The sequence below is a fragment of the Schistocerca cancellata genome, chromosome 1 (assembly GCF_023864275.1).
Source record: "Schistocerca cancellata isolate TAMUIC-IGC-003103 chromosome 1, iqSchCanc2.1, whole genome shotgun sequence".
In the NCBI taxonomy this organism is placed as follows: Eukaryota; Metazoa; Arthropoda; class Insecta; order Orthoptera; family Acrididae; genus Schistocerca; species Schistocerca cancellata.
Genome location: NC_064626.1, coordinates 554,449,934 through 554,738,291, shown reverse-complemented (window position 1 = coordinate 554,738,291; position 288,358 = coordinate 554,449,934). Strand labels below are relative to the sequence as shown.

Sequence of the window (288,358 nt, the reverse complement as noted above, 5' to 3'; positions counted from 1 at the left end):
TCTAAGCGACTGATGACCTCAGAAGTTAAGTCGCATAGTGCTCAGAGCCATTTGAACCATTTTTTTGTTTCAATAAAAACTTTTGAATACTTGCCATTTCCTCATACAGTACTGCAAAAATTCAGTTTTTAGTAGGACGACCTTCAATAAAATGAACTGCTTTCCTGCAGCGTAAGGTACGTAGTTTCTTTTACATTTCACATGCACATAACATTACGTTGAATTACCAAGTACAAGCAACGGAGGATATTTATGGAATACTCTTTTTGCTGATGATACAGCCATCAGTCAATTTAATATGGGCCGGAGGAGAAATAGTGTATCGGTATATACAGTGCGAAGTAAAAAACTGCTTGCAACACGGCTGACCGGGCAGCGCGAGTCGAGGCTCGCCCGGGCGTGTGGCGCAGGCTCGCAGCACGCCTCTGCCCACAATGGAAAGAAGAAACGGAACTGTACGGTAAAGATCGAAGCAGAAGAAATGAATTAGAATTTGTGCTGCAGCCTGGACTCGAACCCGAGTCTTCTTGCTTCCTATGCAGAAATGCTAACCATTATACCACCACAGCAAAATGGTCAGCGTTGCACTACAAACTACCCAAGTTGAGTGCCCTCCACAACACAAACTTCGATTCAAATCTATACATTGTCACTATTGCCAGGGCTCTCCGACAATGGAATAGCACCCCAGCGTTGGACGTAATGGGAAAGTCCTGTACCATAGGTGATCTTATAGATCTTATAATTAAATCTTTCCCTGAGACATTTAAATCTCTTCATTATCGAAGCAAGAAGACCCGGGTTCGAGTCCCGGCCGCAGCACACATTTTAATTCATTTCTTCTGCTACAATAATTATCGTAGATAATGAAGAGAGTTTAATGTCTCAGGGAAAGATTTAATTATAAAATCTATAAGATCATCTATGGTAAAGGACTTTCCCATTACGTCCAACTCTGGGGTGTTATTCCAATGTCGGAGAGCCCTGGCAATAGTGACAATGTAAGGGAAAACAAGCAGAAGATGTGAATGGAAGTTTGTGTTGGGGAGGGCACTCAACTTGGGTAGTTGGTGCAGCAGTGTGGACCATCGTGCTGTGGTAGTCTAATGGCCGCCGGCACGGTAGCTCAGCGTGTTCGGTCAAAGGGTTAGATAACCTCTGTAATAAAAAAAATAAATAAATAAATTTAAAAAAACGAGTGAGCGGATCAAGGAAGAGCCTGAACGGGTGTCATCGGACGTCCGCCACGAACAAATTCAACGAACAGTATAGAACAAAATGAGATCAACAAAAAAAAGACAAAAAATGGTTAGCATTTCTGCCTAGCAAGCAAGAAGACCTGAGTTCGAGTCCCGGCTGCAACACAAATTTTAATTCATTTCTTCTGCTTCGATCATTGTCGTAGATAATGAAGAGACTTAAATGTCTCATGGAAAGATTTAATTATAAGAAGCTTCACGGGTTGAGAGCCAAATTTACAAACAACGTCAAAATATGAACGCACTTATCAATATGACGTTGTACTAGCTCTGTCCTGGATCCAAGCACAGATTCGGTCGGGAAGACCTGTTTATCCTCCCCTGAGACGAGCTGCCTAACAACACTTGTAACTGTCCGTTGATATCCTAGATACTGACACTGGACCAGAGTTGACGTCCGAGGCAATACCACACATGTTCTACCAGTGAGAGATTGGGGACCTTGCTCGTCACGTGGATACCCGAAAATGCCATGTGGCAACGGGCATTATCGGGGAAAAATGCCACCACGATTCTGTAGCGTAAGAAGTAACACATGAGGATGGAGGATGTCTGTGGCGTGCCTTTGCGCCATCAGAGTTGCTTGAATCACTTCCAGCCGTAACGTGAAATCATACCCGACACCTCCTCACAATATGACGCCAGAAATAACACTGCTGTGCCTAAGCAAAAGGTTGAAAGAATAGGATCTCTCACAAGCTCGCTGTCACTCTCGCCAACGATGGCCATTTGGGGTAGTGCAGAACCGCGATTTATCCTGAACACAATGCGACGACATTCGTCAGTAGTCCATGCTTCCCAGTCACTTCACCACTCCAGGCACAACCGTATGTGTTGTTGTGTTAACGGTGGTCTACGCATGAGACGATAATTCCCCAGCCCTGCTGCCTCTGGTCTGTTGCAGAATGACGTGGAAAATTGCAGCAAGTCCATCACATTAAAAAAAAATGGCTCTGAGCACCATGGGACTTAAAATCTGAGGTCATCAGTCCCCTAGACTTAGAACTACTTAAACCTAACTAACCTAAGGACATCACACACATCCATACCCAAAGCAGGATTCGAACCTTCGACCGCAGCAGCGCGGTTCCGGACTGAAGCGCCTAGAACCGCTCGGCCGACCCATCACATTTTCTCGAATGGCAGGCGCAGATGTGAAAGGGTTGCGATGTGCTTTGTCTAAAGTACGGCGATCCTTACTTTCTGTGGTCAGACAGAAGTGACGAGATGATTATGCTTGCCCTCACGTTCCCATGCAGACCAACATCGGATCACTCTCAAATTCTGAAGCACCACAAATCAGAATACTGTATAATTTGACCAGCCGGTCAAATGGACACCAACAATGAGGCGGCTTGCAAAATCTGTTAGGAGCTCATAACACTGTCCCACAAGCGTACACGGCATCTCCGGGTCCTTCACGGCGTTCGTTAAATTTCTGGCGCTGTTTACGCCCCTTATACACCCTACCATGTCTGGTAACACCACTAAACACGAAGAACACTAAAGCACCATACGAGTAAACCTCATACAAATCAGACCCTCGCAATGAAGTATGCTCTAGATAACAGATACCTATTTTAAAGGGGTAGCGTACTGCATTAATATACTTAGTAGTCGATAAACACAAAGCGTCAATGGTTTTGAGTATTATGTTGTAAAAAAATATCCTTCGTTTCGTCGGTAATGTACGTGTGCGCACTGGTCCTTGACTCGGATGCAGCCGTTTCGAAATCGGGCGGTGAGAGAAATTTTCACTGACGATGCTTGGACGGCAAGAGGAGGTTCAAATGGTTCAAATGGCTCTGAGCACATGGGACTTAAACATCTGAGGTCATCAGTCCCCTAGAACTTAGAACTACTTAAACCTAACTAACCTAAGAACATCACACACATCCATGCCCGAGGCAGGATTTGAACCTGCGACCGTAGCGGTCGCGCGGTTCCGGATTGAAGCACCTAGAACCACTCGGCCACAACGGCCGGTGGTAAGAGGAGGCGAAATGTAGCCATAAAACTCCTGAGTATCAAATCTGCGCCAAAGTCTTGACAAAAATCTTTTCCATAGTATTTCGAGGAGTGAGAGCATAAGGAACAGACGATGGTGATCAGTCCTTAGGACGTGTGCGTTAAATTCGGCGGTGCCCTTGATGCTATTACAGAGAGCACCTGATTTCACCCTCGACCTTCCCTTCTGTTCGCACGCACCCACATGAATAGAAAAACACAGGCATCAAGATGGCCTGCGCGAAACGTTTCTTATGCAGAGCTTCGATCAAAAGTGTCTTCTAATGGCTTCTGACTGAGATTGCAGGTGCGGATAGCTCTTCTTCTTTTTCAGTCTTGTGAATAGAAGCGAGTCCCTCGCGCTCAGCTGCTTCCTGGAAATTGCGTCATCTGATACAAAGAGGAGGAAAAAGCTACAGCACCTACCTAGCTACCCAACACACCGTTAAACTCTCCCGTGCCTTCCTGCAACGCACCTGAACACATTACAGTATTTAGAACCAACCCTTTACAGAAAACTAACATGGAATATATACCTCATTACCATCCAATACGAAGTCCGAAACCAACAAAAGTCCGCACCTCGGGGCTACATCCCTCTACTATTAGCTTCAGTTACGACCCGAAGTTACGTCAATATTGCCTGGGTTTCCGTGTCCCCTAAATTCTAGAAATCTCTTGAAACAGTAAAAAGACATGCACTCCACCCCGTCTTCCACATCGCCCTACCTTTCCCAACTCGCATCCTTTATCAACTCATCCACTTCCACGCCTTCTGCTTTTCTTGGTATACTCAATACGTTAATCGCAAAACTCAGTCCCTGTACCCACTACCCCATCTACTAGTCACCAATCTAGGCGACTACGCCTCTATATCCATCCCCTCTATGTACTTCCGTGCCTAATTCACCCTTTCCCACTGGAACTTCAACCATATTCCTCTGCCCAACGATGAAATTCGTCCTGAGATATATCTTTCCAGCCCTAGTCAACAACGTTCCATCTCGCCTCATCCTTCCGTCTTCCTCCATCTCCATCGTCCCGCTCGATAACTGTTGGTTCCTTCGTGTGGATTCACAGGACCCTGTTGTAGCAGTCATCAAGAATGTTCAAATGTGTGTGAAATCTTATGGGACTTAACTGCTAAGGTCATCAGTCCCCAAGCTTACACACTACTTAACCTAAATTATTCCAAGGACAAACACACACCCACGTCCGAGGGAGGACTCGAATCTCCGCCGGGACCAGCCGCACAGTCAATGACTGCAGCGCCTAAGACCGCTCGGCTAATCTCGCCGCGCGGCGTAGCAGTCTTCATTCCCCTTCTGTTATGAAAATGATTACTTTCAGGCATCACCATTACCTGTAACATCATTAACATCACTCTCACTGATTACATTTCAACTGTTACACAAAATAATATAAATTTTTAAAAAACCAAATTAGTTCAAGTCCGTAGATTTCTGAAAACGTAATTTAGTTCCATCTGTTTTATGCATATTAAAAATTGTGTTAAAAATGAAAAACCTTTTACGAAAGAGTGTTTTTAACTGCTGCCAGACCGTCCTCTCGCAATAAACTGGAATAACAACAAAAATAACACAAAAAGAGTGCGCTCTGCAACTAGTCTTAGTTATCTGAGATAACAAACGGCTTTGTCTGTATGTGGAAATGCGGTCGCCCTAACGCTCGTATCGGAGAAACAACTGGATGAAAGTTCAACAGTTCTCGCGTTTCAGCTGCAGAGATCCAACACCAGACAGCCAAGTTTGTCCTACCACTTTGTAGCCGTGGCGGCAATGTAATTTGCAGACTAGCGAAACTGTGAATAATGAGATAACGATAGGTAGAGGGGAATAAGGTGTTCGTATTTGCCAAAATAGCAACTACTAGGCACCAAGATCGAGACAGTTCAGCCGCCAGTGTCGAGAATCCATTTGTGTAAGCTACAGAAGTGCATTTGTGTGTGTGTGTGTGTGTGTGTGTGTGTACACCCTGGGGGTGGGGGGTGTGGGGGGGGGGGGGAATCTGACGGGGCATCTACCTCGATCTGGCAGCGGGTGCGAAAGCTATCCGCAGCTGTATTCATGCAACAAGTTTCCATAATTGCAGGCCTACAAAAAACAAGCAATTATGTTTCGTCATCGAAGCATGCATAGCATTCTATCTCCCAGTACCTGCTAGCTGGCAAAGAGAATAAGTTGGTGATATTATGCGACGAAGAAGTTTTATATTTGGACGACGAAGGTGATTGTCTTTATAGAGAACTGATAACAATCGTTACTCTGGAAATTGCGTTGTTACCACAGAACAAAGAGGAAGAAGCTGTTTGGCTGTGGGAGAATTGGCTAAAGTTTAATCTAGGAAGGATTCAGAGGAAAACACTCACTATCGGTGAGCATCAGGCGATGTCAGCATATTTGTAGATCCCTCTTCCCCCCCATCCCTGAAAGACTTAACTAAATGCGGGATGGTGGAGATCGTTTTAAAACTAACAAACTCCTACCATCCACTGACACAAAATTGTTCTTGAAAATGAGGATTTGTGCTCCTCACAAAAAAATAATAACTACGTAATTTACTTTCTAAATTTGAATAATTCCATTGAAAAAGTTGTTCTTTTGTCTTTCTTTATGTGATCATATTTCGATAGATGAGGGGTAGCTATGAAGTTTTAAGTGTCACCTCAAAAAATGAAGTTACGTAATTAAATTTTATTGTTTGCCAGGTACATTTCCGCGTTACTGGTACACATTGAAACCTCTGCGCCATAGCACGGCTGCAGATCGCTGTAGAAGTAAAAACAAAATAGCGTAGACCATTGAGAAAGTGGCATTCGTGCAATAATAGCCGTGACAATACATATAAAACCTAGAACGAAAAACATGGGGCGCATGTAGTAAATATTTAATGCGTGAATAAATTACCTAAGTCACTAACAATTTTATTGCACTGCAAATCGTATTAACTGTTCCATGATTTTTCGCAACGTAACTAGTCTATACTATCGTTACAAATGTCTAATGTATGCGACCAGGTTTCTCGTCTTAAGTTTTGCAAATATTGTGATAGGTATAAAAAATTCAGAAGAACAAATTTTCATGACTATCTGTATAGGGTTAGGAATCTGTCTCGGACAAGAAGAAATTAATTTTTACTTTTTAGTCCATTTTAAAAAACAAGTTGTTTTGAAAAGTTTTTATTTAAATAATTATTTTATAGTGCGAGTGAAATTTTACAGTCGATTTCAAACATGCTGATGAGATTACAACAGTCATTTGGTATATATTGCTTCTTCCTACGTATATCTCGCGAAAAGACCGTGAAGGTAAAAATAAGAGGGATTCGAGCTCATAACGGAGGCTTACCAGCAATCGTCCTTCCCGTGAAATATTCGCGACTGGAACAGGAAAAGGGGGAAACAGCCGTGCTACATAAAGTATTTTCAGCCACGCACCAGACACTTCTCAGCTATGTTGCAAGTTTCAAATATCTAGCTCTTCATCGGGAACTTAGTTTAAAATGAACTGCAAAATTCGTAGCGAACAGACAGAGTGACAAGAAAGAAACCTAATAAAAACGTATTAATATTCATATATTCGACGTATTTTTATTCCAGAATTCTAATAGATGTAAAAAATATTGTATCACTGACACTGTTTCAGCGATATCTACTGATCTTGCGGCATAAAAAGCTATTTAAAAAGTTTACATCTGTGTTTCGGTTATTAATGAAGTTATGTTGGTTTCACGAGCCCCCGTTCACGGTGAGTGAAAAGATATTTCAGCTGTTTTTAACTCGTGCCCAGCACATCCTTACATATACGTGTGCTGGTTGTTTCCATTCTTACTATGTTGACAGATGTAATCACAGAATATGTCTATGTTTCCCAGCAAATGTCTAAACTCGGTCGACGCTGCGACCACGTTGTTTTTGTGCTTAACGGGGGGTTTGCTAATGAATCACGACCCACTCGTACTATACTATTGCTCGAGACAGAGTGAATAAGTTGCTCGGCAAGTAAGTTGAAGTGGTAGTATACTATGATTACTACTAATACCAAGGATCTCCATTTTACATGTAAGGTACTGCAATTTCCACTAGCGTTCTCGATCACGGTCAGTCAATCACATAGGAGATCTTTTAAGAATGGTTTGTACGTGGGGAGGGGTGCTTATTCGTGAGTGGGTTCAACCAAGCATTTAGTTATTCCTCCATCTGGATCTGAAACGTAAGGTAGTGCATGTAATGCTGTTTTATATGAATTAATATTACAATGAATTTGTAAATGATTTTACTTTATAATTTTTATAATGTATTTATGCTTTTAAAAACATGTAAATAAACGAATTTTTTCTCTGTTTTCGTTCCTTTTCCGAACTACGGTGATTGGGTGAATAAGCACTGAGGAATGCCGCCAGTCGCGTGGATAAAATTAAACTGTAAACAATACTCTTGTAATGTAATAAGATAAATACTTTCTTACATGTCCCACATCTTTAATATGTGATTTTACAGGTGTTGTTATTGTGGTTCCAGTCATCAGAAAGAGAACGGTTTTGATACAGCACTCTGTGGTAGTTTATGTTCTGCAGGTCTTTGTAGATCTGTGTATCTGCTGCATCCTGCATTCATTTGAACCTGGTCACCCTCTGCAAAATTAAATCCCCTCACTTCCCTCCATTACCAAATTGAAAATTCCTTGGTGCCTCAAGACAAGTCCCGTCAACCTATTCCTGTTTTAATCAAGTTATGTCATAAAGTCTATTTTTTTCCTTTCGATTCAGCACTTCTCCACTATTTACGCGATCTATCCATCCAACTTCAGCATTCTTTGGTAGCACTCTGATTACTAAAGGGAAAGAGCTCGTCGTAACAGACAACACTTTAAATTCAGGTGGCTATCGGTCGTCTATTCGTCGAGTGCGGCGGGCTGTACCAAGCCGGCAACCCTGGCGCGCCTCAACACGCACACCGGCGGGTGCCTAGAAAATGTGAAACTTGATATTCCGCGCCGCTCCCAAGGTCACTGTGAAAGCTTTGACCCACATGTCTCCAAAGCGCCGGCAGCGTCCGAGCGTCAGGTCAGCCACCTCGAGAGGACACAGCCGTCAAGTCAAGACCACACGTGTAATTTCCTAGACTAACCTTCTTCTCTTTGAAATAATTACACATGTCTACATTACCATGTTTAATTTGTTACGAGAGAAGTTAATGGTATCCGTTTCTCATGTTGTGAAAATTGCGAAACCATGTACTTGTTGTTTCTGTAAAGTCATAAGCAAAACGTTCACAAAAAAGCGACGGACGACTCGAACTCTGATCAGTCTCTCTTAGCGAAAGCTTCGATGAACGCTATGAGGCTGGCTTTTACATACTGGATGAATGGTTCAAATGGCTCTGAGCACTATGGGACTCAACTGCTGTGGTCATCAGTCCCCTAGAACTTAGAACTACTTAAACCTAACTAACCTAAGGACATCACACACATCCATGCCCGAGGCAGGATTCGAACCTGCGACCGTGGCAGTCGCACGGTTCCGGACTGCGCGCCTAGAACCGCGAGACCACTGCGGCCGGCCATACTGGATGATTCAACAAAAACTAACACTGTGAATTTATCCGAAACGAAATTTGAAAATTAATTTGATACTATAAATGCCTGACGAAATTAACCTGCACACTTATTTCGACAATAATAGTAAAGATGTTAAACGGCCCAAAATCAAGAGTGAATAGCCCCTTTTTTAATACAAAACCGTCAGACGTGCTTTGAATTCCAAAGGGAAAAAATATTTAATTTCTTCCTTAAACGCAGTAATATTTTCATCTTATTCTTATAATCCTTCTGTTATGATCCCTAAGCGAAAATGGAAGCAGCAGAACAGTGGAACAGTATTCCTAGAACACCATTTCTCGAAAGATACTCAACAAAGTTTCTTCCAAAGATGCACATTTAAATTACCCGAGCATCGCTCTCATACTTTCATATGAGTTATAATGCCCTACTACGATCCAGGCATTCATCTCTGTATTATTTCAATATCTGTTCCCCTGGCGACCTGATAAGAACAGCACAGGTAGTCTTACTCTCTTGATTGCAGTTTCTTTGAAAGATAACTGACTTCACGAACTTATTTCATGCAGCTTCACAATTTTACCCCTCAAAATTTAAACAGCGTGACGGGATCCATAAGTCTATCGCTAAATTTGTAATCGTATAAGCTTGGATTAGTTATCTTTACTATGGACATTGTTTTACTATAATTAACGTTTAAAAGAAAATATCGTACAGTGCGCCAAATGAAAATACAGTTTATGTCATTCTGCATTTCTCAATAATCAGCCAGCAATCACATTTTCAGCATCGCCAGTAAACAAAGAATGCAAGTTCTGGAGAGGGCGAACTGAATCTGAGGATACAAAAACGGTTCAGTTCTCATAAACTGAGGAGTTTGCCTCGCTCAGACGCGATCTACAGAAGTTAACGAGAGAGACTGGGTCGCAGAGTCATTAATAGCCCTTGTAGACATTTATTTATTCTTCGTAATTACAGCCTATTGTCTGAAAAGCTAGAATAAACGTTATGAACCACATTTCCTGGGAAAATAACAAATTATTTATTAATTATTTCTGATAATTATTTCAACAGCCCAAGTAGACGGTAGATTGATGTCAGTAATGAACGACATATTTGTGAGACCACAGAGGCTAGTAGTGTGATTGTGTCGTCAGTGATGCCCGGCAGGGCCATTGCGAGGGGGTCGTGTATTGTATCAGGGTCTGTACCCGCCAACGGATAGGACTCCATGACAAATACTACTTCTCACTGACTAATACCCTCATCCACACCACAGGTGGAAACTTGCAAACTAAGTAGTCGATTGGGCAGTTTAAGAAGAGCCTGCCAAATTCGTGGCTAATTTGTAGAAAGTTTGAGTTCGTGAACAGCCACGTGAGTGGAGACACAACAAAAATTTTACCAGCCGCAAGACACTCCACAACCTTCGCAGAATATGAATTCGAAATTATTGAGTTGTTCTAGTTTGCTGCAGTACAAAATAGGATGTACCTAAGCATCACAGAAGCCGTGTCATTGGCAGTCTTATCCGTCGTATCTTGATGAGATCCTATAACGGAATCAGCATCTGAGTCATCCGTATTGTAGTGGTGAGCTGATTCAGTTGTTCATTAACAAGATGCCAACAGAACACAAGAGATCTCTGCTCTCTGTTGAACAGAATTATCTGGAGCCATTTAAATCAGTTGCAACGGATCTCGATGAATAGTTGCGGGAAGGTAGGAGAACAAATTGTACAACGGAAAGGTATCTGTACTGAAACTCACAGGAAAATGAATGCACAAGTAGCAATGTAGGTGAAAGTAGCAATGGCAGCCGGTATCAAAATCGGAGTAGTAATGGACGAAATCAGAGACCCACACTTTACGGGGAGAGACTCCGTCAGCCCGCATCTCGTGATCGTGCGGTAGCGTTCTCGCTTCCCACGCCCGGGTTCCCGGGTTCGATTCCCGGCGGGGTCAGGGATTTTCTCTGCCTCGTGATGGCTGGGTGTTGTGTGCTGTCCTTAGGTTAGTTAGGTTTAAGTAGTTCTAAGTTCTAGGGGACTTATGACCACAGCAGTTGAGTCCCATAGTGCTCAGAGCCATTTGAGAGACTCCGTCCGGGAAATGGAGTGCGAAGTCAGCCGAGAGAGCGGGAAATTGGAGCAGTGGAAATAGTTGATATACGGAACCCAGCTCCAGATGGTGGGCACGAAGCTTGACTAAATGACGAGCAGAAAACGAGTGGATACATGCTAAGGCACAGAAATGACCTGTTAGCCGAAATGGACAGTATCGATGGAGCAGTGTGTGCCATCATAGCTGTTAAAATTGTTAATAGTATGATTTTGTGTTGAACTGTAAGTTTTTGTGTGACTGTTTTTATGACGCTTGTAGTTACTACAGTCTATATAGCTTTCTGTCTTTTGGGGGAAAGTGAGGCGTAAAATTGTGTGTAGGACATTGGAGGCAGGCCGTTGTGGACGAGTGGTTCTAGGCACTTCAGTCTGGAGTCGCGCTGCTGCTACGGTCGCAGGTTCGAATCCTGCCTCGGGTATTGATGTGTGTGATGTCTTTAGGTTAATTAGGTTTAAGTAGTTCTAAGTCTAGGGGACTGATAACCTCAGATGTCAAGTTCCATAATGCTTAGAGCCATTTGAACCATTTTTTTGACATTGGAGCTACATGCACCTTGCAAATAATTTTTTGTTGAACGTTTCTGTGTGCCCACTTTTACTGGTCTCGCCATCGCATCGCGTGATAATCCCATAACGTATGAGTATAATACATATTTTGCAAATGTTTTGAATAGTGAAATGTAGGGTTAATCAGCGTGAATCGTTCGTGCTGCATCCTGACGAAACGTGTTTTTGCTCTGTTTCAGATGCGCCAACGACAAGTAAGTTAACATAAGATGCTGTATCACTGCTCTTTTTTCCCCACTATGCCTCAACTCATTTTCTTTTGGTATTCTGTCCAAATGTCATATGAAACAGGTTTTCTGGTGTGACGGTAATTTTCTTTGCTGAAACCATTAGCTTCTACTAGTTGTTTTAGAGTGCTGAAGGGAGTAGCCAATCGTACTGGGACTTGAGAGGTGACTGTTGTATGTGTGCTGAGGATGATTTGTGTATTTTATGTTCTGCGTGGTCACTAAACGCACTGCAACATTATTATGAGTTCCAGGTCTACTGCCAGCTGCAAATTATGCCCTGGGGTACTTGCAGAAATGTTTTGAGGAATTGTCATAAGCCTGATTTTGCCAGTAGAGACACTCTCTAAACTTTCTATGCATAGTGCACATCTCACTTTGATCATAGCACTTATGGTAAAAGACCAGTAAATTGTTAAATTTAATGTTTTTAATTGTAACGTGGTTTATTGTACTGTATCTCCTGAGGTGGTCATGAACTTGAAGTGTGTAAATGCCGTGTATCGATAATTATTGTATGAGTAGCTGGCGAAGCATGCCAGCGAGTAAACTAATGCATCATATAGAATTCCATGGACATTCGACATTCTGTGTCTGAACTCTCTATTCTTTCTTCGTCTTCTTCTGTTATTGGACTTGAAGAGAAAAGAACGGTTGTCTGAAGTTCATCTTGCTTTAATAGTCTATGTAAGTTGAAAACGAAGAAAAATTAGAGTTGTTCATAGCTTAAAATTTGTGTACGGTTTTCAATAATGTATATTCTTCAACCTTACTTGTCCTGAGTAGACGTAGCCTTAACGGAATGTTGACCATTGTTAAGCGCCATACTAGAAAATAATTAGTAATTTTCTTTCAGCTCATCTTCGAGACGTGCCGCCGGTTCGGACAAATGGCCCTGAGCACTATGGTCACCGGTTCGGACACTAAACTTTCTTTTAGATTCTACCAGCTATGTGGCCGCTACGAATAATTTAATATATTTCACTTTCAGATTTTCTCAAGGTTGCGAGTGTATATATATATATATATATATATATATATATATATATATATATATATATATATATATATATATATATATACTCCATCCAATATGTATATATTGGATGATTACGGAGAGAGACAATTAATTGTTTATGGTCCTGTAACCACCCTGAGTACTGAGCTGGTTTTGCTGATTGCTGATCCGCGTCGGACTAAATTAAATTACATTACACTGTTCATAGTATTATTAGTGTTATTTCTCTTTTGTTTTGATGTCACTTTATTAAAAGCTATCAAAGTAGATATAATAAATTTAAAATTTTATTAAATTACATTACATTACGTATATTTCAACGAGATCGTCTGAGTCAAGATTAGAACTTAACTTTTGCTGTGGAAACGGTGTTTTTGTTTGACTTGATTTGTGATTAAATAAATTAATGATAGGCATCAAGCTAAAGTTCCTTTTTTAAATTTTTCACGGTTACACATTCACATTCATTCTAATATTCATTCATGGCATGATTCACATGAGGATTATCATACACTGTGGAAATGTCGCAAAACGTGCTAACTGACAAGGAGACGGCACGACCGTGGGGTCGGGGATTTGTCCGAAATTTTGTGCGGTGAAAGAGGACCCCTAACACCTCACGTGGTTAAAATATTAGGACGCAGTACTCGGGAAATCCCGAGAAAAGTCGATCCAAAGTTTCTTAGATGCCGTATGAGTATAAAATGTTAGTCACTTGCCCAGCCGCCGTTTGGCCTACATGGTTAGGGCTCGGACTCTTACGCTAGAGGTCTCGGCTTCGATTCCTCCTCTGGCACTTTTTTTTCTTCTGTTTCATTTTCTTTTGTTATTCCATCAATTATTCAGAAAGTTTCCCAAGCCTACATTATCTTTAACAAGTTAGCTACATTATTGAATAAAAATTATTTTCTTTTGTCAACAACACAATTCATGGTGGTGGGTTTTCCATTTTTTATTGTGAAGTATATGAGGAGAAACATTGGGTTTTTAATCAGAATAACAAAGTCGATTTGGAAACATTCAATTTTTATACATGTAATAAATATAAACAAGAACTGCAGTGGTAATTATCGTAAAAAAAGAACAAAGCAATAATTTTTGCGACATCTTGCGCAGCATATAAAAGCAGATTTTTTACAATCACAGAGTGTTTGCAATAAATCTGTACAAAAACACGCCCCATTAACATTTACGAAAATGTTTCGAGTTTCTGTTAATTTTGAGGCAAACCAGGCATATTGAATCATGTCTCGGAATATTGGTGACGATAATTGGTGGTGAATTATAGAATGAATTTTTATACAATCTTCCCGGGAATTAATTTCACCATTCTCCTGTAACAATTTGCTGCAATTTTGCAAGCGCTTTATGAAATTTTTAACTTGCCTATAAAAGTAAACATCACAAGGTTGCACCAAAGAAGTGCATTTTGGAGGTATGACTTTTACAGACCAAGTTGGCATATTTTCGTCATTAAATTATTTTCCGTCAACAGCTTTTCACAATACACCATTGCGTCCTTCAATCGTAATTTTGATAGATTACTATGAATGGATTCTTAAGGAATTTCTTCTCCTATTCCAGATGAGCCAGCAACTTTCTTCAGTCGACATGTTTAACGTCGGATCGGAATAACACGTTGAAATTTGAGACAGGCACGTCTATGAAATCGAAAAACAAACTGCCGTTCACTTCTCACGGCTCGCGCGCAGTCCTATGCGCAGATGACCGTTATAGTCCCCAGGGGACCCTTACAAAGCCCCTTTAAACCTTGAAACCCCATAACACGAAATAGAACAACAAGCACGAATATTTTTCAGTGAATGAAAATCTTTACGTTCTTGAGCTAAAACAATGCTTTAAAAATAATGTAGGTTTGAGAAACTTTTTGAATAATTGGTGGAATAACAAAATAAAACTGAAACAGAAGAAAAAAAGTTGCGGAGGAGGAATCAAACCCGAGACCTCTAGCGTAAGAGTCCGAGCCCTAACCATGTAGGCCAGACGGCGGCTAGGCAGCGGGCTAACACTTTATACTCATAAGGCACCTAAAAAAAACTTTGGATCTACTTCTCTCGGGATTTCCCGAGTAGTGCGTCCTAATATTTTAACCACGTGAGGTGTTAGGGGTCCTCTTTCACCACACAAAATTTCGGACAAATCCCTGACCCCACTGTCGTGCCGTCTCCTTGTGAGTCTTTCTTCCAGAAGCGGATGGGCTGCGTGCAGACGTGAGGAGATACTCAGGGAGCAACTGGGGCAAGGGGCTTTCCTTGCCTTTGGGACTGCGCAGGTCATCGGCCGCTCCACACGCTAAGCCATGAAGGGATTGCTTGCGTGCAGCTGTTATTAACGTTGCTAGCGTCGAGTTGGCCAGCGCTTTTCATGTGTCGACAGACATCGAGGTTTCAGAGAACTGTAAGCCACACAAATGGCCATCGTTTCAGAGGAGCACAGCTATGCACGACATGACGTAATTGAGTTACATCTCAGAGAAAAGAGTTTTCACTGTTAATTCTGCAATTAGGGTCACTTAAAGACAATCTGTTTTCGTGAATAACTGTTTTATGTACAAACACAGTGAATTTATTTTTTGAAAAAGTTTGAAAATTATGTACTGTAAATAACTTTTCACACTCATTCGTTTTGCTACGACACCATTTGGTGATGCGATACATATCACTCTGTAAGTTGTAGTTATTAGACAACAGTTGCATCTGGCTCATTAAGGCGCTACTGGATTTCATTTTGAAATTGCCATACGCCACGGATTTCACGGACAATCCGCGATTTTAGGGTAAATGATGTAAGTAGGCTGTTTATATTTTCTTATTGGCAACGTTACGTAGCGCTCTGTACGAAAATCACTGGCTGTATTACAATAACAAAGAAATCAAATGCACACACTTATTGATATAATATTGGTCAAAAGCTAAAATTTTCTCACAGTCCATAAAGATAGTCCTGATCATTCATCATAATAGGAATTACAGTTTTTTTCACAAAGTCTCATTAGTAAAAGAAATTGCGCACAGAAGTAGTGGATTTCCATGCAGTCTTGAAGAAGTAGTGTTGTCCTTCCAACGGAAAGACAATGCTGACTCTTGACATGCTGACAGGTAATGGGCTACAACAGAGCAAACCCACAGCAGAGTCAGTCGAAGTTTTGAAGAATATCGGTAGGTAGGTCACCACAGAGTAGACCCACTGTAGTCCTGGTAGAGATTACGGTATTGGTGGGCCACCAGAGGTGCAGACCCACTGCAGTCCTTGTAGAAATAATGGTACTGGTGAGTCAGCAAAGGTGTAGACCCACTGTAGTCCTTGTAGAAATAATGGTATTGGTGAGTCAGCAAAGGTGTAGACCCACTAAGTAGGCTGTTTATATTTTCTTATTGGCAACGTTACGTAGCGCTCTGTACGAAAATCACTGGCTGTGCTGTGTGCAGTCTGTGGCTAGTTTGCATTGTTGTCTGCCATTGTAGTGTTTGGCAGCGGCAGCTGGATGTGAACAGCGCGTAGCGTTGCGCAGTTGGAGGTGAGCCGCCAGCAGTGGTGGATGTGGGGAGAGAAATGGCGGAGTTTTGAAATTTGTAAAAATGGATGTCATGAGCTGCTGTATATATTATGACTTTTGATGACTATTGAGGTAAATACATTGTTTGTTCTCTATTAAAATCTTTCATTTGCTAACTATGCCTATCAGTAGTTAGTGCCTTCAGTAGTTTGAATCTTTTATTTAGCTGGCAGTAGTGGCGCTCGCCGTATTGCAGTAGTTCGAGTAACGAAAATTTTTGGCGAGGTAAGTGATTTGTGAAAGGTACAGGTTAATGTTAGTCAGGGCCATTCCTTTGTAGGGATTTCTGAAAGTCAGATTGCGTTGCGCTAAAAAATATTGTGTGACAGTTTAAGCACAGTCCTGTACAATTTTTCTAAGGGGACGTTTCAATGAAAACGTCCGGGCCGAAAAGGCAAATGTCCGCGATATTTGCTGGATTTGAAGTCAACTTCCAGTAATTTCAAAAATTGCTGTCAAAGAAGCATCAATATGTTATCTCTTTGCCTTCACATTATATAAAATCCAAACAGAACAGAACAGCTTTCGAGATATGGAAACAATGGGCAGTCAGGCTCAGGCGTACGGTACATCCTCTTCGATTTGCGAGATTGCGAGTTGTCGATACAGTGGGCGGTCAGTCATCTCTGGCAATGAAGAGTATTATCCTCTTTGATTAGCTTGTTGAATGTTCGCATGGTTTGTTGTGCTTGCGATTTCGTTGTGTTATATTGTATTAAATAGTTGTTATTATCCATTCGAGGTTCTGAGAAATACGATTGGTATAAGAAAAGCTCAAATGATGACAATAGAACTTCGTGTACTGAATAATGTAATGCATATTCTTATTTTTTGTAATAAATGCTTTCTTAATGAAGTAGTCCTTCCTAAACTCTGGATCATTAATTAAATGCACATTTCCCTTAGCTTATCGGCATGAGGACTCCTTATTCCTCATATTTCCTTCGATCGGCTACGGTGACCGCAAGTTTTGTCCTGGTTTTGGATTCCGAGATTATGGCAACCCTAACCACGAGGAATCTCACTGAATGGAGCAGAATTGTCCTCAGTGATGAGACCCTCTTCAAACTGAGCCCCGTGATCAGCAAAGACGTGTCGGTGGGATATTAACCTGGCTGCCGCCCGCTGTACAGACCAGCAACTAGGAGTGATGTTCTGGGATGCCGTTTCATTTCACAGCAGCATCCTTTTGGCTGTCATCCGTGACACCCTTACAGCACTGCGGTACGTCGACGGTATTCTACGTCCTGTTCGTAACCCTTCATGACAAGTTATGCTTGGCTTAGGTTTCAGCAAGATAATGACCGCGTGCATACGTCAAGTGTTTTCACTTCTTGTCTTCGTGCTTGCCAAACCCTACCATTGCCAGTAACGTTGACAGATCTCTCCACATTTGAGAAAGTTTGGAGTATTATGGACAGCGACCTCCAGCCAGTTCAGGATTTCGACGATCTGACGGGCCAGTTGGACAAAATTTTGCGGAATATAAAACAAGACGACATGAAACAACTCTATCAATCAATGCCAAGTTCAATAACAGCCTGCATAGGGGCTTGCACGATTTGTGAAGCTCTTTCTCGCGAATAAACCACCTAATTTTTCTAAAATTATAATTATTTGTTTGTCTGTACATGTACATCACAGCTATTGATTTCCGTCTCATTCAGATAATTCCTTCGCGGTGCGTCGCTTATTTTTTTTGTTTTTTTTTGTTTTAGAGATATTTTGTGTCTTTTGCTAATGTAAGAGACATTGTTACATTGAGGACATCATGATATGGAAGAACAGTATGTTGAGAATCTTATTTATTATGTCAAATAAAAGTAATTCTCTTGCATTTTTAAAAATTTCACACAGATTTTGTATAATGTAACATGAAAACTTCATCTATTAAGCCGATGAGGCAAGCTCCTTGTATCAAGACTGCACCGTCAACTCTGGCTAAAATGTCACTTTAGGATTACTTATGTGGTAGGAAGATTTCTGGTATTATGTTAATATTTTCAACACATGTTATCAATGCCCAATCTTGGAGTACCATATTTATCCTCATGTCATGTTTGTAAAATTGTAAATTTGTGGTAAGTTCCTGTGGGACCAAACGGCTGAGGTCATCGGTCCCTAAGCTTACGCACTACTTAATCTAAATTAAACTAACTTACGCTAAGGACAACACACACAGCCATGCCCGAGGGAGGACTCGAACCTCCGACGGGGGTAGCCGCCCGGACCGCGACAAGACGCCCAAGACAGCGCGGCTACCCCGCGGGGCCATGTTATGTTTCTGTTCTTTTTAACAGTGGATTAAAGGGGTAATGTGATGTTATTGTCACATATTGCAAAACGATACTATTTCATTTTTCTGCCACTGTTTCGTCATTTTATTGACAGTATTGGATATGCGGGCTCGGAAGGCAAGCTTTGTGTTTTTCTCACTGGGAAGATGCGCTCACAGTGTTATCTCAGGCTGTTCTTTGTCAGCAAAAGGCAGTAAGTGAATCTCATTATAAGAGGCACTTGTCTCCAGGAAGATAGCTGTTTTCACAGAAGTTGGGCTGTGGCCTGCTTTAAGCTGTTGTGGGAAGAGACAGGCGTATCTCTGGCTGAGGACACGGGGTGCCGGGACGCCACTGCCGTCCCCAGAAAATAACTGAGCAAGACATTTTTGTTTTTTCTACACGAACATCAAACAACGAGTCGCCACGGCCAGTGTGAGAAAATCAGTTGCTTTCACATCGAAAAAAAAAATTGTTTATCCAATCAAATGTGTCGTCCTGCCACGTGCTTGACGCGAAAAAGTTGACCGATGAAGGAGCCACCGCCCGAGGCGGTACCAACCTCGTGGTTGTTGAAGTGTGCTGTGTACACCAAGAGTGGGAAGTTTCCGTTGCGTTCCCTTGTTTTTCGTGAAATAAGCGATATTCTGATCTGTGTGTTTGGCAACAGCATTGAGTCGTCCTCTCCACATACATTTTCTGCCGCCATGCTTTTGGGTCCCTCGCTCACTGTCTGGTGCCGGTGGGCACACATGCTTTGCTGTTTTTGAGGAGGCTTTTTTGAGGTTTTGAGTGTAGCATTCTGAAGTAGTGCAATCCACATTCAGTGCAGCTCGCTACTTAATTGTTCTTACTTGCAAACTGTGTTGTCTATTTGATTATGATTTATGATTTTGTGTCATTAACATATCAATTCGCGAGCTGCCGAGATAGGAATATCCTGTTTCGTTTTCGTCTTGCTGTTTTCCAGATAATTTATTACCGCCGCCCAGCGTAAGCGTCATTTTAGAGAACTTTTCTCTTTGTCAGTTTTTCGTGAATCGTGTTAACATTTAGACCACTTAAAAGTCTGTTAGACTTGATTTAAATGTCAAGATCCTTTACTTGTTCCACAAATTTTTCAGTGTTAAGGCGACCGACTAATAAGAAATATAACCTGTTAAACACCAAAGTTTGTTTTCGCACTCGTATGATAACTTCTAGTCAGTTATTTATTATTCAAAGATGGTAAGGAGCATTGTACTCGCTCGTCTTGTCTGTTTATTGTCTAGGAAGAACTGTGTCAATTTACTCCACGATTACAAGTTTCACGATACTAGGGTAATCCCAAAAGTTAAGTCTCCTGTTTTTTTTTATAAGTACATAGACCTGCTTATTTCTACAATGGTTTATATCAGTTTACAGCTTGACATCATCATTCTTTCTGTCGATGCATTTTTGTAGACGCTGTGGCAGTTTTTGTATGCCCATGTCATACCAGCTCGCCGCCATGCTGTTCAGAAAGTTATGAACCACTTCTTTCACCTCGTCGTCGGAGATGAATCGCTTTCCGGCCAAATGTTCTTTTAACCTAGGGAGCTGGTGACAGTCACTGGGTGCCAAGTCAGGACTATAGGGTGGGTGGGTAATTATGTTCCACTGAAACTGCTGCAGGAGAGCAAAGGTTTGCCGAGCGACGTGTGGGCGAGCGTTGTCATGGAGAATGTGTACGCCCTTGCTCAACACCCTCTTCTCCGGTCGTGAATTGCCCGTTTGAGTTTTTTCAGAGCCTCACAGTACCTGTCAGCCTTAATTGTGGTCCCAGTGTGTATAAAGTCGACCAACAATACCCATTTCCGATCCCAAAAAACGGATGTCATGACTTTACCGGCACACTGTGTTTGTCTGAATCTCCGCGGCTTTGGCGAAGAAGGATGCCGCCACTGGCGCGATTGTTGCTTGGTCTCAGGTGTAAAGTGGTATGCCCAGGTTTCATCACCCGTGACAATTGAGTCCAGAAAGTTGTCCTGTTCGGCTGCAAGGCGGTGAAGAAATGCGCGGGAAACATCACCTCGTTGCCGCGTTGTGGTCCTCGGTCAGCATGCGTGGCACCCATCTTGCGCACACCTTCCGCTAGTTCAATGTTTCCGTTAAAATTCTGTGAGCGGTGCTTCGGGAAACATCAGGAACCAACGTGCAGAGATCGTACAGGGTGATCCGCCGATCTTCACGCATGCTTTGCTCAACCTTCAACACTGTCTCCTCAGAAATTGACGGTCTCCCGCTCCTTCGCTCGTCCTGAATTTCGGTCCGATCAGCTACAAACTCTCTACACCACTTACGAACATTTTTGATATGCATGCACGACTCACCATACACTTCCGTCAATTGGCGATGGATTTCAATCGGCGCAGTGCCCTTTGCGTTCAAAAACCGAATAGCTGCGCGCAATTCGCACTTGGAGGTAACATCCAACGGGAGCTCCGTTCTCAATGGCCGCCAAGCCAAGACAGCGCCTCAGCGCGACGTGCGCACGTTTACGCAGAGCGCGTGAAGCACTCTTCAGAACAGTGTGACCAACTGCCACACAGAGTTCTGTACCTATAAAAAAAATAGGAGACCTTACTTTTGGGATTACCATCATAATTTGGCTGCGACCTACCAGCATTCAGTCGCAATAAGCAACATTTTCATAGCAACCTAGTATCATAATGCAGGCCCAGGGCATGCAGCCCACACAACGAATAGACATACAACTTTTAAACTATTGCAAAACACCAAGCCGTTGAACTTATTGTTCATTAACATACACTCCTGGAAATGGAAAAAAGAACACATTGACACCGGTGTGTCAGACCCACCATACTTGCTCCGGACACTGCGAGAGGGCTGTACAAGCAATGATCACACGCACGGCACAGCGGACACACCAGGAACCGCGGTGTTGGCCGTCGAATGGCGCTAGCTGCGCAGCATTTGTGCACCGCCGCCGTCAGTGACAGCCAGTTTGCCGTGGCATACGGAGCTCCATCGCAGTCTTTAACACTGGTAGCATGCCGCGACAGCGTGGACGTGAACCGTATGTGCAGTTGACGGACTTTGAGCGAGGGCGTATAGTGGGCATGCGGGAGGCCGGGTGGACGTACCGCCGAATTGCTCAACACGTGGGGCGTGAGGTCTCCACAGTACATCGATGTTGTCGCCAGTGGTCGGCGGAAGGTGCACGTGCCCGTCGACCTGGGACCGGACCGCAGCGACGCACGGATGCACGCCAAGACCGTAGGATCCTACGCAGTGCCGTAGGGGACCGCACCGCCACTTCCCAGCAAATTAGGGACACTGTTGCTCCTGGGGTATCGGCGAGGACCATTCGCAACCGTCTCCATGAAGCTGGGCTACGGTCCCGCACACCGTTAGACCGTCTTCCGCTCACGCCCCAACATCGTGCAGCCCGCCTCCAGTGGTGTCGCGACAGGCGTGAATGGAGGGACGAATGGAGACGTGTCGTCTTCAGCGATGAGAGTCGCTTCTGCCTTGGTGCCAATGATGGTCGTATGCGTGTTTGGCGCCGTGCAGGTGAGCGCCACAATCAGGACTGCATACGACCGAGTCACACAGGGCCAACACCCGGCATCATGGTGTGGGGAGCGATCTCCTACACTGGCCGTACACCACTGGTGATCGTCGAGGGGACACTGAATAGTGCACGGTACATCCAAACCGTCATCGAACCCATCGTTCTACCATTCCTAGACCGGCAAGGGAACTTGCTGTTCCAACAGGACAATGCACGTCCGCATGTATCCCGTGCCACCCAACGTGCTCTAGAAGGTGTAAGTCAACTACCCTGGCCAGCAAGATCTCCGGATCTGTCCCCCATTGAGCATGTTTGGGACTGGATGAAGCGTCGTCTCACGCGGTCTGCACGTCCAGCACGAACGCTGGTCCAACTGAGGCGCCAGGTGGAAATGGCATGGCAAGCCGTTCCACAGGACTACATCCAGCATCTCTACGATCGTCTCCATGGGAGAATAGCAGCCTGCATTGCTGCGAAAGGTGGATATACACTGTACTAGTGCCGACATTGTGCATGCTCTGTTACCTGTGTCTATGTGCCTGTGGTTCTGTCAGTGTGATCATGTGATGTATCTGACCCCAGGAATGTGTCAATAAAGTTTCCCCTTCCTGGGACAATGAATTCACGGTGTTCTTATTTCAATTTCCAGGAGTGTATTTGTATAAGTAGTGTAACATGCTGAGGCATATACAATGTAAAGATCCCGGGTTTGATGTCAGTACACTTAATTTCCAGGAGGTAATGCCCCATTGCTCGTAAATATTTGAAAAATGTCATGTTGCTGCCTTGAGCTGCTGATAAAGTTCTTTATTTTATGTAACCAGTTTCGATTGATTGACTATCAGTTTCATAAAAGTGTTCACAGCATCATTTAGGCAACATGTAAAATCATTAACGTCAGGTGATAAAACTATGAATTTAACACTTTTATAATTTCGTAACATAAATTACATCGACAGTCTATGCAATCTGTGCTACCTAGTACACTCATTCATGTTATAACAGTAATCTGTGTTAACGCTGTGAACGGATTCATACCACATGTGCGATACCTATCACAGATTTAATGGTTTGGCGATGTAATTTGTATTATTATATGATAACAGTATCTAATTCATGATTTTATCATCTAACGTTAATGATTTTATATTTCGCGTAACATGATGCTGTGAATACTTTTAAGAACCTGATGGCGGACAGTCGACCGATACCGCCTGTGTAAATAAAGAACTTTATCAGCATCTCAAAGCGATAACATGACATTTTTGCAGTATGATTAATGTTTTACCAGAAAATCGAGTTTTTTCTTAATTTTTTCGTTCCACTAAAACACAAAACCACAAGCTACAAATTTATTAGTATATGGATTTTAGTAAGGAAACATCATCTTGAGATCCTTGTTTAATCACTTTCAGTATTTTGCAAGTAATGAATGTATACTTGTGTTAAAACACAAAAACAATTAATCATGTCAGATTACCACCCTTTTCGCTTAAGTACAACTTACAAGTATCAGCACTATATTTACTGCACAGTATAATAATACTGTACCAATTTTTAGGTATGTAATTACACTCGCAATAGTTTAAGGCACCGAGAGTCCTGAATCGGCACTAGAAGTGTAAGTCTGCAGTAATTGAGAAATTACAGCTTCTGTGTTAATAGGAGTTGTGAATATAACACCTCTTCAGCTGTAAGTACTTTGTAAGCTCAACCAGTTTCGCAGCATTTTAGTTGCATCATCAGGTGTAACAAAACCATGTTCTGATCAGAAAAGAGAATGGGGTGACACAGCGTTCATAGTCAGCAACTTTTAGCTAAGCAGCGGAAAGAGCATACAACATAAATGCTCCCGTGATACATGAGTACAGTATACGATGAGCTAAAGGGTCCCCATGTACCGAAAAAGTGATCAGAGACCGTTAGCTCACCAGAAAATGATACTCATGGTATCACGGGAGCATTCCATGTGGTTTTATGCTTTTTTTATAATTGACGTCCGCTGCTTAACGAAAAATTGCTGACTATGAATCCATTGTCTTTTCTGGTCATAACATGACTTGATTTTATTGCATGTGATGATATACCTAAAATGCTGCGAAACCGGTCGCGCTTATAAACAAAGTACTTACAGCTGAAGTTGTTTTATCTTCAAAGTGATATTCAGACCATTCTGGCTAGGGAGCTTCACGAGCTGAACAGGCAGGCGTCCCCCCTGCTGAGGGATCGCATCAAACAGACCGCTCGCCAATTCTATGAATTGGCGCAGCGGTCGGGGAATCCACTCATCGCCCATCTGGGTAACCAGCTACATTGGTGTCCGACCGCATGCTGGCCGGAGCTACTAGGTGTATAAAAACACCTAGTAAGCACAGTTAAAATAAATATGGGTGACAACAAGAGCTGACATACCGAACGTGAAGAAAAACAAAGGAACTAACAAGCATTAAATAAGAAAGGCAACACGAGGGCCAGTACTACAAGCAAACGAGATCAGGTGATCTCCAGAAGTTAATGGGGCTGGTAGCCGCTATTCGCAGTCGACCTGTATGCGACGGAAGTATGGGCCGATGATACTCTCAAACTTCTCCAAATCATTCAAAACAACTTTTAGGATTATCTCAGATGCTGACGTAAGCCCCAAACACACATATCAGAGTCTTTTACGACAGCCCATCATAAACACCTCCATTCAAAATAAATCAGTAAAATCCTATGAACAAACACAAACATCGCCCCACGTTTTCATTCAAATTTTAGAAATCGAACACCTGAAGCTTCAGATAAATATCCAAAACTTACCCTAACCCGCCACTTTAGAGATCAAAAGCACACGCAAACATTAAAAACAAACAGTTAGAATCACAAACACTCATTTTCTCGACCACACTAGCGCATTCTGAAGTCGACGGTCATAGACTAGTGGCGCTCCAAAATTCTGACCTCATACATCGCCCCGCCGCTATCATTCCATGTCAAGCTGTCTGGCGGTCAATCTATGCAGAGCAACTTTTGTAGTCAGCCCGTGCCGGTTTGCTCGAAGTAATCGTCATAGAAGTTATAAATATGTATCTCTGGTGGTAATTTTTTGATAAGGGTCGTTAGTCGAATGGGCAGTGCAAGTGTTTTATAGAATTTTAGGGAAGTAACTGCTTCGAGTGACATTTTTATAATTAGACTGTATGTGACTTGCAATTAAATGTATCTCAGACTTCGAAAAAGTTTTTGTGTGTCGTCTGCGTAACACATCGCGTGGCAGGAGGAATATTAGAAGTTTCAGTTTTTAGAGCGAGCAGATTTACTGTTGAGCTAACCGGCCAACAATTATTTCAATTAAAAGAGACAAACATTGGAACATTCTCATACTTTTAAATTGGAAGCGTGTCTGGTGCTCCTTGTTTGTAGTGTAAAAGGGCTTGCTTTCGATGTGAACATTCAAAATTCAATTTACATCAGTTTTATCAGATTCAAATCTATCTTGTTTCCCAAAAGTCATAGTATGCTATTCATTATCATAGCTCAGGCGGCGTTTTTCAGCAAACACAACTGAAATGTCAAGAAGAGGACTGAATATTACAGATAATTCTTTTAGATAATTTTCTCGTTATCTGTTCGGGTGATATGCAAGCCTTGGTTGCGTAGATGTGAAATATAAAACTTTAGGCAGTTGAAACTGAACATCAAGGAAAATTAACGTCGAAAACGAAACTGGCCGTTACTGGGTTGTTCATCTACCGAGCAGTATTTAACTTTCCATTTACCGAGATATCGAAAAATTTTTCGATGCCCCCTCACACATGCGTATATTGATTTAAGGTATGTAGTCATGTGAAGGGAAGTCCGTTATGAATGTTAGAGAACGTAATGTAGTGTCCTTACCTGTGTTTTATTTCTGGTTGACGACGAGAACGAAAGGAAAGAACAGAGTGAATACGTGTGCCAACGGAAAGGCAATTCCTCTTCGAAGGTGCCAAGTAGGCCATTGAAGGTCAGGTCAGTGTCAATACATTCCTGTTTCATAGGTCATGGAACGTAGAGGCGAACTGACTGGCGGTTACGAATTTAAAGCTGCTAATATACAGCATTTCAGTATTATCAAAATGAAGTGCACGTTGCGTCAGACTCACAAGAAATTCCAAGTAGAATATGGTATGCATATGGTTAAAATTACGAAGCGATTACGTATGCTTAGGATGGGATATGACCTCTGAACGATATATCACTATCATAAACGAAATACTGCGGTGGTTTGTCGAATCCCAGGACCATTGCCTGAACGTACAGGACCCTCATCCGATCCTGCCTTACAAGATCACCGCGAGAGAAGAAAAAAGTAACTACACTACTGGCCATTACAATGGCTACACCACGAAGATGACGTGCTACAGACGCGAAATTTAACCGACAGGAAGAAGAAGCTGCAATATGCAAATGATTAGCTTTTCAGAGCATTCACACAAGGTTGGCGCCGATGGCGACACCTACAACGTGTTGACATGAGGAAAGTTTCCAACCGATTTCTCATACACAAACTGCAGTTAACGAGGAGAAATGCGTACCATCACGTTTCCGAATTTGATAAAGGTCGGATTGTAGCCTATCGCGATTGCGGTTTATCGTATCGCGGCATTGCTGCTCGCGTTGGTCGAGATCCAGTGACTGTTAGCAGAATATGGAATCGGTGGGTTCAGAAGGGTAATAAGGAACGCCTTACTGGATCCCAGCGGCCTCGTATCACTAGCAGTCGAAATGACAGGCATCTTATCCGCATGACTGTAACGGATCGTGCAGTCACGTCTCCATCCCTGAGTCAACAGATGGGGACGTTTGCAAGACAACAACCATCTGCACAAACAGTTCAATGAAGTTTGCAGCAGCATGGACTATCAGTTCGGAGACCATGGCTGCGGTTACCCTTGACGCTGCATCACAGACAGGAGCGTCTGCGATGGTGTACTCAACGACGATCCTGGGTGCACGAATGACAAAACGTCATTTTTTCGGATGAATCCAGGTTCTGTTTACAGCATCATGATGGTCGCATCCGTGTTTGGCGACATCACGGTGAACGCGCATTGGAAGCGTGTATTCTTCATCGCCATACTGGCGTATCACCCGGCCTGACGGTATAGGGTGCCATTGGTTACACGTCTCGGTCACCTCTTCTTCGCATTGACGGCACTTTGAACAGTGGACGTTACATTTCAGATGTGTTACGACCCGAGGCTCTACCCTTCATTCGATCCCTGCGAAACCCTCCATTTCAGCAGGATAATGCACGACCGCATTTTGCAGGTCCTGTACGGGCCTTTCTGGATACAGAAAATGTTCGACTGCTGCTCTGGCCAGCATATTCTCCAGATCTATCACAAATTGAAAACGTCTGGTCAATGGTGGCCGAGCAACTGGCTCGTCACAATACGCCAGTCACTACTCTTGATGAACTGTGGTATCGTGTTGAAGCTGCATGGGCAGCTGTACCTGTACACGCCATCCAAGCTCTGTTTGACTCAATGCCCAGGCATATCAAGGCCGTTATTACGGCCAGAGGTGGTTGTTCTGGATACTGATTTCTCAGAATCTATGCACCCAAATTGCGTGAAAATGTAAAAATTGTTCAAATGGCTCTGAGCACTATGGGACTCAACTGCTGTGGCCATCAGTCTCCTAGAACTTAGAACTACTTAAACCTACCTAACCTAAGGACATCACACACACCCATGCCCGAGGCAGGACTCGAACCTGCGACCGTAGCAGTCGCGCGGTTCCAGACTGTAGCACCTAGAACCGCTTGGCCACTTCGGCCGGCCTGAAAATGTAATCACATGTCAGTTCTAGTATAATATATTTATCCAATGAATACCCGTTTATCATCTGCATTTCTTCTTGGTGTAGCAATTTTAATAGCCAGTAGTGTACTTTTGGTGGCTTGCTGGTATATACACTATGTGATCAAAAGTATCCAGATACTCCCAAAAACATACTTTTTCATATTAGTTGTGTTGCCACCTACTGCCAGGTACTCCATATCAACGACGTCAGTAGTCATTACACATCGTGACAGAGCAGAATGGGGCGCTCAGCGGAACTCACGGACTTCGAACGCGGTCAGGTGACTGGGTGTCACTTGTGTCATACGTCTGCATGCGAGATTTCCTCACTCCTAAATATCCCTAGGTCCACTGTTTCCGATGTTATACTGAAGTGGAAACGTGAAGGGACACGTACAGCACAAAAGCGTAAAGGCCGACCTCGTCTGTTGACTGACAGAGACCGCCGACAGTTGAAGAGAGTTGTAATGTGTAATAGGTAGACATCTATCCAGACCATCACACAGGAATTCCAAACTGCATCAGGATCCACTGCAAGTACTATGACAGTTAGGCGGGAGGTGAGAAAACTAGGATTTCATGGTCGAGTGGCTGTTCATAAGCCGAACATCACGCCGGTAAATGTCAAACGAAGCCTCCCCTGGTGCAAGGAGCGTGAACATTGGACGACTGGACAGTGACGAATCACGGTACACAATCTGACGATCCAATGGCAGGGTGTGGGTATGGCAAATGCCCGGTGAATGTCGTCTGCCAGCGTGTGTAGTGGCAACAGTAAATTCGGAGGCGGTGGTGCTATGGTGTGGTCGTGTTTTTCATTGAGGGGGCTTGCACCCCTTGTTGTTTTGCGTGGCACTGTCACAGCACAGGCCTATATTGATGTTTTAAGCACTTTCTTGCTTCCCACTGTTGAAGAGCAATTCGGCGATGGCGACTGCATCTTTCAACACGATCGAGGACCTGTTCATAATGCACGACCTTTGGCCGAGTGGTTACACGACAATAACATCCTTGTAATGGACTGGCCTGCCCAGAGTCCTGACCTGAATACTATAGAATACCTTTGGGATGTTTTGGAACCCTGACTTTGTGCCACGCCTCACCGACCGACATCGATACCTCTCCTCAGTGCATCACTCCGTGAAGAATGGGCTGCCATTCCCCAAGAAACCTTCCAGCACCTGACTGAACGTATGCCTGCGAGAGTGGAAGCTGACATCAAAGCTAAGGGTGGACCAACACCATATTGAACTCCAGCATTACCGATCGAGGGCGCCACAAACTTGTAAGTCGTTTTGAGCCAGGTGTCCGGATACTTTTGATCACATAGTGTATTTTCAGTCTGGTTACACATTGAAATCTTCGCGCCTAGAGCAGTAGTTCTCAACCTATGCGGCGCGCGCCCATCTTCTGTCGCTCAGAATAAATCAAACATGCCGTCAGACAAATAAAGTATTTTTTATTCTTGTTACAGTTAGTGAGCGCATTTTTGTAGAGCTGGCAGCGAAAGCTTTCCGTCAGGCTTAACCAAGTTATTGTTGATAAGCCACATTCTTCGTACTGCATTCTTAACTCAGTATTTCACCTCTTGTACTGTCTAGAAGTAAACGGTATTTTATTGTTTTCGTACGTCGAATGAAAATGTCTCCTGAAAGAAGATTGTATAATAAATAATACATTAACTGTGAATTCGCATGTATTGAAAAAGACAATGTCAAACTGATAGTGTGTTGTGTATCATGTCCTCAGTAACGACACTTCTCGATCTGTGCGTCTGGAACGTCGTCTAACAACAGTTCGCCCGGCACTGAAAAATAAACCAAAAATTTTTTGTTGGAAACAATTCTTTAAATCGCATGGAACTGGACTGTCAATCACAAAAACAAACCACCGCTGTCGCATGAATGTGGAGAGTTACTCAGAAGTGCTTTAACTAATTTGACTTCAAACATTCAAGAGCTGCTGCAAGGAAAACAATTCGATAGTCTCTTTGCTGTTCTGAATTTTACTTTTCACATAAAAAAATGTTAGATGTGAAAAGCATTCTTCAAGTGAAAGTAATATATCTAAGCATTTAATTACGAAGGTGGTTTGGAAAGTTCTCGGAATCACTACGAGAGATCAGCGCTAGCGTAACGAGGTGTTCAAGTGATATTCATTGGACCGTTGCTTGTAAAAACGTGACAGTCAGTGCGCTTGGAACAGAGCTGTGGCGGTGACGTGGCTCCGCGGTTTTGTTGCATTTGCTGCATTTGAAGGAGACAACGCTGCAACAATTAGTACTGCGCTGTACGAAATGTACATCAACAAGGCACCATCACATGGCAAAATGTTCAAGTGACGCAGACTCTTCCAATGTGGTCAACAAGTCAATGACGGAGAACAAAGTCACATATCATCTCTGTTTGATCGGCCGCTGTGGCCGAGTGGTTCTAGGCGCTTTAGTCCGGAACTGCGCTGCTGCTACGGTCACAGGTTCGAATCCTGCCTCGAGCAAGGATGTGTGTGATGTCCATAGGTTAGTTAGGTTTAAGTAGTTCTAAGTCTAGGGGACTGATGCCTTCAGATGTTAAGTCTCATAGTGTTTGGAACCATTTGTGAACAAGTTGTAACGGGCTGGTCTAATCTCAAGATCGAGAGGTTTCATATTTCCATAATGCCTGTTAGCACGGTATTAAAATTATATGCTGCCACATTCGCTGCGTGTCTGCTATTTATTTTTCAGCGATACACTTGGGACGAACATTGCATTAAAGTAGACGCACAAGATAACATTTAAAACCAAATAAACAAATAAAAATGAATAAATAAAAATCATTTGCAAAAAACCTCGTTTCGATTACTTGAATCGTTTATAAGATATACGATTTTTATGCCCACATGACTCGCAAGGCGTAAAGACGTGCACGGACTCATCTTGCGCGACCGTCCATCGGATATAACACCGAATAACTAGAGAGCGAAATGAGATATCATTCCACTCTCAATTTTAAATAAAACATCATATCTTGTTTAAGTTTCATTCACAGCAATATATGCACTAAAATCAATTATACACGAAGTTTATGCAATGCGGTTTTACTTCTGCAAAAATGTTTAAAATTTTGCGTCATGTTTTACTTAATTTGATGTAGCACAATAACTGCGGCATATAACTTTTTAAAAAAATCAGTCCTTTATCGAGTGAAGGCACCAGACTGAAAAATGTGCAAAGTCAAATTTTTTCACGGAATAATTTTCTTAAAATCGGATTATAAGTATTTCTTAACAGTCTGCAAGTCCGCACGCACAGAACTGAGCACATCATGGGCGACCGTCAGTCGGATATAAAACCCAAGAACTCGAGAACGAAATGAGATATTGCTCTGCTCTCACTATTATATGAATTGTCGATATCTTATCTACATTTCATTCCTGGCAATGTATGAGCTAGAATCAACCATACGCAATGTTTACGCAGTGCGTTTCTACCTCTGCAAACTCTTCAAAATTTTGTGAAATGTTTTACATACTTTGATGCAGCGCAGTAAGTATGACGGATAACTAAAAGAAATTCAGTTCTTTATCGGGTGAAGATACCAGACTGAAAGATGTGCAAAAATCAATTTTTTTCACCAAAAAGTTTTCTTAAAATCAGACCATAAGTATTTCATATTTGCCGGAACCCCGTCTCTCAGAGCAGGCATCAGCGTTTGGCGAGCAGAACAGCCGTTACAGCCGAGCGGGATTAGCCGAGCGGTCTTGGGCGCTGCAGTCAAGGACTGTGCGGCTGGTCCCGGCGGAGGTTCGAGTCCTCCCTCGGGCATGGGTGTGTGTGTTTGTACTTGGATAGTTTAGGTTAAGTAGTGTGTAAGCTTAGGGACTGATGACCTTAGCAGTTAAGTCTCATACGATTTCACACACATTTGAACAGCCGTTACAGAAGCCACCCTCAGCACGGGATATGGCGAGCACGTCTGTAGCAGCGAAGGGGTCAGTTTGCTTCTGCTACCTGACTCTGTGTAGCTTTTTAGCAAATTAACGTTAGGCACAGAAATACCGGTTGGACACAGCCTAATGTCCACAAAACAAAAATTATAAAGGATACAAATGCCGGCCGTAAGATCGTTTAAGTACCGAAAGACAAGAATCAAGATCACTTAGCAAATACACTTCATAAACTGTTTACATGTCTGCGAGGATATTCAAACGTATACACTTCTTTGAAGTTATCTATCTGTTCTTGCTTTCTTTACAGTGCAGATTAGACATTATTTCACTTTTTGTGACATTATTCACAATTACGATTAGTTAGTATTTAACATTTCTTTATTCTGAACGTAGAAAGACTGGCTTACTAGTTAAATACAGTATCATAAGTAACAGCCTGTTTTTGTACAGGGTAGGCCAAAAGTCCTACCCATCGTAACCTAACTGAATACAAAACAAACAACTGGAATTCTGAAGTAACTAAACACTTTACTGAAACTGCAGGATTAATTACAGCAATCATCCTCGATTTTTTCCATCTTTGTTAATACATTTCGACAGAAGAGCTTGGGCACTTCAGTATACTTGTTTACAGACTCGTTTATTAGAATGAATGTCTTCAAAGTGTTGTAAAGAGCTTCTTTCAAATCTTCAATTGCTAGCGGTTTTGTAGCATACACTTTAACATAACCACAAGAGAAGATATCCATTGGTGTAATGTCAGGAGAGCTGGGTGGCATGTCTATTGCCCCTCGCTGCTCAACAACTTTCTCACTAAATACTTCATCAACGTAGTTTCGCACAGCTGTTGCGTAATTCGTAGGTGCTGCATCATATTGAGAGTAAAGTGATTTAAAGTCATTTTAGGTTATTTGTAGTCCCGGAATGGCATAGCTTGTTAACATTTCCAGATAGTTCTCTCCACTCACTTATGATTAAATTTTAACCACCGTTGTATCACTTTTTCAAAGCAAAAACTCTTTTCCCCATTAGGAAACATCTTCACAACAGATTATAATCAACAATGAATGATGCCAGAGATGTTTCATTTAATAGCAGTGCTCTCTGGTGTTTGTGTCAATAATTATCTGAAAAAATATAGCAGCGCACCGTGGAGTTTGTATCTATAATTAGCACAAACGATCAAGATTACCTTACTGTTTTCAATGGGTTACGATGAGTAGGGAATTTGATCCAACCCGTATTTAATTAAAATGTACCTTGATAGTGTGCGGGATTTGTTGAGTGCAGCGCCGGCCGCAGTGACCGTGCGGTTCTGGCGCTGCAGTCCGGAACCGCGGGACTGCTACGGTCGCAGGTTCGAATCCTGCCTCGGGCATGGGTGTGTGTGATGTCCTTAGGTTAGTTAGGTTTAGGTAGTTCTAAGTTCTAGGGGACTTATGACCTAAGATGTTGAGTCCCATAGTGCTCAGAGCCATTTGAACCACTTTTGTTGAGTGCAGCGATGCAGAGACGAATATCTGAATCACGAATGGACTATATCTCGTTTCAACAAAGCATTTAAAATAAAGTATATAGTTGTTTTGTCTTCCTTATTTCACTAGTTGACGCAAGTCGGAGGATAGCGACCAGGGGTTGATGTAATGGTGTAGTGTATAGGGGCGAGAGGGGTGGGGGATAGGGGCGACTGACGAGAGAATATCTCCGCGACGTGTTGTTAACTTGAGAATGGGGTAGGGTGAGGGTTAGACATGTTGCATGGGGGCTTATTTAAAAAACTATTATGCAAATATTTTTTTAGTAGCTGTATGTCCGATTACGCTGTGTCATAAACGGCTGGCCCTGACTAGTTTTAGTACGCAATCTGACTGCTTAGAACAACAACAAAGAATGAACTGAAAATTTTCTGTTAACACAATTAATTAATTAAGTCCCCAGCAACTATAAAACCTACGAAACCAAAGCACAAGTGTAATAGTTCTGTGTGTGGGAGTGTGACTCAACGTGCATCTGGCACGGTTCTTCTTCAACAAGACAAGAATTTTTAAATACCATTTATACTGACGTGATAAAAGAAAATTAGAAATACTATAATTACGCAAGAAAACCAGAATTACACTCTAATACAAGAACACAAGCCAGATGCTTTGTTGACTGGACCTGTAATGATGCATTATTTGAGACACAGAAATAATAAAAAGAAAATAGTGTTTTGTTACCTTCATATATATTGACGAAATGCACTCTGATCATTACAATCTCTCCATTAGAATAACATCTGCTATCTCTCCCATCAAATAGCTGCATAAAACATGGAACAAACACTCACTACTACCACATCTCAACAACTCTCCACTACATCTGAAAGAACCGCCTACCACAACTTCTCAAGAATCACTGCCAGTGGAGGCGGCGGAACAATACTCTCTGGCGCGATCTCTGGCGCTGTGGCTCAGTGTAGCCACCTTTCATATGCCCCTCCTCCACGGGCTAGAATTTGATGGTATTTTTGCCAGCATTGGTGGTGAAAATACCACCAAATTCGTCAAAAAAAATACAGACAAAAATAAAAGATAATATTAATATGTAAATATCATATAACTAGATAAAATTTTGGCTTTGCACTGACCTTACAATAGCCTAATATATAAAATACAGTAAGCAATGCAAATTCTTTCATACATATGACTTTACATAATAGTTCACACGAATATCATGTGGTTAAACAATTCAATCGATAGCATCAGCAATGACGAATATGTGCAGGTAAGAGTCTCATAACTTTCCACAAACAGTAATACACAAAAAATCAGTTTATACAAATATTCACATAAAATGCTTTCACAACAAGTAGTTGACAGTTCCAGCAGTAACACCCAGCAATGTTGAGTAGGTGCAGACACCATCAGGTGACATCATTTCAGTAGAAGCAGTCCATCAGTGGCACCCAGCAATGTTGAGTAGGTGCAGACACCATCAGGTGACATCATTTCAGTAGAAGCAGTCCATCAGTGGCACCCAGCACTGTGGAACAGATGCAGACTCCAACAGGTGACATCATTTCAGTAGAAGCAGTCCATCAGTGGCACCCAGCATTGTGGAACAGGTGCAGACTCCAACAGGTGACTTCATTTCAGTAGAAGCAGTCCATCAGTGGCACCCAGCAATGTTGAGTAGGTGCAGACACCATCAGGTGACATCATTTCAGTAGAAGCAGTCCATCAGTGGCACCCAGCAATGTTGAGTAGGTGCAGACACCATCAGGTGACATCATTTCAGTAGAAGCAGTCCATCAGTGGCACCCAGCAATGTTGAGTAGGTGCAGACAGCAGTCCATAATATTCACTATCACTAATCACACTGTTCATCAGAGTTTATAAGCAGAAAGTAAACATGTCCTATTGGCACCAATCATGTAGAAAAAGTACAAGTAACAGTCCATAATATTTACTATCACTGATCAGACAGATCAAGCATGAACAATAGTTTGAATACACATACAAATGCTTTTACAATGCTCTTACACTAAACATACAAATTCTAATAAACACACAAATGATATCAGATAATTGTCATATTACTATTACAAATACTCAAATATCAGTAAACCTATAATATTTATGGGTGTCAGTGCAAGCCACTACAAACAAATAAAATAATATTTAGGAGATAGGTCGGTACCAATTTGAGACTGGGAAAGGAAAACACACAAAACACACTCACTCATCTTTCATCCACATTAAGTACTACTGTGTAATTGAATAGTGTTAACTGTGTAAATGCAATTCTGTCAAAATTTGATGTTCATCATGTGTATCAAGTAGTAGTGGCAGCAATGTATAACAGTCAATAATAGTTAAGTCAACGTCATAGTCATCATGTCAAGACCAATGTTTGCCAAGCCAGATCAAAATGTACGGTTGCTGAACAACTGTCAGTGAGCCAAGATATGCAAATGCTTCCTCTCTCCAAAAAAAAGTACATACTGCTTAGTGATTTAACAAAGTGTGTGTAGACAATCTTCCTTCCACTTTAGTGTTCTAGTCTGCTATCTTCATCCTCCTTGTTCCATATAGACCAACAAAAAAAATATGCACCTCACTTACTTTACCTCTTATCCACCAAAACTCCAATAATCATTAGCATCACATAATCTCAATACTTGAATAATACCTCTTACGTCGATACATATAAATCTTATCATCGATATCATTTACCTTACCTCTTATCCACAAAAACTCCAATAATCATTAACTTCATATAATCTCAATACCTCAATAATACCTCTTCAATACGTCGACACATATAAACCTTATCGCCAATATCATTTCACTTCCATAACAACTCTTTCCTCTAATCAGTCTCCTCGAACAAGTACAGATAAAATCCTAATGCAAACCTCATCATCCCATACAATCCAAAGACACACTGTCAACACACAACCTCTGTGTAATCCATCTGAGCCAAATCTTCTACTCATTATGAATTATAAACAAAGAAATGCATACATGACCTCTAACAGACTTAGTTCGAATAACTCTCAGTAATTAAGTACGATTACGGAGTGTGAATGATTATAATATTTCACAGTGTGTACACCACTTCAAGAATTATGGCAAACAGAAGCAAACATGTGGAGTATTTCTTGTGTCAAGTGTCACTTCCTATTTCAATTGCTCACGAAAAATGCAGTGTAATAACTGTCAATGGTCTAAACCTAGTTTTGGTATGTCATGTCGTTAGCTTCCTTCCTATTAGCATACATTTATACAGCTTCCATAAAACCTCAGCTCATGTGACTTCTATGAAGTTTCTTGTACTAATGTCGTTCGTCGAATTATAGCAGTTCATTTTCTTATCTTAAAAATATAAGGCACTGAGCGTAAACAAAACAAGCAATAGCGAGTAAATATACCAGTAGTGAACAGAATGTCAACAAGTGGATGCAGCACAATTCTTACAACGAGGCTCTGCCAAGCGAACAATCTGTAACTAATACCATAGTGTAACCTAAACTCTAAGTTCGTACACTGTACATCAGCATTGCTATATACCAAATTAAAGAGTAGTTGTGACGACAAACAGAAATGTATAAATATGCAATCCATACGCGTAGCAGCAAACAGGTCATTAGCATCATATCAGCATAAGCAAATAAATGTTCATATGTAATCATAATAAGTAAACATGAAGGCGCAAGCAGATAAATCACAAAGTATAACTTACATACCTAACCACATCAGCACAATTAATCAGGTGACAATTATAATTTAAATAAATAAGCACAGCAGGCACATAATTAAAAAATATGACATCAGTGAAAAAGCAGTGCAGCCAAGCGATGCATAATATACACAAGTTACAAACCAGTTCATTAATAATCATTGTCAAAATCAGTTAACATACGCAAGCACATCGCTTCACAAGTAAATTCATAGAACATGAAATTTAGCACAAAGTATGAATCACGTAATCGGGAGCAGCAAATTACGTCTAAAGTACGTACCTAAGTGGAAATATGTTACCTGAAAAATGAACTCAATTAACAGTTACCTTTTTTTTTAGTTTATTAGTTTCTTCTTGGAAATTACATTCTCCCTGAAAATTTCTCGATAGCAAGTCGTCTTAACGTCGGACACGCACAGAATTTACCTGAAGTTCTTAAATATTTTATAGAACCTTATCCTGAAAAATACTGAATGTTAATAACATAATTCATCAAGTCACTATAGCTTTATACTGATTTTAATCGGAGAATTAAACTGTGTATTTGTTTACGCCTGTCAGTGCATTCGCACTGAGCGCTCGATCAGCTGTAGGCGCGTGACGTAGGAAGCAATTGTTTGCGGTCAACGACTGCCCTGTGCGGCGTGCAGACTTGACTGTTGCTTTGAGTATATGCCGCCGCCAAAACACAGCGCGGTATCCTTGTACTCTCTGCGTGTTTACATGTAACTGTTAGTTTCTCACAAGTATGTCATTCTACAAAAAAAATTTCAAAAGTATATCATTCCACAAAAATTTTAACGTTAGATACATGATGTATTCCTTTAGAGCGTCGTGATTTAAGAGTTTCTACTTCCACAGTGTTATCATGAATAATTTTGCGAATTCTATATGGACCGTTATAAAGCAGAAAAAATTTGCGACACAATCCCTTTCCTTTGTGAGACAAACGATGAGACTTAATTAACACCTTCTGACCAACTGAAAAAGTTTTTAAACGACCAGGACGTTTAGCTGATTTCTATCTTCTAGCAGCCGCAGACACAATATTTTGCAGAGCCATGTTCACAACTTCAGAATGCCGCAGTTTCCGTGTAGGCGGAAAAGGAACGATTTCAGAAATGCGATTTGTCGGTGCTTTGTTTTTTAATATCAGTATAGGCGGTAAAGAAGTTGAGTCATTAGGAAGTTCATTCAGAATGTTTTGAAAAATATGAAGATACTGATCCCACGTTCTGTGATTCTGATGACAATAAAGACGACACAATTTATTGATTTCCTTCATCCATCTCTCTGAAGCGTTAGATTGAGGGTGAAAAAGTGAAATGAAAATTGGTTTAATCTTACGACGCCGTAGAGTACGAAGCCAAATTTTAGAACGAAACTGTGATCCATTATCTGATATAACCTTATCAACATGACCAACTTCTTTAAGGAAATGGTTAATGAAAGCATTAGATACTGAACGAGCTGTTGCTTTGCATAAAGGTGTAAAACACACATATGTAGATGTCAGTTCCACTGCTATGAAAATGTACGCAAAACCATTAGTAGAACGAACCAATGGACCGAACAAATCGATTGCAGCCATGTCCTTTAATTTCGCTGGAATGATAGGAAACAACGGTGCTCTGTGAGAAATTGTTGGCGGCTTAGCCTTTTGACATAATTTGCATTTGGCCAGAACATATTATTGAAGTAGCAATTTTCTCGTAATTTATGAAAACATTTTCTGGGACCAAAGTGTGCACAACTGAAATGCGTATACCAAATCAGCTTATTAACCCACTCATCAGGAATACAAACTAACCAAACAGAGTTGTCGACCGATTTTCGTTTAAAAAGAACTTTCCAGATAGATCGCAAAAACGAGGTGTGACCAATTGTCCAATTTAACAAAGCGTCTAAGAAAATTACAGACACCAAGGAAACTACGAACATCACGTTTTGTGGTAGGAACAGCATAATTACGAATAGCGTCAAGTTTTTCTGGATCAGGAAGAATACCTTCTGTAGAAATAATGTGACCGAGAAATTTCACCTGAGAACGACCAAATTCAGATTTTCCAAGTTCACTGTAATGCCAACTCGTGCAAAAATACGTAATAATGAATCCAAAATTTTGTTGTGCTCACTCCAAGAACGTTTAGCAATAAGAATATCGTCAACATATGAAGTAATATTGTCACGAAGATGAACAGGTAAAATTTCGTTTAAACTACAAATGAATGCTGCAGAAAATATAGCAAGTCCAAACGGTAAATTCCAAAGTCACTTTTGGGTAAAACAGTCATATCCGGTTATTGTTTATCTACTCTCTAGATAGATTGATAGTAGAAGAGTTGTTTTTTGATAGATGCAAAGAATAGTAAAAGAGTAGGCAGCAGCACAGAAAACTAAAAGGGAAATAGCACTACTACAGCTCAGGGCCCTATGCTCGCTACGGCACATATTCACTTAGAGTAGTGAATCCCCTGAGGACATTAATAGCTGCACATAAATTTCAGTTTGTGACTTAGTGGCAAATTTGGCGGAAGTGCGTACATAAATTGATCTAAACAAGCACATGGATGTATGTCATTCTTAGAATTGCGGAAGATCTTAAATTTCCGAACAGTCAAAAAGTGTTTATAGTCAAAGTTTTCGCCTCGTGGCGACAAAGACCTACCCCGTCTGTCCCAGTCCGAATGTCGATTATTGTCAAGTTCACGCGCCTGGCGCTCTCTTGTTGCTTCTCGTAAATAAAATAAATTATTTTCTTCAAACCCCTCTGCTATCTGTGATTCCAAATTTCTTTTGCTGTCCTTTCCTACAATTTCGCCTTCGATTTGTTTGACTTGCTTTCGTAATGCCTCAACTTCCCTTTTCACGCGTTCATTAAATTTTCCCTGATTTTCAACATGCTTATTTATGTTCTGGTACTCTTCGGTTTCTGCAAATGGCAATGGTGCTGTATCATCTGAATCTCTGTCCCCATTTAAACTAAGATTTGTCAATTTGTCTGAAATTTCCTCAACTCTTTCCGATAAATCACCTATTTGTTCTTTCTGTTTATTTACGTCTTCCGTAAGTGTTGCGACTCGGGTTTCAGTATTAACACATGTAGTAGTTAACTGTTCATACTGTTGTGTTAGGTTATTTAATCTGTCATTTGGTACGGATTCCTCGATTCTCTCAAATATTTCTTCCTTATCTTTTGCATGTTGTAAATTTAACTCTGAAAATTTTTGTACTATCACGCGATCTCTTTCTTCCTGTTCTCTATCCTGTTCCCTTTGTCTAATCTCTACTGCAATTAATCTATTATTGTGAGCATTCAAAATCGGTTGTACTTCTTCTCTGATTTCTTTCTTTAATTCCTCTTTCATGTTTTTGAAACATGTCCCTATTCGTGAATCTAACCGTGTTTCCATTGTTCCCATCTGTGTTTTTAATTCAGATCTGAACTGTGTTTCCATTGTTCCCATATCAGTTTTTAATTCAGATCTCAAAGTTCCCATCTCTGTTCTAATTGTTCCTATTTGTGAGTCTAGCCGTGTTTTTAATTCAGATCCCAAATTTAATATTGCACTCATCAACTGCTCCGTGTTAACTTGTTCGAAATTCTTTTCGCCCATAACATTTCCCGCAAAGCCAGTTTCCTTCGTCATAGCTGTAAAGCTATTTGTGTTCGATACTATTCCAGAATCTTCTATCGTTAATCTCGTATTCTGTGAATTTTCTGATTGAGAAAAATTTTTAAATGGTTCCGGACTGTCTTCCCGACTTATTAAATTGTTTTCAACTCCATTATTCATCATACTGTTCTCCTGTGTTGGCGAGTTCGCCATGTTAACAATTTCGTCATTCTCACTATTCATCATTTTCGCCTTTTTCATCGATCGCGTAATCATTTACAAAACATACAAAACTCGTCACTGTACGAAAATTACACACAATGACTCTTTATCTCCAACAACACCATTTACATGAAATTTTTCCCTCAAACACGATTAATCGAACAATTGAAATAATTGCACTAAATTGTCAAACGCGTATACAATACAACAAATCAAATTCTGAGAAAAAAAATACCATTAGAAGAATGACAATTACCAAATCTACACATGAAAAATAGACTACAATTACTAAACTACAAATTACTACAACAATACTACTGTCTACTATTTTTACAATCAGAAGAATTCCAAGGGACGATCCGAAGCAGCGGTCACCACGTGCATGGGGGCTTATTTAAAAAACTATTATGCAAATAGTTTTTTAGTAGCTGTATGTCCGATTACGCTGTGTCGTAAACGGCTGGCCCTGACTAGTTTTTGTACGCAATCTGACTGCTTAGAACAACAACAAAGAATGAAATGAAAATTTTCTGTTAACACAATTAATTAATTAAGTCCCCAGCAACTATAAAACCTACGAAACCAAAGCACAAGTGTAATTGTTCTGTGTGTGGGAGTGTGACTCAACGTACATCTGGCGCGGTTCTTCTTCAACAAGACAAGAATTTTTAAATACCATTTATACTGATGTGATAGAAATACTATAATTACGCAAGAAAACCAGAATTACACTCTAATACAAGAACACAAGCTAGATGCTTTGTTGACTGAACCTGTAATGATGCATTATTTGAGACACAGAAATAATAAAAAGAAAATAGTGTTTTGTTACCTTCATATATATTGACGAAATGCACTCTGATCATTACAATCTCTCCATTAGAATAACATCTGCTATCTCTCCCATCAAATAGCTGCACAAAACATGGAACAAACACTCACTACTACCACATCTCAACAACTCTCCACTACATCTGAAAGAACCGCCTACCACAACTTCTCAAGAATCACTGCCAGTGGAGGCGGCGGAACAATACTCTCTGGCGCGATCTCTGGCGCTGTGGCTCAGTGTAGACACCTTTCAATGTTGATGGCCCCGTCTTATATACTTACGTCTCTGGCTCTTCCACCTCGATCATGGCTGGTATGTCGTCAGCTGACAATGTCTAGGATTTACGAAGTCACTATTTCGCTCTAGATCCTTGCTAATACACTCCTGGAAATTGAAATAAGAACACCGTGAATTCATTGTCCCAGGAAGGGGAAACTTTATTGACACATTCCTGGGGTCAGATACATCACATGATCACACTGATAGAACCACAAATCACAGGCACATAGACACAGGCAACAGAGCATGCACAATGTCGGCACTAGTACAGTGTATATCCACCTTTCGCAGCAATGCAGGCTGCTATTCTCCCATGGAGACGATCGTAGAGATGCTGGATGTAGTCCTGTGGAATGGCTTGCCATGCCATTTCCACCTGGCGCCTCAGTTGGACCAGCGTTCGTGCTGGACGTGCAGACCACGTGAGACGACGCTTCATCCAGTCCCAAACATGCTCAATGGGGGACAGATCCGGAGACCTTGCTGGCCAGGGTAGTTGACTTACACCTTCTAGAGCACGTTGGGTGGCACGGGATACATGCGGACGTGCATTGTCCTGTTGGAACAGCAAGTTCCCTTGCCGGTCTAGGAATGGTAGAACGATGGGTTCGATGACGGTTTGGATGTACCGTGCACTATTCAGTGTCCCCTCGACGATCACCAGTGGTGTACGGCCAGTGTAGGAGATCGCTCCCCACACCATGATGCCGGGTGTTGGCCCTGTGTGCCTCGGTCGTATGCAGTCCTGATTGTGGCGCTCACCTGCACGGCGCCAAACACGCATACGACCATCATTGGCACCAAGGCAGAAGCGACTCTCATCGCTGAAGACGACACGTCTCCATTCGTCCCTCCATTCACGCCTGTCGCGACACCACTGGAGGCGGGCTGCACGATGTTGGGGCGTGAGCGGAAGACGGCCTAACGGTGTGCGGGACCGTAGCCCAGCTTCATGGAGACGGTTGCGAATGGTCCTCGCCGATACCCCAGGAGCAACAGTGTCCCTAATTTGTTGGGAAGTGGCGGTGCGGTCCCCTACTGCACTGCGTAGGATCCTACGGTCTTGGCGTGCATCCGTGCGTCGCTGCGGTCCGGTCCCAGGTCGACGGGCACGTGCACCTTCCGCCGACCACTGGCGACAACATCGATGTACTGTGGAGACCTCACGCCCCACGTGTTGAGCAATTCGGCGGTACGTCCACCCGGCCTCCCGCATGTCCACTATACGCCCTCGCTCAAAGTCCGTCAACTGCACATACGGTTCACGTCCACGCTGTCGCGGCATGCTACCAGTGTTAAAGACTGCGATGGAGCTCCGTATGCCACGGCAAATTGGCTGACACTGACGGCGGCGGTGCACAAATGCTGCGCAGCTAGCGCCATTCGACGGCCAACACCGCGGTTCCTGGTGTGTCCGCTGTGCCGTGCGTGTGATCATTGCTTGTACAGCCCTCTCGCAGTGTCCGGAGCAAGTATGGTGGGTCTGACACACCGGTGTCAATGTGTTCTTTTTTCCATTTCCAGGAGTGTAGTTGCAGCGACCGAACGTTTGAAGAGAGTAGAGGCTGTGGCCTCACCACTCCTTAGCGTCACATGCATTTTCATTCGATTTGAAAAGGCTCGTGTCACAGTCAGTTGAGGCGTCGCTGGTTGCTACAAATTATTTCACTGTTTAATCGTTTCTTTGTATGGTATGAACCGAATTTCATTTGCTTCTGATGTTTATTTCTTAGTGTTGCAGTTATCACAAGCGTCAGTGAATGCCGTCACCTATCCTCCTGTATCAAACCTACTGATAAAGTACGAGAGCTGCTTCTGACAGGCTACAAATAAAATAATCGAACACTGAAAGCAAATTCATTACAAAAACTTGAAAGCCACAGAATCATCGATAATATTTAAGTGTTTATCGTGTGTTTTAACGAATTGCCACATTCCCTCTGCACAAAATTTTGACGCTTGACGTTGCAGCCAGCCCCTGACAGTATATTGAAGTTTTTCGATTCGAAGTGTTGGGAGCGAGTCCATTTTCTCTTGTACTGTACATGAAGAAGTGGAAATCAGTTACAGGCAACTCTGGACTGTAGGGCGCTGACGCAACAATTTTACTTTGGGCAGCTTGATTGTGAGCACTGTCATGCAAAAACACGAGGCCGGTAGTTAAAAGGCGACGTCGCTTGTTCTGAATGACTATTCTCAACGTTTTAATGATTTAAGAATAGATTATTCTTCTACATTCTATAACTCCTCAAACAAAGAACGATAGTTACGACATTGTGGTTGACAGAGTTTGGCGTTGCCTTTTTTGTTGTGTTGATGATTCCACTCCAGAGTCTGCTGTTTTACCTCAAGAGCTAGCTTTGGAAACCCAAGTATAGTCGCCAGTTACGATTCTCTTCAGCAGTCTTCCTTGCGCACCTTCACGAAAAAGAAAGCCATGCAAAGCTGCCATACTTTTAGTGTTATAGTTCTCAGGAAGGATCTTGAAACACGAGTGCAGAACTTTTCGTACAATGATTCTTTTGTTATGGTGTCTTATTATGACCCTGAGAAAGTAGACTGGCAGCTAAAATACAGGTTTTGGACAAAACTATGGAAACACCGAGAGAAACGCGTGCTTGAACATAACTGCAGACGCTAGCCAAGCCTGAGGGTTGCGCTGTTCTGTTTGACCACGAGCGATGCCTGTTCAGTGTAACCAACACGTTGCAAGTGTTAAGTGTTAGGTGTTAGTCGCGGTCGTAACAGTGTTCTGTGTAGTTGTGAGTGTATTATGTCGGAGCTCAGTGCATCCGAACGTGGGCGAATTGCTGGAGTTCGTATGGTGAGTACTTCCGTAACCAAGGTGTTCTTTGTTTCAAGAGACACCGTATCGAAAATTTACAGTGCATGCACGGAAAGCGGAAAAACATCATCCACTAATTCACAATGCGGACGAAATTGGGTGTTGAGTGATCCTGACAGACGGTCATTGAAGAGGATTGTGACGACAAATGAGGGGATAACAACTGCGGAAGTCACTGCAGAACTGAATGTCGCACTCGCAAACACTATCAGCACCAAAACAAAACAAAGGGAGCTCCATAAGCAGGGAAATGAGCAGGGAAATGCAGGTCGACCTGGATTTCCAAAACTACTCATCAGTGATTTAAATGCCTGTGACAGAAAAACGTGATGCCAAAGCCATCAAACTTGGACTGTGGAGCAGTGGAAGTGAGGATGATTCTCTTGGAACCTTCTCATGTCAATCTTTTTCAGTATACAGGAGAAAAATAAACTGCACATGGAATCTTTTGTCCGAAGTCGTCATCCACCAAGACAGCAGACCATCGCATTCATAGGAGAGAAGGCCCGGCTACGCAGAAGCTAGCTCCATCTTCTCCACTAGCGATCGTAGCAATCACTCGCGATCACTTAACAGCAAGCAATATTCCGAGACGTTTCGCCTACAGGCCATCAGCGCACAAAGTCACGTTTGCTGCTGAAGGGGTGGGCTAGTGGCGGGTGTTGGCGCCTGCTTCGACGCTCTGTAGCGTCTTCGCATGACATTTCCAGACACATGTTCCTTTCCCGATTTGTTCCTCAAAACACCCTCTACAGCGCCTCGAAGTTTGTCGCCACATTTCGGGTACACCCTGTATAGAGTTAACATGTGGTGTGGACCGTACCAAGGGAAATTTTGCGATAGCTGGCCAGCAACAAACAGCGTTTTAGAGCAATTTAAGAACTAGAATCCTGTGAAGGTAAAACTGTTATTCACCCAAAGGATCGGTTGATCACCACACTGTTTTACAAGGCATGGTCGTCTTGGAGGTAATATGCTGTTGCCTTCCTCCGACCATTTGAGTAAGTTACAAGGAACTTAACAGTTTAGTATGGACTCCGAACTACGGTGCAGTACGACTTTTTTCATATTGACAGATGACATTCCCAAAACTGATAGGTGATCGAGTCCGTAAATTTTGGAGCTGTAGTTTGGTACTGTACCATTGAGTCATTTATCTCTTCTTCCTTGACTTTTGCCGTTCTCTACGGGGTCGCCATTGTTATATGGGTTTTGGCAATGTTAGTGACAGTCGGCGGTCGGATGCCTTACTGTGGCCACTACTCCCCACGGAATCGGTAGACTTCCATCTCTGAGTAACTCGAGTAAATCTAATGTTAAAGCGTGAAAACGTTTTATAAATGTTTACGTGGCGCATATCTGAGGCGAGACATGGGTATCAGCCCAATATTCACCTAATGGTGTATGGTAAACCGCCTAAAAACAACATCCAGGGTGACCGCTGCACCAGCTCTTGCCGTTAATCCTCCGAGCGGATTCGACCTAGAGCGGCACGTTAAATCATTCGACTGTCGGTGTGGTTCCCACTAAATCACCTATGACGCAGCATTTAATTTTTATTATTTAATTGAATTTTATTACACAGTTTTTGGTCTAGTGAACTCCCAAGGTTTAAAAAAGAAAACAACTACAATTAACAAGGTTTTTGACAGGATTTAATAATGATGCTTTGAACAATTATATTTTGAAAAATAACAAAAAGTTGAGGTTCATGTCTGTGCTAGTTGTATTTTTAAAAATAGCACTTTAACAGAGGTCTTGCCTAATTACAATAATAACTCAACAGAAAAAAATGTGTGTGTGTGTGTGTGTTCCACATCTTGCTGTCAGGTAATAATCGCTGTGGGAATAGGGACCACCTAGCTATCATAGTTCAGGAGACACATCATGGACAATAAGTTGCGTGAAAAAGTGCGGCATTGTGCATGATGTTTAAGTTTATTATTTCTGTGCTACGAATTCTATTCGAAACACATTTTACAGACGTTATCCGCATACTCCGCTGAATATACCTACACAAATATATCATTGTACGAAACATAGTTCAAGAGATATGACGTCATAAACACTGAGATGTGTGAAAAAATGAAGCATCATGCTCGAAGTTTTAATACATTTATTCTTTACTACTAAGACACTCATACAGTCGAGTCAACTTTAAGAAACCTCAGACACCTGCAGAGCTTTTGACAACTCTCAACTGCAAAGCGCAAACGGGTCTAGACGAAAACAGTAACCGTCTATAGAAGTATGAAGAAACGTTGCCACAGAGACGTTTGCAAAAGCACGTTGTAGACACGCCAAGCAGATGCACCGAGCGTGCAGAAACTCTCCGTGATCATCTCACACCGAGTCTACTTCATAATTTCGAAGGTGTCTTCGCGAATACATGGAAATAATTTTTTTTCTGTATTATACTACAAACACGTTTCATACGTTTCATCCAGCTTCAAGAGCTCAAGAAACCGCGTCTGGTGACAAGAAGTAAAAGACAAAATTGCGTCCTAGTCGGGGTGAAATTAGTTATGGAAACAATAGACTTTCTGCGAAATCGAACTCACGTTAAACCGTCAAGATTCCGTGAAACGTTTCCTTAAAAGCTGTAGCGAATTTTCCAGCTGAAGTGCCCGCGTTTGAGCGGGCACCTCTGGGAATTTGACTGATTCATACTAGCTGTCTTCTGGAAAATTCAGGCGAATAACCCATACAAAATAACTATGTCTACATCTTTCACCATTATAAGACGGCCTGCACCACAGTATTAGCACTAAAACGTTATTTCTGTTTTAATTTTTTTGTGGTGCGTGTCTATAGGCTGCAGCTAGATATCCTGCGCATAACTTTGGCCCTACTCTAATCTGTTATAACACAGCAGTTATTGCGTTCGGCGGCGTTTTTAAACCATATCATGTTCCCCGCACAACTTCTCCTGCTATACGAACACCGAACGGGCAGCCCTCTCGTATGCGGACCACCGCTTTCCAGCCGAGGGTAAACTCGCCATCATGTTTACCAACATCGGTCTCAGGTGTTGCATTTTCGTGTAATGCATACAGTAAACTATTGCGTAGAGTTTCTACACAAGTATAAAACAACACGTGGGCAATATACGTATACAGCGTAATCATCGCCTCTGTGCTTAATCTCATAGTGATAAGTGGTCGGTGACAACTTCTGTCCATGTAACACCTCCCACTTCCGCTGACTCGCTGACGTATTCCTGCACCGCACGTCACAAAATTTACGACTAAACCGTTAACTGCGGCACGTGCGGAGTGACGGTAATGCTGCTTCCTTTCTGCTCGTTGAGCACTAGACCCACGCCCCAGTTCGCTGGCTACCAGCAAACACCGCTTTTTAAAGACTCAAAAATCTTGCGTATAAAACAGCTTACATCTTCTGATTATTTTACAAATGAGATAATGTATTACATATTTGCCGTTACGAGTGTAATCGAGAAAAAGTTTAGGGATGGTTTGAAATTATGTTTAAATTTTGTTGCAGGTCGGTAAGTGCTCTCATTATGAAACTGTGGATTAATATAATCTGTGTAACTTGCACTCCACCTTTAAGCAAAAACAAGTGTTTCACGCCTCTCAATGTTTATGATGTCATATCTCCCGAACTACGAGTCGCACAATTATATAATTTTGTAGGTACATTCAGTGGTGCATGTGGATACTGTCTGCAACATGTGTTGCGAATAGAATTAGTAGCAGAGAAGTAATATATCAAAATGTTATGCCTGATACTGAAGTTTTACTGCGAGAACAGCGAAAATGTAGTAAGCAATAAACTTTTTCCTGTGATCATCTTGTTGGGGGTATCAGCGAGAAAAAAATTTCGTAAAGGTTTGAAATTACGTTTAAAGCTTGTCGGACGTCGCTGAGTGGTCTCATTCTGAAATTGTCAATGAATGTAGTCGTAGTGCCTCAAGACAAATACAGTTTCTAATGTAGTACTTGCATTACCGCGTTAAACCTTTAACGGAAAATTATAGGTACTTGTGAGTAGATTATGAGAGCATTTTAAGTCTTTAAATCCGGTCAATGATAATTATATAAAATAATGCAAAGAAAATTTTTGTTTGCCCCAAGAAGCCGTTAGATAGGCAACGGGCAACTGACAATGTGAACCATGAACCGGGCTAGTCACTTAGTGTCACGGATGTGCTGTTCACCTCACTAGCACGAGATTAGCTTAGCTTTCTGCATCGAGCGAGTGCTTTATGTGAACTTCTAGCGCTTTCACTGGCAACAGAGCTCTGATCCTAATCTGTGCGGAAGTACGGTTATGAACACATTTACCACATTACACAAACTACTCAACAAGGTGGAAGCAATCCGCTGCAAACTGTGAGGATACTAATCAACAAATGCATCAGCTCTGGAAGATTACCAGAAAAATAGAAAAAAGCTGAAGTAGTACTACTCTGCAATAAGGTCACTGAGGAAAATTTGGAGAACTATCGTCTGGTTAGTTTACCATAACTTCACAAACCCATGACTAAAATTGTAACAAACCGCCTAACAAGAGAACTAGGATGTGCTGTTCATCAGCCTGTTGAACAAGTGGGATTTCGGAAATGTTTTGCAACTATGGATCACATCCAGTCTATTCGCCACCTCCTTGAGAAAACAGGTGAGTATAACATTAGGATTCAACTGGCATTTATCGATTATCGAAAAGCTTTCGACTCCTAGGGGATTGGGACAATCATGAAGGCTCTTCAAAATTCCTGGATAAATTCAAGTTATATATCTATGAACAGGCAATAATGACAGTTTGTATGAAGACCTCGTTCCCAGTAAGATCCCAATCGGCAAAGGAGTTCGCCGAGGTGACAGCACCTCTCCGAAACTTTTCAAAATGGTTCAAATGACTCTGAGCACTATGGGACTTAACTTCTGAGGTCATCCGCCCCCTAGAACTTAGAAGTACTTAAACCTAACTAACCTAAGGACATCACACACACCCATGCCCGAGGCAGGATTAGAACCTGCGACCGTAGCGAAACTTTTCACCCTTGCATTGGAAGATGTATTCATACCACTAGACTGGAATAAATGAGAAATAAAAATCAATGCCTTACATCTGAACCATCTGCGCTTTGCCAGTAATGTTGAGCTCATAGGTGAAGATCCGGAAGAACTAAATAGTATAATCGAAGAACTAAAACTTGCCTCTGCAAAGATCGTCTTGGGAATGAACGTCAATGAAACAAAAATATAAGGGACGATCAGAAAGTTTCCGTTTGTGGGTGCTGTTGCAGCGTGTATGCAATGTTGCGCAGCTTCGATACTGGAATATAAGCACCGACATGCAGGTAAGGGATTAATGTGACATTCGTGTCTTTCCGATGTGCGTGCGGTAAATGTGGAAATGTGAACTATGGAGACCTTATTACCAAATGCGTCCAAACAGGACCAACATGCTGTTATTCTTTCCTGCGCCAGTAGACATCCATTGGAGAATGAAGAATGTGTATGGGGCAGCATGCCTGTCGAAAACCACGTCCAGGAAAACTGACAAGGCGTGCTGCTGCTCCATGATAACGCTCGTGCCAGCCACTGTAGCCGAGCGGTTCTAGGCACTTCAGTCCGGAACCGCGCTGCTGCTACGGTCGCAGGTTTGAATCCTGCCTCGGGCATGGATATGTGTGATGTCCTTAGTTTAGTTAGGTTTAAGTAGTTCTAAGTCTAGGGGACTGATGACCTCAGATGTTAAGTCCTATAGTGCTTAGAGCCATTTTAACCATAACGCTCGTCCCCGTATCGCACATGGCGTGAAGCAGAAGCTACGCCAACTCAGTTGGGAGACATTCGAACACCCGCCCTATTCTCCCGCTGTCTCCCCATACGGTTACCACGCCTTAGGTGCCTTAAAAAAGGCCTTGAAGGGTCGACGATTTCTGTCGGACGAGGATGTGCAGCAGGCACTTACGGACTTCTTCATGCAGCAGAACACGGTGTTTTACCAAACGGGTATCTTCAGCCTGGTGCGTCGGTGGGATGACTCCCTTAATGTTAATGGCGATTTTGCCTGATTGGCGTGCCCATTCTGTGCTGTACGGGCTTAGGACGGGAACTTCTTGATTGCCCTTACACGAAGCCCAGACAATAAACCACTTGTAGTCGGAAACCAGTCTATAGAAGCTTGTGATGCGTACATATACCTTGGTCACAAAATTAAACTAGGCAAAAACAACCAACATGCTGAAATTCCTCGCAAAATAACACTGAACAGGGCAGTATTTCAGAAACTAAGATTTATCCTGACCAACAAGGATGTCCCAAATAACTTGAAGGCTAAGGTCTATGATATTGCACTCTACCAGTTACAGCTTACAACCTGGAAATTATGACTGTGACTAATGAAAGTTCTCGTAAGCTACAGCGCACGCAACGAACGATGGCGCGACAGATGCTAGGAGCAAGCTTCGCGGATAGGATTCGATCAGACGACGTTATATGGGGTGATCAAAAAATATTCACTTCGAAGTTCGAACAGTCCAGATTCGGAATGCCAATCGGGCAAAATCACCTTCAGCATTGAAGCAATCATCCCATCGAAGTACCAGGTTGAAGACACACATTTGGTAAAACGTCGTGTTTGCCCACATCACGAGAAAATCACAAAATTACCTATAACTGACGTAAGAGAAAAACAAGCCAGATGAAAACCCTACAGGAGATTACGGCAAGCCCTTTAAACCCGACTCTAGCGTTGCTAACGGCTCCGGTCCGGCAAAGAAGAGAGTCCACAAGGTAAGTTATTTCGAGTTGAAGCCACTCGTTGATGGTTAGATCTCGTAGATGTAATAAATTGCAGGAATGATGACTCCTACGTTTCACCTGCTGTCCCACATAGTCCGGACATTTTCTGTAGGATTGGTTGATATAGCGGACCAGTGATACGAAAACAACTGTTGTCATCTTGGATGACAAGAGCCTCCGCTGCACACTCATCATGAATATTTAAAAGAATGCGGACCGCTTGGTCACCGAGAATGTTGAAATGAATATGCTACCTCGTGTTGACCTGAATCTGCATGTACATCGATACTCTGCAATCCACCTTATGGGGCGCAGTGGAGGGTACCCTATTCCACTACCAGTAATTTCCTTTCCTGTTCCATCGCAAATAGAACGAGGGAAAAACGACTGTCTAAATGCCTCCATATCAGCCCTAATTTCTCGTGTCTTATCTTCGTGGTCCCTGCGGCCATGTATGTTGGAGGCAATAGAATAGTTCTACAGTCAGTTTCAAATGCTAGACTTCTAAATTTTCACAGTAGTGTTCCTCGAAAGGAATGTAGCCTTCCCTCCAGGGATTCCCATTTGAGTTCCCGAATCACGTCCGTAACACTTGCGTGTTGTTCGAACCTATCAGTAACAAATCTAGCAGGCTGCCTCTGCATTGCTTCGGTGTCTTCCTTTAAGCTGATATCGTACGGATCCCAAACACTAGAGAAGTACTAAATAATAGGCCGCTCTAGCGTCCTACATGCGGTCTCCATTGTAGATGAACCATACTTTCCTAGAACTCTCCCAATAAACGGAAGTCGACCATTCGCTTTCCCTACCACTATCCTCACACGCTCGTTCCATTTCATATCGCTTTGCAACGCTCAGAAACTTAAACGATGTGACTGTGCCAAAGCAGGACACTACTAGCGCTGATCCGAACCTTAGGGGTTTGTTTTTCCTACTCATCCGCATTAACGTACATTTTACTACATTTAAAGCCGGCAGCTGTGGCCGAGCGGTTCCAGGAGTTTCAGTCCGGAACCGCGTTGTTGCTACGGTCTCAGGTTCAAATCCTGCCTCGGGCATGGATGTGTGTGACGTCCTTAGGTCAGTTAGGTTTAAGTAGTTCTAACTATAGAGGACTGATGACCTCAGATGTTAAGTCCCATAGTGCTTAGAGCCATTTGAACCATTTTCTACGTTTAAAGCTAGCTGCCATTCATCATACCAACTACAAATTTTGTCTTAAGTCATCTTGTATCCTCCCACAGGCACTCAACTTCGTCACCTTACCGTACCCAGCAGCAGCATCACCAAAGAACTGCATATTGCTGCCCATCCTGTCCGCCAAATCATTTACGTGTATCTCAATGACAGCGGTCCTGTCACACTTCTCTGGGGCACTCCTGACGATACCCTTGTCTGTGATGAAAACTCGCCGTCGAGGACAACATACTGGGTTCTATAACTCAAGTAGTCTTCGAGCTATTCACATATCTATGAACCTATTCCATGCCCGTACCTTCTTTAACAGCAATGTGTGGGGCTAATCGGTGGTACGAAAAACACACACAAAATTCCATAGAACCCCCTTCGGGCTCAACTAAACGCCGCACACACTGATGGCTAAACGCCTCGTTGGAACGACGAAACACTCGGCGCCCTTGCAGCGTTTAAAAAGAAGCAAATCTGTGACTCGCCAGACAGCAATACTCCTTTTCAGTCAGCTGCTGTTCACTTTCTGTGTTGTTCGATCTATTGAAGATGAGAAGCTGTAACGAGTAGACTTTTGCGAAGTATCCAAATGCCACTCCATGCAGTTCTCTTCACAGTGTTCGAAATGGACCTACACACCTTGACAGCAACAATTTCCGTCTCGTTTGAAACCGACAATCATTGACAAGCCGTGACAATCGTTTCCTTTTCCTGTCGGTTAGGATCTTTTTGTAGCTACTTTTTTACACCGTGTTACAGGGCTCCGAGAAGTACAGGGTTATTACAAATGATTGAAGCGATTTCACAACTCTACAATAACTTTATTATTTGAGATATTTTCACAATGCTTTGCACACACATACAAAAACTCAAAAAGTTTTTTTAGGCATTCACAAATGTTCGATATGTGCCCCTTTAGTGATTCGGCAGACATCAAGCCGATAATCAAGTTCCTCCCACACTCGGCGCAGCATGTCCCCATCAATGAGTTCGAAAGCATCGTTGATGCGAGCTCGCAGTTCTGGCACGTTTCTTGGTAGAGGAGGTTTAAACACTGAATCTTTCACATAACCCCACAGAAAGAAATCGCATGGGGTTAAGTCGGGAGAGCGTGGAGGCCATGATATGAATTGCTGATCATGATCTCCACCACGACCGATCCATCGTTTTTCCAATCTCCTGTTTAAGAAATGCCGAACATCATGATGGAAGTGCGGTGGAGCACCATCCTGTTGAAAGATGAAGTCGGCGCTGTCGGTCTCCAGTTGTGGCATGAGCCAATTTTCCAGCATGTCAAGATACACGTGTCCTGTAACGTTTTTTTCGCTGAAGAAAAAGGGGCCGTAAACTTTAAAGCGTGAGATTGCACACAACACGTTAACTTTAGGTGAATTGCGAATTTGCTGCACTAATGCGTGAGGATTCTCTACCGCCCAGATTCGCACATTGTGTCTGTTCACTTCACCATTAAGAAAAAATGTTGCTTCATCACTGAAAACAAGTTTCGCACTGAACGCATCCTCTTCCATGAGCTGTTGCAACCGCGCCGAAAATTCAAAGCGTTTGACTTTGTCATCGGGTGTCAGGGCTTGTAGCAATTGTAAACGGTAAGGCTTCTGCTTTAGCCTTTTCCGTAAGATTTTCCAAACCGTCGGCTGTAGTACGTTTAGCTCCCTGCTTGCTTTATTCGTCGACTTCCGCGGGCTACGCGTGAAACTTGCCCGCACGCGTTCAACCGTTTCTTCGCTCACTGCAGGCCGACCCGTTGATTTCCCCTTACAGAGGCATCCAGAAGCTTTAAACTGCGCATACCATCGCGAATGGAGTTAGCAGTTGGTGGATCTTTGTTGAACTTCGTCCTGAAGTGTCGTTGCACTGTTATGACTGACTGATGTGAGTGCATTTCAAGCACGACATACGCTTTCTCGGCTTCTGTCGCCATTTTGTCTCACTGCGCTTTCGAGCGCTCTGGCGGCAGAAACCTGAAGTGCGGCTTCAGCCGAACAAAACTTTATGAGTTTTTCTACGTATCTGTAGTGTGTCGTTACCATATGTCAATGAATGGAGCTACAGTGAATTTATGAAATCGCTTCAATCATTTGTAATAGCCCTGTACATCATTCGTTGTAGACCTGTTGGACAGAAAGTCCGCACTGATAGCCCAAAAATTCCTTCATCTTCAACCACAGTGTGGGCATGGGCACGTCAAAACACGATAGCTCCTTTTTGCCATATGAACATCTCCACGTCGACCCATCTTACTGCATGGACTACACACAACCAACTGGCACGCACGCACCACTCCACTGCAATTACTTGCACCGCCAGTGAAGGGTCACACGGCTGCCCGGGACAAACTCCACACCATCAACAGTGCTCCAAGGCGACTTGTGTGTTCTTTTAAAGGGTTGATCAATATTTTGTCCGCTGATCTTTCACCGAGGTGACAATAGTCACGGGATACCTCCTAATACCATGTCGGACCTTTTTCCCCGGCGTAGTGCAGCAACTCGGCGTGGCATGCACTCAGCAAGTAGTTGGAAGGCCCCTGTAGAAACATTGCGCCATGCTGCCTCTATAGCCGTCCACAATTGTGAAAGTGTTGCTGGTGCAGGATTTTGTATGCGAACAGATCTCTCGATTATGTCCTATAAATATTCATTAGCATTCGTGTCGGGCGAATTGACTAGAATGTTCTTCAAACCAATCGCGAACGACTGCGGCCCGGTGACATGGCGCATCGTTGTCTGTGAACATGAAGTCATGAATGACTGCAAATGAACTCCAAGTCCCAAACATAACTGAGGACCCAGTCCATTCCATGTGAGCACAGCCCACACTGTTATGCACAGGGTGATTATAATTAAACTTTCAAATGCTGTAGAAATAACACCACTGGTCAGAATGGCGTCAAATTGCAACAAAATATTATAGGAGAAGGGGGAAAAACGTATGGCAGAAGAAAAATAAATGGTTACAAAATGTAGCAATAGATGGCTCTGTAAGCATAATGGGTTAACAGTGGTCGCCTACAAATGACAAATGAATCATACAACAATGCCTAAGGTGTACGTTTGACTTTAAACAAACTGTACTACTCATTGTGCATGCGCGTACAGGTGTGATAATGTTACTTACGTAAGCCCATCCTCCACGGCAAGGTCATATCACATTGGATGGGAAAAATCGGTTTTTAATTGTTCTGAGGCCAAAACCAACATAAAAAGCATCACTCACGGTTTTTAATTGTCCTGAGGCCAAAACCACATAAAAAGCAGCAATCAAAATCATCGGATTAACAATTTCCGTGTGATTGGTGGAAAACATTCAATATGCTGTCCACCGTTTTCTGTAATAAGTTGAAATCGAGAAACAGCATGTTCCACAAGTGATCAAAGTGTTTCCGGGGTCACATGCAGAATGTATTGCGGAATGCGTGCCTTCAATGCAGCTAAGTTTGCAATCGGAACACTGAACACAACATCTTTTAGATAGCCCCACAGCCAGAAGTCACACGGATTGAGATCAGGTGATGGGGACGGACAGGCTGTAGGGAAATGGCGGCTGATAATTCTGGCATTTCCGAAATGGTGCTTCAGCAGCTGCTTAACTGGAATTGCAATATGCGGAGGTGCGCCATCTTGTATAAAAATCCCATCCACACATCCACGCTGTTGGTGAGCTGGAATGACATGATTGCGCAAAAGACACTCATAGCGCTTACCAGTGACGTTACAGGTAACAAGACCGGAAGCATCTGTTTCTTCGAAAAAATATGGCCCTATGATACACGATGCCGTAAACCCACACTAGACAGTGATCTTTTCAGGATGAAGTGGTTCTGGTTGATTTGCGTGTAGATTTTCCGTTGCCCTTATTCGACAATCCTGTGTATTGACATATCCTGTCAGACAGAAGTGGGCTTCGTCTGTCCACAAAATCTTCCATCGCCAATCATTGTCCACTTTCTTGCGAGCAAGAAATTCTAAAGCAAAGGTCTCTCTTGCTGGAAGGTCAACAGGAAGCAACTCCTGCACATGGGTAATTTTGAATGGATAGCAAAGAAGGATGTTTCGTAGGACTTTACGCACCCTGGTCACAGGTATGTCCAATGTTCGGGCAATTCTCCGTGCACTACATGTTTGCACACCACCACTCGTCTCCTCGTGCACTGATGTGGCCATTGATGTGACCACTGCTTCCACTGATGTCGAATGAACTCGTTTCCTCCCATAACAGGTTGCACACCAAAAGAACCCATATTTTCGAATTTCCGAATCATTTTCTCCAGTCCCGCGGCAGCCATCGGGCCAACGCCTTTTTTCAAACCATTCAGTGTCCGGAACTTCTGCAGAGCGACGTGTACACAATCATTATTCTTGTCATACAGCTTCACAAGCAGAGCGTGATCCTGCATTGAGACGGTAATGGCGAACGTCGTAGACGCGAAAGGAGGAAAAGCCTTGTACCCGGCGTGTTTATACCAACTTTAATGGGCCGTGCGCATGCCAGGGGTTTTTATTTGCGTACTCTGACACATACAGCGCCATCTATTGATCAATTTTCATTTCTTTTCTTCTGCCATATCTTTTCCCCCTTCTCCGACAATATTTCATTGCAATTTGACGTCATTCCGACCAATGGTGTTATTTCTACAGCGTTTTGAAAGTTTAATTATAATCACCCTGTATGTTCCGGCATAACGACAAGCGCCGGCACGAAGATCAAGAACGATACAGCAGAGGGGGCTGTGAGACGATGTCAGCCAATAGCACGCTGACTAGGACGTCAGCACGACAGGAGCGGCATCTACACGAAGAGAATAAAACAGACGCGCCACCTAGCATCGGCTGCACTAGTAGACCCAGACTAGAAGAGAGCACTAGAAGAGCCGCAGTGATATTAACGATAGCCATGACTTGTGATCCATGTAAATTACTTGCATGGACATTGTATGTAGCGAAGGACATTGGTTATCTGCATGTCGCAATTTGCTTGCGACCCTAAGTTGAGTATTGTCAATTCAATTACTGTAATAAACCTCATTAATATGACTTGCTTGTGTGTTGTTTAGGTATCCGAGAAAATAGCTTCCCAGGCACCTTACAAGACATGAGTGGGCGGGATACCACAATGTAGCCACCATGAGCTTGCATAGTGCGTTGTTGACAACTTGGGTCCATGGTTTCATGGAGTCTGCGTCACACTCGAAACCTACCATCAGCTCTTACCACCTGAAATCGGGACTCATCTGACCAGACCATTATTTATTTTCCAGTCGTGTAGGGTCCAACCGATATGGTCAAAAGCCCAGGAGAGGAGCTGCAGGCGATATCATACCGTCAGTAAAGGCACTCACGTCGGTCGTCTGCTACCATAGCCCATTAAGTACTTCCCACACTGATTTCTGCAGTTATTTCACGCAGTTTTTCTGCCTCTTAGCACTGACAACTCTACGCAAACGCTGCTGCTCTCGGTCGTTAAGTGAAAGCCATCGGCTACCGCATTGCCGTGGTGAGAGGTAACGCCTGAAATGTGGTATTCTCGGCACAATCTTGACACCATGGATCTCGGTCTATTTAATTTCCTGACGATTTCCGAAATGGAATCTCCCATGCGTCTTGCTCCAAATACCATTCCGCGTTGTATGTCTGTTAATTCCCGTCGTGCGGCCGTAATCACGTCAGAAACGTTTGCACGTGAATCACCTGAGTACAAATGACAACTCCGCCAATGCACTGCCGTTTTACACCTATCGTACGCCATACTGCCACCATATGTATACGAGAAGGTCATTTCCAAAATGCACCAAATCCGAAAAACTTAAGAATTTGATGACAGGTGGCAGCACTACTTAGAACCATTAGCAACATAATAAGAACTGTTATGTATGGCCGACCGATGTGGCCGAGCTATTCTAGGCGCTTCAGTCTGGAACCGCGCGACCGCTAAGGTCGCAGGTTCGAATCCTGCCTCGGGCATGGATGTGTATGATTAGGTCAGTTAGGTTTAAGTAGTTCTAAGTTCTAAGGGACTGATGACCTCAGATGTTAAGTCCCATAATGCTCAGAGCCATTTGTACCATTTGTTATGTATGCCAAAACGTAGGGCCTACCATACCCATTACATATTTCCCTTTAGGAACTGCTGCTCATGTCGAAGAATACCAAATCCAGTCTTATTTCGTTTCCAAGAAGCATCAAATCCCAGCAGCCAATGTTGGACTTGTTGGTAATGACGTCACACACAACATGGCCGATATTTGTTTACCTGACACTGTATGGTTGTAAGGATGGGTCTGGCATTTTTTATGTTCTTTGTGAGTTTTTAAATAAATTATAGAGTTTGACATATCAGACACCATCAGAAATTCCAGGACAACAGTTGCCAAACTTAACACAATTTCGTGCCAAAGGAATCCAAATCCACTTTTATTTATGCAATAGCAATTAAACAAATAAACATTTAACAGAGGTGCTTCGCGTAATGTGTCTCAGTGTTATATAACAATAAAGCTATAAAGCGTATTCTGATGCTACTGTGTTGTTAAATTAGGTTTTATGGATTTAATACCTTTTGAATGTGTGTGTGTGTGAATTTCTAGGGGACCAAACTGCCGAGGTCATCGGTCCCTAGTATTACACACTACTTAAACTAACTTATACTAACAACACACACACCCATGCCCGAGGGAGGACTCGAACCTCCGGCGGGAAGGGCCGCGCAATCAGTGACATGACGCCTCTAACCGCGCAGCCACTCAGCGCGGCTTAGTACCTTTTGAAATTGGGCTTCTCATATGCGCATATCGCATTCCCATGAGTTCTGTCACCTCAGAGTATGTGTTTAATGCAGTGAGCTAACGTGTCAAATCACATGACACAGTACAAATAAAACATGAATACACATGTCTAGAGAACGAATTTATGTCCGTTTTTAGATCAAGTTTCAGATGTGCTAGTGAATACGGATTTCTTTGTCAGAATTAACATAAAAACGGAGTGGAACTGTACACTATTTGATCAAAAGTACCCGGAAACCCCTACGTCAAGCGCAGTTGACCACTGGATGTCACGAGAGGCTGGCTCTACGGTATAAAATGAGGCGGTGAGTATTTTGTTGTCAGTAGAGAAGCAGTATCGCATAATCGGTCGGCTAGCAGAGTTAAGTAACTTCGAGCGAGGACTAGTCACTGGGTGTTGCCCGAGGAACAAATTCATGAGGAACATTTCAGCTTTTCTAAAGTTGCCCAAGTCGGCAGCTGATCATGTGAGAATATAGTGGAAACTCAAACGAAGAACAAGAGATAATCCAATACCAGCAGACCTCGTGTACTGACGGACAGTTTCCGTGACGCTGTCATTTACCGTCTCGTAAAGTCATGAGCTGATGACAATCAATTGCAAAAAGATTCGGACAAGTTATCTGTCTGGCACATAAAGTGACAGGTGGCTATAAATAATGAATGTGTGAAGTCATCCAAATAAGTACGAAAATGAATCTCCTACATTTCGGCTACAAGATAAATCACACAAATCTCAAGGCTGTGAATTCAACGAAGTGCTTAGGTTTTAAAACCAAGAATAAATTAAAGTGGAACGTTCACATAGATAATGTTGTGAGGGAAAGCGAAGCAAAGACAGCAGTAAATGCAACAGGTCTACTAAAGAGACAGCCTGCACAACGCTTCTCCGTCCTGGTGTGGAGCATTGCTGCGTGGTGTGGGATCCACATCGGATAGGATGACGGAGGACACTGAGAAAGTTAAAAGATGGGCAGCTCGTTGAGTATCGACGCAAAATAGAGGAGAGAGTGCCATGGATATGAACGCGAATTGGGACGGCAATCATTCCGAATGCGAAAATATTTTGTTGGCGCCCACGTACATAGGGACACATCATCGTCGCCATAAAAAAAGAGGAATCAGAGCTCGCACGAGAACATTTAAGTGTTCGTTTTCCCCGTATTCTCTTTGACAGCGGAACTGTAGAGAAATTGCTTGAACTTAATTGTGAACTGACGAGCATTACTGATCGTGGTTGCAAAAAAATCATATAATATCAGCGGAATGAATCATTCGTGTGTTTCAAAAGTGCTACCGGCAGTCCAGCTAGTACAATGGTAGTGCGCAGGGAGTTAAAAACAATGGGGTAGAATGGTCGAGCAACTCCTCGTAAGCCACACATTTTTGTAGTCAGTGGTAAACGATGCTTGAGGTGGTGCAAAGAGCAACGCCAATGGATAGTGGATGACGGAAATGAGCGACTGGGAGTGATGTATCACTCTGTACCTGGTGGCAATACGCTGGAAAGTTCTGAGTTTCGCGAACGCCTGGAGAACGTTACGTGACATTCTGTGCAGTGCAAACAGTGAAATATTGAGGATGTCGTGTTACCGTATGGGGTTGTTTTCCACGGTTGGGGTGTGGTCCCCGTACTGTACTTAAGGAAACGCGAAATGCGGAATTATATGAACACTTTTTACAACAATGTGTACTCCCTACAGTGGAAGAACAGTTTTGAGACGATGATTATTTGTATCCCCACGGCAATGCTCCCTGTCGTAAAGCAGCAGCTGTGAGGCAATTACATGTTGAGTACTCTCCAGACCCTAGTGGTTTCGGTTCTTGAGAAAGACTGGGTTACCATTCCTTCACGAACATTCAGACACCTCATTGAAAGTGTCCTTAGCAGAGTTCAAGTCGTTATAAAGGCGAAGGATGAAGACATCCCGTATTAATGCCCACTAATAGTTGTCCAGATACTTCTGATCAGATGCTGTACATAGTACTTATGTACAAGTTATAGCAACATGTGACTCACAACATGACAAAGGTATAAGGGGAGAAATACAAGGAATTACCATAAATTATGCTTATCCATTACGGATATTTTAGAACCGTGACTGTATATTAATGTAAATAAGTTATACACAACTGCAACCAGTCACTTTTTAAGAAAAAGTGACTGGTTGCAGTTGTGTATAACTTATTTACATTACCATAAATCTTCCAAGAGCAACTTCGAACATACCTTAACTACATCTATACTCTATTACTGCATTTCAAACAGATTACGCTACATTACCAACGCAATTTGTCAAGATATTCAGGGAGAATAATATCAAAGTCAGTTTGTCCATGTGCAACAGACCAGTCAGTCGTACAGCAATTTGTGCTCAAACGGTATGAGGTGTCTCGAAACAAATGACCTCCTGTATACCAAACAGTATTTATCCTGTACCACCCAATATGTTCTGACACTTTCTCGGGCATCTTTCCTATAAACCCCATAGTCTATTCTGCAAACGTTCCATGTTCTTTCCCCGTAATTTGAATCAGCTTTCATCTCAGACCATGAACTCATTCCTGGATTCTGCTCCACCCCTCTCTTCATAACGTAACCCCGCATATAAAATGAAGGATCCAACCCAGCAGTCCCTTGCTCTGCTGGTATCCACTCATTTCCTAACACCTACATCCCACCACATGCTTTTCCATATAAAATCCTCTTTAGTATTCCTCACTTCACAGTTCCTGTTCACATTAACCAGGAGCCTCCATTACATGGTCCACACAATGATAAGGCTGCAACTCACATCACCACCATCTAATGATTTAATATTAAATTCATAAAATTATGCAGCCTAAAATCTGAAGAGTGACAAACGGTCTTTTCCAGCCCGCCTCCTGTAGAGCGATGTAGATAATGAATGAATAAAAACAATAGCATGGATCATGAAAACAACAGTTATGTGAAATACAACTCGCAATTTTCTCACGTGACATCTCGAGAGCCATGGATCCAGGCAACCAGGTAGACACAGTATTTCTTGACTTCTAAAAAGCGATTTACTCAGTACTGCCGTAACGCTTGTTATCGAAAGGACTGGACTGAGGGTTTCTCCTCAGGGGGCGTTGTATCGAGAATGGAGTGTCAAAGACAGAAGGAGGTGCATTGAAACCCTTGCTGTTGAGACCAATGTTGTATATTAATGGCTGCCAGAAAATAGTAGTAATCACAGAATTTTTACTGTTTATGTTGTTATGTTTAATGAAGTATTATCTGGAAAACTTGCCTAAATATTCTGTCAGAACTTCATAAGGTTTCAAAATGGTGGATATATTGGCAACTTGCTTTAAAAATTCATAAGTGTAGGACTGTACACCTTACAAAAAACAAAAACCTAGAATCATAAACTTCGATATTAGTGGGTAACGCTTGATACCAGCCAACTAAGACAAATACCGGAGTGTACAACTTGTGTAAATATCAAACGCAATTATCACGTAGGTGAACTAGGTGGCAGGCTTGTTTGGTAGGGTGTAAGAGGTCCATGATTAAGGAATTTGTTGCTAGTGCACTCGAGCAGATGTAATTTCGATGGATTGCTCATGCGCTGCCTGCGATATGTAAGCTGTAAGAGAATCTCAGACCAAAGAGCAGTGTTGACTACAGTAGGAACTGTGTGTTAGTAGCAGTAAATAGTAGCTAGCAGTCTGGTGTATCGTGTTGGCTGGGCCGGTCGTGGTGGAGCGATGGCGGTGCCTGAGCATTGTAGTATAAGGAAAAAGCAGCCTCGAGCATATGTAGCGTTGTTATATCAAGTCCCATGTAAATGTTTTAAAAAAAATCTCTTAATAATGATCTTTCTCATAAAAAGTAACTTTTGACAATCATTCATTTCAATTTAAAGAATTTACTAATTTCTCCAATCCTTGGTCATCCCAATTTTTGAAAAGAAAAATCAGTTGTTTTCTATCGGCCAGCATTGCACTGAGCTGTGCCAGAAAAAAATCTTATAGGAGCCAATATATACGCGTTATCCGGCGACCTAATTGAGGTAAGATTTTTCAATTTATTCATAATGAATTTTCAGGGCCATGACGCAGCACTGCTGACGTCCAAAATTTACCAGTTTAAATTCACAGTCAATTATTGAAAGGTTATAAGTGAGTCGCAATTTAATTGAGAGGTTAACCACATTGTATTATTGGTAGGTTACAGAAGTTTTTTGTTGGGAGGTTACACTGAAAGAAATAAATAATTATATTGTTTTTACTGCTCGGAGGTTACAGAATTTATTTTGTGGGGAGGTTACACTAAATGTGAATATTATTCATATTATTTTATTTTGTGGGGAGGTTACAAGGGGGCTGATAAAATACAATCAGCCTTCAAATGTCATTTCTTACTAAACACTCCCAGTATATTGCTCAAGTGTGTGGGACCCTGTAACAGAGGATGCTGAATGCCTACATAGTGAGGTACCTCAAACTGTCACAAATATGTCTGATTTGTATGGTAAAATTGCGCATGTAGCTAGGCAAAACTTAAGATGCTCACAAATTAAACTTCATAGATGATCAAATCTGCTACCAGCTGAACAAGCGGACTGAATCCCCCCATCATTGTCCATACCTACAAAGCCTTGATTAGATATGTCCTCTTCTATATTATTTTCATATAGGTAATCGATACATGCAATTTCAAATCATATGCTCCCATGCACTTCATCGAACTTGCCTTCTCCTGCTTCACTTAACTCTTCAGCAACACTGAATACTCCCATCTATCCTATACATCAAAGAAACTTGGCGCCAACAATCCAATCCTCCTCCTTCCCCCTTTTTCCATATTTACCAATCTTGGTGTGCTATTGAACCAATATACATCTACACACACAAAACATCCCCTCCCAAAATAACTTAGACATGATGTCCCTCACAGGCAACGAAATCAGCCCTGATATTTACCTTTCTAACATCTACATCTATTGCTGTTGTGGTCTTCAGTCTGAAGAAGACTGGTATGATGCAGATCTCCATGCTACAATATCCTGTGCAAGCCTCATCATTTCTGATTAACCACTGCAAACTACATCCTTTTGAACCTGCTTCCTGTGTTCTCCCTCTGCTATTCTTACCTCCCTCCCCTCCCCCGCACTTCCATCCAATACTAAATTGATGATCCCTTGATGTCTCAGAATGAGTTATATAAACCGGTCCGTTCTTTTAGTCAGGCTACAGCACAAATTCCTTTTTTCCCAGATTCTGTTCGTTAGCTCCTCATTGGTTGCATAACCTACAGATCTGTCTTCAGCATTCTTCAGAAGCACCACATTTCAAAGGATTCTAGTCTCTTCTTGTCTGAACTGCTTATCGTCCATGTTTAGCTCCTATACAAAGCTAATTGTACATTCCACACAAATACCTTCAGAAAAGACATCCTCACACTTAAATCTATATTCCCCTCCCAAAATAACTTAGACATGATGTCCCTCACAGGCAACGAAATCAGCCCTGATATTTACCTTTCTAACATCTACATCTATTGCTGTTGTGGTCTTCAGTCTGAAGAAGACTGGTATGATGCAGATCTCCATGCTACAATATCCTGTGCAAGCCTCATCATTTCTGATTAACCACTGCAAACTACATCCTTTTGAACCTGCTTCCTGTGTTCTCCCTCTGCTATTCTTACCTCCCTCCCCTCCCCCGCACTTCCATCCAATACTAAATTGATGATCCCTTGATGTCTCAGAATGAGTTATATAAACCGGTCCGTTCTTTTAGTCAGGCTACAGCACAAATTCCTTTTTTCCCAGATTCTGTTCGTTAGCTCCTCATTGGTTGCATAACCTACAGATCTGTCTTCAGCATTCTTCAGAAGCACCACATTTCAAAGGATTCTAGTCTCTTCTTGTCTGAACTGCTTATCGTCCATGTTTAGCTCCTATACAAAGCTAATTGTACATTCCACACAAATACCGCCCGCATCTCGTGGTCGTGCGGTAGCGTTCTCGCTTCCCACGCCCGGGTTCCCGGGTTCGATTCCCGGCGGGGTCAGGGATTTTCTCTGCCTCGTGATGGCTGGGTGTTGTGTGCTGTCCTTAGGTTAGTTAGGTTTAAGTAGTTCTAAGTTCTAGGGGACTTATGACCACAGCAGTTGAGTCCCATAGTGCTCAGAGCCATTTTTGAACCACACAAATACCTTCAGAAAAGACATCCTCACACTTAAATCTATATTCGATGTATACAAATTTCTCTTTTTCAGAAATACTTTACTTGCCATGGTCAGTCCACGTTTTATGTCCTCTCTACTTCAGCCATCGCTAGCCATTTTGCTGTCCAAATAGCAAAACTCATCAACTACTGTCTCATCTCCTAAACTAATTGCCTCAGCATCGCCTGATTTAATTCGACTACTTCCATTACCCTTGTTTTTCTTTTATTGATGTTCATCTTATATCCTCCTTTAAAGATGATGTCCATACCGTGCAGTTGCTCTTCCAAGTTGTTTGCTGAATTTTACAGTAATTTTAAAATGTAATTGTCAAGTCTCAAAGTTTTTATTTCTTCTCTCTTAACTTCAGTTCCTTCTCCAAATCTTTCTTTGGTTTCCTTTACTGTCTGCTCAATGTACAGGTTGGAATAACGTTGGGGATAGGTTACAACCCTATTTTACTCCCTTTTCAACCACTGCTCCACCTTCATATCCATCGACTCTTATGACTGCTGTACGGTTTCTCTACAAGTTGTATATAAACATTTCGCTCCTTGTGTTTTTCCTGTGCCACTTTTAGAATTTGAAAGAGAGTATTCTAGTCGACATTGTCAAAAGCTTTCTCCAAATCTACAAAAGCTATAAATGTAGGTTTACCCTTTCTTAACCTATCTTGTAAGATAAGTCTAGGGTTGGCACTGCCTTACATGTTCCTACAGCTATGATCTACAAATCACAGTGCGGCGCACGTTGAGAATATATTGTGCCAGCCGATGTGGCCGAGCGGTTCTAGGCGCTTCAGTCCGGAAGCGCGCTGCTGCTATGGTCGCAGGTTCGAATCCTGCCTCGAGCATGGATGTGTGTGATGTCCTTAGGTTAGTTAGGTTTAAGTAGTTCTAAGTCTAGGGGACTGACGACCTCAGATGTTAAGTCCCATAGTGCTTAGAGCCATTTGAACCATTTTTGACAGTTGACACCCCCTCCCCCCCCCCACCTAACAGAAACAAATGCAACATTTTATGAATACATACACTGCAAGACCCTATGATTACGTGATTGTTCTGCAATCAATGGAAGCGCTTACTTTCAAAAAGTATCTAAGAGTGTGCATACAGAATGATTTGAAGTGGAACAAGCACAAAAAATTGATCCTTGGTCAGGCAGATGCCAGACTGACATTCTACGGAAGAATCCTCAGGAAAAAGCGCAGGTCATTCTCATTTTCAAGAAGGGATGTCGAACAGACGCACAAAACAATAAGCCTATATCTGACATCAATCTGTTGTAGAATTTTGAAACATGTTTTATGCTCACATATTATAGTGCTTTTGGAGACAGAAAATGTCTTCTGGAGAAACCAACATAGGTTCTAGAAACAATGACTTTGTGAAACCCAGCTCACTCTGTTCATCCACAAGATTGAGAAAGCTGTAGATAACAATACCCAGATAGATGACATGTTCTTTGACTTCTGGAAGATGTTCAATACAGTTCTACAAGCCACCAAATGTACACAATAAAAGCATACAGAATATCATATCAGCAACATTTTCTAGCGAACAGAACACAGCATGTCTTTCTGAATGGCAAGAAGTCTTCAGGAGTAAAAGGAACTTCATGCATGCCCCAAGGGAATGTTATAGGATCATTACTATTCACAATATGTGTAAATAACCTGACAGATAACATCAGATGTTCCATGAGGCTATCCATGATGGATGATGCTGTTGTACACACAGAAGTTGAAACGCTAGAAAATAGTAGCGAAATGCAGGAGGAACTGCAGAGGGCCAGCACTTCGTGCAGGGAGTGACAGTTGACAACCAGCCGCTGTGGCTGAGCAGTTCTAGGCACTTCAGTCCGGAACTGTGCTGCTGCTACGGTCGCATGTTCGAATCCTGCCTTGGGCATGGTTGTGTGTGATGTCCTTTGATTAGTTAGGTTTGAGTAGTTCTAAGTCTAGGGGACTGATGACCTTAGATATAAGACCCATAGTGCTTAGAGCCGTTTGAACCATTAGAGAATTTATTGCATTGTAGCACGAATCAGTGAGTGTTCCGTTCTATTCGCGTTTGGAAAAAAACTGCTAAAATTCGTCTGAACCCGCTGTAAGTAATCTAATATTGTCTTCACAGTCTGTACCAGACCGATACAAACGACATTCCAGTATGTTCCTGGATTTCTCACTAAATACTGGTTCTAGAAACTCTGTAAACAGTCTTACACGCTATAGCTGGCTACAACCAAGTGTCCGACAGGTCAAAGTATTTCAACATTTCCGTGACGATCTCCTACGTAGTAGGGCAATAAGGAAGCCACCCAATGCTGCGTTGTTACCAAATTTATTCAAGATGGCGCAACCAAGTTGGCAGCCATATACGTGGCAACATCGTAGCGACGTCACGGAGGAGAGATCAAATTTTGGCGGGAAATTAGGTCAATTTGCCACCTCCACTAACCTAACCCAGCCCTCCACTTTTCCCTCCCCTCACCAGCCACACCCATCTGGAAATTGACAGGAAAAGGACTCAGTATGTACTGGGCCACCAGATCGGATAGACGTAAGTCTTTGTTTTATATGCACTGTTTATTTAAACAGTTTGAGTTATCATAGATAGTAGCTCCATCCAGTGTGTTCACCACGAAGTTTGGCCCCCTCTCCCCTTCTGTGACGTAATCCAAGACGACAGTCTGAAGAAAAAATGACGGGAAATTCGCTAAGTCTGTTCCTAGCTGCTGGACTGGCAGCATGTACATAATTGTTTACTGCGTTCAATAGATGAAATTACTGCAGGAGAGGCAGGAGTCAAATACATAAGTCCAGTTAATAAAAGTCCAGTCAGTCGTCCGACGGGCAAGAGGCAAGACATCACTTAGGTGTGTGACGTCTTTCAACGGGTGCAGAGACTAGGGCAGGGACCACGTTGGGCTCATGGCACGCCACGCGGCAGCTGCAGGCCCGCCCCCTAAGCACTTCCTGTTGCGTTGGAAATACCCGCAGTCTTCCTCCTTCCCACCCTCGGCCCATGGATACCCTTTGTCACTGAATGCGAACTGCTTCAGGAGTTATTACATCTGGTGTTTAAGCATTATGCAGAATATTGTCACATACATAAGTTGAAGTTGTCGCAGAAACTAAATGTACCACTGCACAAAGAGAGTGAGAGAGTTTTTCTGATGATGCAAGAATATATAAACAATTTTCGATATAATTACGCGTTTTATTCCGGGGAATACCACCACCGACCTTGAACAAAAATTCTAAAAGAACCGTGACACACTTGTCAAACCATCCCTGACACACTTCGCAAGCTTTTGTAGGAAATACCCTTGTCTTTGAGCATGAGCTGCTTCAGGACTTGCTAAATCCCACTGAATAAATCTCTAAATACACCTTCAAAAAGATCACTACACACTAGTTTGCTTCAGTTTCGTGATGTGTACCGCCACACTCGAACATAGACTCTAAAAAGATCGCTGCACTCTTAAGAAATCTCACTGAGACACTACACACGCTTTAGTGGGAAATAGATCCCGAAGCCGATACCTGCTGCAATAACTGGTATACACGCCACAACGACGATATTTCGAAATCTAAGTAAATATGTCTGTTACTCTAAAAATAGGATGCATACTGCTTTTCTAGTTTTAGCTGCTTGTTTGGAGGCACTGCCAGAGAGAGGAAAATTTCTGAGTCTCACAACTGCTGTGGTGTTCATCACTTTTCTGAAACAGGGAGTAGGCTTGTATGAATGCATGGTTTCGTGGCGATATGAATTAATAAAGTTTTCTCAGGCTTCCAGCTGCGTCGGCTGGAAGCCCGAGATAATTTCATTGAATGGGCTTAGTTTATATTTTCTGCTGGAATCAGGCATATTATATTCCTCACTGCTTGGAGCACACACTGATGTCTAAGAAGCACAGACGGGAAAATCAAACAGAATTCGAAGTACTGTCCCACAAAAGAGAAAAATGGCTGGAACTTTCGGTGAATTTTCGATGTCGTACAGCTGCCACAGTGGTGGGTGACAAACAGCATCCAGCCTGTTCGAACCAGAGGAGGATGGTTTATTTGGACCTGTCTCTGAACTCTCGAACAAATAAGACATCACGTGACTCTCAGATGTCACAGAAATTTCCTCGATGCCTTGCCTCTGTCTTGTTTGAACCAGTCTGTAGAAGTTCCTATGTCCGACACGCCATTTTCTGCGGACAGACAAATTACGAGACTTTCAGTGGCAAAACTATTTTGTACAGATCGAAAGAAAGATACAGCTCTCATTTTGCACTCACTGTTAAACCCTGCAAAAATGGCCTACAGATCATGTAATACGGAAACTATCGCCAAGGACACTTCCTCAATTACACAGCTCAGTTATTGTTGTGGAAAGCTTGAATTTTTCTGCGTGAGACCGATCTCCAACTTGGCTATATCGCTACATACCATGTGGATGTAGAAAACACAATTCGTATCTTGCAATATACAAAATCATCGCTTCTGCATACTGCATACAGCTAACGACCACCAGACACTCGTACATATACTGAGAAGACAGACAGACATAAGCACATACAACATATATAGTCCTTGCTGCGCTAGATATTTCCCACGAGGTAGACCGGCCATCCACCATGGCCAACAATCACAAGTCAACTGCCCTACACTCATTGCTCTGATGTGCAAATCAGAGCACCTTCAGTGGACCCCAGTCACTCTCCGAACTGGTGTACAAAGGCTGGGCTGGAGTCTCTCGGCACCAAGGCATTACTGTTTCTGGCCCTGACCTGCTTGCTTGCTGCCATGCTTTCTACAGACATCTCCAGATTCTAGTATTACAAGAATATATGTATTTTCTCCTGACTTGCCAGAATATCATACCATTTACGCTGTAGTGCTCGATATAAAGCACATATCACTATGCTATTGATCGCTTGCACGGTATAATCCTGAAGATAGAAAGTGGAATTCATGTCTCTAGATACCCGAAACTTTAGCGGGGTGGCCCATGGTGGATCATCCTGCAAGCCACTGAGTAACTAGAAACTTATCTCATCTGCGAAGATCTTTATGTGAAACTCGGAAAAATAGAAGACACTAGTAGTTCCACTCGTATTTTTTAATGAATACCGAAGTCAATGATATAACAGATTCCAAATCATCCATCTACTTTACAAAGTCAACTAAGGTGTTTCTCATGTCTAGAGAACTAGCAAACATCTCTTCCGCCTGTCTTTCACCAAATAGATGTATGCAGCACACACTACAATCGATGTCCTTTCCACTGAATAAAGATGGGAAATGTGTAGAAGCAGTCAACCAGACATTTTACATGGGAGGGAATGCCTGTCCAGAGCAAGTATATGCCCATACGGAATTTTCTCAAATTTCCACATATTGCAGCACATTCTCATGCCCCAAAAACTATATAGCAGATAGGCAGGAAAAATAATTCTATAATGTTCGTTTACAGCATATACACATCTTGACACAGTCACGTCCATTAAATATTTAGGCCTGAGGATAATGGTAGGGAAGGTGAATGGTCGACTTTAGTTTATTGGGAGCTAAGTACAGAGCACTAGTGCTACCCCTTTTTCAGTGCTTCTCGAGTACTTGAGATCCCCACCAGGTTAGATTAAAGGAAAACATCAAAGCATTTCAAAGGCAGGCTGCTAAGTTTGTTATCAGTAGGTTCGCTCATCATGCTAGTATTAAGGAAATGCTTTGGGAACTCAAATATGAATTCTTGGAGGGAAGGTGACATTCTTTTTGAGGAACACTACTGAGAAAATTTAGAGAACTGGCATTCGAAGCTGATGGCAGAATGATTCTGCTGCCACGAATGCGCATCTCCTATAAGGATCACAAAGACAAGATAAGAGAAATTAGGGCTCGCATGGAGCATATAGACAGGCGTGTTTACCTCTGTCTATTTGTGAGTGGAACAGGAAGGGAAATTATTCGTAGTGGTACAACTAATCCACCGCCACTCACCATATCGAGATCTATTCATGTATGCAGATGTGCAGTCACTCTGACCTCACGCCATGTGACTTCCAACTATTTGTGCATGGCTGGGAGACCTCTGGCAACATGATTCCACCCTTTCATTAATTTCCATTCATTAGTTAATATTTTGTATTACTTTATCCATCGCGTCCTTCTGTTTTGCAGAGCAGTGTAAATAACTGAATCACCTGTAAAAGCCTGCCCAGGTTAGTAATATCCAACATGAACAGCTAGGTTCTCAACAAACTTCCCTGAGGAACCACTGAAGTTACTTTTACATCTGTTGATGATCTTGCATCCAAGATAACATACAGCATTCTCCCTATCAGCGAACCTCAGTCCAGTTACAGGCTTTGTTTGATACCTTCCTTTGTGGTTTGGCTGTTTTAAGAAATGAGTTTTACAAGAATATAAATATAATAAGAATTAGAAAGGATTGTGTTTGCCATGCAAGCAAATGTTAATAGGGAATGGCAATAAAGTAGCAGCTTTCTCTATATTACCATCTCATCTTCAGTGTGTATGAAATATGACTTAACACTTTGTAAAGTGTCAAAATTTACATAAGTGTGAAAGTGATGTAATTTTTATTCTAGCCAATAATAATTATATTTGTCTCACTGGCTGGTATGATTCTAACATCGTTTATAGTGATCTAACTTATTCTAAAAACTTTTCAACGGTGTCTAGAGTATCACATTACTGCAAAGATGACAGTTATTTGAAAGGACTATGTTATCCATGCAATAATCATACGTTGTTGCTTTGGGCATTTAACTTAAATAAGATAATAAAGTAATATTGGAAATCTATTTGTGTAAAAATGTCCCTTCACTCACATTTATTAATTCATTCATACATCATGCTCCAGAAATCCCATAATGCAGGAGAGCCTCCAGGATAGGTAACAAGTCATGTTTCACATTAATAGGCAAAAGTAGCCACTACATGCTACTTCTGTAATGTACACTAACAATGAATTATGACTAATGCTAACGTAACATACTGATAATTTTGCAAACAACTTCTAAACTCCTTGATATATGTTTGAGTATATTAGGAGAACTACCTGATGAAACTGTAGTTGTTTCCACAAATCTCTGGAAACGCATGCACATTCGAAATATTTTTTTGTAAGCCCCATTTGCTGTGCCAGAAATGCATGTGAAATTATCTCCGTTATCTTAAAAAAATGTGAACACTCACTCATTCCTCTCCTGCTTCATTTCTTCAATTAAGGTTTGAATTTAGGTGTGATTCCATCTAAATTATGATTTATTAAGTCTCTACTTGATAGGATGAAATTATCTCTATTATTTTAAAAAGATGCAAACACTCACACATCCCTGACTGATTTACATTTTCAATTAAAGTCTGAATTTAGGCGTATTTCCATCTAAATTATGACTTATAATAGTCAAGCCCGTGCATAAAAAGAGCACTACCAACAAAGTTGAGAACTACCAATTAATCAGTTAATTTTGATCCTAACTGAAGTATTTGAAAAAAAAATATTGCACCGAGATTAGAAAACTTTCTTCTCAAAGAAATGTATTATGTGAAGCTCAACATGATTAAGAAAGGCTACTGAGCATCATCAGCTATATATGACCCAGTGCCTGCTAATACAGATGAAATTAGATAGGAAAGAAAGGGTGGTATGTTTGTTGCTAGATCTATCATGTGTATTTGACACAATATATCACGAGCTGCTGCTCGATGTATAGGAAACTTATATTAGATGAATAGCAAACTGTCTCCTTCAGTCAAACCTATGAGACAGATTGCAAGTCACACAAATCACACACAAAGTGGGGAATACTATTCAGAAGTACAGCTCCACTCTAGCAAAAGTAAAGTGAGGCGTGCCTCAAGGGCCAGTTCTGGGTTCTTTATTGTGCATAATTGTATTTAATAATCTGTCCACAGATCACTATGCAGATCACACAACAATTGTTAACTGCAGACCTAACAAAAATGATCTGACCCAAAATTGTTCTGGTGTATTCCTTGAATTGCAAATTACTTGCAGAACAATCACTTAAGCATAAATATTAGTAAAACAGGTGTAACGGACTTTCAAATATATCATCATGCTGGACTGCTCTGTCTGATGATGGTTTAGAATTAAAACTGTTTGATAAAACTGCTTTTTTGTGTAACGTTATATATGCATCTCTCTTGGGAGCATCACATTCATCTCTTATGCCAAAAATTAAGAAACTTAATTTACTGACTTGTGAGAAAATGAGTATTAATCAAAAATTTTTAGTGTAACCATACCTTACATGTGGAATTAAAGTACAGTGGTATGCTGATGCCTAACCCATTAATACAGTATTGATCCTTGAAAAAAGCCAGTAAGGATTCTATTTAAGCTTAGTTATAATGAGTCATGCAAAAGGATGTTCATAACTAAGAATCTACTAACACTGCTATCAATAAATGTTTAGGCAAAACTGTTCTACAAAGTTTAAAATACAAGTAGAAAAAGTCTAAATAATGATCTACACATTTATAACACTAGGGGAAACTATATCATCTGGAAAGGCTTAAAACAAAAGGTGCAGAAAACAGTCCCTATTACATGGGGATCAAATTTAATAACAAACTTCCAAAAAATTTAAAAAGCTCAAGTGGAAACTGTTGTGAATTGGCAGGAGCCAATTCACGGAGTTTGGAGGAAGCCAAAAGACATGCGTTTAAGCTCACGCAGGCTGGCGTGAGGTCTGGAAAGTGACAAGGAATTATAGTAGCCAAAATTAGTACATAGCTTCTGGAATACTTAACTTTAATCCATAATTGGAGAACATCGCTCTTGTTGATACATTAATAACAATCTCAATATAAACTGGTAATGGCGCCTTGCTAGGTTGTAGCAAATGACGTAGCTGAAGGCTATGATAACTATCGTCTCGGCAAATGAGAGCGTATTTGTCAGTGTAGCATCGCTAGCAAAGTCGGCTGTACAACTGGGGCGAGTGCTAGGACGTCTCCCTAGACCTGCCGTGTGGCGGCGCTCGGTCTGCAATCACTGACAGTGGCGACACGTGGGTCCGACGTATACTAGCGGACTGCGGGCGATTTAAAGGCTACCACCTAGCAAGTGTGGTGTCTGGCGGTGACACCACAGAAACTGCTTTGAAATGGCCCTAAAGGTGCTCCTTATGAATAAAAGTTTTTATAGTGTTAATAAATTCCTTTCAGAGGAGCAGAAGCCTTTCATCTACATAAACAGTATTTAAGTGTACCAGAAAGCAAGCTACATATGTTCTTTTATTGTTTGTATTTATTCACACAAAGCTATGACAGGAAGTGTAAAATATGTTCAGAATCAAAAAAATCCTGTAATTGTCTGTGGAGAACAAATAAATAAATAAATAAATAAAAATAAACATTTACATTGTGTGGACTTAACATCCCTCATTCCAAATACTATGATAGATTGTAGAAGGAGTGGTTACTAATATATAGTCTTTTACTTTGTTTTGAATATATAAGGATTTTTCAGTTTCCTAACTGATATCTGGAAGTAATCAGTTATAGGTGGTTGTATCACAATATAAAACTACATTGTGAAACCTAAATTAGGATGCACAATACATATGTAAATTATCTTTATTCCTAGCACTATAAATGCAAACTATTCATTTCGCACTAAAGTTATTTCTGTTACTAACAACAAATGCCACTAATGATCATGTGTATTGGGAACTAAGTGCAGGAATCCCTAAGTCCCTTAACAGGTTTCTGTAGCATGTTTTATCATCAATATACACAATGCTGCTGTAGAATAATTACTTTTTTAACCTTGTATGGTTTGTAATGTATGTTAACTGGCCACCTAGAAACGACGGAGAGGCTCCGTCCCTGCTGCAGCCGCAGTGGTCCACAACACCATGATAACTACCACAGTCCACTTCAGCCCTCCGCCGCCCCACACCGAACCACTCTTTCAGGGTTATTGTGCGGTTCAGCCCATGGTGGTTCCCCCCCAGGGAACATCTCACACCAGACGAGTGTAACCCCTATGTTTGCAAGGTGGAGTAATGGTGGTGTACATGTACGTGGAGAACTTTTTTAACTTTAGTTGCATTGCTCCAGAAAAGACACTATAGGAAAGTACTGAGGAAATATTCTGGCAATTTTGTATGCTGGTCAGTGAAATGAGAGAAATTTCTATGTGGAAAACAGATGGAACTGTCCTTTATATATAATTTACCCACAAATGAGTGGTGTCTCCCCTCCCACGTTATTACCAGTCTGATACCTGTGAACTTCACTTAAGAAGCCTCATCCAACATGTACCCACAGATCTCTAATTCTGATACCTGTAAGTTAATTTACTTTATTTGGAATTGTACAATATCACTAATCATAAGATTAGGTGTTAAACTGTTTCTTATAAACTAGCTGTAAGGCTATTGCATTATTCTCTCCTGAATGTGTTAGTTATCGATGTGTCCTTTACAAACATTAAAACCCAACAATGTCATTGCAGATCTTTTATGTAAGCAAAGACTAGGAGTAGGTCAAGAACTGAGCCTTGCAGGTCATCATATTACCTTTTTAATATTTCTTTAGACTTAGCTTAGCATTATCCCTGGTAATGTAAAATTCTGTTTTCAATTGTTAACGTAGGAGTCTTGAGACAAGTATGGGCACCATAATATAAGAAATATTATGCTCTTGAACAAAACGCAAATTTTGTGAAAGAGAAGGCACCAAAACGTATTAAAATTATTTTCCTCTACAGAAAACAATTTGGAAATAATTCAGTGGCATCAGAATATAATCCTCTACTATAATGTTCAAAGGATCCCTACATATTTCTAAAAGAAATCCACCTTCGTACCAGACTCTGTGAATTGAGTATACATTATTACAATAGCGTAATGTTCTTAATGTGTCGATTTTTTTATAACATGGCTTGCTCAGCTATGTTGTTTTACTGCCATAGTTTTTAAAAATTGCTCTATTGCCTTCAGAAATTTTGACATATTGCAAGAATATGTATGACAGGTCGATATCATCACACAAAATTAGTTTGATTGTGTGAAATCGAATATTCCCAAAAAAAAGCAACAAATAAAATTGACTTACATACCATATATGAGTGAGATAATGATGCAGACAGTTTAGTACAGTCAAAAACTATTAAAAATAACCTCACCAGACAATTAAAAATTTTCAGTCCAGCTCAGTGTCAAATTTATAATTTCTGACTATTTTTCTAACAAAGCAAAACCCATTTCATGGTCAGATGTGTTGACACTGAATGCTTTAAACTTACAAACGTACTCTTATGTATAGATAAATGACTTAAATGTGAGATGACTGCTCATATCTGAAATATAAATGAATGTGATAAATTTTGCTGTAAAACAATGATTGAAATCTTTCTAACTAGTACATCTGGTATGACTGTTGAATAAGTTATCATTCAACTAGCCAAAAAGTAACACAATATTAAGTGATGTTCTCTAATTCAGTTTCAGTTTTGAATGTACCCAAAAAACTTAAGTGTGGACAGGAACTTCAGTAATTTCAGTGCGTTATCTTGTTCGAACACTCAATTACTGTTACAAATTAGTCAGGAAAGCAATCAAAGTCATTATAAATATGTATTTTTAGGAATGATGATTATCATAAAACTGAATACTGATGAAGTTGAGTCTTGATTACTCTTTTGAGCTCAAAACTTCATATTTACTATTTTGATAGAGACTTATTAATTTTTAAACCTTGTACTATATTACTTACTTCTAAACAGTTTTCATGTGCATAATAAATACACAAGTTTCAGAACAATCTACCATATTATTTACTACTGACTTTAAAGTTTGATTGATTCATTTTTGTTTGGTCTCATTTGATTACTTTATATTTTGCTTACACAGCACAGTATATAACATCAAATTGTCAAATGTGATTGTACCATCACAAACATTTTTCTCTTGAATTTTATTTAAGTCATAAAGTTATTTACATACTATTTAGTTCAGGTGACTACAGAACAGACACATATAAACAAGTATGCATACAGTATACAATGTGTGATCAAAAAGAAATGGGAATTTTTGTTTTTCTTAAAGAATCTTTATTTATTCATCAACATCAACTTTGCCCCTTCAAAGTAATCCTCCTCAGATATAATATACTTTTGCTAGCGCTTTTTCCATTCCAACAGCCTTACTGCAGTGGTATCACCAGTTCCTGTCAGATCATTGAAGTTAAATGCTGTCGAACTGTGCTAGCACTTGGATGGGTAACCATTCAGTCTGCCGAGCACTGTTGGCAAGCGGGGTGCACTCAGGCCTGCGAGGTAAACTGAGGAGCCACTTGATTGAGAAGTAGCGCCTCTGGTCTCATAAACTGACCTATGGCCGGGACAGTGGTGTGCTGACCTCATACACCTCCATATCTCCATTGAGTGACGCCTATGGGCTGAGGATAACATGATGGCTAGTTGGTAGTGTTCGGCCTTCATGGCCTGTTCGGATGGAGTTTAGGTTTTGGGCTTTTTCCAATCTTGGAAGCACTTCTGGAACTCGCTTTTCGATATTGTGTTCAGCTCCTTCAGCGATTCTGTTTCTGTCTCACCAGTGATGGCAAAATGATGTCTTTCAGGGTTCTCTTCAGCCTTGGGAATAGGAAGGAGACGCAAGGGACCATGTCAGGAAATACAGTGGTTGAGGCAACAAAACGGTTTTGTTTGTTGCCAAAAAATCACGAACAAGCATTTATGTGCAAACAGGAGCATTGTTGTGATCCAGTTTCTATGAGTGGATAAGCCACAGTTTTAGTCGTTTCCTTTGCATTGCTTAACGTAAACGGCGCATAACTTCCAGGTGGTATTCCAAATTGACCATATAACCACAAGGCAAGACGTCATGGTGCACTATCGCACTGCAATCGAAGAAAACAGTGAGAAGAGCTTTCACAAGTGGTCGAACTTGTCGAATTTCTTTTCTGGCTTGACTCTTCAGGCAATTTCCATTGGGACCCTTGAGCCTTGGTTTCGACGCTATACCCATATACCCATGTTACATCACCTGTTATAACCTTCTTTAGAAGTTCTGAATCATTGTCGACTTAATTTAGCAATTCCTGAGCAATGTCTATGGGACTTAATTTTTGGTTGTAATTCAACAACTTCGAAACGAACTTTGATGCTACAAGTTTCATGCCCAAAATATTCGAAAAAATTGCTTGGTATGAACCGAAGGATATGCCATAATCATCAGCGACCTCGCTGATAGTGATTCGCCGTTTTTCCAGAATCATTTTCTTTACTTCTTCCACATTGTCGTCAGTAATTGATGTGCTAGAGTGTCCAGTGTGGCAGTCATCTTCAACGTCTTCTCGACCCTTCTTTGAAATGTTTATACCAATCGTAAACTCTTGTCTTACTTATAGCAAATTAGCTAAATGCTACAGTCAGTGGGTCATATGATTAAAAAAAAGAGGACATTCTCCAGAGAAGATTCTCCGAGCAAAAGAACATCCTCTGAGAAAGTTCTCAGTTGTATATGAATAAAAAATTCAGAGCATATTCTCTGATGAGGAAGTTCCTTCTTACTACCTCCTCTCCTTCTTCAGAAGGTTCTTGGTGTGTGTTGTCTGCTGTGTCTGGCACAAAATGCATGCATAATGTTACATTCCATTTGACTCATTAGGACAGCAAACTATTCAGTGTATATACAAGGAACCGGCATCAGTATGTTCTAGAAGAGCTGCACTGCATTTCGATTTTACTGTTATATTTGGCAAAAATTATTAAGACAATTACAGATTACGAAAATACTTCCAAATTGGACCTCTGCCAGAGTTTTCTAACACGAGGCAATTTTGGTTAAATATGATGCATAATGGTATGCTTGCTTATCTTGTATGTAAGTGGCCACCCGTACAGTTTGTTGCAAGTAATGGATCGCTAGGTTTATCATAAACCAGTTGTTAATTTTTCTGGTCTATTGGTTGATGTGGGGGACGGGACCAAACAGCAAGGTCATCAGTCCCATCAGATTAGGGAAGGAAGTCGGTCTGTCCTTGCAAAGGAACCATCCTGGCAATTGCCTGAAGCAATTTAGGGAAATTCGGGAAAATCTGAATCAGGATGTCCAGCCATGGGTTTGAACCCTTGTAATCCCTAATTCAAATCCAGTGTGCTAACAACTGCGCCACTTTGCTCAGTAAAATTTTTCTGATTCGCCTACTTATTTCTAACATAACAAAATATACTATGCATCATGCTGTGAAAAAACATGGTGATGAATGTCTGAAAGATCGCCCCCCCCCCCCCTCTTCTTTCACAACTTTCTGTGGGAACATTACCAGGCAAATAAAGTTTTTATTGTTAAACACAAATGAAATCCTATAGTTTCCTCTTAAGAATTTCTTTGGGTCACATATACTTTTCTTGCCTTCCAAGCAAGATAATGTCTGTCATTTTTACTAAAATAACTTGGTATAACTTAGACACCAACAGAACTTACCCAGCTCAAAGTATGCTACAGAGCTCGATTATAAAAGCAGAGAATGTTCTCTGTTTGTGAGAAGCTCCTCTAATTTAATATATACAAAATCGGAGAATGTTCTTTGTTTTGAGTAACTTCCCCACCCTCTTACTCACACTGAGAGCTTTCTTGGGTTCCCTAACTAGCTTTATTCAAGAGAACCTGGGGATTTTCTTCGAAATTTCGAATACAAAGTATACTCTCCAGTTCATTCATTCGACTCACTACTTCAAAAACGGTGTTGCACTTTATTTCATTTTTCAAACAAAATTTAATGGAAATTCTTTGATCCATATTGCTCGAAAGTAAAAATTCACGAAATAATCGAAAACGTGCACAATCTTTTCGATTATCAACAATAAATTAAACATTCAAAACAGCTGAAAATGCAAACATACATCGGGTACGTGTGTACCAACAAGATAGAAAAAATTGAAAAATCAGATTTACAAAACCTCTCAAATTAAAAGGTTCCTGTTACGTTTTGATCGCAACTTATATTCAGGTGATAAAAATATATACATACAAGTAATAAAATCATTTGTCATTATGGGACACGTACAATCGATAAGCATAAAATTTTTTACGTTGGATAATCCTTAAGAAGTTAATGGAATATCTTTTCACTCTTACTGTCTGCAGACTCTCAGAACGTTACATCATCAGTTGCACATCTTGGTATTGAGGACATTTTTCAGCAGCTCTCTATCTATGTAGTATGCTTCTCTGCTGGCTTCTATTCCTTATAAAGTAATAATGAACACCTGCATTTTTTTCTAGTAATATGTTGCATCTAATTAATTAAATTATTGTTCTGTACAGTATATGCAGGTAGAAGGAAATGTCAATATTTTTAATTATGAAAGGCTTGAATCCATTTATTTTGTTTATTCGCGATGGTCCTAGTGGTCTCTTTGTGCAGTACAAAAATTCTACTTTTATAATTGCTGCTAGGATTGCCCAAACAGAAATTTCATATTGAAAGTATGGTTCAGAAAGTGCATCGAACTTGTTTGTAGACATATTGTGCAAAGTATTATATAATAAAAATTATAGTGATTAATTTATAGCAGACATCATATATGTTTGGTCTTCATTGGAGCTTATTGTCAAATATAATTACCAAGAGATAACGTCTTTCAGTTTTGTTTCAAATATGAATGTATCTATGTGAACCTCCTTTTCTCTCTTTGTGTACATCGTGGCCTTTGCCTTGTGATCGACTCAATTATTTTTAATGAAGTCATTCTATAAGAGCCACTGCACAGTGTTATTTATAGAAACAAACACGCTTCTTTCCAGCGTGTTTAGATATTTTCTATATTTACTAATGTCATTTCATCAGCATACAGTTTTTTTTGTTCCTTCTCACTGACGTCAGTAGTGGACAACAATAGTGGACCAAGTACAGATCCCTTGAGATACAAAATACATAATGGCCCGGATTTGAGTTCTGCCTCCAGACTCTATAGCCATACATTGCTTTCTATTGCCTATTAATTGTATTTATTACGCTGCGTGCCCGTGCATGTCATATCTTCCAAGATTTTCAATTAGTGCTGGTTGTGGTGGTTATGACGAAAACTTTATATATCTACAGAAATATGACATATAACGAGTTTCTTTTTTTTAATGCATTTATTATAGCTTCTATTAGAATTCAAATAACTGTTTCTGCACATTTCCATTTTTGCAATCAGAAACCTGTGTTTTTAGATGATAACATTAATAAGTTTACGAAAAATCAGTTCTGCATATTATTATTTTAATGGTATTTTTTCTGTTCATTTATCACGAATGTAAACAGTCCATTGGAGCCACTTTTCCGAAATCAGTTTTCTTAATACCTATTTTCTTTTTGATGTCGAACCAAGCATTTACATAAATGGCAAAGAGGTGGGATTCTCTCTTTGGAGTCTCCAGTCTGTCGGCTTGACTTTTATATCTTTGGCATGTGTTTCTATTCTCTTTGTCGGATATGTCAAGTAGGGGCGTAACCTGTCCACATTACGCAATTGATGAATCATCGACAAATTCAATGAGTGAAATTAATGAGATGTAATTCGCCATGGAATCGCACAAAGAGCAAAATAATGGTCTGGCACTTTATTCTTGAATCCAAGCATTGAACGGCATGATAACATCAATTTCCCGTCCGAATGTATTAACTGCCAAGGACACCCCATTCACAAAATAATAAAACAGGACGCTTTACACATCGGCGATAGCAGCGACGTTTTATCTAGTTCCACTCAGCCGCTACGCGCGGTGTCAGCAACAGCGCCGTAATATAGTGGAGAGACGATCTACAGACCGGTGTTAGTTGGCGATTGGCGGTCGTAACATTTGATATGGAGTGGGTGCTGACACCGTTGGATATCTTGTCTGTTGTTCCAAGGTGGTATGTGGGCGCCTGCTTTGGGACAGTGTTCTTCTTATATTACTTGCGCGATGCCGTGAAAGTAAGTTTAATGAAAGATATACTAGCGATTTTTCGAATAGAAGTGTAGTTTTAAAACAATTCTGATTTTTTTTTTTTTATAGCTACCAACCATAGCATGTGCTCCCGGCAAGTTCAGACAATTTTTGGAAGATAACGTTCCTATATTGAAGGAAAAATTCTGGCCTACATTATGGTGTTTCGAATCGCGAGCGCAAACTGTTTTGGCTAGCTTACTGCGATCACAACTTCTTCCCGAAATTCTCTACAGAAGGTGAGCCAATATTTCAATTTTTGCGTTGTCACAGCTGATCGTAATTCCATTATATATCATGTCATTAACACCAACAGAGTTCAGGGCTACTTTAAACATTTTGTAACTTATATACTTTATTTAACGCTTTAGCTGTTGGACTGAAGTTACTGTGTAGAATGACCTACATTGTTGCAAAGCGAGACATTGTCTTGGCGTAGGTCCTAAAGACTGACGATTACCCACGGTAAAAGCAGATACGATGTACGTTTCGATACAGTCATAAGAGCGCGCACAGTTTAGAGTGAAGCTAATTTTTTGTAGTGTCATTAGTAAAAATCGCATGGTATAAAATTTTTGAAACTACCGAACCATTGAAGAGATGTTAAGTGGAGTTTTTATCATAAAGTTTGGTGCTTCTTCATGCAAATCATATGTACAAAGACTGAAAGTGACTTTTTATTTACAATTTTTGTGTGTAACTTCGAATTTATTGTATAAATTATACATATGTCATCCATGGTGTGCTCTATCCTATTTCTGACCTGAGTGTGATACTGCCGCCCTCACCAAGCTTAGATCTTGAGTGTGGCAACAAACTGGTCAGTGGTGCAGCCCAACATCTAGGTTTTAAGTTTAAAGGGAAGGGTGTTAGTTGGTGCAGCCAATGAATGTGAATGCTATATAGACTATGTCAGCAGTTTGACATGTAGCACAGAATAACTTTTACATTCACACCATAGTTAATTGCTCTTTGCTGTATTTTATGCATGTGTCATAAAAACAAAACTTAAAGATAAATTCAGATAATATGTGATATATAGTGGACCCATCTCTGATGAGTGTTTTGATACATAGACCTGTTATGCACAAATATCATACATTAACTATGAACAGTGCAAGTGGGTTCACTCTGTAGTCTTAAAAGTCTACAGAGGTTTTATGGCCACTCTCTACAAGACTAGATGCACTAATGATTCAGCTATCATGCTGCCAACTTCAGCCATTAACATCTTGAGGTCTTTCATCTGTTATTGGAAGGATTGTTTCAATGAAGACCACTTGAGCCTGATCCTAACTGATACTTAACATATCATTCATTCCATAGGTATTATAAGTGTCGTGATTGATAAATGGGCATATGTGTGATAAAACATGAAGAAAACGGGCTATTTGTAGATTCAAATCAGTTCATTTAGACTGACTGCTCAGTACATATAAATTTGAAATGGTATCATTGTCGGATCACACACAGAATTAGGTTATTTCAGACGTATTCCTTTTGAGTTCAATAACTCCTCTTTTAGGGTGTCATTAATTTTCATTTAACGACCACCTCCTTTTTCACATAGTAAAAAAATGTGAATTGAATCGTCATTTTGAACTTGTGAATCAAATTCCTTCTGGCTTATTTGTTGAAGAGACTTTAGCGATTGACAGTTTGTATTCTCAAACTTAATTTTTACTTGGTTAGTTTTTACTAGTTACTATAAACACCTTCAGTTTAAGCATTATAATTGTATTTCTTGTTGTCTTGATAAGACACACACCATGAAAAATAAGAATTAATTTAAATAATTTATACACGTCACCATGTTGTATTATTGGGTTTGTTTCTCTTTGCAGAGAAATATTGAGGCTTAGTGATGGTGGACAAGTGGCTTTGGACTGGCTGGAGGATGGCTGTGCCCCTAAGTCACCAATTGTTATTATCCTTCCTGGTTTAACCGGAGCTAGCCAAGCAGATTATGTCAAAACACTTGTTAGAGCTGCAAACAAACTTGGGTTGCGTGTAGTTGTGTTCAATAACCGGGGTCTTGGAGGTATATCACTGAAGGTAGGTTTCAGTTGTATCCACTGATGGGGCACACATTCATATATCAGTTTTACCATCAAGTAAGGCTGTTGCTACCAACAATGTTAGTAAAGAAATATTTTATTTTATAAAAAGAATTGTTGGTGATTGGCATTGAAGAGAATAAATATTTATATGTAAGGCTTTTTTTTATTTTTTTTAGAAAGTAAATGGAAAAACCACATGCACAGACAGGTGTGGCATTGTCAAGGATATCATCTTTATTTGGTGATGTCACTATATAAATTTTTTAAACGAGAATTTAGGTCTTCATTGACTTTCATTTTAATCTTCTTTCTATGACATAAGGTGAAAGTGATCCTTATGTTTCTTGACATTTTTCATTACTTTACCACTTTATTATTATAATTATAGCAAAATTATTTTGGCAACATGTATAATTTTTGTGATTGGATGAATGCCAGTTAAGAAGTAACTTGTTTTAATGGGTCAGTGTAAAGTGCAGAAGAAGCCTTTAATACATAGCTGAGCTAACTCAGGAAATATAAATTGAACAACAATATTAGTTACAAAAGTGGCTGTTAATCACTTTAGGGCTTCAAGGTAGTTGGTAACACTTGCATCTTGGACCAACAAATTAAATTAGGATCAACAAGCTGACTTTAAAGCCATTTGTTTACTGTTCTGTAAAATATAGCACCAGCCACAATGCATTCCCACTGTGTTTGCTTTTGTCAGGCTGAGGATGAGTTATTTGATGTTCCCAAGTAGCTGGAAATTGCCCTGACTACTGTCAAACAATTGGAAGCTGCTAGAAATGTTTTTTTTTTTTTTTTTTTTTTTGCTAAGGCTACCAAGGATCATGTACCATAGTCACAAGAGGTACCTGAAGTACTGTCCTCTCAGATGCTTTCTCCTCTGCATGAAGTACAGGGTTTATCAGTACTTGTCCACTTGGATGTAAGTGCTATGTCAGTAACAGGCCAAGCCCCCCTCACCCCCCTACAGGGGAAACAGGAACCAAGGAGAACTCAGGCTGTCACAGCTGGCCCCCTAACGAAAGAGTTCCATGTGCTGTCTTCCACTGAAACTGAAACTGAGCCAGAGAGACACACATCAGTTGTTGGGAAACAGGCTGTGCCCTGTTTCATGGGGAGATGAGCAGGGAAGGATAGTGGTCTGTTAATCATCGGCAGTTCAGATGTTCAGAGAATAATGGTACCCATTGAGAAAACAAGATACAAATCAGTTGCATATTGTGACACCTTTTTGGAACAGTTGGTGCTTGTTGTCTGGGCTCTGAGGTCATACTTCAGTTATTCCAGTAACACGCAGAGGAGGTTGAGAAGATATTGCTCATAATCTGCATCATTGTTCCCATGTCTTCACAGTTCTGAATCAAGTGGAAGGTTTCCATCAGAGACTCTGAAGATTCGGTTCTAGGCACTAAAGTTTGGAACCGTGCGACCGCTACAGTCGCAGGTTCAAATCCTGCCTCGGGCATGGATGTGTGTGATGTCCTTAGTTTAGATAGGTTTAAGTAGTTCTGAGTTCTAGTGGACTGATGACCTCAGAAGTTAAGTCCCATAGTGCTCAGAGCCATTTGAACCATTTTTGAACTCTGAAGATTCTGTTACTACCTAGGCTGACAGTGTGTACACAAGATTTTTTTTATTTTTTTTTATTTTTTTTTTTTTATTTATTTTTTTTTTTTTATTAGATGACTTTGTGTCCAGTCAAGACAACAATACCTGTAGGATACACTAAAATATCTGTGTAGATGCATTGAAATGTCCCCTGCCATCCCCTCCATCCCCCAGCCCCCTCCCACAGGTGAGAATATTAAAATTCTAGTAGTAAACGATCAAAGCATTCACAATGAAGTGCCATAGTTTAAAGCCATCCTAAAAAGCAGTTGGACTCACATAATACTAGGCAAAGAAAGGCTTTAAAAACCAAATTGATAGCATTGAGATTGCTGAGGAAAATTTAACCATATGTTCAAAGAATTGACTAATGTAAACTGGAGATGGTGTACTTGTTGCAGTAGACAAGGAACTAAAACCCCTTGAGATATAAACTGAAGCTGCACGCAAGATTTTTTGTGCAAAACTCAGTACAAATAGGCTATGTCTATAACGTTATTGTTGGATCCTTTTATTGATCCTCAGATTCACCCCCAGGTGCAAATGGAAGCTTTAGAGAAATACCACGCCAGTAGTACACACGTTCCCCTATCATACAGCAATCACTGAAAAAGGCTTTAGTCATCTATCAATCAATTGGTATGATTATAATTTTGTTAGTGATTGGCATGACAAGTCAGCCTGCAAAACATTACTACATGTCTCCTCTGAAGAACAGATAGTTTGGAACCCATCAAACAGATCTTACCTCACTGAGGATGCCCGTGTTGAAACTACTAAAAGGACAAAGGGCAGCTAAACATATTGAAAGATTTATATGTTCAGCAAGCTAGATAACAAGGCAGAGGTGTCTTATCTTTCTGAGGAACTTGAAACATTTTGATCTGGAGAGGAGCATGTATAAGAACAGTGGCTCAAGTTTAAAACAATAGTTGACCATGTTCTTGAGAGACGTGTATCTCCTAGAAAACTCACAGTGGGAGGGACCCTTTGAAGTATACAGTTACTGTAAAGATAAAGACACTACTGAGTAACAGGTGAAAAACAAAGCCCAGGTCTACAGACAAAAATGTGGTGAATGTCAAATGTTCTTTACAAAGGAAAATCCAGAAGTATTGCCCCAGTTTAATTCTCATACCACAGCAGGTATTAGTGTCAGGTGCTATGAAAAGCAGCTGAAATCATTACAAGTGAACGAAGTTTCAAGACCTGATGGAATTCCTATCAGATTCTATACTGAACTTGCAGCTGAGGTAGCTGCTCTTTTAACAATAATATGCTGTAAATTTCTCAATCAAAAATCATGCCCAGTGCTTGGAAGTAAGCATATATTGCTCTCATCTACAAGATGGATAGCAGAAGTGGTCCGAAAAGCCAATATTTCTGGCATTCATTTGTTTTTGGTGATTGTGACAGAAAAATCCTCAGTGGTTGTAGAATACTGTTAATAAAAGTCATGAGCTGTTTCGCGCCACTAGAAGAGACATCCTCAGCTGAAAAAGATTATTTTTATCACTGAAAGGCAACTGCCTTAGACCCTCTCCACCATCATTTGCATCATATTTTAAACAAACTGCACACTAAAAGCTATAGTCCTTACTTAAAATGAAGGGGATAGCAGAATCACGCTACAAGCAGGAAGGTGATGGAGTGGCAGGAGGCAAGGCAGTACCGACAAAATAAAATGTTGTTGATGAGTCTTAGAGCATATTATGTGCTCAAATGTAATGAGGTAACTTGAACGGAATGACCAACCAGCATAGATTCCAAAATCACCGCTTGTGTTAAAGTGAACTAGCTCTTTTCTGTGATGACATCCTGAAAACATGGATCAAGGCTGTCAGGTAACCGCAGTATTTTCTGACTTCCGAAAATCATTTGAGTTAATACCACACACAAGCCTATTATCAAAAGTATGATCGTATGGAGTGTCAAGAAAAGTTCATGACTGGATTGAAGATGTCTTGGTAGGGATCACAAATCACATTATCTTGGATGAAAAGTCGTACCCAGATGTTGAAGTAACTTCATGTGTGCTCCAAGGAAGTTGGTGGATATTTTTTCTGTTCATGTAGTATATTAATTACCTTGCAGATATTAGTAATAATAATGCCAGATTTTTCTCAGATGATGCAGTTTTATGTGAAGAACTGTTATCTGAAATAAGCGGCACAAATTTCCAGACAGGCCTCAGTAACATTTCAAAGGCTGCAAGGTTTGGAAACTTGATTTAAATGTTTATAGATGTAAAATCATGCACTTCACAAAGCAAGTCAAAGTAGTTTCTTGAGACAAACTCTAAGTGTCACATCTGGAATTAGTCAACTCATACAAATACCTTCATGTAATAATTTGTAGAGGTATAAAATGGAATGATCACATTTGCTCAGTGGTAGGTAAGCAGGTGGCAGACTTCAGTAAATTGGTTGAATATTAGGGAAATGCAGTCTGGAGATTGGATGTTTTGTAAACAAATGAGTCATGCTAGAATATTGCTCAAATGTGTGGGACCCATTCCAAATAGTACTTACGAGGATAACAAACTTGTACAAATAGTCGCAGGTTTGTTTGACCCATGGGAGAGTGTCGTGGAGATGTGGAAAGACTTGAACTGATGAACACTTAATGATGGACACAAACTGTCCCATGAAAGCCAATTTAGTAACTTTTCAAGAACTAACTTTAAGTGATGAATCTAGGAATACAGTAAAAACCCCAATATATTGCTCCCGTAGGGATCCTGAAAACAGGACTAGATTAGTTACATAGTGCACAGAGGTATTTAAGCAATTATTCTTCCTGCACTCCATACTTGAATGGAAAAGCTATAATAGGAAGTACCTTCTGCCATGTATTTAACGGTGGTTGGTAGTGTATGGATGTAGATGTAGACAGAGTTGAATGACAAATCAAGGAATGTTAACGATCATATCTGTAAGCCTGTAGGAGGTATCGTGCAAGAATTGCTTCAGTTCTGCATCAGTTTTCTGTGTATTGGCAAGCTCTGCAAAATAAGTGCAGCACAAGATGCTGCTAATTTGTGGGAGGCAATCTCTGACAAGATTATTTAGTCTGTGAACATGGGGAATATCTATTTTACACGGGGCATATGGAATATCTGTTTTACACGGGGCATAGTTTTAATTATCACTAACACTTGGTTTAAGAATAGTAATAAATTAAGGCATAATTTAATCATTGTGAACACTTGGCATAAGAAAACTCGTGAATGGAGGTTGGTTGTATTCATGGAAGAGAACTGGAGACCCTCGAAGGTTTTTGGATTGATTGTTTAGAGGTAAGACAGAGATTTCAAAATCAGATTTTAATTGTAAGACATTTTCTGGGATTGGTGTGGATTCTGGTCATAATTTGCTCGTTATGAACTGAACTGCAAATTAAAACTGAAGAAATATCCAAGAGATAGGAAATTAAGGAGATGGGAAAATTTGGAGGAACCAGAGGTTGTTGAGTTTCAGGAGGAGCATAAAGGCAACATTGAACTGAAATGAGGGAAAGAGTTGCAATAAAAGACTAATGAGTTACTTTGAGAGATGAAATACAGAAGATAGCCGGAGTTGCTATTGATGAAAAGACAGAACATAATAGAAATCCCTGGACTACATGGGAGATAATTGAATTTAATTGATAAAAGGAGAAAATATAAAAATGCAACTAATGAAGCGACAGCAGGGAATGTGGATGTCTAGAAAAATGATACTCAAAGAAAGTGCAAAATGGCTAAGCAGGAATGGCCATAGGAAAAATACAAGGCTGTAGAAGCATGCATAACTAGGGGAAAGATAGACACCAACTATAGATAAATTAGAGAGACATTTGAAGGAGAGAGATGCAGCTGTACGTATAGCTGCAGCTCAGATGACAAGTCAATACTAAGCTATGGAGGGAAAGTTGAAAGATGGAAGAAATGTGTTGAGGATCTGTGTAAGGAAAAGAACATAATGACAACATCATAGAAGAGAAAGGAGAATTAGGTAAAGATGAGATGGGAGATATGTTACTGCGAGGAGGATTTGACAGCACTGAAAGCTCAAAGTGAAAACAGTACCCCTGGAGCAGATGACATTCCCTCATAATTAGTGGGATACTTGGAAGGGCCAGCCAAGACAAAGTTATTGTAACTGTGTGCAAAATATGAGACAGTTGATATACCATAGGACTTCAGGAACAAAGAAGGCAGGTGCTGACTATAGTAAATACTATCAAACCATCAGTTTAAATCATGGTTGCAAAATACTGACATGAATTGTTTACAGGAGAATGGAAAAGTTGGAAGGAAGCTGATCTCTGGGAAAATCAGTGAGAGTTCTGCAGAAATAAGTTGAAGGACATGAAAGGGAAGTAGTAGTTGAGCAGGGAGCTATGCAGGGTTTTAGCCTTTCGCTAATGTAATTCAGTCTGTCCCCTGAATAAGCAGTAACAAAAATCAAAGATAAATTTGGAATGGGAATTAAATTCGGAGAGAAGAAATAGAAACTCTTGGGTTTGCCGATGAGATGGCAGTGCTGTCAGAGACTTGCTGTACTTCTTTGTATAATTTCTTTATGTCCTGTTAGACCTATTTGATACGGCTCTCACATTCTTGAGCAGTATTCTAAGATAGGTTGCATTTGTACTTTGTAAGCAGTCTCTTTTGTAGACTGATCGCTTTTTCCCTGGTATTTTACAAGTGGTTATAACTCTGCCATCTCATTTACCTATGACTCGGCTTGTTATTGTTCCATTTCATATTCCTACATTTTGTTACACTCATATATTTGTATGATTCCAACTGAGACTTGTTGGTATTGTAGTCACTGGGTGCTACAGCTTTCTTGTTTTGTACAGTGCAAAATTTTGCATTTGTGAACATTAAAGGCAAATTGCCACTATGAAATCGAATCAAGATTCGAATGAATATTTGAGCAGCTTTTTGCAGACAGTGTGTCACTGAAGATAAATGCATCATCCACAAAAAGTCTGAGGTTACTATTAATGTTGTCTGCAAGGTCATTAATATATAACATGAACTGCAAGGGTCCCATCACACTTCCCCGGGGCACACATGAAGTTACTTATACATCTGTCGATGACTCTCCATCTAAGAGAACATGCTATGTGAACTGCACCAAAACTCAACAATCCAGTCACAAATTTTGCTTTACACACGTAACTGTACTTTCGATAATAAGTGTATGTGTCATGCTGAGTCAGATGCCTTTTGAAAATCGAGAAATACTGCATCTCCCTCACTGCCTTAACCTGTGGCTTTCAGGATTTCATGTGAGAAAACTGCAAATGGGTTTCAGTTGATCCATTACTTTGGAATCCTTGCTGATAGGCATGGAGGACATCATTCTGTTCAAGATACGTCATTACATTTGAACTCTGAATGTGTTCTAAGATTCTGCAGCAAATGGATGTCAATAATAGTTCACTCCTGCTGCCCTTCTTGTAGATGATTGTGACCTGTACTTTCTTACAACCACTGAACATGACCTTTTGCTCGAAGTATGTATGATATATTATGGTTAAAAGAGGAGCTAACTTGGCTTAAAGTGTATTACAGAATTTGATAGAAATTCCATGAGGCATTGGGGCTTTGTTCAGTTTTAACTGTTTCAACTGCTCCTCAATGCCACTGACACTAATATCTATTTCACTCACCTTTGCAGTGGTACTAGAATTAAACTGAGGCAGTACTCCAGAATTTTCCTTTGTAAGAGCACATTTGAAAATGGAGTTTAGCATTTTGCAAACCTCAGTTTCAGTTCCCATCTTGTCTGTGAATGTCTGTACACTGACATGTGAGCCACTAAGAACGTTTACATATGAACAGGATTTATGAGATTTTTTGATAATATACTGCTACAGTAGATTTTGAAGTCTTCATGCATTGCCCTCTTGACAACCAAACATGTTTCCTTCAGCATCTCCCTGTCTAAAACTGCATTCTTTGTTTTATATATAATATGCAGTAGTCTCCTTTCTTTATAATGACTGCATCCCATGGAGGGTCCCTCCATCATTAACTGACTTTCTAGGTGCAGGTCTATTGATAGCATAATTAACTAATATTTTAAACTTGAGTCATAGTTCTTCTACATGCTTCTGTCAGAGCTAAATGTTTCAAGTTCCTCACTGAGATATAATGCCACTGCCTCTTTATGTAGTTTGCTGAACATATAAATCTTCCAGCTTGTTTTAATTTCCTTTGCACTTTGGTAATCATTGTTGTAACAACCACTCATGGTCACTGATAATAGTTTCAGCGTAGCCATCCTCAGTGCCGTCAAGTCTGTTTCCTGTCATTAGATCTAACATATTTCCATTGTGAGTGGTGTTTCAAAGTATGTATTCTAGGTAGTTTTCAAAGAAGCCGTTAGTATTGCCTTCTCACATAAAGGAGTGGTGGTGTGTTGGGGCTTATGGGCGCTCAACATCGAGGTCATCAGCGCCCCACATAAAGGAAACCAGGGAACCCCTTGATCAGGCTCTGAAGACAAGTAGTAGTCAACTAACAAACCTGTCATCCTCAGTTGCTCATCATTGGATGTCGTATGGAGGCGCATGGGATCAGCGCACCACACTCCCACCCATTGTCCATGTTCTGACCTTGGAATTGCTACCTCTCAATCAGGTAGCTCCTCAGTTGGCACCACAAGTCAGACTGCTCCCTGGTGCACTTCTCCCACCAGGGAAAAATCCCTAGTAGCATTGGGAATTGAACCCCACACGAGGGTCTGTCGTGTTGACCACTCGGCTACAGAGGCAGACCTCTCTCATATAAGAAACAGTAATTCTTCAAATTGATTGATGGGTGGATAAAGTCTCCTCCATTGATCACAACAGTATGATGGTAACAGAAGTATGTTAGAGGAACTCGTGCGTTAGTGAATTGAAGTTGTCTTCTAAAAGTTTTCAGTCACAACTGGGGATGTGTCTGGTGGTTGATAAAAGGATCCAATTGTAAGTTAATGCTCACTCTTGATACTGGGTTGTGCTCAGTCTGGCTTGTAACTTCTGTCTCAGGGGATTTGAGCTTCTCGAAGACACTTCAAAAGTCTTTCATTCAACTGCATTAGATGTCAATAATCCTTCATTCTAAGATTATACACTGCCCATTTCATGATATTTTAAATGCATTTGAAGTTGAAAAATTTATCTAATTTACAATTAGGCCGTTGAATTGGCATTGTTTCCAAAATTTCAGATGGCACTTGACATTAGCATTGCCAGTTAAAATCGGTGGTAACCCGCAAGAAGACAACCAAAATTATTTGTTGTAGGCTGAGTAACTGAGCTCTGCAAGTCACTTTTGAAGAACAGTGCCGCAAAACCAGTGAAAACAACAAGAAGCAACATGTAGTGCCCACGACTATGCCTGCAGCAGGAAGGTCGACCTTTCTGCTACAGGCATAGTCAGGTCACAAAATGTGGCTTCTTATTGTTTTCACCAGATCTGCAGCACTGGTCTACAAACACAACTCTAAGAGTTCACTTACATGGCCTACAACTACTAATTTTGGTTTTCTTTTTCTGGGTTACTTAGCATCGATTTTAACTGTCCATGCTCATGTCAAATGCCATCCAAACATTGGGATGCCTAATGTTAAATTAGCTATATTTTTCACCTGAAGGTATAATTACAATATCACAAAACCAGTCATGTGTAATCTCAGAATAAAGGATTATCAACAGGTAATGTTGTTTCCAGAAGTTTTTTAGAAGATTTTCACAATTTTTTAAAGAACATTTTTAATGTGTATCAACTATGCTGTGGATGCCTGCGTACAACCCTTCCACTAGATTCAGAACCAGGGGGCCACAATCAGTTCTGGAAGCAAGAGTGCAGACTGTGTGCTTTGTTGAAACTCCATGAGCAAGGCTAGGCTTTTCTTCTTACCACTGGAATGATCCAACTGTGACATCAGAGCCCAGACAGTTGACAACCTTTTTTACAGTGTCTGCCACAATCCATAGTTGGTTACATCCTGTTACCTCAATGGCAGCTGGAACACACTCTTTGACTGTTTGAATGGGGCCACCAGGTATACACACTGAGCGCACAATGTGTTCCTTTCTGTCCCTTGCTGCCATTTCTCTAAGAGGTTCCATTATTTACAGGATGTTTAAGCTGTAGACAATAAATAGACCCCTACCCTCTAGCTTTTGCCTCCCCTTGACATGGAAGTTAACATGTTCCCCATCAGGTGAAGTGATTCTCAGTTTCAGTGGAAGGCAGCACCTCAGATTCGTTGACCTGAGGGGAATGGGTTTAACACCTAGCGTTCTCCCCGGTCCCTGTCTCCAATGCGTAGGGCACCAGAGACCTACCATTGGCATGCAAGTCAAAGGCACACCTTCCTGTATTTGCTATATAGGCAGCATCCACAGTACTTGAGGTACCTATGCTACCTCTCATACATGATTCTTGGTAACCGTCCCAACGTATCCTTTCTTAGAAGCGTACAAATGCTTGAAAGTAGTCCAGAAAATTTCCAGCTGTTTACAAACGTAGACTAACTCATCCCATGCCCGAGAACAGCATATACAGTGGGACTGCATTGTGTATGGTGCAATATTTTACAGAACAGAAAACTAAGGTTGCTGATTCTATTTGAATACATGGTCCTATATGCTACTAACATCACCAGTTGCCTATAAGGACTGAAGTGATTAACAACGGAAAAGAGATATTTTATGACAATAGAAAAATTTGGTGTAAAATTTGCTAATTTCCTGACCATTTCACAGGTTATAGTCATTAACAAACTTGAAAATAGCATTAATATACAAAAAATGCAGAAAGTGTACCCCGTTAAAAGAAATCTGAATAAACCCTGATATGTTAGTTATAATATATGCTATGGTAACTGTGTATCACAAAGTCTCTTTTACTAAGAAATATGCTATGCACAACACTCATAACTCTCAAAAATTCTCAGAAATGTATGTTTATTTGTATAGATATTCACTGAAATTTTGAGAGAAAGATTTTTTTGTACAGAGAGACTACTACTAAAACTGTACAAATGTATGGATAAAAAATCTACCCAGCAAGTGGTGGCAAGGAAACATGCACACAAAATGTTTTAACTTTTATAAGCTTTCAGAGCCAGTGGCTCCTTCTGGCAGAAGAGTTGAAAGGGAAGGAAGAAGGATGAAGGAAAAGGACTGGAAAGGTTCAGGGAAAGTGGTATAGTTCTGAAAAGTCACCCAGAACCCCAGTTCAGGAGAGTAAAGCACCAGTCTTTCCTTCTCATCCCGTCTGGTTAGTCTCCCCTGACCCAGTATTCTGGGTGACTTTTCTGAACTGTATCCCTTTCCTAAACCTCTAGAGTCTTCCCTCCCCCCTCTTCCATCCCTTCAACTCTTGTGCAAGGAGGAGGAGCCACTGGCTTCGAAAGCCTGTAAAAGTTAAATAAACCCTTTTGTATGTCATGTTCCCCTGCCAGTGCTTGGTGAGTAGATTTTTTTTTAATCAATCTGTTTACAATCAATCTGTTTATTTTGTCAATAACTGAATATTTTCATTGTTATCAAACTGTACAAAAGCACACGAACTCGGCAGCATTGATAATCTTGAAGATATACTTTAGATGTACACTGTACAATTAAATTAGGGAACAACTGTTCACAAATAAGGACAATGTGGCCAAAATTTTCTAAAAAACAAAAATTAAATTTAGAATTGATGACATAATATGAAGTTCTTGCAGTACTAGCAAATGTTTGAAAAAGCACACTATATAATCAGGACTTACACAAGGTTTTACACAATAAAATATTATGCAAAAGCGATACAAACAGTAAAATATTAAAATCTTAGGATTTCGATTTAAGCTACCTGGCACATGCAGTCTCTCACAAAAGACAATTTGGATTTTTTGCTTAGTTGAATGTGAGACAACTTCTACTCTAACGTGCCAAAGATGAACAATGCACCATTAATTTATCACGGTAAAAAATGCAAATATTGTGGACCACCAACAAAGCATGTCTTCTGTGTGGGGTCCTAACAGTGCAGCTCCATTGTGATGTATCCACTGGAAAGCCTCAACTGTTCCCTTTAACCGAATTTCGATGTCATACCTTTGGCAGCCTGCATAATCATATTAATCATATTCACTCTAATGGTAGAGAATCAACACATTTGGTCACTGAGCATTTTGTGCTGCCTGGTGTTCAGAATGTCCGACATGAGGGCCCATGCAGGCTTTGCCTGTCAACACAAAGTAGTGCACCACATACATGTGCATGTAGGCAATTTTCCAAATACTATTATGGGTTTTGCTCATGTATTCGTAGATATATTCGGTGCACTGCCACCCTCTGATGGGAAGTTCCTATATTCCTATTATTTTATTGACAATGACAGACCATGTCACATGCTGGTCAGAAATGATGCCAGTTGCAGACATTACAGTAGAGACACTGTCCGTACCTTTTATGTCAAATTGGTTTTCTCACTTCAGCTACCATGGTCGGTAGTTTGATTCAGAGGTATTTCTCGAGTTTTGTGGTACCAACCATCATTGTACCACAAGCGACAATCAAGCCATGGCATGATTCAGCAATGTCATTGTACACTTGTGACTGCTTGAAGGTGCTGTATGACTCATTGGACAACTGTACTTCAGATGGTTCTGTTTGCCTTTGTGCAATGTATAAAGTCAGTTTCTGTGCTTTTGCAGCTGAACTGATTTTGTGATGAGCCACTGTGCTTGTCTGGTGAATTTGTCAATGTGATTGCCACACAGCCATTGATGTTAACCTGTCAGATTTTGTTGCACATCTGCATGTCCATATTGCTTACATTTGGTCTTAACTGATCTCCAGACATAGTTCCACACTTATATTCATTCATCAGGACTTGCAAAATTGTGCCCTTTGTAGTGTTTTGAGCAGATGGTGTCTAACCAGCATTTTAGCCACCATATATTGACTCTCACCAGATAGTGAAAAGAAGAGACAGAGCACAGTGTTATTACATGACAAGACCACAACATTATGTTTAAACAAGGTCAAACCAGCATATGTATTTCCTGATACGGTCAGCCTTGTGCCCCTACCTGCTAACAGGACAGTCGTCACCAGGATCCAGTTGTGAAACCACCTCTGACTAATGCACTTGTTTCTGGTCAGTATGTTCATTTCCTGGCAAAATTTTGGGATGACACTCTAGTTTCCCCTGATGGGCTGTTGTAGTACCGTTGAAAACTAATTGCTATTTCATACAGTGTTTGAACGAACCTTGCTGCCAGAGAAGTTGAGAGATTCTGTATCAAAATTGGTATCATGCTCAGTGAAATACAGACTTTTCTGTAGTGAACAATTGAGGTTTGTGGTAAAAAATGTAAGTGATTACAGTTCTAAAAATCTGTACTGCAAGCTTTAAAGTAGACAATGTGCCTGTTACGAGCTTAACTCTTAGCAAAAATAATCGTTACATATATTAACTGTGTGCAAAACAGTGTGGAAACAGTGTTTGTAACAAATTTGGAATATTATTCTATTAATTTAATAAATGTAGTTGGTCAAGAATTCTGCATAATTTTGCATGCACTGTAGAGCATATTCACACAGCTTTTCTCATAGTCACCTGACACTGATGATTGTTTCTGTTGCCAAATGTTGCACAGATAGGTATGATGACCACATAACAATAAAGTTCAATGTGGCCCAAGTACAGGTAATGTATCAAATCTATGTAAACGCTCAGATATTTATTCTCCATTTCCATAAATAACCAGACAAAATGTAGTTTTGTGTAGATGTAATTAAAGATATTTAGCAAGTATCATGATTCTGGATTTCCAAGATTAGAGCTATTTATACAATAGATTCCTTATTTGTCAAGGGAAAATAAGGGAATGATGGTTGCTATAAAATCTGCTTAAATATTGCCTCTTGGCCATACAATCTAACTGTTATTCTAATCACTGGACAAGAGTTCTTGAAATAGTCAAGTGTTTGCTTTCAGTTCCCCGAATCATGAATATATAGTCTGAACTTTTAAAAATTCTCTCATAATCCAGTTATGTTTGTATCTTCCAGACACCTCGAACATACTGTGCTGCGAACTGTGAAGATCTGTCAGCTGTTATTCATCATGTGCAGACTCTCAATCCAAATGTTCCTTTAGCAGCAACGGGTATATCAATGGGCGGGTAAGAGCAGTGTCTTCAAATTCTCATAGCAAAAAAATGTACATAGATAATACGGCAATTTCTTAAATCTGTAGCTCTGCGTATACTACTGGAGGTGATTTTTATTCATGTGAAATAATCGTCCAGTTGTCCAAGTATTGAAATGTAGGATTAAATTCAAGAGGAACTTGGTTTATGTATTAACCCACCTGTTAAATAAATTTTTAAGTGTCTCTAAATTCACCCTCGATTTCTGCTGACATGTTTTTTCTTAGCCACTAGAAATCAGTTCACATGTCATTTGTTGGTGATTTGTATGAGTGAGTGATTTTGTATAATGAATGATTGAGCATTGGATATAAAACTTACGGAAAAGAATATCAGGTATGAAACTCAAAGAGAAATAAAGAAAACATCAACATAATGTGTATCACAGAAGGTGGTGGCAGCGGCGGTGGTGGCAGTGGCAGATGTCCTCGTCATCTTGTTGGTATTAGACAGTCATGTTCATACAGCTTCAAATAAAAATATGGAGTTTTTTTGCAAATTGACTGTAGATATAGACCCAATTTTACAGATAAAACCAAAGTATACAAAAAGTTAAACAGGCATGCAAAACTAAAGGTATACTATATAAAATGTCAGTGCTCATTTTGTAAATGAATTAGCTAACACACCGCACCAGGACCGCAAGTTTTCTACACTAGCATCTATACTCTGCAAGCCACTTTTCAGTGTGTGGCAGAGGGTACTTTAGGTACCAATGTAACTTCCCCCATTTCCTGTTCCAGTTGCTATGGTTTGCAGGAAGAACAAACAATTGCTGATGAGCCTCCGTGTGGTCTCAAATGTCTCTAATTTTTATCTTTATGGTCTTTCCACAAGATATACATAGGAGGAACCAATGTATTGATTCATTCATTAAGAAAATACTCTCTTTGAACTTAACAGTAGACCACACCATGATGCAGGATACTCGTCTTGCAGTGTCTGCCCATGGAGGCAGTCAGGTACTCATGAACGTGGAATGAAACATGCTGCTCTTCTTTGGATCTTCTCTCTTGCCTTTATTAATCCTATCTGGTGTGGATACTAGAGTGGTGAGCAATATTTACATATTGGTCAAATTGATGTTTTATATGCTTCTATGCTGCTTCATTCATTGATTGACTACATTTCCTGAGGACTCTTCCATAGAATGTCAGTCTGGCATCTGCCTGACCAAGGATAAATTTTTTGTGGTTGTTCCACTTCAAATCATTCTGTATGCACACTCTTAGATACATTTTGAAAGTAACTGCTTCCATTGATTGTAGAACAATCATGTAATCATACAGTGAAGGGTCTTGCAGTCTGTGTATTCATAAAATGTTACATTTGTTTTTGTTGGAAGGGGGGGGGGGTGTTAACTGTCAAAAATGGTTCAAATGGCTCTAAGCACTATGGGACTTAACATCTGAGGTCGTCAGTCCCCTAGACTTAGAACTACTTAAACCTAACTAAGCTAAGGACATCACACACAACCATGCCCGAGGCAGGATTTGAACCTGCGACCGTAGCAGTTCCTCCTGCATTTCGCTACTATTTTCTAGCATTTCAACTTCTGTGTATACAACAGCATCATCCATGGATAGCCTCATGGAACATCTGATCCTTTTACTCCTGAAGACTTCTTGCCGTTCAGGAAGACATGCTGTGTTCTGTTCGCTAGAAAACTCTTCAATCCAATCATGTTGCTGATCTGATATTCTGTATACTTTTATTGTGTACATTTGGTGGCTTGTAGAACTGTATTGAACATCTTCCAGAAGTCAAAGAACATGTCATCTATCTGGGTGTTGTTATCTACAGCTTTCTCAATCTTGTGGATGAACAGAGTGAGCTGGGTTTCACAAAGTCATTGTTTCTAGAACCTATGTTGGTTTCTCCAGAAGACATTTTCTGTCTCCAAAAGCACTATAATATGTGAGCATAAAACGTGTTTCAAAATTCTACAACAGATTGATGTCAGATATAGGCTTATTGTTTTGTGCATCTGTTCGACAACCCATCTTTAAAATGAGAATGGTGCAGTGGTTAGCACAATGGACTCACATTCAGGAGGATGATGGTTCAATCCCGCATCTGGCCATCCTGATTTAGGTTTTCTGCGGTTTCCCTAAATCGCTTCAGGCAAATGCCAGGATGGTTCCTTTGAAAGGGCATGGCTGACTTCCTTCCCCATCCTTCCCTAATCCGATGAGACAGATGATCTCGCTGTTTGGTCTCCTCCTCCACATCAACACAACCCCAACTACGAACTCTTCACTTCTCTGGAGATGGGTACACTGCTGCTAGAAGAGGGCAAGTTCTTTCACATACTCTGTGTAGAATCGAATTGGTATCCTTTCAGCTCTAAAAGCCTTTTCTTTTTTGAGCAATTTAAGTGGTGTTTCTATCCCTTCATAACTTAGTTCGGCATCAGTTGTTTTGTCATATCTGTGACTATTTAAAGGAGGAAATACAGTGCACTCTACCTATGTGCAACAGTTTTAGAAAAATACATGTAGTATTTTGGCCTTTTCTGTGTCATTCTACGTTTCAATGCCATGATGGTTACACAGAGAGTCTGGACTGATGGCTTTGATCCATTTACTAAGTTAGCATAAGGCAATAAAGGTTTTTTGGGATTTTCTGTGAAGTTGGTATACAGAATTTCACTTTCAAGTTCATTGAACTTTCGTGTTTAGTCCTCCTTACACTAATTTTGGCTGTGTTTAGTTTTTGTTTGTCTATGGTGTTTTTTGGTTACATTTAAATTTGTGATTAAGCTCTCTTTGCTTTTGTAGTAGCTATATAACATAATTGGCAAAACACAGTGGGTCTTTCCCATTCCTCACAATGTGCATGCCACACATATTCTGTTACACAGGTAACCTCTTCCTGCGCATTGCACATGCTTTACCTGTTAAGTGGGTTCTACATTTCTCGAATTGATAGTGGAGGTTGAAAAATTTGCATCTAATATGATCATACAATTATCTGAGTCTCTGATTTAGACCTTCCACTCCGCTCAAAACCAAAGGATCATGACTGCTTCTGGGAACAATGCTATAACACAATAACTGTGCTTCTACTCCATGGACAAGGCTAGCTGCCTGCATCAAATCCACCACTTGCTTGTAGGAGTTGAAGATGGCTTCTGAACCCAGCATGAGGCGCAATTTGCAGCTGGGTGCATTTTTGGCAGTGCCTCCTCCACATCTTGAACAAGACCCCCTGGCAAGCAGGGTGGATACCAGCCTTCTTTCCTGACCTGCCCACTATTTCCCTGAGGGACTCCATCACCCACCTAAAATTGGAGTTCTCAGTGACAAGCAATTCCACCCTCTATGTTTGTAAAGACCTCTCAGGAAGATTGTTAACACTGCTTCTGGGATGAAGAGATATGCCAGTCCCCGGCTCAAATCTGTCTGGTGGATTAATGATGAGGGGTCATTGTGACAGCCAGCCTGGATGTGATTTTTAGATGGTTTCCCACATCCCACAAAGTGAATACTAGACTGGTTCCCATGTTCCACCTCAGACATTCTTGCACATATAATTTACTTTATACACAGACAGATTGAGTACACTGCTTCGATCCTGGGGATCAATGGGAGACTTATGGCCTTTGATGCTTGGTCTCCTTAAACACGTACTCACCAGCACTTGCTTACTGTCCTCTTTGTTTTTTATGCTGTCTGAAAGTTGATTGTGAAAAAGTGACCACTGTTCACCAAATCGTCTCCGTTATATGAAGACTTCTTCTTGCAAGTTATAAACATTCCTGCATCTTGTGTTGTAATTGTGTGTATCCCAGTTCAACAAAGCAATACAGTCTATTTTAACATATATGGGCAAGAACAGTTTATACATTTAGTTCTCTGAATGATTTTTTGCAGGCTTGTTTTGTCGGTAAATTAGCCATGTACCTAACTACATTTCTTCTATAGTTTCACCAATTTTAGAATATTAGTATCTACAACATATCCCCTTATTAGAATGCGATATGATAGGTGTTGGTAGATCAAGCCATAGTACATCATCTCTAGTGCACCTGCATTTACAACTTTTGACATTTCCCTTATTAGGAATGCACTAGGACTTAACTTATTAGCAGATTTTATTTTTATGGTTCTCCCTAATAATGAACCTGTCGACAATACCACCCCAGTATTTATTACAGTGCACACCACCTAAAAGTGCGTCCCCAACCTCAAGAGTGACATCATTTGATTTAGCTGTTTTGTTTGTATTAAACTGCAAGTATGTTTTTAGGTTTTATAATTAAGTTGGTATGACTGAATCATGTTTTGGAAGAGTTGTGTTTAGAGAAACTCTCTCTTCCAGCTCTTCTCTTGAATTTGTATGCATATGTAACTTCATTGTCACTAACTGCTACAGATATATCATTTGCATATATTATAAATTCTGTGCAGCGCGTTCCTGGTGTAATGGACTGTTGTAGAACTCCTTGTTCCTATAAGATTGGCATAATGGAAACTGCTGAAAATCACATTAAATTTTCTGTTTATTGACATATTTCTTTATACACCCAAAAGTCCTCTATAAAAGAACGCCTGTATAGAATGCAAATGAGAAACATCCTTGCTTTTGTCACTTTCTCTAAAGCCTCTGTTAGTACCCTTGTGGCTTGCCTACTTTTACCCCGTAAACTTAATTTCCTCTACCTGCTATAATGTAATGGTTTCCTTTCTTCATTGATGCTTCACAGTTTTTAAGCACTTATCATAAATTGAGCCTCTTTTGTTGTTGCTGCTGTTGTGGTATTCTTTGTTACTAACACCATTCTGGTCACTAATTGTATAGTGGCCCTCCTGTCCTATTAACCAGTTTGATTATTGACGGGTGTTAGACCACTCAAGGCAAACCAACAACAACCATAATCAGAGAGTTAAGAAAAGATTACTTGAAGTAAAAGCTGATATTAGGAAACCACTGCTGCAAAAATATACATTATTTATTAATTTTTTTAATGGGACAAGGAGGTAAACTCATTGACTGGTACATTTGAAAGTGTTTAGCAAGCATGAAAGATTAGATGTTAATTACTCTGGAGTTGGCACCTCCAATGAAAAGATGCAGTTCTCTCCTTATCATGCCAGCAGACAGCATCATCCTCTTTGCTAAGGACATACATGTCAGGCAATGGGCTGCTGGCCACTAAGTGACTTGATGCTAATGTATTGCGATTAATAGGTGAGGATGCATGTAGACATTTCATGTGATTGTGATGGCAGACTGGACACATTAGTGATGTAGGATGTTGAACATTTTGTACATATCTTCTTGTGTGTGCATCATGTTTTAATTTTTCATGCTCCTCTCTTCTGTTCCTTTGAAGATATATTTTGTGCCACTAGTTGGAATCAGTAAGTTTTTCTGCTAATAATAAATGCTGTGATTGACCACTGGAATTTATTGCTTCCTCCCAGTTTATTGGCAATTCCCTTCTGTCTCCACTGTTTGTTATATTTCATCTGTGTGAAAAAAGTCTGTTTGCATATTTTGGGTCCACAGTAGAATTTTCATGAAAAGTTCAGGATAAAATGAAACATGCGTTTGGTATTAGTAATTTAATTATCTGTGTAATACAGTAGTTATCCAGAATAGATAAATCACAGGTTCGGACTGTTGCAGTATGCCCAATGATCCAGTTACGTAATCACTTTGTGGCATTTTTTCATTTCATTTTCGACACGGCCCTAGCTCTCGCATTCACTCGGGACTGGACTTTTTAAGCTCTTTGGATTCTGTTTGATGTAAGCATTCCTTTGACTTGATTTTTCTATAATTTGGAGCTTATTTACCAGTTAACTGGGACAATATCTTTAATCATGTTGTAATTTTCAATTTAATACCAGATTTTCACTTATATTTTGGCAAATATTATTATTGTCTTACTTTGGGTCCCAGTAGTGCTCCACAACTTCTTTACAATGACACATGAATCAATGTCCTGACTACAATCATTTCCATACTATACCAATTTATAAATTTATACGAAGCTAATTTATAACAATAATGAAAATTCCTGGATGGAACAGTACGCAAAATAAAGGAAAGGGAATCACATGTAGTGGATTGATGCGTGGAGCACAGAAAATAGAATTCACACTAGCTTTTGAGCCCTACCTCTTTTTCATATCACGACCATGGCAATGTGCATTTGGGTGTCTGTGTGATTGTGTGTGTGTGCATGCATGTACTGTTGTTAAAAAAAGAGCTAGTGTGAATGCTGTTTTCTGCTATGGGTTTCTGTGCTCCATGCACTGATCCACTATAGGTGAGTGGTTGCCTTTCCTGTATTTTTTGTAATTAATAAAAATCACACACAAGTGCCTAAACTGGTACAATGACATCACAGACAAATCAAATTCTGTGCAACAAACACGGACAAACATGGGCTACCTGTTGTGGGTTCAGCCATTGTTTCTGCATTAGTAGCCTTGTAGTTATTAGCAAAGTATTGTAAGAGGATAAGGAATGCATCCGACTGGCATTGACTCCATAAAGTTGTGAATATGGGCTATTATTTTGTGTCTGCATTGATGGTGACAATTGTAAGGGGACAAAAATGCACCAGGTGCTGTGACTGTCTTTGGCTACGTAACCCCTTCTGAAATTCAGCAGGTGTCAAGGGAGAAATGTTGGCAGACACAAAATTTATGGTTGCATTGTGAAAGGATTTGTGGAATAAAAGTGTCACTATACTTGCAAGCATTTTAATTCTATTGTATATTGAATTGAAATGGGTGTACTTATTAAGGCAGAGCATCTGTTAATATACATCTTATTAGTTGATTAATATGTAAACTAAAGGAAAGGCAACCACTCACACACAGTTGACTGATGTGTGGTGCATAGGAATACTCAACAAAATATAGTATTTACACTAGCTTTGAGGACTTGCTCTTTCTCTAGCAAAAGTGAACACATGACCACACAGACATCCAAATGTTTGCATCAGGGGCCATGGCAAAGTTGACTGTTGATCGGTAGAATACTTGGGACCTGCAATCAGTCTACAAAGGAGATTGCGTGCAAATCACTTGTGCAACCAGTTCTAGGATATTGCTTAAGTGTGTGGAACGCATACCAAATAGGACTAACAGGGGATATTGAATGTATACCGAGAAGGGCAGCATAAATGGTCACAGGTTTGTTTGATTCATGGGAGAGTGTCACAGAGATGCTGAAGGAACTGAACTGGGAGACTGTAGGAGATAGATGTAAACTATCCTGAGAAAGTCTGTTAATAAAGTTTCAAGAACCAGCTTTAAATGCTAACTCTTAGGAATATACTATGAGCCCCTACATGTCACTCACATAGGGATCGTGAGGATAAGATTACAATAATTCTGCATGCACAGAGACATTCAAAGAATCATTCTTCTTGTGCTCCACACATGAATGGAATGGGAAGAAACCATGATAACTAGTAGAGTGGGATGTACCCTCTGCCATGCATTTCATGGTGATTTGCAGAGTACATATGTAGATTATTGAGGATAGTTGCCTGAGCAGATGGAGATGGGGTGGGGGTAAGGAAGGATGTACTAGTGAAGGAAGGAGTACTAAGATGGTGTGAGGCAGGTATTTAAACAAACAAATCAATGGCTGCACAACAAGATTGCTGGAGCATGTAGTAGGTAGAGACAGGGAGGGGGGGGGGGGATGGGGTGGAGGATACAAGGGTGGAGATGAAGTGGGAGGTAGGGAAGGAAAAGAGAAAGGGAAGGGGTGGAAAAGTGGGGAGAAAGAATATGCCTGCATGGAGAGGAGGGGGGAGGGGAAGAGCGGTAGAAAAAGGCATTACACAATCTGGATGGTGAAGGATTGGTGGGGACAAAAGAGTGAAGGGAAAAGGTTAGGTGACGCAGTGGGAAACATGTTAGCAGAAGGTTGTGCCAGAGGGACTGCAAGAGTGTTGTATATGCTGGAGAGACAATTTCCACCTGCATAGTTCAGAAGAACTTGTGCTGGAAGAGAGTACTCATGTTGCTCACACAGTGAAGCAGCTGTTGAACTCATTTGTATTGTGGTTCATAGCATGCTTGGCGACTGAATGGTCAAGTTTCTAGTTTTCCACTGTTTGGCCGTGGTCATTCATGTGAGTAGACAGTTGATTGCTTGTCAAGCATGCATAAAATGCTGCACAGTAGTTGCAGCATAGCTACTATATAATGTGGCTGTTTTCACATGTGGCCCTGCCTTTTAAAGGGTAGGAAATGTCTGTGACTGGACTGTTATAGAGATGGTGGATGTGTATGAGACTGGTTTTGCACATGGTTTGACCACAAGAGAATGAGTCACGGGGTGCAGGACTGGAGTAGGGGTGGACAACTCTGTAAATTGGGTGGGCAGTGGAAAAGTACTTTATATGATGCTGGTAGGATATCCCTTACCTTGAGTCATGACAAGAGGTAGCTGAAGTCCTGGTGAAGGAAGTGGTAGAGCATCTTAAGGTCGGGGTGATATAAGGTGACCAGTGGAGTGCTGATAGGTGGCTGGTTAACAGGTTTATTGGATAGAAGAAGCAATGGCATGGAAGATCAGTTTGTAGAAGAGATGACTCAGATACTGTCTGTGAATAATGACTGTGGCAAGGTTATCAATATATTTCAAAATGTCAGAGGATTACATACATATATCTTTTTTATTCTCATCCTGTTTTTTCAACCTGAGGGTGAAGTTAATCTGTAATTGGTTGATAGGATTATAGAATAAAAGGTGTAGTCTGATATTACAAAACTGTCGTACTCAGCTATCATTAAACTTGCTATAAATTGAATGATATTTAACCCTTTGACTGTCATATGCAAGGCTTGGTGGCCATGTCTCAAGTGCTACTTCATCACATTTCTCACCATGCATTGAGTTCTTTGTTCTTCCAAAGTGCTTGCCACTTTTTGGCTTTGTGTTTTGTTCTGAGTTTGGAACTGATACTGGGAGTAAGAAGTATCTATTTACACTATTTATTTACTGGAGTGTATAACAACACTGCAGCAGAATATGAAGATGTAGAATTGACAGAAATCACAAGCTGTATTTTGAAACATCGTCCATTATACTTATGACAAACTACAAACTGTTGTAAAATGCTGCTGAAGGTGCTGTCATCGAACTGACAATGAATCCCTGTACTGTATGCTGAACCGGCATCTGTTGGATTTATGTTGTTGTTGTTGTTGTTGTTGTTGTTGTTGTGGTGGTGGTCTTCAGTCCTGAGACTGGTTTGATGTAGCTCTCCATGCTACTCTATCCTGTGCAAGCTTCATCATCTTCCAGTACCTACTGCAACCTACATCCTTCTGAATCTGCTTAGTGTATTCATCTCTTGGTCTCCCTCTATCATTTTTAACCTCCACGCTGCCCTCCAATACTAAACTGGTGATCCCCTGATGCCTCAGAACATGTCCTACCAACCGATCCCTTCTTCTAGTCAAGTTGTGCCACAAACTTCTCTTCTCCCCAAACCTATTCAATACTTCCTCATTAGCTATGTGATCTACCCATCTAATCTTCAGCATTCTTCTGTAGCACCACATTTCGAAAGCTTCTATTCTCTTCTTTTCCAAACTATTTATCGTCCACGTTTCACTTCCATACATGGCTACACTCCATACAAATACTTTCAGAAACAACTTCCTGACACTTAAACCTATACTCGATGTTAACAAATTTCTCTTCTTCAGAAATGCTTTCCTTGCCATTGCCAGTCTACATTTTATATCCTCTCAACTTCGACCATCATCAGTTATTTTGCTCCCCAAATAGCAAAACTCCTTTACTACTTTAAGTGCCTCATTTCCTAATCTAATTCCATCAGCATCACCCGACTTAATTCGACTACATTCCATTATTCTCATTTTGCTTTTGTTGATGTTCATCTTATATCCTCCTTTCAAGACACTGTCTATTCCGTTCAACTGCTCTTCCAAGTCCTTTGCTGTTTCTGACAGAATTACAGTGTCATCAGCGAACCTCAAAGCTTTTATTTCTTCTCCGTGGATTTTAATACCTACTCTGAATTTTTCTTTTGTTTCCTTCACTGCTTGCTCAATATACAGATTGAATAACATCGGGGAGAGGCTACAACCCTGTCTCACTCCCTTCCCAACCACTGCTTCCCTATCATACCCCTCGACTCTTATAACTGCCATCTGGTTTCTGTAAAAACTGTAAATAGCTTTTCGCTCCCTGTATTTTACCCGTGCCACCTTCAGAATTTGAGAGAGAGTATTCCAGTCAACATTGTCAAAAGCTTTCTCTAAGTCGACAAATGCTAGAAACGTAGGTTTGCCTTTCCTTAATCTAGCTTCTAAGATAAGTCATAGGGTCAGTATTGCCTCACGTGTTCCAATATTTCTATGGAATCCAAACTGATCTTCCCCGAGGTCGGCTTCTACTAGTTTTTCCATTCGTCTGTAAAGAATTCACGTTAGTATTTTGCAGCTGTGACTTATTAAACTGATAGTTCGGTAATTTTCACATCTGTCAACACCTGCTTTCTTTGGGATTGGAATTATTATATTCTTCTTGAAGTCTGAGGGTATTTCGCCTGTCTCATACATCTTGCTCACCAGATGGTGGAGTTTTGTCAGGACTGGCTCTCCCAAGGCTTTCAGTAGTTCTAATGGAATGTTGTCTACTCCCGGAGCTTTGTATCGACTCAGGTCTTTCAGTGCTCTGTCAAACTCTTCACGCAGTATCGTATCTCCCATTTCATCTTCATCTACATCCTCTTCCATTTCTGTAATATTGTCCTCAAGTACATCGCCCTTGTATAGACCCTCTATATACTCCTTCCACCTTTCTGCTTTCCCTTCTTTGCTTAGAACTGTGTTTCCATCTGAGCTCTTGATATTCATACAAGTGGTTCTCTTTTCTCCAAAGGTCTCTCTAATTTTCCTGTAGGCAGTATCTATCTTACCCCTAGTGAGATAAGCCTCTACATCCTTACATTTGTCCTCTAGCCATCCCTGCTTAGCCATTTTGCACTTCCTGTCGATCCCATTTTTGAGACGTTTGTATTCCTTTTTGCCTACTTCATTTACTGTATTTTTATATTTTCTCCTTTCATCAATTAAATTCAATATTTCTTCTGTTACCCAAGGATTTCTACTAGCCCTCATCTTTTTACCTACTTGTTCCTCTGCTGCCTTCACTACTTCATCCCTCAAAGCTACCCATTCTTCTTCTACTGTATTTCTTTCTCCCATTACTGTCAATTGTTCCCTTATGCTCTCCCTGAAACTCTGTGCAACCTCTGGTTTTGTCAGTTTATCCAGGTCCCATCTCCTTAAAGTCCCACCTTTTTGCAGTTTCTTCAGTTTTAATCTACCAATAGATTGTGGTCAGAGTCCACATCTGCCCCTGGAAATGTCTTACAATTTAAAACCTGGTTCCTAAATCTCTGTCTTACCATTATATAGTCTATCTGATACCTTTTAGTATCTTCAGGCTTCTTCCATGTATACAATCTTCTTTTATGATTCTTGAACCAAGTGTTAGCTATGATTAAGTTGTGCTCTGTGCAAAATTCTACCAGGCGGCTTCCTCTTTCGTTTCTTACCCCCAATCCATATTCACCTACTACGTTTCCTTCTCTCCCTTTTCCTACTGACGAATTCCAGTCACCCATGACTATTAAATTTTCATCTCCCTTCACTATCTGAATAATTTCTTTTATTTCACCATACATTTCTTCAATTTCTTCGTCATCTGCAGAGCTAGTTGGCATATAAACTTGTACTACTGTGGTAGGTGTGGGCTTCGTATCTATCTTGGTCACAATAATGCGTTCACTATGCTGTTTGTAGTAGCTTACCCGCATTCCTATTTTCCTATTCATTATTAAACCTACTCCTGCATTACCCCTATTTGATTTTGTGTTTAAAACCCTGTATTCACCTGACCAGAAGTCTTGTTCCTCCTGCCACCGAACTTCACTAATTCCCACTATATCTAACTTTAACCTATCCAGTTCCCGTTTTAAATTTTCTAACCTACCTGCCCGATTAAGGGATCTGACATTCCACGCTCCGATCTGTAGAACGCCAGTTTTCTTTCTCCTGATAACGACATCCTCTTGAGTAGTCCTTGCCCGGAGATCCGAATGGGGGACTATTTTACCTCCGGAATGTTTTACCCAAGAGGACGCCATCATCATTTAACCATACAGTAAAGCTGCATGCCCTCGGGAAAAATTACGGCCGTAGTTTCCCCTTGCTTTCAGCTGTTCGCAGTACCAGAACAGCAAGGCCGTTTTGGTTAGTGTTACAAGGCCAGATCAGTCAATCATCCAGACTGTTGCCCCTGCAACTACTGATTGGATTTATAACAAACTATAAAGTTTGGGGCAGGTCCACCAAAAATGCCAATACTGAGACAACTATGCTGTTTAGTGTACATTGAAACACCTTCTGTTGGGTTTAGAGCAGTGGTGCTCCAATCAAACAAAGCCTGTAATTTACCAAAACTGTCTGTGTCAAAACTTCATCAGCATTCAGTCACACCAGAGGCGCATCACTACTGAACTGCTCTAACAGCAAACAGTAATGTAAGTGTGGCACACTTCAGCTGCTGTGATAGTTCACCACACTCAAAGAGTTAATAGAGATTACATTATTATACAGACATTGAAAATATCATGAAATATGCAGTTGTCATTGTCACAATTAATAAAATGTTTCCGGCTGTTATGCCACGGTCGAATGGATTTCACCTTAAAACCCGGTATTTCATCCCCATCTGCAGAGGAGATTTTCAAGGGGGATCAAAGCTTTGTTGGCTGTCCGATTCACACTCTTGCTTGCTGCTGACTACAGTAAAATTCCACATCCCGAGGTTCCGCGCAGTGGCGTGATGTCACATGTTTTGAATATGCAAGCATAATTGGCTGTTATCGACTGCCATCATCCGCTGTTGCTATCATCCCGTCGTGGAAGACTGGTACACATCTTCTTCAGCACCGAAATCCAAATGTCATTCAATTTCATGCCCTCCTCCTTCCTATTGAAATTTCTGGGGTGTTTTGCAATCTCTATGGCCTCTCTGTATAGTCTTTCATGGTATCCACTTGTGGCTGCCAGTACCTGAGTCCTATCAAAATGAAAGTTGTGGTCTCCTGGCTGTGAGGCATGTTGCACAACAGCTGATCTGTCAGTCTCCCCTCTTCTGCAGTCACGCTTGTTCTCTTAAAGTCATTTTCTGACAGTTCTTTTTGTAGTACCATGTAAACCTCCACACAATTACATGGAATCCTATAAATTCCAGCTTTTTCCAGTGGTTGGCTAGCATCCTTGGCCAGGTGATCTTGTATCTTCCATGTAGGTGTGTAGATTACTGCGATGTTCCACTTTTTCAGGATTATTCCTACGCGGCCAGTCACATCCTTAATAAATGGCAGGAAAACTTTTAATTTCACCAGCTCTTGAGCATCGCTGTAATTTCTACGCAGTGGTCTTAAATGCTCCTTTCATCTCAGTGAACAAATAATCATTCTTGAGGAATGCGTTGATGAGATGTTTTAATTCTGCATCAAGCAGCTCCGGTTCACAGATTTCCCTTGCTCTGTCCATTAATATTCTTATGATGCCTCACTTTTGTTGTAGTGAAATCCATTCGACCATGGCATAATAGCCCAGAACATTTTATTAACTGTGACATTTCCAGTCGTGAAAGTTCACATTTTACAGTTGTCATTGAGTTTTTCTGCTTTCATAATTTAAAAAAATAGACAAACTCATCGTAAATACTAGGAGAAGAGGAGTGATGTGTGGGGGAGGGTTGTGAGGGAGGGAACGGAATGGGGAAGATTGAGTACTGGGGCCCCTGAGGACAGTATAATATATACTCTCCGGCGTCAAGGAAAAATGGCCTTTAGAACAATGGTTGTAACACAAGTCAGTGTTCTTCTGACTTCCCATCATAAAGTGCATGTTCTGTTATACACACAATCTTTCATCTTAGATATTAATTTAAATATGATTAACTCAAGTGTGTGTGATATTTCTGTTATTCTATTCCTTATTGTCTCCAAGAAACAGACATTTTAAAACATAACTTGCTTGGATTTTGTTACATGGATATTTCAGAGTGTACATTCCAGATTTGTAGGAAGCCTAAAAAATCAAGATATTGAATACTGTGTACAGAATAAATTAATATGACCTAAAATGCACATATCTTTCATAAAGTTGTAGTATCAGATGGTCATTATTGTGAAACAAATTCTTGTTAAGGACCAAATATTGCTAAATACATTCAGAAATCTGAATACTGTCATCACTGTGTTTTAACCTTAAGCATTTTGTTGAATTGAAATTGATACTACTGGATTGAGTATATAATTATTTCAGTTATTCCCAAAGTGACCATATAGTAGATTGTAGAACATGACATAGTTTTATTTTTCCATATTGCGATCCAACCTAATTTCTTGTCTTTGGGATATAATTATTAGCTTCAACACAGGTTTTCCATTAGTGCCAATAGTTTCCAGTGTCAGTTGTGTCATTTTTCCCATACTCCATATGTGAATGGAACTGGAAGAAACCCTAATGACTGGTACAATGGGGCGTACCATCTGCCATGCACCTCATGGTTACTGCAGAGTTTAGATGTAGATGAAGAAGAAGCAGTCTTCTTCTGCCATCCCGTACATTTCCTCTTCAGTGATGGCTTGACTTTGTTCTCTATCATGCCTGAGCAGTACAAGCTGTTGATAGTGGATTGTTCCTCCAAAAAATCGCAGAAAATTGGACCATGTGCACTACAAAAAAATGATTAACAAGATCTTACCAGCTGATAGTCACATTTTGAATTTCTTATGGGCAGATAATTCAGGGTGCTTCCACTATATACGTTGATGCGTGGACTCTGGCTGAAAATTATGTATCCAAGTTTAATGACAAGTTAAAATCCTGTACGAAAATGCATAACCTTCAGTACTGAAATGGTCTTTGAGTTCAATGCACAAGTGATATATCTCTTCTTTTTGATCAGTAATAAGTTCTCTGGAAACCTGCTTTGCACAAATGTTAATGTAGTTCAATTTGTTTTGACTAATGGAATGAGTTGTGCTAACATTTGCTTGATATTTTGGAGTAATTTTTTCAACTGTAACTCATTGGTCTTCTTGGATAAGTGAATCAATAAGAACTAGGGATCCTCACAGTAACCTCACAGTATATATATATTCACTTATGAAATTTGTTGTTAATAATCCAACCCAGTTCAAAAGCAATAACAGTGTGCATAGCTATAACACCAGGAGAAAGGATGATCACTATGCAGGGTTAAATCTGACTTTGGCACAGAAAGGGGTAAATTATGTTGCCACAAAAGTCTTTGGTCACCTACCAAACAGCATCAAAAGCCTGACAGATAGCCAACCAACATTTAAAAATAAATCACAAGAATTTCTAGATGACACCTCCTTCTACTCATTGGCTGAATTTTTAGATATAAATTAAGGGAGGGGAAAAAAAACCAACTTAAACATTAGTGTCATGCAATATTTTGTGTAATGTAATATCTTGTACAGACATCTTTTATTAACCTGACACGTTCCACATCATTACAAAGTGTCGTATTCATGATCTATGGAACAAGTATTAATTTAATCTAATCTAATCTAATCTACTTGCAGTGTCAAAGCCTATGCTTGTACCATATGGACAGAGTGGTGCTTGTCAGTTACACTATTGCAGCCACTTTTTAGCTTTTCCATCCCCACGTAAAAACTCGCACAACTGATGCAACAACTTCCACATTGTTTATTAATCTGAGTGAGAATTGTTGATGACTACAATTTCTGAAGGATAAAAATTGGATTTCAGAATGCTGTTCTTCAAATTACTTTCTTCAAGGAGACATGTCATCATAACTATTAACATTAGACATTAGGTTTACATAAATATTAATTGAACAAATGACTACCACTCTTTTCGAGATTGCCAAGTAACATGTACAAACTTTAAATTCTGTGCATTAGGTGTTGCTTTCACTATATATATTTGTCCATGTAATTACTGAACAACCTTCGTATTTACATTTTTGTTATGTCCATGCAGTCAGTGTATTAGCATTCTAAAAGGAGAGTAAAACTTGAGTTGATTCCAATCCAATGATAACGTTACTTTGGAGGTAATGTGAATGTTCAGAAGTCATTGATTTTTCCAGTATTGTTGTAGTATGATTACTGTGACTTAACACAAAATCCATTAAAATAACAATTATCTTTAATGCAACCTTTTGTTCACAATTCTCATAAAAGATTTGTTGTTTTAGCCTAATTCTTATCATTAATATTTATTGCTTCAAAGTTTTCAGACAGACATACATTATTCAATTGATATCATGTTTTGTTCATAATACAGATTAATCCTTGGAAATTACTTGGCTGCAGAAGAATTGGCAGCGCGGAAGAAGTTTGTAGCTGCTATGGTTATCTCAGTACCATGGAATGTTTTTAAAGGGTCTGAAAGCATTGAAAAACCCTTTCTGAATCTCATGCTCAACCGGCATTTGTGTGAGGGACTTTGTAAACTGATTGAAGGGTAAGGGCCATTTATAATAATCAGATTCTCTTAAGCAAAATGTTTATAGGGTTTTATTTCACCATAATCTTATCTTTTTTCCTTTTTGTAGGGCAGAAGAACTTGGTATTGATGTTCCTTGGGACATGAATGAAATTCGAAAGGTATGTAAAAGTGTAATGACAAGGGAGACCATCTTTATAATGGCATTCAGAAAATTTTCTAATACTTTTGATGAGCTCTGAATTTTCGTACACTGCCTTACAAAAAGTGAAGCAACAAGAAGAAATGGTTGGATGTCCATTTAATGTCATACACATACACACCACTGGATTGATTAGAGTTGAAATTCTCTCCGACAGATAAATGGCCACCAGAGTGCGTTAGTGTTGTTTATGGTTAGTGTTATTACCTGGCTTTGTAAGGTCTATAAGAGCCATGAACATTATCAGCTGTCAAGTAATTACTGTGGACACAGAGATGTCCCATCTCTTATGAGACTATGCTATCAGCACCCTTCACAGTTTGAAAGAGGCCTCATTGTGGTTCTCCATTTGACTGATTAGTGGAATCGTGCAATATCCAGATTTGTGAGGCATTCGGATGTGACAGTGGTTGGATGTTGGACTGTATGGGCTGGCATAATCATCATCGAATTTCCAATTGACCATGTTTGGCCACCATAAAGGAAGATTGCCACACCATGCGCCAAACACATCATAACCCCTTCATATCTGTATGTGTCCTCCTAGAATAAGTAATGGACTCTCTGCAATATTGTGTGTCATCCTGCAGCATTGGTTGGAGACCTTAACAGCACATCACAAAGGACTGTGGTTAGTGTGGTGCCTTTGCCAGGAAGCATGGACCACTGATGAAGTGTCACATTATGTTCAGCAATGAATTGTGATTTTGTATGAACAGGATCTATCATCAGTGAGTATGCTGATGACCTGAGGAGAAGTCTCATTCTTCCAATGTTTTGCAGAGGCATAGATGTGTTACTCCTGACATTGTGGCGTGGGAAGTCATTTGGTACAATACCAGTGCATGGCTGAACACTGATTGCACAACAGTACATTGTGGGTGTCCTGTGTGTTACCTCTCTGACAACAGTACCGTGGTGTTTTTCTTTAACAGGACAATGATCATCCACGTACAGCACACATCTCTGTGAACTGACTGTATGATGTTGAGGTACTCCTGTGTCCAGCAAGATCCCCAGATCTGTCCCTGATAGAATGTGTGAGACCAGTTCGGGCATCAACTCCAACCCAGGGTATCAAGGTTCAGTTATGACTGCTGTGGGCCAGCTTGCCTCAGAAGGTGATTCAACAGCTTTATGAGATGCTTCCCAAGCAAATCAGCACATGCATCCAGGCCAGAGAGGGTGCAACATCATATTGATAAGTGAACTCGTACTGCAAAGTTATTTGTAAATTTAATTCTAGTTTGTAATCGCTGAAATAATATTACATACTCTCTCAATCCATGAAGCTTCATTTTATTCCCTTCTCCCCTTCTGGGTGTTTCACTTTTCTGTCAGGCAGTGTAGATGTATGTATACTATTATCACTTTGTCTTGATTTATTCATAAAAATGATGAATATAACCCTAGAAAAAGTTGTTGAGACATGGTCAGCTCTGTCTGATAACACAGATTGGGGTGGTGGTGTTGGTGGTGATGTGTTCCAGACTTTATACAAGTTCCTTTCTGTGTCACTGATTTCAAAACCATAAGTACTTATACAGATGCTACCGGACACTGGTAACAATAACAGAGGTCCCCCAAAATGAGATTGATTTTGTCACTGCAGGTGAATGGAGGTAATGTAAATAAGTGTTTTGCAAAACTGGACTACACACTGTATCAGCCCTCCATGTCCTGTGAATCAGTAGATTAAGATTCTTTTAATTTCACAGTACAATTTTTCTGTGGGATCCTACTGTCATTTTAAAACGGCAATAATCTACAGCCAGCAGTGGTGTTATAATCCTCACTTCAAGCTGCAACGTATATTGAAAATAAATAACTTCTTTAACAACAACATAAATGGTCATTTAGTCCATGAACCAAGCAGGAATGATTTGTGGCAAAATAAACCACAAACTCATGATTTGTAGCACTAAACACGCAGTAAACAGTTGGAGCGTTGCAGTGTCCACAGGTAGAGGTGAGACGGATAACAGCAACAGAGGCAGAGATCGCTGCCAGTTGGCCTTACATTTGACTTGCTCTGGATGCTCGTATGACTCTCCTGTGACATTGGCCTCCGCCTCACCAAAGGTGCCCATGCCAGATGTGTGCAACATTGCACATATTCACACGTGTGTATCACCAATCTGCACATCTGGTGTGGTTGCTGAATATGGCTCCTCTTCTTTCTCAATAATATTTTCTGTATAGAAGATGGTATACTGCCTTCATCTCAAAGCAGTCATTTGCATTCATTTAACTTCTGACTGTAGTTCATATAAGCTCACCAGACAAAATGTTAGTCACCCCAGTACAAGAACACACTTGTCACTTTGGCGCAATGTAGGTGGTGTAGAACTGGTACCTGCAGTCCCGTTACCTTCAACTACTGACATAAGTCGTGTCAGTGAAGTGGTGTGTGTGTGTATAGATACTAGATGGTTGTAGGGCATCAGCACTGTAAGCGGAGTGAAAATGGAAATATGCTGAATGGCAGAAAGCAGGTATCATTTTTGGACGAGTCGGTTACCATACGATGAAAGGAATTGGCAAATTTGTTGTGTATCAAAGCGAACAATCCATTGTGTCTACAAGGAATGCAGCCATGTAGCATGGTCCAATGAGTGTGATTTTGCTTCATTTTCAAATCATTGATGGTGTTAAATGCACTGAAGGTGGTATTGTAATGTTTTTTGGATCCCCTTTCCCCCGGGCCATAACTTGGGCCCACTCATTCAGGTTACCACGAACATGAACCGGGTTCAAGACACAAAGGAATTAAAGCCATTAGCTGCCAGTGGACAGTGATTTATAACAGTGAGCCAATTGTAAATTTATTTCAGACTGGGATTTGAACCCTGGTCTCCTGCTTACTAGGCAGATGCACTGACACCATGGCATTTGGACTCGATGATTACCACAACTGCACGGACTATCCTAGCATGCCTCCTGTCAGACCCAAATTCTCAACTTCTTCCACACACTGCTGATGTAGTGGCCCTGCTCATTAGCCTCATTACTTGTGGGATCTCACTGATTCCCTGACAGACATGTCAAAGAACAGACGCCATTTTGATCCTGCAGCCACTATGAACCCAAGAGGGAGACCCAGGTTTGAATCCTGGTTCTGCACAAATTTTCCACTTGCTCCATAGATACAAATCAATAACCACTGGCATCTACATCTTCATGGATACTCTGCAAATCATATTTAAGTGCCTGGCAAAGGGTTCATTGAACCATCTTCATAATAATTCTCTATTATTCCAATCTTGTACCGTGCTCAGAAAAAACGAACACCTATATCTTTCAGTGCAAGTTCTGATTTCCCTTATTTTATTATGGTGATTGTTTCTCCCTACGTAGATCAACATCAACAAAATATTTTTGCATTCAGAGGAGAAAGTTGGTGATAGAAATTTCATGAGCAGATTCCACTGCAACGAAAAACGCCTTGTTTTAATTATGTCCACCTCAAATCCTGTATCATTTCAGTGGCACTCTCTCTTCCCTATTTCGGAATAATACAAAATGTGCTGCCCTTCTTTGAACTTTCTCAGTGTACTCCGTCAATCCTCTCTGGTAAGGATCCCACATTGCGCAGTAGTATTCTAAAAGAGGGCTGACAAGTGTAGTGTAGGCAATCTTTTTAGTAGACTGTTACATTTTCTAAGTGTCCTGCCAGTAAAACTCAATATTTGGTTAGCCTTCCCATCTTATTTCTTTAATTCCTCTCTGTCTTGATTCAAAATGGCTGCAGGATCAAAATGGTGTCTGTTCCTCTGGACATGTTTCTGTTCTTTTGGACATGTCTGTCTTCGACATCTTTGTGATGAGTGTACTGTGAACACTCCTGTTGTCCAAAATGACAGCAGTCATGTTTATAGGACTGCATGCTTATATTCCCTCTTGGAAAAGCAGTCAAACCACCCTATCATACTGTGACTGCCCCACTAAGTCACCTGACCTTAATTCCATAGAAAATGTGTGGGGATCTAGTCATTGATGACTGGTTTGAGCTGGATATGGCAAACCTGAAGAAACTTTTGGGTTCTCTTCCGAATTGAGACCATTATTAGCAGTATGATTCCTGGGAGCAACTCAGCTTTCCTCTGGTGTGTTTATATGCTAGTATGAACCTTCTAGAAAGCTTTCATGCCACATACTTTTGCACCACTGGAATATGCCGAGACTTGTCTATGGAAACTTAGTTGCTGTGCTAGATACTTCTGTTGCTTAGATTTTCTCAGTGACATTTTTTACATGGAAAATGCTATTCCCTTCACAGGAACAATTTGTATTCATTTAACATCTGGCTCTAAGTCGTGTCTGTCCCAGTACACAGTATTCTCACGTCCAATTATTCCCACAGTAATTCAAATGAAATTGACAATTACTGTTCAGTTAATTAATTAGTATCTGTTGTTCAAGAACCTCCATTATATACCTCCGGACTCTGAACCACTTAGGTGTCCATGGCAGTTGTGTTGAAACAAGTAAGGAAATCGCCATAATGGATCCACTGTCAACACACATCCTGAAAGATCACTTATAGAAGCAACTCAGATGTCATATCTTATAAAAGTGGGATACTCTGTCCACCCCAATGAACTTTTAATCATTTAAACTTCCTTTACAAAGTAGAGGTCATTTCTTCACTGTTCTCAGATGGACACTACAGTTTTATGTTGCATCACTACATACTACAGCGAGATAACTTGGTCCAATACATCACTACATGTCCATACGCACTTAACCTGTGACATACACATCATCTCCATCACCTTCCCCCACCCCCCTACCCCCCACCCTCCAGGGGGCTCGCCACTCTTTGGCGGGTTCATGCTTGGCTACCACAGAGCCCCAGCCTTTGCAGTATTGTTTCCCTTCCGTGCTGCATGTCTATCCTCTTGCTATTCTTTTTCCCCTCCCATGGGGAACATGTCTGGGGTGTTATCGGGAATGTTCTGCATTCTTTCACTGACGAGCGAACAGTCTCACCTTTGTCTTTCACTCCCTTTTCCTTTCTTTCTTTCCTGTCTCTTCTTGTTCCTCCACTTTGGTGTTTGAGGATTCTCTTTTTCTTCTTCCTCCCTGTGTGCTCCTGAAGGCCGGCCCATGCGTCTGACGCATAACAGGTGACTGGGTAACGTATAATTCCCAGCCCTGGGTCGACAGGTAGGGTTCACACGTACCCCCTAGTACAGGCCGCGCCCAGGAAGGGGTGATTGCCTGAGCTGCAACCTTCCCACCTTCCCAAATTGCAGATTGGTCCCTCTAACAGGTGTTCGGGAAGTTTAACCTGAGGTGTGAACAATCACCTAAGGTGGGTGTGCCCCCTTGTGAAGGGCTCCCAGTTGGAAGGAGCACACCATCAGAGATGCTGACAATCATTGGGGATTTCCTCGCGATGAGTAAATCTACTTCCCACTCGAACATCTACAAAACATAAACATAATGAGGCTAATAATTCAAAGACCGTTCCTGCTGTACCACAGTTCCCTGTGGTTTCATGTACTGTAGATGGTCAGTCCTTCGCCACGGTAAATCCGTTTATTATTCATAAAGATGTAGATGAAATTGCTGGCCCTGCTCTTGTTTACAGAATGGCACTTTGCTTTTGGAAAGCACTTCTGATTCTCAAGCACAAAAACTGCTTGCTGCCTTGCTCCTCCGTGGTTACCTGTTCATGTTGAGGCCCATAGAACTGTGAATTGTTCCTGTGGTGTAATTTACACCAGCTTGCTAGACGGTCTAACTGAGGCCGAAATCCAATCTTACGTCTCAGATCAGGGTGTCATTGCTGTCCATCGTGTAATGAAAAAGGTAGGTTCCTCCTTAGTGCCCATCTGCACTCTCTTTCTCACCTTTGATAGAATGGTGCTTCTGTCCAAGCTCAAAGCAGGCTATGAAATTATCACTGTCTGGCCAGACATTCTGAACCGGATGCACTGCTACCAGTCTCATCATTTCAACCACACTTGAACATCTTGTCGACACCCAGCCACATGTGTCACCTGTGGTAGGGATGTGCATGAGGGCCATCGTCCACCTTCTTCTCCCCACTGTATCAACTGCAATGGTGGCCATGCCGCCACCCCTTTGGATTGTCCAGTGAGCTGTTCAGGAGATCTGGGTAAAGAAAAAGGTACCTTATCAAGTTACTGGCTAGTCACAAACCCTGCGTTCTCCCGTTTGGTACCTATAGTTCTGTTCTTGTTTCCCTTCGCTTAATGAAGGACATCACTATGCGGACATGTGACCTCAAATTCACCTCTGAGGTTATGAAACCACCCAGTGTCATGTTATCTTTGCCATCCCCCTGTCCAGCTGTGCAACAAGCCGTCAAACTCTCGCCTCAAATGGCAAAACCACCAGCTACCCCCCCCCGGTAGGCCGAAAAGAACATGAGGAGTACTCCTGTGAAGACTTCCTCCATCCCTCCAGCCAAACAACACCCGAGTCTTCATCTAACCAGAAAGGCTCAAAGAAGTCCACTAAAGGCAAACAGTCTTGTCCTTCACCATCTCGAAGATCCTCTTCAGTGGTGTCGCCATGTGATACCTTAGCCTGGCAGCCTCCGTGTTGCCAGTGCGCACCAACAACCATTTTTCAGCATTGGACTCCACAGGCCAACCACACAAGTGAGCTGATGCTTCTGTGGACCCCATGGAGCAGGATCTTCCAGCTTTTGTGTCCTGTAGTAGCGCCTCTTCCCCAACTGTTACACCACCAAGGTGACGCCCCTACATCTCTTCATCTCTTCCTCGCTCTGATTCTCCTGCAATGGAACATTCACGTCCTCCGATCCCACAAAGAGGATTTATGGCTGCTTTTAGTGCAAAAGAGGTAGCTGGATTTCATTCACTAGTTCTTTTAATAGTTCCACACCTTCCTCTGTCATGTGGGCCAACCTCTGACGGCTCTCTGGAACCAAGATCCATTCACCAATTTCTGGCCTGACAGTAGCTGATGTTATCATGGACCCTACTGCTATCTCCAACACCTTGGGCCACCATTTTGCAGAAGTTTCGAGCTCTTCCCACTATCACCCTGCCTTCCTCCATCGGAAACAAGAGGAGGCAGCTCGAGTGATACCCTTCTCTTCTCCAAATCGTGAATGCTACAATGCCGCATTTACTATGAGGGAGCTAGATCATGTTCTCAGTTCATGCTGATCCTCCACCCCAGGGCCAGACGCCATCCACATTCAGATGTTGCATCACCTTTCCCTTGCGGGCAAGTACTTTCTGCTTAACTCATACAACCACATCTGGGCAGAGGGCACATTTCCTGGACGTAAGCATGAGGACAAAAACCTTCATTCTAGCTACTGTCCCATCTCTATTACCAGCTGCATTTACAAGGTAATGGAACATATGATTCATGCCCGGCTAGAGTGGTGGCTCGAGTGTCGCCATTTACTAACTAATGGACAGTGTGGATTTAGAGTGCAGCATTCTGCAGTTGACCATCTCATTACTTTGTCCACCCATATCATGAATGGTTTTCTGCAGAAATCCCAGACTGTGGATGTGTTTTTCGATTTGGAGAAGGCCTAAGACACCTGCTGGAGAATTAGTATCTTCCATACTCTTTACACATGGGGCATCCGTGGGCGCCTGCCCTGTTTTCGTTGGACATTTTTACAAGACTGAGTTTTCAAAATGTGTAGGGGTTCTGCCTGTTCAGAAACATTTATCCAGGAAAATGGTGTGCCTCAGGGTTCCATCCTGAGTGTCATCCTCTTTGCTATCACCATTAACCCTTAACCCTATAATGGCCTGTCTCCCACTGGGCATCTCCGGCTCCCTTTTTGTTGATGATTTTGCTATCTATTGCAGTTCTCCACAGACATGTCTCGCTAAGCAGCATCTTCAGTGCTGTCTTGATCATTTTTACACCAGGAGCACCGACAATGGCTTTCGTGTTTCCACTGTCAAAACCGTTTATGTGAATTTTTGGTGGTGCAAATGGTTTCTCCCACCATCTCTACATCATGGGCCTGTTGCCCATGTGTTCATAGAAACTACAAAATTCCTGGGGCTCATGTTCAATAGGAAACACTTGGTCCTCCCACGTCTCTTACCTGGCAGCCCACTGTACACAGTCCCTCGATATCCTACGTGTCCTCAGTGGTACTTCCTGGGGTGCCAATCAAACCACACTCCTCCATTTGTACTGGTTTCCTGTCCGTTCGAAATTTGACTATAGGTGCTTTGTTTATGTGTCTGCGTGACCGTCCCTGTTACGCCGTCTCAACACTATCCACCATCACGGCATCCGTTTGGCCACGGGTGCCTTTTACACTAGCCCAGTTGAGAGTTTGTATGCTGATGCTGCTGAACTACCACTGTCCTACTGCTGTGGCTTTCTCCTCAGCCAGTATGCATGCCGTTTGTCTGCCATGCATGGCCACCCCTCCTATGCCTCCTGCTTGGAAGATTCCTTTGATCGTCAGTATGGGGCTTGTCACTCTTCTCTGTTACCTCCTGGAGTCAACTTTTGGCACTTGCCTTGGCAGCTTAACTTTACACTACCTGCAACTTTCACAGTGGTGGTGAACCCTTGGCTTCATGAAGCGACCCATTTTAACCTAGGCCTTCATTCACTTCCTAAGGACACTACTCCAGCGTCAGTCTATCACCTTCAGTTTCATGACCTCCGCCTGGAACATCGCGATAGTACCTTTGCATACACTGGTGGCTCTCGGACCGACTGTGGGGTAGAGTGTGCCTTCATCATTGGCACCCGTGTCTTTTGATATTGGCTTCCAGCAGACTCCTCCGTTCTTACAGCTGCATTCTTCACCCTTTATCAGGCCACAGAGTACATCCAGCGACACAGGCTTTTCAATTGTGTCCTCTACTCAAACACACTCAGTGTGCTTCAAAGTCTATGTGCGCAGTACACTGCCCATCCCTTAGTGCAGTGGGTCCAGGAAAACTGTCACTTGCTCACTCTCGGTGGAGCCAGTGTCATGTTTCTGTGGGTTCCTGGTCATGTCGGTCTGCCAGGAAATGAGGCTGCTGACACTGCTGCCAAGGCTGCAGTACTCGTACCCAGCCCGCGAGTGCCTGTATTCCCTCCGATGATCTCTGCATTGCCATCTGTCAGGAGGTGGTGTCCCTTTGGCGTCGCCAGTGGTCCTCCCTTCACGTGAATAAGCTTTGGCTTATTAAGCCTCTCCCAGTGTCTTGAAATAACCTCCTCTTGGTCTTCCCGCCAGGAGGAGATTATTTTAACTCAGTTGCATATTGGGCACTGCCTTTTTAGCCATCATCATTTGCTAAGTGCCGCCACCTCACCACTTTGTACACATTGCGTCCAAATTTTAACTGTCCGCTACCTCCTGATGGATTGCCCTTTTTTTTAACCATTTACATTCCAGCTTGGGTTTGCCATCTTATTTATAAGCCATTTTAGTGAATGATGCGTGGACTGTCGACTGTGTTTTACTTTTTATCCCCTGAAGCAGTATAGTGAAGGCCATACAATTTTTAGTTTTGGACCTCCATTTCTGTATGGTGTCTTTTCTGGCTCTTTTCGCAAGTGCTTGTTTTTAGCTATCTTATCTTCTGTCAATTGGGATTGACGCATAGTGGTTTAACTCCTCTCTGTGTTCGTGTTCTATAGTTCTGACTTGGGCACGTATGACCCCAGTTGTTTTTTGCACCCTAAAGCAAAACAAACAAAACAATCTCTATCACTCATTGCCACAGGTCACAGCTGACAACACAAGGAAGATGGTCCTTGTTTTAACCTTCCTAAGGGAAATTGGATATTGCCACTTCATTTACAACCATTTGTGTGGCACCATCACAGCCCTTAGACCAACTCTACCCCATATTACCAGGAAAGTTTTACTGTTTGTTGGTTGGCTATAAGGATAGAAGGACTAATAACCATAATATTGAGTCTCTTAGAAATTATGTTCATTAACCCAGTATGCACCACCTTCTGTAAACCTTTCGTGACAGCTTACAAATGCATAACCAGCCACAGGCTACCGGTAGATCTTCACTCTTGAAAATATTTGCCATGAGTTCAGACAATTGTGTAGTTTGTTGGAGTGCTATAGCTGCTGTGCTGTGCAAAGGATGAGTGGCCAGAAGATTATACATGGGGATTCTTCTTACCTGAACCAACTTATTTAAAATTTACCATTTGAGATTAAGAAATCACAATTAAAGAAACTTGGCAGAAGACTCTTTATGGAGAAATAATCAGTCTGGAATAAAGGGACTGAAAGATTGCACAGGTCAAGCTTCATAATGAAATAACACAGTTCAGTACTGGATAGTATGCCAGCTTATGCTGAGTGGAGAGCTCCCTGTGGTTTTCTTTCTTTCTTTCTTTCCCCTTTTTTTATTTTTTTTATTTTTTTAACAATTAAGTTGGTTTCTGTAATCCTATTGTTTCTGCATGCTATGCAACCAAGAGCAAGTACAGTTTTCATCTCAAATGGGGCAACGCTTAATAACATTTATTCTGCTCTGACTGAACAGTACTATATGGATTTCTGTTCACATACAGAAACATAATTGCTTAAAGCAAATGTAAAGCAATGTAAAGGTCATAGTAAAATCTGAATTATTTTATGCATAAATTGTTATATTCAAGAGCAATATGTTGACATTCCATTCTGTTCAAAGATAAATATGTAATTAGGAATGATTAAATATTACATGGCTATATTATATAATAAAATTTTGAATAAATTCTACGACAAGGTGAGTGAGAAATTTGAAGCAGTATATACTGCTTTGCAAAACTTAAGTATGAGATAGATGAGATAACATGGCATATTAACTACTCAGTTTAAATGAATGAAAGTGTGGGAGCATGTTGCCAGAGGTCTTTAGTTGTGCACAAAGTTGGATGTTACATGGCACAAGATCAGCTTGACTGTAGTGTGAAAGGGGGCTGGCACCTCAACACGAAGTAGTTGAAAGAACAATAGCCCAGGAGTTTGGTATCTCTTGTGCATAGGGAGCATTCCAGATCACAGGCACTGCTGCCCAAAGGAGAGGAGGTGGTTTACCATATTCATCTACAGCAGCAGGTGACGTTGTGCAATAGGCAGGAAGAGACAAGTGTTAGACAACGGGTGCAGTTGCCATCACATTTGACAGTACTGCAAGGCATGCAATCCTGCACTCCACAGTGGGGTGGGGGTGGTCTCCTTGTCCAATGCCACCAAGTTGTGTTCCGTTGATACCCACACATAAGTGGCACCATTTGTGGGTCCCAAGAGCAAAGGGACTGGACCAACAAGGAGTGGGGTTGTGCGCATTTCTTGCATGAGAGCTGGTTCAGTCTGAGTTGTGATTCTGAACATATCTTCATATGGCAAGAGATGCACCCAGGAACATTGTCGAACATGATTGCTTTGGTGGTCCAGGTGCTATGATGTGGAGAGGCTTAATGTTGCATAGGCATACTGACTTCCAAATCTTTGAACATGGTACACTCACCAGTCAGTGTTATTGTGACAATGTACTCCTTCTCCACAAGTATTTTTCACAGATGTATTGGGTCCTAATGTTATTTTTATGGATGTGCTACATGACCGCATCAAACAGCATAGGGGGACAAATTCTTAGAATGAGAGGGTATTTGGCGAATGGACTGGCCTGCCTGTTCCCCTGACTTAAATTCCATCGAATACATGTGGGATGTGGTAGGGAGATGTACTGTAGCATGTGGACAGGCAACAATGACCATCCAGCAGTTATCAACCACACTATCATTCCCTACCACAAGAACTATAACATTGTGGACAGCAAGAGAACATCTTGCAGAGCAGGCATTGCTGTCCACCCTATTAAGAATCGTATCCCACATTTTGTAATGTCCAGGAGACCATCATAATTGTGGTGACTTCAGGTAAAAATTGTCTATGAATAAAAGTGCTATTCCTGTTCATTTTGTTGTATATTTCTTTCATGTACCTTCTGTACTGTACCAGTTCTCTCTATGTATGGTCCAAGTTTCATCAAGCTATGTTACTTGGCAGTGACACATCATGTGAAAGTAATCTGCACAGCAATGTATACTGTACTTTAAAATTTTGATGAGGACCAAATTTTTTTTACTTGTGAACTGTGGCATGAAGTTTGTAACTTTTTGAAATGTGTATCTTAGAATGTACTAAAAAAAAAATCTAAAGTTTTCCTGATGATACTCTTTCTTTAACAGAGCAGAACAATAAGGGAGTTTGATGCAAACTTCACTGTGAAGCAGTTTGGTTTCAAAGATGTATTTGACTACTACAGTCAGGCAACACTCCACAACAAATTGCACAAGATAGCAGTACCTTTACTTTGCCTGAATGCGGCAGATGATCCCTTTCAGCCATTAGACGGTAAGTGTTATGTGATTATAGAGGCTACATCAATTGTAAGCTTAAAGTTGAAGCTGTCACTAGGAAAACTGCAATAAAATATAGGGTTTTTCTAACGTGAAAATCATTTGTGCCTGGTTTAATATTGATAAAGTCCTGGTGCAGAGTAAATAATTTAAGAATTAAAGATAACAGATGACAAATTAATAGAGGTGCAAATTCGTTGAAAGGTGCACAAACAAGACATTTCATACAAAGCCTGGCTACTGAGTGTTCTCTCTCTCTTTTCTATCAACCCTACCTGTTAAGGGTCCCAGATTGATGAACAGTACTCAAGAACCAGTCAAGCAAGCACCTTGTAAGCCACTTCATAGTGGATGAATTACATTTCCTTAAGATTCTTCATATGAATCTGTCTTGCACATGCTTTCCCCCCCGTTAGTTTTATGTGATCATTCCACTTGAAGGTCACTGTTGATAGATAATCCTAGATATTATACTGTTTCCAGCAAGTGTCATCACTAGTGTAGTTATACACTAGTGGATTTCTTTTCTTATCTACATTTATTTACATTCAGGGCCTGTACCGTTCATCAGTCCTCTGCCAGTCATTCTGCTCAAGATTACTATCTTCTGGCATTGACACTTTCTTTTAGGCAACCACATCATCTGCACATTGTCTTAAAGGAGCTTTTGATGCTTTCTGCTAGGCTATTTATATACATTGTAAACAATGACAGCCCCTTTCACACTTCCTAGGGGCCCCCCGAAATATCTGTCAGTTTTATTTAATTAAGATGAACATATTGAGTTCTGTCTTCAAAGAAGTCTTGAATTCAGTCTAAAATCTGGTTAAATATTTGCTAGTCTCTTTTTTTCCTTCTTCTTCTTCTTCTTCTTCTTCTTCCTTTTTTTCTTCGCTAATCGAGAGTGTGGGACAGTGTCAAATGCCTTCCCTAAGTCAAGGAACATGGCATCAACCTGACTGCCAACAACTGCAATATTTGGTGTGCTTTGTAGCTCTGAAAAGGGACTTTTCTGAAAGCTTGCAAAATTCTGTCTTTTTTTTTGTGTGTGCCTTTCAGCAAACAGTGTAGAGATAATCACTCTCAATATAAAGGTGCCTCATTTGTGTGTGTGTGTGTGTGTGTGTGTGTGTGTGTGTGTGTGTGTGTGTGTGTGTGAGAGAGAGAGAGAGAGAGAGAGAGAGAGAGAGAGAGAGAGAGAGACTGTATGAACAATTCTCATATGTGCAATTCAGAGAAGCTGGAAATAGGAGAAGAGAGGAGGCCAGATGATATAGGTTATGAAATATCAAAAGTGGCCATACTGAGCTGAACAGCATGCTATTAACTTACAGCCTTGTTTGAAGTATAAATGCTGTTTGCTTGTGGAAAAATGAAAAGACCACTGGCATGCAGGATTCATCCATAATTCCTTGTACGAGTTACGGAACATTGGCTGTTGTGCTTTTGAAAGTTTTAATGATGATTTAATATTAGAAATGAATAACAGATAGTGAATAAAGGACAGAAAGATAAACTGTCAAAGAATAAATAGAAAAATTGCACTAGGGTCAGAAGAGAGACTGATACTGCTGGCAACGAAATTTGGAATTCTTACTATTTTAATAATATTAATTAAGGATTTAGATCAAAGGTAGCTTAAGACCAAACTTATTGGTTACAGTAATGTCTGAAGTAGAGGGAAAATGAGGAAATATAATGAGAAGGTAAAAGAGAGGGGGGGAGGGGGGTTGGGAGAACATACACAAATTATATGATGGCATGGGGGGAGACATAGGGGGTTTGTTTATTTCAAGTATTCTGTATGCAACTGCTAAATTATTCCATTAGAGAAGATAAACTAACCTGCCAAGATTGCTAATAATAACCTTTATTCTCGATAACTGGTTTCAGTTATGTTTTTTATGAATTGTTAAATCCTGTGTTAAGTAATCTGTTGTATAGGAGTTTGCAGTAACTGTATCAAATCTAAATTCAGCTTCTACATAGGTACATTGTGTAATTAACACCATAAGAATATTTTTTAGAGTCTGCCTTAATTATTAATGGCAGTTATTTTGTATTTATTTATTTCTTATTTATTTATTTCGTGTTCTGTAGATCCAGTTAGTGAGTCAATCACAAGGATATGGAACGTTTCAAATTGTACAGGATTCAATTTAAACTTACAATAAATACGAGGGCAATTCAATGCCAAATTGTACATAGTTTAAGTAAGACATACTATAAATACAGTAATAGATACAATGTCAGCTAGATAACTTAACAACCATTTAACAGAAAAAGGAGTTTCAAATAAAGGTTAAAAATAAGAGCACAAAGTTAAATCAGATATTAGGCCTACAAGAGTAAATACAGGTACAGCCAATCTGTTGTTACAAAGAGTGTGCTAATGCTCAAATGCACAATAAAATGAATTGAACTACTTCTAGACATGATAAGTTTAGTGGTGGTATACATTTTCTTTCAAATATTCATCCACAGTATAAAAAGATTTCTCTGTTAGGTAATCTTTGAGAACTTGTTTAAATTTTGGCAGTTCTGTATGAACACATTTGATATGTAGTAGTAGAGCATTGAACAGCTTAATGCTGGAGTAGTAAACTCCTTTTTGTACCAGTGTGAGATGTTTCATTTCAAAATGTAGAGTGTTTTTGTTTCTGGTGTTATAGCCATGAATATAATTTGGTAGATAGAATAATTTTTGCACACAAAGGTCAGCAAGGGAAAAATATACTGTGAGGCAGTTGTTAGGATACCTATCTTCCGAAACAAGTGCCTGCAAGAGTGTCTTTGATGGACCCCACACATTATTCTGATTGCTTTTTTTTTGGATGGTGAAAACTTTTTTTGCAAGTGGTTGGTTCCCCCAGAATATGATAGCATATGACATCAATGAGAAGGTAGCTAATAGGGATATTGGGCGACAGTTTGTAACAATGCTTTTATCACCTTTTTTAAAGAGAGGAATCACTACAGCCAATTTTAGTCTGTCAGGGACAATCCCTTCTTGTAGGGATGTATTGTATATGTTGCATAAGACGGGACTAACAAATTTATAACAGTGTTTCAGTATTTTACTAGAAATATTGATGACTTCGCTTACAGTAACTGGAGGTAAAGATAACTGTGGGATTCTGTTGCTAATAGCTTTCTGTAGGAGGGACAATGATTCTTCCATAGAACCATTACAGCCTGTCTTCTCTGCTGCTCTCAAAAAGTGGGTATTAAATATTTCTGCAACAAACTCAGGTTTCTTTATGATACTGTCCCCTGTTTTAATCTCTACCTGAGACATGTTCCCTGTTGTCCTGCCAGTTTCCCTATTTATTACATTCCATATAGTTTTAGTTTTATTTTCTGAGGTTTCAATTTCTGATTTTATGCACATGGTTTTAGATTTATTTTCATCCATGTTGTCGCCATTGCACTGTAATATAATCACATATGTGGTTTCAAGTAAGAAATACATGTTAAACTAGCAACACATGTTGGTCCAGTTGTCAACACCTACCCTTTACTGGCCACTGCCTCCCAATTTAGCAGTGACCTGGATGCAATGATGTACTGCATTGTGAATGACATAAGATAGGTGTATGTGGTGAATGACTGTATATATAGTTCTTTTAGTTTTGACATGTTGATGCATTAGTCTTCTGTTCTGTTACGTACCTGCCAGTTCATGGGAAAGAGTGCTTTTACTGCTATTTTAGGTCATATGCCATAACCAGTTCATTGAGGCATGGTGTTACACTGTATATTACAATTGCTTTGTTTATAGTCCCACTGTATAAGTGCTTTCTAGGTCTGCAGATGGTAACATTGATTACTGAAACCAGTTATTGCAAATATTGGTTATTATTAGTGACCTTGGCAAATAAGTTTTTCTCTAATGTATTACCACATATCACTCTTTGCTTCTCAAAATGAGTAAACTAAAATATGAAGCTACTTTTTTTGCATTTTATATGTTTTACTGTATTCCATAAAAAGTGTCAGTCCTCTAAAAAATGTATGATTTTTTAGAAGTGTCTTGTTGGATAGATAAAAAAAAATCTTTTTTGGAACTGCTAAAGGGAGGTTCTTGTACATAATGGATTTTCCAGTTTCCTGCATAGATAAGGATTAGTTGCCTGCATGTGTACTCCAAAGATATTATTGTCTTTGGCACTTCTCTATAGACAGGTATCATTGCACTTTACTGTGGTTTGTGTAGTATGTGTGGAGATGTAGATATCCTTGTTTTTCATAAACCCCCTTCTCAATACCCCCTCAGTTTCATTCATAATTTACTGCCTCCTGCCCCAACTGCTGTCTTTCCCCACCAATGAGTCCCTCCTCACACAGCATTTATGAAAGTATATACAAAATTTCGTACAGGAAAATTATAGAGACCTTTGGAGAAAAGAGAACCACTTGTATGAATATCAAGAGCTCAGATGGAAACCCCGTTCTAAGCAAAGAAGAGAAAGCAGAAAGGTGGAAGGAGTATTTAGAGGGTCTATACAAGGGTGATGTACTTGAGGACAATATTATGGAAATGGAAGAGGATGTAGATGAAGATGAAATGGGAGATATGATACTGCGTGAAGAGTTTGACAGAGCACTGAAAGACCCGAGTCGAAACAAAGCCCCGGGAGTAGACAACATTCCATTAGAACTACTGAAAGCCTTGGGAGAGCCAGTCCTGACAAAACTTTACCATCTGGTGAGCAAGATGTATGAGACAGGCGAAATACCCTCAGACTTCAAGAAGAATATAATAATTCCAATCCCAAAGAAAGCAGGTGTTGACAGATGTGAAAATTATCGAACTATCAGTTTAATAAGTCGCGGCTGCAAAATACTAACGTGAATTCTTTACAGACGAATGGAAAAACTAGTAGAAGCTGACCTCGGGGAAGATCAGTTTGGATTCCGTAGAAATATCGGAACACATGAGGCAACACTGACCCTACGACTTATCTTAGAAGCTAGATTAAAGAAAGGCAAACCTACGTTTCTGGCATTTGTAGACTTAGAGATAGCTTTTGACAATGTTGACTGGAATACTCTCTATCAAATTCTGATGGTGACAGGGGTAAAATACGGGGAGCGAAAAGCTATTTACAATTTGTACAGAAACCAGATGGCAGTTATAAGAGTTGAGGGGCATGAAAGGGAAGCAGTGGTTGGGAAGGGAGTGAGACAGGGTTGTAGCCTCTCTCCGATGTTATTCAATCTGTATATTGAGCAAGCAGTGAAGGAAACAAATGAAAAATTCAGAGTAGGTATTAAAATCCATGGAGAAGAAATAAAAACTTTGAGGTTCGCTGATGACATTGTAATTCTGTCAGAGACAGCAAAGGACTTGGAAGAGCAGTTGAACGGAATGGACAGTGTCTTGAAAGGAGGATATAAGATGAACATCAACAAAAGCAAAACGAGGATAATGGAATGTAGTGGAATTCAGACAGGTGATGCTGAAGGAATTAGATTAGGAAGTGAGGCACTTAAATTAGTAAAGGAGTTTTGCTATTTGGGGAGCAAAATAACTGATGATGGTCGAAGTAGAGAGGATATAAAATGTAGACGGGCAATGGCAAGGAAAGCATTTCTGAAGAAGAGAAATTTGTTAACACCGAGTATAGGTTTAAGTGTCAGGAAGTCATTTCTGAAAGTATTTGTATGGAGTGTAGCCATGTATGGAAGTGAAATGTGTACGATAAATAGTTTGGAAAAGAAGAGAATAGAAGCTTTTGAAATGTGGTGCTACAGAAGAATGCTGAAGATTAGATGGGTAGATCACATAACTAATGAGGAAGTATTGAATAGGATTGGGGAGAAGAGAAGTTTGTGGCACAACTTGACCAGAAGAAGGGATCGGTTGGTAGGACATGTTCTGAGGCATCAAGGGATCACCAGTTTAGTAGTGGAGGGCAGCGTGGAGGGTAAAAATCATAGAGGGAGACCAAGAGATGAATACACTAAGCAGATTCAGAAGGATGTAGATTGCAGTACGTACTGGGAGATGAAGCAGCTTGCACAGGGTAGAGTAGCATGGAGAGCTGCATCAAACCAGTCTCAGGACTGAAGATGACGACAACAACAACAACAACAATAACAACAACATACAAACTTTAAAAAAAGCACTAGAAAATAATGCATACAATTCACTGCTGAAAAGAGTAAAACATAATCACTTAATAGATACAGGAAGCTTTGAGCAGTAGACATACACATAAACGAGAACTGTAACATGGCAGCTCAGCTTAAAAACTTGCATTCTTTATCAGAGCTTATCGAAATCCATGTGTGCACTTGTAAAGGAAGTAAGATGAGGATACAGTGTCCTGTTGATGATGAGCTTATTACAGATGTAGAATGAGCTCAGATTGTGGAAAGATGAGAAGGAAAGTCAGCTGAGCCCTTTTCACTGGAACCATCTCGACATTTACCATAAGCGATATACAGAAATCGCAGAGAATTTGAGTCTGAATGTCTGATGGGAATTTGAACCATTGTCTTCCCTAATGGGAGTCCAATGTCTTAACACTATGCCACCTTGCACAGTATGTAATCACACATATGTATTGTCCTGAAACTGTAGCCCAGCTGTTATGTGATAAGGTACCTATTTTATGCGTAGCAGTACGTCAAAAATAACTACACAGTTTGCAAAATAAAGTTCCAAATTTCTGTTGTTATGGCAGTGCTTTGTTCTTCTCTTGGTCACCTTAGATCTCCAGACTAATCATCAGTGGATTTCTTTTTGTGGGGTTATGTAAAGGACCTTGTTTATGTGCCTCTTTTGCTGGAAGCCTTTTCAGAACTTAAAATACACATTTCTAGTGATACCTTATCAGTGACTCTACACATGCTTCAGAATGTATGGTTTGAAATGCGTTATTGGATTATTACTTAGACAATATCTGTGTGGCTGAGAAGAGTCATGTAGAAAATAGAACACCTATAAAGTATGTAAAACACAATCTGATCTTTCACTTTCTGTGTAAATTTTATTGATGTAACACTATACATTGAAAATAGTTCCACTTATTTGTAATTGCTTTATTCATTTTGAATTTTTTAAGGTGAAAGATGAAAAGATCATGAATAGAGCAAACACTAAATTTTGCTGAATTCCTGAGTAAAAGAGGAAACCTAAATCAAAACAGGAAACTTAAACACTGACACAGCAAGTGTAAATACATTACATCTGTAAAATTAAATGATATTAAAATGTGTATACTAATGTACAGAAATTAATGCCTAGATAAAAATGCCTATGAATGTGAATTGCTGGCAGCATGCGCTATGTCCGTGAGAAATGGGTGAAGAAATCACAATAACTAAATGAAACTTATTGCAGTAGTTTATCAACAAATATAACCAGTTTTCAAAAACATAACATAATTGGATAGATACAAAAGCCTCCCCACCAAGTGGCAGCAGGAACAAACACGCACAAAAATTAAGAAAATTTCCTTAACTTAACAACTTGGTGAGTAGATGTTTTTATCTATCCAATTATAGTACTGCAGTATTTTAACAGATGCTTTTACGTCTTCAGTAAAATAAAATTATAAGGGATAAGTAATCTTCAGACCATTGACAATTTTTTTACTAAATAAAATTAAATTTACATAGTGTAAAGAAATAGCATTGACTGTTTCTGAAATGCTGAAGTACATGTGACTGGTATACTTTTAGAACATAATTTGTGATTTATTATAAAATTTTGTGCATGCATTTTTAATGTTAAACAATTCAGACCATAACTCTGTTTCATCACTGTCTTTATGTGTTACAATAGTTTAGAGCTTTACTGCATCATAGTTCATCTTGTATTCTTTTTTATACCAGCCATTCCTGTGGAGGCAGCAAATAATTCCAAGAATGTTGCTATGGTTATAACTGCACGGGGTGGACACATTGGCTTTTTGGAAGGAATTATGCCAGCTTACCAGACTGAGACACAGTACATGAGCCGTTTGTTTTCACAGTATTTTAGTGCTGTGTTCAGGGAAGAGACAGGATTTTTTAATTTATTGGACAAAGCTGACTGATCATGTTATATTACCACCAAAGATATGTTGGTAAAAATCACGTAATTCTATGCTGCTTCCTTGTTGTTATTTGAAAGTCTATTAAATGCATTTACTAGAGATAGTAATTTATAACTTGAGCTAAAATAATGAAATGTAGCATTTGGTTTTACATTCATGATTTCAGAAGAAACGTGATTACATAGCACGCTTCATTTGGAGGTTTAATCTCGTTTCTTCCACACTATGGCTTTATGACTAAAGAATTAATTTTAAAAGAAATAATTTTGTACTTTTGTGGTTTATGAAAAGATACAGAGGCATATGACGTGCTGCATTTTATGCATTCCCCCTCTCCTTTCTGTGATAGTTTAAGTATGGATTTTTTTATCAGGGCTTGTACAATGTGTTTTAGATGACATTTTTGCCTGGTGTTTTTTGTGTACTCATGTAATTGTTAGTTGTCATGGTTCACATGAAAGTCATAAAATTGTAGTTTCAATTGTTGAACAGAGGAGAAGACATTTACATTGGAAGTAGGGATCAGATTGGTTGTGTCAAATGTGTGTAAGAGCAGTATTAGTAAGTAATGATTTTATCTGTCCACCTCCAAACTGTTGATGTGCCTCACTTGATGACACACATTTTATATTGAACAGTTATAATTTGACTGATCCTGAGCTGTGGTTGTATTGGTGCTACGTTGTGGAAATACCGTTGCACAATGTATGATAAAAAGCTGATGTTGGCTGTAGATGCTCTTCCACTTACATAACTAACCTCTTGCTTCCACTGTGTGTGTGTGTGTGTGTGTGTGTGTGTGTGTGTGTGTGTGTGTGTGTAAATATACATAGACCTATTGCATAAAAGCTCCAGGTGCAAGATTAGTTTCTAACAGAAAGATTGTTTGTGAATTTTGTAAAGATGTGTGACGTTAAATCAAAGTGAACTACTTTGTTTGCTGCAGTATTATCTAAAATATATGTAACATAATTATGTCTACTATAAAACACTGTCTTAGCCACTCTGTCGCATTTTCTTGAGAACTTATCTGTCTTGCCCATTTCGATAATCATTCATTTCCATCTCTGTCCAGCTGTTCTCATTAATGCCAATGTTTTATTTTAATTTTTGTAAGACATTCTGTTTGTACATTGCACAACATTCTGTGTGGATGTTGCACAAATTTGTGCGTACTACTGACAGAAATTTTTTCTTGTCACATTACTTCACTAATTTCAATAACTGTCTGCATTATGGAATGCTTTCAGTAGTCTTGCTTTGAAGTTTCAGGTATATTTGTAGTTCATTCTGGCTGGTGGTCTTGGCACAAGAACATTATTAGTGATTTTTTACAACTAATTTTGATGCAAGATTTTAAATTTTATGTTCCTGCCATTTTGTAAGATACAGTGACTACACATTATTTGCAGATATGTATGTATGTTTGTTTTGTCTTCAGAGTTTATGTGAATGTTAGTAATGATCTACAGCATTAAAAAGTTAATTGGCAATGCTGCACAACACTAATATTATGATAAGATCATTAAAAAACACCTTCAATTACCCTTACATCACTATATACTGTTGACTACTATTATCTGTGTTAGGTGGTAATAGTAGCACTGAATAGTTGTGTATGTCTTCTTGTGTATTAAATTAAGTATTAATGCCTGTCAGTATGGCCAAGAGTTGTATTGTTTTTATTTTTTCACTTTCTCTACTTGTGCTCTTATGTTCTGAACAGTTACTTTTCTTCTCAATTTACCCAAAAGGCATATTACAGTATCAATATTATTGTAGTAACCTACTGATCTGCAGAAAACTTTGTGTAATTGTAGAACATAAGAGTTAAATTATTGCATAGTGATTAAGACACATGTTGTGGTAATCTTGGCATATATGTGATCTGGCCAACGTGGTTTTCCAAAATTGCATTTTTATATAAAATCATATAAAATGTTTCTGACACAGGAGAAGAGCGTAAAAAAATAAAGCATGAAAGAAGTGAAGAAAATCTTTTGTCTTTATTATTTTATGTGTTTTGCCATCATAACACACAACCTTTTTTCCTGCTCTTTTGTTGCATTTAAAGATGTTCAATTTCTTTGTTTTCGCATTTGTTTGTAGCCTCTTTCTTCTGTCGTGTTATGTTTATTTCCTAGTTTTGGTACCTATATATGTTTCATTTTCTTCTTGTACCTCCTGATAAGAACAGATAAATGCTATGGCAATGGATCTCGGAATGGTTATGTCACACAATAATGTTTGCGACTTTCATTATAAAATTCTATGAAAACAGCTTAATATAATTGAATTACAGTTTGTTTACATTTTCTGCAACTCATCTTCTGGTAAGGAAAGATCTGCAAAATTATTTGACCATATTATTTTTCATTGCAAAATTAATAGTCTCTTACTAATTTTCTCAACTCCTAGTTGCAGGAAGGAATTATGTCATGAAATAAGCAACCAGTTGCATAAAAGAAATTTAATTTCTTTACCAGTTTCGGGCACTTAGTGCCCTTCTTCTGGAGGTTATGCCTATTGCAGTATTTGTTAGTGTCAATAATGAAGTACATACAGCAAAAATGCCTTGATCCTAAAAAAAATAGGTGCAGGAGGAATAAGTAATGCAATACTGAACTCATTAATACAATAAGAGAGCTCACAGTTGCCTACAAGTTTTATGCATACACTGTGAACTAAATGTAGGCATCTGAGAGCTCTTATTGTATCACTGGAGTCAGTATTGCATCACTTATTGCTCCTGCAGATATATTTTTAGGACCATAGGATTTTTGCTAAATGGACCATATTATTGACACTCACAAACAATGTGATAGGCATAACTTTCTGAAGAAGGGCACCAAGTGCCCGAAACTGGTAAAGAAATTTCTTTTATGCAACTGGTTGCTTATTATTTCATTATATGATTGACTGATTGATTTATTCATCTGTAGAACACTATATATTGTATGGATGTCATCAAATATTTGTGCCATATTTCTTTTTCATATAAACACAATGTTTTAATTAGTTCTACTTTTCTAATCATATCACAAAATTATTACATGGTGCAATGTTTATGAACATTAAATTACAATCTAAAGTTATTTTAAATATTCACTTTCAGTAAATACAATTGTAGTAAATATTTTTGTAGGCTTTGGCTAAAGGAGTGGGGATCATTTGCATAATTTATTTTTTGTGGCAGTCTGTTGTACAATTTTATTCCATATTATAATACACTATTTTAAGTTTTAGACTTGTTTTTTTTTTTTCTTTTTAAATGTAAATACTGTCTGGATTTAGTGCCATGGTAATGGATTGTGCTGTTTGTGACGTACAGATTAAGATTTTTTCTTATATACATGATGTTTTGGTAGATGTATTCAACAGAACTGTCAGAATTTCTAGCTTTTTGAATAAATCTTTACAGTGTGCCCTGTTACAGCTATTTCTTACTATTCGTACAGCTCTTTTCTATATCTTGAAAATAGTCTGTATGTTCCCAGCACTTGTTTCCCAAAAATATTAGCTCATTACTGAGGATTGAATGCATATATCCAAAGTAGGCTACTTTGCAGCATGAAATGCTGCACACAGGTGCAAGGATTCTTAGGGCATGACTTGCTGAGGATAGCTTCATCCCCAAAAATCTGGTATCAGTTACACAATCTAGAACATCTTTGTTTACTTTCATCATTGGGTTTTTTATGTAGTCAGAAGTTTATGCAGTTTGTCTTTTTCACTATTCTTTAACGACCAGTTGTTGATGTCTCTGAGAGCATCATTTGCTTTTTCTGCTACCTGAATAGAATTTTTGTCTGCAGTCACTAGGGTGCTGTCATTGGCAAATAGTATTTTTTTCTCCATATCTGATATTCTGTGGGAAATTATATATATATATATATATATATATATATATATATATATATATATATATATATATATATATATATATATATATATATATATATATATATATATATATATATATATATATGTGTGTGTGTGTGTGTGGTGTGTGTGCGTGTGCGAGTGTATACCTGTCCTTTTTTCCCCCCTAAGGTAAGTCTTTCCTCTCCCGGGATTGCAATGACTCCTTACCCTCTCCCTTAAAACCCACATCCTTTCGTCTTCCCCTCTCCTTCCCTCTTTCCTGACGAAGCAACCGTTTGTTGCGAAAGCTTGAATTTTGTGTGTTTGTTTGTGTGTCTATTGACCTGCCAGCGCCTTTGTTTGGTAAGTCTCATCATCTTTCTTTTTAGATATATTTTTCCCACGTGGAATGTTTCCCTCTATTATATATAAACAAAAGCGCTGGCAGGTCGATAGACATATATTTTTCCCACGTGGAATGTTTCCCTATATTGGGCCCAATCCTCTTACTTATATATAATAGAAGGAAACATTCCACGAAGGAAAAATATATACCTAAAAACAAAGATGATGTGACTTACCAAATGAAAGTGCTGGCAGGTCGACAGACACACAAACTAACACAATATGTGTGGATGGATATGTGTGTGTGTGCGAGTGAGTACCCGTCCTTTTTTCCCCCTAAGGTAAGTCTTTCCGCTCCCGGGACTGGAATGACTCCTTACCCTCTCCCTTAAAACCCACATCCTTTCGTCTTTCCCTCTCCTTCCCTCTTTCCTGATGAGGCAACAGTTTGTTGCGAAAGCTTGAATTTTGTGTGTATGTTTGTGTTTGTTTGTGTGTCTGTCGACCTGCCAGCACTTTCATTTGGTAAGTCACATCATCTTTGTTTTTATATATATATATATATAGAGGGAAACATTCCACGTGGGAAAAATATATTTAAAAAGAAAGATGATGAGACTTACCAAACAAAAGCGCTGGCAGGTCGATAGACACACAAACATACACACAAAATCTAGCTTTCGCAACCAACGGTTGCCTCGTCAGGAAAGAGGGAAGGAGAAGGAAAGACAAAAGGATATGGGTTTTAAGGGAGAGGGTAAGGAGTCATTCCAATCCCGGGAGCGGAAAGACTTACCTTGGGGGAAAAAAGGACAGGTATACACTCGCGCGCGCACACACACACACACACACACATATACATCCACACATATACAGACACAAGCAGACATATTTCAAGGCAAAGAGTTTGGGCAGAGATGTCAGTCGAGGCGGAATTGCAGAGGCAAAGATGTTGTTGAATGACAGGTGAGGTATGAGTGGCGGCAACTTGAAATTAGCGGAGATTGAGGCCTGGTGGATAACGGGAAGAGAGGATATATTGAAGGGCAAGTTCCCATCTCCAGAGTTCGGACAGGTTGGTGTTAGTGGGAAGTATCCAGATAACCCGGACGGTGTAACACTGTGCCAAGATGTGCTGGCCGTGCACCAAGGCATGTTTAGCCACAGGGTGATCCTCATTACCAACAAACACTGTCTGCCTGTGTCCATTCATGCGAATGGACAGTTTGTTGCTGGTCATTCCCACATAGAACGCTTCACAGTGTAGGCAGGTCAGTTGGTAAATCACGTGGGTGCTTTCACACGTGGCTCTGCCTTTGATCGTGTACACCTTCCGGGTTACAGGACTGGAATAGGTGGTGGTGGGAGGGTGCATGGGACAGGTTTTACACCGGGGACGGTTACAGGGATAGGAGCCAGAGGGTAGGGAAGGTGGTTTGGGGATTTCATAGGGATGAACTAAGAGGTTACGAAGGTTAGGTGGACGGCGGAAAGACACTCTTGGTGGAGTGGGGAGGATTTCATGAAGGATGGATCTCATTTCAGGGCAGGATTTGAGGAAGTCGTATCCCTGCTGGAGAGCCACATTCAGAATCTGATCCAGTCCCGGAAAGTATCCTGTCACAAGTGGAGCACTTTTGGGGTTCTTCTGTGGGGGGGTTCCGGGTTTGAGGAGATGAGGAAGTGGCTCTGGTTATTTGCTTCTGTACCAGGTCGGGAGGGTAGTTACGGGATGCAAAAGCTGTTTTCAGGTTGTTGGTGTAATGGTTCAAGGATTCCGGACTGGAGCAGATTCGTTTGCCACGAAGACCTAGGCTGTAGGGAAGGGACCGTTTGATGTGGAATGGGTGGCAGCTGTCATAATGGAGGTACTGTTGCTTGTTGGTGGGTTTGATGTGGACGGACGTGTGAAGCTGGCCATTGGACCTCACCTGTCTTTCAACATCATCTTTGCCTCTGTACTTCCGTCCCGACTGACATCTCTGCTCAAACTCTTTGCCTTTACAAATGTCTGCTTGTGTCTTGTATGTGTGGATGGATATGTGTGTGTGTGCGAGTGTATACCTGTCCTTTTTTCCCCCTAAGGTAAGTCTTTCTGCTCCCGGGATTGGAATGACTCCTTACCCTCTCCCTTAAAACCCATATCCTTTTGTCTTTCCTTCTCCTTCCCTCTTTCCTGACGAGGCAACCGTTGGTTGCGAAAGCTAGATTTTGTGTGTGTGTTTGTGTTTGTTTGTGTGTCTATCGACCTGCCAGCGCTTTTGTTTGGTAAGTCTCATCATCTTTCTTTTTAAATATATATATATATATGGTTATAATAGAAGGAAACATTCCACGAAGGAAAAATATATCTAAAAACAAAGATGATGTGACTTACCAAATGAAAGTGCTGGCAGGTCGACAGACACACAAACGAACACAAACATACACACAATACACAGACATAATATGTCTGCTTGTGTCTGTATATGTGTGGATGGATATGTGTGTGTGTATGCGCGAGTGTGTGCCCATCCTTTTTTCCCCCTAAGGTAAGTCTTTCCGCTCCCGGGATTGGAATGACTCCTTACCCTCTCCCTTAAAACCCATATCCTTTTGTCTTTCCTTCTCCTTCCCTCTTTCCTGACGAGGCAACCGTTGGTTGCGAAAGCTAGATTTTGTGTGTATGTTTGTGTTTGTTTGTGTGTCTATCGACCTGCCAGCGCTTTTGTTTGGCAAGTCTCATCATCTTTCTTTTTATATATATATATATATATATATATATATATATATATATATATATATGAGGATTGGGCCCAATATACTTTCCTGGGGATGCCTATGTTAACATATTTCGGATCTGATAAATATTTTACTACTAGTCTTTTAGGAATATGTGAGATTTCAACTCTTTGCATCCATTTTTCCAAATATGACTTAAACCAATTCTGAGCCATACCCCTTATTCCTAATATTTCTAATTTGTGTAGTAAAATTTTGTAGTCAGCTGTGTCGAAATCCTTTGATAGATAAAAAAAAAAATATGCCTGTTGCATTCTTGACTTGTCTAGTGCTTCAAGTACAACTTTAGTAAACTGTGCTACAGCTGACTGTGTACTTCTTGTGGGCCTGAAAGTGAATTTTTCATTCCATAAAAGGTTGTATTTATTCAAGTACTTCCATAGCTTTTTTCATTATGCTTTCTATTGTTTTGGAAATACAAAATAATAAAGAAATTGATCTCTGGTATTATACATTTTCTAGATCACCATTTTTTAGTATTGGTATTACCTTTGCCTGGGAATTCGGGAAAACAGCCAGATCTGAAATATTCATTAATTATTATTGTTAGAGGGGTTTTTATGTTGTTTATACACTTCTTAATGACACTTACTGGGATCTCATCTAACCCTGTGGATTTTTTATTGTTTAATTGGTGTATTACCAGTGACACCTCTTTCTCTGTTGTTGGAATGAGCACCATTGAGTGTGGTGGCTAGTCCTGGTGATGTAGAACATATGTTTTGATCCAATATTTGCTGTCTCTTGTTTGATTATGTTCCAGATATCTTTGCTTTTGCTATCTGCCACCATTAATGTTTCACTGTTTACAAGCTTTTTTTGCAGCTACCAATACCTTTCTTTAAGTTCTTCTGTATTTTTTGTAAAATTATGTAAAGGCTGGATCATTCTGGTTATTTTTGACAGATGCGAGATACAATTGCGGAAGATGGATAAAATCCTAGAAAGAAATTAATTAACTTACACACAGAAGAACTGGTTTCAATTGCATATTACACTATACAAGTGAAACTACTCCTTTCAGCTTTTGAGTCTTTACTGTTTGACATTACGCATCAAATTGAACTACTTCATACGTAAAACACAGAACTCATATTGAGAAGAAATGTTATGAATAAATTAGTTTTGATTTATGATTAGGTTTGTCTCCTCACCAACTTATTGAAGCTATGCTGTCTTCGAAATTTTTGTTGGCATTCGTGTATTAGTGCTCCTGTATGTTCCATACACCAGGCTCTCAAATATTTATAATGTGTGAAACAAATATAAAACCTATTATTTAAGTAGCAAAATATATAATTACTTCCAATGTTAGCCACGCTGTATCTGCTGAGCAGCCAGAAAGCCCTAAAAAGTTATGCTCCTATGTAAGATCTGTCACTGGAACAAAGATGTGTGTCCAAATGCTTGTTGACCAAGATGGCACCGAAATGGAAGATGATAAAATGAAGGCTAAATGACTAATTTCTGCATTACAAAACATCTACACCAAAGAATAACAAAGAATGTTTCCTCATTAGAGCTTAATATACATGTGATAATGACAGACATAAAATAGTGAGCATGAAACTGAAAAACAGATCAAATCACTTTATAGAAAAAAGGCTGCAGATTGAAGAATCTGATGGGGAGTCTTAGATCCTACATTCAAAAACTGGTCCATCTTGCAGCATCTCCTATGGAGATGGTGCTGTGGTGAGACACTCGTCTCATATCTGGGACGAGGATAATTCAGATTCCCCTATGGATATCCAGATTAATGTTTTCCAATATTTCCCTTAATCTCTCAAGGCAAATGTTAGGATGGTTCTTTTGAAGAGCACACAGTTGGTTTCCTTCCCAAATATGAGTTTGCATTTCACTAATGAGATATTAAAACCAGTCTTCTTTTTCTCTGGCATTAATTTACCATAGAGATCTGGAACAACAGAGCATGACATATGACTGAGTAAAGCTGCAGTTTGTTTCAGCCTGTAAGACAGGTCTCAAGGCTGGCACCCACAACTATAGACCTGTCTCACTGATGTCAGTTTCTGGCATAATTATGGAACACATACGCCAACTTTTATGGAGGTTAAAAAACTCCTACATAGACAATTTCCACGAGCACAAACTGTGAAACATGGCCTGTTCTTTTCCTTCATGAGATCCAGAAGGCTGTAGAGAGCAGAGTTAGGGCTGATGTGTTGCTTGACTATCAGAAAGCTTTTGGTAACAATTCAGCACTGTCACTAGGTAAACAAAATGAAATGAAATCTGCACCATCACTTTGTCAACATGTGTGTATAGAATATCTAAACAGATTTACAGTTAGACTGAAGACTTGTTACCAAACTGAACTCGATATGTTGTTCCCAGCGGGAGACATTATCAGAAGCAAAGGTAACATGTGGAACACCTAGAGGTAAGGCTAGATATGTCTGCTGCAGTTCTCATTATACATAAATGACTTGATGGATAAGTCTGTAGGACATGAAGCTATAAACAAACAATGCAGTTGTTTATGGGTTGGTGGCATTGTAAAAAACTTTTACAAATTGTAGGAGTGCTCAAAAATCATCAGCACTTGATGCAGAGATTGGCAACTGATTCCAAACATAAATAACTGTAATATAATGTAAGTAAACAATGTATATGAAGAATCCTAAGGAAATATATTGTTCCGTGGTCTGGACACTTACCCCAATTTGAGTTAACAGAACAGACAGAAAAGCTTCAAATAAGAGCTGTACAATTTGTCGCTCATATGTTTTGGCAATGAGTGTCTCACAGAAATGTCCAACAAACTGCAGTAGGAGACATTGTATGCATTGTGGGAGTCTTCCAAAACTTGGTGTGTGTTACACAATTACAAATTAACAGCATTTTCTAATTTGTAATTTTGTGTTACTTGTCCCTTTCCACACTTCACACACAGCTAATAGGATATATTCTCAGAGTCATCTGATATAAACTTCAGTGATATCTTGTGAGCACTCACTAGAATATTTTTATCCCAGAAAAGGGCAGACTGACCTGCAGTGTCAGTTGCAAACTTCGTGAATGCCATTCTTCAGGTGTCTTTAAATTCTGACTCTGCCATCCCAGAACATATATTCCATGAGAAATGTGTTGTTGACAATAGGGACTCTTTCATCAGAAACTACAACATTCATTCAGTGAACACTGGGTGGAAAAACATTATACACTTCGGTAACACTTTTTTAAGCATTATATAAAAAAGTGTGCACTATTCAGCAGGTTTCATTTTCAGTAGGCTTTAGCATAACTGAAATGAATGAGTGATTAACCCCAAGTATTCAAATTCTTCAAGTTAAAAGGTTTCCTTGAGACACACTTTTACCATTCTGTACACCAGTTCCTCACAGTAGTTGAGAACTTTCCTTTTCCATGTTGTAGTAGTCTCTCTCTCTCTCTCTCTCTCTCTCTCACACACACACACACACACACACACACACACACACACACACACACACACACACAGAGTCTTGTTCGATAAGTAACTTTGGCAGTGTGTAAACAAAAGTACATTGTCAAGGATTTCATTTGTGCATCTGTAATCTGCTCAAAGTTTCTTTTTTAGAAACCCAGCACACAGAATTACTTTGAGAGACATAGTTTTATAAACCTTTATTCTTGCGTAATGTCTAATAGTGTTCTTTAGCTTCCAGAGCCAATACTGCAATAGTTTCTAATTTTTTTTGGTTCCTTGTCAATACCTTTATCAGTATCATGGCTGACTTCACATCCCTGATAGTTGAAGAATGGTACGAGTCCCTAATAGTGTTATCTAAGATGATTTTAGTTTTTAGGTGATAATCACCTCAGAAATTTTATAAATGTTAAGAGTGTATTCTTTACACACACGATTTACGCAGGCCAGTGCTTGTTGTCAGCCATCTCCATTTCTTGGAGAACAGAGGCACCATCAACAGGAGAATAGAGTGTGATTATAATTGAACTTTCACTATTTAAGAAGGCCCCAATGAAAAACGAATAATCGGAGGAAGATGAAACTTTGTGGAAAGATGTGAGGACATAAACTTCTAAACTAAACTCCACCCCAACAGGCCATGATGGCCCAAAGGTACTGACTGGCCACTGTGTCATCCTTGGCTCATAGGCATCTTCACTGGATGCGGATGTGGAGGGGCGTGTGGTCAGTACACCACTCTCCCGGCCGTATGTCAGTTTCTGCAACCAGAGCCGCTGCTTCTCAGTCAAGTAGCTCCTCGGTTTGCCTCATAAGGGCTGAGTGCACCCTGCTTGCCAACAGCGCTCGGCAGACCGGATGGTCACTCATCCAAGTGTTAGCCCAGCCCGACAGCTCTTAACTTCTGTGATATTATGGGAACCAGTATTACCACAGCGGCAAGGCTGTTGGCTCATTTGAGGACATGCGGTAGAGAAATAACAAATAACCCATTAAAAGAAAGACATTTTAATTTGCACATGAGAAAGTAACAATTTATAATTGCACGCTATGTTCCAGATTATAAATGTTGCTCACTGTTAAGTCTGTTCAGATGCCATTTCACAATCATTTGCAGCATTTCCGAATGGACCATGGAATGTTCAGCTGTCATGACACTGTTCATGAATTGCTTGAAGATCACACACTGCGTCCAGCATCTCGCCCACAGCAACAATAAACTTCTTCAATAATCTATGGTGCAATTGGCCACCGACCTCCCCCCAGGAGCTATTCAAAAATTATCAATTCGAAATTCTGAATCATAGTCTATACTTGTGTTTTTCTTTTGCTCCATGGCAATCTTTCTTTTATTTTAGTATCTAATGAATATTGAATCAAAGTTCCCATGTGCAATTGTCATTATGTTTTAAAATTTTGCATTTTGTTTTGTAATGGTGTGAGAAGAGGACCTCTCCCTATGCCTTTAATGCATTGGTTCTCATGATGAGCAGCAGCATAATTTCTGTTGACCCGTCTGCCAACAGCAAAATGTGTCAAAGGCGTTAGGATGAAGACTATGCAATACGTCACAACAATCTGCTTCCGATGGGCGTGACGTCACAACGGTTAACATTAGGTTTGTTTGAACAGTTGCCAGTGGGCTTTTGCGCATGCACAGTTGAGTCGTGCATGAACAATATCTTCTTCCGCTTTTGGGTACTTGAAGTGCGGCTGTTAAGCTGTATCCAAGGTAAACTACCCATTACATACGAGCTGTGTCAGCAGTACCAACAAGCAGCGGATGCTACCCAGAAACATTTTTCTTGCGCACCCGAGCTGCCAGATAGCGCAGAGCAATCTGAGTTGTGAGGGGTAGTCTCCACATGAACCGCGCTTACATTAAGTGATTTTACCATTTCTGATTGGTTTACAGCTCTCAAGAACTAAACGGATTTCTGTAGCTGGAAGCTATAAAGTGAATTAAAATATTCACATAATTATGGAAGGATAAAATATGTTATTAGTTTCAGTTTTCTGAGTTTATTTTATTTCCAGGCTTTTGGCACTCAGGTATTGCCTTGCAGAACAATGAAGTTATTTTTGTCAATTTGCTAAAAAAATTGCTTTAATTAATCTTTTCCGCAGAGGCAATCAATTTATTTGAAACATTATTGACTAGTGTCAACTGTTTGTGGAATTTCAAGTGCACAGTGTTATCTTTTGGGATGTATGCCATTATGGCATAATAAACAACTAAACATCAGATAATACAGTACTGGTACTGTAAGAAAATTTGCATTCAGAAAACCACACTGAAAAGTTTAATACAAAATTGGGTCCCACTTCTTTCTAAATCTGGACATACGAATGTGCTCAACCTCTGATGTCCGGTTTCGTTTATGACTACTGTGTCTTAATGCCATATACGCACGAACACAGTAACGCCGTTTCTTGGCGCTCTCTAACAACTGCTGAAACAAATTCTAACAGGTCGTGGGAAAATATTGCAATTGGTCATTTGAAAAGCTTTATTTTAAACGTATGTTTCATTCTACGCAATACGAGTTATGTTACATGTGGGAAAGTGTTTTGAATTTCTTAAATCACAGAGCGTTTGATTTTATTTCAAAGCTTTACACTTTGAGGGCCAGCCACTTAGAATTTCGAGCCCAGAAGACCAGACATTTACGTCATTACTTAAAATTTTACTGGCACATTTGCATGATGTATTGAAGTAACACACGCAGAAAAGACAAATGGCTCTGAGCACTATGCAACTTAACTTCTGAGGTCATCAGTCGCCTAGAACTTAGAACTAATTAAACCTAACTAAGTTTTAGAGATTTATATATGCAATTCTGCATGTTGTGTATGTCTTGTTCTATTTGACTAATAAATCACTCACAAGAATTCTGTTGTCTTATTGTATGTGTGACTTTTTTAGTGCAAACAATTGTAAAATGGCAATAGTTATATCCATATGTAAGTCTTGAAACTCATGTCTTGTCAGTTTTTTTGGCTCGGCTCAGTTTCTTTACTGCCTCTATCTTATATCAATGGAAACTCCACACTGGAGTTCCAACAATATTAGGAAAAGGATAGATTACTAATCTCCATCAAGATGACATGTTGAGTTGCAGACAGGCACGACAAAAAGACTGTTACACATTTATCTTTTGGCCAAAGCCTTCTTCAGAAAAGAAAAACACACACATTCATAAAAGCAAGTAAACCTCGCGCACATCTCCAGTAGCTCGGAGAGACATTGATCTTTTAACCGTGCTAATGATGATGTGTTAATTTGACTGTGAAACCTGTAATGTTATTAAAAGAACCGTACTACTAAAAATTCTTCCACCTTTATTGCAGTGGCCTGCTGTTGGCCGTCTAATGTCTGTAGCTTACCCTAGTATTCCAGATACCTTCCAAAACTTTTGATTCAACAAAATCTCCTTGTGTACCTCACACTACTTGAAATTCAATTACAGCTTATAATGAGACACACAATTAAGGAAAATATTACCTGTTATGTGGTGTTTATCAGCTTATCAGAAAGATCTCATCAGTGTTATTTAGCAGTACTAGTGGGGGTTGACTGTTACTAAAATTCTTCACGTCACTGGCAACATATGCTATCACTTTCCACAATACAAGAATGTTAAATATTGACGCATTATATATTCTATTTGAGGCTGAAATCAAGTAGAACTGTATCAAGGAGTTTGTAACGGCAAATGATATCAATCAGTGGATATAGATGGCAGTGATCTGTTTGTTTGTTTTCTCTTTATTACGTACTTCTACTGTTCTGGCGCTCGTTCTTGGTATGTTTTTGGTGCTAACTCACCATGTTTGTAATTTGTGCTTCAGTGTATATATATTAAGTTATCTTGCAAGTGTGGAGCTTTTTCTTTCTTGCTATTAATTCTATTCACTTAAAGTAGACAAAGAGCTAGAATCAAGATTAAGAATGCCACTGGCACTACAGTCAAGTCAGAGCCACAGCGGCAACCTAGAATGCAATTACACAGGACACCACAGTAAAGCCAAGCTCTTCAAATGAACCTACAGTCTCTACAGTTCAAGGCAGGAACTTTGGAAATGTTTAACTTCCTACCTTCTGGACGAAACAACCACACCCATGATTCATGTAGGTAGAGAGCATATTTTCGCAACGTAGTGTCATAGCTTCAATCAACAGGTTTCATTGTGTGTTGGCACATTTTGAAAAACCGAGCGAGATGGCGCAGTGGTTAGACACTGGACTCGCATTCGGAAGGATGATGGTTCAATCCCGCGTCCGGCCATCCTGATTTAGGTTTTCCGTGATTTCCCTAAATCACTCCAGGCAAATGCCGGGATGGTTCCTCTGAAAGGGCACGGCCGACTTCGTTCCCCATCCTTCCCTAATCCGATGAGACCGATGACCACGCTGTGTGGTCTCCTTCCCCAAACCAACCAACCAACCAACATTTTGAAAAGGCACAAAGTGTGCAAGCAAAGAACTTGTTAAGTTCGCTGAGTTATGAGATTCTAAAAGAGTGTTTAATCAAACAGTGTGCATTAACTCTGGAGAGCAGATTGCATAAACAGTTACAGGAGAATTGACTGGTGAGATGTTGCCGAAACAAATGTTGGCACTAAAAATCATTAGCTGGCAAAGATTGTTGCCCGAGGCTTCCCTTCAGTTGTTATGCCTTAGGAAGCTACCACCAACAATCAGCAATCTCTTAGCAGCACATGCCAAATTATGCTTGGCAGTCTTGGTCAAGAAAACTGAGATGATGGCTGAATATTCAGAGCATAAAGGTTATAGCACTGTCAAGCAGACTGGCATGACTGATGCCCCGAACCAAACATCACCAATAAAGGCAGGCAAGGCAGTCCCAATTTAGGTGTAGTGCCAGACATGTCCATAAGCATAGCGGACATCTGAGAGTGTGAAGGAATTACAAGCCACAGGGGCAGCTGTGAAACAAGAGCAAATAGCCACTCCATAAGCAAAATTAAACACAGATAAAAAAAAAACCACCAGTTCAAACTTTGTGGTGTTGGTACCATTGGCATTTCAGCAAAAATGCATACCAGTCCATCAGTCTGTGCAATTTTCCAAACTAGTTTGATGAACCTGGAAGGGTGTAGGTGGTTGTTGACAAAAAAATGCCCTACTACTTCTTTATCTCCCACATCTACTGCGCCAAGGTTACAGGAGCTGATCACTGCCATACATAGGCAATGTGGAACATACCTGGGTATGTCACACATTAAGATTTCCACAGGCGCACCATTTGGTGAGCATCAATCAGCAGGTCACGTACTTCTGACATGTAAAAGTACACACAGGACTGTTTTTACGCTCCCGCAAGGCACTGAATGCTATACAACTTAGAGGTCTGTGAGTAGATAGTGCATAACATTTATGGAGGGATTCAAAAACTATAGTTTTGAAGAACTGTGGCAGATAGGAGGCTACAGACAATACAGATTGGCCTAGCATGTGCAACCAAGAGCAGTCTCGCCGGTTATTTGTGGGGGACAACATGCCTGGAACAACATTTTTGTAAATCCAGGTTCTGATTGCAGTGTGTTACCAGCCGGAAGTTTCACAGGCAATGGTTCCAATGTTCCAATAACTCTAGCAGTGACAAATAATTTATTCCACAATTGAGATCACAGAATGAAAATTTCAACACTCGATCTTGGGCTGCAACACACATTGAGATGGCCATTTCTCAGGACAAATGTGATGGAACTGATTTTGAGAGCTCCAAGAACACTGTAAATACTGTAGAAGGAGCAAGAGTTTTCAGCATTATTGACTGCCACAAGGCGTGTGCACAGATTCCAGTCGCAAAGGGTGATGGGAAGAAGACTGCTATCACAACTCCATTTGGTTTGTTCCATTTCATTTTAAACCCTTTGGCCTAAATGCTGCACAACCATGGCAAAGGTTTATTCAGCAGGTTCATAGAGGCCTTTCATTCCTTGTTTTGTTACATGGATGGCGTTCTTGTCTTCTCTGACAATATGGAACAACATAAGAAGCACTTACGAACCCTTTTCCAGAAGCTTAAGGACTTTGTAATGGCAATCAACAAAGACAAATGCATTTTTGGAAGAGAGAGTGTACAGTTTCTCAGGTTCATTGGTTCCACAAAATGTCTATCTCCAAACAATGAAAGAGTACAGCTCATTGGTGACTTTCTGGTTCCAAGGAATTACGAATATTCATAGGAGCAATTACTTTCTACTGACACCATCATCCACAGGAAGCTGTGAAACAGTCTCCTTTGACTGCAGTTCTGAAGGGAAAGCTCACTTCGGGGAACAAGAAGGTACCATGGAACAAGAATCTGCTGGAGGCTTTTAAGGATGTTAAGGATACTATGGTGGAGGATGTGCTATTACGTCATACTATCCATGGTGCCAAACCAGCAGTCATGGTCAACACAAGCCTGGAGACAGCCAGCACATCATTACAACAGAGGATCAATGATGATTGGGACACCTGTCACTTTTTCCTGTCTCTTGACAGAAGCACAGCGCAAATGGAGCACTACAGACTCTGAATTACAAGCCATTCATGTGGAGGTTAAATTCTTGAAAGCATACCTGGAAGACAAGCGCTTTACGATTGATACAGATTATGCACTGCTCACAGCATTCTTTTCCAAGACAACAGACCTAGCGTCGCTCCATCAGTGATTGCATAGTGGACTTCACTGCACAGTACTCCATGACTATAGACACATAAGCAGCATGTACAATGTTGCAGCTGATTATTTATCACACAGCTGTGCCAGTGTCAGTGCAGTCTGCTGGGAGAATATTGTAGTTGATCAAAAGGAAGACTCTGAGTTGGTTCAGTTGTTGGCTAATCGATCTCATGATTTGGTGTTTTAATAAAGTAGGGGTGAAAGAGCTGGGACTTGCCTTATGGTGTCATACATCATAGGGTCAGTGCTTCAACTAAACTGCACAATACACCATATGGTCCAGAATAAGAGAAGATTCCCACCATTGGACCCAATGTTGGTTACAGTGTCAGAAGAGTAAGGTTGATAGACATGTGCATGCACCTATGGAAACATTCGCTGAACCTATAGCGTGTTTTATGCACCTACATGTTGATTTGGTGGGACCTCTTCTGTATTCCGAAAATTATAGCTGTGTTTTGACGGTGGTGGATTGGTTTGCCCATTGGTGAGAAGCATTCTCTATTTCCAATATTTTGGCAGACACTGTGTCTACGGCAACTACTGGGAGGCTGGTTTGCTTGCTATGATGTACTGCAAGCAATCACATCTCACTATGGAAGAGAATATGTGGTTTTCTTTTTCAAGAGCTGCTATATATATGTGGCTGCAATCAGATTTGAACTAGTTACCACTCAGAAAGTAATGAGCTAGTTGAAAGACTTCACCTATCTCTGAATGTTGCATTAATGGCACACAGCTCTGGTGTTGTTAGGCCTTTGATTAGCAGTGAAGGAAGATCTAGTTTGTTCACTGGCAGAGTTGGTATTTGGTGAACGAGTATGTCTACCTGCTGACTACTAGCCAACAAATCTACAATCCTTCCATCTGAGGAACCCATGTCCAATTTTGTTAGACAATTAGACGAGAGAATGTCATGGATCCACATGCATCCTCCACAACATCATGGCAACAAAGTAGTTTTTGTACGCAAGGACTGGCCACATCAACACACATCTATCTGCAGGATGACACTGTATGTCCCCTTGTACAGAAGGACTGGCCACATCAACACACATCTGTCTGCAGGATGACACTGTATGTCCCCCTCTCTGCCGACCATATACAGGGTGAGTCACCTAACATTACCACTGGATATATTTTGTAAACCACATCAAATACTGACGAACCGATTCCACAAATCGAACATGAGGAGAGGGGCTAGTGTAATTGTTTAATACAAACCATACAAAAATGCACGGGAGTATGTTTTTTAACACAAACCTACGTTTTTTTAAATGGAACCACGTTAGTTTTGTTAGCACATCTGAAGATATAAACAAATACGTAATTGGTGCCATTTGTTGCATTGTAAAATGTTAATTACATCCGGAGATATTGTAACCTAAAGTTGACGCTTGAAACTTCCGACGTTCAGTCGCGTGTTGTAACAAACACGGGTCACGGTTGGCGAGCAGCATCTGCAGGGACATGTTTATGATGACGAGTGTGGCTGTAGTGCACTGTTGTGGTTTGGTCTAGCTGTCGCAGTGTCCGCATGTAGCGCTTGCTGCTATTGTTATTCTGCATTTGTCTCTGCACGCAGACCAACTGTAGTACACCATGTTACCAGACGTCTGTGATAGTGCAGTGTTGTAGGAACTGTGACCATGGTGTAATCGAACTCTGAAAAGGCGGAGATGATACTCATCTATGGCGAGTGTCGACGAAATGCAGCTGAAGCCAGCAGGGTGTATGCAGAACGGTACCCGGACAGAGAGCATCCAATGTGTCGCACATTGCAAAACATCTACCGCCAACTGTATGCAACAGGTATGGTCGTAGCATGCAAATGGGTCCGTAACAGGCCCGTCACAGGAGAAGCAGGTGCAGTTGGCGTGTTAGCTGCTGTTGCCATGAACCCACACATGAGTACACGTGACATTGCGAGAGCTGGTGGACTGAGACAAAGTAGTGTCATGCGCATACTGCATCGTCACCGCTTTCACCCGTTTCATGTGTCGCTACATCAGCAATCACATGGTGATGACTTTAATCATCGAGTGCAATTCTGTGAATGGGCATTAACAGAGAATGCGTTGCAGTTCTACCTGTTTACCGATGAAGTGGGTCTCACAAACCATGGGGCAGTGAATCTACGGAACATGCGTTACTGGTCCGTGGACAATCCTCGCTGGCTCAGACAGGTAGAGTGACAGCGACCATGGACTGTAAATGTATGGTGCGGAGTCATTGGCGACCACCTCATTGGTCCTCACTTCATTGCAGGGGCCCAAACAGCTGCAACATACATCGCATTTCTACAGAATGATCTGCCGACGTTGCTCGAAAATGTACCACTGGAAACGCGTCGACGTATGTGGTATCAGAGTGATGGTGCACCTGCACATTCCGCAGTTAACACTAGGCTGACCCTTGACAGGATGTTCGACGGGCGTTTCATAGGACATGGAGGACGCATAAATTGGCCAGCCCGTTCTCCTGATCTTACACCTCTGGACTTCTTTCTGTGGGGTACGTTAAAGGAGAATGTGTACCGTGATGTGCCTACAACCCCAGAGGATATGAAACAATGTATTGTGGCAGCCTGCGGCGACATTACACCAGAAGTACTGCGGCGTGTACAACATTCCTTACGCCAGAGATTGCAATTGTGTGCAGCAAATGATGGCCACCACATTGAACATCTATTGGTCTGACATGTCGGGACACACTCTATTCCACTCCGTAATTGAAAACGGAAACCACGTGTGTACGTGTACCTCACCCCTCATGGTAATGTACATGTGCGTCAGTGAAAAAGACCAATAAAAAGGTGTTAGCATGTGGACGTAATGTGCTGTTCCAGTCTCTTCTGTACCTAAGGTCCATCACCGTTCCCTTTGGATCCCTACGTAATTCGGTGCTCTCCGATACACACGATCGAACAGCGGAGGAGTGGTACTCAAGCATCAACTTTAGGTTACAATATCTCCGGATGTAATTAACATTTTACAATGCAACAAACAGCACTGATTACGTATTTGTTTATATGTTCAGATGTGCTAACAAAACTAACGGGGGTCCATTTAAAAAAAGTAGGTTTGTGTTAAAAAACATACTTCCGTGCATTTTTTTATTGTTTGTATTAACCATTTACACTAGCCCCTCTCCTCACGTTCGGTGTGTGGAATCGATTCGTCAGTATTTGATGTGGTTTATGAAATATATCCAGCGGTAATGTTGGTGACTCACCCTGTATAGGTCCATTCCGAGTAATCCACAAATTGCCAAATGACTTCATGATAGACTTGAATGGAAAGCATGAAACAGTCTCCATAGAGCACCTGAAACGTGCTCACCTCAATCTACAGGACAATGAGACTTCGAGTGTGGCCACTACAAAACAATGACCATTGGGGGCCCCACAGACCTTGGGCTGTAGACCATACCATACCACCTACAGACCCTCCACCCATTGCTCCAGCGATCACACAGGCTAGAAGAACTGTTTGCCACCAGTACCACAATATACCTGGAGCACTGAATTTCAGAAAGGAGGTCGGTGTAGTGGCAAGTGATATCAATCAGTGGATATAGCCAGCAGCGATATATTTCAATGTGTTTTATCTTTATGTATGTACTTCTTTGTTCTTTTGTTCTGGTGCTCCGTCTCGACATGTTTTGTCACTAATTCATCATGTTTGTAATTTGTTCTTTAGTGTAAATGTATTAAGTTATGTTCCAAGTGTGGGGTTTATTCTTTCTCGCCATCAATTCTGTTCACTTATGGTAGATAGCTTAAAGTTCACCAACTTATTCATTAATTCATCCCTTGTTTTATGTAAACTATACCATAAAAGAGAACCTTCAAGGATGGGGAACAAGTCAAGGTACACATAAATTAAGTGAAACAGCTGTTAGGAAGTGCATTACTAATTAACTTTCATTAAACTGCTATTAATTTTTGTGCTCACACAAGTTGATTTTAAAATAGTAAAATAAACAGGAGTGCCACTACTATGAAAGAAGAAAGTTTTTTCAGCTCTATTAAATATCTGTTGTTTATCTCCTCTTGTTAACTTATTGCCATAGTGACATTTACCATAGAAGAATAGTTTCACTTACTTGCTATCAATTTTTGTACTCAAACAAGCTAATTTTAACATATTAAAATCAACGAGGCTGCTGCTACTTGGAAAAAAGGATATTTCTTCAGTTATATTAAACATCTGCTGTTTAACTCCTGTAGCTAGCTTACCACAAGACCATATTTTTATTCATCAAACAAGAATATGGAAGGATAGATGCTACTTGCCACTTACCCGTTGACTGGTTGACAGGCACAACGAGAAAGGCTGCTCTCTCGCTCTCGCTCTCTCAAACACACACACACACACACACACACACACACACACACACACACACACACACACACACACACACACACATTGTTTTCTATAGGTGCCAAGGCCGCCTGACTGTGACTGCATGTGAGTTGAGCAGCAATTGTGCTGAGGCTGGTAGTGGCATTACATTACAGAAGGAGGATAGGGACGGGGGGCAGGGGTGAAAGGAGATGCCGAGATGCCAGTGCTGCCTATGAGGGCATGCAGTGACACTGACTTCAGTGACAGCTTCACAGCCTGCATCATCTGGGTTCTTCCCACAAACACCAGCTTTTCTAAACTGCACAAATGGGAACCGTACCATAACCACTATTGCTTCGACCGTTGGCAGCCCTGTCCTCCACCTGCAAGCATACCTATGTAGTCTGTTTTCCTCCTTTACTTCTCTCCTCTCCTGTTCGCCCTAACCCCCACTCCATCAGCACAGCCTTCTGATGCTGCACCTCCTGCATCTCTCCCCTTCCTCATCCTACACCTCTTTTGTGCCCTCACTAACCTCCCCAGCAAATATTGCTGCTCACTTCAGATGCAGTCACTGTTGGACTTTAGTGACTAGAGATGACAGTCACCATCTGAGTTGTGGTTGTCTGAATGTGTGTGAGTTTTGTTGTCTATATCTGATGAAGGGCTGAGTCTGAAAGCTGAGTCTGCCACTCAGTGCCTTTTCTGTGTGGTGAGTAGTGTCTGTCTTTGCATGTTGTTGTTACTATGTAAAACGAGTGGCTAATTATGCATGTTTGTGTAATTTTCTTTTAAATTCAAAAGGATTCTAAATTTATTGTACTGTTAGACTGGAGCTTGTTGTAAACTGTACCACGACAATGAACCCTCACTCTGAACTGTTTATAAGAAGGGTGAGTTGAGATGGAAATTATTTTTGTGTGTTGTATTATTATTGTTCTGTAAATCACAAATCAACTGAAAATGATTTTTATTATCAGAAACAAATCTGTTATGGAATAACAGCATTGAGAAGTTAATTTAATAACCACACTTTTGAAGAAGATACTCTTCTCTGCTTAGTATTCCCACTGTTTAGTTCTTCTTCTCAAATATTTTGTTTACTTTGGCTGAATTGACTCAGAAGATAGGAGTGAAAGTATGCATATTAAGCAGCACACTGGTTTTCAAGTTGACACAGCAAAAGATACTTTTAAGTGCAAAATATTATGAACTGAGCTTCTAGAGGAGCTTGTCTAAGAGTTGCCCCAATTTAGCTTGTTATGCAAATGGACCCCAAGGAATATTATACATAGAATTTCATTCAGTGTGTGAATGGGACACCAGCACATCATTTTTACACATGAAACTGCATAACATGAATCTTTGAGAGAGAAAGACTTAAACTGTTGGCTTCAATTCATCTGTAGGTCTATTCATTCATTTATTCATTTGCATGTCATGTTCTGTAAATCCTATCATGCAGAAGTGACTTTAGGGATGAGGGATGAGTCAAGTTATACATTAACAGTTACAAGCAGTCACAGCATGCTATTTCTGTGAAATATATTAACAACAAATTATGGCTACAGTCAAGATGTCTTAAGAAATCCCTGACAGCTTGCAGCTCATCGCCAGCTTTCAGCTCTGTAGTACTAATGGCTGCAGGTGAAAACAGTAGTTGTCTACAGAGATGTGACAACACAGAGGCATTGCCATAGGGACATCTTCAAAATTGCTGTATTTTATTGGTTGAGGTAGCTGCTTAAAGCTGTAGTGCTCCCTGCTGCCGTTGGATAAGCAGCTGCCAGCAGCAAGTCATTTACTCTTAGCTAACTTATTTGTTACATAGTTTAATTCTTAATTTCTTTGCATGTATTTGGGTACTTGCATTGTTTAATTCATAAATTTCGGACGTATTGAGAGTTTTAGCATCGTGTTTTAGTACCTGAATAGTGTAAATTCACGTAGTCATCTGTCTTCTGTTTTTGTTTTGAACGGCCAGTGTCGGTTGGTCACAGCCAGTGTGCTCCCTGCCGCCATTGGATAAGCAGCTGGCAGCAGCAAGTCGTATACTCTTAGCTTACTTATTTGTTACATAGTTTAATTCTTAATTTCTTTGTGTGTTTTTGGGTACTTGCATTCTTTAATTCATAAATTTCGGCATCCTATAGTACTTGAGAGTTGTAGCATCATGTTTTAGTACCTGAATAGTGCAAAATCGCTCCTTCTGCCGCCGAGCAGTGTGTCAGCAGTGTGCAAGTAGCAGCATTACTGCATCTACTAGGAAATCTTGTATTTTAATAACCATTTAGATTTTGTGTCGAATTGTTTGTGCTCTCTGTAGATTAGTTCAGATGTTCTTTGCTCAACAGTATTTAGCGTGGATAGGGACTGCGACTGCTGTGTTCGGATGCGGGCTGAGTTGGCATCCCTTTGCTCCCAGCTTCGGGCAGTGTTGGCTTTGGTCACACAGCTTGAGGCTGTTGCCAATGGGCGTCCAGATGGGGGTTTGTCGGGGACGGCCAGCTCGTCCCATGTATCCCCCGATCGGACTACGGCTGTGGCTGCCTGGGATACTGGCCACATTGAGGCTGACCCCTCACCCATGGTGGAGTGGGAGGTTGTCTCAAGGTGTGGCAGGGGGCGAAAGACATTCCAGAGGGCTGAATGGAAGGCCTCTCCAGTTTGTCTGACAAACCGGTCTCAGGCTCTGTCTCTGGCTGATACTGATATTCGGCAGGACATGGCTGCTTGTCCTGTTCGAGAGGTTGCTCCTCAGTCTGCAAGATCCAGGCGGTCGCAGACGGTGGGCTTACTGGTAGTTGGGAGCTCCAACGTCAGGCGCATAATGGGGCCCCTTAGGGATATGGCAGCAAGAGAGGGGAAGAAAACCAATGTGCACTCCGTGTGCATACTGGGGGGAGTCATACCAGATTTGGAAAGGGTCTTTCTGGATGCCAGTCAGGGTGCACCCATCTGCAGGTGGTCGCTCATGTCGGCACCAATGATGTGTTTCACTATGGATCGGAGGAAATCCTCTCTGGCTTGCGGCGGCTATCTGATTTGGTGAAGACTGCCAGTCTCGCTAGTGGGATGAAAGCAGAGCTCACCATCTGCAGCAGCATCGACAGGACTGACTGCGGACCTTTGGTACAGAGCCGAGTGGAGGGTCTGAATCAGAGGCAGAGACAGTTCTGCAACTGTGTGGGCTGCAGATTCCTTGACTTGCGCCATAGGGTGGTGGGGTTTCGGGTTCCGCTGGACAGGTCAGGAGTCCACTACACACAGCAGGTGGCTACGTGGGTAGCAGGGGTTGTGTGGCGTGGACTGGTCAGTTTTTTAGGTTAGATGGCCTCGGGCAAGTACAGAAAGGGTGCAAGGCAAAGTAAGGACATGCGGGGACCAAGCAGCAGTCGGTATTGCAATTGTAAACTGTTGAAGCTGCGTTGGTAAAGTACCAGAACTTCAAGCGCTGATAGAAAGCACCGAAGCTGAAATCATTATAGGTACGGAAAGCTGGCTGAAGCCAGAGATAAATTCTGCTGAAATTTTTACAAAGTCACAGACGGTGTTTAGAAACGATAGATTGCATGTAACTGGTGGTGGCGTGTTTGTTGCTGTAGTGAAGTAGAAGTGGATAGTTCCTGTGAATTATTATGGGTAGAGGCTATACTCAACAACCGAGCTAGGTTAATAATTGGTTCCTTTTACTGATCTCCTGACTCAGCAGCATTAGTGGCAGAACAACTGATAGAAAATCTGGAATACATTTCACATAAATTTTTTCAGCATCTTATAGTCTTAGGTGGAGATTTCAATTTACCAGATATAGACTGGGACACTCAGATGTTTAGGACGGGTGGTAGGGACAAAACATCGAGTGACATTATACTGAGTGCACTATTCGAAAATTACCTTGAGCAATTAAACAGAGAACCGACTCATGGAGATAACATCTTGGACCTACTGATAACAAACAGACCTGAACTTTTCGACTCTGTAAGTGCAGAACAGGGGAATCAGTGATCATAAGGCCATTGCAGCATCCCTGAATATGGAAGTAAATAGGAATATAAAAGAGGGAGGAAGGTTTATCTGTTTAGCAAGAGTAATAGAAGGCAGATTTCAGACTACCTAACAGATCAAAATGAAAATTTCTGTTCCGACACTGACAATGTTGAGTGTTTATGAAAAAAGTTCAAGGCAATTGTAAAATGCGTTTTAGATGGGTACGTGCCGAGTAAAACTGTGAGGGATGGGAAAAACCCACTGTGGTTCAACAACAAAATTAGGAAACTACTGCGAAAGCAAAGAGAGCTTCACTGCAAGTTTAAACGCAGCCAAAACCTCTCAGACAAACAGAAGCTAAACAATGTCAAAGTTAGCGTAAGGAGGGCTATGCGTGAAGCGTTCAGTGAATTCGAAAGTAAAATTCTATGTACCGACTAGACAGAAAATCCTAGGAAGTTCTGGTCTTACATTAAATCAGTAAGTGGCTCGAAACAGCATATCCAGACACTCTGGGATGATGATGGCATTGAAACAGAGGATGATATGCGTAAAGCTGAAATACTAAACACCTTTTTCCAAAGCTGTTTCACAGAGGAAGACCGCACAAACGGAAAAATGGCTGACATCGAAATAAGTGTCCAAGGAATAGAAAAGCAACTGAAATCACTCAACAGAGGAAAGTCCACTGGACCTGATGGGATACCAATTCAATTTTACACAGGGTACGCGAAAGAACTTGCCCCCCTTCTAACAGCCGTGTACAGCAAGTCTGTAGAGGAACAGAAGGTTCCAAATGATTGGAAAAGAGCACAGGTAGTCCCAGTCTTCAAGAAGGGTTGTTGAGCAGATGTGCAAAACTAAGACCTATATCTCTGACATCGATCTGTTGTAGAATTTTAGAACATGTTTTTTGCTCATGTATCATGTCATTTCTGGAAACCCAGAACTTACTCTGTAGGAATCAACATGGATTCCGGAAACAGCGATTGTGTGAGACCCATCTCGCTTTATTTGTTCATGAGTCCCAGAAAATATTAGATGCAGGCTTCCCAGGTAGATGCCATTTTCCTTGACTTCCAGAAGGCATTTGATACAGTTCCGCACTGTCGCCTGATAAACAAAATAAGAGCCTACAGAATATCAGACCAGCTGTGTGGCTGGATTGAAGAGTTTTTAGCAAACAGAACACAGCACGTTGTTCTCAATGGAGAGACGTCTACAGACGTTAAAGTAACCTCTGGCGTGCCACAGGGGAGTGTTATGGGAGCATTGCTTTTCACAATATATATAAATGACCTAGTAGATAGTGTCAGAAGTTCCATGCGGGTTTTTGCGGATGATGCTGTAGTATACAGAGAAGTTGCAACATTAGAAAATTGCAGCGAAATGCAGGAAGATCTGCAGTGGGTAGGCACTTGGTGCAAGGAGTGGCAACTGACCCTTAACATAGACAAATGTAATGTATCGCGAATACATAGAAAGAAGGATCCTTTATTGTATGATTATATGATAGCAGAACAAACACTAGTCGCAGTTACTTCTGTAAAATATGTGGGATTATGCGTGTGGAACGATTTGAAGTGGAATGATCATATAAAATTAATTGTTCGTAAGGTGGGTGCCAGGGTGAGATTCATTGGGAGAGTCTTTACAAAATGTAGTCCATCAACAAAGGAGGTGGCTTACAAAACACTCGTTTGACCTATACTTGAGTATTGCTCATCAGTGTGGGATCTGTACCAGGTCAGGTTAACAGAGGAGATAGAGAAGATCCAAAGAAGAGCGGCATGTTTCGTCACAGGGTTATTTGGGAAGCGTGATAGCGTTACGGAGAAGTTTAGCAAACTCAAGTGGCAGACTCTGCAAGAGAGGCGCTCTGCATCGTGGTGTAGCTTGCTGTCCAAGTTTCAAGAGGGTGCATTTCTGGATGAGGTATCAGATATATTGCTTCCCCCTACTTATACCTCCTGAGGAGATCACGAATGTAAAATTACAGAGATTCGAGCACGCATGAAGGCTTTCCGGAAGTCGTTCTTCCTGCGAACCATACACGACTGGAACAGGAAAGGGAGGTAATGACAGTGGCACATAAAGTGCCCTCCACCACACACCATTGGGTGGCTTGTGGAGTATAAATGTAGATGTAGATGTAGATGTAGATGTAGTGCTCATCACACTGCAACTGTCAGGGATAAAGTTATGCCGACAAGTTATAGTGCTAATCTAAGTGCATCGAGAAACATAGGAATCACTTCTGGATTGCTTTATAGACAAAACAAAGTGACCACTTTGGAAAAGAGCCAATGCTCCTCCTCAGATGCTACTTAATTATTGTTTAAATAATACTTCCAAGCACATAAGTAACTTTACATGAAACATTATTAGCTGTCTATGTACTGACAAAGTCAAAATCTGTTTAATAGATCATTGGTGTTAAGCAGAATGCATCTCATTAAGAACAAGTATTCTCATAAATAATAAAATGGATGGTTAATAAAGAACTCTTTAACTTTATTTTTGAATATCAGGGTATTTTCTGTTTCCTGCCAGATGTCTGCTGCAGCTTGCAATCCTAGAACATAAAACTCCGTTTTTAAAGCTATACATATATAGTTAATCTGCTTTATTTGTATACTTCTGTGCAAAGCTTACTGTACATGTTGATGATAAAATCCCTTTATTATTTCAAAATACAAAGGCAATTGGTGAGATATCTTCATCTGATTTGTATCATTCATCCAGTGGTTATAAAGTTTTTAATACCATTGCATTTTCATGTTTCAGATAACCTGCTCATTGATGAGATATCATAAAATGAATTCCACACTAAACGGCTTCTTCTCAAAAGAAGGCACAGTGTGTGTCATGTTTACTAAACAAAATCAGACCTGCAGACCCAGCAAAATTTCAGAAGTAAGTACGGGAGAAATCCACCATCACTTCCATTAATTTGTGCGTGGCACAAGACATTTATGGAGACAGGGACTTTGTTCAACAAAGGGACAAGTGGACAACCATGAATATATTAGGAAATCATCAATTGTGTAAGACAACCCTTCAATCATTATCCAAAAAAGTCCATCTTTATTGCTGTCAGACAATTACGATTACCATGTTCAACAGTGCATCAAGTTGTACACCAGAATTTGCAACTCTTATGCAGTTGTTACAGATACTTGTCCATTACCTAATGTCTCATAATGCACTTGTAAGATTTACAGACCAAATAAAAACACATGCAATAAAATGATTAACCATGATGGAATGAGTTTGCAGTTAATATGTTAGAACAAATGTTTGTGGAGGAAACATTCTTCACTTGTGTTTGTGTCTTTCAGTGCAACTGAACATAGACAATATCAGTATCTGGAGATCAGAAAACCCTGACGTGACTATGGAACTAAGGAGAATTAGTGGTGTGGGATCACATGTAATTACATCATTGGTCTACTTTTAGTCTGTAAGACTGTGCACATGTTTACCTGAATCATTTGATAAAATAGATGGCACTACAACTACATGACCATCAACCCACCATAGTTTTCCAGTAAGATGATGCATGTTTCTGAGTGCCAAAATGGAACAATTTCAGGCCAGTGGATTGGAAGGAGTGGCCCAATTCCCTGGCCACCTCATTCACTAGGCATCACTCATCTAGGCTTATTTCTGTGGGGTGATGTTAAAAGATATAACTACGGAACAAAAGTGTGGTAGATCACTGATCTTAAACAGAGAATTACTGTTGACATTACCACCATTAAGGAGGATCTGTTACTGTGAACTTGTCAAGGAACTGAGTACCAACTTGATGTGCTTTGTCCAGATCACTGTGCCCATATAGGGATGGATTAATTGGGACAAAAACTTAAAGATATGTGTCTCATTTGGTACTAAATTACACATATGTCTTTTCATTGATTACAAATTTTTGATTCAGTGAAATTATGGAACTGTCCAAGTTGCACAGAAGTTTGTTTTTATTTTAAAGGCAACCAGTTTTGGACCTTAGTCCTTTATCAAGCCATCCACGTAAGTGCTACAATAATATGTGTACACTGGCCACACTGCTTTTGTCAAAGGCTAAATGTGAGGTACTATTTGCATACAACAGTCCAGGACTGCATGCAGTGCTGGACTGTCATATACTACTAGTGCCTTGCAATTAGCCACTCACACAAGCAATTTGGTCAATGTACACACATTATGGTAGCACTTATGTGGATACCTTGATAATGGACTAACATCTGAAACATGTCACCATTTAAATAACAACAAACTTCTGTGAAACTTTGGAGGTTTCATAATTTCACTGACTCATGGTAAATTGCTGCTTAATGCCTCCCAGCATGCTGTAAGTGAAGAATTTTTTTCATTTCTAAAGAGACTTTATGGTACACATTGTATTTGATCTGATTTTTCCTTGTGCAGTTACTACACTCCTACATTTTCCTGCCATCTGTTTCTATACAAGCATCTTGCTGTTGTCAGATATATTAATCAGTATTTAGTATGATAAAAGGATGTAATACTATTCGACTCCTACTCTACATAGGCTCTTTTACAGTTTCAAATACATCAATATCTTGCTCTTACCCAGCTAATCTGTGACTTACATGCCTCATCTGTCAGTTTCCACTCCTCCAGACTACTCTCCTTCTATAAAATCCTGCAGTTATCTGCCCCTCATGTTTCCTTGGATGGAATCATCTGCCAAGCCAACTTCAAACTGCAACAACACGCCAGACTTCACTACAAAAAACTATTCCAATTTCTCCTAAGCTACCTGACCAGTGTATTTCTGCTCCTGTCCCTCTGCACATCCCTAAGTATCCACATTATGAACCATCACTTCTCTCCTTCAAACCAAGCTTGGCCAACCTTCTTAACATCCCCACAGCTTTCACCACTGCCCCTACATCAATAATAACTCATAATCACAAGAACCAATCACAACAGTACAGTGTTCTCAACTTCTTGTCTAAAGCACTCTCCCCTCCTGAAGTATCTGTATTATCCACATGGTCTGTCTGCTGCTGAACATTTCCTCAGACAGTGTCCACCTGATCCCAAACCTATAAGATCTGTCCTGGTCAGCTTCATTAACTTTATACTTGCCAAAAACTATACTTCGCCTCTGAGGGGCAAACATATCAGGTGTATAGCAATGGGAACCAGGATGGCTCCTTCCTATGCCAGCCTTTTCATGGGTTGCTTGGAAGTGGCTTTCCTGGGAACCATATGTCTTTAGCCCATGGTTTGGTTTAGATACATTGATTACATCTTTGCCATATGGACTCATGGTGAGGCTGACCTGTTAAAATTCCTGGAATCTCTGAATACCTTCTCCCAATTAAATTTCACTTGATCCAATTCTGAATCCCATACCACTTTACTTGATGTTCATCTCATCCTCATCAAAGGCCAGCTACACACTTCTGTCCACATTAAATCTCATCTCTCAACAGACAACAGTACTTATATTTTGACAGTTGCCATCCTTTCAATGTCAAACATTCCCTCCCATACAGCCTTGGCATTTGAGGCAAATATATTTGTTCACATGCAGACTCTTTATGGCAATACACCACCATTCTCAACTCAGCCTTCACTGGATGTAATTATCCCACCAATCTAGTTCAAAGGCATATTTCCTAGGCCATCACATCCAATCCTGGTGCATTTGATCCCTCCAAAAACCAACTTTGGAGCACACCACTTGTCACTCAACATTACCCTGGTCTGGAATGTACTAATAAGCTATTTTGACAAGGCCATGACTTCCTAAAATCATGCCCAGAAATGAGATCCATACTGTCTGAGATTTTGCCTACCACACTTAGAATAGCTTTTCATTTCCCTCTTAATCTCTGCAATTTCCTTGTCAGACCCTATGCTCATTCTGCACCCATCTCTCTATCCTATGACTCCTACCCCTGTGACAGTCCCCACTGCGAGACTTGCAGTATCACCTGTACCATTCCTCTAACTGGCAAGGCATATGCTATTAAAGGGAGAGCCACCTGTACAATAACACTTCATTTACCAGATGTTACATAAAAACTGTTCTGCCGTTTACTTGGCATGACTACCACCAAATTATCAGTTAGGATGAACGGGTGTAGGCAAAGAGAGTATACTGCCAACATACAATATCCTGTTGTGGAGCATGCTCTGTAACATGACAGTAGTGACCTTGGTGCCTGTTTCACCACACATGCCATCTGGATTCTTGCACCAGAAACCAGTTTCTCAGAAATTCACACATGGGAGCTAACACTGCAACATGTTCTTGGTTCTAGTGACCCACCTGGCCTTAATTTATGTTAATTCCTTCCATCTCAGCATTTCTTCACTGTAACTACTCCTTTCTTACCTCTGTTTTAGTTTTCTACATCTTTCATTTTCTTACCTGTCTATTTTTCACTGTCCCACCTCTGTTGTTACATACAATGCACATAGCTTTTCACTCTTATTAACTCATACAGGGTACTTTAGCAGTGATATCTGTTTTGCATATTATCTTCTCTTCCATCTTTAAGCTCTCAGGTTTTCAAATATTGTCTGGTGCAGTCCCCAAGAATCATTCTTTCCTTCTCATCCCCTACGGCAAGTCTCCCATAGTTCTGGGTGACTTTTATGAAATCTACCCCTTTTCCTAGATCTCTACAGTCCTTTTCCTTCACTCCTCTTCCTTACCCATCAACTCTTCTGCTGGAAGAAGGAGCCACTGGCTCCAAAAGCTTGCATAATTATAAGCTCCTTTTATGTGTGTGTTCTGCCACTGCCTGATGATGATGATGATGATGATGATGATGATTGATTTGTGGGGCGCTCATCTGCGTGGTCATCAGCGCCCGTACAAAGTCCCAATTTTTTGACAGTCCAATTTTTTTCACAGTCAGATCTAGCCACTGTCACAAATGATGAGGATGATGATGAAATGATGAAGATAACACCCAGTTCCTGGGCAGAGAAAATCCCCAACCCGGCTTGCAATTGAACCCGGGACCCCGTGATCCAGGGGTAGCAATGCTAGCCACTAGACTGCTGCCTGATAAGTAGATCTATACAGTTACATTATATTGTCAAAAATGTATTAGTTTGATATTTAAAATACACATTTGTATCTCAAAAGAGAAGTTATTCACTAATTTTTTGATCATAGAAATAGTTTCATAGCTTTCAAAGCATAATTATGTTTTGCATACTGTGAAAATAAATAGCTGTTTTCATAGTAAAAGCATCATTGGATAAGATGGATATTTTTGTAATAAATAAATAAAGTACACAGAAATATTTTATTCTCACTTTCACAATCATCATTTTCAGCTTCATTAGTTTGTGCTGTACAACTATTGATGATTTAAAAATTTTAATTAGTTACATATATTTCTATAAAATATCTTGACAGTTCGGCACTGGTAACAATTATAAAATTAAAGGGTTCAATGGTATCACATAAATTGACTTCTTATTGCTATCTTTGACCAGATAAAAGTAAGCATATTCTAACCATGGAATTTGTCAAAATATTGTGCTCCTTACAAAAAATAAATAAAATAAAATATCATTTAGCTTATTACATAACCATACTAATGTTATGTCAGTTATTCTCTTAACACAGCCATTTGTTTCAAATATTTCAATGAAAATAGAAAGTAAAATGAAATCATTATTATATCTGTTTCATTAAAGCTGCACATCAAATGAATAGCACCTCTTCTGGCATGAGTATTTTAACAGCTGTCCCCTGCTCTACAAACAAATTCTATTAATTCGGTTTAAAACTTCATTAATCCCAAATTTATATTGTATATCACAGAAGCAACCACTCCTTTTAACAGTTGTGCTTTATAAGCACTATAACTTTCATTCAGCAAATGTTAACAAACATATCATTTTTTTAGACAAAATTTTGAGACAGTAGAGGAAGGAAGCTGTTTGCATGTGCTCCAGTTATGCTTAATATAGACTCAGAAACTAAAGCCAAGATTTTTAAACTTTTCTATGTGTAGCTTTCCAACAATGGACTGAAACTTTCTTATTCTTACAGAAATTCTGTAAGAATATTTGACAGATATGAATGTGCAGAAGAAAATCACAACACATGTAAATTTCAGACTTCCTTTAAAACAATGTTGCTTAACAATTCACATATATTATAATCTATATTTGTTCTTAAATAGTATTGTCAATAGCTTAAGTGTTAAATACATTTTCTTAGAGAAATGTACTTTCCCATTATGTCTTTCTACAGATGAGATGTGTGGAATGGACATATTTACTGTGGCAATGGAGGAGCAGCCACAGCATCTGGTTTCTCGTCTTGAGTTTTATTTGCATGATTTGCTTCCCAGTCTTTTAGATACTGAACAATCTCTGCATGACCAAATGTTTCAGCTTCATCAATTGGGAGGTTCCCCCACCTGCAAAAGTGTTCTTTTTTATTCAGTGTTCACCAGTTAAAAATAGTCTTCATATTTCATCACACAAAAGAATTTTAAAAAGTGTGAGTTGCACTGAAACAACACTCCCAATACAACTGAAAGCAACTCCTTAAAATTAAAATTTGGTAGTAATAGCAGAAAACAAGTAGCAGTATCAAATCATCACCATGACGGCAGAAAGGAAAATTAGATTGTTAAAAGAAGAGAACTATTGTCCAGCTGGGGCCCAGCACATTATAACCTAGCAGCTATCTGGGAAATATCAAGTCTGCATGAAGCCAAAACCTGTCATCCCCAAACAATTTCACAGCTTCTCCAAAATGTGGTGTCAGTAACAGGATCAGATATCTATTGCAAACAAGGAAGTAGCCTCAAACTGAGTTTGTGTTGGCAGACTCCCAGATACAACAAATCAGCCAGTGACAATAGAACTGAAATTGAGCTCAAATAAAATCATGATCCATTCAAATTTACAAGAGTCAAAAACATCAAACAGATATCAGCCTTTCTGTTCAAGTAAGAAGTCATGATTTTTAGTGGCCACAGAAGAAGATAGTTCCATCATAGTCTTGCCTGCATGAAGGTAAGTGTCCAGTTAAATGTGCCAGTGCAAAGCAGTCAAATTTCACCCTAATTCATCAAATATTTCAGTCCATGTCAAATAAGACAAATGAAATTGAAATATTGCTGCCCGTATACTGAGGATGCTGAGTCGCAGATAGGCACAGCAAAAAGACTTTCACAAATAAAGCTTTCACCCAGTAAGGCCATCACACAATGTGTGAGAGCTGCATTTGCTTGAATGTGTGTGTAAGTGCCTGTTGCCTATTTTTGACAAAGGCCTTAGTGTCTGAAAGCTTTATTTGTGTCAGTCTTTTTGCTGTGCCTATCTGTGACTCAGCATCTCCACTATGTAGTGAGTAGCAACTTTCTTTTTCATAATATTGTTACATTCCATCCTGGATTTTCCATTATTTGAATATTGTTGTCCAATGAGATGAAACATGTATCTATAATGAGCTTCAGTGAGCACTTGTCAACCAAAGAAACTATAACCTAACAGTGCTTTACAGTTTTAATTTGACAATAAATTTATGTAGAAAAACTACTGCTATTGAAGTAACATGTGTATTTGCTTGATAAGAATGGAACTATTCAACGAAAGTCTACCCATAGAGCATGTCTTTGAAGTATCCGTGATGGATCTTACTATTTTAAAAATACCTACTGTTCTTCTACACAGAAGTCCTGAAAGAAACACAAGCACTTTCCTTAGAAACTGGCCAATGGCCTTCACTTCATCAAAAAAACTTAATAAAACTGTTATAATCTGTAGACACTAAATATTGATTTCAAAAGGACTCTGTGGGCAAACTATAACAGAATGCCTTGTTTGAAACATACCAGATCCCTGATCAGAGTTAGCTCCATCAGTATGCAGAAGCGTGGATATAACGCTGGAAATATCAATAAAGAGTATACTGATCATTATGCTAAGTTCACTATCCTACAAACCAAAATCAGCCAGCAAAAAGGGTTAGGGGGGACAAGAGAACTAGAGAACACACAACAGGAGGGCACATGGGTTATGTGTACATATTTGAACACTCATTTATAAAGTTGCTTTCTAGAAATCCTACCTTCATTTTCAGTGCCCTTTATCCACCCAAAATGGGCCCATGACTGGTATGGTTCTTCTCCCATTCCACAGAGAACCCACCATACCATTATATAGGCTATTAATACAATGAGGTTACCACACAGAGGGGCATTTTAAAGCTACTTGCAACTCCCCCTACCATTCCCCCCAATGGAATTATCTGTATACACTATCTGTCTGTGTTTAGTGTAAATTGCATTTTTTAAAGTTTTTACAAATCGTGTATCTGAAGCAGGATGTGGGAACCAGCCCAATATTTTCCTACATTATTCTGCATACAGTGCATGCAGTTGTTCAGCAATTACATGTCGTGCCTGTATTTCCAAACCACATCCCAACAGGTTATGGGCCCAGCTTATGCAATGGGAAAAGGTGACATTTTGCCGTTACAGGAACACTTAAATTCGCAACCAGAAAAGTGCAGAAATAAAAAAGTTGATTAACACGATGAATACGGCACACATGACAGCTGAACACAGAGTTTGACTAGACAAAAAGTCAAGTCATAATTACAACACATGTAAAATACAAATCAAAGCATTACTCGTCAAAAATGACACATGGTGATCCAGCTCTGGAGACATTCCAAAACATGCAGTTACTGGTGAGAGTGAAATGCTCTCTGCTGTGGAAGCTGCTTACAAAGCATGGCTAGTGACAAACACAAAAGCAAAAGCAGACTTGATTTTATCCATCCATCCATCCCACATTGTTGAAGTAAGGAAGGAATTGCACTATATCACATCAGGTATGACTTAAACTAGAATCAGTTTATACATCCAAGTGACCTGCTCACCAAACAACCCTGCTCAAATGCCTCATACTTCACAAAAAGGAACATAGTAATGATGTGACACAACATCTTCCTGAATACTTCGATGCTGTGGACAAGTTACAAGCAATGTATGTTGACATAAATGGTGCTCTATTGTCAATAACTGGTGCTCTATTGCCAATAACACTGCTCTTCAGTCTACCAGATAGCTACAACAATTTTAGATGTGCTACTGAATCCTGTGACAGTTCACCAGATGTCGAAATGCTAAAAGTAAAAATCTTGAAAGAGCACAATGCAAGTATTCAGAAACTCAGTAAAAGTGTGAGTTTCGCTATGTTCATTAAACTGAGTAAACATTTCATGAACAAGTCAAAAAGTTTTGTGAATACAGTGACAAATTCAAAGAAAAATAAAAAAAGGAAAAATCAGTGTACAAATGCAGCTTTTGTAAAATTAAGCAACACAAAGAAGAGGAGTGTTTTTGTTTCTCCCAAAAAGAAATTAAGTGTGCAAGCTGCAAGCATTGTCAACAAAGATCATTGATGTTCCACTACGAATGGCTAGCTCAAAAGTTTTGTGATTCCAACATTTTTTGGCACAAAGACAATGGTTGCACATCAGACATGTGCAACAATTCAAAAGGGTTCACACAGGTGACAGAAACGGAAGAGAATTCAGTGTTTGCAGACAACAGTGCTACACAAGTAACAGCTAAAGGTGACACACATTGCAAACAAAGCCAGTGGTGCCAGCCCCATAATCCTGAAAAATACTTTATACATGCCAAAACTTGTAGCCAATCTCATTTCAGTAGCAAAGGTTGTGGATAACACTACACAGTGACATTTGACAAAACTAATGCAGTTGCATGAGATACTAAAGGTAAAGTCAAATGGATTGCAAGCAGAGTTGGTACCTTGCTTTATTTACAAGAAAATCATGACTATGTATTACTGCTGTGCCAAAAGTTACAAAAAAGTGATATGTACATCTGCATTGTCAATTAGGCCACCTGAACTCATGAGATACAATGAAGATGCTCAAAAATGAGAATGTGATAGATGTGATATTCAGTCATGTCGATCTCACTAGATAAACTATGTTTCTTGAAGGAAAAATCATGTCCATTCTCATCACTAAATGAGCAGGGAACTCAAATGGTCTTCTGGAATTAATCCATTCAGATGTGGGTGGGCCATCGGATGAAACATCTCAAGTTGGTGCAAGATATTTTGAGATGTTTATAGATTACCATAGCAGATGGTTTCAAGTCTATTTCCTTCATCATCAAGGAGAAGTTGTCAACAATTTTTTTGAATTGAGAAACCTAGTTGAGTACTGTAATGAAAGAATGGACTCCATCCTCAGAATATCAGGAATACAGTAATGTCTAACAGTTCCATATAAACTGCAGCAAAATGGTTTCACCAAATGAAAACACCATTCATTGGTTAAAGGGGCTCATTGCATGCTGCTTGAATCAGGACTACCAATATCATTTTAAGCCAAAGCAATCTAGACAGCTAACTAATCTGAAATCATTGCTTAGCTAAAGGACTCTCTGGTGGCACTCCATATGAGTGGTGACTAAAGGGAAAACCTGACGTATATCATCTTCATACATTTGGTCAAAATGCAGTCATCCTGGATAAACTGCCAAACCAAGAAAAGTTTCATCCTAAGGGCAAAGGAGGGATTTTGGTAGGCTATTCCAACTGTTCTATGGCTTTAAAGAAGACAGTCTTCCAATCACTACACACCAAATATTCATCTCTGTTGATGACTTATCATGAGATGAAGACAATAATTCTTCAAGCATCACACTTGCTCAAGTTTGTGCCAGATGTTTCAGTTCATAATATGAACTTCACTGCAAATATAACAGAGGTCAATTATCAATGATGCATTACATGGTCCACATCATCAAGAACGATTTGAGACTATATATGATGAAACAAGGTCACTTGCGAAATTGAAAAATTATATCTGGAATATTGTAGTCAGAACAACAAATGAAAAGGAAACTGACTGTGGGACTTCATATAGCAAGCTCGACAAGGATATCAGCCATCAGAAGATATGATGGTAGATGTACTAATGATGGCTCTTTCTGCACTAAAGCGTGAGAAATATGTTGAAGGACTTCAGTCCTGGAACCAAGAATGTAAGCCTCAGTTTTTAATTTACAGTTGTCTGTAAAAATTAGGGGGCATGTTTAGATCCAAATTTTAGTGACATGTAACATCTTTGGTGCCAAAGATGTTGCAATGCATATGTTTCCAAGTCTGTTGTTCCTAGTTGTGCGATATTTTCTGTACAGTGAGTTATGAATACAGTTGTTCCGTAATTTGCATTTTGCCTATAATGTTCAAACCACATCACAGCAGAAACTATTCTCGTTAATTCTAGAGGAAGTATTCAAATCCTTACACTGGAAAAGTAAAGAAGGAATCTATATTAATGGAACATATATGAACCATCATGATCACAAATTCTAGGTTAGAAAACCTAGTGTCATGCCTGATATGGTCATCATTTGAAAAAAAAAAAAAAAAAAAAAAAGTAAAGAAAGAGGTTGAAATGTGCAGAAAAACATTGTATCTACTGCTAAAGATGGCCCACACTAAATGCTTACATGCAAATCAAGAACTGATTATTAAGTTTTTAACACAAAGCTCTGATTCAAATATTCAAAAATCAAATAAGAGTACAACACAACCTTCCACATGTATTCGAAAACAAACCGAGGATGGACAAGTAAACAACACTGCTGTAACTCTAGGAGGGTCAAAACACATAAATAGTGATAATATACAGTGAAGAATCCATGGAGCAATGCAACATCTATGTGTGAACAATACTTCCCTTGACAAAATGAAAGCTAAACAAGAAAATAGCATTGTGACACCCAATACAAATACAGACTGGTGAGGTTCATTACAGGAAAAGAACTGATAGATAAGCAATTCTAGTCTGCTACAGCAGAACAACAAACCAACAACATGCATGAAATGACTCAGAATGTACATGAAAACCCAAAAATACTATATAATATGGCACCTAAGAAACATGTAGAAAAAGGAAGACCTACACACTAATCATCTTCCATAGGTTCAGTCAGAAGTACAAGTGTCAGGGACAGCAAAAATCTGATAATAGGCACAGATGATGAGCAAGGAGTGCTATTTGGAGAGAAAAGGGCATGATTCCATTTAGGAAAAGTGAAAAATGGCATAACAACTCAAAATGTAATCAGATTTCTGGAGAAAATCTGTCCAGATTACAACAACTTTCAAGTAGAGAAACTAAGGGTGTGAACAACAGCTTCAAAATTTTTGTCGACTTCTATCTAAAAGATAAGCTAATGGACACTGCCATATGGCCCAAGAATGTTGTAATAAGGTGTTTTTTATCCCAGAGATCAACCAATGCCCCAGTAAAATAAACCTGAAATAAAAAATCGGGACCATGGACTATCAGATAAAAAGGAACATTGGTAATAACAGTAATATCATTTAGTTATAGCAAGTGCAAACCTACAGTGCTTAAGAACCAAAGTGGGCCTTTTATCGTTCTTTGTAGAAGAAGTGAAACCAGATGTTTTATGTATCTGTGAGCACTGGTTGACTGAAGCAGAGGGTGACTATTACAAATCTGTTGAGTATTTGGATATAGCAAATACATGGTATAGAACTACTGCAACTCATGGTGGTGTGTCAATATATGGAAACAAAAATCTTAGTGTAAAGGAAATTGATTTAAAAAACTTTTGCACAGATGTGGATCTTGAACTAGCTGCATTAATGTTACCATTAATGTTACCAAACATAGAGCTCACTGTTATCTCTGTATATCGTTCACCTGATAGTAACTTTGAAAACTTTATTGAACTCATGGATAACTTACATGCCTTAAGTCTAAACTCACATTGTGTGGTGACTTCAACATACACGTAGGGAGTGGAAGTACTAAAGAGGGGTTCTTATGAATTTAATGAACAGCTATGGGTTGTTTGTAGCAAAGCAACACCCAGCAATGGGTGTTGCATGTCTAGACACAGTTGTCACCAACCTCAGTACTTCGGAATATAATATCAGTATAACTGAACCAATGATTGCAGACCACAGGAGCTTAGTATGGAGAGAAAAAGTAAATTGCAACCAATCACATGGCACTCAAGTTACACATTCAGTAAAAGGGTTATCAAAGAAGAAAGATTTAATGACCTTAAAGGAGCACTGTCTAGTGTAAACTGGCAACAGAAATTTGCAGAAACAGGGTCCAATGACTCATTTGAATGTCTGTTCCAAACCTTAAGAACAAAATTTGATGTCATTTTCCCAGAAATCCCCAAGAAGAACCCTGCAAGCAAGTCACAAGGAAGGGAAAAAACCATTAAAGGGAAGATATGGTATACATCTGGGCTAAAGAAATTACAATGCATCACCAAAATATTCAGAGACCATATGAAAACAGCCATAGATCTTCCAACTAAAGACTTGCTTCACTGTAACTATTTAAGAGCCAAAAACATCTACAGAAAGGCGGTGGAGGATGCAAAAAAGAAACACAATGACAAGCTAATTAAAGAGGCCCATAATCCATGTAAAGCAGCATGGAATATGGTAAATGAGCACAGGAAGAAGCCTACTTCCATCTTAAATTCTGGTAGTCCTGATGTCTTCAACCAGTACATTGTTAGCGTAGTGGAAATTACTTTAAAGGAAATTCCAGTTTCAGGCTTAGATCCCACAGGCAATATAAAAAGTGTAAGCTGCACATTCAAAAACTGGGAGGAAATACACCCTGAGGACCTTGCAAAAATAGAGAGGTCCTATAAGTGTTCAGAGTGTCCAGATATCTATGGTGTGCCCTACACAGTACTGAAGAAAATAATACCAGAGCTTGATCAGCCACTAGCCACAGTAATTAACAAATGTTTATCTTTGGTATCTTCCCAGATTTCCTGAAGGTGGCACGGACAGTACCAGTCTACAAAAAATGCGGCCCATGCAAAGTGTCCAGCTTCAGACCTATTTCAATAATACTCATTCTTGCTAAAGATATAAAATTACTTTGAAAACATTAAACTCTTCCAGGACACACAGCATGGTTTTTGCAAGGGAAAGTCAACAGTTACAGCAGTACTGGACTTAATCATAAAGATAAGGGAGGGGTTTGAAGATAGAGAGAGAGTGACATTCACATTCTGCGACCTGAGCAAGGCATTTGATTTCGTCTCACACAAGATACTGATTAATAAGCTCAAGTTTTATGGTATTGAAGATGCAGAAATGGGGAGCACAGGAAGCACTGAAGACAGATAGTATCAGTGCATGGAGCAACCTCCCAAGAGCAAAAATTGGAGCATGGTGTACCTCAGGGATCCGTCATGGGACCTCTCCTGTTTCTTATATATGTCAATAATGTAAGTTGTACCTATGACATTCTACAGTTTGCTGATGATACCACACTCTTTGCCAAAGGGAAAATGGCTGAACAAGCTCTGTTGGCAGCATATGTACTCTTTGAAAGCATTAAAGAGTGGTTCATCGAAAATAAAATAAAAATGAATCAGGAAAAAACACAACACATGATGTGCAGTCTCAGCAATGTCGGCTGCCAGGATAACATGGAGGCTGTCAAACTACTAGGCTTCATGACAGACGGCAAACTGACAATGAACAATCACACAAGCTCTCTCGTGTTATATACCTGCTAAAAAGACTAAAAGGTGTATTACCTGACCAGTACCTATTAAGAGTTTATTATGCACTCTTTCATAGACATATTAATTATGGTCTGCTGTTATGGCGACACACTGCAGGTTGTAAGGAGGTGTTAATGTCCAAAAAAAAGCTGTCAGGATTATTACATCAAGTAAAAAACAGGAGCACTGCAAAACCTATATTTATCAGGTTAGGAATAATGACAGTATTCACCCAAAATGTATTTCTATGCCTCAGCAGTGTAAAGGAAAACCAAAGTGATTTCAGCATGAGGAAAGACATTCATAATCAGGACACCCACAACAAGAGGAACATTGAAGTACCAAGTTGTCAACTGACTGGAACGCAAGACAGTTTTCCAATGGTAGTCCTAAAAATGCTCAATACACTGGACCGAGAAGTGCCGTCTCTGCCACTAGGACTGTTCAAAAGGACAATTGCACAGGACTTGAAAGAACACCCATTATATTCTGTTGGGGAATTTTTCAATATTGACCAAAGTGAATGGACAAAATAATATTGTCTTAATATGTTATATCTGCCCTTATTGTTAATAAGTTTCTGTATTTTGTATAAAATTGTAACCAAATCTTACATATGTAACGCTGATGCAGTGTGTCCAGTCATGACTGGTAAATGATGCAGACCTAGTAATAAAGTTGTGGCGTCCATAGGTCACATCGACCACGTAAAGCATGATCTTTGAACTCTAACTGCTCTGACGAGCCGCCATGTTCATGTTCCAGTCAGCCTTTGTACCTTGTACAGTGTACACGTGTATCTTTCTTTGTGCTGAAATATATGTATGTATAGACATTTATGGGAACAGTTTGTTATGTGTACAGTTATCCATATTCCCGTTTCCCATATCGGTGACCCCGAAGTAATGGACAGTGATTTGAGGTCTCCAACGAAGTTAGCCTCAAACCTTGCAGAAGTGGATGATTTCCAGAATTGTGTAATGATCGATCGCTCATGTTGTGTTCAAAGGGATCCAAATACGCACATGTGCTCTGATCCTCTACACGCCACAATGTGGTTACGGTAGTGCCGCGTGCAATGCCACCATTCGTGGAAAACGTACATGCGGTCAACTGCTATCAAGCTATGCCAATTTTACCTTCCTCACAATTTAATAATGGGCATTTTTATACATCAAATTCGCCAGGCTCAACCACCAGATCTGTCACCCAGTTTCTCGGCCATGTGGGTTCGAGCACACCCGACGGCACTTCGCCATCCAGGAACGTTGTACCATGACAATGTGACCGCCAGCAGGTTTCACCAGTGATTTATGGTCCTACCACACAGGGTGTGTCTCCGATGTGCACAGAATACTCTCGCTGTTGTCACACAAAGTACTGCCCCCCCCCCCCTCCGCTGCCATCCCCCCCTCACTTGTGTCTGTATATGTGTGGATGGATATGTGTGTGTGTGCGCGCGAGTGTATACCCGTCCTTTTTTCCCCCTAAGGTAAGTCTTTCCGCTCCCGGGACTGGAATGACTCCTTACCCTCTCCCTTAAAACCCACATCCTTTCGTCTTTCCCTCTCCTTCCCTCTTTCCTGATGAGGCAACAGTTTGTTGCGAAAGCTTGAATTTTGTGTGTATGTTTGTGTTCGTTTGTGTGTCTGTTGACCTGCCAGCACTTTCATTTGGTAAGTCACTTCATCTTTGTTTTAGGTATATTTTTCCTTCATGGATTGTTTCCTTCTATTTTTATATATATATATATATATATATATATATATATATATATATATATATATATATATATATATATATATATATATAAAGTAAGTTCAAATTAACAATGAAGTCATAGAACCAGTTGAACAGTTTTTGTATTTGTATTAGTTGAAGACAGTGACTGGATGGATGGAGAAAGAAATAAAATGAAGAGCAAAAATGGTCTGAAGTTGTTTTGGCAAACTAAATACAGTTTTCAAAACCAAACTTCTGATGTGATTAAAAAGGAAGTTTTATAATCAGTGTGTATCAATCTTGACTGATGAAAGTGAAATATTGACTGTTTATACAATAATGCAAAAACTATTAAAAATTGAGGGCTGTTTGGTATGTAACAGCAAGACGCATACTGGAGATGACTAGCTGTAAGAGAAAAATGAACAAACAAATCATAAAACTGAGTTGCATGGAAGATGTAATTATGACTATAATGAACAGAAAACAAAGGTGAATAGGGACATGTAGTCAGGTGCGTGGATGGTTGGTGGGCCAGAGAAGTTCTCTGCTGGGTTTGAAGAGGCAAGAAAATATTGAGGCAATGATCTAGAGGAAGATAGGTAGGTAACATTAGAGGAAATTTAGGAACATGATGTCTGCAATGCATTGAAAAGTTGACACCATGGAAATGATAATGGACAAACTTGCCTGTCTTTTGGATCATGTGGCACTCCACAATGCTCCAACAGGAAAACCACACAATCTAGGTGGCCCTCTGCACATGCAAGATGTAGAGCTGTTCTGCCATCATAATCTGATAATGTCATATCCATGCCAGATAAACGGTGCCTGTTAAAGAAAACAAATATAAGATAAATATTTCAAATTACACAAGAAATATTGGTTATGATATATGATAAAAGTTAGTTCTGTTATCAAATAACAAATATATGAAGAACTTTATTGTTTATCACTAAATGACTTTGAAAATATTCCACATCAGTTTTTCATGTTCTACAAATTATTATCAGTTTTAATGTTGTGATGTTTCCTAAATCTGTATTCACAGTAGTCTGGATCATAGACAACAAGTATATATGACATGCATACCAAATCGAAGTATGGCATGTCAAAGAAATTTCTCTGCAACTAAAAACTTCCTTCTTTCTTTTGTTAAGAGCTTCTACATCTTTAGATTAGACACTGTCACTATAAAAATGACTGTCATCCTAATACAAGTATTCAAAAAGACTGTTTTCAGCACTGTAACACCCATCATTCGTCAAAGTAATACTGTGTTAATAGTGGAAGTATCTCCATGTTTCTTCTACTGCAATCATTAACACTCGTGCACATAACATTACAACACAGGGCAATAAGCAGTAGACACTAATATTACAATTAAGTGCTCCTTTCTGCATTAAGGATGACCTGATTATGATGCTTGTAAACCTTGCAAGTATCAAGACAAAATTAAAATGACAGCTTTTATTATGATTTTTCAGGTCTTGATTTTCTTATATATATATTGTCCATCAGAGAGTATTATTCATCAGCCATGGTCATAAGAGAAACATCTTTCAATCATTAAAAATGATGGTGTATTACTGTGACACACTGGAACTAACTTTCTCCTTCTTTATGTATGTGAAGTCACTAGTGTTTCTCACCCCTGTGCAAATGACATTTTATCTTTGTTACAGACTGTACATTAACTGTAATTTCATATTTATTTGAATAAGCATTGTTGTGGGTGGCTGCTACTGATGAGGCATAGCTCGTGGTTCCCTTACTGTGGAAAGTTGTGACATTAACCAATTGGAGTTATGGTGTCAGGGCTCTCTAAGAAGTTTATAGACTGCAGCACACTTCCTTTTGATAATCACTTACTAAATAACACCAAATGCTGACTCCAAGATAAGATCTATAGGTAGGATATTAAGCTGCCATTGTATCATTACCCCACATTTTATCTCAGCAACTCATGATAAAAATTACAGATTTTGGAGAGATCTTTAATGTAGTGTACATTAACTTCACTGCATGCTTAATATTTTCTATGTTTGCAGTACCAAACTTGTATGCAAGGGTTGCATATTTATCCATTACTCGTCATATATGCCACATCTAATATGTGTATTATTTTATGTCTGACAAAGCCAAACAGCTGTTTTTATGATTGTCAATTTTAATTATGACTAAGCGTATTGGGAGCACATCATGATCATAATGTAAAATGTAATAACATTACGTCTGCACAGTTGCTGCTTAAGAATTTAATATTAAATGTTACTTAATGACTCTTCAAAGCATAACAGAGACATACAGAGAGAGGGATTTGATAGCGGAGGTCAGCCACTCTATTGATTTCCCTCTGTTGTAAGCAGCAGCATGTAAAAATCTTGTGGAGGCTGGTAGGACACTTGTAGGCTGAACAGGCCCCCAAAGCCTTTGCTGCATGGAGCCAACCAGCATCACAGGGCATAACCTTAAGACTAGCTACTGCATGTTCAAAAAGTATCATTCAGTATCAACAGTTCCAAAAACATTGACTGTCATTATTTAAATCCACATGAGAAATATTCAGGAGGATTTGTAATAGTTTAAATTTTGTAACCCATTACTGAGAAATATTTTTTAATATATCTTTTGGGGAACTCCATCTCAGAGCCTTTAACTAAGAGCTGCACTTGCACGTGACATAAAGTTAGTTTTTATGCCATTTATATATGCATTGCTGGCCTTTAAAATTGCAACACCATGAAAGTAGCTTACAACAAACGTCAAATTGGCATAAAATGTACTACACAAATGGATATGCAAATGATTAGCATTTCAGTGCACACAGATGACATTGCCTTCAAGACTTCCTGCAACATCTGAATTTGGAGCACCAGATTTTCAAATTCATGATGGAGATAGAAGAAAACAACCAACTTCCATTTCTGGATGTGCTTCTCAAGTGAAGACCAGATGGTGCTCTAGGACACAGTGTCTACCGTAAATCAATACATGCAGATTTGTACTTCTACATCTTCAGCTGTCAAGCCCATTTAAGAAGAGAAAATGTCCTAAGCATACTAGTCCACAGAGCAGGCAAAATCTTGGACCATGACGGTCTGGCAGTCGAACTGTAGCACCTGCAGCCCATGTTTTATACAAATGAATACAGCAACCACCAGATACAACTCACCTTAAGACTGAAGAAGCCAAGACCACAGCCTGCTGAGGATGAAGAGAATCCTGTTGCATTGGTGGTTATCCCTTATATCAGGAACACATCAGCAAAAATTGGAAGAGTGCCCCAGAAACATTACATCGAGAGCATGTACAGCCCGCCAGCAAAGATGAAGGCCTTGTTGGGGCCAGTCAAAGATGACCTAGGACTCCAGGCACTGCTGCATCCTTACCACTGCAGGAAAATGTATGTAGGCCAGACAATCCATATAGTGCAGGAGAGATGCACTGAGCATAGATGCCACACAGACAATGAACAGCTGACAAAGCCCACTATGGCAGAGCACTACATCTCCCATGGTAATGCCATGAATTACAACATGGTAATGTCACAAATTACAATGGCATCAAGTTGTTGTAACAATACAACATTCTGGGATTGTATTCTAATACAGGTTGCAGAAAATGGACTACATGACAGGCTAATAAATGAAGACAGTGGCTTTCAATTAAACAAGGCCTAGGACACTGCCTTGATTGTGGCACTTGAAGAAGACAAGCATGTATTGTCACCTTTCTGGCAGAGAGCTGTGACTGGCGCCAACTGCAGTGCAACTAAATACCCTGACTGAGCTCTGATGTCATGCTTCCCCCACCACCACACCAGATCCACACCCAAAACTGGCCAACTGTAGGCTGTGGCGTATGGGGCAGGGAGAGTACAGAAAGGCAGCACTCATCAAAGAACAATCAGTCGTCAGGAACTTTTGAAGATGTCAAGGAGTCAGTCTGCCAAAATATCATCCCTCCTGGATGACTCCATCTGACTGAATATCAAAGAAATATTAAAATTTTTCCTATACCAGAAAAACCTAAAATAACACAAGTTACAAGACAATTAACATTAAAATTCAGGAGTAGCTAGTAGATTTTGCACACATGTTTGTTTGATTCTGACCTTTACCATTATACTTCAGTTGACCTAGTTTTTATGCACCAGATAACATGCTTCACTAAGTGATTAAGTCATTAATTAATAATTTTGCATAGTTTACTGTAGTTTTCAATATGACACATGTACCTGTAAATTTAGTGATGCATAAAATGATTTCATGAACTTTTCTGATTTCCTAGATCACCAGATATTTCATAAACAAAATTACTGTTAATGCGTACAGTCCATCCTGAATGGGTAAATCTAACCTAGTCAGTCTTCAAATGATTATGCCCAAAATAGTCAGTCCCAGTTGAGTGAGTAAATGAGCAGCACCTATGTCAAAAGGTTATGTGAAATGCTAGCACTCATGTAATACCTCTGTAAGATTTTGAGAAACTGTAGCTAGTGTGAGTAGTGTTTAAAGTTGATTTTGGCATTTTGTTTTCTATCTCTACTATGTTGATGATTTATCATTTTGACAGTCATACTACTAAGTTCACATTTAACATTTCTGTGAAAACTGTTGTATGGTGTATATATGACCAACATGCGAGAGTGGATTATCAGGTTTTTAAATCAAGCAGTGATTGTGTTAAGTATTTTGAACCAATGATGATTTTTTTTTTGACTGGTGTTGTGTCATGTACTTGATGTTCAGTCATTTCGGTGACTGCATGCACTGCTTATACATGGTGGTCAGAAACAGTGTGAAAAGCTCATAAGGGTGTTGTAGGACATGTTCTGCTGAGAAATATTTGTTTTGAGAAAAAAAATTCAATACATTTGACCATTTCTGAGTTAATTAGCATTGATGTTAGTCAATCAGATACACAAATTCAAGTGGCCTAACAGGTAGAACTAATGTCAGTTTTTCTCAAAGTATAAATGACGTTGTAGGAGACTGCTTAGCTTTTGACTCAGGCTCAATCCTTTCTACTTTCCCATGTCTAATTCTTGTATCTCTCTCTTGTTTGGTTTAGGAAACCAAATGAAAAAGACGTTTGGTGATACTATCTCTAGCAGGTAGCCTAAATTTGCATGTGCAACAACCTGATGGGCAAACTTCAATGCTAATTAACCCAGAAATTGTGCAGCATATTGAATTTTTTTGTTGACATTTATTTATCAGCACAACCTACCATGTGACACCCTTCTGAGATTTTCACGCTGTTTCTGACCTTCCTTTATAACTTGCAACTACTGTAGTCTGCAAATATTGTGTATAATAAAGACCGTAACTTTAGACAGTGATGGCATATGGGGTGCTATCCAAATTTTCGGGACTGGTGCTGCCATCTATTGAAAACTTTACCTTTGGACTAATGGTCACCAACACCCACGAAGTAGTTCCCATCTGCATGTATACACCAGTCCCAGTGCTTCTGCCCCTGGTCAAATGTTTTCTGGAAGTCCTGTTCTTTTAGGGTGTTTATCACTGCCAGTGATGCTTCTTGAATCCTCTGTAAAGTGTTGAACCAATGGCCTTTCAACTTGAGTTTCAGTTTTGGAAATAGTGTGAAGTCGCAAGGTGCCAAATCTGGCGAGTATGGTGGGTGGAGTACAACCGCCTTGTTTTTTGCCAGAAAGGTCCTGGTGAACAAGGATGTGTGACAGGGCGCGTTGTCGTGACATGATGCAGCAGCTAGTTCCCTTGATGCCAAAGTTTGGGCTGTCGTCGCCGCACTTTTTCATGGAGCCACCGCAAAACGTCACAGTAGTATGCGGAATTCACTGCTTGGATGGGTGGGATGAATTTTTTGGGCACAATTCCCTTGGTATCAAAGGAAACGATGACTATGTTCTTCACTTTGCTCTTCACCTGTCTCACTTTTTTGGGCCTTGGAGAGCCTGGGCTCTTCCACTGGGATGATTGTTGTTTTGTCTCTGGGTCATAACCATAAATCCAGCTCTTTTAACCAGTGAATTTGATACATACGTGCTGTTCTGTTCGCGGATTCATCGTAAAATCGCCACACACCAAACACAGTGTATTACGGAAATCACTGTGGACACGCAACACATTCTCCCAGCTGAATGCCACTCCGCACACTGACTCGTCAGATATGCAGCTCTCGCCAGCTAGTGGTGCAAAGATCAACTACTCCTACTTTCCAGATGGCAGCCAGTCCCAAAAATTTTGGATTCCACCTCGTATGTCATGGTGATTCCATGTTGTAGGAGAGGGCACATGTTCCTGAAGGACTGGCATGCCACTAATTGTCAGCCACTACAATTGATCACATCTTGCACAGAGTTGAAGCAAAATAGAAAATGGACATGTATTTGTCATCCAAGCTCAGTTCAACTTTAGGCCCAACTGGGTTAGAGTCATCATTGCTGCCAGAGGTGTCAGCTTTGTATGCTAAATTTTGCTCCCTGTAGTCTGTTAAGCAAATGATTAATTTAACCATGTATGCTTTGTACTATACTGTACATACACAATCAGCAGAATTTTGTTATTTTCTATCCTTCCTGGTGTTCTGCACTTTTAATTTTCTGCTGCGCCTTTTCCTTTGTTTAAACTACTTTGAGTTTCTGCTTGACTTTCACAAGCTAGTAACAAGTGCTGAACTCTTCTTTAGGCATTGTAAGTCAGCTGATTGGAGTAGAAGGTATGTCTTACAGCTACATCCACACTCTGTCGCCCACTGAAAAGTGCATAGTAAAGGGTACCTCCCATTGTACTATGTATTAGCATTTCTTCCCTTTCCATTTTTTAATGCAGTGTGGGAAGAATGACAGCTTAAATGCCTCAGTGCATGCTGTAATTGTCTAACCTTGTCTTTGTAATCCCTATGGACGTTATATGTTTGGGGTAAATGTAGTCTTAGATTCTCCAGTCAACACTTATTTTTTAAACTTAGGCTTTGAGTCTACATTCAAGTTTTGGCCAGTTTAGATTGGTAAGCATTTCCATAACAATCTTGAGTAGGTCAAACAAACCTGTGACCATTTGTGCTGCCCGTTTATGTATACATTCAACATCCCTTGTTAGTCCTATTTGGTACAGGTCTCAGGCATTAAAGCAATATTTTAAAATGTGTCATACAAGTGATTTGTAAGCAATTTCCTTTGCAAGTGGATTCCATTTTCTCAATGTCCAATAGAAAATTATAATTCATTTCACAGCGCAATTCTACGTAATCAGTATGGTTTCAGGAAATACTACAGCACAACTCATGTTATCAATGAATTGTTCACAAAAGTTAGCAGATGCCTTTATAGCAGAATGTGTGTGTCTGGTATCATTTTTGAGCATAAAAAAAAACTTTTGATACTTTAGACTATAAATTGATAATCTATGGTTTTCAAGGAAAAAGCTGGATGTCATTGTGTTTAGGGAACAAAGCAAAGAGTACTTATACATAACAGTGGCAAGAAATTCCTCTCTGACTGGAAACAAATACAACTAGATGTACCATAAAGCTCAATATAACAGCCACTACTCTTTTTGTATTATAAATGACATGCCATGCCAGAGTCACTCTGGCACCATCCTCTATGTAGATACTCTGCTGGCCATCCAAAATGCAGCAGCAAGAAGGACTGGAGATATTACAGCCAAATTGATTTGGAAGATAACACACTGAAGGTGACTGAAAATACAGCCCAATGTGAACTGAGGAAGACGATGAAATCAGTGTAGAGTGCTGCGACCAGTGCTGGCTATAACCACTACTACATGTCTTGGCATTGAATCATAGAGGCTTTGAATGTGTTGTTGTGGTATAGCTGTCCATGCTGCTTCCACTTTATGCCAAAGTAGATCTGATGTAGCAGTGGATGACATATCCCATGCCAGTCACAGACCAGATGTTTTTGATTGGTAATAGATCAGGAGAACAGTGAGGCCAAGCGGGCAATGTAATCTGGTGGATGATAAAGAAGTCTTGAAAACTACATGTCACATGTGGTCACACATTATCCTGTTGTAGTCTGCAGCTCGTGGTCTCGCGGTCGCATTCTCGCTTCCCGAGCACAGGGTCCCGGGTTCGATTCCCGGCGGGGTCAAGGATTTTCATCTACCTCGAGATGACTGGGTGTTTATGTTGTCCTCATCATTTCATCATCATCATGAAAGTGGTGAGATTGGGCTGAGCAAAGGTTCAGAATTTGTACGGGTACTGATAACCGCGCAGAGCCCCACAAACCGAACATCATCATCATCATCATCATCATCATCACCATCCTCATCATCATCATCCTGTTGCAATATGGCTGTCGGAAAGCTCTGAAGGTTTGGGAGGACAACAGGCTCCAACACTTCAGAATTTGTACGGGCACTGATAACTGTGCAGAGCCCCACAAACCGATCATCATCATCATCATCATCATCATCATCATTATCCTGTTGCAATATGGCTGTCGGAAAGCTCTGAAGGTATGGGAGGACAACAGGCTCCAACACTTCAGAGGTACAATGCTGGTTGGTTTGTGTACCAGCAAGGCATAATAAAGGGGGGTGAGAGTGGAATCCCATACCACCCTAAACCATAATACTCAAAGCAGGACCAGTATGGTGACACATAAGGCAATAGTTCAAAAGTCTCTCTCTTAGACTCTAATCCGACCATCAACATTCATTGGGATTCATTGGTAAAAGCAATGTTGTTCCATTCAATTGTCTAGGTCTGTCATTCACCATACCATTGATGGAGTAAACACCTGTGGTGTTGACTCAGTGGTAAACAGAGAAAAGTAACACAGATCTAAAAAATACTGAAGTTGACCAGAAAAAATGCCTCAAAAGTAAATTCTGCCACAGTATAGAAGATTTCTGAACTGATGGTCAATATCTTTGTAGTTCAGTCCATGTGTGCACAGACATGTTGCACTGGCACTGCCTGCCTGCGTCCAGCAAGATCTCTGCCTCGCATATTTCATTATTGTTTGAATATAATAGAGGGAAACATTCCACGTGGGAAAAATATATCTAAAAACAAAGATGATATATATATGTGTATATGCAGATGGATTTGTATGTGTGTGCGAGTGTATAACTGTTCTTTTTTCCCCCTAAGGTAAGTCTTTCCGCTCCCGGGATTGGAATGTCTCCTTACCCTCTCTCTTAAAACCCACATCCTTTCGTCTTTCCCTCTCCTTCCCTCTTTCCTGACGAAGCAACTATTCGTTGCGAAAGCTTGAATTTTGTGTGTATGTTTGTGTTTGTTTGTGTGTCTATCGACCTGCCAGCGCTTTTGTTTGGTAAGTCTCATCATCTTTGTTTTTAGATATATTTTTCATTACTGTTTGAGTTAGACAATATACACTGCATTATTGTTTGAATGACACAGCTGTCAGTCACTATGCCACAAGTGCAAGAAGTGATGTTATCTCTTAAACATAAAGTAAACATTATTGATTCATTAATAAATGAAGAAATTGGTCTTAAGTTAGTTGATAAGGATTGTGTAGGTATTTCTATGATAAGCAATATTAAGGTAGAATACTGATTCAATTTTGAAATACACCAGCAGACTTGATAGTGAAGACTAGATAAACATTGAAAATTGATGAAGAAACCAAGAAAATGAATATCTGGAAGAAGTTTTGTATTGTTGGTTTTTACAAAAATGATCAACTGAGTAGCATGCCGATAGCTAATCCTTGGCTGTGTGAGAAGGCATTACAGTAAAAAAAAAAAAAAAAAATTGCTGGTGATGTATCATCTGTGGCATGGTTGTATAGATTTAAATCTCGTTATGAAATTCGTGAATTGGAAATACAAAGTGAAAAAAAGTCAGCTGATATAAATGCAGCAAAACCTTTGTAAATGCAGCAAATCCTTTGAAAGCCAGTTTGACAAAAGAACTGGATGAAAATAACTGACTTGGTCTTTGTTTGCAAAGCAGCTGAAACCAGATTAAATTGAAAATAATTACCGGAAAAATCTTTTGCATCTCAGTGAAAGAGTTCAGCTCCAGGACATAAAAGTAGAATAGAGTAAATAACAATGTTAGTTTGTGCAAATGCTGCCAGGACACTTAAAACGTCTTTGCTCCTCATTGAAAAATCCAAAAACCCCAGGTGCTTCAAAAATAACAGAGTTCCCTTCACTTATAAAAGCCATGAAATGGCATGGATAAACACTGAAATAATCATTGACTGGCAAGACAACACTTTCATCCCTGAAGTAAAAATATAAAATAAAACGAAAACTTAAAAAAGGTAAAAAAGGAAACTTCCTACTTTTACTAGATTAATATGTCAACCCATCCTTCAGCTGTACTAAAAGGGGCATTCAAAAAGAAACAAGCTGGAAGCATAATTACAGAAACCAGTATCTGTATGTTAGAAGTATTGACCCTGACTGTTGAGACACTTGTCCCACTGTGACACAAGACAGTGAATGCCTGTCTCATAAAATTCCCAGGGCTCTGATGTTAACCAGTTCCGCACATATAGCTGGACGTCGTGGTCCGAGGTGAATCATTTGTCCCTCTCAGCCTTTTTAAGGGGACCAAAAATGGCACAATCACAGGAAGAGAGATCTGGACTGTATGGAGGGTGGCTGAGTACCTTCCATTTGAATTTCTGTAGGAGAGCCCCAACTATGTTGGCCGTATGAGGCTTTGCATTATCGTGGAGCAGAATGACCCCATGGGTGAGATTGTCTGGTCATTTTGGTTTGATCACTCGGCGAAGGGAGGTCAAGGTAATTGTGAGTAACACTGAGCATTCACTGCTGTCCCATGCTGCAGGAAGTGAATGAGAAGGGGGCCATCTTGGTCAAAGAAGAACACCAGCATAACCTTTCCTGCACTCGTGTGGATGGCCTTGGCTTTTTTCAGTGGTGGTGACCCTAGATGCTTCCACTGGAGACTTTGTTGTTTTGATTCTGGTTTGAAGTGATGATACCTTGACTCATCACCAACAACCACTCATGCCAGGAATGCATTCCCTTCCCGAGCATAGCGCTGCAGATGAACAAGACAGTGGGCCATTCGACATGCTTCCTGGTGTGGTTGAAGACTGTGGGCCACCCACTAGGCACACACTTTGCACATGTGCAGTCGCTCCTTCATGATGTTGTGAACACTTCCAATGCTCAATCTGACCATGGCTTTCACTATCACTCAGCTGTCCTGGGTTATGAGTGCATTCACCAGCTGGACGATGTCATTGGTAATGTAGTGTGGTGCTCCAGACCATGCATCATCAGCTAACAACACCCGTCCTTCCCTGAAGCACTTGTGCCACACCTTGACCCTTGCAAAGAGACATGCATTGTTCACTGTACACTTATCACATTCGTCGTTGAATGTCCGTTCCTCCTACTCCTTCTGCTGCCAGAAAACAAACAACACCTCTTTGCTCTTCTTTTGACGCCTCCACGTCACTGTTTTCAATGCGACTGGCAGCGTTGGACCATTGATCCATGCTGTTGCTAGCTCTGTATAGTCATTTGACATGCACGCGTGCCCTCTGGCTGTGAACTTCCACGCTCTGATTGGAACCACACCTTGTTACACATTCTACAATATTACCCTCCTGTCACTGGTTTGCACATTCCAGACTCCGGCTCATTTCTTTTGAACGCCCTTTGTATTAGAGAGTAAATGAATGTTTACAGCAAAATTTTTGCTTCCTAATGTGACATCTTTGCTATATCCAATGGCTCAAAATGTTACTGAAATATTAAAATGACTTTATAAAAAACAACTGTTATGTAGATTGTTAACTGTTGATGAAGATAATGTAGAAGTTGTTTCACCATTTCTCCAGCAAAAGAATTTAAAGGGGTGCTGTACATTGTTGTAGATGCATGGATATGATTGAGATGAAGACTTTGAAAAGAATACTGAAACAAGCCTGCAAAAATTCAATAACTGATACAGATTATTAAATTTTGGAGGATATAAGTAAACTAATGATAAATTTACAAATGCGCCAGGAATGTGATGCTGATGATATGGAAGAGTGGCACACTTGTGACAATAATGATCAAGGTTGTCAGATTGTGCTGGATGAAGAAATTGTTAAAAGCATATCACATGCAAATGGACAGCAGGATATGCGAGAAGATGAAACAGAAGAAAATATAGACACAAAAAATGATGCAGGAACATTTCATGCAGAAGCATTTTGAGCCTTGGAAGCAGCTTTCAAATGGTTTGAGAAACAACCAGTGTGTACAATGAGTTTAATACAATTATAACAAATTCATGATGCAGCTGCAATGAAGATAAAACATTGTTTACATCAAATGACACTTACCAAATATTTAAACAAAATTAAACTATAGTGAGTGTCCTATTTGACTTTTGTTGGGTATTTCACGATTAACATTGCAGTATGTTAATAATTTTAAGAAAATATTTATGCATGTATGGAAACCTCTTAATAAACATTGATTTTTCTTGAGTTTAGTTTAATAAACATTTAACACTATGTATTAATCCTAGAAAGATAACCATATGACAAAATACCTACAAAAATAGCCATACAGATGCGACATAAGTTATCTTTCTAGAGTTAAACAAACAATGGAAGTTGCAGGTTGGAATATCAACAATACACAGAAAAAGAAAGGCTGCTACTCACTGTAAAGATGAAACGTTGAGTTGCAAACTGGCACAACAAAAAGACATTACACATTTAGCTTTTGCCCAAAGCTGTCTTCAGGAAAGGAAACATACGCACTACACACATTCATTCACACAAGCAAGCACACCTCATGTACACATGCCTGATACCTCCAGCAGCTTGGATGAGTATGCATTCTGAGCTGCTGGAGATGGCTGTCAAGTGTGGAGGTGTGTTTGCTTATGTGAATGAATGTGTGTGTGTTTCATTTCCTGAAGCAGGCTTTGGCAAAGAATATGTAACAATCTTTTCTTTGTGCCTGTCTATAACTCAACGTGTCACCTTTATGGTGAGTAGCAACCTATCTTTCTTCTTTCTAGAGTTAATGTACAAAAATCGCTTCCTCACACGTTCAATTATTCAGATTTTTTATTACACAGATGACTTATGACAATAATTAGTCCAGATAATCAAGTACATATTGTAACTTAACATTACATTTGTTGGTCTGTTTGTAATATTACAATTGACAAGTCACCTATGTCACAATGTGTGATTGTATGATGAAGGTGACATAACAACAAAGACTTGATTTGGTGTGTATAGTTGGTTCTGCTGTGAATATTGTTACAGGGTTAAGAACTATAGTGTAAGGAGGTCCAGCTAAAGGTATCAGATGCACTAGGTAGCATTGTTTTCCTTTTAGAGTATAAATTAAGTAGCCCATATATGGGAGCTAATTAACAGTTTCTACTCCATCATTGCACAACAGACACAGCAAAGAGGACAAAAGAAGCACCCTAGCTGTGTCCAGGTGAGCATTCCACATCAAAATAATTTTACAAGTACCTTTATCAAATATAGATCTTAAGTTGAGAAATAATTTTTCTGAGATTACATCGGTAGCACAATTTGAAAGTAAATCACAGACTGTGAGAAAACTGGAAAAGATGAGGACCAAAGCACATGAAATGTGATGTCACAACAGGATGCTGAAAATTGAAGGGGACTGATAAAATAATAATGAGAAGTTTCTTTACACAACTAGGGAAGAAAGAAATACATTGAAACTACTAACAAGAACAATGGATGGGACGAAAAGTCATGTGTTAAGACATAGTAGAATAACTTCTATTGTACTAGAGAGGAGCCACTGAGGGCAAAAATTGTAGAAGACAGAGACTAGGATATCTAGTTGAGGTCTTCAGTCTGAAGAGCCATTTGCTGCAGCTCTTCATGCTAGTCATTTCTGTTCAAATATCCTCATCTATGCATAGTTACTGAAACCTTCAGCCATTTAGTGTAGTCAGTCCTTGGTCACTCACAACAATTTTTACTTGCACTATTCTCAGTTACAAAATTAATTATCGCTTGAAGCCTCTAGATGTGACAATAAATAATTGATAATTTTGAGTGTAAGAGGTACTGCAAGAAGAAGAAACTGGCACACAAGGGGGAATCATGTCCAGTTACTTAAAAAAAAAAAAGGTTATTGTGGTATTGTGTGATATGGGGAACATTTTTTCTCATTTTTTATGTGGGATAATTTAACTTAGTGCATACCATGATGTCCACTGCAATTGCTTCTGCACACTAGATCACCTGGATAGTTTCAGCTTCAAAGGTATTTACAAAATTGTTGGTATATTTAATGAAAGAGAATACTGTAGAACAAATCCATTTCTTTCAAATTCTGCAGTCATTAGGCAGATAAAGTTTAACATAGAAGATGTGACATCTGTCTGATAAGTATCTGCTGGTGGACTTATAATGTACAGAAGTGTGTAGGTGGCTGTTTTATAGCCTGGATTCAAAATAAAGAAAAATGCAACAAGACTGAAAATGAGATAATGTAAATTAATAGCAAATAAAGATCTGAGCTACTCTGATAAGTTAATATGAAGTTCAGCTTGATTCTAAGAGAAAAGAGATGTTGTACATGAATCTGAACTAAATTAAGGCTGCCAGTGAGATTCCAATGTGGCTCATTGAGAGCCAAAGGTTAACTCATTGAAGATTGGAGGATGACACAGAATTTTTAAAAAGTTTTAAATTACGAAAGTTTTAAAAGCTAAATTTTCATCAGAAAGTGAGTTACAACATTTCCAGAAACAATTTTATGGTAGAATTTTGGAAACTCTTCAAGGTCGTACAATTTGTAAAGGCTATAAATGCAGTCATTACTTTCACTTTCATTCTTGAACAGAACTAAAAGAATGCTTAATGTGGGATAAAGAGTACCATCTACAACTTATAATGCATTTTAGCATGTAGATGTAAAGGCGGAAGAGATTTGCATTGAAAGGAACCATTCCTATTTGTGATTTTTATAAAATTCTTTGTACACAACCTGTCTGAAAATATATCCTTATTTTTGAGACCCTCACAAAATAGACAGTGTCAGCATTGTGATAATGATCTGAGATTAAAACCAACTGTGACATAAAGACGTATTTCTGGACAGCCTCTGCACCATGAACTTAAAAAAGTATTTATTGACTATAAATGTATTCTTCCACAGCCATTGTGACAATCAATAAAATTTTTCTTTGCTTGTGAGCGCGTTATCAATATGTAAAACTACCGACATTTTGGTCACTGCTGCAAGTGATCTTCTTCAGGGTGTTTTTGTTTACTGTTTGTTTTCTCACTCAGCAGTAAGCAAAAACATCCTGAAGAAGGTCACTTGCAACAGTGACCAAAAGTCAGTAGTTTTACATATTGAAAATGTGGTCACAAACCCAGAACAATTTTATTGACTATTTATAGACTTTTGAAAACTGCATAATAAAAATATTTGGCATTTGTTAACTGTTGCTGACTCCTTTCTTGCATCTTATGTGTCTCCAGATGCAAGGTATGGCATGTCTGTGCCTTTGATCCAGGGGCTTGCACATCCTAGGATTTATTTTTCATTTTAGCTGCCATCTCCTTCTTCTTTCTCCATCCTTGTCCTACCTAACTTTGTGTTGTGCCTCTAATGATCTTGTTCTTAGCAATATATTAAACTCTAATCTTCCTTTCTTCCTCTTTCATGTGCTGTTGCACTGTCATGGAAGTTTTAATGTGAGTGGAAAGTACAAATAACTTAATGCTTGATATTTTACAGTTCACTTATTTGAGGGTATTGTTACAATTATTACGGAAAAAGTATATGAGAAGAAAGTTAAAATCTGACAACTGTTTTGTTTAGCATGCTTTGTTTGATCTATTACACACTGCAGATAAACAACATTCTTACCAGTATTCCAGAACATGTCCTTTTATTAAGTTTTACTGTTTTTTAATTTGGTGCTTCTTAAAACATGAAAAAAATACTAAAAAGGCAACCAGTTACCTATAGCAAACTGAAAAGCATAGAAAAATGTAATAGAAAAATTAACACTAGCTTTTGAGCTCTTGTTCTTTTTTTTAGTAAGATTTCATGATACACACTCAAAAACACACACACACCCAAATGTACACACCTGTGTTTGTGTGAGCAAACACAAGATCAAGAGCTTGAAAGCTAGTGTTAAGTGTTTTGTATTACATATTTCTGTGTGCCATGCATAGCCCTCTATAGGTAAGTGGTTGCTTTTCCCTTATTTTATCTATTTTTCCATGCAGAATTTTCCATTATTGTAATACAATAACTAACCTTCTCATAGCAGTTACATCGCCACTGGCTGCAGAGAACAAAAGGTTGACAATGCTCAGGCCTTTTGTTTCATACTTGTGCCTTCGTGGATCTTTCTTGTTTGTTGCGTGTTTTAAGTTGTCATATCGATGGAAATTAAATTCTTCCACAAGCAGCTGCAAAATTCAAATATAGGCATTTGAAATGAAGTAACAAGCTCAACTGAAATAACTAAATATAAATATGAGAAATAATGTGATATTCTTTGTATGACAACTAAATGTGCAGATTCAAAAACAGATTAGTGTTAAAATATAGCAAACACCACCATTTCTGTGTAGCAACTATTGGATATAAAACAAACTGTAAAATTTCTTATAAAAATATCTCTTCATGTTATACTGAAGCTTAGTAATGTGCTATTAGAGACTACATCTATATCTATACTCTGCAAACCACTGCGAGGTGCATGGCAAAGGGTACGTCCCATTGTACCAGTTATTAGTGTCCCACTCACATATGGAGTGTGGGAAGAATGATTGTTTGAATCAGCAATTATTCTAATCTTATCTTCATGGTCCCTATGTGAGTGATACATACAGGGTATCCCCAGAGTCATCATTTAAAACTGGTTCTTGAAACTTCATTAATAGACTTTCTCAGAATAGTTTACATCCATCTTCTTCAAGAGTCTTTCAGTTCCTTCAGTATCTCTCTGACACTCTCACATGGGTTTAACAAACCTGTGACTATTTGTGCTGCCCTTCTCTGTTTATGTTCAATATCCCCTGTTGGTCCTATCTGGTATGGGTTCCACACACTTGAGCAATATTCTAGTGTGGGATGCACAAGTGATTTGTAAGCAGTCTCTTTTGTAGACTGATAGCACTTCCCCAGAATTCTACCAATAAACCAAAGTCTACCACCTGCTTTACCCACAACTGAACTTATGTGATCATTCCATTTCAAATCCCTACAAAGTGTTACACCCAGGTATTTGTAAGAGTCTGTCAATTTCAACAGTAACTCATTGATATTATAGTCATAGGATAGTCAGTCATAGGACAGTCAGTGATAACTCTTCAACCATTGTCACACACACAAAAATTTATTTACTACTTTAGTCTTGAAATATATTTAATGAACTTAACACAAAAGTATACTTTTCCAAAATAAAAATCCATTTGAGGAAGACAGCTGTAAAGTTAGAAGACACAATGGCTAGTCAGGATTTGTCTCCAGGAGGTTCAATTCAAAGTACTTGCAAAACAAACACTTAAAATCAGAAAAAATGAAACTGATATTTGACATCCCACTGTCTCTGAAGCCCTATCATTCATCTTTCTCTGTTCCCCCAGTAATCCTCACAGTAGTCAGGTCCCATTCAAAGTGGGATGTGAGTGGTCTGCTCCTCATTTTTTACTTCTTCTAACCTTTCCCTGTTCCCTCCCTGAGAAAGGAACACACAAGTTCCAAAGAGCTACTTTCAGTTTTATCTACTTTTAACTATTTCTTTTGGTAAGTAAAGGGAATTTTGCATCCTGAAAGTAAGAAACGGCCAGCCATTCCTTTCCTTGTAATTTTTAAAACAACATACTTTTCAGTTTATTTAAATGTTCCCAGGACTGCAGTTTGGCAGGTAGAATGGGTTGACATGTTGCATCAGGTGGAGTGGGTAGAGGGAGCAGAAAGTGGGGTTAGGGAAGTATAGCTGTCAGTTCAGAGAGAGGGCAAGTTTTTGAGATAGGAATGCAGGAGGGAGAGAGTGCACGTGATGGTATATGAATGTGACACACACACTGGACTCAGTGAGTTTGTACAGTGTGTGGTGGTCATGACATGGAGGTGTGGGTTGCGATAGGGTGACAGGACAGAGGAATGGTTGTCTGTTGGGTAGGGGTACAAGTGCTGTGGATTGGTGAAGACTGAGGCTATGACAATTATAGAAATGAAGGATGTGTTGCACGGGTAACTCCTAACTGCATAGCTCAGATAAGATGGTGCTCAGGGATAGGATCCAGATAGCACAGGTTGTGTAGCAGCCATTGAACTTGAGCATGTTGTGCTCAGCAGCATGTTCCACCACTGGCTGGTCAAATTTGTTCTTGGCCACATAAAATGCTGTGCAGTAGAAGTTGCATAAGACATAGCTGCTTTCGCAGGTAGTCCTACTCAGATAAGAAAGGATAAGCCTATGACAAGACAAGAGTATGATGTGCTGAGTGGGTGAATCAGGCAGGTCTTGTGCTTGGGTGGGGTGGATCAGGATGTTTGTAGTCTATTTATTTTGAAATATTACTCTGTTTCTCCCTGGAATGACACTTTTGTAACTTTTTTGACTTATAGTCTTCTGTTAATTTCTTTGAATTTTGTAAATTTCATAATCCAGTTTCATTGAGAAATTAAAAAATCTGAAATGTTTTATCATCCCTTCAACTTTCAGATTGGTGGATAAACATGCTCTTTATTCTTTCATTATATTTACTAAGTTGGGTTTGTAAGTTGCTTGACAGACGTGCTTCTTGCCATTGCAGTATGAGATTTACATTGTTTCTGAATACTGAAGTGTAGCTTGGAATATCCAAGAAATTTATGTGAGATGTAGAATATTGTAGGAGACTGAAGTGTACATGTCTACAGCCTTTACTCATACATTGTATGTTACTTCCCAAATGCATAACAGTGTTGACAAACACCATATTAGTATCTAGGATCCTTGAAGTACAATTACTTGCCTCACAGAACTGCACACCACGACAGCTGTTTCCTAAAGGATCCAATGGTGGAGACCATGTACAAATGCCCATAACATTTGGTATTACAACCAACATTCCACCACAGACACCAGATTTTGCTGGGAGGCCTACCTGTAAAGGTTTTTTCAAGTTTTGTCAGTAAACAAATGTTGTATTAAGTGCTGACAAAACAAGTTCATGCAAAAGAGAATAAATTTCATATCTGTATATTTTAACAACTTAATATTACATAAAATAATTTCCAGGAAGAATGAAAATAAGTAACTATTATACACATTAATGTCAGCTAAGTGCAAGCAAGAATGTATGATTCACAATGACAACAACTGTGCTATGTAATTTTAATTTTGTATTACCTTGAATGCAAATTGTCCCGAGTAATCATACATTCCACAGCTGTGCATTAAAGAGAGGACATCACGCACAGACTCTGGTTTCAGTACTTTTTCTTCAGTGATTGGGCAGATACCACCATTAGCTAGTGTAGCAGCCATTACTGACATGCTGTCACAGTTAGCTTCCATGGCACAACACTGAAAATGACATTGCAGTCTAATATACATTTAATAAACAGATTTCTTGAGATGTAAATAATGTCTATGGACAACATTGTTGACAGCGGTAGAGGGGGTGGGGGGGGGGGGGGGGGCAGCTATAAGAGGCACTTGTCCCCTCCTGGAATCTAGAATACAGAATTTTTATTCATTGTAAAATTAACATTTATTTATAGAAGTGATTGTCCACAATGCAACTAAACTGCAGGTTTAGTCTATTCTAACATTAAGTTGCCAAGTGAGACAACCCTCCCATTTGTGTGACCTCAGCTAGTAATCATGTCAACTTATCAAGTGACTCACCATTTCACATATGAAACATTCAAGGTGAATTGACCTCAAATGTAGCCAAATTTCAAATCGAAACATGTCTCCATGGCAACACATCATTATTTTAGTTATTGATTTTCACTTAGAACACAGTGATATTGAAGTTTCATTATGACTCTAAATTAGTGAAAACTTGACATATGTTTTTCTCATTTCTAATATTCCTGAAGGTTTGTAAATGTTTTTCCTGAACACTCTGTAGATTATTGGGCAAGATTATCGCAATTGCTGTGATGTTTTTGAATATTCAATTGTTGTGTGAATGAAAGAACCTAATATTACTGATACATGAATAAAAGTTTGATGTGTGAATATTTTATGCTTACATTGTTGGATAATTGCAGGCTTTAATAATGCAAAAAAAATAATAAGAACATAATTTGATATCATTGAGGTAAGAAGGTAATAATAGTAAAGAACTATATACTTAATACATACTAGTGATTTATTTGTACCTTTTGGATAAAATAGTGATCTACTGACAATAAATAGTGAGTGGATAACTACCACTGATATGCAATGTAAAGTTTCATGTATCTAGCACAAAAATTTTTTCTTATAATATAAGATATTTCAAATTAACTGTCACAGCAATATAATGAAACAACTTTTTTAGTATCTTCATCCCCCATTGGATAAATTCCTGTGAAAATTCATGCCAAGGAGATTTTTAACAAATGTTTTTACTTGTTGGATTATCCATTATTGTCAACACCATGAACCAGCAGTAGAGTCTAATTAAATTAATGTTCTATTAAGTTACAAGAATCTGAGTCTGTGTATGTGACATCTTGCAGTCATTTTTTTTTTTAAGCATGTCTTCTGAAATATTACAGTGTAACTTTTCGACACATCAAATGTAAATACTGGTACATCTATTCATTCTCTAGTTAATGTTTGTGTCTCATACACTATCCCAAATAATAACTGAGAAACCACAAGCTTATAAATATAGTACTACAGAAATTCAGTGTCACATATAAATAAATCATTAAGAAGTATATAGTGCCAACATATTGTGTGAGTGAACTGAGCAGAATGCACTGAGAATCTTGGGCTTCATTTCACTGGGTATGACAGAGTAAATGAACAGGAATAGCATTTGGAAAAAAAAAGTGATGCCTGCTTACCATCTGTATCATATTTTATTATATTTTTTCTTGTAATAATGTTCTTATATTTGGTTTAATAAGTACATTTCACACCCAACAAATGGGCACATGGTAGGCATTAGGAATACTTTTGCTTATAGAATGAGTGGTTAATTCCTATCAAGAAAATGTATGCATTGACTTTGGAGTTTGAATGAATATTTTACCTATATTAAGATGAATAAGATGTTCACAAATATAACAGGAAATGTATTGCAGTGAAGTGTGCAATATCACAGGTGAAGGAAGGGAGGATATGAGAGGGGATGGGGAGAGATCACTCAGAAGCCTGTGCAATTTAGGAATTATATAACCTTTTCAAAAAGCTGTAAAGTATGAGGGTGGTTCAAAAAGTAAGGAAACAAGTCCTCAGTGAGAAAATATGTATTCAGGAAATTAAAGATATACACAACAATACTTGGGCTCTGGTACTTATTAGTTTTACATGTAACCATCATCATTGTCAAAGCATTTACTGTATCAGTAAACCACTCTGAAGAAAACCAGCATAAAAGAAATGAGAGTGCATGATTACAAGTCACTTAAAAGCAGATTTCTGAACATCAACATCAGTTCAGAAGTGACAATAATTCAGGTGATTCTTTAATGATTTGAAGAGATGAAAATCATTTGGTGTGAGATCCAGGCTGTAGGGATGGTATGTCTATACAGTCACCTGGAAATGCTGGACCATCAGGCATAACTGAGGCCATATGCAATTGAGCACTGCTGTGCAACGAGCAAGCCACCTTTCAAAAGTAACACCTTTATTCATTCCAGCCTGGCATTGCAACTGACAGAATTCACTATTTTTCCATTTGTGAGGAAATCAACCAGCATCGAACCCAGTGGGTCCCAAAAGACTGTAGCCCTAACTTTCTTCATACATACTGTTGCTTTTAACTTCTTATTGACACAGTATTGGGGGAGGGGTTATCTCAATCACATTGACACTTTCTTTATTTTAGGTATCACATGACGCATCCTCTTTTTATCCCCTGTGACGAAATGGTGCAAGAATGGAACAACCTCTGATCGATAGCATCTTAAGTGCTGGAGAGAGAATTCCATTCTCTTGACTTTATTCTCATCTGAAAGTTTCCATAGTACCTATCAAGAACACATCTTTCAGTAGTTCTTAAATCAACCCTTTGACAAGGTACACATTGTCATCTGAGGTAGAGGTGCTAAGCTGCCCTGACTTTCACTTGTCTCACACATTTATTTTGCCTTTATCAAGCTCCTGGCATCAAAATCACACCTATTTTCCTGGTATTATAACTACTCAAAAAATTTCCAATAGTTGGTGATAAACTGCAGCTGGGGACATTTTCTTTAAACACAAACATTTACTACACTTTGAAATTCAATCACCAACCATGTATCTGTCAAGATCTCCATGTGGCACAACTACCTCCCCCATCCATGGGGCTCACCACTCTTTGGTGGGTTTGATTGGCTACCACGGGGCCCCAGCCTTTGCAGCATTTTCTCCCTTTCGTGCTGCATGTCCATCCTCTTGTTATTCTTTTTCCCCTCCCTTGGGGAACATGACTAGGATGTTATTGGGAATGTTCCGCAATGTTTGTCGCTAACGTAAGAACAGTCTCACCTCTGTTTTTCACTCAATTTTCCTTTCTTCATTTCCCTTCTCCTCTTGTTCCTCCACTTTGGCGTTTAAGGTTCCTCTTTTACTTCTTCCTCCCTGTGCACTCCTGAAGGCTGGCCCATGCCTTTGACACAGAACAAGTGACTGGGTAATGTGTAATTTCCAGCCCTTCTTCCTCCCTGTGCACTCCTGAAGGCTGGCCCATGCCTTTGACACATAACAAGTGACTGGGTAATGTGTAATTTCCAGCCCAGAGTCAACAGGTATATTTTCGCATGTACCCCCTGGTACAGGTCAGGCCCAGGGAGGTGTGATTGCCTGAGCTCTAACCTTCTCAAATTGCCAATTGGACCTTCTATCAGGTGTTTGGGAGGTGTGCCCTGAGGTGTGAACAATCACCTAAGGTGGGTGTGCCCCTTGTGAAGGGGACCCCCAGCTGGAAGGAACGTGCCATCTGAGATGCTGGAAATCATGGGGGATTTCCTCATTTCCTCACGATGAGTCAATCTACTTCCCACTAAACATCTACAAAACGTAAACATAGTGAGGCTAATGATTCAAAGACCCTTCCTGCTGCACCATGGTTCCTCGTGGTCTCACATTACACAGATGGTCAGTCCTTTGCCTCGTTAAATTTATTTATTATTCAGAAGGGTGTAGATGCAATTGCTGGCCCTGTAAAATCCTCTTGTTTATGGAATGGCACTTTGCTTTTGGAAACCACTTCTGATTCTCAAGCACAACAACTGCTTGCTGCCTTGCTTCTCCATGGTTACCCTGTTCATGTTGAGGCCCATAGCACTTTGAATTCTTCCTGTGGTGTAATTTACACCAGGCTGTTCGACAGTCTAACTGAGGCTGAAATCCAATCTTACCTCTCTTGATCAAGGTGTCATAGCTGTCCATTGTGTAATGAAAAAGGTAGATTCCTCCTTAGTGCCCACCCACACTCTCTTTCTCACCTTTGATAGATTGGTGCTTCTGTCCAAGCTCAAAGCAGGCTATGAAATTATCACCATCTGGCTGCACATTCCAAACCTGATGCACTGCTACCAATATCACTATTGTAATCACACTCGAACGTCTTGTCGACACCTAGCCACATGTGCCAACTGTGACACTCGAACGTCTTGTCGACACCTAGCCACATGTGCCAACTGTGGGGCACGCACGAGGGCCATTGTCCACCTCCTTCTCCCTGCGGTATCAACTGCAATGGTGGCCATTCCGCCTCCTCTTGTGATTGTCCAGTGTATCTTAATGAGTGAGTTGTTCAAGTGATCTGGGTAAAGGAAAAGGTGCCTTATCCACCTCGCAAGTTACTGGCTTGTCGCAAACCCTGCGTTCTCTCATCCGATACCTATAGTTCTGTTCTTGTTACCCTTTCCTCTATGAAGGACATCACCACGCAGACATGTGACCTCCAGTTAAGTTCTGAGGTTGTGAAATCACCAAGTGTCAAGGTAGCATTGCCATCCCCCTGTCCAGCTACGCATCAAGCTGTCAAACTCTCGCCCCAAGGGCCGAAGCCACCAGCTAGCCAACCAGTAGGCTGGAAAGGACAGAAGGAGTACTTCCATGAAGACTTCCTCCATCCCTCCAGCCAAACAACAAGAGTCTTCCTCTAAACGCAAAGGCTTGAAGAAGTCCACCAAAGGCAAACGGTCTTCTCCTTCGCCAACTCGAAGATTATGTTTGAGAGTGTCGCCACGTGGTACCTTAGCCCGCCCAGCCTCTGTCTCACCTGTGTGCATCACCAACCATTTTTCAGTGTTGGACTCCATGGATCAACCACACGAACAAGCCGATGCTTGTGTGGACCCCATGGAGCAGGTTCCTCATGCTTCTGTGTCCTGCAGTAGTGACTCTACACTGGCTGTCACTTGGTGGCTGCCGAGTTGACACCCGTACATCTCTTCCTCCTCATGAATGTCCTCCAATGGAACGTTCGCTTGCTATTTTTTATCTACCAAAGCAATTTGGCAAAGACCATTTAATTTTTAGTTTTTTGGACCTCGTTTCTGTATGGTATCTCTTTTAGCCCTTTTTCCACATGCCTGTTTTTAGCTGTCTTCTATTCTGTCAATTGGGGCTGATGTATAGTTGTTTTTTTAACTCCTCTCCGTCTTCATGTTTCATAATTTTGACTTGGGCGTGTATGACCCCAGTTATTCTTGCGCCTTAATGCAAAACAAAACCAAAAACAACTACCTCCATTTACCAACAGCATCTGAAAGTCTTGGTTGCATCTTCTGTCTATGCAGTTTTTGCATGGGTATTTACTCACCCATCTGAGCTCTTACTATGTTACTTACTGAATCTCCCTCTTTTACTTCTCTTCATCAGTTATATCAATACCGTTCTTTAAAATGAAAACAATCACTCACACTGCTGTCACTCTGAGTCTGCATTCCTTGCTGGTAATCTACATCTAGATCTACATTTACATGATCTGTCTGCATTTCACAAGTAACTGACTGGCAGAATATTCATTGGACCACTTTTAAGCTAATTCACTATTGTTCCACTCTCGAGCAGCATGAGCTCTGATTTCTCTTATTTTATTTTGATGATCATTTCTGTCTATGTAGGTGGGTGCCAACAAAAAATTTTTACACTCTGAGGAGAAAGTTGGTGATTGAAATTTCATGAGAAGACTGCTGCAGTGAAAAATGCCATTCCAATTTATGTATCTTATCCATAGCACTGTCTCCTTTATTTCACAATAATTCAACATGAGTTGCTCATCTTTGAACTCTTTTGATGTCCTCCATCAATCCCACCTGATGTGGACCCTACAGTGCACAGCACTACTCCAGAAGAGGGTGGACAAGCATAGTGTAAGCAGTCTCTTTAGTAGCCCAGTTACATTTCCTAAGTGTTCTGCCAATAAATTGCAGTCTTTGGCTTGTTTTACCCGCCACATTATTTATGTGATCATTCCAATGTAAGTTATTCATAGTTGAGTTTACAGCCTGTAGCCCTGTGTGATTTATCATGTAACAGTAATTTACTGGATTCTTTTTAGTGCTCATGCCAATGACCTCACACTTTCTGTGTTTTAGAGTCAAGTGACACTTTATGCACAATATGGATATCTTGTCTAATCGTTTTACAATTCCTTTTGATCACCTGATGACTTAATGTGATGGTAAATGAGACCATCCTCTGCAAACAATCTAAGAAGGCTGCTCAGGCTGTCTCCTAAATCAACAACGTAGGAAAAAACAGATTGCTATCTACCGTAAAGAAGACATGTCAAGTTGCAGACAGGCACAATTAAAAGACACATATAGCTTTTGGCCACCGCCTTCATCAGTGAAACCCACTCACATGAGCACCCGCGCGCGCGCGCGCAAACAAGCAAGCATACCTCACGCACACTTGAATGCCAGCTCCAGCATCTCTGGCAGGAATGCAACATCACATGTGATGCAGTCAGCAATTTGGAGGGGGTGGGGAAAGGGAAGGGGAAGGGATAGTAGTGTATGGGTGGGGAGAGAGAAACGAATGCTGTCTGTTGGAGTGTGCAGTGATTAGACTGTCAACAGGTGCAGTGTAAGGAGGTCGTGGGGCAGGGTGATGGGGATAAAAAGGAGGAAAAAAGGAGAGGAGAAGGAAAATATGGGTGGATGCATTGGCAAAGGGCTGCAAATAAACAGGGTGGGAGATGGGAGATGAGAATGGGAAGTAGACAATCAGAAAGAGGGTGGGGGGAGTGGAAACTGTTGGGCGGAGGGTGATGGAGCATTATGGTACTGTAGGCTGAGATCGGGATAAGTATGGGAGCAGACAAATTGATGTAAGGATAACGCCCATCTACTGAGTTCAGAAAAATTGGCACTGGAGGGAAGGACCCAGTTGGCTTGGGTAGTGATACTGCCACTGAAATCAAGTGTGTTATGTTCAGCTGCATGCTGTGCCACAGGGTGGTCTGCTTTGCTCTTGGTCATGGTTTGGCGATGGCTGTTCATCTTGGTGGACAGCTGATTGATAGCCATACCAATATTAAAAGCTGTGCAATGATTGCAGCAGAGCTCATAAAAGATATGGGTGCTTACACAGGTGGCCCGGCCCCTGATAGAGTAGGATAAACCTATGGCAGGACTGGAGTAGGAAATGCTGGGTGGGTGGACTGGGCAAGTGTTGCAGCTGGATTTTCAACAGAGGTATGATCTTTGTGGAAAGGGGTTGGGATTGAGAGTGGCTTAGGGATGGACTAGAATGCTGTGGAGGTTGGGTTGGTGATGGAACACCACTGCAGCAGGGATGGGAAGTATCTCAGGTAGGATGTCTTTCACTTCAGGGCACAATGATAGGTAATCAGAGCCCTGGCAAAGGATGTGGTTCAGTTGTTCCAGTCCGGCCTGATACTGGGTGATGAAGGGGACATCCTTTGAGGCTGTTTTTGGGGCTGGTGGGAGAATTGGGGGGTGTGAGAGGGGGAGGAGGTTGACATGGGAGGTCAGTTTGCGGGCTAGGTCTGGGGGATAGTGACTGTCTGTGAAGGCTCTTGTGAGACCCTCAGCATATTGAGCAATGGAGTTTTTGTCACTGTAGATACACTGTCCCTGGGTAGCCAGGCTGTATGGGAGCGATTTTTGGTGTGATAGGGATGACAGCTGTCAAAATGCAGGTACTGTTGGTGGTTGGTGTGTTTAATGTGTACAGATGTGCTGATGGTGCCAATAGAGAGAAAGAGGTCAACAGCTAGGAAGGTGTCATGCTGTTTTGAGGAGGACCATGTGAAGTGGATGGGAGGGAAGATATTGAGGTTGTGAAGGAATGAAGATAGGGTGTCTTGGCCCTGAGTCTAGATCCTGAAGATATTATCAATGAACCTGAACCAGATTAGGGGTTTGATGTTTTCTGGTTTTTTTGGGGGGGGGGGGGGGGAAGTCTCCTCTAGATGGTCCAAACAAAGGTTGGCATAGGAGGGTGCCATGGCTATGCCGCGCATTTGTTTGTATACCTTACCTTCAAAGGAGAAGTAGTTGTGCGTTAGGATAAAATTAGAATGTTGTATGAGGAATGAAATAGTGGGTTTGGAGTCTGAAGGACATTGGAAAAGATTATGTTCAATAGCGGTAAGACCATGCGAATGAGGGATGCTGGTGTATAGAGAGGTAGCATCAACAGTGATGAGTAGGGATCCAGGAGGTAAAGGAATGGAGACGATGGAGAGTCAGTGAAGGAACTGGCTGGCACCTTTCACTGTTGTTATGAATTGCAGTGACTAACTGGCAGAAAGCCTCTGTCAATTATCTGATGCCTCCACCTATAAACTCTGCCAGAGTTATCCCAACCTAGAAGTCCAGTACAAACTCAAGTCCCTGCTTGAAGCTGTAGGCCCTTTCCAGAACATCTCCCCTGAAACTATTTCCTTCCTCACCCCTATGCCACCTCACATAGCCAGCTTCTACATGTTCCCCAAAATCCACAAACCCAACAACTCCTGGATGCTCTATTGTGGCTGATTATTGTGCCCCTACTGAAAGAATTTTGGTCCTTACTGACCAACAGCTCCAAGCAGTTGTCCATAATTTAGCCTCCCACACCAAAGACACCAACCACTCTCTTCACTGACTTTACACCATCCCCATCCCTTTTACCCCCTGGATCCCTACTCATCACTGTTGACGCCACCTTCCTATACACCAGGATCCCATATGCCCGTGGTCTTACTGCTATTGAACACTATGTTTCCCAATGTCTTTCAGACTCTAAGCCCACTACCTCATTCCTCATACACCTTACTAATTCCATCCTAACCCACTTCTCATTTGAAGGGAAGGTATATAAACAAAACTGTGGCACAGCCGTGGGCACCCACATTGCAGTATGCCAGCCTTTTTATGGACCATCTAGAGGAGACCTTCCTAGTCTTCTTAAACACCAAACCCCTAGCTTGGTTCACATTCACATATGATATCTTTAGGATCTGGACTTGGGGCCAATACACCCTATCTTCTTTCCTTCGTAGCCTCAACATCTTCTCTACCATCCACTTCATGTGGTCCTCCTCAACCCAGTGTGCTACCTTCCTAGTTGTTGACCTCCTCCTCTCTTATGGCTCCATCCACACATCCGTCAACATTAAACACATCAACCATGAACAGTACCTGCATTTTGGCAGCTGTCATTCTTTTCAGACTAAAAAAATTCTTTATATACAGACTGGCTACCCAGGGATGGCATATCTACAGTGACAAAATCTCCCTTGCTCAGAATGCTGAGGGTCTCACAAGGGCCTTCACAGACAGTCACTATCCCTCAGACCTAGTCCACAAACTGATCTCCCATGTGACCTCCCCCCTCCCCCTCAGATCCCCAATCCTCCCAACACTCCCAAAAACAGCCTCAGAGGATGTCCCCTTCATCACCCAGTACTGGGCCAGACTGGAACAACTAAACCACATCCTTTGCCAGGGCTTTGATTACCTATCATTGTGCCCTGAAATGAGGTACATCTTACCCAAGATACTTCCCACCCCTCATAAAAATGGTGTTCCTTCGCCCACCCAACCTCCACAACATCGTAGTCCATCCCTATACTGCTCCCAGTCCCAACCCCTTGCCACAAGGATCATATCCCTAGGTGCAAAACCTGCCCAATCCACCCACCCAGCACTTCCTACTCCAATCCAGTCACAGGCTTATCCTACTCTGTCATGGGCTGGGCCATCTGTGTAAGCAGCCATATCATTTACCAGCTCAGCTGCAATCATTGCACAACTACCAACCATCTGTCCACAAGGCTGAATGGCCATCGCCAAACTGTGGCCAAGAGCAAAGTAGACCACCCTGTGGCACAGCAAGCAGCTGAACATAACACACGTGATTTCAATGGCTGCATCACAACCCAAGCCATCTGGGTCCTTCTCTCCACCACCAGCTTTTCTGAACTGCACAGATGGGAGTTATTCTTACAGCACATTCTCTGCTCCCATTATTATCCCTACCTCAACCTACTGTAACATACTGTTCCCACACCCTCCACCCAACAGTTTCCATTCCTTCTGTCTGATCATCTCCTCCCCATTCTCATCTTCCACCCCATTTTTTGCAGCCCTCTGCTAATGCATCTACCTGTCTTTCCTGCTCCTCTGCTTGTTTGCTCCCTTTTTCCCCGCCTCCATGCCTCACAACCTCCTTAGACAGCGTGTGTTGGCAGCTAATCCCTGCACACTCCACATGACAGCATTCATTTCTCTATCCCCACCCACACACTACTATTCCTCACCCTTTCCTTTCCCTACACCCTCCAGATTGCTGCTTGCATTTCACGTCATGTTGCACTCTGGCCTGAGATGCTGGAGTTGGCAGTCGTGTGTGCATGAGGTGTGCTTGCTTGTGCATGTGTGTGTGAATTGTGCGAGTGTATGTCTCTTTTACTGACGGAGGCTGTGGCTGAAAGCTATAAGTGAGTGTCTTTTTATTGTGTCTGTCTGCAACTTGAGATGTGTTCTTTACAGTAAATAGCAGTCTATGTTTTCCTACATTGTTGATATTCCTACCTGGAGTTTCCATTGTTGTCTCCTAATTCATTTATGTAGATCAGGAATAATAGAGGGCCTATAACACTTCCTTGGGGAAAGCCAGATCTATTTTACTTTAAGCCTGCAATCAGTTATAATGAACAGTGATCTTTCTAATAGGAAATTAAAATCCTGTCACACAACTGAGATGATACTGTATAGGTATGCAGTTTGATTAGAAGTCGCTTGTAAGGAATTGTGTCAAAAGCTTTCTTGAATTCTAAAAATATGGAATCAATTTGACATCCTTGGTCAACAGTATTCGTTATTTGTGAGAATAATTGTGTTTCATAAGATAGACATTTTCTGAAACCATGTTAGCTATTTATCAATATATTGTTTTCTTTGTGGTGATTCATAATGTTTGAGCACTGTATATGTTCCAAAATCCTACTGGAAATTGATGGTAGTGATATGTGTCTGTAATTTAGGGTGGATTACCCCTATTTCCTGTCTGAGTATTGGTGTGACTTGTGCAACTTTCCTGTCTTTGGGTGTGGATCTTTCTATGATCACGTGGCTGTATATGAGTACTAAGTATGGAGCTATTTTATCAGCATATTCTGAAAGGAACCTCACAAGTATACAATCTGCACCAGGAGCCTTGCCTTTCTTAAATGTTTTAAGCTGCTTTGCAACACCGAGGGTATCTACATCTAAGTTACTCATGTTGGCAGTTGTTTTAGATCTGAATTCTGGAATATTTACTTCATCTTCTTTTGTGAAGGAATTTTGGAAAACTGTGTTTAGTAAGTTTGGAAGGTAGGAGATGAGATACTGGCAGAAGTAAAGCTGTGAGGATGGGGCATGAGTCATGCTTGGGTAGCTCGGACAGTAGAGCACTTGCCTGCAAAAAGCAAAGGTCCCGAGTTTGAGTCTTGGTCCGGCACACAGTTTTAATCTGCTAGGAAGTTTCATATCAGCACACACTCCGCTGCAGAGTGAATATCTCATTCTACAATACTGGTTGTTCCTGTGTCTATCTACTTCCCGTGTTTGTCCTGCGCCCTATGAAAAGTGAAGCTCTTTCTGCACTTTCCTGAAATCCTTAAAAAACCACCCAATCCCCTCCACACAACCCCTGCTACCTGTGGTACCACTCCCTGCATATAAATCCTGGTTTCTCTTTCTGACCACTACTGATGAATAACGAGAGATAGTGTTAAAATATACAATATGTTCACTATTAGCATAGTTGCTTCTTAGAAGAAGAAAGAAAGGGAAAAAGCCTAAAAAATTCTTCCTTATGTACCTTAGATCACTGTGAAAGTATTTCTGTCAGTAAACTTTTACCAATGGTATCAAGCTCAGCTTTAAATCTAAAGGTGGGAGGAGTGGGGGGAGGAGGTAGGCAGGTATCATGAGGTTCATTACTCCTCCCAAAAATCATTTTGAGTAGAAGCATTTATATATTTTCGTATATCAGCTTTCAGTTTCACACACAACTTTCAGAGAATAAGTAGTGTGAACACTACAAGTCTCAGAAAAATGATACTTCTCAGTTGCTTGCTTGGACGGCTGTCCATGTGGATGGGCTTACAACTGGACCAGAAGCATTCTAGCTAGCTAAAGGTGCACATTCACTGGCTGATCATATCAGCTATGAACAACAGATCTGATGTGATTTATAGGTTGACAGGTAGAACTAACAACCTACAGGAAGCTGAATAAGTGGGGGGGGGGGGGGGGGGGGGAACAGAAAGGCTGACTTCCCAAGCATAGTGAAATACTGATAATTGTGGATGCATATTCTGAATTCATGCTGCATAAATTATGTCATTATCAAAGTTGTGAGAATTTGTTACTGTTGGGGCAATTACACGCTAATGTGGCCATGGCCATGACCAACAGCTGACCACGGCCACAGCTACTACATCCAGGGCTACAGCTGGCTGGCAGTCGACTGGCTGTGGAGATAGCTACAGCTGTGTACCTCTGGAATCATAAGATGAAGCAAAAGAAGAAAACAAGAGTGGGTACAGCCTATGTTGCAATCATGCTCTACAAATAGAGTGTTTTCTTTATTTTTTTCTTATTTTTACTGTCACTATTCTCAATCTAGAAGTTTTTCAGAGTGCACATTGGGAATAATGGCCAAATAAGTGCAGTATCTTTCACAAGCCCCAGAATGTAAATGTTGATTTTCCTGTAGACCTTGTTAAGGCATGTTGTATTCTAATAACTGTGTATGAAACAAAGATGGTGTTCTATTTATAGATCCACTGCATGGATTTTCTTAGATTCATGAGGATATTAAACAATGACACTGAGATTCAATTCACAGTATAGACATGTATTTACCAATTATTTTGCAGATGAAGGCACTCTGCCATGGTAGTTGGATTACATTCACCGAATTATATGTACATGTTGTGTTAATGAAATATAAAATAGGGACAAAAACTTAGAGGTTCTATTGTGTTGTTCATTTGCTGCCACTGAACATCAAAGTCATTAAATCCTACATTCTCTTTTTTATGTTTTTAACAGGGTATTTGGATAACAGGTCCCACAGAGTAGGCTTCTTCCTAAATGTTATAATAAATTTTTCCTTATCAAAGACCATGGTGAAGGAACATTATTGTGAAGAAATGTGTCACTAAATAAATAATCAAATGTAAAAAACCCATGCAGTTGAAACTGTGTTGATGGCTGACCACACACTGGCCGTCTGGCAGTCAGCTGCATTGTGTTTTGCACGTTCGCCTTCCATGTAAACTTGGTTGCATTTGACCAGCTGCATGTCTGGCTGTGATCATGGCTGCACTAATGTGCCATTGCACTTGCAATTCTTAAATTAACTGCATGATATATATTCATCTCAAATTTTCAGATGAATGTAATTTGTTGGAAGAAGGTATGTACTAAGTACTAATGTAAGCATTATTATTCTTATCTATACTCTTATTATATTAAAACATTTTATATGTTTTATTGTTAGTATTATTAAAATCATAGGGATCTGTGGCATGTTAAAACTGTGGGTGCCTGGTGACTGCAAGTAAAATTTGGGGGGTTGGGAGGTGTGGGTGGGGAGGGGGTTGGGGGAGGAGGGTGACAGTAGCACACTGTGATCCCCCCATGCAGAACCCAAACACTAGATCTGCACCTGATAAAAGAATTCTTTTTAGCCTTTCCTTTTTCTGCATTTTCTTTTAAATGGTGTTTTTGATGAAGCAGGCATGATGGCAACTAGTGCATCTTTAAACTCAGTGCTTTCTTTCTGACTAATTAAAAATGCTGTTTGAAAACTGTGAATGTATATTTGTGTGTAAAAGACAAAAATTTTGAGTGTGTCACAGATTTTTTACTGAAGAAGTACAACATTAAAGGGAGAAACTACTTCAATTAAACTATGAAAAAATGTGCAAGAATAATGCAAAAATAATATCTTATCAAATGTACCTGGAAATAAAAGTCCATACATTCTCGGAGATTGGTTTTCTCTGGATAGCACTTGTGTTCTCTCATATAGAAGCCCAATGCATAATTTCTATCTGCAGCTTCACGTTCTGACAGGAAAACTGCATTGTTGAAACCTAATGGTTCACCTCCTGCCATTCTCTACACACAGACAACACAAACACCTCAAATTTATTTCTTTGATACCATTAATAATGTAATGAAATATTTTCAGACTAACATCAAAGTGATAATTTACCTTGAAATAGTTCATTGTGAAATCAAACTTCTCAGCTAATGTCATTTCTGGTTTCACAAGTGTCTTTAATAATGCACACACAAGAATAGCTCCAGCATTTATCATAGGATTATGAGGCTTTTCTGAAAAAAGTGGTAAGACAATATAAGTGAATCACATTTTTTCTTTCACCCTCTCTGCTATCATGGCATTTACAAGCATTAAAGAAGAGCATACCACAGTTTGCTTCTGGATGAAGTTACCTTGTTAATGAAAAAAATTTCCATCTGTGCAAAACAAAGTGCCCAAAAAAATCATTTGAGCATGTAAAGTTACATAAATACTTTGTTTAATATATTAGACTGAAATGGCTGTTGAGTAGTACAAAGGAGGAGGAGCGGCTTTTTTAGTTGGTTTTCTCCTAATATACATAGACATAAAGAAGTGTATAAAGTAAATTAGAAATAATTTCCATAATTATCAGCATGAGTAAACTAGCATTAGTCATAATTTCATGCTTATACTTTACAGAACGTGCTGCTCCTACTTATTAATATACAACTTGATTCATTCCACATATCTGAAGCCTTTTCTTAATGAAGTGATTTTTGGAACTAGGTGTATGAATAAATGAATGAATTCAGATATTAGAGAGGGAATTCACCATAAATGTGCAGTAACATCACTTCTGTAGCATGAAACAGCTCTGAAGATATCAAAAATCTGATTGCTTCAGTCTTGTTGTCTACAATAGATTTAATGTGTGGAGACTGAAGTGAAAAGTTTTCAGGTAGCCCAAGAAGTTCCATAGCAATCTGACAGTACATGGCATAATATGCAAGCAAAATCTAGCAAGAAAAGTTTTAAAGATATCATAAAGATTTTATTTCTGGGTAGTGGTCATGGGAGCAGAATATCAGAACTGGTGCAGAACTCTTTGGTAACTGATTACTGTGTAACTAGTGTTTTTAAATCAAGTGCAGGGCTCAGTGATGTCATTTGCAATTTAGGGTTTTTGAGGAACATTCCTGGAAAAGCAGTTCACACTAACATGAAGACTGTCACTTTTTGAGCTGTATGATATGCCCTGGATGGCACATTCTGTCGAATGTGTTAAGACAAAACTTGGAAAAATGCTCAGGGGAGAGGGATGTTCGCACGTGGGTGTAACTGATGCACCATCACTTACTTGGTCACACCTACATAACACAGTTTTCATTTGGATGCTTTTGGTGAGAGGCTAGCAGCTATTTGCATTGCTAATTGCAGAAGCATCCAGTATGACCAAAGCAGTGGTTTCAGATGTGTTCCCTAGCCTTGTACAGGGTAACTTCATTCGTAAGAAAGGGTGCAGAATATATGTAGTATCAGTTGTGACAACTGCTAATAATACAAAACACTCCATCTTAGACAAAGGTATAGATATTAAAGAAAATGCATTTAGTGCTTCCACCAGAAGTCTCATTAATAAAAAGATAAGCTTCTCAAATACATAGCAGAAAATGAAGGGATGCATGGAATATCAACAGACTTGTTGTGCATGTCAGAGTATTGCAAGGAAATCACTAAAATTGAACACATTCACCTTGATGGATACAAGCTTCTATTGCCCTGTTGTACAACTTGTAAGAAGAGGGAGAGCAACTGTATGTGCAAAAAATGAATTCAAGTGCCAACCCCTTCAGGTTAGTGAATTCTGTGTTAAAAAGCTCTTTAAACACTGTGCCACAGTAGTGGATCAGGAAACACACAAACGTGTAACACTGACACTTTACAGGTCACCAGCAGGAAATATGCTGAGCTTCATAAAGCGATTACAAACAGTTTGTTATGCTGACTTAATTGGTTAAATATTGTTTGTGGAGCCTTTAATGTTGATTTTCCATCAGATAATACTCACAAATAGACCTAGTGTTATTGATGTCCAGCTTTGTATTACTGTACACAGTGAAATTCCCAATGAGGACTGAATGGCGTAGTGCAACAGCCACAGACAATTTGTTTTTAGCCCAAACAACCTGCAGTGATTTAACTGTAAAATCAACAGTGAGCGTATTATTAACAGACTTTTGTCAAGGTCTGTCCAAGACTGTAGCTTATAGGCCAGGAATAGTTTTGTTAGTAAGACATCATCTTCAGGCACCTCATTTAATTTTTTATTTTAAACCAGGGAATTTTGGAATAATACCCCAATTTTCAAACACCACACTAACTTTCCTAGGTAGTACATCTGCTTCAGTTTATTGCTTATTGTTAGCAATAAATGAATTACATAAGTATTATTTTTATGTGAAAAATGTCTCAGGCAAGGCACATGAAATAAAACTATTATTAATGATTACCTTCATTTGGCTAAGAAATGTTCATCTTGTATATCAGTGAAAAACTTCCACATTTGCACTTACACAACAAATAATGTAACTTTTTTATGGCTGGCCTACATTATTCGAACAATACACTTTAATTTGTGACACTAGAATGTACTAAAGAAGCAACTGTCATATTATTATCACATAAACAAATGAAATAAAATAATTTTTGCAAATTATAATTATTTTAACATTCTTATTTTCCATGTAAAACTAACAACTATGTCATTCATTTCTGCTCTCTGATAAACTGAAACAAATTAAATGTCCAAAAACATTAATATGGTCAATGAAAATGGAGTTGCAACTGCAATACCTGTTGGACTAAAACAGGAAAGTAAAATATTGTGTGAAGCACATTATTAACAAAAATATTCTAAATCAATGTGTCAGTGGTCTGTCTATGATGGCTAAACATTAATTGTAAGATATAATGATCAGTTAGGTACAGATTATGGAAAACAGTATTGTATCACAGAATCATAACTAATGACTTGATCACAGTGTCATGATAACAATGGTGGGGAGAAATGTATAAAGCTGACAGTAGAGATGGAAAATTTCACACTCATAAATGTATTCATACAGCACTTTTGGTCTTAATTTGCACTAAAACCAATGATTATAAAACTGAACAGAAGCAAGGATAATGAATGAATGGATAACTCTTTGGATTAGAGTATGTTGTAACTTAATAAAACAGTCAAGATTGCAAATAATCATTTATTTTGTTGTGATCATTTATTTATTTGCTATTACTTGGTGAAAATGAATGAAAGTGCAGGAGCATGTTGGCAGAGATCTCTCAGTCATGCACTGAAAGTTGGATGTAGCATGGCTTGAGGTCAGCAAGACTATATCCCCAAATGCTACAAGTCTGCGCGTGTCAATTAATGAGCAGTGCTGCTGTTCTTCATAACAACATAGACCAGAGACAGCTTTTGAATGACTTCATGTGGGGAAGAATCATCGGGAAACAGGAAGAAGGATGAAGTATGGTAAGTGGCATTGTCCTATGAGCACGGAGAGCATTCTGAACCACAGGCACTAGTGCCCAAAGGAGAGGAGGTCGTTGGCAACTGTCAGCTACAGCAGCAGATGATCGCTTTGTGCAACAGCCAAGAAGGGACCCACATCAAACAGTGGGTTCAATTGTAGGCACACTTAATGTGACCACAAGGAACACCATCTCACACTCCACAGCCGCACAGAAACTGCAAGAAGGTTGTCTCTTTACTCCGTGACCAGCATGTTATGTTCCAGTCACACCTGTGCATTGGCGGTACTGCTTGTAATGAGGGACAAGACCAACAAGGAGTGGGGTTGCGTGCTCTCTTCGGATGAGAACAAATCAGTCTGATCACTGATTCTGGACATATCCTCATATGTCATGTTGAACATGATTGTTTCTGTGATCCAGTTGTTGTGGTGTGGGGTGGTATAATGTTGCATAGGCGTACTGACCAGCAAATATTTGAACACATTTTACTCAGTGGTCAACAAGATTGTAATAATGTTCTCCATCCCCATGTGTGTCTTTTCAGGGATGCATTCGGCCTTGATTTCTTTTTTAGGGTTCCACCGCTCAATCGGTAAAAACAGTACTCTTATTGGATCACTTAGTTGTCTGTCTGTCTGTTTGACTGACTGACTATTAAACAACCTTTTTCTCAGGAACGGATAGGTGTATCAAGTTGAAATTGATGCGACATACTAAAGTCCCTTGGCAGTGTAAAAAACTGAAGCTTCTACTGCAATGAAATCAAAAGATATGGTTGTATATGTCACACATTTTGATACTTGTAAACTCACACCTTAAAACTTGTAATTTACCACCCACTGACTTATGAATCTTGGCAAGAAGCAGAATTTCACTGCACAACTAAAGGAAAAAACTCTGAAAATTGTTAATCTGTAATTATATCACATGAAAAAAATTTTTTTGTAATTTGATTACTGACTGTCTGTCTGTCTGTCCGTCTGTCTGTCTGTTAAAACCCCTTTTCATCAGGAAAGGGTAGCTACTCAAGTTGAAATTTATGTCATATACTAAGGCCTATGGTCCCTTGGTGATGTAAAACTTTTAAACTTCTAAGTTAATGCAATCAAAAGATTGTCATGTATTTTAATACTAACAAACTCAACCATCAAAACCTATGTAGTACTTCCATTGACCTAGAATTATGAAATTTGAGAAGAAGCAAGTTTTAATAGTAAAAGTAAAGGAAAAAATATGAAAACATAATTTGTAAGTCTCCCACAGGAAAAAATTGTCATTTGTTATCCACCTGTCTGTCTGTCTGTCTGTCTGTCCATCCATCTGTTAAGATTCATTTTTCTCAAGAATGAGTACATGTATCAAGCTGAAATTGGTGTCATATACTAAGGTCTATGGCCTATTGGCAATGTAATAAATGTAGGCTTCTAAGTCAATGAAATCAGTTGACTGGAATCATGAATTTTTGGCAAGAAGCAAAATTTCACAGCACAAGTAAAAGAAAAAAATCTGAAATTTGTAATTATTTCACACAAAAAAAAGTCATTCATTATTCAATTGTCTGTCTGTCCATCTGTTAAGACGTCTTTTTTTCAAGAACAGGTAGACATATCAAGTTGAAATTTTGTCACATACTAATGTTTACAGTCCCTTGATGGTGTAAAAAAGTTAAGTATTTAAGTCAATGCAATCAAAAGATACAGTCATTTATGACACATATGTGATAATCACAAATTCACTCATTAAAACTATAGGGTACTTCTTATTGATATAGACTCATGAAATTTGGTAAGAAGCAAGGTTTCAAAGTACAAGTAAAGGAAAAAATCCAAATTGTTAATTAGTAATTATCACACAAAAATATTTCAAACCTGAAATAGTCTCAAAAGTCTTGGAATTGCTGATATCAATATTTTGCCAGAACCAATGTCAATAACAGGCAAAAATAACTGAGATTCTTGATTCCCAAGATCGATGAACTGTCTATATACATAATTAAGTTTGTATGGAACCTTCAATGGTGAATTCTACTCACTCCTGTCCAATTTTTATGGATGACAATGTTCAACCATACCAAACAGCACTGCTGGAGGAGCTCTTGGAACAGGAGGATATGTGACAAGTGGAGTGACCTGCCCGTTTCACCAGCTTAAATTCCATCGAGCATGTGTGGGATGTAGTGGAGAGATGTACTGCAGCATGTCCACAGGCACCAACGGCCATGCAGCAGTTGTCAATCACACTGGCGGGGGAATGGAAAGTCCTACCACAAGAACTTCTTATGAACCTTATGGTAAGCATGGAAGCACATGCAGTGAAGTCCATGGTGATCACTTACCCTACAAAGAATAATATCCCATCTTTTGTAATGTTCAGCAGCCCATCCTAAATCCCATTGACTTCAGTAAATGTATTGTCTTTGAATAAAAGTGTCATTTTCGTTTGTCTCATTGTGTATTTCTTTCAGTTACCTTTTACACTATACTACAGGATTTCTTTCCATGTATGATGCAAGTTTCATCAAGCTATGTTACTTGGCAGTGACACATCATGCAAAGGTCCTTTCATCCTTAAGTTTTGCAAACAAATGTAGATGCATTGTATTTACTTGTACAGACACTTGTAACAATGTTAGTTTAAAAATAGACCTGACCTCTTTGATGATGTCCACAGTAAAACTGCTCTCAGTGACAATGAGGCAGTTGTAGCAACAATGATTAGCAAAGTACAAAGGAAACTAAAACAAATAGAAAGATTTATATGTTCAGCAAACTAAACAAATGGCAGTAGTGTTGTTTCTTAGGAAGAAACCTGAAACATTTATCTCTGGATGGTTGAATGTAGGAGAACTGTGGCCCAAATTTAAAAGAGTAGTTGACCACATCCTTGATAGATATGTACCTATAGATAGATATGTACCTACAGAAGAGAACATGGTGGAAGGGACCCTCTGTGGTGCACTGTTACTGTAAAGAAACATCTAAAAAAGTGGATACTACTGCCTAATCGTGTAAAATGAAACATAGGGCTACTATAGACAGAGAGCTGCTGAATGAAATGTGTTTGGCTATCAAGAGGGAAGTGTGTGAAGCATTAAACAGCTACCGTAACAAAATATCATTGAAAGAGTTCTCACAAAACTCAAATACATTTTTGTGACTGACTTATAGTCCAGCTTTTAGATAACTGTACATCAAGCAAAAGCCTTTTTTAGGTTCTTGGGATTCTTACACAAATTTCCCAATATGATAACTTCTTAATGGTCCTGATAATTAAGATCAGTTTCACTTGATCACAATCACACTGCAAGACACAAAAATAATTTTCATGTAGGCTTTGCCTCCTTGTTTAGAATTCAGAGTGGAGTTCACTCTGGTACAAAGGTTCAATAAGATCCCATCTAACATAAAGCAAGAAATAGAGAATACCTACAAATTCAAAATAAAATCACCCTTTCTGCAATTTATCTGAATATATAGAGTGAAACATTGAAAATGTTCCTTTTAAATCTGCATCACAAGTAGTGATGTGCTGTAAACAGGACTCATTATACTGTATATTGATGTACGTAATTACTTTCTTTGAAAAAACCAACATAAAATCAAGTAAATAATAAGCTACCAATAGCAGAAAAATATTTGCTATTTACTACAGCTGAGGAGCCAGCAGCTCCAGTTTCAAAGTGTTATATTTCTTTTTCTTTCTAATTTCATTCATTAAATTTCAGATGGTGGTTGATACATATGGGAGGTGCCCCCCCCCCCCACCCCCCTCCCTTGTGCACTGCCACCCACGCTGCGCTGCCCCTGCCAGTCAGCACGCACACTATTCATTCATTCATTCATTTCTTTCATCAGTCAACTCAACTGAATCGAATTATTGAGTATGAGGTGTGACAATAAAGTAATGAGACTGATTTTCTTTGCAAGATATGGCAACCCTGCAGGCTTGCATAGGCACAATATCTTTGAACTTTGTCTATAAGCTGCTTCTAGTCCAAGCAGCACATCGATGCAACTGATCAGTTGTGAATTGTGCTGTAATAAGTTAACATGTGTTTGTGTCTCTCATCATGGAAATGGAAGCGCATAATATTGTGCAACGGTATGCTATTTCGTTCGCATTAAATTGGGTGAAAATGTGATGACAACTTACGGTAAGCTTCAGAAGGTGTTTGGAGTGGAGATTATGTCAAGAGCTCAAGCTTTTCATTGGCATAAACTGTTTAGTGAAGGCAGAACGAATGTTGAAGATGAAGACCACAGTGGACGACCATCAACCTCATGGACAGATATCAACTTGGCCAGGGTGCATGAACTCGTACAATCTGTTTGAAGATTATCCATGAAAATGATTGCAGAAGAACTGAAAATCAATCGAGAAATGTTTCATCTAATAATAACTGAAGATCTTGGTATGAGAAAGATTTGTGCAAAAATGGTCCCCAAAAATCTCACACCACAATAGCAAGAAACACAGAAAAATGTGGCAGCCGATCTGTTAGAGCAAACAGAAATCAATCCTGTATTGTTGAGCCGTGTTATCACTGGTGATGAAAGTTGGTTTTTTGAGTATGATCCAGAGACAAAATACCAAAGTTCACAATGGTGTTCAAAGGGATCACCCAGACCTAAAAAAGCTTGCATGCCAAAGTCAAAAGTGAAATGCATGCTTGTGTGTTTCTTTGATTCCAAGGGAATCATTCATAAAGAGTGGGTGCCTCCTGGACAAACAGTTAACCAATATTACTACAAAGAAATTTTAGAAAGACTTTGTTAAAGAGTCCTTCGTGTTCGTGCCAACATTGCTGATAATTGGATTCTGCATCACGATAATGTGCCATTCCATACTGCTCTGTCAGTACAGCAATTTTCCACCTCAACACAAATTTCAGTACTATCACAGCCACCTTATTCACCAGATATCACTCCATGTGACTTTTTTCTATTTCCAAGAGTCAAAATGGCGGTAAAGGGAAACCATTTTCAAAAAACACGAGATGTCCAAAAAGCTGTGATGAGGGTCATGGAGGATATTACAGAAGATGAGTTCCAGAAATGTTACCATCAATGGCTGTAAAAAGTGTGTGCAGTCAGAAGGGAACTACTTTGAAGGAGACAACACTAAACTTGACTAAAATGGTAATCAACATTTTTTGCGCATCAGTCTCATTACTTTATTGTCGCACCTCATACTTGTGCTTTCCTATGTAGCATGCGCATCTGCATCATCGTATTTTGTACGTTTCTGTCTGGCACATAGGGATCGACTTCATGGCTTAGCTCTTTTGAAAACTCTCCTTGACAGTGATTGTCCTATTGACAATGTAATTAACCAATTTGCCAGGAAGAACAGGTGCACAGAATTTATCATTTAAGGAAGAGAACCACAATTGTAACTTTTTTATATCATAAGATGGCATTGTCTTGTATATGCGTATAATAAGTTTAAATAAAACTTTCTTAAACTTTGCATGTCACTTGATTATTTTTTTTATAATGGTAAAAGATAAAGGTAGCTCAAGATATCTTTACTCCTCATCCTTGATGTTTTTCTGTGTCCACCACTGCCATGAGCAGAAATAGTATTAAGCAATATAATGATAGTTAACTGTTACTACAGTATACAAATTAAAATTCTTCAATTTGCTTATCTTTAGTTAATTTATACTTCTTTCACATTCCCCATCCCTGAAGGTTTTCCCTCATTGATGGTATGCACAGAACACAAAAAATGAATTAATGAATGTCCATGGACTGGAAGGAGAAAACTAGCATGCAAACAATGTAAATAAATGCTGACAAGAGCACTGGAGGAACACAGAAGATTAGATTAGATTAGATTAGATTTACTTCCATTCCAATTGATCCATAGTGAGGAGGTCCTCCAGGATGTATAACATGTCAGAAAAACAATAATACATGACAAATATTTACAACTAAAACAAATAAGCTAATGTACCTTCCACAGGTCCCAAGTGGAATGATCGCACCCCCCCCCCCCCCTTTTATTTTTTTAATTAATTAATTAATTTTTTTGAACACTATATGAAAGGATCATTTTAAACACTCATTTACTAAGATTGAATTAGTGTACTGAATTTAAAATTAAAAAAAAATGTTTTTTTTATTTATAAGGTAATAAACATATAACAGAACTATTACAATACTTATTTACAATGAACACATTACTGCACTGAAATGGTGCAGAAGTTAGATTGTGCTATATATAGACACACACAAACACACACACAAACAAACAAACAAAAATCAGTTGGTTCTACTGAGAAATTCATCAATGGAGTAGAAGGAGTTGGCCACCAATAAATCCTTTAGGCTTCTCTCAAACTGAATTTCATTGGTTGGTAAGCTTTTTATGGCGGCTGGCAAGTTATTGAAAATGTGTGTTCCTGAACTACGCACACCTTTTTGTACAAGAGTAAGTGACTTTAAATCCTTGTGAAGATTATTCTTATTTCTAGTATTAATTCCATGAACTGAGCTGTTGGTTTGAAAAAGTGATATATTTTTAATGACAAATTGCATTAAGGAATAAATATATTGGGAAGCAGTAGTTAGTATCACTAGTTCCCTAAATGGGGCTCTGCAGGATGTTCTTGAGTTTACACCACATACAACTCTTATTGCACATTTTTGTGCCTGGAAAAAATGATTAATTGCTCCAAAAAATAATCTCATATGACATTATGGAGTCAAAGTAAGCATAGTATCTCAGCCTTTTCATTTTTATATCCACTATGTCTGAAAGAATTTGCATTGCAAATAAAGATTTGTTTAGACACTTCAGCAGTTCTGTGGTATGCTCCTCCCACTTGAATTTATTCTCAAGCTGTAATCCCAAGAATTTAACACTGTTCACTTCTTCTATCTGCTTGTCATCACATGTTAGGCATATACTCATGGGACACCCCTTACAAGTTCTGAACTGCATGTAGTGTGTTTTTTCAAAGTTTAGTGGCAAAAAATTTGCTAGGAACCAGTGATTAATGCCCACAAATATTTTATTAGCCAATATTTCTAAGACTACACTTGATTTGCTATTTATTGCAATGTTTGTATCATCGGCAAACAAAACAAACTTGGCATCTGGTAATGTTACTGATGAAAGATCGTTGATATACACAAGAAAAAGTAAAGACCCTAAGATGGAACCTTGCGGGACCCTACATATAATTAGTTCCCAGATGGATGATGCCTGATAGCTTAATACATGTCTCTTTCCTAATAACACCTTTTGATTCTTGCCAGAGATATAAGACCTGAACCATTTTGCAGCATTTCTTGTTACACCATAATATTCTGATTTACTTAAAAGGATAATGTGATTTACACAGTCAAATGCCTTTGACAGATCACAAAATATACCAGTTGCCTGCAATTTTTTGTCTAATGAATTTTCATTGTAAGTGTAGATAGCCTTCTCAATATCAGAACCCTTTAGAAATCCAAACTGCGACTTTGACAGTATGTTATTTGTGATGAGAAGGTTATATAGCCAATTGTACATTACCTTTTCTAAAATTTTTGGGAATGCTGGCAAAAGTAAAATTGGATGGAAATTTGATGCTGTTTCTTTATCTCCCTTCTTAAACTGTGGCTTAACTTCAGCATATTTCAATAATTCAGAAAATATTCCACTGATAAACGACTGGTTACACAGATAGCTTATATGTTACTTAACTTAGAATCACATTATTTAATTAACTTTGTTGGTATTTCATCATACCCACTAGATGTTTTTCATTTTAAAGATTTTATGATGGACATTACTTCTGCTGGGGTAGTGAGGGTCAAATACATATTATGGAAGTTACTTGAAATATCTGGTCTGAGGTATTTCACGGCAGTATCTACAGAACCTGACAACTCCATCTTTTCAGTACCAATTATAAAATGTTTGTTGAAAAGTTATGCAAGACTATACACATGTCACCAATGTATCATTTACTCTTAATGTTATTTGTCCCTCTTCATGTCTGGTTCTACCGATCTCCTCCTTCACTATATCCCATATTGTCTTTATTTTCTTATCTGATATGACTATCTTTTCCTTGTAATATATTTGCTTTGATGTCTGTATTACAGTCTTTAATATTTTGCAGTATTTCTTGTAATGTGCTATAGCATCAACATCAGACAGTTTTCTTTTTGTTTTACAAGATACCTCTATTCCCTGAGTAATCCATGGCTTCTTTGTAGACTTTGCTCTAACCTTGGTTAGTTTTGGGGGAAAACAGTGTTCAAATAAGGTAAGACTTTATTGGCAAAAGTGTTATATTTTTCATTCGTGCCATGAGTTCTGTAAACATCACTCCAGCGAATGTCTCTGAGGAGTGTCCTAAAATAATATATTTTTGACTTATTGATTAACCTCTTGAGTTCAGATTTAACAGATTTTATATCCTGTTCAGTATTAACATTTAACAGAAGGAACTGCATGTCATGGTCTGAGAGGCCATTGAACATTGGTTTTGTAATGTAATTTTGTTCATTGGACTTTTCTATAAAGATATTATCAATGGCAATTTGTGAGCAATTGGCTACCCTAGTTGTGAACTTTACAGTGTGAATTAAGTTGAATGATAGTGTTACTAACTCAAATAAGTTCTTATTGGAAGAATCTTTAAGGACATCTATATTGAAGTCACCAGCAACCACTATTTATTTGTATTTGGTTGTTAAATGGACCAGTACAGCTTCAAGGTGGTTTATGAACACATTAAAGTTACCTGCAGGTGCTTGATATACACTTAATATTACGAAGGATTTTTTGTGAAATACTACTACTGTTGCACATGTTGCATATGCTGTTCTAGGCAAAATTAATGAATGCCTATGTTCTTAAGTTTATGACAGTTCCTGATGAATGTGACAACTCCTCCTTTCTCCATTTCTGCTCTACTAAAGTGAGATGCTAACCTAAGTCCTGTAACACTTAAAAGTTCTATACCAGTGGTCACATTATGCTCAGAGAGGCAGATTATGTCAGCTGGGTTTGAGGACTCTAATTCATCTATGCAGATAATTAGTTTCTTTAATTTTATTTCTCAGTTCTCGAATATTTTGATGCAATAAAGATAGCTGACATTTCACATTGACTGAGTTAGAATTGAGTAGAGTTGAAATTTCTGTTAATTGTTGTCAGCTGTTTTTGCTGATGTAATAAGCTAAAATTATGTTTTTTTTGTTTGTTTTTTTCTCAAACTGAAGGTTTGTCTCAATCCTACACTCTCTTAAAACTTGGCTTCTTTCTGTTCTCTCTACCCTAAAAGAGTTATCTGAACCCTATAACCACTGGTATTTTATCACTCATGACAGTGCCTCCCCCCTTTAACTTTCCTGCTATTTTCCCAGCCAGTTTACCCTTTCCTTTCCTGTTGAGGTGAAGGCCACCTATTGAGGGAATCAACAGGAACCACACCAATGTGTGACCCTGCACCCAACTTAAGCAGCCATTCTTAAGAACAGATACAAACTCAATACTGGTATGCTTCGATGCTGATGCAATCTTTGACAGGTCACACTCTATACTGTACCCAGGATCTCTGTCAATAATATTACCTGGCCCACCCACTATAACCACGGTGTCTGCCGTAGTGAAATCTTTGTAAAGTGATCCTAAATCCTGTGTCACCTGCTCCAGACCAGCACTAGGTTTAAGAACATTGGTGACCTGGTATTCTGATCCTAGTTCATCCACTACGAAACTGTCAAAGTTCTAGGTCTGTTCCTCCTGTTGCCTGTTGCCACTTCCCACCTCTCTTTACCCTACTCCCTCCTTAACCTGTCAAGATCCCCACTTGCATTGTCTAACTCATCCTGAAGGAAGGAGGAATCAATTTATTCCCTAATAAACTCCTTGATAATTCATTTAGAATACTATAAGATCACATCCCACACTGCTTGCAAAATATCTTCAGAACAGAGGATAATTTTAAAACACAAGTTTCTGAGCTCACAATGCCTTATTCTTTAATGTGTGGTACTCACTATTGTAATCCAGCACTAGTTCATTGAAGTTTCGGCCACTAGGTTCCTGGCCTACATACTGGTGAACAACATTTGCTCCAAGCTGCTCAAGTGCTATTCCATATGTAAGTGGTTTGCTGAGGAAAAGAAAAACTAGGTCAGTTTCACATGTTTTTATACCCATAGTTTGTACAAGAAAAAATCTTGAAAATGATTTTATTACAGTCTCCATTACACATCATCTGCAACAAACTATGGAGGGAAACTAATAGTGTGTTTTAGAAAGATAAAAATTTTTAGTAACACATACAACTATACATAACAGTGTTGCTGTTAAACTCATTCCACTGCATTTGCTGTAATATGGACCAGTGAAGAAAGATCGACCCTTTTTTTTCAAATGTCTTCCTTTTATCTAATAATTTTCTTTGCTAAAATTACATTCTTCCAATTTCTTGTTTTCTTTACTAGTTGACAAGTCTAGTTTAGGTAATAAGCGTATCATATTGAAAGTCATATCAATCACCGGAAAAAAGGGTTGCTCTCATTTGAAGCCTAATGTAATCCTACCTACAATGTGTGAAATAATTGTGTCTGAGATAATTTAGCTGAGAATATACTGGCTGGACAGGAAGTAGGTGCCTGATATAAATATGTAGTAGCTTTAAAAAAAATTAGTACATTGTTTAAAAACAACTGCCTCTCTTTCTCTGCAGTCGTTGAAATTGACATTCATGGGCAAATGTCTGTCAGTGTATGAACGGACTCAGGTGGACTCCTAATATGAAATATGGCACTTTGTGATAGTGGTACAAGAAGAGTGAGGAGCTGTACATGGGCCTCACACTATTTTGCATCTAAGGACCATGAGCAATTGCCATACAAAACTGATGACTATGAGATCTTTCGTGGATGTTGCTAGAAGTTGCCATCCCAGGACATCCATGTTAGAGGAAAATGTACAATTGATGCAGAAACTGCTCACCTGAAGCCCCAAAAAATCAACCTGTCAGTCAGCCCATGAAAATGGGCTAACACAATAGACAATCCAAAATGTCACTGAAAAGGAGTTAGAATTTTATTTGTGGAAGTCACATTATTGTTTGCAGAAAATTGTGACTGTTGGATGGAATATGGAGATGCCAGCTGGTTTAGACACTTTCCCAAGTTGTTTTAAAACATAATCTGGAGTGATAAAGTTGTGTTTCATGGGGAAGATTTGCAACCTCCCATAATTCCCATTACTGTTGATAAAATGCATCATCTTATGGGACCAGTGTAGTTTGGTTGGCTCGGTATGAGAGCAAAAGAACTTATCAGTCTGTTCCTTCTTCATAACACAATGGAGTCACACCTGTACCTAGCTGTGCTGGAAAACCAGGTTTGGCCAGTTGTTCCATGCAGAACAATATCAATGACCTCATGTTTGTGTAGGATGCTGTCTTACCATGTTTTGCAGTCAGTGGAAGGAAATTGCTTGAAAATCATTTTCCAGGACATACGCTGGTTTACCACATTCCTCACAAGTAGCCAGCATGGAGCTCTTATCTCACGTGATTCAACTTCTTCTTGTGAGGCTGGACGTAAGAAAAAGTATATCATACCAAAAAATCACATATTCTGGAAGATTTGGAAGCTTCCATCTGGTGTGTTCTCACCCAAGTACCACAGGAAATCATGTTGATGTCAGTTGAGAATATTCCCAAACAAATGGAGAAACTACTGTAAAATCAACATTCCTGTGTAGAATTTGCACTGTTAAAATAATTTGAACCATTCTGCTATGCATAATAAATCTTCTTTCAATAAAATAAACCACTTATTTTGGGAAATATTAGCAGTTTCCAATAGACACTTACTTCCCCACCCACCCTATATGCAACTCTAGAATCCAGAGGCTTGGCAATTTTTTTAGCAAGACTAATAACATTTACTTATAACTTATTTTGTAACGTATGTTGATCCCTGTATTTTCATCTGGTGTCAGCTGGAATTTTGTCAAAGTTTTTATTGCCAGAACTCTGTTTAGGCACAATGAAATTGTTCCGGACCATGCCTTACCAGTTTATGGCTTTTTAACATGACTAATAAATTTACTTATAACTTATTTTGTAGTGTGTATTGTTTCCCATATTTTCATCTGGCCTTAGTTGCAATTTTCTAAAAGTTTTTATTGATTTCATGAGATAAATCTACTATAATATTAGCTTCATTACTTCAGGCACTAAGCCCTTAAGACTCTGATGAAATACCGAGACATTCCAAAGAGCAGTGCAACTGCAATTAATATTTCTGTACATAACATTTGTGTTACCTGTGGATGCAATTGCATGTTAGCCTATTACATGTTCTGAGATGAAAGAAATTTGTCCGTTTAGCTTTGTTCAGTGTTTGTACTTGGGACCTGTCAAAACTACATCCTTTGGCTGCATTTGTTTCAGATAGTGCCATTAAGGGATTAAATTATATGATGTTATATGATGCAACTCACTTATACATCTGTCCCAAATCTGAGTGGGAAACACTAAGATTTAGCTAATAATTTTAGTGTCCCTACTGTAAAGAACTTTACAGTTCTGTCAGACCACTGACTCATTTATTCAAGGATATCAGTGAGTGGCATACTGATCACTGGAGGTAACCATAGTTGATGATTACTGATTATGAATTCATCCCTGTATCAGCTGTTGAATTTATTAGACTAACCACAATTTAGAAGTATACAGCATGCCACTAAGTCTATAGAAATTAAAAGTACTGTGGCATCATTAACTGCATATTAACACTTACAATGAAAAGTCTCAGAAATTTTTTTAGTGGTGCCACAAAGATGTACAGAACAGTGGCACAATATCACATCTCATCTTCTGTCACTGTAAATGAATATTGTTGTTAAGCTCTTACTAAATACTTTGGCACCTGGCGATTCTTTCATAAACATACCAACACATTTACTCCCCGGTGGTATTTGAGACCAATAGCAAGAGTGAATTTAGGAAGCACTGTTCAATTCACAACCACACTACAGATAAGTTTCTGTGTAGCTTTTGCACCCTTGACTAGGATTCAAAAGTAATTTTTTTTTGCAGGTTGCCTACTGTAAACATCAGACAGGATACTGAAAATCCTCAGATATTCAGAAACAAAGTACATGAGTATCTTTTTAGAAATTCCTTCTATAATTTATTAGAATACTTGTAGTTGGGGAAATAGATTTTAGTTAATACAGATTTTTAACTTTTGCAGTATATAGACAGTTATAGTGGGCCCTCAGATCAGTAAAGTTCCATAAATGCATAGTATGAAACAGAAGCTGAAAGCAGCAACCTAGTATAATTTAGTGTAAGTGTAAGAGGAGGAGTAGCCGCAATTTTTTTTGGAGGAGTTCCTTTTTTTCTAAATGTACATCTACATATACAAAGTAATGTAGAGACAATTTCCATAATAACTAGTGCAGGAAGATTAGCAGTTGTCACTATCTGTTGTTATAAGGTACAGTCAAATGAAAATGAAACAGAGAGAAAAAGTAAGTAAACTATTATTTCAAAAGTAATCACTTAACTGTTAATTTGCAGTTGCCTACAGAACCACAATTGTTCCCAGGTGTGCACTTCTTTGTCTGAAGCAAATTGATGGCTGTGGATGTCTTCCTTCAGTGCTCCAAAAATACAGAAACTACATGGGGAGAGATTGATATGGTGTGGCGGATGTGGAAGGGCTTTCCAAAAAACTTATGCAGCATACTCAAAATATTGTTTTGAAGATGCGGCAGCAGCTTTTTTTGGGAAGCCCTCACACAACCTCCATGGAGTACCAATCTCTCCCCAAACAGTTACCATATTTTTGGAGCCTGAAGAAAGACATTCATGGCCGTCAATTTTCTTCAGATGAAGAGGTGCACACCTGGGTACAGTTGTGGTTCTGTTGGCAGCCATAATCATTTTTTAACGAAGGTATTGACCATCTTGTTTCACAGTTGGATAACTGTATTAGTGGTTATGGCAAATACTTATGAAATAATGAACAGTTTACTTAACATTTTTTTCAATCCGTCTCATTATCATTTGACTGCCCCTTATACCATACTTAACAGAAGGTGTCTACATTAGCCACTTCTGCCTGTTAACATAATTTGACTTTTTCCACATACCTGAATGGAACATGAAATATGAATGAATTAATTAACTACCATTGTAATATATATGGCTAACATAAATTGCATCAAATACTTTTAAACTAGAAGCATCATTGCTTTATGAACAAAAGCAGATAATATTTTCACTTACAAAATATTCACAGATACACTATCCAGTCAAATTAATGCGACCTCCCGTCAAAAGCTTGAATAACCACCTTTTGCCACCTGGATCACTGAGACACATGTAGGAAGAGAATCAATGAGGTTCTGGAAGGTACCGCCAGGAACATGGAGCCAAGCCAACTGCAGTATCATGGCCAGATGGGTTGGGTTCCTCAGTTGAGGATCCATGTCAGGAACAGCTCGATCAAGGTGGTCCCACAGATTCCCGAATGGGTTTAAATTTGGGGAGTTTGCTGGCAGGAAATCACAGTAAAGTCATCCTGGTGCTCTTTGAACCACACATGTAGACTGTGAGCTGTGTGACACATTGCATTGACCTGATGATTAATGCCATCATTCCCAGAAAAAAAGAAGTGCATGCAGGGGCGGACATCATGATCCCCAAAGATGATGTATATTTGTGTTGATCCATTGTGCCTTCTAAAATGATGAGACCACCCAGGGAATCCCACAAAAACATTAACCAGACCATAACACTCCCTCCTCCAACCTGAACCCTTCTGACAATTGCTGAAGGGTGTTTGCTTTCAGATATTTGACATTGTACATGTAAACAGCCATCTGTCACCTGAAAAAGCTACATGTTGCCACTCAGTGGATATCGAGTTGTAGTACTAGAATGCAAATTCCAGCCTTTGCCACTGATGAACAGCAGTCCACATGGCTGCATGATCCAGTTGTGGTGGCCCATATGCAGCAGCATTCACTGAATGGTTATTGAGGAGACACTGTTGATAGTCCCCAGGTTCGTCTGGGTGGTCATCCTCTCAACAGCTGCATGCCTATTTGCCCGTACACAATTCCGCAGCCGTTGTTCACACCCTGCCATCTGTGGCCTTTGGTGCAGCACAGTTGCCTCAGTGTCAGTTTTGGATAGTGCCTTTTTGCCATGCATGGCATACTTTAACCAAGGCAGCACACAAACTGTTTACAACCTTAGACAATTTAGGAAATGCTTCCACTCTTGGCCTGAATTTGAATGTCAGATAAATAATTCTGTTTCCACATTACGACCATGACTGCACTGTTTCCTGCAAGCTCCTGACAAGGTTCATAATCCCTCCACACTAGTGCTGCCACCTGCCATCTGTGAGTGGTTATTGCACACTGATATCGAATATAGGTGATTGGACCTTATGCTACTGTTTGTAAAATATACTTTCAACTTACCTACAGGACTGTAAAGTGAATGGTATATTGACATCACCTATTGAGAATCTCTGTCCATCTATTGTGCACACACTGACTCCCCAATAATCAGGATTCATTCTTGCTAACTGTGGAATGTAGCTGGCCACCTTTTTAAAAATATGCACATCATTGTAATTAACTACTGTTTAACAATATCACAAAATAATTTTTCAAGAAATATGACACAAAAGTACATTAGTGGCAGTAAAAACATATAAAATTTTCACACAAGATGTAAAAATAAAAGATGAGTTATAAAAAATTTTCCACTATGTTACTACAGAACAAATAATATTAATATCACTTTCAATCAATGTCTGCTCTTTAATGTTTTAATCATACTTTAATATGAAATACTCCTATATTTGCCTCTGCAACAGAATCACATTGAGATTTATGTATTTATGGTGGCAGGTAATTTCTGCAAAAATTGTACAAGTTAATTTCAGTTCTCTCTCTTTCTTCTGTTTATATAAATAAAAATGAGGGAAGGCAACTATCCACTTGTAGCTGAATGGTGCATGAAACAGAGATACACATAACAACACAGAGGTGTTATTATTTTTGAGCTACTTTAATGGAGACGTATGGTTAGACTTTCAGAACATATTCCTCAAACAGAGAATAGGATGAAATGTTACATCACCATTAGTCTGGAAACACTTCATTTCCATGTTGGATCTCATTTTATAATACTCTTCATAACACATTAATCATGGGGAAAAGACACAGACAGAAACAGAACATACTTGCATGCCACATGAAATAATTTCTTACACGAAATGGTTCAAATGGCTTTGAGCACTACGCAACTTAACTTCTGAGGTCATCAGTCGCCTAGAACTTGAACTAATTAAACCTAACTAGCCTAAGGACATCACACACATCCATGCCTGAGGCAGGATTCGAACCTGCGACCGTAGCGGTTGCTCGGCTCCAGACTGTAGTGCCTAGAACCGCACGGCCACTCCGGCCAGCTTACACGAAATGTTCAGAATGCCCCCTCAGGTCTGAGGTTAAATGCCAGTCTTTGGTCTTCCATTACAACAACAATGATGTTGATATGTGACTCAAATTATTGCTTTTATTGACATTAAACTCACTTCATTGCTCACTTGCATTAACTGTTCAAATTATCACTATGCACTTGATAGCTCATAACTGTTTATTAATGTTAATTCCACAATTGTTTTCTCGTACATTACAACATAAGTGTACACAAATACAGACATCATTGGCACGTATGGATCAGCATATGGTGATGACCATGCAAGAATGAATCCTTGCTCCAACTTTCTGCAGCAGTTCAGAAAAGTATCCCTTTCCCTGGCTAAAACCCAGTCCCATAACCTGTACCTTAAATGCTGCCTAAACCATGTAATCCCTCCAAATGGCCTAACCAAAAACATTCCTTTCCCTGGATCCCTCCCTTCCTTTCAGAATGACCTTCTCCTTTTCAGATTCTGCCAGTCCCTGACCCACACAAACCTGGTACTGCAAAAACACACTTCCATGACACAGTCATATCAGCACCATCTCCACTCCCTTCACAAGATGCCACTACTGTGAAATCCCTACTACATACATCACATCTCTGAAACTGAATCCCTTGCTCTCCAGCAACTGGAAGAGCATTCCAGACACCATCTCCATACGTTATCCAACATGCTGACATCCTACTGCCGCCTCGATGTCCTATCAACCCTTATCCTACCCACAGTGTTTCTCCTCACCAATCTCTCATAGCCCCAGACCCTGCCTGGTAGACCTTTTCAACTTGCCACATCCTGCAAAATTCCCTACCAACATTTCACTAAATCCAGAGCTGAAACAATCCCTGAACAAAATGATAACATTCCCCCCAAAATTCTCAGCCCCACAGAAGTTTCAGTCCTATCCAAAGGCCTCACTTTCAACCCTACAATCAAATTTAACCAAGCTGAACTTGTCAAAGACTTATTCTCCTTCCAATCTCTGCAATGTAAACACTTCTTTGCCACCAATTCCTCCATCCAAAGCCAATCTAATCTCAGAATTGAACCCTGCCTCTCCGAGTTCATTCCACCTTCCAACTGTGAACCTCCTCCTCTCCCACCTAACCACTCCCTGGTCACCTTCCCAAAATTCTTTGCCTCCAACCTGACCTCACTATCCTTCCCCAAGTCCCTTCCTAAGAACACTAAACTTTCAGCAGAAGGAAGAATTGCCATTCACAGCCTCAAAAGAGATGCTCACCTAATAATTCTACTTGCAGACAAGGGTTCTACCACAGTCATTATGAATCACAGTGACTCCCTGGCAGAAGGCCTCAGACAATTGTCTGACTCCTCCACCTGAAAACTCTGACAGAGCAATTCCATCCTGGATCCCACCCCTGATGTCCAACATAACCTACAGTCCCTGCTTAAAGCTTTAGGCCCTTTCCAGAACCTCTACCCTGAATCCCTTTCCCTTCTAACACTTACGACACCTGCATGCTGACGTTCTACATGCTCCCCAAAATCCACAAACGTGAAAATCCTGGATGCCTCATTGTAGCTGATTATTGCACCTCCATTGAAAGATTTTTTCCCACTTTGACCAGCACCTTCAACCAAATCAACCACTTCCTTCACCCATTCTCCACCACTCCCATCCCTTTACCTCCAGAATCCCTACTCGTCACTGTTGACAGACTACCTACACACCAACAACCCTCATGCCCATGGTCTTGCCACTATGGAACACTACCTCTCCCAATGTTCCTCTGATTCCATGCCCACAACTTCATGCTATATATACCGTACTATCTTTATCCTAATATACCACTGCTTCTCCTTTGAACGGAATGTATACAAACAAATCCTCAGCACAGCCATGGGCACCTCCATGGCACACTCCCATGTCAACCTGCTTATGGCCATCTAGAGGAAACCTTCCTAGCCTCTCAAAACCTCAAACCCCTCAGGTTCATTGTTGAGATCTTCATGATCTGGACTCAGGGCCAAGACACCCCGTCCTCATTCCTTCACACCTTCAACACCTTCTCTCTTGTCTGTTTCACCCGGTCCCCCTCAACCTGGCATGTCACCTTGCTGGACGTCAACTTCTGTCCACATTAAACCCACCAAGCACCAACAGTGCCTGCATTTCAACAGCTGCTATCCCTTTCACACCAAAAATCCCTCCCATACAGCCTAGTTACTTGGGGATGGTGTATCTGCTGTAGCAAGAACTCCCTTGCCCAACATGCTAAAGGTCTCACTCACAAAGGCCTTCACAGGCAGACACTATCGCACAGAATTAGTCTAGAAATAGAGTTCCTGTGTCATACCCCTCCCCCTCCCCTAATCCTCTCACCAATCCCACGAAGAGGAGTGCCCCTTTGTCACCCAATACCACCCTGGACTAGAACAACTGAATCACATTCTTCATCATGCCCTGAAATGAGGGACATTATATGTAACTTCCACAACATCCTCGTCCATCCCTATGCCACTCTAATCCCAGCATTTTGCCACAGGGATCATAACCCTGTGGAAGACTGAGGAGTAAGACCTGCCCAATCCACCCACCCAGCACTCCCTATTCCAATTCTGTCACAGGATTATCCTATCCCATCAGAGGCTGGGCCACCTGTGAAAGCAGTCATGCTATATATCAGCTCTTCTGCAATCAAAGCACAGCTTTTTATATTAATATTACCACCAACCAGCTGCCACCAGGATGAATAGCCACCCACATACTATATCCAAGAGCAAAGGAGACTACCCTGTGGCACAACATGCAGCAGAACACAACATGCTTTATTTTAATGGCTTCTTCACAAGCCATGCTATCTGGATCCTCCACTCCACCACCAGATTTTCGGAACTGTGTAGATGGAAGTTATCCTTATGACATATTCTCTGCTTCTGATATTATCTTGGCCTGAACCACTGTCTGTGACAGACAGTGCTCTCCCCCCAACCCCCCTCCCCCCACTCCCCCACCCCCTGTGCTCACCTGTACCCTGTGATCCCTCCCCCTTCCCTGACTGCTGCTTTCATTCAGTGCAACAGTTGCAGTCTGGCCAGAGCAGTCAGAGATAGTGGTCATGTGTGCATGAAGGTTGCCTTCTTGTGTGAAGGTGTGTGTTTTCCTTTCTTTCCTGAAGAAGGCTCTGGCCCAAAGCTCAGTGTGTAACCATGTGTTTGTTGCAACTGTCTGCAGTGTCTCATCTTTTTAGTGAGTAGCAGTCCATCCTTTTTGTAACTGTTGTATCCTTCTCCAGTCACAGTCACTCAACAATGATACTTTCCTGTATACCACAGAGTCATCAGCAAACAATTGTAAGACACAGCTCACACTATGTCAAGTAATTTATTGTATATTGAGAACAAGAGGGATCCAATCACATTTCCTTCAGGCACTCCTGACAATACCCTTGTCTCTGATGAACACTCGCTGTCAAGGCCAACATACTGCTTAAGAAGTCTGGGTTCTACTGCTTAAGAAGTCTTCAAGCCAGAAGCCAGTCAAATGTGGGAACCTTTGCCATATGCTTGGACCTTCATTAACAGCCTGCAGTGGAGCACAGTGTCAAATGCTTTCCAAAAATAAGATAATCTAAGTGTTCAGTAGCTTTTGCACATTCTTTTTGTTTTAGCTTGGTCTTTGTTGTGTTTCCAGTGTTCAAAAAACTTACTTCACTAAGGTGTGGAAATGACACGAAGGAAGTCAAAACAGCATTAAAAGCAAGAGAAGTTATTTCTGTTTGTCATTATTGTAGACATCCTCTAACAAATAGAAAATTTGTTACAACACATGCCCATTTCTATATAAAGATATTTATCATCAATTTAATAAGAAAGGGTAGCACTTCCTTATTTTCTTCATCAAATAGGAAGTAATTTATTGTTTTTTCCATAACAGCAATTCTGGCAGCATGTGCTCAATTTGTTGGATGTTCTGCAGAAATATGTAAGCTCTTGTTTTAACATGGAGGTGAAGCCTAGCATGGAACCAGTGGCTGTGGGATTTCCTTACACTCACAGTCACAAATTTATTCATCCTCAATAAGAGAAATAAGTACTTAGTCCTGACACTTTTAATTCATTCGAGTCTTTCATAAATCATGTCCTAGGCATCTAGGTATGAAAATTTTTGATAAATCTTGTTCTACATATCCAAGCACGACAATTTTATCATTTTAGAAGTAACACACCTAAATGTGCCTATATTTCTGACAAATTGCACATTATGTATAATATAAAATTGGTAATGCATATCCCGCAGATGCAATGTCTAATGTTATAAAATGTATAATTAACAGAAGTGACATTTATTTTAACTTTTACATTAAGCATTATTTTTCCAATAACTGAGAGAGTGATGCACACAGAACTTACTGTACAACTGATCTTATTGTAGAACTGATCTTACTGTATGTCATTCCACACTCATTCCTGGTATCTGATAACAAATGTTTGATTCAAAAGCTGAAAAAAAACCATGGACCTAATTTTCTGCAGCCTACTTATTGTTTGCTTCTAAGGTGATAGCAAACTTTCTATCATTGACATTTAATAAAATTAACCTCAAACACAAACTGAAACCACATCTACTTGACAACTCTTTCTGCTCCACAGAAGAGTTTCTAAATGTATTGTAATATGAGTGTGTGTGTGTGTGTGTTTTTAAGAGAGGGAGAGAGAGAATATCATGGCGAAAAGCCACATTTATGATTCACTGAACACATAACTAACTATATTTTGACATTAATTTTTCAACATAATTTCTTTATAAAATTGCAATCAATGCTACTACATCTTCAAAAAATCATAGTGATCAGACCACATTACATCACAAATTTTAATGTTGTTTCTGACAATTTTGTGAAGTGAGATAAACATAAGTACGGTACACACAAAACAAGAGCTGTGTGTACACAAGGAGTGTTACATCAATTATAGATACAATTAAGAGTGTAAGAGTAATATGGATCTTGGGTCCAGGTAGAACATGCAAACTATAATGAAGGGAAGAGAATTGAATGCTTATATGCAGCTGCAAATCATTTGTACAACTCATATCTTTTCAGCTTCTTAGTTCACAATAATTTGTACTTCTAAAAGCACATTAAGAAAGCCAAAGGATGCAGTAGCTAATACAACCCTCAACATGATTTTTCTCTTATTTATAGTCATTACCACAATGAAACATAAGGCCATTTTCGCCAATTCCCTTGCATTTTTCAAAAAAACCTTGATGAGCGGGACAGAAGTATACACGTCATACTAATTGAGAACTCATTTAACTTATCTGACATGAGCTTACCTTCCCTTCTGTGTTTGTTTTGCATTTCCAGTAAAAATCTTCAATGTATTTTGTATATCCTTGAAAATCTGGTATAACAAACTGATGCCTGAAAGCTCTTGAAATAAGCACTATGTTTGCCGAGATGACACTGCAAAAAAGTAATAATTTAAGATAAAGTGCCTACAACGCATTCATTCATATATATCTCCCTTAATTTCTGTTTTCTATAATACTGTAAATCTGATGATTTCATACCTCCTAAAAGTCTCTCTGTCAAGTTTTAAAGTTTCTGGTGATCCTCCTTCCATTCCTGATTTCCTGTGTACTTGTTTCAAGTTATCCATAAGCTCTGATAGTCGAGGATCAGTCTTCCGCAAGCCTGTACTTCGCAGTGCCTACAAATTTTTGAATGTTTGAGATTTCTTTAATTTGTTTGGTTATTGCTTTGTATTTTATACTGAGGTGACAAAAGTCATGGGATAGCGATATGCACATGTACACATGGTGTCTATATCACATACATAGTGATTTGCTGGGGCTGTTGTTTGTACTCAGGTGATTCATGTGAAAAGGTTTCCAACATGATTATGGCTGCACAATGGGAATTAACACTCTTTGGGTGCTGAATTGTAGTTGGAGCTAGGTGCATGGAACATTCAATTTTTGAAATTGTTAGAGAATTCAATATTCTGAGATCCACAGTATCAAAGTGTGCTGAGAACACCAAATTTCAGGCATTACCTCTCACAACAATAATGCAGTGGCCGATGGCCTTCACTTAAAGACCAAGAGCGGTGGCATTTGCATAGAGTTGTCAGTGCTAACAGACAAGCAACACTGCGAGAAATAACCACGCAAATCAATGTGGGATGTATGGTGAATATAGCTGTTAGAATATTGTGGCAATATTTGGAATTAATGGGCTATGGCAGCAAATGACCCATCATGAGAGCCTTTGTTAAGAGCACGACTTTGCCTGCAGTGCCTCTCCTGGGCTTGTGACCATATTGGTGGGATCCTAGATGACTGGAAATCCGTGGCCTAGTCATATGAGTCCTGATTTCAGTTGGTAAGAGTTGATGCTGAGGTTCGAGCATGGCAGTAGGGTTTGAGTGTGGCACAGAGCCATAGACCCAACTTGTCAACAAAGCACTGTTCAAACTGGTGGTGGCTCCATAATGGTGTAGGCTGTGTTTACATGGAATGGACTAGATCCTCAGTTATATTTAGGACTTTGACATCATTTGTGGTCATTCATGACTCCATGTTCCCAAAAAACCATGGAATTTTTATGGATGACAGAGCCATATTACTGGGCCACGATTGATTTGAAAAACATTCTGGACAATTCAAATGAATGATTTGGCCACTCAGATTGCCCAACATGAATCCCTTGAAACAGTGCACAAAAATCCCATGCTGCCAACAATATTGCAATATAGAGGCAGCATAGCTCCATATTTCTGCAAGAGAGATCCAGTGGCTCGTTGAGTACATGACACTTCAAGTTGCTGCATTACTCTGGGGAAAAGGAGGTCCGGGAGGTCCTTCATATCAGGAGGTATCCTATGACTTTTTTCACCTCAGTGTATCATTATATCTGTCTTTCACCATGCAATCATTTATAATTGTCTTTCTTACAAAACAAGCAATAACAACAATCAGTTATTGATAAAGTTATTTAATTGGATAAATAAAGAAGCTACTCACCAAGTGGCGGCAGAACACACACACAAAGAACTGTTGTAATTGGCAAGATTTTGGAGCCAGTGGCTCCTTCTTCAGGCAGAAGGGTTTGAAGGGGAAGGATGAAGAGTGAAGGAAAAGGACGGAGAGGTCTAAGAAAAGAGGTAAATTTTGGGATAGTCATCCAGAACCGTTGCTCAAGGGAGGGATACCATACAGGATGAGAAGGAAAGACTGATTCAGTCAGACTGAAGCTTGCCAGTCACAACAGTCTTTTATGTGTGTGTGTACTGCCACCATTTGGCGAGTAGATTCTTTTATCTATCCAATTAAATAAAACAAGCAATAAGTATAAGTTGTTTTATATTACAGAATAAGTGGAGATGTTACTGTACCCGCACATTAAATGTAAGATTAATGCAAAACGAGGATAATGGAATGTAGTCAAATTAAGTCGCGTGATGCTGAGGGAATTAGATTAGGAAATGAGACACTTAAAGTAGTAAAGGAGTTTTGCTATTTAGGGAGTAAAATAACCGATGATGGTCGAAGTAGAGAGGATATAAAATGTAGACTGGCAATGGCAAGGAAAGCGTTTCTCAAGAAGAGGAATTTGTTAACATCGAGTATAGATTTAAGTGTCAGGAAGTCGTTTCTGAAAGTACTTGTATGGAGTGTAGCCATGTATGGAAGTGAAACATGGACGATAACTAGTTTGGACAAGAAGAGAATAGAAGCTTTCGAAATGTGGTGCTACAGAAGAATGCTGAAGATAAGGTGGGTAGATCACGTAACTAATGAGGAGGTATTGAATAGGATTGGGGAGAAGAGATGTTTGTGGCACAACTTGACTAGAAGAAGGGATCGGTTGGTAGGACATGTTTTGAGGCATCAAGGGATCACCAATTTAGCATTGGAGGGCAGCGTGGACGGTAAAAATCGTAGAGGGAGACCAAGAGATGACTACACTAAGCAGATTCAGAAGGATGTAGGTTGCAGTAGATACTGGGAGATGAAGAAGCTTGCACAGGATAGAGTAGCATGGAGAGCTGCATCAAACCAGTCTCAGGACTGAAGACCACAACAACAACAACAACAACAATGCTTCTTCCGTAATAACACAGATCCACATAACTAAATATAGACTCATGACTCAGAACTTTTTATGGGATGGATGCCATACTCTTTGCAAATGTTTTTAAGTGACTCAGAGTAAGTGACAAGTTGACAGATTTTCAAGTAAAACTGTACAAAATAACATCTGTCAGTTTTTTTTATCAAATGTGTAAATATATATCATTGTTGCAGTGAAGCAGAAAAATGGCTATAATGAGTAACCAAAACGTTAAGCATCCTGGAGCAATGTTCCACTGTAGACACAGCTTAATATACATATTAGCACACATATGTAAATTATTAGAATTGAAATGATCACACACAAATATGTTTTATTTTCAGAAAAATGCTAACTTTCATAGTTACAATATCAAAAATAGCACAGCAATGCAAAGAACAAAAAGAACTAACACAAAGACTGTGAGCCAAATTGATGTTAAACTTTACAGCAGACTCCCAGTCAACATTAGAAAATTTCAAAACACGGGGCCAGTATTTTGTTCACACTGCTAATTCTGTTGTTCATTTAACTTGATTTTTGAATCAAATAAAACCACATGACCTCTCAAAGAGTGTAACCACTTCTCCTTGTACAAAGAGAAGCAGCTAACAGTAAGCAAAGAATTAGAGTAAAAAATGAACAGTACCCTGTTGTTGCATAGACATATTCCTCCTCAGTAACAGCTCATTTTCCAGAACAGCATTTTGGAATCATTTAAGAAGCTTGCCATATCATCTGAGTGTGCAATATTACAAGTGTGGAGAAGGAATGGCACTTCCATTGATGGCTGACTGCAGTGACACAGCTACCCAGTGGACACAATAATAACAATAATAATAATAATTTCATATTGCTCAGTAGACCAATGCAGTCTTTCAGTTTGATGTATCTTTGGCAAGTTGTGTGCCTCTAACTCCCCCAGCAATCCTACTGTGGAAAACGGACCTACACTCTAACATGGAAATGGAACCATACTTTGTTCCTGATGAATCTTCACATAATTGAAAAGTGAAGGTTACATTAAAGGCACACTGAAAATTTTCCATGGTTCAACCAGAATTCAATCTTTCGACTTCTTGGTTTCCATGCATGTGCTTTACCACCAGGTCCAATTGTAGTGGATACAATGAAACCTGACTTATGTTGAAGATGCTGGCTAGGCTATGATCATATGCAGGAAGATGCAAGGAGAGCACTACAAAATTGGGCTTCTATATGGACAAAGAAAACTGTGATTTTGGACAACAATAAACTGCAAGTCACATGACCAGTGCCCTCTGTCCCAAACATTTAGTATAAAGAATAGTCTCTTGCAAGCTACCCTGAGAAGTTCTGGGCATGTGTATTTCTCTCATGCATCTCATGCATTGTTGGGCCTTGTGGTCTAGAGGTGCCTGGAAATTGAATAGTCACAGCACTGAATCCCAGACATTTTAGTCAGCCTTTAACCCAGCCAACTCCTTTCAATGATATGAAGATTTACCAGGAATGACATGTGGTTTAGATTCCACATCAAACTGTAGGTTAGGTACATGCAAGTCACTGAAGTGGTGTTCAACTGAAAGACTTGCACCAGACAGTTAAGCCACATGGAATTATTATTATTATCTCATATGTTGCATTTTGCCAATAAATTTATATGTACTACATCATATGTCACTAAGGTTGTGGACCCTCCACCTCAAAAAAACTATCCAATCTCCTGGTTTCCCACCTCCGGAAAGGCAACTCACTCACCCTCCACAACCTTTCCAACAAACCTCAACCTCCTCTCATTGCACACAGACCCAGTCTCTCCCATCTACTCAATCTCCCACTTCCAGCTCCACTCCCCCCAACACCTCAAAATTCTAGCCAACACAATGTGGAACCACAACACCCCAATTCAGTAGTTAACCTTTCCTCCAAACCTCTCTCCCAAGCCGAAACCTCTGTCCTATCCAAAGGCCTCACCTTCAGCCCCAGATTCAACCAAACTGCCCTTGTCAAAGATTTACTGTCCTACACTCGTAGTCTCTGCTGGAAATATCACTTTGCCACAAAGAAAAATAACCCTGATCCCACTCCTAATGATCCAACTCTCCAAGACGCTATCCAAATTGAACGCTGCCTGGAACAGTTCCGTCCTCCATCACAGCGGGACCCACCTCCTCTTCCTCAAAATCACCGTCTCCAAACCTTCCAGGAATTTCTCACTTCCAGCCTTGCCTCTCAATCTTTCTTGAAAAACCTTAATCCTACTCCCAACATCACCACAGCTGAAGCCCACCCTGGTCTGAAAGCTGACCGATCCATCATCATTCTTCCGGCTGACAAGGGTTCCACGACCATGGTACTTGATCGTCGGGAGTGTGTGGCTGAGGGACTGCATCAGCTTTCAGACAACACTACATACAAAGTTTGCCAAGGTAATCCCATTCCTGATGTCCAGGCGGAGCTTCAAGGAATCCTCAGAACCTTAGGCCCCCTACAAAACCTTTCACCTGACTCCATCAACCTCCTGACCCCACCGACACCTCGCACTCCTACCTTCTACCTACTTCCTAAAATTCACAAACCCAAACATCCCGGCCGCCCCATTCTAGCTGGTTACCAAGCCCCCACAGAACGTATCTCTGCCTACGTAGATCAACACCTTCAACCCATTACATGCAGTCTCCCATCCTTCATCAAAGACACCAACCACTTTCTCGAATGCCTGGAATTCTTACCCGGTCTGTTACCCCCAGAAACCATCCTTGTAACCATTGATGCCACTTCCCTATACACAAATATCCCACATGTCCAGGGCCTCGCTGCAATGGAGCACTTCCTTTCACGCTGATCACCTGCCACCCTACCTAAAACCTCTTTCCTCATCACCTTAGCCAGCTTCATCCTGGCTCACAACTTCTTCACTTTTGAAGGCCAGACATACCAACAATTAAAGGGAACAGCCATGGGTACCAGGATGGCCCCCTCGTATGCCAACCTATTTATGGGTCGCTTAGAGGAAGCCTTCTTGGTAACCCAAGCCTGCCAACCCAAAGTTTGGTACAGATTTATTGATGACATCTTCATGATCTGGACTCACAGTGAAGAAGAACTCCAGAATTTCCTCTCCAACCTCAACTCCTTTCGTTCCATCAGATTCACCTGGTCCTACTCCAAATCCCATGCCACTTTCCTTGACGTTGACCTCCATCTGTCCAATGGCCAGCTTCACACATCCGTCAACATCAAACCCACCAACAAGCAACAGTACCTCCATTATGACAGCTGCCACCCATTCCATATCAAACGGTCCCTTCCCTACAGCCTAGGCCTTCGTGGCAAATGAATCTGCTCCAGTCCTGAATCCCTGAACCACTACACCAACAACCTGAAAACAGCTTTCACATCCCACAACTATCCTCCCGACCTGGTACAGGAGCAAATTACCAGAGCCACTTCCTCATCCCCTCAAACCCAGAACCTCTCACAGAAGAACCACAAAAGTGCCCCACTTGTGACAGGATACTTCCCGGGACTGGATCAGACTCTGAATGTGGCTCTCCAGCAGGGATACGACTTCCTCAAATCCTGCCCCGAAATGAGATCCATCCTTTATGAAATCCTCCCCACTCCACCAAGAGTGTCTTTCCGCCATCCACCTAATCTTCGCAACCTCTTGGTTCATCCCTATGAAATCCCCAAAACCACCTTCCCTACCCTCTGGCTCCTACCCTTGTAACCGCCCCCGGTGTAAAACCTGTCCCATGCACCCTCCCACCACCACCAACTCCAGTCCTGTAACCCGGAAGGTGTACACAATCAAAGGCAGAGCCACGTGTGAAAGCACCCACGTGATTTACCAGCTGACCTGCCTACACTGTGACGCTTTCTATGTGGGAACGACCAGCAACAAACTGTCCATTTGCATGAATGGACACAGGCACACAGTGTTTGTTGGTAATGAGGATCACCCTGTGGCTAAACATGCCTTGGTGCAGGGCCAGCACATCTTGGCACAGTTTTACACCGTCCGGGTTATCTGGATACTTCCCACTAACACCAACCTATCCGAACTCTGGAGATGGGAACTTGCCCTTCAATATATCCTCTCTTCCCGTTATCCACCAGGCCTCAATCTCCGCTAATTTCAAGTTGCCGCCACTCATACCTCACCTGTCATTCAACAACATCTTTGCCTCTGCAATTCCGCCTCGACTGACATCTCTGCCCAAACTCTTTGCCTTGAAATATGTCTGCTTGTGTCTGTATATGTGTGGATGGATATGTGTGTGTGTGTGTGCGCGCGAGTGTATACCTGTCCTTTTTTCCCCCAAGGTAAGTCTTTCCACTCCCGGGATTGGAATGACTCCTTACCCTCTCCCTTAAAACCCACATCCTTTCATCTTTCCCTCTCCTTCCCTCTTTCCTGACGAAGCAACCGGGGGTTGCGAAAGCTCGAAATTTTGTGTGTGTGTTTGTGTGTTTTTTATTGTGCCTATCTACCAGCGCTTTCCCGTTTGGTAAGTCATGGAATCTTTGTTTTTAATATATTTTTCCCATGTGGAATGTTTCTTTCTATTTTATTTATATCATGAAGTTATGAATGATGTCATATAATCTTTTGAGTGGAATATCAGTGGAATAGGACAGGGAGTGGTTAACATTGACGTAAAGTGTATATACAGGGTGTCCCATTTATCTTGACCACACTAAATAACTATTTTTCCATATGCAAATTACAAAATGTTTCAAGCATATGTTCTTTAGCCATCAGGGGGACATCAATCAGCATGACTGCCTTCATTGTAGCTTTGTTTTTTATGAAGATATGAACAGCGGTATGACTTTTTTAAATGGAACCCTGTATTTCTTATTTGGAATTCATTTCCTCTCCTAAAGACATATTCAAAAATGTATCACAGTTTACCATTCACTGAAAAACAGTGTTATTAATTACATAACACAACATTGACTTGGAGCCAAGGAGCACAAACTCGTCCATTTGCTGGAGTTGTCAGAAAACAAGTGAAAACCAAGTAAAATTATAACAAAAAATTGACTTTGACTCTCCTGCATCATTTTCCAGGAGTAGAACATTAAAAGGTGCTGAAAGTGGTGACACAGAACACCAATACACTGGTGCACTCATTGGATGAAAGAATTATTTACTGCTTCCAGTGTTGCCTGCTGAAGAGAATTACAGGCAAGAATGATACGTTCCTGCATGTCCTCCAGAGTTGTTGGAATATTGCGATAGACAACGTCTTTATTGCATCCCCAAAGAGGATTTAAATCAGGAGACCTGGCAGGATACCTTCAGTTCAGAACACGACATGCACGCGAGGCATTATGTGTTGGACAGCCATCGTGTTGATACCACATAAGCATTCTGGTTCTTAGCGGCACTTCATACAGAAGAGGAGGAAGAATTTGTCTAAGGAAGTTGGCATACACTGTGCCATTTAGACTACCATTGATGAAATAAGGGCCAACAATTGTAGTACCAAGCATCCCACACCAGACGTTAACTCTCCATTGACGCTGATGTTCCACCTGTCTAAGCCATTGTGGGTTGTCCTTGTATTTACCTGTCCTTTGTTTGAGAAAGAACATTCATCAGTAAATAGAATATTGGAGAAGAAGTTTGGGTTGGCGAGGATTTGCTGCTGTGCCCACTGAGAGAACTGTAGATGATTCTGGAAACCATTCCCATGCAATTCTTGATGTAGATGTACATGGTAAGGATGGAACTGGCGACGTGTAAGAATATGATGTACACTGGTTTTAAGAATGCCAATCTCGTGTTCAAGCTCTTCTGTGCTCCCATGTGGATTCATAGCAATGGAAGTGAGAACAGTAACTTCGGCAGCTTCGTCAGTGCGAGTGCTACGACAATTGTGTCGTCGTGGGTTGAAACTTCCCATTTCCTGAAGCATCACAACAACATGAGAAAACATCTGTCGGGAAGGTGGGTTCTTGCCAAGATATCACTCTCTGTACAGTTCCACTGCCTGCATAGCATTTCGCTTACCTTCAACAACAACAATAAAAGAAACATTATGTCGATGCAATTTGTAGGAAGGACAGCCTTTCCTGTATGCCTACTCTATACAACAGTATTTAAAAGGACTAAACTACTGTTCTAAATGTACCCATACATAAGAAAACAGTATTGCAGTTACTGTTCTGCCAACTTACATTCCCCATAGATGAGTAGCATTTCTACCTTCTCTTCGTTTGTGTACATTCTACTCACACAACTCTTCAACTGACGATGGTTGATGGAATGATGGGTGTGCATTCTACTTATGTTTACATTTGTCCTCTGTCAACGTCAGCACATGGGTGTGTTCCATTACCCCGAGTACCTGCACTAAGCGCTGGGAGAATTGCTGAATAAATATTTTTACTGGTCATAACTGGATTATCACAGAAAATCATCCTGCATGGGAACAGGGCATGGAGGTATACAAAATAGGCTAGCATTATCATATATAGATCAACACAATTGTGATATTCACAAACTGAACACAAATCCTGCTCCACAACATAGACAAATGCATCAATTCAATTTCATTTTGCAAAAAGGCGAAATAGGTAAAGAATACCTGCTATCAGCTAGTGTTCCTAGAACCATTCATTGTGAAATCTCAAAACTGTTCCGTTATTCGCCAACCCTTAACTCAAGTCCAATCCTGGTTACACTCTTGAACACAATGAGAGATTGAGAAAGGATTTGAGAAAGTCCTCTATGTACAACTATCTTTAAGTTTCTATGTTATATTACCAACATATTCATTCTGTTTTATCCTATTATCCATCCCGACATAAAAAAACTTAATTAAATTTAAAAGTCATTTTTTGCGAGGTGCTGCAGCTTTAAGTATGGATTAATAACACACATATATAGAAGAAAATGGTGTCTTTTTCAAACCTGTTAATGAATAGTGTCATTTGCAATGCAAAATCTTATTTTTAAAAAGGCGTGTATTATTCATTACCAGATTTCAGTGATGTGAGCAAAATTTGTTGACAGTACACATAAAAATTAAAACCATAGTATGTCACATATATGATGATACTAACATATGAGAGGAAAAAATAAGTTTTTATATACCAAACCACAACTGGGACTGAGTTAACTCAAGTTAACAAAACAGAGCTGAATCTCAGAAGCAATAATGTTATTTACTAAGGTTTTCTTACAGTTTGTGTGATTTTCTCCCTCCACCCTGTACCACATATAACACTATTGTACCTCTCACTTACTTCTATCTTATTTATACGATATTGCAGTGGCCATGTATTCTGCTTACAATGCGAAGTTTCTTTGGACATGCATGCATGCTGTGTATTCTGATTATGATGAATGCATGTCCAAAGGAACAGGCATTGCAGTGACCACAGCCATTATGAAATACATCAAATGAATTTGTGAATAAGGACTACTGTCATTGTAGAATGGAATGACAACAACGAAAATTTGTGCTGGACCGGGACTTGAACCTTGATTTCCCTCTTAGCACAAGCGGTCGCCTTGCCATTTGGCTATCCATGAACAACTCATGGCTGGACCCAAACTTTCATACATCATCAACCATGCGTCTACAACCTGAACTTGTACATCCATTACGTATCTTCCTATACAGGTCAGACATTGTAGTTGAATGTCACTTGCCCAGTATCGACAGATAAATATGATATTGTGATGCCTGTGTATTCTGGTTACGATGCAAAGATCCTTCTGGCATGCATGCACTGTAATCAGAATAACACAAGCACTGCAATATCATATTTATCTGCCAATACTGGGCAAGCTACTTTCAAGTACAATGTCTGACCTGTATGGGAATAAAACATAATGGATGTATGAGTTCAGGTTGTCGACGCATGGCTGACAACATATGGAAGTTTGGTTTTGGCCATGAGTCATGCATGGATAGCCAAATGGAAAGGCGACCACCCACAGAAAATCAGGTTTGTGTCCTGGTCTGGCACAAATTTTCATTGGCATCATTCCATTCTGCAGCTGCCAGTAGTCCTTAGTCGCAACTGCAGATTCATTTGATTCTTATTTACTTGTACCCCATTTCTTAAAAAAAAGTTGTACGTCAGTCAAGTTTGCTCCAACTGATGTTTATTCAGCATCTGTTAATTATTTTTGCTGCTTTGAGTAGATATCTGATAATATGTCTGTTACCAGACAATTAACTGTCAATGCACACAGTAATCTTACTGGGTAATAGTGGCAGCTAGGGGTACTGCTCTGCTGTAGATGAAATTACCTACACAAACAGCAGCTCAGTTCAAACTATTTACTGGGTGTACTTGAACTTTAGGAAAGAAACAGTTGCAGAATTAGGTGCTAAATTGGTACAGGACTATTTTTTGTTATAACTCAGTAGCATTCAGTACAGTTTACTGAAAATGGATAACAATATTAAAGTCTATGTTATTTATTTATTACCCATATTAAAGCAGTTCATGCCAACAATTGAATCACATTGGAAAAGACAAGAACCTATGTTCAAACACTCATGTAGCGGGTAGTTTGTACATGTCATCACGGTTTATTCATATCAGAGTACATTGCACTAATAGGTGAAAGATTCATCTAAAGGTGTAGTGTTGCTATCTGAGGCCTGTGGTAATCAAGTCAAAATACTTTAATTCCACAGATGTGTATTATTCGGTGTACAGTGAGAAATAGTAGAACTTTTCCAATATCATCAAACTGAAATTGAAACATGTCTGTTATTATGTCTTGTACTTTAATATTTAGTCCACAACCAATATCAGCAGTGGTTTCAACTGAGAAAAAGAATAGTCTTGTGTGTATAAATTAAATTTAAGATGGTGAAGTTAAACACAATTAGCGTGCTTTACATGTGAGTAAACCATAAAAAGTTAAATAGTGTAATTAAATTTATTTTCAATAAGAATAACGTATTCTTGCTAACATATAGTATCCCACTATGCACTTTATCATTATTTTTGGCAAAAACCAACACACAAACTTATATTTAAGAGTCACAGAAGTGGTGGCATTTTTCTTTCATTTTTGTCTGTGAAAAATAAACACTAAAAGCCTTCTTTAAGAAATGTAAAACAAAATGGGTGAAGAATATGCCAAGTTTTCAGTACTTACAGCAAGGAATTTTCCAATTGGAAGCAGGTCATTTTCTTCACTCTTGAACATGTCAAAGAGAACATCTTCAGCATTCTTTGCTTGATCCTGGTCACGAGCACTGCAAAGACAGTCCTGTATGAAGTCACGTATATCCATGTGTCCTCTACAGCAACAACTCAGAGACTGAGTGATACCTTGTCCATCATCCTGAATTATGTAACTTACAAGCATGTCATCTTATATTGATCATGTCACATCTAATATAGGCCAAGAACAAGTTCATATTAACTTAAACCAATAGCTTTCATATCTGTCTGTTACACCACTACTCACTTGACACCAATCAAAGATGCATCATGCATCTGACTTCAGAGAGCTCTGGCGCTGTAAATAAAGCCAATGAAATTGAATTGCAATATCCTGACATTCCCCCCTCCCCCCCCCCCCCACCCCCACCCACTCTGTCTGTCTGTCTTCTTGCACAGTGCAAGAATGGTAAAATGGATTTTTAACATATTTTACTCATAAAACTCAAATTATGAACCTATTCTAAAACTGAGAAACTGTTATGGATACAATTTTTGTACTGTATAGCTTTAATGATGAATAGACACATGTTGTGAATTCATCTGCTAACAATATTTCAAAAAATTACGTCTACTGGTACTTTATTTTCTTAAAAAATCTAATTTATACATTATTTTCCTCCATTACCTCACAAAGAAATGAAAGGAATGGAAAAGATGAACATGTAGAAATCTCAGCAACAAAATGGACTAGTAACATTCATATAAACTGAGGAAAAATGTTGAAAACTGAAAATAAATTGACATTCAATGTTATATTTTCTGTGTAGCACATAACAGTAAAATTGAGGAAGAATGTATTAACAATAGGAGTGGGAAGTTTGAAACCAAGTAGATATGGCCATGGTTTTAAGGGCAGCGGGAAGGCTACAATAGATTTTTTACTCTAAAAAATGCAGTACAAAAAGTAATACAGAGGCAGCAGGAAGGTTCAATAGATTTTTTGCCCCCCAAAAAAATCTATTTTAACATTCCTGCTGCCTCTGTATTATTTCTGAAACATTGAAAGATTGACACAAAAGAGATCATTGGCAATAAAGAACTTTCCTAACATCCACACCATTCAGAATGCAGGTCTGCTTAAATGTCTGAATTAGCTGAAACAGCCATGTATCATTCATTAAATGCTGTGACAGTAGGACTGTCTTAGTATGATATATTGAGAAGTTCTAGTGCTTTTTGCATGTTGTGCCTAATGTTTCTGACTATGGCATCAGAATGAGTACAGGTGAAATATAGGCAATATGTGGTTTTATTTCACATATGCAACAATTACATGTTTTTTTGTTTTTTAAATCAATGAGGAACTGATTTAACTGGTTATTGAAAGAGGGTTTTTTCCAATTTACTATGTGAAGTTGCATAAAACAGGATCAACATAAATACCTGTAGTTTGGAGAAGCAGGTCAAGGTCATAGTTACAGAAGATTACATGTAGCCAAGTAATGGAAATGATAATAAATAAACTTATCTCACAAGTGCACTTTATGTTTAACATAACTCAAGAGGAATAACAGAAAATAGGTGACGAAACAAAAACAAAAAAGGTAAAGAACAAAATCAGAAGTATTGATCTTATGAAAAGAAAAGTTGCTACTCACAGTATAGCGGAGATGCTCAGTCGCAGGTAAGCACAACAAAAAGACTGCCACAAATAAATAAGGCTTTCGGCCAATAAGGCCTTCATCAACAATACGGTGTGTGCATGTATGTGTGAAAACGCTACTCCCATGCAGGACTGCAGTCTCAGGCAACTGAAAGTGTGGTTTCAGTTGTCTGAAACTGCGGTCATGTGTGTGAGTCGCATGTGTGTGTGTGTGTGTGTGTGTGTGTGTGTGTGTGTGTGTGTGTGTGTGTGTTTCTTTTTTTTCTGTATCAACATCTACTGTTGACGAAGGCCTTAATGGCTGAGAGCTTTATTTATTTGTCTTTTTGTTGTGCCTACCTGCGACTCAGCATCTCACTATATGGCCATCCTGGATTTTCCATTGTTTGAAAACTTGAAGTATCTTTGAGAAGTCACTATCAAGTTGTTTTAAAGTTTTGTAAATCAAAATTTTACTTTGTTTCCAAAATCATTGTATTTCTAAAATATGCCAACAGATTCCCAGTGAAAAATTAAGGATAAAGTACAGTTGTATCATAGATGTGGTTTTGTGATTTGGGGTGAAATTAAGCTTTAGGTTCCCTATAACCTGTTGTGTCAGTCATTTCCAATGTTGGAAAAAGCTAATAGCATACCATGTTCGGTGAGACTTTGCCCTGTAAAACCATGCAGTGTTTCAACTGACCTTTTAAGTTGAGGACAACTGTACATTATATCATAATAAATCACAGAGTCATTAAAAAGATTTAAATGTTCACGAAATAATATAGTTGACTGATTACATTTTACACAAGAAATTTTTAATTTTAAAATATTCATATTCCTTAGGCTAATATCATAAGAAATGATAACTGCATTACTAACCACTCCCTGTGAATAATTTTAGATATTGTTCTTGTCTTTTAAAATGGTAATTAAAATAGCAGTAACATGTGTACAAGCATTACTTAGCTTGAAACATCTAAGACATGCTGGCTACAAAAGAAATTATCTGCTATAAAGAAACAGATAACAGCACAGGAAATAAATTGCCACTAACACTGTTTGAGTTTGTAATAAATTATTTCAAGGTGAAGAACCAAAAATATTAAACTTCTGAAATTAAAACACTGACATTAAATTGTTTTGGTTCTTTTATTCTGGTGCCAACAACTGAATTAGCAATAACTTTGTACAGTACTCTCAGTTTCTCAAATGCTATGTCTACTGGAAATTAAAAGATCATCACACACAGCTGATTTTTTTACATAAGTAATATAACATGCATAAAGCTGTATGTCTAAAGGCTGTTCTTATTCTTTACTTAAAGTTATCTCTTGCAACTAAAAATCTATGTATAACATTTAATATAGTGACTACGATCTAACATGCAGAGAACTGGCCAGAAAGTCATCGTCAAACATCTTAATACATTTTTAATAATTTACTTGTCACTCAGAAGGTGACTGAAACTGAAAATCTATGTACAATTGCTAATGTTCTGTTACAACAGTCTAACATGCTGAAAAATGTCTAGAGACTCTAACGCCAACACCTGTTTTTGTTTCTGTGTCATCAACTTTTTACGTACACACAGACTTCTACTGCAACTGACACTATATGCGGAAGAGTTAATATTTTGAATGCTATTTAAAACATGCTGGAAGCTGTCTAGAAAGACTCATTTTTGTGCCAACACATTTCTTTTACAATTATTTTTTTACTTACATATAGATGTAACTGGTATCATGGATGAAAGACAATCCTCTAGAGAGTGTTAGATACATGGGAAACAAAATATTATTATTAATAGAAGCATAAAAAGATACAATTATGTTTTAACATTACTGTGTTATTAACTTTAAGGAAATTTTAACAGTGATAGAGAACCAGTAATCTGTTTAAAAGCTAGTATTTTTTGCAATGATGCATTCTAAGAATTGATCAGTGTTCTAAACAGGACAGAACAGAACACAGGGGTTGGCCTTGATATATAATTAGTTACTGCTGTCACTCAAGTGCTATGATTATTGTCTACTGAAATAGGACTGTAAACCAAACCTGACAGCACACATCATATAAGGTCAAAAACATACTTCCATTCTCACCAAAATGCCTTTGTACTTACTTTGTTTGGTGGGAAATGCATGGTTAAAATGGTACATAGTGAAATACACCTTATTAACTACAAACCTGTTTCTTACAACTACCAAAAGTCTTTCATTACCTAAGAAACCGAGCAAGTAATTTCACAAAGCGGTCTGATCCATTAGTGTGTCCACCCATGGTTTATTCAAATGCCCTCCACAAATATTCTATTTCAGATGATTATGCCCACACCAGATGGTTGTAACTTATGGAACTGGCAAGCTGTAGGTGCTAGCTTGAGTAAGGCTTTAAAGATACTGACTCGAGTATGTCTGGAAATATCTGTTTTGCTCCTACTAAAATGCCAGTACACAAACATGTTTGTCCATGTTTTTAGAGCATCTGACGCCACACAGCTTGTGCCCCTTATATCTTATTTGATCTTATGGAATGTTCTCCAACTTGTATGTGGTACAGGAGATTCTATATTACAAAATATGATACATTAATTTATATTGTTCACATACTACATATACAAAAAGTAATATACTCAAATATTTTCTATGACTGAGAGATTTATATATTTGTTTCAAGAGCTAAAGATAATAATTCAGTTAGTTATTCACACATATAAGTGTTACATGTTTTAATGACTGTTCATGACAGTCCTTATTTGTTTGACTGTGCACAAGAAAGCACTGTTAGGGTATCTGTTACAAAATTTTAGTTCTATTTATTTTTTCAAATATTGTAGTTGTGATACAGACCTACATTATTTCAGCTCTTGCTACATCTTAAAATAATGATGGATTTCCTGTGAAGTATAATATGGATTACCTTTGGCCATGAACACTTAAGAACACATAGAATAAACATGTTTTTGTTGGTTCAGTGAGAGAGCTTCAGTACAGGATGGCACCACACGTCAGCTGAAGGACATTGTTGGCACAAGCTCATATAATGAGTCTAGCACACAAAAACATTTCTTTTAGTATCAGGCAGCTCCTAGCCTGCAGAATACTGTTCTGACTTGTAAAGAGAAACAGAAACTCACGTATTGTCCAAGAAGGTGCAAGCATTATTGTGCTGTAGCTATAGTGGGAGAAAATAATGAAATGTATTTGTGAGGATAATGAAACACTGTATCATCTCTTGGATGATGAAGTGCATATTTCTGTCATTTATTTCATAGCATTCTGTTTTGCTTGTGACACGAAAGGAAAAATACAATGTTTTCACTCTGTAATGTCATACGGAATCTTTTCTGGGAAAACTGCTTACTCATTGTTCAAGAAAACCATAATAATAATCATATGTAGAGTAAGCAATGCTTTGCTACAGACTGTTGAGGCAGTTGAAATACTTACACTTGCTCCCCAATATGTATTCTCTCCCACACATTTTATTAGTAAAAAATTGAATCTCTTTGAAAACAAGTCAAAAAAGTTCACAGTCATGATACCAGATATAACACTGAAACCCAGTATAATTTTAAAAATAAATCACTGTTACAAAAATTTGCCAAGTAGTATTGGCACCATAATCTTCATTGCTTCTCTCAGAGCCCATTCCAGATACAAATTTCTTTTGGTCCACCACATGATTGTACTTTTTTAAATGAGCAATGGTGTTTGGAAGTCAATAAATACTGCATCTACGTGACTGCCTTGATCCATGGATACAGTATGTGAGAAAAGTGTGAGTTGGGTTTCACACAAGCAATTTTTTTTGGAAGCCATGTTGGTTGGCATGGAGGAGGTCGCTCTGTTTTAGAAATCTCATTATCTTTCATCTCAGAATATCTCCTATGATTCTACAACAAATGGATGTCAAGGACATTGCATGGGAGTTTTGTAGATCACCTTTTGCTCCCCTGCTTGTAGACCGGTGTGGCCTATATTTCTTCCAAACACAGAGAACAGTCTTTTGTTTTAGGAATCAGTACTGGCTAAGAGAGGGGCTAACTCAGTTGCAAATTCTGTACAGAATCTTATGTTACAGGTATTCCATCTTCATAGCTTCAAATCTATTTCTACAGATTCAGTTCCCCGAACATTCCTCCTTTCCTCCCCCTACTCTCTCTCTCTCTCTCTCTCTCTCTCTCTCTCTCTCTCCTCTCCCTCTCCCTCTCCCTCTCCCCCCCCCCCCCACCTCCCACCTCCCACTTCCCCCCTACCCTTCTCCCCACAGAATGAAGTAGGGAGAAGGGCTGGCATTTCTTACTGAAAACTGAAATGATTCTGAAGTCTTCTAGAATCAGGCTACTTTCATTAGTAATACCATACATTTTCGAATCAAGAGTGTATAAAAGAAGAGTCACAAAAGTTAATTTGATTTGTCGCATTTTCTGTAATATAAATTTGCATGCTGATGTTACAGGTATCTCTGGCAGTTTCCCACTACAAATGTTCAAACGTGCTGTCACATAAATGAATAGCCTGGTCTGCTAGTCATCAGGTACATGTTACATAGATCATTTGAATGACTCTTTTATCAAATTGATGTGGAATGAGTCAGTTTGTAGGATATATATACCTGATTAGTGTTAGCATTCTTTTTAGTCCTTCTAATGCAACTACACTTTGTTCTGGCTACCATTTTTAAGGAGAAATTCATCAATGGAATAGAAGCAGTTAACTGACTCCGCTATACAATGGTATAAGCCTGGCTCAAAGTTTCAGTCTGCTGGTAGTTTTCTCCTACATTCCACATTCCGCTGAATTAATCCTGGAGACAAAAGGTATGGCAGAGGATGATTTAGTCACAGCCTAAGAGTTGTTCCTAGAATGAATTTTATGCTCTGAAGTGGAGTGTTTGACAAACTGAAATGTTTTGGGAAATTAAAAAAAAAAAAAAAAAAAAAAAAACTGTTGCAGGACTCAAACCCAGATTCATGTATTTCCAGGCAATGCTCTTACTACCCAGATACAATTAAGGGCACAGGTACAAGATTCAGTCTGCCAGTTCTGCAATCAGCATAACAGACAAAATAAAGAAAATATCATGTCATATGACATGTTATGCCACAGCTCAGCATCAGTGTTTGAAAATCATCATATGCTTTCTCCCGCAAAATTGTCTTCTGATGCTCATTAAGGCTCAGTCTTTTCCTAGTCCCATTTATCACTTCTGTCTTCAGTATTTAACTCATAATTTTAAATATTCATATATCCTCCTCCTTTCATTGCCACTGAGCTCTGCCTTTTCTTCTTTTCCATATCCATATACATTTATTTATGGCTGTGTATTCTTTCATTCATACATCTTTCTTTGTCCTTGTATGTATGTATCTATCTGTCTATCTATCTTTTTTAAATTTATCTTTGTCCTCAACTTCCTTCTTCCCCATTTTGTTTCCCATTTCCTTAACACATGTTTCTACTGGGTGGCTGTTTCTATTTCTCATTGTGGATTAAGATCACTTACACAATCTGCTGTACCACATTTACCATCCTCACAGCAAATTAAAGTACTGAAGTGGACACTGTTTCGGTTCCATTTCAAATTTAAGTGGTGATATGAGCAAAAACTGTTGTGTATTCAATTCAGACATAAGCAATAATGACAACAAATCTATTAATGTACCTCATATTGTCAAATAAGCTCAAAGATAAAAGCTAGGATAATTATCTGAATTCATTAAAGATACTGGAAAAATAAAAATGAGGAACAATTACAATTCAATATAATTTTTCCTTTTATCACAGCAAAAATCACATCTAATTCAGTAAACATGTACAAAAAGGATGAAAAGAAAATGAGTAGTGACGGAAGCCAAAAATTAAGAATATGATTGCAAACAAGAAAAGAATGCCAACTTGGACTAAAGTAGATTGAAATTAAAAATATGCTCACCCAGCTAGGAAGAGAATACTGTCAAAATAATAAAGAAATTAAAGTGATCTTGTGAACACTTTGCTGACTTGGGAGAATTACTGAATACTTCTGAACAGAATGCAGGAAACAGGTGCAACAGTAATTAAAAAGTAGTGCTAAAGCAACATAAAAAAGTGTCACTTGGTAACTCTGGAAGAGGAGATAAAAGCTTGTATCTGTGAAACATTTACCAAAATACAAGGGCACTTTTAAAAGTATGCAGAATCACCATCAGCTATCAGCACTAGTGAAACGAGGTTCCCATATACTAAAAGGTCATTCTTCTTGAGTAAGCATCTGATGTTCAGTGCTCTGAGGAGAGATCTGTGGTGCAGACATCTCTTTGTTGTTCCTGTGTAGTGATTTGTGATGACGAAAGAACTGAGATTTGAGCAGTGATTATGTACTTCATAAATAGTAGTATGAAAGCAAGGGACTCTGCTTTTCCTTCAAATTCAACTGTTGCAAAGTGAAAAAATGAGTTTAAATTTACTCATGACAAGTTTGATGGTGATCTGCATAGTGGTCGCCTAAGATGTGACACTACCCAGAAATTATTGCAAAAGTGCTTAAAATGGTCATGAAGAATTGCCAACTGAAATTACAAGAAATTCCTGAAGCTGATGCATGTCGTCTGAATGCCCGTATCACATTTCAACAGTGGAGTCAGAGATTATAAAACGATCTTCTGGATGGGTGCCACAATTCTTAACGCAGGATCAGAAATGCACCAAAATGGAAATGTCTGCCCAGTGTTCGACTCATTGTCAGAGCAACGAACAACGTTTTCTGTGCCAGTCAGTCATCTTGGATGGTATCAGTTTTCTGGAATGGAAAATTGGTTCTGCTGATAAATTATCTTCTCACTGGTCAAACTGTTGTTGCACTCCTGAACCAACTACAGAAACAGACACATGAAAAAAGGGCAGATTTAGCAAGGAAGAAAGTCATGCCTACACAGAAGTGTAACTGCCATGAAAAAAATACATGAACTAAGATACAAATTGTTGCCACAACTACTTAATTTGCCTGGATTGGCTGCATCAGACTTGCATCTCTTCCTCAAACTCAAAGTTCTTCTTCATGGATGAAGATTCATTTTAAATGAAGAATTGACAGCTGAAGTTGACAGGTATTTCGTGGGCCTGGGGGAATCTAATTTTGAAGATGGGCTCAAGGCATTGGAATATCACTGGATGAAGTGCATTAGTGTACCAGGAGACTACACTGAAAAATAAAAAAGTTTCACTGAGGTAAGTCTTTTTTCCATTCCACCCTGAGAACTTTTCACACTAGCCTCATAGTACAATCTGAGAAGGAAGTTGTGAATTTGACTGTAGTTGTGCACAGTCTGAAATGAGAAATTTCTTTGATGCAGAGTGCAGTGATCATGCAAATACTGGATGTTATTTTCTGATTCTTTCTATTTCTTCATTCATTCAGCTGTATTTATTGTTCTCCAGTTCACAGCTATCAATTTCAAAGCCACAAGGCATTTTGGTTGGATCTGGCAGCTAAGGTGTATTCACGGTTGTTGACACACAGATGTATGTACATTTTCCTCTAGCTCTCCCTCAGATGTACACTGCCCTACATAAAAAAGTGAAGCACCAGAAGGGAAGGAGGAAACAAAATGAAACTTTATGGGTTGAGAGGGTATGTGATATTATGTCATTTATTACAACATCAAGTCAAATTTTCAGAAAACTTGACAGATTGAGCCCTCTTTTCAGTATGATGTTTCATTGCATCTGGCCAGGATGCATGCACTGATTTGGTTACAGCGGGTGTCATAAAGCTGTTACAGGATCCCTGAGAATTCCAGGTGTGAGGAGGAAGATGGTGTCAAGAAGCTCCTGATAAATTAATGGCAAGCCGGGGAGCAGGAGAGGATACGAAAACAATAATGATGTTTCTTTCCTCTCAGCTGAGATATACTACCCATAAAAAGTAGTTTAACCACAGTTTTTAAACATCGATAATTTGTATGGTAATATTATTCATACCATTAAAACACTTCGAAATATTAAGTCTTATAAAATTTGTGGTTTATAAAAGTCAATAAAATTAAATTTCAGTGCCAGGTTAAAGATACAGTATTCCCTGAAATTTCATGAAAATCCATAAATTAGCTGAAATTTCCTGTTTTTTTCCAGGTAAACTGTAATTCCCTAAATATTTCAGGTTTTCCAGCAGAATTTTCGCCCTGTGTTGTATCCTCTCCTGAGGTAAGCTGGTGCACGACTACTGTAACTGGTCCTTGATATCCTGGGTACTGGTACTGTGATGGAGTTGACATCGGAGCTGGTCCAACTCAGGTTCTATCAGGGACAGATCTGTGGATCTTGCTGGGCATGGACATAGCTCAAAATCACACAGGCAGTTCACAGAGACATGTGTCACATGTGGATGAGCATCATCCTCTTGAAAAACTGCACCAAGATACTGTCAGCTGAGAGGAAACACACAAGGATGCAGGTGGTCTGTGTCCTACGGTTGTGTTGTCACAGTTCCCTAAATCACTACCAGCTGCCACTTGAAGTCATACCTCTCCACACCATAAAGCCATGCCAAGAGTAACACTACTGTGCTTCTCCAGAATAATGGAAGAATGGGGTCTCTCTCCACATCACCACTATACTCGCTGATAATGCGATTAATCTATAACTTTATCTGTGAATTGTTTTCATTAGAGCAGGTAGAATGAAAACTCTTCAGTCTTGAAGATGCTTTCTTCAATCAGATTTGCTACTCTCTGTAATAATGTGGTGAGATCACTCCAGCAAAATACTAAAATGCAAAAACCTTTACACATCATTCTCAGTAATGGTATCCACACACTTTCTTAATTTTTTAGTATCACAGGCACCTGCAATTTTCAGCAGAAAGCTCTTCCCTGAGGAATTTTAGTTGATTGTTACCCAGTCAATCATGTAAACAGAATCAGAACAGCTGTAATTTGTCAGTTGCTATGGATGAGACATTTCTCTCTCATCATTTGAAATGTTATCAATACCAATACCAGCTCTTTCTCATGCAGCATAAAACTAAATATAAAGGAATAATTCTACAACACTACTACAATAATAATGTCCTCAAAAACTTCAAAGGTATTGAGCTATATACAATAGTTACCTGGATTGAAGTTGCCCTGTCTCTGGGTTATACTTTTGGAATTCTTCAACGGGGGTGAAAACTTTTGCGATGTGATGTCTTTGTAATTTCTGAAACAATTTACACAGACAATAAAATAGAAGATTTCTATGTATAATCTTGGAAACAAGATTTAAAAGCAAGACAGCAAATTAAATTATAGAAAAACTGGATGCATTTACAAAATCATGTTAAAATTTCAGATGATCTAATAACAAACTATGTATATTGATAACAAACAGCACCTATGCCTCAAATGCTTCTCTCAGTATGTGCCTCACAAATAAAGTGCAATGACTGCTACAGCAAAGACAAAACAGAGTCATAAAAGCCCAAACTAACACTCTGGAGCAGATAACAGGCCAACAAGTCAAGAACAGTCGAAGACTGACTGAGTAATAAATACACAAGAGGGAAATAAATACTGTATATTTCCCATTAAATGTCTTATAATGAGCAACTTGATATTTTTACCTTTTTCCATACTATTTTCCAGTCTTTTCCTATTTAGTTGTGGAAGAAGATGTTCCTAATAGCCAAGACTTCATGTACAGTATCTTGTGTAATACTTTTTCACTTAATCTTTTAATTTTTTGCACTTCCTTATCATCAGTGCCACTAAATTTATGCTATATATGGACATCTCATGCAATTATGTTTCCTCAGGAATTTTTTGTTAACAGTGAAGAAAACAGGCAAAATAGAGATATTGACCATGTTAACACTGCCACTGTCATTCACTGCAGCAGTGGAGAAGTTGTTTTGGTTGCTGATACATTAGACATTGAGTCGTGCAATTTCACTGATGCAACTACAGAAAACAGGGAGACTTTCAACTAGTTCTAGCTGGGGGGGGTTTAAAATTGATTGAAAAAGTATGTCAAAGGATCCCAGGGTGTTAGAAGTATCAATATAGTGTCCACAGATATAATATCTCTCCCCCCCCCCCCCCATATCAGTTCTCTGAATGTTTTGATGATGCTTGCCATGATTCCCTCTCCTGAGCCAGTCTCTTCAGGTCACACCTAATGTCCTCAATTATCTACTCCAATCTCTCCCTTCCACTATAATTTTCACCCTCTACAACTTCCTCTAAAATCATTGGAGTTATTTCCTGATATCTTCACACACAATTTGTCACACTGTCCCTTCTTTTAGTTGATGTTTTCCACATAGTCCGTTCTTCACCAGTTCTGCAGATAACCTCATTTCTTCTCTTATGAATCCACGTGGCATACACAACATAACTGCATCCATATCAGCACTTATACACACAAAGCCATTGAGCCCAGATAGAGGCCACAACAATGTGCAGTTGTCACACAGATGGGATAGTAGCATTACTCATAATATGTGCATTTTATGCAGTACCAAGGCAACATTCCATCCTGTGAAGCATTACAACTTCAAGGAATTACAATCAACCCCACACTGCCATTGCACAACTATTCTTCATTATATTTCAGGCCAAAACAGACTCCTTATGACCAGTATTCTCATACTGAATCTTTATTTACTGGAGAAAGCATTGAATCATCAGAACATTTTACACTTTGTCAGTTATGATTGATATTGTCCTTAGTAAACATAATCAGTAGTCTCAGTGTTCATCAAAGAACCGCTTCTTAACTGGTGCGTGTCAGCTTTGCTCTTCAGCCTCCTGTAGCCTGAATAAAGCTGTATATGCAGTTCTGGCATATGTAATATAGTGTTTACAAACACAAATAACCACTCTGACTGACAGTTTACCCAGTGGAATACTGCCACCATCTTCTGCTTCTACAAGAAAACTACCACAAAATGAAATTCCAGTTTGTCTGAGGTGACCCTATTCACTTTCCTAACCTTTCTGTGCAGGAATGAAAAAGCCAAAGATGGTTTGCTGACTTCCTCGGTATCTCAATGTGCCATTGTATGAAAGGCAGCACATAATTTTGATATGCTCCATTGTTTAAACCCCTTATTGTACCCCATTTTTACATTACTCAAATTCTCTTGCCAAGGTATTGTTTGAAAGCTTTTTTTAAAAGATTAAACACTGAGGTAACAAATGTCATGTCATGTCATGTCAACATACACTTATACAAAGGGTAGTAGTACCATGCAAACAAGGTAAAAAAGGGAATTGCACTGGCAGAGCTCTCATTTGTATTCAGATGATTCATGTGAAAAGGTTTCTGACATGATCATGGTCTCAAAATGTAAATTAACAAACTCTGAATACAGAATGGTAATTGACACTAGATGTATGGGACATTCCATTTCAGAAATTGTCAGTAAATTCAATATTCTGAGGTCCACAGTGTCAAGAGTGTGCCAAGAATTCCAAATTTCAGGCCTTACCTCTCACCACAGACAAAACAGTGGCCAATGGCCTTCACTTAACAACTGAGAGCTGCAGCATTTCTATAGAGTTGTCACTGCTAAAAGACCAGCAAGACTGCGTGAAATAATAGCAGAAATCAATGTGGGACATACAATGAACATATCTGTTAGGACAGTGTGGCAAAATTTGGCGTAAATGGGGAATGGCAGCAGACAACCGACTCGAGTGCCTTTGCTAACAGCACAACATTGCCTGCAGTGTCTCTTCTGAGCTCATGATCATATCGGACGAACCACAGTTGATTGTAAAACCATGGTCTGGTCAGATGAGTCCCTATTTCAGTTGGTAAGAGCTGATGGTAGAGTTTGAGTGTGGTGCAGACCCCAAAAAGCCATGGACGCAGGTTTTCAACAAGGCACTGTGCAAGCTGGTGGTGGTTCCATAATGGTGTGGGCAGTTTTACGTGGAATGGACTGAATCCTCTGGTCTAACTGAATTGATTATTGACTGGTAATGATTATGTTCAGCTACTTGTAGACCATTTGCAGCCATTCATGGACTACATGTTCCCAAAGAACAATGGAATTTTTATAGATGACGATGTGCCATATCACTGGGCCACAATTGTTTGCGGCTGGTTTGAAGAACATTCCGGACGATTTGGCCACCCAAACCACCCAACATGAATCCCATTGAACATTTATGGGACATAATTGAGAGGTCAGTTCATGCACACAATCCCGCACTGACAACAATTTAGCAGTTATGGATGGCTATAAGAGCAGCATGGCCCAATATTTCTGCAGGGAACTTCCAACAAATTGTTGAGTCTATGTCACACCGAGTTGCTGTACTATGTTGGGCAAAATGATGTCCAACATGATGTTAGGAGGTATCCCATGATTTTTGTCACCTCAGTGTATTGTGCAGTTAATTCGTCTCCAGCACAGATTTTTTTTTTTCCAACTGAAAACAGCTTGTAACAATGCAATCAGTAATTTTCTCGTAATGGTAGTGGAATGTATTCCTTTCATATTTCATGCTCAATGCATAATTATTTCATTATTACATAATATTGATAGTAGCATAATCTGTTCTCTGGAACTTTCAGAGCTGAGCATGTCTTTTTTCCAGCAGGGGCATTGTTTTGCTATTACATTCAACCAATGACCATGTGCAGTTTAGTCACACCAAAAAATGTTTGAACAGTTTGCTGATGTGATAAAATATGAACTTGGAAGGTCCACCAAATGGTAGAGCAACAGTGAGGGATTATTCATTTTATTCACAGAGAATGCATGTTATTACCTATGAAATCAGTGGATAGATTAGTATCATTATTCTTAGTCATTAGCATCTGTTGGCAAAACACTTCCCCCCGCCCCCCAAACAGTTATAAAGTCTATGGTTGTCTGTCATAGCAAGAAGGATTAATTTGGAAAAGCACTACTGTAATGGGAAACTTATGACTATGGAATAAATCTAACAGTTAATATGAGGATGGTTGGGCATAGGCATTGTTAGGAAGTGTGTTACTTGCAAAATCAATAAAAGAAGTAAAATGTTATGTACTGTTACCATTTTAAAGTAACATTTTTGCACCTAAATTTTAGGAACTTTAATATTCATAAATGAAAAAAGATATGTTTCTGTTTAGGGAATACAGTCAGATTCTGCGTGAAATGTGTTCCTATTAACCATCCCTTACCCATGTCCAATCATCATAAACTAAACAGTTGAAATGAATGATGGGCAAAAAATATTGGGGAAGGGGGATTACAGGCAGCAGGTGAACACAATGACACATTTCATACTTTCTAGAATTCAGAAGCCACAAATCATAGTTACACAACCAAAACGAACTAACTCAGAGACTGCTGCCACTCAGTTTCAAGATTCTCATCAGTATCATCATACCTGTTGCCATTTGTTCTGTTAATTTTTCAGCTGTTTGAAATTGTTGTAATGCAGGAATTTGCTTTATGATGTTCACTGCAAACATCTGTTAACATGATCATAGCACACCCAAATCTCAAACTAAGGAAATGTGTGTTGAATGCTTATGGAGTACATAGAGTGAGCCAGCTAAGACAGGCCAACACCAATATATTTTAAACGATTAATTTCTTCAATCTGCTGTTTTAGCTAAGTGATAACAGACAATGCATCCACTTTTCTAGTGCACATGTGTAATTTTTAACGTTTATAGATACCAAGTTATGACACCAATCTTTACTTTCTTAACTATATACTCTTTTACATGATTGGAAAATGCCTTGAATGAGAACTTCAGTGAAACAACATGTGTGGAACTTGATCAGACAGTAACAAGGCAACAATGTCACTGTTCCACTATAATGAGCAGACGTCGTAAAAAAACCACAAGCAAACATGTGACTTAGGTAAAGTTCATGTATTTATTATTGTCATTGACATATCAAGTAATGAAAATGGTGGCCTTGAGCTTTGGTACATACTGTTGCACCATATCCTAGTCAGGTGCATTGAACTGTCTAGCACCAATGCAGCAAAATGACATAGGGAGACAGTTTCTGTCATTGTGGTGAGCACGCACCATGAAGTAAGACGATGTATTCTGAGTGCAAGAGCACTGCTTCAGGAAGCTGATGAAGTGGAAGAAGCTAGCCTGTGCCTCTGAAGGGTGAAGCTGGACAACATTGCAGCTTTAGTAAGGCTAATTCAGGAGCTGATTAAACAACAAGAGTTATCACCACTCAGGGGCAATACCCGGCTACTATGACCTGTTATCTCTTTCAAGGTTGGATGCCACCACCAGAGAAGTACTGGCCAGCAGACTTCAACAAATATTCCCACAAATCAGACCCCCATTCTCAGATGTACTCAGTTGTTCTCAGGTGCTTGCTGATTTACTGTGTACATGACCATATCGAGGTGTACATGATGCCAACCACTGCTGTCTCCACCTGCTGAGTTCAAGATAGAGACTACTGCAGTGCTTGATGAGGTATCTAGTCAACCATGGAATTCATCTTCAGTAGCAGCAGGCCTGTGCTGGGGATCACATGCAGACAACTTAATACCTTTGAACTGCTGGGTCTCCTTCAGGGTGACTACCTCCTACTGGCGGCCACCTCTGTAGTGGGACACATGTTCAAGGCCAGGCTTGAGGCATTCCGGTCTCTCAGTTGCTGTGCACCAGTTCCTGGAAGCTTCCATCAATGCTGATCATCACCCAGAATGGACACAAACCTACAACATCGATCATGCTGGAGGATACAGTTAGAGCACTGCCCTTCCCTGTGCTGTATTCCATGGCCTGAGTTGGGCCAACAGCCTCGAAGGGGCAGTTATACACTGACCACAGTGTGCAGTCCCTGCCAGCTACAGCCATCCTGCTGACTGCGGCATGTGATGCTGATTATGCATGCCACTGCCCCTGTGTATCTGGTGAACATGGCTCGCAGAACTCTGCAGCTCACTGTTTCATCCCGGAGTGGATGGCTTCTCCTCCAGCCGGGACCACACTTCTTGAACTGAAGACATGTGTGCCTATTTTGAGCTCCATCAACAAAATGCGGGCCAATGAAATGATTCTAAAAGGCCCAAACTATGTAGTAAGAGACCAACATTGTTGTTTATCCATTTCTTTCAACCATCAGTAGTGTATGTTGTGGTGAATGACTGGCCCGTAATTTGTACACTACACACATCAAAAAATGTTTTGCATTAGCCTGGTTCCTAGAACTCCTGAAGACAGACAGTGACTGTGGATATTGTATCACAGACACAGGCCCTTTGACTTTTCAGAGAGATCACTAAACCCACCCAAAGATGTAAACAACCATGCATGAGCAGCTCCTATTAGATGGAGGGGGTCCAACAGCCAATCAGTTTCAGTCATTCCACTAGGAAAGAGGAACACGGCTCATGTTGTCTGTAGTTCAACCATGTCTAGATGGTCAATTCTGTGGTTCGATCATGTCCGCATTGTTATTATGTGCCAGGAAGGGCTCTCAATTAGTGAACGTCCAGGCGTCTCGTAGTGAACCAAAGTGAGGTCGTTTGGACATGGAGGAGATACAGGAACTGTTGATGACATGCCTTGGTCAGGCCCCCCAAGGGCTTCTACTGCAGTGGATGACTGCTACTTACAGATTATGGCTCGGAGGAACCCTGAAAGCAACGCCACCATGTTGAATAATGCTTTTTGTGCAGCTACAGGATGTCGTGTTACAACTCAAACTGTGTGCAATAGGCTTCATGATGCACAACTTCACTCCCAATGTCCATGCCGAAGTCCATCTTTGCAACCACAACACCATGCAGCATGATACAGATGGGCCCATCACATGCCAAATGGAGCGCTCAGGATTGGCATCATGTTCTCTTCACTGATGAGTGTTGCATATGCCTTCAACCAGACAATCATTGAAGACGTGTTTGGAGGCAGCCCGGTCAGGCTGAATGCCTTAGATACACTGCCCACCGAGTACAACAATGTGGAGATTCCCTACTGTTTTGGGGTGGAATTAGGTGAGGCCAATGTACGCTGCTGGTGGTCAAGGAAGGCAATGTAATGGCTGTATGATATGTGAATGCCATCCTACAACTCATAGTGCAACCATATTGGCAGCATATTGGTGAGGCATTCGTCTTGATGGATGTCAATCTGCGTCCCCATCATGCATCTTATGAATGACTTCCTTCAGGATAACAACACTGCTCGACTAGAGTGGCCAGCAATTTCTCCAGACAGGAACACTATTGAACATGCCTAGGATAGATTGAAAAGGGCTGTTTATGGACAACATGACCCACCAAACACTCTGAGAGATCTACTCTGAATCGCCATTGAGGAGTGAGACAATCTGGACCAGCAGTGCCTTGATGAACTTGTGGATAGCATGTCAAGACGAATACAGGCAATGCGAGAGGATGTGCCACTGGGTATTAGAGGTACTGGTGTGTACAGCAATCTGGACCACCACCCCTGAAGGTCTCACTGTATGGTGGTACAACATGCAATGTGTGGTTTTCATGAGCAATAAAAAGGGTGGAAATGATGTTTACGTTGATCTCCACTCCAATTTTCTGTACGGGTTCCAGAACTCTCGGAACTGAGGTGATGCAAAATGTTCTTTGATGTGTGTACTTTTCATCCATAAACAGAACCTTGTGTAGAAACATCGCATCTCTTTTTAGTTTCCATAGCACTACATAGAGAACTAGAACTGATTTTGAAAATCACTGACAAGGAGCCAAATGTGAAAAGGATGAAATATGTTGAATCGTAGTATTAACAGAACAGTCCTTTTTGCTGATTCCACTTGCACATTCAAGATGTTTTGTAGTTACAAGTGGATTGTTTGTTTCTGCTTCTAAAATGACATATTTGGTGACTGTTCTTTATCTTTGGCATATTTTATTCTTCACACTTCCATTTACCTGAATTTTTTAAAATGATGTTTGCAAAGACCAGTTGGGCAGGCTGGGCATGATGAGGATATCTTTCAGTACACAACTGCACTGCCATCGTAACAGTTTGGTGTCATCTACTGGACTATACATTATGAAAGTTGGAATAGTTTCACAAGCAAGTTGTCTGATCACTGTCACACCACAGCACAGTCTGATAGTCTTCAAGTGCACAGGTAAACACATAAACTACATGTGAGCTATGGGGCTTGCTTAAATTTGTTACAGTAGGCCTCTTCTTTTGCTGGTGGCACAATGCTTTCTGGCACTGTTATGTTGTTATTATTTGACGAAGCTCTACGCATATTACCTCCCTGTAGTCCTCTTTGCAGGTTTATTCCAATAACACAGAAAAAACATACATATAGTTTATAAAAATAAAAATCAGTGTAGATGTCTGTATCTATAACAATACTCCACAAGCTACCTGAAGGTGTGTGGTGGAGGGTAGTTCTGATACCACTAATGGATGACCCTGTGCTCTTCCATTTGCAAATGGCATGTGAGAGGAATGATTGTCAATAAACCTCTGTATCAGCTCTAATTTTTCAAATTTTCTCATTGTGGTTATATGGTATCTACAAAAGTTAAAAATTACTAGTGTCACTCACAAAGTTCAAAACATTGTCAGCTCTATAACATAGTGAAAACTGCACATTAATACATTTTATCATTCTGGATATATGTCGGGTGACCTGCCTTAGTTACGTTACACTGAACTTGGAAAACATTTTATTTTTGTGTAATATAGGCTACAACTGAAAAATAAATTGAGAATGAACAATGTAGGTAAGACAGATTGCTACTTACCATAAAGGAGACAAGTCAAATTGCAGACAGGCACAATTAAAACGGTGTCTTTCAATTGTACCTGTCTGCAGCTTTACATACCTTCTTTACAGTAAGTAGAAATCTGTATTTTTCTACATTGCTGATATTCCTACTGGAATTTCCATTGTTTGATTAAATTTAGAATGAATGTAGTTTCTATTTGTTACAAACATAAAGACATAGCAGCAAATCCTAACAGGAAACGGTGGAGCCCGAGCAATAGGTTTTAATTTATATGTCACATATTTGTTTTATTTTGGGAGAGTTAAAATTCCAAGCCTGCTTGCAAACAGTTAATTGAAATAGTTAACATTTGTACAGTTCCAGAAATCTGAACGAATAAACACCAGCTTAACTTTCAGATTTTAATGCATATATTCCTATTTTCAAACTAGAGGGCAAGAATGGAAATATTTGTTGACCTAAATCTTTGTTACAATCTACATAGATAAAATTGCTGATGAATGTTAGTGTTGTTGGATATGACTCAGAGGTAGCCTGTTCAAATTGTGGTGATGGAAATAAACTTAGACACAAAGGAATTAAAGATATTAGCTGCCACTAGAATAAAAGTTAATAATAATGAATTAGAATGTGTAACAAGTACCAAATTCTTAGGGATGAATGTAGACAGCCAATTGAAATGGACAAATCATGTCAACATTTTGGCAAAGAAATTATCCACAGCATGCTATTCTCTTAGAATCCTTGCACCGGTATGCAATAATACATGTCTTAAAATAACATATTACGGATATCTACACTCAGTCCTCAGCTATGGGATCATGTTTTGGGGAACAAGTGCCAGTAACATACAAACTGTGTTCAAAGTACAAAAAAGAGCCATAAGGATAATAACAAACAGCAACAACACGGCCCACTGTCTAGAATTATTTAGAAAGCTAGGCATTCTAACTGTTTCTTGTGAGTATATCTTTCAGAACATAATGTTCATTAAGAAAAATCTCAACATGTATAACACAAACAGCCTAATACATGACCATGAAACAAGATCTTGTCACCACCTCCATCTAGATAGAAAGAACAAGGCAAAGACGCAAAAAAAGTATATTTTATAATGGGATAAAACTGTATAACAAATAACCATAGGAAATTAAAGAAATAAATGAGCTCCTCACTTTCAGACAAAAGCTTAAAACCTTCTTAGTAAGTAAAAGTTGTTATACTGTAAAAGAATATTTAACATAGATGTAGATTATTAGGAACATATGACATTATCACCAAAATATGATGTAATTATAAATGTGTGTATGACTAGTTATAAAAACTACACAAAATATGAGAAATCTGTTTCATTGTAAATGGAAATGTGTGCTCATATATTATAAACTGATGACATCCATACAATATTTATTGTTCCATGGATGAATTAATAAATAAAAAATAAAAAATCAATGGAGAAAGCTGAAAATTTTTAGCAGATTGGTGTTTGAATTCAGATCTTCTGCTTATTAGGCAGATGTGCCATCCTCACCTTCTGTTATTTTGGACTGTCTGAAAGGACAGACACCATATATATAATTAAGGTGAGGGCAATCAATGATCCCTTCAGTGCAGATGCACACCAAGCTGTGAAGTGACGTAATGCCATGAGTAATGAGGATAATGTGCAAGGGGCACTACATCAGAAGTGTGTGGATAAATGGAGAATTTGGGACTGATGGGAGGTGTGCTGGGGCAGTCTGTGCAGTTGCAATGACCACTATGTCTGGATGGCATGGTGGTCATTGCATCTGTATAGTAAGCAGGAGACCCGGCTTCGAATCCAATGTGGCACAAATTTTCAGTTGATCAGTGCCCACTGGCAGCTAAGTCTTTAATTCCTTTGTGCCTTGATTCACAGTAGTTGCAGACTCACAAAATGTTTGGCCAGCAAGAGGAGATGATGTAGTCATATAAAACTCCAGGTCACTAAACTTTGTGCCAAAATCTTAAGTTAATTCCCACATTTTTCCACAGTGTTTCATGGAATAAGAGCATGTTGATACCATTCATGGGGATCCATACATATGTTGTGGACATTGCTCGGTATTCCTCTTTGTACTATTTAGAAAGAACAGGCTCCATGCCAAAACAAAGTTTCATTATCACAAAAATTTGATGATATACTCATGCATAACAGAATACTACAATGCACAAACACTTATTACAATCATCCAGACACTATAGAGATACAGTACTTATATTTTGTAGCAGCTCTCAGGAAGGTAACAGCAATAACAGCAATCAGCCTTCATTGGAAACTAAGTATCCTAATGTTCATTGCCTGACTATGGACTGTCTGACTTGAGACTACAGAACTAGGGAAAAGAAGATACATCAGGATACAATGTTATGGAAATTAAATTTAAACTGGACTGGAACAGCAAAGTATTTTAAAAATAATATTTGTATCACTTATTTTTCTTCTTTGTTTTATATTTTGTTGCTGTCAGGTCTGGTTTGAATAATTCTTTAACTGATAAACATACTGAATGCCATATGTAATACAACATATTACTAAACTGGAGTCTGTGAAAGTGTCTCAGTTCGATGAATAATTTGTTTCACATTCATCCTGCTTCAGTAATAATAATAATAATAATAATAATAATAATAATAATTGCCCTTAAGACCACAAAAAGAGGACAAGTATCTGGACAGAAAGCAAAACTCTCGTGGAATGATAGAGTAAGGGAGGAACTTCCAAAGAAAAATGAAGTATTCCACATATGGTTTCAGGAGAGAACATATGAAGTAATAAAAGAACACAGTGTGAAGAAAATGGTGGCTAAGAGATTCGTAGCAGAAGATGAAATGCATGGAAGAGTGGACAAAAGTGAGGGAAGATAACACTGAGGGGACTAAGAAGGCTCTCTATGAGATGGTTAAGGCTAAGAATAGGGGCAGGATAAAAAATTCCAGGATGATCAATAAAGAAGGAAACAAAGATGAGAATGTGCAGGAAATTGAAGTAGATGTGGATGGAACAGTTTGAAGGGTTCTTAAGCTGCAATGGAAATGTGGAAGAGAAAAATTAGGAGCCAGGGAAAATAGAGAATGTTGAGATGGACCTAACCTACACATAAGTAGAGAAAGCAATAAAGACCACGAAAGGGGGAAAAGCACCTGGGCTGGATGAAGTAACTGTGGAGATGGTGAAATGGAAGGAGGACACCTGAAGATTAGAAAGAAGGAATCGTAGTGCCAATTTTATGAAGGGATGCAGGAAACTATGCTAAAATTATAGGGAAATGACATCGATGTGTCATGCTGCCGAGGTATTTGAGAATATTCTGGAAAAGGGAGTACAGACAATAGTAGGAGAGCCGACCAAGGAAAATTATGAGTTTATACTAGGAAAGTCAACTGTTGATCTAATTTTTAGTGTAAGGCAACTTCAAGAGAGACACTATGAATACAGAAATAATTTAGTAATGGTTTTTCTGAACATAGGGAAGGTGAATAATAGTGTGGAAAGAAGCATGATCTGGGAAATGTGGTATCCTGGAGTGGTATCCCATCAAAATTCAAATGAATAACACATTCAGTCTGCCACCAATTGTCTCGGCCACTAGAGGCTCCACATCTACTGTCTGTAGAAACAGGCATATTTACTGACAGACTTATGAAAATTTATGTACAATGTAGTGACACCAGCATCACTCCAGGCAGTGCCACAATCGTGGAAATGTTTTTCTACACCAGTCAAGAGCCTCCTGGAAACCAAACATGTATTACCAGCTGCCAAACACATAGCCACACAGTCCTCGCCGAGCTCTCATCCTGGACACCACCTGTCTCCACAAGAAGCCACACAGTAGTACCAAGGATCACAGTCTTGAAGGACTCTACCTACAGCATGCCCCTGAGTCACCTCACCATTGCATCAAGTGGTTGCTGCCTGCCACTGCCCCCAGCCTCATGGGTCCAGCTCCATATGTTCCACGAGCCACTACACCAGCACCGTGCAGCCACTGCTCACCTGCCAACTGCGGCTTTGCTGGCATTGCCTACCTTATGTTCTTTGGTCCACTCAGCCATCAACAGGTGCAGTCACTGCTTATTACTGATGGTTGCCTCGTGGGACTTAGCATTCATGGACATTAGGAGAAATTTCCTATTTCAGTGATCAAACATATAACCTGTGCGAACTTCCTATTAGCAGAGACAGTGCTAACTGTTGTGACTCGCCGATTATTCAAAGTGCCGCCGCGCAATTACGCACGTCCTCTACGTGCGGCGCTGTCTGCCAGCCACGCAGCAGCTGCGCCACCTAAGCGGCCAGCCGAGCAGCGGCCGCTAAACTGAGACTCAGTGTGTAATCGAATGCCGACTTGTACACAGGTCAACTTACTCAGTGACTTATATGTGTTGTTGTCCGAAATATGTGTTAAATTTGAAGATATAAAAATTGGCGACGAGGTAGTGGATTTTTCCTTTTCACCGTTGACTCACAGGGTTCCATGGCTACTGTCGAGCAGCTCTTGCAAAATCTCCTTGAACAGCAAACACTTCTAACGACGGCGATTCACGATCAGCAAACGCTTCTAACAACGGCGATTCGCGATCAGCACACGCTTCTAACAACGGTGATTCGCGATTTCGTCGCGGCATCAAATGCGGGGCGTTTCTCATCGTTGGCTGTACCTCCTTTTCCACCTTACGACGAGACGGCGGAGGACTGGTCTGATTATGAAAAACGTCTTCGACAGCACTTCTTGGCATTTCATGTCACGGACGAACAACCATGTAAGTCTCTGTTCCTTTCTTGGATTTCACCCCAAATGTATCGGTTGTTGTTGCAATTGGCTCCTTTGAAGGATCCTGCATCTTTGTCCTTTGCTGAAATGTGCTCCCTTCTGTCTGTCTATTTTCAAAAGCAAACACATGTGGTAGCCTCTCGTGTTGCCTATTATCGTTGTCAAAAACAACCAAATCAGTCCTATCGCGCTTGGGCTGCTGAACTTCACGGCCTCAGTCGAAAGTGTCAATTTGTTACTGACGTTCACAAAGAATCCTATGCCGATTCCATGGTACGGGATGCTATTATCCGGTTGGCACCCGACAAAGAAGTTCGGCAACGTGCCCTTCAGTTGGCGAATCCGACTTTAGATGAAGTTCTCTCCATTGCGCAGTCTTTTGAAATTTCTCGCGACGCTGGGGCACAAATAGAAGCGTGGGGTGACGTCGGGGAAATACAACCTCTGTGCACTGTTGACGACGCGTGCGGCGCATCCCCGCCGGCCGATGTGGCCGCAGTGCGCTCCCACGCGCAGCCTCGGCCTAGCCGTAAACAACCCACTAAGAAACTGCAGCAACATCCCCGGCAACTTCCTTCATGTCCGCGGTGTTTTACAAAACATTCACGCGAGGATTATCCCCAACGTTGGGCTGTGTGTCACACTTGCAAAAAGAAAGGTCATGTGTCTTCCGTTTGTAAACCTGACCGCATACATGATGTTCATGAACATGACGCTGATTCTGATTCTGTGATGTCTGTCAATTGCACTTCTTCCCTTTCAGGGAAGTTATTCCTCACTGTCCAAATCCTTGGTCGAGATGTTCGCATGCAAGTGGATACAGGTTCTGCTGCCACTATAATTAATTCTCAGACGTATCTTCAGCTGGGTTCTCCACTCCTGTCCCCTGTCACTCAGCAATTACGGACGTACAATAAACAGAAGATTTCTCTCTTGGGACAGTTTAATGCTGAGGTATCTTACAAATCCGTCGTTCGCACTTTTCCCATATTTGTGGTCGACCAGAGCACCGCAGAAAATCTTTTTGGTTTCGATGCCTTTCGCGTTTTTGGGTTCTCCATAGATGACTCTGTCAATATTGTCTCTGACGTTATTCCTTATGCTCAACTGGATTCCTTGTCGACAACATTTTCGTCTCTTTTTTCTCCCGGGTTAGGCTGTGCAAACGACTTTGAAGCTCATATCACGCTCAAACCCACTGCTCGGCCTAAGTTTATTTGGGCCAGGCCCATTCCTGTGGCCCTTCATGATCGGGTAAAACGGGAGTTGGATCGTCTCACTGCTTCAGGGGTCTTGCTTCCTGTCACTTCCAGTGAGTGGCCCTCTCCTGTCGTTGTAGTTGCTAAGCCCAATGGTGATATTCGTCTCTGTGGCGATTTCAAAGCCACTGTAAATGCTCAATGCCTCATCGACACTTACCCTATGCCCCGTCCTGAAGAACTGTTCACTAAACTCGCTGGAGGACAGTATTTTTCTAAAATTGACCTGTCAGAGGCTTATCATCAACTTCCTCTCGACGCTGCTTCCCGGCAGTTTCTGGTCCTTAACACGCCATTCGGCCTCTATCAATACCAACGCTTGCCATTCGGGGTTGCTAGCGCCCCTGCTCTCTTTCAGCGATTCTTGTCCCTGGGTGTATCAATTACATGGACGACATTGTTGTCACTGGCTCCACCACTGCCGAACATCTTCAAAATCTCCGCACACTTTTTAATGTCTTACAGACTGCTGGTCTTAAGTGTAATCTTCAGAAATCACAATTCTTTCAGGCATCTATCACGTACTTGGGGTTTCAACTCTCTCGGGATGGTATTCATCCGCTTCAACACACTGTTGCTGCGATCGATGCCCTTCCTCGCCCTACATCTGTTAAGGAACTGCAGGCTTTCTTGGGGAAAATAGCATACTATCACAAGTTTTTACTGTCGGCGGCGTCGGTGGCTCAGCCGTTGCATCGCCTGTTGCATAAAAACGTGCCTTTTCACTGGTCCGCGTCATGTGACGCGGCTTTCCGAAAATTAAAGACTATGCTGAAACAGGCCCCGTGCCTGGCTACTTATCGACCTGGCCAACATCTTGTTCTTGCCACAGACGCCTCTCAATACGGGGTCGGTGCAGTCCTTGCGCACTGTTTTTCTGACGGTTCAGAACAACCCGTCACTTATGCCTCCAAAACGCTCACGGATGCCCAACAAAAGTATTCTCAAATTGAGAAAGAAGCTTTGGCCATCATTTATGCTCTTCATAAGTTTGGTGTTTTTCTCTATGGCTCAAAATTTCATCTTGTTACGGATCACAAACTGCTTGTTTCCTTGTTTCATCCATCATCATCACTTCCCGACAAGGCTGCACACCGCCTCCAGCGTTGGGCTCTTTACTTGTCCCGTTTCAATTATGAGATTCATTTCCGGCCAACGGCTCAACATGCGAATGCTGATGCTTTGTCTCGCCTTCCCATGGGTCCTGATCAGGCATTCGATAGGGACGAACTTTTGTGTTTCCACCTGGATGTTGCCGAGCAGCGGGTTGTGGACGGGTTCCCCATCACTGGGGACAGGCTGGCGGCTGCTATGAGTTCTGACCCTACCCTCTCCCGGGTTTTACGCTGTATTCAGAAGGGTTGGCCAGATCGCCCGTCCGCTAAGACTTCTGATCCATTGCGGAACTACTACACTTTGCGCTACCGCCTCACGGTTAGGGATGGTGTTATCCTCCTCTCCACTGACAATGCTTCGCCGCGTGTTGTAGTACCTGCGTCTTTGCGTGCTTCTGTCTTGCGCCTCCTTCACCAGGGGCACTGGGGTGTGTCTCGCACAAAATCTCTGGCATGCCGTCATGTGTACTGGACTGGCATCGACTCTGACATCGCACACATGGTCGCTGCCTGAGGCCCTTGTGCGTCACAGGCCGCTGCCCCGAAGTCTTCTTTGTCACCGTGGCCTTCGCCTGAGAAGCCCTGGGAGCGCATTCATGCTGACTTTGCGGGACCCTTTATAGGTACTTATTGGCTCCTCGTAATTGCCGCCACACCACCTTTGGCTCTACCTGATGCTCGGGATCTTGGCATCTCTCAATACTCCCAACGCAGCCCTCTCACCGTCATCGCGATGCCAGCACCAGAACGGACGCCACCAGGAGACGTGCCCATGCAGGAACCAGAGGACCATCCTCTGTCAGAGTACATCTACTCTCCTCCTCCTCCAACAGACGCCAACACATCGCCCATGTCTCCTGTCATATCAACTGGACTTGCCGCAACGGGCAGATTGGTGCAGGGGGTCCCAGCAGATTCAACACCTACGTCTCCTGTCATCTCAACCCGTTATCATCGGGGACACTTCCGTCCGTAAGGGAAGCCTCCTCCTTGAGACTTTACGGCGAGTCAAACAACGCCTATGAACGTTAGCCATCTCCAGGACACCTCCATCAAGACCAGTGCAACAATTTCAAAGGGGGGAAAGTGTTGTGACTCGCCGATTATTCAAAGTGCCACCGCGCAATTACGCACGTCCTCTACGTGCGGCGCTGTCTGCCAGCCATGCAGCAGCTGCGCCACCTAAGCGGCCAGCCGAGCAGCGGCCGCTAGACTGAGACTCAGTGTTTAATCGAATGCCGACTTGTACACAGGTCAACTTACTCAGTGAATTATATGTGTTGTTGTCCGAAATATGTGTTAAATTTGAAGATATAAAACTAACCTTATTTCTCATTGTCAAAAAGTGGCTCTTTATTAATTCTTATCATCAAACAAAGACTGTCATTTTCTTGTTGTTCATGCTCCATATTCAATGAATAATAAAGCATTATTCATCACAACCAGTGGTACATCAATAAGTGTGTTGTTCCCCTTGTGGTCACGGATGTAAACAGAAAACATTCATAAAAGGACATCAAATCACCTGCAAACACCATATTTTCATCTCCTATTCACACACCCACCCTTGTCATCCATATTGAACATAAAAAGTAGGGGGGATAGTGCACTCCCTTGCTTCAACACATTTTTCTGTTCAAACCAGTCTGTCTTCTCTTCTCCTACTTTTACACAACTCAGACTTCTTCCACACATTTCCTTTATTCTTGTCTTAGACACTCTTTCAATTCCTGTTTTATGAATGGTTTCGATTTACATCCGTGATGCTTATTGATATGCCATCAATTATGACGAGTAGTGCTTTATCATGTCACTGAACATGGAGCATAAATAACGAGAAAATTACAGTCACTGCTTGATTATAAGAACTACATAAAGATTCACTTCTTGACAATGAGATAAGGTTCCTATTAGCAGATACAGTGCCAACCTAATTTCTCATTATCAAGAAGTGACTCTTTATTTAGTTCTTATTATCAAGCAGAGACAGTCATTTTCTTGTGATTCATGCTCCATGTTCAGTGACTTAATAAAGCACTATTCATCATGATTGGTGGTATTCATCGTGATTGGTGGCATATTAATAAGTGTGCTGTTCCCCTTGTGGTCACAGATGTAAACACAAACCATTCCAAAAGAGGAATTGGAAGGCTGTCTATGATAAAAATGAAGGAAATGTATGAAGAAATTCTGAGTTGTGTGAAAGAAGGAGGAGAGTGACAGATTGGTTTGAACAGAAAAATATGCTGGATGAAGGGAGTGCACTACCCCCCTACCTTTCATGACCATTATGGATGAGAGAATAACAAGAGTTGCAGTGTGAATAGGAGATGAAAATATGGAAGCAACAGTATTTGCAGGTGATTTAATGTGTGGGGAAATGGAAAAGAGATATAAAAGATAGGCTAAGTGTTTGGGAGGAAGTGGTAGGATAATATGGATTGAAATTTACTGTATAGCAGTTTGAAGTGATGGTGACAGTGAGGAATAAGAGAAGAGTACAAATGAATACAAATAAAAGAGGGCAATTACTAAAGAAAGGGGAAAATTTCAAGTACCTAGAGAACATAACAGAAGATAGCAGGGGGAATAATAAGAGGATTACTGAAAGGGGAAGGCAAGCATATTGTTTCCCGCATAGTGTAAGTAGTCTAGTCCTGAGCAAGGATGTACCATCAAAAAGTAAGCAAATATACTGAGAGCTATGCTCCAATATTCACACATACATCAGGGCCATTCTACCAAGAGACCAAAGTCTGCTACCTGCTTTACTCATGACAGCATATGTGATCATTCCATTTCATTTAGTAGGGACTAAGCATTACACACAGCATTTTGGATGAGTTTACCAGTTCCAACTGTGACTCCCTGGTATTATATTGTTTTGTAGTGCACAATTTTACATTTCTGAATATCTAAACCAAGTCGCCAATCTCTGCACCACTTTGAAATCTTATCAAAGTCTGACTGGATATTTTTGCAGCTTTTTTCAGACTGCACTTCATTGTAGATAACTGCATCATCTGCGAAGAGTCTGAGGTTACTATTAATATTGTATGCAAGGTCATTAATACACAAATAGAACAGCAAGGGACCCAACACACTTCCCTGGTGTACATCCAAAGTTACTTCTACATCTGTCGATGAGTCTCCATCCAAGATAACATGCTGAATCCTCCCTACCAATAAATCCTCAATCCAGTCACGTTTCATCTGATACCTCATATAATTGTACTTTTGATAACAAGAGTAGGTGTGATACTGAGTCAAATGCTGCCTTGATACATGGCTTTCAGGATATCAGTTGACAAAAGTGAGTTGAGTTTTCCATGATCTATGTTTCCAAAATCCCAGGTGCTTGGCATGGAGGAGTTCATTTATTTTAGATACCTTATTATGTTTGAGCTCAGAATACGTTCTAGGATTCTGCGACAAATAGGTGTCATGGATTTTGGATAGTAGTTTGGTGGATCACTCCTGCTACCCTTCTTGTAGACAAGTGTGACCTGTGATTTCTTCACACTACTGGGCACAGTTTTCTGTTGAGGACTCTACGATAGATTACAGTTGACAGATGGGCTAACTCAGCGATGAATTGGGTATAGAATCTAATAGGGATTCCATTGAGCCCAGCTGTTTCTCAATACCACTGATGATATTATCTATTTCATTCATCTTTTCACTGGTGCAAGAATTATTTGGAAACTAACAGGTAGGAGCAACTACTGCTAGCTATTTCTTTAAAGTATACTAACAGCAAATTATGCCTAGTGCTAATCAACTCACACTGACAATTATGGGAATCACAATTTGAGTACTTCATAACTGTGTACTGTGAGTAAAACAGATATTTTGAAAAAAGCTGCTGCTTCTCCTCTTAAACTACTTATGTGCTGTTGTTATATAATACTCACATGAAGCATTTACTTTACATGAACCACAATCAACTATATATATATATATATATATATATATATATATACTGACAATGCCAGGATGCAGCCAATACAAATACTAGAGTTATGTGAAATTTACATAATGAGTCTAAACATTTTCATAAATTGTATAAGTAGTGGCTAATGAGGTATTCTTTTACTTTTTTTTTAACATATTGGGATTTTCAGTTCCCTGCTTGATGTCTACTGACAACCTGTTGCAAACTTCCAGATCAGCTTAGAAAATTCCATACTAAACACTAGATATGGATGGATCGTACCTATAACCTAACTTACAATTAAGCACTTCATGCAAACAAAGTTAAAAATATGGTATAACAGTAAAAATTTTACACAGATCTCAGTTTCAACAACTCTGTGGAATCAGAACACTACTACAGATGAGAACCAGTACGCCCTACAAACTGGAATCATTTCAGTCATCGACCCTAAGGTTGGTTTGATGCAGTTCTACGTACCTGTTGCTAGCCAGCTAGCCTCTTGTTTTCAGTGTAACTGCTGCACCCTACTTAATCTACAATCTGCCTTACATGCTTTATATACACATCTAGGTCTGCCCCTGAAAGATGTTTTTCCTTCCACCAAACCTTCATCTATAGTTTTCAGTAACAACTATGTGCCTATTCCACCTCTTTCAATCATATTCTTAATTAGGCCTTTTTTTCATTGACTTGCTGGTAGGACACCTACATTCCTGCCTTGCTCAAATCAATATTATCTTCAACAGTCTCTTTGGATATTTTCAAGGTTTTTAATCATTTCTGATAACCCACATTTCTTATTATTTTCTTTCAACTGTATATATTGGACTTAAGTTTTACATCGACTGATTTCAAAGCTAGATAGCTTAATTTGCAGATACCTTGACTGGGTGCATGGTTCACTCATGAGCTGGAAACTTGTACTGTCTCATACAAATCCAAGGTTTGGATTTCCAATACGTGTGTACTATCTTAACTTGAAAAATTACATAATTACATAGTTACAACACCTGTTGTGGTCTGCAATCTGAAGTCTGGTTGGCTGTAGCAATCTGCCCTGTGAGCGCCCATTCATCTACATAACTAGTGCAACCTCTGTTCATCTGAACCTGCTTACTGTATTCAAACTTTGGTCTCCCTCCATTACCAAATCAGTGATTCTCTGATGCCTCATGATGTTTCTTATTAACCAATCCCTTCTTTTTAGTCATGCGTTACCATAAATTTCTGTTTTTGCCAATCTGATTTGATACCTTTTCATTAATTATTCAATCTATCTATCTAACCTTCAGCATTCTTCTGTAGGACTGAATTTCAAAAGCTTCAATTTTCTTCTTGTGTTAACTTTTCACTGTCCATGTTACAATTCCATATGTGGCTACACTCCACACAAATACTTTCAGAAAAGGCTTCTTAATACTTAAATTTATTCTACATATCGACAGATTTATCTTTTTCAGAAATGCTGTCACTGGTCTACATTGTATGTCCTCTCCAGTTCAACCATCATCAGCTGTTTTCCTGCCCAAACAGCAAAACTAATCTACTGCTTTTAGTATCTGACGATTTCCTCAGTAACACCTGTTTCAATTAAACCACATCCATTTGGCCATCATCAGTTATTCTGCTCCCCAAATAGAAAAACTAAGCTACTCCTTTCAGTGTCTAATTTCCTAATCTATATTTCCTCAGCAGCACCGAATTTAATTAAACTACATTCCATTTTATTTTTATTTATGTTCTCATAACCTCTTTCCATGACACTATACATTCCATTCAACTGCTCACTCCAGCCCTTTGCCGCCTCAGCAAAGACTGTGAAGTTTTTATTTCTTTTCCCTGTACTTTAATTTGCTTTCCACATTTCTCCTTGGTTTGATTTAATGCTTGATTAATGTACAGACTCAACAATGTCCGTTCTCTCTCGACAACTGCGCCCCCTCCATGTCCTTTAAATCTTGTAGCTCCAGTATAGTTCTACTACAAGCTGTAAATAACCTTTCACTTCCTATATTTTACCTCTGCTACCTTCAGAATTTCAAAGTGCATTCTAGTCAACATTGTCAAGAGCTTTTTCTCAATCTAAAAGTGTCATAAACATAGGTTTGACTTTCATTAATCTATCTTCTAATGTAAGCTGTAATGTCAGTACTGTCTCATAGGTTCTTCCACTTCTCTGGAACTCAAGTTGATCTCCTCGATGCTAGCTTCTATCAGTTTTTCCACTGATCTGGTAATAATTTATATCAATATTTTGCAACTACAGCTGAGTAAACTACTGGTTCTATAATATTCACACTTGTCAGACCTACTATCTTTGGGACTGGAACTGTTATATTCTTTGCACAACAGGATGAATACTTCTTTCATTACTATACTTTAAACGTTAAGTTTAAGTATGATAGTACAGCCAGTTTAATCTTCAGAGCTGTCAGCCAACTTTAAATGCAATCTTTAATTCTGTCAGCCAACTTTAAACTGTATATTTTGATGATGCTGTTGTTCATTTCAAGAGCAAAACCGGTAAACAAAAAATGTAAAGGGCGACTTGCACTTGCGGCTGTTTTCAAAAACTTACATTTTTCGTGCTCTTACAACGTCAGTAATTCTGATGGAATGTGTTCTGCTTCAAGGGCATTGTTTTGACTTAGGTCTCTGTTAAACTCTTCTTGCAGTATCATATCTATCATCTCATCTACTAACTGTTCTTCTGCTGTAATATTGTCCTGAAGTTTCTTTTCCCTTGTATGGTGCAATAGACTCCTTCCACCTCTCAGCTTTCTCTTCTTTCCTTATTACTGCCTTTCTATCTGAGCTATTGCTGCCAATACATTTGTTTCTCTTTCCTTCAATGGACTCTCTAATTTTCTCGTAGGCCTATCTTTCTCCTAGTCATACATGCTGCTAGCCATTCCTGCTTATCCATTTAGCACTTATTGTCAATATTAGTTTATAAGCATCTCTATCCCATCTACCACACTTCAATTGCTGAATGTTCATATTTTCCTGCTTCATCAGTTAAATCGAATATCTTGTGTGTCATCCAACTATTTCTAATGGGCCTTGTCTTTCTTGCTACTTGATCCTCCCCTGTCTTTACTATTTTATCTCTCAAAGTTACCAATTCACCTTTCATTGTATTCCTTTCCCACATTTATGTCAACCATTATTAATGCCCCTTTAATGCTCTCAACAGTCTTTGGTTCTTTCAGTATATCTGCGTCCAACTTTCTGTAGTTACTTCGCTTTTCATATGAAGTTCATAATTAACAAATTATGGTCAGAGTTCATATCTGCCCCTGGAAATGTACTTCTGTTTAAAATCTGGTTTTGAGAGCTCTGTCTTACCTTTTATTATGTATAACTATACAGTTGCAGTATATCCTAAAATTAAGCTGGTACAGGTACATGAAGACTGAATTAGAATACTTTGTGTTTGTAGGAGACAGCATGAGTTTCTGATCTTGACTGATTCAAGCATCCAACCGCCTGAAGATGAAGCTATCTAGCTTTACAATCAGTAACATATAAAAGTAACACCATCAAGTGCAGCGGATGGGAAAAAGTTGTCTTTCATCAATGCTGACCAGCTAATATCCCTGTACCTTCTATCAATATGGTATAGAGAAGATTAATGTCTCACTTCTGCCATCCTCATTGTCCAAGTTTTGTACTTGTACAGTTGTCTTGCAAACTGGTTTTCAAGGAGCTTATTCTGGAGCAAAACTATGTAAATAACACATATAAATTATGCAATGTGTACAGTTGGTGTTTTACATGAGAATAACAACAGCTTTGTTCAGATTTATCCACCTTATGCTTGGATCATTTAATTTTGCTATCCAGTTTACCATTCAGAAATAGTGCTGGTGTAATCATGTGAGCTTCTTGACTTATTGTGCACTGGGATAGGAAAATGTTTAGTATGTTAATCCTGTTGCAATTAAAAATTGCTCTTTGTGATCCTATAAAGCATTGAGTTTATAAAGAAACACAGAACTAATTCGAATTACTTAATAATTTTTACGTATGAATAAGGCCAATACCTTGACCACATTATTCAAACTCTGGATACTGCATTAGTAAAAGTCTGGATATTGTTAATACAAACTTTTATGAAATTGCAGGGTAGATAAGGCTTCTTCATAACTGTAAGAATTCAAGAGAAATAACCACAAGGATACATGCAAGTCTCCATCTTAATAAAAGATGGGAGGTAGAGCTGAAGAAGACTCACTGCTAAGTAAATTATGCTATGTGACAGGATGAAAAACAATGCATTGCACTTTCATGTTCTATAGCGACATTACATATTCCCACTTCATAAGTAGACAACAAGAAAAACTGCTGTTACTGTTCCTGCTTGCATTTGGGTACTGCAAATACTAATGTGCATTTCTTATTTACTTCTGAGGGCGAGCTAAGTGATATGAACGATTTAAAATTCAACAGCACAGAAGTTTTACAGATAATACTGTGTCGTATGACAAAACAAATTTAAAATCATCTTTGAGGGGGGGGGGGGGGGGACCAATAAACATTCCATATGTAAACGAGCATGGCAATTTAGAATATGCAAACAATGATAACAGATTTTTGAGAACTATATAGGCAAAGCTCAATATTCAAAGCCAGTCTATAAGAAAAGCACGAATTACCAGGCATTATTACACAACTCAACAGTCTGAACGCGCAGTAGTAGCAGTAGCTTTATTCATCCGTAGATCTCTTTTTACAAGGTTATATACAGCAATACATCGTCTTTCTCATACATTAGTATATATAAAATGTATAGTATTATATTCACAGAACAACAAAAATTATGAAGAAACGAGGACTTCTTCGTTCTGTGATTCGTTACAACTGTTGCCCTAGTGAACGCTACCGCTCGTGTTACTACATACAAATATGAAAAATTGTGAAGCTGGGATGGAAACGACAATCATTAACTCTTTTAAAAGTTTTTGCTGTTGTTTATAACATAGGCTACGTGCCACTCGGCAAGAATCTATTATGCGGGTGACTCAGGGAAAAATTAATTCATAAAATGAAGGCACAACCTGGTATATATTCCAAGCATTGCCCTATGCGGCTGCAACGCCATGCGGAATGCCATAATTGGTACTGCTGAACGCTATGCTGACATTTACATGCAAATTCGTAGCATGTCTGTCCATTTTTCACGAATGAAACAGCGCAAGCCTAACGCTGCAACAAGTTTAATCGACGCGTCGAGCGGCTAATCAATAGTGGCACCCTTAATCGATACAATTCGTGACTATCGTATACATAGCGCCCGGATAAAACAATTTGATCTCTCTTTTAAGCTGCACAGAGCTTGTGAATTCTATTATACAGGCCAGACAGTGTTCGCGTCGTAGTAATGTTAGTACGACAGTAGTGACAGGATAAGACGCTTTTTAAACATATTTGCGTATACCGTGACAAAAATATGATAATTCATTAGAAAGACGGTAATGGAAAGCTAAAGAAATGCAAGGGTGAAACAACAAAAATTGTTAGGAAAGACTGCTTACATTTCTTCATTGACGAAATTAGTCTTTTCTTACTAGCAGGTAACGTCTTTGCAACAGTGAGGTCACCACGACCACTTCGATTTAACTGAGACCTTAAGGTCTACCTGCATAAAATTTACCTTCTTTAAATTCGGCGTTCGGAGAGATCAAAAGATGCTGAGTGGTCTCAGGAAATGTCCAGAAAGGATAAAGAATGGGGGACTAGGTCGTGCAGGCCTATATTATTTATGTTTCAACGAACTTGTGCAATTAGTAGGCCTAAACACTCTACGCACCGTAAACTTATTGTTTTAAATTTTTATTTATTCCATGGTGATTAAGTAATTACTCGTATATCTCAAAGGACGTTGTAGCTGACGAGAAACTAAAAAATTAAAAGAAATATTCTAACAAAAGAATAAAATCTGAAGATTTTTTATCGCATTTAAACTTACATTGCAGAGAAAATAGGACCGCAGCACATTTGGCGGAATACGAATAACGCTATCTCGTAAAATTTATAGCAGGTCTCACGGTGCCCTTATCAGCGCGTGATAGAGGAAGACAGAGGCGAAGACACACATGTTAAAGGGACTGTACTGTAGAGCTGTAGTTGGCAGTGAAGAATTTTTAGCAGAAAACGGATGCTGTGTGGCCGTTTCGAAACCACCGTTGCGAAACGCGGCGGGGCAGTCGTACTCCTGCCCTGTCCTCCTGCAAATGACCGGCTGGCGCCGACTATATTAACCTCGGTGCTATTTATAAATCTCAGCTCCCGGGTGGGACGATTTGCGCAGGTTGACGAGATCAACACGCGAGGCGAGGACGATGTCACGCCAGCAGTTCGGCTCGGTCAGTGCTGCTGGCAACTACGAAGCTGCAGAGAGCACTGACACGCACAGACAAACAGAGAAACACACACAATATATATACAGTAATTAGACGCACATGTGAAATCGGCATGCGGGTGAAGTAGAACGCTATGCAAACGGCTGCCAATTGGCACACTCACCGGCGTAGTGTGGTACTGCAACAGTCCGTTTATTCTCGCCGCGCAGGTCTTCCTCGACAAAAACCGCGGTTCGTATCCCGGGCGGTCGCTTGCTGGGAGGGAGGCGATGTGCCGGCGTGCGGCGAGCTGTGGGGGGCAAAGCCAAAAGTAGTCGGTACAGCCGCAGACGACGTTCCTCGCGGTGGCCCGAAGTACTCCCGAATGGCACGCGCCGTTCATGCCATACATCGCAAGAACGTGGGATGCGTCGTCGGCACAGCGATCTAGTGCGTGGCGTGGGTGACCCTGAGCTCTTATTGTCTTGTCTGTGGGGGAACAGGAACAGGTGCCGGCAGCGACGACCGCCCTTAGGGAGTGCGCGGCTCCATCTTTGCGAGCAGACGGCCTGGCGCTGCGCCCAGGGCGCACGCGCCGCTGGCGGACATCGATTGGCGGTTGTCGGGGGCGGGTCTGGAGACAGACAGGTTCTAGACAGGGCAGCGTCATTCCAGGCGAAGCCCTGGAATTCGGCTGGGGTGGTGGAGTACGCCGCCGTCTTTTCCACTTATCGCATTTAGCTTTACTTGTTGCGTATCTAGCTTCCACATCTACATATGCACGGTGAATCACCTACAACTTGTACCCCTTTTATTTCGTGAACCGTTCAACATACTGACACGAGGTTTCGGTATTTGATAGTACCCAGATGGATATGCAATTTTAATAGCCTGCATCGGCTATTATG

General features: G+C 39.9%; 2 protein-coding genes across 5 annotated transcripts; one reads left to right on the top strand and one right to left on the bottom strand.

Annotated features, from left to right (window-relative positions):
* Positions 1-82,437: 82,437 nt before the first annotated feature.
* Positions 82,438-169,526, top strand: LOC126180574 (phospholipase ABHD3). 3 transcript variants are annotated; one of them, XR_007536689.1, is made up of 10 exons: positions 82,438-82,929; positions 83,012-83,181; positions 84,787-84,997; positions 98,683-98,795; positions 115,205-115,384; positions 115,476-115,527; positions 127,761-127,926; positions 135,777-136,009; positions 164,227-164,355; positions 168,345-169,526. XR_007536689.1 is itself a non-coding variant. In XM_049924705.1 (8 exons), the coding sequence occupies exons 1-8, from the start codon at positions 82,819-82,821 to the stop codon at positions 135,977-135,979; spliced, it is 1,206 nt and encodes a 401-aa protein (XP_049780662.1). In that variant the 5' UTR covers positions 82,438-82,818; the 3' UTR covers positions 135,980-139,202. The 3 variants fall into 3 exon arrangements, 1 of the variants encoding a protein (XP_049780662.1); XR_007536688.1 differs by having other exon boundaries at positions 168,341-169,526; XM_049924705.1 differs by lacking the exons at positions 164,227-164,355; positions 168,345-169,526 and having other exon boundaries at positions 135,777-139,202.
* LOC126180548 (glutaminase liver isoform, mitochondrial-like) lies at positions 168,727-288,003 on the bottom strand. Of its 2 annotated transcripts, XM_049924703.1 has the most exons (15): positions 287,635-288,003; positions 261,401-261,489; positions 254,030-254,068; positions 250,649-250,748; positions 238,980-239,119; positions 238,743-238,872; positions 232,425-232,552; positions 226,955-227,070; positions 213,600-213,721; positions 213,344-213,502; positions 199,113-199,289; positions 198,736-198,867; positions 196,022-196,176; positions 180,450-180,590; positions 168,727-169,868 (listed from the first exon to the last, which is right to left on the bottom strand). In XM_049924703.1, exons 1-15 carry the CDS (start codon positions 287,860-287,862, stop codon positions 169,724-169,726), a joined length of 2,001 nt encoding a protein of 666 aa, XP_049780660.1. In that variant the 5' UTR covers positions 287,863-288,003; the 3' UTR covers positions 168,727-169,723. The 2 variants fall into 2 exon arrangements, with proteins under 2 accessions (XP_049780660.1, XP_049780661.1); XM_049924704.1 differs by lacking the exon at positions 254,030-254,068.
* Between the last annotated feature and the right edge of the window lie 355 nt (positions 288,004-288,358).

What these genes read in the sequence shown, in the direction of transcription:
- LOC126180574 (XM_049924705.1), top strand. Translation starts at nt 82,819, where the DNA reads ATGGAGTGGGTGCTGACACCGTTGGATATCTTGTCTGTTGTTCCAAGG. An exon ending in CCCGAAATTCTCTACAGAAG is followed by an intron (nt 83,182 to 84,786) that starts GTGAGCCAATAT and finishes TTCTCTTTGCAG; the next exon opens with AGAAATATTGAGGCTTAGTG. An exon ending in CTTTGTAAACTGATTGAAGG is followed by an intron (nt 115,385 to 115,475) that starts GTAAGGGCCATT and finishes TCCTTTTTGTAG; the next exon opens with GGCAGAAGAACTTGGTATTG.
- LOC126180548 (XM_049924703.1), bottom strand. Translation starts at nt 287,862, where the DNA reads ATGTATGGCATGAACGGCGCGTGCCATTCGGGAGTACTTCGGGCCACC. An exon ending in GATACCAGTTACATCTATAT is followed by an intron (nt 250,749 to 254,029) that starts GTAAGTAAAAAA and finishes CTGTCTTTGCAG; the next exon opens with TGCTCGTGACCAGGATCAAG. An exon ending in TCACAATGAACTATTTCAAG is followed by an intron (nt 213,503 to 213,599) that starts GTAAATTATCAC and finishes GTCTGTGTGTAG; the next exon opens with AGAATGGCAGGAGGTGAACC.